Source organism: Erpetoichthys calabaricus, chromosome 6 (assembly GCF_900747795.2).
Source record: "Erpetoichthys calabaricus chromosome 6, fErpCal1.3, whole genome shotgun sequence".
NCBI classification, from domain to species: Eukaryota; Metazoa; Chordata; class Cladistia; order Polypteriformes; family Polypteridae; genus Erpetoichthys; species Erpetoichthys calabaricus.
Window position 1 is genome coordinate 7,169,440 of NC_041399.2, and position 280,615 is coordinate 7,450,054.

The window sequence follows — 280,615 nt, forward strand, 5'->3', positions numbered from 1 at the left end:
CAACACCAGAGGCCGTCCATGTAGCAGGTGGAGCCGACACCAGAGGGCCGTCCATGTAGTAGGTGGAGCCGACACCATAGGGCAGCCCATGTAGTAGGTGGAGCCGACACCAGAGGGCAGCCCATGTAGTAGGTGGAGCCGACATCAGAGGGAACCAATAAAGTCTGACTGCAGACCTCCATAGCTCCGCCCATTCAGAATATGGTTAAGATTAGGGTTGTGGGAGGGTCATTTGACACAAATAATGCATTTTTACATCACTTTCAATAGTAATGGAATGCTTCGCGCTGGTGCTAAGGGGCTTTGGGGGTGCGGGAGATGGAAAAACAGAACTGGTCTCTTTATGTTGAATACTGGTAAGTTACCCTAAAGAAGAGCCATTGGCTTCTTCAATGCCAATTATGCCAGAATACTCAGGTCTTCAGCAGCAACACACACATGCATGCCAACCCGGCTCTGCCACACTTCGTCCACCCGGGGTCAGAGGTCGCCTGTATGCCACACCAATCCATTGGCTTCCTTTGAGAGCCCAAGGTCCAAATCTGAGGCTCAAAAGTGACAACACATCCAAGTCCAATGGACTGTAGCAGCTGGGAGACACATCCAAAGAGCTCTCTGAAGACTGGTATGGCGAGAATAAGGTCAGGCACCGAGGCACACACATGGGCACTCGGTTTATGCAGCACGCTGTCCACAGAATGTGGCAATGCAGACAGGTTCAAAGTGGTGAATTGCAAGAAAGGACTGGTGACACGGGTGCCAGAATTATGAACGAAGGGCAGAATGAGAGGCAACAGGTCATCAAAAGCACAAGACAGACATGCAAAAATATCTCAAGTGTTCGTCACACAGGAGACAATCAACAAGCCGGTCGAATGTGAAAGTGCTTTGGTGACCAGTGGAGAAGGAAGTGTTGCTTTTCTTTTGTAGGGTGGGCTACAGTTTCACCAGTATATCAAAAATAACTCATCTGCTATAAATCACAAAAACAAATTCACAACAGGTGGAAAAATTATTTTGCTAAGCCTCGTTGTATTTTTCTTTCTCACAGTGCAAAAAAAAAAAATTATGGTGAGAGGAGGATAAGAAAGAAGAATTTGCAGTTTTGTTGCAAAAGGGGGCGTTCCCATATGCAAATGTACTCACTTTATGCAAATTTAGAATTCTGTGTTATGGTGAGTTTATGGCGATGCAGAATGATGTGTCATTTTCTAACCGGTTTAATCCAGTCCAGGGTCATGGGGTTTGGGGGGGGGGGGAGCCTATCTCGGATGGTGTCGGGTGCAAGGTGTGAACAAACGCTGGACAGGGTGCCAGTCTATTGCAGGGTGAATACACACACACACACACACACACACACAGACTGGCATTGCCAAATCACCTAACCTGCATATCTTTGGACTGTGGGAGGAAACCCACACGGGGAGAACATGCAAACTCCACACAGGGAGGACTGGGGGTCTCCTTACTGCGAGGCAGCAGAGCTCCCACTGTGCCAACCTGCTGCCCCTGGCAATGCAACAATAATTCATATTGAAATAATGGATTGATATTGACAAAAACACTGCTTAAATGTAAATGTACACATATTTATTTAATATCATTATTTAACATTTTATTGTATTTTTGTACTGTGAAAATATGAAGTTAATATACAATGTACAATATGCACACCATTCAATGTTTACTTCTATTCATTTCATGTTTATTAAATTTTATACTTTTTTTTTTTTTTTTTTGATGTCTACAAACCTCCCTTGACGTCCTTGAGAATTTCCATCTGCCGCGTTTTGTCATTTCAACAGTTCACATTACCAAAGTCCCTTAAGAAATCAGAACCAGCGCCGCCTCTTACTATCCTGCATCTTTCTTTATTTGTTAAGATGTCTGACTTGCTAGGGGCCAAAAAAAAAAATGAAAAAATATTTTCCAATTTGTGGAGAAAACAGAAATCTGTAATGTCATGTAGGCCACCTAGGAGGGGACTGAAAGATCAAGAAAAATCAAACTTAGCCTGCGAGTTACTGCAAGCACTGAAAGTCCATGTAAAATCAGGAATTTCACAAATATGTTTTCTACTAGCGGCATGGTGGCGCAGTGGTGGCGCTGCTGCCACGCAGTTAGGGGACTCAGATTCGCTTCCCGGGTCCTCCATGCATAGAGTTTGCATGTTCTCCCTGTTTCTGCGTGGGTTTCCTCCCACAATCCAAAGAAATGCAGGTTAGGTGCATTGGTGATTCTAATTTGTCCCTAGTGTGTGTGTGTGTGTGTGTGTGTGTGTCCTGCGGTGGGCTGGTACCCTGACCGGGGTGTGTTTCCTGCCTTGCACCCTGTGTTGGCTGGGATTGGCTCCAGCATACCCCCGTGACCCTGTAGTTAAGATATAGAGGATTGGATAATGACTGACTGATTATTATTAATATTATTATTATTACTAAATAGGCCTTCATATTCAGTGCATCCAGAAAGTATTCCCAGCGCTTCATCACTTTTTGCACATTTTGTTATGTTTCAGCCTTATTCCAAAATGGATTAAATTCATTTTTTCCTCAGAATTCTACACACAACACCCCATAATGACAACGTGAAAAAAGTTTACTTGAGATTTTTACAAATTTATTAAAAATAAAAAAATTGAGAAAGCACATGTACACCCCCCAGGTGTCATAACATTTCCGGTTAAAAAGGCTTAACAAGTCAGTCAGTCAGCAGTCCATTGAACTGCCATTCGCGTGCCTGACAGTCCAGGGTCTAAGCCACCTGTGGTTGTCGTTTCAGATCGAGGGTCTTTCAGCTTCGTTTTGTAGCAGCCCGGTCCCCTCATTCAAGATCTGCTCCCTAACACCAGAAACCAGAGAAGGTTTATTCGGAAAAAAAAAATTAAAAATAAAAAATGATGGGGTGGCTGACAAAGCGCGCCGATATTAAAAAGTCTACAGACATCGCGGACCTTCATCAGCGCCCGCCGTGTCGTCTTTAGTTTAGTGGCGCACTGCGCTAATTCGCATCAAACACCCGCAGCGCAGACTTGAAGAGGATGAAGAAAGTTTTTTGCGGCGGCGGCGGAAGAGCAGCTGAACTGTCAGCGAGGTGCACGGGACTGACATTTTTTTTAATGTAACATAAAAAAAAAATCCTCCCCTTTCCTTCGAGGGGCATTTGGCTTTCAGGACGTCGTGATCGAGCTGTCGCCCGCAATGTGACTTCTTCAAAGCTCTTTTTTTTCCCGCGACGCCCCGATTTGTTTTAAGTCGCTGTAATAATAATAATAATAATTCTTTGCATTTATATAGCGCTTTTCTCACTACTCAAAGCGCTCAATAATAATTCTTTGCATTTGTATAGCGCTTTTCTCACTACTCAAAGCGCTCAATAATAATTCTTTGCATTTGTATAGCGCTTTTCTCACTACTCAAAGCGCTCAATAATAATTCTTTGCATTTGTATAGCGCTTTTCTCACTACTCAAAGCTGTACTCGTTTTGTTTTTTCCTCTGGCGCGTGGGTTTATTATTTTGCCACTGAAGTGTGTTTATTATAATAAAAGTTGTTTCGGTAGGTCGGTGGTAAGAAAGACAGAGTCGATTCCGTTTACACAGTTAGATAGCAAGTCGTCAGGTTACCTTCGCCAGGTGATGACTAATGAGCTCCACAACTCACAGACGGGCGCCAGCAGCTAATAAACACATAAGGGATGAACACACACACAAAAAAAAGCACATTGTTGGGAGCAATGGGCTTGGCTTTAGGGTAAACGGAACGAATACCAACGCTATAGGTCGGCCCCTGTATCGTATATAGCGCCTTTAACAACAGAGAACAGAACGTGCAAAGCGATCGAGTTACAAGCATACTTACTGTTGTCACCATCGGCGAAGCTCACTTGGACAGAATGGCCGTTGTTGAGGATGCCGTTGGCAGTGCTCGGGTCGTATTTGATGGAGAGGGGCTTCAGGGATGGGTCGTGCTGAGCTTGGTCAGGTACGATGTTTATGGGGGACTGCCTTGGTCCATCGGCGATCGGGAAAGACTTGCTCCAGGTGCTTGGTCCTAACAATAAATACACACATTAATGAGAAAAATATAAAATGAAGCAAACAGACATTCATAAAGGTTCATCTGCTGTACACTGCGTTCAATTAAATAGCAATCGCGCATTCCATCCGTTCAGTTTCTATAATTTTTCCCCCCACCTTTATGGGGTTGTGCAGTTGCGGAGCTTAAGATGCCATATAAATAATCCATCCATCCATCCATTTTCCAACCCGCTGAATCCGAACACAGGGTCACGGGGGTCTGCTGGAGCCAATCCCAGCCAACACAGGGCACAAGGCAGGAACCAATCCCGGGCAGGGTGCCAACCCACCGCAGGACACACACAAACACACCCACACACCAAGCACACGCTAGGGCCAATTTAGTATCTCCAATGCACCTGAATGTCTTTGGACTGTGGTAGGAAACCTGAGCGCCTGGAGGAAACCCACGCAGACACGGGGAGAACATGCAAACTCCACACAGGGAGGACCTAGGAAGCGAACCCAGGTCCCCAGGTCTCCCAACTGCAAGGCAGTAGCACTACCCACTGCGTAAATAAAACATTATTCTTCTTAATTATTACTGTAGAGTTCGGTGCAAGTAACAAACATGCAGCACCGAAGTCTATCGGGTGTGAATTGCTCTTATTAAACCAACATGAACACCTTTGAGAAGAAGCGGGACTACTCAAAACAAAATCAATGCCCACATGAGAGAACATGCAAAGTCCACACAGATGGTGACTGCATGGGTGTCAAAGTGAAAGGGAGTATCACTTACCAGAGCACTAATAATAATAAGGGGCGGCACAATGGCGCAGTGGGTAGCGCTGCTGCCTCGCAGACCTCGCAGACCAGGGTTCACTTCCTGGGTCCTCCCTGCATGGAGTTTGCATGTTCTCCCTGTGTCTGGGTAGATTTCCACCCACAGTCCAAAGACATGCAGGTTAGATGGATTGGCGATTCTAATTTGTCCCTAGTGCGTGCCCTGCGGTGGGCTGGATCCCTGCTGGGATTTGTTTCCTGCCTTGTTAGCTGGGATTGGCTCCAGCAGACCCCCCATGACCCTGTAGTTAGGATATAGCGGGTTGGATAATGGATGGATATAATAAGCAGTTTTGGGGCACAGTAGTATTGCTGATGCCTCACAGCAAGGAGACCCGTCCTGGATGCTTCCTGCATGGAGTTTGCTTGTTCTGCCTGTGTTAGTGTGGCTTTCCTCTGTGGGCTCCACTTTCCTCCCACAATCCAAAGACATGCAGGTTAAAATAAATATTAACAGTAATAATTTAAAAAGTGACACTTCTGTCTTACATAAAGTTTACATTCTGGGTTCTCCCTGTGGGGGGTTTGCATGCTTTCCTCATATTTGTGTCAGTTTCCTCCCTCAGTCTAAAGACATGCAGATTAAATAAATAAATAAATAAAAATAAAGCGCAGTGGCAACACTACTGCTTTACAACAAGACCACCATACAGGTTTCATGTCCTGGGTGCTCCCTGCATGAAGTTTGTTTGTTCTCCCCACATCTGCATGCATTTCCCCGAGGGGTCCTCAGGTTTCCTTAATGATAGTAATAATAATTCTTTACGTTTATACTGTATAGGCTTTTTGTTCTCTCACTACTCAAAGGAGCCACTTCAACCACCACTAATGTGTAGCATCCATGCCAGCCATTTGTGTGCCAGTACACTCACCACACATGAGCTGTTAGGTGGTGAAGAGGTGAGAGGGGGGGGGGGGGGGGGGGGGGATTTAGGGGGCCAGAGTGACCAGGCCATGATGGGCAATTTAGCCAGGACATCAGGGTGCACCTTACTCTTTACAAAGGATTTCCCAGGAATCTTTAATGGCCACAGAGAGCCAGGACCTCATTTTTACACCTCATCTGAAGGACAGTGCCAGATTTACAGCACCGTGTCCCCAACACTGCACTGGGGCATTAGGATCCACACACAGACCGCCCCCTGCTGGCCTCACCAACATCTCTTCTAGCAGCAACCCAAGCTTTTCCTAGGTGGTCTGCCATCCAAGCCCTGGTTGGACCCAAACCTGCTTAGCTTCAGGTGGATGACTTGTTCTGAGGTGCAGGTGCCATGGCCGCTTCCACAGTCCTGAGACACACCAGTTAAATAAGAACAACAGATGGCACAGTGGCAGTACTGCTGCCTCTCAGAAAGGAGACCCATCACAGTTGCATGCTGTATGGAGTTTGTGTGTTCTCCTCAAGTCCATGTGGGCTTCCTCCCACACTCCAAAGAAATTTAGGTGAGGTGGGCTGGCTTTGTCATATTGGCCCCAGTGTGTATGTGGTGTGTGTGTGTGTGTTCAGACTGGCGTCCTGTCTAGGGATGATTCCTGCCTTGTGTCCAAGGCTTGCTGGAATAGGCTCTAGCTGCCTTGTGACCCTAAGTGGGTTGATACAAATAATAATAATCCACAAATTTATTAATAAGGTCAAAATAAAGTACTATTTACCTATCAATCTATTTATCTAATAATAGCAGGTCAGAATTAACCATCAGTCCATCACAGCGCCTGTTTAAGGACATATAATGAGACTTTTTGGAATCTCCAGTTAACCATCCAACATCCTTCGGCATGTAAGAAGAAAACAAAAATAACCGGGAAACTCACATAGATACGAGGGGGACGTGTAAAGTTCACCAGGCAAACGACCAAATGCTGGTTTCGAGCGGACAAGGCATGAAGCACCGGTGCTACACACTGCGCCACCTTGGCATTCCATGTTATTGTATAGCAGAAGAGTACGAAGTCGCGCAACGTTTATCGTTTAGCTCTTTAACATTTTTTGTAGCATAGATATAACATTTAAATTTGACGTGCCCAGCAGATATTTAAGAAAAGAAGTCAAAACAATACCGCCATAACACGCAAGCGGGTTTAGGGAAGTGGCAGAATTAGTCAATTTTATGAGTTGTAAGCTGTAGGCTCAGCGGATCCCACTGATCGTATTAGTCGTTCTTCCTCTTTTTGTTTTATTTTACTACTTTGGACTAAATTAACATTTATTATCGGTGACTTTTCTTTCACGCGACTGCCCTCATATCACAAATTCATGTTTGTCGCAAAACGCACGATTCCTATCAGTTTAATGTTCTCTTACTGTCCATTTCTATTCATTTCTTTACTTTCGAAAAGAATCGAGCCAGGGCGAATTCTAAGATCATAAGGGAAGCTTCTAATTAAGCATTCAGTGCACAGTGTTTTATATTACATTTATTTACTTAATGATAAATTTTAATCCGGTCGTAGTCGGAATACTCGGAACTATTCGATTAGATCTTCAAAAATAACTCACTGGCCGGTAAAGCGACTGCCGCCTCGGAACGGCCGGCATACTTGATGTGAATTTCCCCTTGGGATTAATAAAGTATCTAAGTCCTGACCATCGGGCAAGAAGACATAAGAAACCCGGAAAAAGCAAACAGTACAAACTATAAGTAATAATAATAACAACAATAAGTTTTATTTATATTGCGCCTTGTCACAAACTCAAGGACATTTTACAAAAATGATTTTACAAACACACACAGACAGATGATTCAATTCGAAGACCGAGTATAAATAATTTAAAAACACAATCAGAAGTTTACAGGAGATATTCTCACACACACACACTGTTCTTAATCTGCTTGTCCATGGCAGGTGGAGCCTAACCCGCAATCATCAGGGGCTAAGCAGGAACAATACGAGCCTATTGTAGGGTGTGGATACACACTGAACGTTTACTGATAAAGGCTCCATAGATATGTTTTAAGATTGGACTTGGAGGACGAATGGCTTGTGAAGTTGCGTACGGATCGAGAAGGAGTGTCGCAGTTTTTGAGAGCGGCCACAGTAAACGTTCCAGTGCCCACGGGTGGGAAACGGAAAGAAGAGCAGTTCTGATGGAGTGAGCTGGCGTGTCGGGTTAAAGAAGAGTAGAAAGATTAGATCCTTAACTCAGCATTTCTCAACCTTTACGTATTTGCGACCCGAGTTTTCATTACAGTTTTAATCACGCCCCCCAACGTTTTTTTGAAAGGAGCCCACTATATCCAATTTGTTCTTTTTTAAATTTAATGATATATCCATCCATCCATCCATCTATTTTCCAACCCGCTGAATCCGAACACAGGGTCTGCTGGAGCCAATCCCAGCCAACACAGGGCACAAGGCAGGAACCAATCCCGGGCAGGGTGCCAACCCACCGCAGTAATGATATATCATAATAATAATAATAATAATAATAATAATAATTCATTACATTTATATAGCTCTTTTCTCAGTACTCAAATAGATGTATATTATATTATACCTACTTAACTTTTATCGACATTTATCTAACTCTATAATTTATTTTTCTAGTATCAGAATGTAGTTTAAGTTCATTTGTTTTGGTTTCAATAGATGTATTTTTCATATTTTCGATTCTTGCATTTCTTTTTTTCACATCTTCGCGCCCCCCTTTTTTGTTACTTCTCGCCCCACAGTTTGAGAACCACTGCCTTAACTGAAGCTCTCATTTAAAGCGTCTTTTAAGTCATATGGGGGCTAAGACAAAACGCTCAAAAAATGTCGCGAACCCGTGCTCTACCATAATAATAGTAATAGGAAATTGCGGGGGCGGCACGGTGGCGCAGTGGGTAGCGCTGCTGCCTCGCAGTTGGGAGATCTGGGGACCCGGGTTCACTTCCCGGGTCCTCCCTGCGTGGAGTTTGCATGTTCTCCCCGTGTCTGCGTGGGTTTCCTCCGGGCGCTCCGGTTTCCTCCCACAGTCTAAAGACATGCAGGTTAGGTGGATTGGCAGTTCTAAATTGGCCCTAGTGTGTGCTTGGTGCGTGGGTGTGTTTGTGTGTGTCCTGCGGTGGGTTGGCACCCTGCCCGGGATTGGTTCCCTGCCTTGTGCCCTGTGTTGGCTGGGATTGGCTCCAGCAGACCCCCGTGACCCAGTGTTCGGATTCAGCGAGTTGGAAAATGGATGGATGGAAATTACAGTTCGCTTCCCGGTGTGCGTGTTCTCCCTGCGATTGTGTTATTTTTTCCACCCCAATACAAAAATAACCGCACGGTAAATAGAAATAATAACAGGCGGCAGGGTGGCGCGGTGATAACGCTGCTTCACGCAACAAGTCCCGGGTGCGTCCTGCTTGCCGCTCTGCGTGTTCTTCCCGTATTCGGGCGAGTGTTCTCCGGTTGTCTCCCACAGTCCAAAGATAGACAGGCAGGTGGATAAACGAAGCTAAACTGACCCCTGAAGTGTGCTCGTGTCATGTGTGGGGGTTTGTGTCTGTTCAACCTGCGATGGGACCAGGAATTACAGTTGCCTTGGTCCTAACGTTTGTTGAGACAGGCTCCTTGTGACCCTGCGATCAATCGATATCCTTTCACATATTTTACTCCTTGATTATAAGACAGCCATATAAGTAGATATAGCGCCTTTCACAAAATTTTAATCCACAATTCTAAAACATGCAGCGGGACAGATATAGCGCCTTTCACATTTTACTCCATAATTTTAAGACCTATAGTTTCTTCCACATATTTTAATCCATAATTCTTAAACAGGTATAGTTCTTCTCAGTTTACTCCATAATTCTAAGACAGACAGATATAGTGCGCTTCACACATTTTTCTTCATTAATTCTAAGACAGGTGAATATAGCGCCATTCACAGATTTGTCTTCATAATTCCAAACCAGACAGAACACTATGAAAACTTTCAAATATTTTACAACCTAATTCTAAGAGTGGTAGATATAGCACCTTTCATAAAAGTTTACTCCACAATTCGAGGACACACAGCTAGCACCTTTAAACGTATTTTACTCCACAACTTTAAGAGAGGTAGATAGATATAGCGCCTTTCACATACAGTATTTTACTCCATAATATGCAGATATGCGGGTTTGGTGGATTTCCAACTCTCTTTTGTTCCCTGATATGCGTATGTGTGTGTTACTCCTTTCTATGTTAACTAATGTTGTTTTATTTTAATTTCTTATTTTTGTCTTTTATTTTTCTTCTCTTCATTATGTAAAGCACTTTGAGCTACTTTTTGTATGAAAATGTGCTATATAAATAAATGTTGTTGTTGTTGTGTTCGCCCTGTGCCAGCCAAACTGGTGCCCAGACCGGGCATTGTTCCTGCTTTGATCCCAGAACTTACCGAAATAAGCTCCAGGCTGCCAGCGACCCTGAGTAATCAGGCTCATAAAATGGATGGATAATTTGGGGTCAGTAATCGGGCGGTATGGTGTGGTGGTTATCGCCGTGGTATCACAAACCCAGCATCTCGTCTTCCCCAAAAACCTGCAGGTTCGGTTACTTGCCGACTTTAAACTGGTCTGTATGACCGACTGGAAGAACCCCTGGCACTCCTGAATTGTATTAACCGCTTTTGAGTACCAAGGGGGGCTTAGCACTCGTACCCTGCAGCCCGAGGACAGAGTTGTGGAGCGCGGAGATGTGGCACCCGCCCTGGGACTGAAACACACATTTGAAAAGGGACGGCGATAAGAGAACTGACTTCTCCGAGTCGGACGCTCTCACCTTGCCATAGTTCTGTTAGTTACGGGATGAACTCCTAACAACAATAATTTATTTCTATAGCACATTTTCATACAGATTACGTAGCTCAAAGTGCTTTACATGACGAAGAAAGAGAAAAAGGACAAAGACAACAGAATTAGGGAACACTAATTAAATAAAGAATAAAAAGTAAGGTCCGGTGGCCAGGGAAAAAAAAAAAAACGAATACAAAACAAACGTGTAAACTTCAAACTGAGTTCACTTCGCACCCGGACCCGAACCCGGGTTCAAGCGTACACTGTGCACTACTGCATATTTCCGTCAGCGCCTCAACCGTCCATCGTTCCATTTTCCAAACCCGCTAATCCTGAACAGAACTGTCATTCGATAAAAGCCGAATATTTAGCAGTAGAAGAGGCTCTTATCGTACAGGCTTAATGACCTTCACGCAGCCCGCAGACTCCCACGGTATCGTTTGAAATGCACGGTGCAGATGCGCCGAGGATCGTCGTTTCTGCGGTCGGGCTTGATGTTCAGTAAAGATGAACGTCCTCCTGTCAAACCCCCCTTTGCCATGCAGTTTTCAAGCGACCCATTGAACTACTTTTAAACAATCGATTTTTTTTTGTTCCGGCTATTGTTTAAAAAGTCGGCGAGAAGTAGGAGAGAAGAAATACAGAAAGAATGAGCATGTTGTAAGCAGACACCGTCTCCCCGTGTCTCTAACGCAAATCCCTGGCAGCTAAATGACCTTCACGCGTTCTTAATCTGAGGAAGGCGAGATGACAAGTCATCCGCTGAAGTCTCCTCTACCTTTACCTGTTTCCCTCTTCTTAACATCCCCCCCCCCCCCCCCCCCCCGCCAACCCTCTTTGAGAATTATTACAAAGTATCGTTTGAAGACGACCCACCGTCCCGTCCTGGACGGACTCCTGCTTTGCGTCTACTGCTGCTATAGGTTCTTGCACCTTACCTTAAACAGAGCAGGAGCCAAAAAATAAATAAATAAGGTAACCTTCCAGTCGTTAAGTGAATGGATTAGAGTTGGCACGCTACCGTACCCACAGTGTACTGCTCGCCGTGCCAATAACAGTAAGAAGCACATCGCGACCGGTCTCACGCTCATTCATTCAACCGCGATCGTCGTATCCTGACCATTATGGTGTCCGTATCCCCAGTCGTGTGCCATCTCTCCGCTGTCAAAGTTCGCAGTCCACTCCGCAGGTCCCTTCGTGCTTTTGGCAGCCGGCCGTTCGGTCGGATCAGACACTTTGTGACCCTGGTGCGGCGCACTCCCCGTGTTTTATACGGGAGCCGCAATCAGCCATGCTATCCCGTTCCGAGGGGTTGGCAACATACATGATACATGATATCAGCACGCCGAAGTCAGAGCAGGGAGGAGCTGGAGGCGGAGAAGCCGGCGCTTCGGTCGGACCAAGCGACACGACTCCTCTCTCTCTCTCTCTCTGCCGCTCTCCGCCCATTTCGAAGAAATGCCTCCAGTCGTCCTTGCACTTCCTTAACGAAAAGCAGAAGAACAAGACAGAGAGACGAAGAGAGCGCCGCTGGATGGTCGTGCACTTCTTGCTGACGTAAAGGCGAAATCCGAGACAGCCGCGATGCGCTGCGGACACCTAACCACACAGCGCCCCCCCCCCCCCCCCCCCCCCCCCTTTAGTTAAAGCGCCTTTCAAGGTCACGGCAGGCAGCGCGAGCGGGTGTCAGTCCGTACAACACCACGGCGAGAACTACGAATGTCATTCAAAGAAAACTGGCGCCGAAGCCGGTAATGTCATTAAGGATAATCGTGTATAGAATCAGCCTTCACCGGAGCTCAAGTTTACAGACCGAGTTTAAAAGCATCTGTTTACTGGCAAGAAAAACAAAATTAAAAAACGGCGCGGTAGTGTCTTGGCTTATGTCCCGTCACTGCTAATTTCAGTAATGCGCCCGCTTAGTCCATTTCGGGGTGGGCGGAGCCGATTGATCGCAGGGTTCCATCATAATCACACACTGCAGGTTGGGAATTGCAAATTAACTCAAACTGCGGGTGTTTAAGAGGTCGAGGTTGGTTACACTCTTAAAAAAAATCGTGAGTGGTCTCCCCTCGACTGTCTCGTATATACTCAGATATGGGAATGGATATTTGAGGAGTAAACCGCAAAACAAGGATTAGATTTCTTTCTATCCATCCATCCATCCATCCATTATCCAACCCGCTATATCCTAACTACAGGGTCACGGGGGTCTGCTGGAACCAATCCCAGCCAACAGGGTGCCAGGCAGGAACAAATCTCAGGCAGGGCACCAACACCAAGCACACACTAGGGACAATTTAGGATCACCAATACACCTAACCTATAGGTCCATAAATATTTGGACAGAGACAACTTTTTTCTAATTTTGGTTCTGTACATGACCACAATGAATTTGAAATGAAACAACTCCGATGCTGCGGTGGGTTGGCACCCTGCCCGGGATTGGTTCCTGCCTTGTGCCCTGTGTTGGCTGGGATTGGCTCCAGCAGACCCCCGTGACCCTGTGTTCGGATTCAGCGGGTTGGAAAATGGATGGATGGTTGGATGGACAACTCTGATGCAGTTGAAGTGCAGACTTTCAGCTTTAATTCAGTGGGGTGAACAAAACGATTGCATAAAAAAAGCATTTTTTTGAACATAATCCCTTCTTCATTTCAGGGGCTCAAAAGTAATCAGACAAATTAAATAACTGGAAATCAAATGTTCATTCCTGATACTTGGTTGAAAACCCTTTGCTGGCAATGACAGCCTGAAGTCTTGAACTCCTGGACATCACCAGATGTTGGGTTTCCTCCTTTTTAATGCTCTGCCAGGCCTTTACTGCAGCGGCTTTCAGTTGCTGTTTGTTTGTGGGCCTTTCTGTCTGAAGTTTAGTCTTCAACAAGTGAAATGCCTGCTCAGTTGGGTTAAGATCAGGTGACTGACTTGGCCATTCAGAATTTTCCACTTCTTTGCTTTAATAAACTCCTGGGTTGCTTTGGCTGTATGTTTTGGGTCATTGTCCATCTGTATCATGAGTCACTTTGACTGCTGTATTTAGCTGGATTTGAGCAGACAGTATGTCTCTGAACACCTCAGAATTCATTCGGCTGCTTCTGTCCTGTGTCACATCATCAATAAACACGAGTGTCCCAGTGCCACTGGCAGCCATGCACGCCCAAGCCATCACACTGCCTCCACCGTGTTTTACAGATGATGTGCTATGCTTTGGATAATGAGCTGTTCCACGTCTTCTCCATACTTTTTTCTTGCCATCATTCTGGTAGAGGTTGATCTTGGTTTCATCTGTCCAAAGAATGTTTTTCCAGAACTGTGCTGGCTTTTTTAGATGTTCTTTAGCAAAGTCCAATCTCGCCTTTCTATTCTTGAGGCTTATGAGTGGCTTGCACCTTGCAGTGCACCCTCTGGATTTACTTTCATGCAGTCTTCTCTTCATGGTAGACTTGGATATCGATACGCCCGCCGACCCCGTGGAGAGTGTTGTTCACTTGGTTGGCTGTTGTGAAGGGGTTTCTCTTCACCATGGAAATGATTCTGCAATCATCCACCACTGTTGTCTTCCGTGGACGTCCAGGTCTTTTTGCGTTGCCTGAGTTCACCGGTGCTTGCTTTCTTTCTCAGGATGTACCAAACTGTAGATTTTGCCACTCGTAATATTGGAGCAATTTCTCGGATGGCTTTTTTCTGTTTTCACAGCTTAAGGATGGCTTCTTTCACCTGCATGGAGAGCTCCTTTGACCGCATGTTGTCTGTTCACAGCAAAATCTTCCACATGCAAGCACCACACCTCAAATCAACTCCAGGCCTTTTATCTGCTTAATTGATAAGGACATAACGCCGGACTTGATCACACCTGCCCATGAAATAGCCAAAGAGTCAATTGTCCAATTACTTTTGAGCCCCTGAAATGAAGGGATTGTGTTCACAAAATGTTTTAGTTGCCTCACATTTTTATGCAATCGTTTTGTTCACCCCACTGAATTAAAGCTGAAAGTCTGCACTTCAACTGCATCTGAGTTGTTTCATTTAAAATTCATTGTGGTAATGTACAGAACCAAAATTAGAAAAAAGCTGCCTATGTCCAAATATTTATGGACCTAACTGTCTTTTGACTGTGGCAGCAAACCAGAGCAAGCGGAGGAAACCCGCGCAGACACGGGGAGAACATGCAAACTCCATGCAGGGAGGACCCGGGAAGCGAACCACTGCTCCACCGTGCTGTCCTAAAAGTTGATAGATATCTACATTTTGTACCTAATATTTGTATGCAAAATTTGGTTGACCATCGCCAATATACTGTAATATCCTTTCCCAGGCAGGCAAATAAATCTCGCAAGCAAGTGGTGGTAATTGCTTATTATTTTCTTCTGACTTCACAAGCCGAAAACCAACATAGTCAGGACAAACAACGAGCGCTGTGCTCAAAACCGTCCCACACCACACGTTAAACACACTCTCCTTTAACCTGAACCTCCTTTTCCAAAAGTCCTTCCTCCTCAGCACCCCAGAGGCTGCTTATTAAGAGTGTCAGTTGTGTCTCTGCCCGCCCCTCTTTGTTTTTAACTTTTTAGAACACACTGCCTCAGTGGTAATTTCTTTCCCAGGTCGTTACAATACTAACAACCCAATTGTGCTTCACTCACTCAGAATATGGAGCCAATGCAGGAAGCATTTTAAGATAGAGAAGCTTTTATGTGTGGCACCTCGGCACGATAATCACCTTTATTAACCCTCTCAAATGTACAAAGTTTTGAACGTCTGAAAAACATCGGGGATTAAATCATTTAGAGATCTTTATATAGACAACGTCTTCACATCCTACAAACAATTACACTCCAAATTTAACTTACCAGCAACACATTTCTTTCACTATCTTCACAATAGAAACTTTTTTAATCAGAACCTGCCCAAATCTTCTTCACCTCTCACCTCCCTCTATGCTGGAAAAAATATCGATCTGTTTCAAGGACTCAGACAGCATTTATAAAACCATTTTACAGTCCCTACCTTTCAAAGATCCAAGAGGACAATGGGTACAGGATCTCTCACTCAACATATCAGAAAAGGAGTGGAAGGCAGCAATGCAGAGAATTCACTCGAGCTCCATATGCACAAAGCATACAATTATTCAACTCAAAATTATTTATCGAGCTCATCTGTCTCGCTTAAAACTGTCCAAAATGTTTCCAGGGCAAAATCCAACCTGCGAACGTTGCAATCAAGTGCCAGGCTCACTGGGTCACATGCACCAAATTAACATCATTCAGGACCAAAATTGTTAAATACCATTCAGAGAGCCTTGGTGTCACAATCCCACCTAATCCACTAACAGCTTTGTTTGGTGGGCTCACAGAGGGGCTTCAAGTGGAGAAGGACAAACAAATGGTGATGGCCTTTACTACACTATTGGCACATGGACACATCTCACTCAACTGGAAGAATCCCAACTCACCTCTGTTAAGTCAGTGTGGTAACTGATGTTATTTATTATCTGAAATTGGAAAAAATCAAATTCACATTTCAAGGGTCTGTGCAAACCTTTTTCAAAACCTGGCAGGATCTGATCAATGACATTTTAAAATAAGCTTTTAAATTGAGGAAGCAGATTCTCTCCCCTCTTTAACTCCATTTATCTTTATTCATTTATTAATTTATCTAGCTTTAAGTTTTACTCTGCTGGCCTAACTCTCTTTCTCATGGCTAGGGGTTGATTTATTTGGATCCTATTTTTGCAGAACTTGACTTATTTGTATGGAATGTTATTTGATGAAGACGTACTCATATATCCCATCCAACAACTTAGCTGTTATTGGGCACAGAGACCAGGGTGTCTAAAGTACACAGAGGAACGTGCCATAAAATTGTGAAGTTAATAGCAGCCGGTCATTACAACACAATAACCACCCTGTGTGCAGTAAGCACAAATTTCAACTTTTAGATAGATAGATAGATAGATAGATAGATAGATAGATAGATATGAAAGGCACTATATAATAATAGATAGATAGATATCCATCCATCCATTTTCCAACCCGCTGAATCCGAACACAGGGTCACGGGGGTCTGCTGGAGCCAATCCCAGCCAACACAGGGCACAAGGCAGGGAACCATTCCTGGGCAGGGTGCCAACCCACCGCAGGACACACACAAACACACCCACACACCAAGCACACACTAGGGCCAATTTAGAATCGCCAATCCACCTAACCTGCATGTCTTTGGACTGTGGGAGGAAACCGGAGCGCCCGGAGAAAACCCACGCAGACACGGGGAGAACATGCAAACTCCACGCAGGGAGGACCCGGGAAGCGAACCCAGGTCTCCTAACTGCGAGGCAACAGCGCTACCACTGCGCCACCGTTCCGCCCGATAGATAGATATGAAAGGCACTATATAATGCATAATAATAATAATAATAATAATACATTTAATTTATATAGCGCCTGTCCCATGCTCAAGGCACTTACAGAATATAATAAAGAATGGCAGAATATACAGTATATAGCATTGTACAAACCAGATAATAAATAAAGAAGATTAAGACAGTAAATTCTGAAAAAAAAAACAGACAACATAATTGATGGTCTAGCACACACACACACAGGTTACATAAGCATCTTGACAGAGAAGTAAACTGAGAGAAAGGTAATAAAGTCAAGTAGAGCTAAAAGCCTTAATGAACAGATGAGTTTTGAGTTGTTTTTTAAAAGAATTCATGGAGTCAGCTGACCTGATTAATTTCGGTAGGTCATTCCAGAGTCTGGGCGCTATACAGCTGAAGGCCCTGCTGTCACCCATGGAGTGTAGATTAGTGAGGGGCACAACAAGATTACCAGAATCAGAGGAGCTTAGTGGGTGGGCAGGCACATAGTGATGGAGAAGGTCACTGATGTAGTTTGGTGCGAGGTTATTTAAGGCTTTGTAAGTTATTAGTAGGATTTTATATTCGATTCTGTAGGACACAGGGAGCCAGTGAAGACGGAGCAAGATGGGTAGATAGATAGATAGATAGATAGATAGATAGATAGATAGATAGATAGATAGATAGATAGATAGATAGATAGATAGATGTAGATAGATAGATAGATAGATAGATAGATAGATAGATAGATAGATAGAGTAGATAGATAGATAGATAGATAGATAGATAGATAGATAGATAGATAGATAGATAGATAGATAGATAGATAGTGTGGAGGAAATGCCGGCTTTCCAGTCCGGTCCTCACCCCCAGGCCGCTAGGAGGAGCCCTCCGGACAGCATATTGGTGCCCCGAGTTCCAGCAGGGCCTCATGGACTCTATAGTTTCTATACACAGCCCTGCTGGATACCTTGGGGGCCGCCAGGAGTCGCTGTGAAGGGGCTAGTGGACTCTTACATGCCCTATAACCCGGGAGTGCGTCACAGTCACGTGACTGGAGGAAGCGACGTGCTCCCGGGATGAAGAAAAGGACTGTTTGCCCTGACCCGGAAGGAAAACGGACTTGTGGGTTTGGCTTGGAGCCACTTCCGGGTCAGGGGCTATAAAAGGACTCTGGGTAAGCCCAGACATTTGAGCTGAGCTGGGAGGAAGGTGGGCTAAGTGTCTGGGAGTGGAGGATTGTGGTTTATAGAGAGAATTGTGTTTATGAGTGTGTGGAGGAGAGTGCTTGGTGCACTACTGTACAATAATAAAATAAAATATTGTTGTACTTTCACCTGGTCTGAAGAGTGGTACCTGAGGGTTCAAGAGGTGGACAAGCGCTTCATCTGTTACAATAGATAGATAGATAGATAGATAGATAGATAGATAGATAGATAGATAGATAGATAGATAGATAGATAGATAGATAGATAGATAGATAGATAGATAGATAGATAGATAGATAGATAGTGTGAGATATGGCTGGCCATTCATCCCGGCCAATACCCCCAGGCCGCCACATGGAGCCTTCCTTGCAGCATGGAGGTGCCCCGAATGCCAGCAGGGAATTATGGACAGTGGACTTTTAATGCACAGCCTTGCTGGATGCCATGGGCGCCGCCAGGAGTCGCTGCAGGGAGGCCCAGGGACTGTTATTTGCCCTATAACCCGGAAGTGCGTCTTAGTCACAGCGACAGAGGGAATGACGTACTTCCGGGATAAAGAAGAAGAGTTTTTACCTGACCTGGAAGTGCTGGATAATCACATGGACTGAGGGCTCAGAAGCACTTCCGGGTCAAGGACTATAAAGGACTGTAGGAGATCCCAGACAGACGAGCTGAGTTGGGAGGCAGGGTGACTAAGCGTCTGGGAGTGGAGGATTGTGATTTGTTTATTGTTTTTTGTTATTGAGTATCGTAGAGTGGTGGTGTTTTGTGCACATTTACCATTATAATAAATTCATTTTGGACTTTTATCTGGTGTCTGACGTATTGTCCGAGGGTTCAAGGGAGTGAAAGCGCCCCTTTCTGTCACGATAGATAGATAGATAGATAGATAGATAGATAGATAGATAGATAGATAGATAGATAGATAGATAGATAGATAGATAGATAGATAGATAGATAGATAGATAGATAGATAGATAGATAGATAGATAGATACTTTATTAATCCCAAGGGGAAATTCATTCCCATACTCCAGGAGCACCTTACTGATACAAAAAACAATATTACATTAAAGAGTGATAACAATGCAGGTATACAGACAGTCAATAACTTTGTATAATGTTAACGTTTACCCTCCCTGGTGGAATTGAAGAGTCGCATAGTGTGGTGGAGGAACGATCTCCTCAGTCTGTCAGTGGAGCAGGACGGTGACAGCAGTCTGTCGCTGAAGCTGCTCCTCTGTCTAGAGATGATCCTGTTCAGTGGATGCAGTGGATTCTCCATGATTGACAGGAGTCTGCTCAGTGCCCGTCGCTCTGCCACGGATGTCAAACTGTCCAGCTCCGTGCCTACAACAGAGCCTGCCTTCCTTACCAGTTTGTCCAGGTGTGAGGCGTCCCTCTTCTTTATGCTGCCTCCTCAGCACACCACCGTGTAGAAGAGGGCGCTCGCCACAACCATCTGATAGAACATCTGAAGCATCTTATTGCAGATGTTGATGGATGCCAGCCTTTTAAGGAAGTATAGTCGGCTCTGTCCTCTCTTGCACAGAGCATCAGTATTGGCAGTCCAGTCCAGTTTATCACCCAGCTGCACTCCCAGGTATTTATAGGTCTGCACCCTCTAAGTCACCCACATTCTGAAAGGGCTCATTAGAGAAGCACATGACCACAATTTAATTTTAAGAGATGTTGGCCTTGGAGCCCTTGCAGATTTTGTTTTTCTGTCCTCCTGGCCATCCGACTTTACCTTTTTCTTTGTAACATACTGTATAATATTATTGCCTAATCTTCCTTTTTATGTTATGTTGCCTGAAAATAGGGCGGCACGATGGCGCAGTGGTAGCGCTGCTGCCTTGCAGTTAGGAGTCCTGGGTTCGCTTCCCGGGTCCTCCCTGCGTGGAGTTTGCATATTCTCCCCGTGTCTGCGTGGGTTTCCTCCAACAGTCCAAAGACATGCAGGTTAGGTGCATTGGTGGTCCTAAATTGTCCCTAGTGTATGCCCTGTGGTGGGCTGGTGCCCTGCATGAGATTTGTTTCTGCCTGGCACCCTGTTGGCTGGGATTGGCTCCAGCAGACCCCCGTGACCCTGTGTTAGGATATAGCAGGTTGGATAATGGATGTTATTTGATTTTATTCTACTCTATTTATATATATATATATTGTAATAAAGGCACTATATTGCGCCCGACCCGGCACAGACTTGACACGGGAGGCATGTATAAAACAAAAAGACTTTTATTTTTCTTCAGATGGAGGGCACGTCTTCCCCGTAATGCCTCTAGCCACAACACAGTCCCAAGCACTAAACACTGATCAACAAACACTCTTCCTCTGGCACCCCCACTCCTCCCAGGCAACCTCGTCCTCTTCCTCCCGATTCTGGCCGCTTAGTGGTGGTGGCTGGCCCCTTTTATAGCCCACCCAGAAGTGTCCCAGGTGCTTGACCACCTGGTCCCAATTGCACTTCCAGGTGGGGCTGAAGATTTGTCCAGCCGGGCTGTGGAATCCAGGCAGCACCCCCTGGTGACCACCCCAGCTCCCAACCAGGCTGTGGAGGACTCCATCTCCCATGGAGCCTTGCGGGAGTTTGGGGAATCATCGTCGGCCAGAGAGGCTGCCACCAAGTGTCCCGGTGGAGGTACTGAGGACCTCCTCCATTTTCATAATGAATATAATTGTTTTCACCCCAACATAAAGCTGAAGCTGAATTACTCAAAAACAGAAGTCAGCTTCCTTGACACCACTGTTCAACTGAAAGACAACACCCTTGTAACTTCTATTTTTCACAAACCGACAGACAGATGGACCTACCTGAAAAGTGATAGCTTCCACCCCAAGCATATAAGGTGCTCCATTATTTTCAGCCATGCAATACGGTACAATCGTATTTGCTCAGACCCGACTGACCGGGATCAACAACTGCAGGAGCTCAGACAAGATTTCATCAGACAAGGTTACACCCCCAAAACAACAGACACTCAAATAAGAACAGCTACCACCATACCCAGAGACAACCTTCTGGAATATAAAAACAAAGACAACAAGAACCGCATCCCCCTTGTTGTCACCTACAACCCACATCTTGAAACACTTCGAAAAATTATAAAAGGACTTCAGCCAATACTAAACAATGACCAAACACTGACAAATGGATTTCCTGAACCTCCCCTCCTGGCATACAGACAACCACCAAACCTTCAACAACTAATTGTCCGAAGCTCCCTAAGTGAACCAACAGCAAATGGCACATCTCCATACCCACCAAAAAGATGCAAAACATGTGCCCACATCTATGATACAGAGCGTATAGTTATACCACACTGCCGACTTGAACATCACATAAAGGGATCATTTTCCTGCAGATCATCTAATGTGGTCTACCTAATTTTCTGCATGAAATGTCCTGACACTGCACTCTATGTGGGAGAAACTGGACAAACACTCCGCCAGAGAATGAATTTACACAGGTGCCACATTAAACACGGCAACACAGATGTTCATGTAGCGGCCCACTTCAACAGCCATGGACACTGTGAGAAGGACTTTAAAGTCACAGTGTTTATGGGCAACTTCAAAACACAGCAAGAGAGAAAAGAATAGGAAGTTAAACTTATGCTAAAATTGAATACATTACAACATGGATTGAATAGAATAGAGACAAGAGTGATATGAGGATTGTTTACATCTCTCAGAATGATAGACAACCCGACTACAGACCCACATTGTTTTGAAGAACTCATTACAAACTTCAAAAGACTTTGTTGGACAGTTATCTTATCCAGAGATCTTGACAATACATTGTTCTTTTCTCTCTTGTTAAATTAACCCTAGCCTGAATGAATCTGTTAATTTTTTACATTTAAAATTTCTCATTTAAAGATTTACCAATGTTGTTTCTTGTCAAGTATCTCGGGGTCTTGTTCACGAGTGAGGGAAGATTGGAGTATGAGATCGACAGGCGGATCGGTGCGGCATCCGCAGTAATGCAGGCTCTGCATCGGTCTGTCATGGTGAAAAAGGAGCTGAGCCATAAGGCAAAGCTCTCAATTTACCAGTCGATCTATGTTCCTACCCTCACCTATGGTCATGAGCTATGGGTAGTGACCGAAAGAACGAGATCGCGAATACAAGCGGCCTCCGCAGGGTGTCTGGGCTCTCCCTTAAAGATAGGGTGAGAAGCTCAGTCATCCGGGAGGGGCTCAGAGTAGAGCCGCTGCTCCTCCGCATCGAGAGGAGTCAGATGAGGTGGCTCGGGCATCTGATCAGGATGCCTCCTGGACGCCTCCCTGGTGAGGTGTTCCGGGCACGTCCAACCGGTAGGAGGCCCCAGGGAAGACCCAGGACACGTTGGAGGGACTATGTCTCTCGGCTGGCCTGGGAACGCCTCGGGATTCTCCCGGAAGAGCTAGAAGAAGTGGCCGGGGAGAGGGAAGTCTGGACATCTCTGCTCAAGCTGCTGCCCCCGCGACCCGACCTCGGATAAGCGGAAGAGGATGGATGGATGGATGTTTCTTGTTCTAGAGTGTGTATATAAACACAGGGAACTCCAGTTTCTATATTACATCTTACCTGAAGAAGGGGCCTGAGTTGCCTCGAAAGCTTGCATACTGTAATCTTTTTAGTTAGCCAATAAAAGGTGTCATTTTGCTTGGCTTTTCTCTACATTCATAATGGCTAACACGGTACAACACCCTAGTACTACGTCATGTGAGACAAAGAGGAGAGCTGCTGCACAGGCTTTAAAATGTTTGAAGCGCTGTGCGAGATGCAGATCACGTGGCATGGCAGCAGCAGCAGCATCAGCAAGACAGCAGCTGATCGAGAAAAGAGGATTTAACAAAAAAAAGCTGTATTTGTTTCCCACTGTATCACCGAGAATGAGATCGCGAATACAAGCGGCTGAAATGAGTTTCCTCCGCAGGGTGTCTGGGCTCTCCCTTAAAGATAGGGTGAGAAGCTCAGTCATCTGGGAGGGGCTCAGAGTAGAGCCGCTGCTCCTCCGCATCGAGAGGAGTCAGATGAGGTGGCTCGGGCATCTGATCAGGATGCCTCCTGGACGCCTCCCTGGTGAGGTGTTCCGGGCACGTCTAACCGGGAGGAGGCCCCGGGGAAGACCCAGGACACGCTGGAGAGAGTGGCCTGGAAATGCCTCGGGATTCCCCAGGAAGAGCTAGAAGAAGTGGCCAGGGAGAGGGAAGTCTGGGCATCTCTGCTCAAGCTGCTGCCCCCGCGACCCGACCTCGGATAAGCGGAAGAGGATGGATGGATGTATCACCATTTAAGAGGGGGTTTTGGAGGGGCGACCATGTCTCCTCGGGGTGCGTTCAGCCCACCTCTTCACAACACGAGAGTGGCAGAGATGCAAAGTGGCTGGTGAGCGAAGTGAGCAGGGGGGCAAACCCCCTAGTAAAATCAATTAAATCCAAAAAAACTAAAAATTGGCAGGGTGCCAGTACACCGCAACAAAAAAATTTGGCTGAGCAACGTGAAAGTGTTCTCAAGTTATTGTGTTCACACACACACACACCACACACACACACCACACACACACACACACACACACACACACACACACACACACACGTACACAGACACAGACACAGACAAACAATTCCAAAAATGGTATTTTTCGGACTCGGGGAGGTCTAAAACGTTGAGATTCATCAAAATCTCGAAAATGAATTTTTGGACGATTCCAGTACTTTCTCAATATTTCATATACGAGAACATAACAAAGGTGCCGGAGAGGACCTTCAGAGTGGTGGATAAAGGGTGTAGTGCCGGTCAAAGCCCCTATGTTGCTCGGGGATGTGCGCCCCTCTGTTCTCACAGCGTGGACAGAAGGAGGGCTAATGGCGAAAAGGTCCGTAGTGCACCACTTGAGTTACATAACTGGTGCCCCTCGGTGTCCAGAGCGCGCTTTCCATATTGTTGTTATCGAGGCCCTGAGTTGAAGTGTCCCCCTCGGTGTCCAGAGCGCACTTTTAGCATTGTTAGATATCAAGGACTGGTTTTGTCCCCTCGGTGTCTAGATCTCTATCTGTTCATCTGGATGAAGCTGGCAGCACCATCAGGATTCTGTTGTTTTGATGCCTCCAGCCATCCCTGTTAAGGGGTCAGCTCACGGATATGCAGGTGGATGAGCCTGTGATGTCCTGGATGACGGACTGTCGTGTCAGACAGACCACCAGTGCGTGAGACTCAAGGACTGTGGGCAGGGAAGTTCATTCAGGCCGTTGAATCCCAAGTCTAACCCGACCAGGCCACTGACAACAGACGTCAGTTTTCTTGACCAGGCACAGACTCAAAAAACCAACAAACACCATTTTGTCTTTATGAATGAGGAGACAGTCGATTCAGCTTTTACACATACATTTCACTCTTAAATTTCAGTCTCAAGACAACCTCTGATAAAGGGTGGAGCAACACTTCATAAATAAATAAACCATGTCGTTCTAGAATATTTATACCAAAACAAATGTGCAAAAAGCACCGAATCACAAAAAGTAGTTGTCAGTGGAATCCGCAGTGCAGAGATTATGATTGTAATTTCAACTGGGAGTCCGGAATCTCCACAGCCGAGCCATTGTCCGTGTCCTGATGGTGATGCTGAATACAGTACACCTCCAAAATTCACGGGGTTACGTTCCTAGAGTGCCTGCGAATTGTGAAAAACTGCGACTTTTGGATGTGGTTAAAAAGTGCCTTTTAAATTCCTATTTTTATAGTTTCAACCCTAAATACAGTATGCCCCCAAAGCACTTTAATTTCATTGCAAACTCAGCCAAATACATTAATACATTACCTAAAAACAGAAAGTAAAGGTAAACCCATCTACTGTACAGTACTGTACTGCTATGTCTCCCGTGGTGCTAGAATGTAAAATACCACTATACGTACTAATTCATGCAAGCACGTTTTCTTTGTTATAAGTAGAGTAAATACATAATAATTTCATTTAATTAAAATACAGTACGGGTACTCACCAATGATGAATGATATTGACGATGATGATGATGAAGTAGCTGTGCAGTATGATGCAGAGGATTTAAAACTCCTCGGCGCTTCTTCAGGCGCTTCAGGAGGAGTCGTATCTTTGGATGGGTCTTCTTCTGGTGGGGTTTCATGTTGGCTTTTCTTTGTAGGAACATTGGGATGGGAAGTTGCTACATTGTCTCCTGTAGCGAACTGCTGCTACAATTTCTGTGCCTTCTCACGGATGATAGATAGATAGATAGATAGATAGATAGATAGATAGATAGATAGATAGATAGATAGATAGATAGATAGATAGATAGATAGATAGATAGATAGATAGATAGATAGATAGATAGATAGATAGATAGATACTTTATTAATCCCAATGGGCAGCATACTGATACAATAAATAATATTAAATTAAAGAATGATAATAATGCAGGTGAAAAAACAGACAATAACTATGTATAATGTTAAATATTAATATTTACACCCCCGGGTGGAATTAAAGAGTCGCATAGTTTGGGGGAGGAATGATCTCCTCAATCTGTCAGTGGAGCAGGACAGTGACAGCAGTCTGTCGCTGAAGCTGCTCTTCTGTCTGGAGATGATACTATTAAGTGGATGCAGTAGATTCTCCATATTTGATAGGAGCCTGCTGAGCGCCCTTCGCTCTGCCACAGATGTTAAACTGTCCAGCTCCATACCAACAATAGAGCCTGCCTTCCTCACCAGTTTGTCCAGGCGTGAGACGTCTTTCCTCTTAATGCTGCCTCCCCAGCACACCACTGCGTAGAAGAGGGCGCTCGCCACAACTGTTTGATAGAACATCTGCAGCATCTTATTGCAGATGTTGAAGGACGCCAGCCTTCTAAGGAAGTATAGTCGGCTCTGTCCTTTCTTGCACAGCGCATCAGTATTGATGTTACCGTCCAAGGGGATGTTCTTCTTCCTGCAGTCGGTGATCCGCAATGCCAAGGCAGATTCCATCCTGATGATATTTTTATTCCTTACAGTCGTTACCTTTTTGGCACTATCACAGAAACTTACAGATATGGTACTCCAGATCGCTGCTTCGTTCTTCTTTATGTAGCGTGCGGTGCTTTCATTAATGCCATAGTGGCGTGCTACTGCAGCATAACTTTTTAGTTCCCGGAGCAAATCCAATAGTTCAACCTTTGAGCACTTTGAGCTACATTTTTTGTATGAAAATGTGCTATATAAATAAATGTTGTTGTAGTTGTTGTTGTTGTTCTCCTGGAGTGTTTAAAACTTCTTCTGGCGCTTAGGCTCAGTGCTAGAAGCCTTAGAAGGTGCAGGGCATTTCGGTGTCATCTTGTGCGTTTAAGAATAACAAAATGGAAAACACGCATCACAGGGCAGCAGTCAGTCATCAGCAAGGAGAAATGAATAACGCTCTCGGATTGGCTACTTTCACCATCCCAAACCGCGTTTCCCTCAGCGGTTGCTTCCTGTTCTCTCTACAGCACAGTACTGCCACGAAAAAAGCCATAAAAAATTGCGGAGGATATTTGCGCTTTCTGCTAACAATTAATAGTTAGGTTCTAAGGAAAAATCCGCGAACAACTGAACCGTGACTTCGCGGGGGTCTACGGTACTTTTCCATTAAGTTTGCAAGTGTTGGTCAAAAAAGACCACTTTGAATTTCTTAAATGGACAAAAGACTCACAAAATGTCTCAGTGCCACAGAATTCTGTCAAGCATTTTTTAAAGAACGCACTTAGTAAACAAAAAACTAGGAACCATTTTGTGTGGCCTGTCCAGTCCCTCATAGTGCTACGGTTTAACTGTCAGAGCGTGAGGGACGCACTTTAAAAAAGTAAATACAAGACTCGTTCATTAAGAAACTTATAATGAAATAAAGAACAACAGGTACATTTAAAAACACAAATCATTCCACTCATATACGTGTTTCACTAATAAAAAGATATGTTTTTATGTTATTTATTTTAATTGTATGTTTTTTTCCTCTTTTATTGTAAAGCACTTTGGCCACAGCATTCCTATGTTGTTTTAAATGTGCAATATAAATAAACTAGACAAAGAGCCCGTTTCGACAACGTAAGATGAAACGGGCACGAGTGATAGTAATAAGTATAAGCACCACAAACCTGATATACAGTGGTGTGAAAAACTATTTGCCCCCTTCCTGATTTCTTATTCTTTTGCATGTTTGTCACACAAAATGTTTCTGATCATCAAACACATTTAACCATTAGTCAAATATAACACAAGTAAACACAAAATGCAGTTTTTAAATGATGGTTTTTATTATTTAGGGAGAAAAAAAATCCAAACCTACATGGCCCTGTGTGAAAAAGTAATTGCCCCCTTGTTAAAAAATAACCTAACTGTGGTGTATCACACCTGAGTTCAATTTCCGTAGCCACCCCCAGGCCTGATTACTGCCACACCTGTTTCAATCAAGAAATCACTTAAATAGGAGCTGCCTGACACAGAGAAGTAGACCAAAAGCACCTCAAAAGCTAGACATCATGCCAAGATCCAAAGAAATTCAGGAACAAATGAGAACAGAAGTAATTGAGATCTATCAGTCTGGTAAAGGTTATAAAGCCATTTCTAGAGCTTTGGGACTCCAGCGAACCACAGTGACAGCCATTATCCACAAATGGCAAAAACATGGAACAGTGGTGAACCTTCCCAGGAGTGGCCGGCCGACCAAAATTACCCCAAGAGCGCAGAGACGACTCATCCGAGAGGTCACAAAAGACCCAGGACAACGTCTAAAGAACTGCAGGCCTCACTTGCCTCAATTAAGGTCAGTGTTCACGACTCCACCATAAGAAAGAGACTGGGAAAAAACAGCCTGCATGGCAGATGTCCAAGACGCAAACCACTGTTAAGCAAAAAGAACATTAGGCTCGTCTCAATTTTGCTAAGAAACATCTCAATGATTGCCAAGACTTTTGGAAAATACCTTGTGGACTGATGAGACAAAAGTTGAACTTTTTGGAAGGCAAATGTCCCGTTACATCTGGCGTAAAAGGAACACAGCATTTTCAGAAAAAGAACATCATACCAACAGTAAAATATGGTGGTGGTAGTGTGATGGTCTGGGGTTGTTTTGCTGCTTCAGGACCTGGAAGGCTTGCTGTGATAGATGGAACCATGAATTCTACTGTCTACCAAAAAATCCTGAAGGAGAATGTCCGGCCATCTGTTCGTCAACTCAAGCTGAAGCGATCTTGAGTGCTGCAACAGGACAATGACCCAAAACACACCAGCAAATCCACCTCTGAATGGCTGAAGAAAAACAAAATGAAGACTTTGGAGTGGCCTAGTCAAAGTCCTGACCTGAATCCAATTGAGATGCAATGGCATGACCTTAAAAAGGCGGTTCATGCTAGAAAACCCTCAAATAAAGCTGAATTACAACAATTTTGCAAAGATGAGTGGGCCAAAATTCCTCCAGAGCGCTGTAATAGACTCATTGCAAGTTATCGCAAATGCTTGATTGCAGTTATTGCTGCTAAGGGTGGCCCAACCAGTTATTAGGTTTCAGGGGGCAATTACTTTTTTCACACAGGGCCATGTAGGTTTTGGATTTTTTTTTTCTCCCTAAATAATAAAAACCACCATTTACAAACTGCATTTTGTGTTTACTTGTGTTATATTTGACTAATTGTTAAATGTGTTTGATGATCAGAAACATTTTGTGTGACAAACATGCAAAAGAATAAGAAATCAGGAAGGGGGCAAATAGTTTTTCACACCACTGTAGGTGTATTGAATGAATGCGTAATTAGGCCTCGAGCTGTAGTCGAAATCACCTTTCAGGCCTCTAGAGCTTTAATCGAAGTCGCCTTTCTCTTTGAATTTTTCCAGCCGTAAATCCGCCGCCTCCTGCGATGTTGGGGTTGGATGTCGGTCGAAATTGCCTTTCTCTTTGAATTTTTGCGGCCGTAAATCCGCCGCCTGCCGCGATGTCGGTCTCGTAAGGTTTTTTGGGCAGCTTCGCAGAAGGCGACTGCACATTCGGCTTCAGACATGCGCAGAAGGCGACGTGTGCAGAAGGCGACTGCGCATTCGGCTTCGGACGAACGTGAGTGAGTGAGTGAGTGAGTGAGTGAGTGAGTGAGTGAGTGAGTGAGTGAGGAGACTGGCGAATTATGTATTAAGATTGACATTGACATAAAATGAAACATTTCGTGTGGCCTATTCAGTCACTCTGAGAGAAAAAAGAAAAAAAAAGTTCAAAATGTGACCATACGCTACAAGTCATGTCAAGTTGGGGAGCCTGCACTGGTACAACATGTTGCCGCACCCACCACACGACGAAATAACTCAGGATCTCGGTTGGCAACCCTCCAGGCAGACACACGGTCCAGTCCCACCCTTTGGAAATGACCCTCTATCTGTCGCAGCCAGGTGTTATGTCGGCGACCCCTTGGCCTGGTCCAGCCACTCGGGTCCTCAACAATGAGGATCTTACGAGCCGGATCACCCTCGGGGAATCACGCCACATGGCCATAGTGCCCTAACTGACACTCTCCCACAATGCAGGTCATTTGCCTCATTTGGGACTCCATGAGTAACACAAAGTCAAACCAACGGTACCCAAGGATTTTCCAGAGAGACACATGTGAAGGAGTCCAGTCTTCGTCTCAGGATAGCATCCATGTCTCGAAACCATATAGCAAGACAGGAAGCACCATGACTCTAAAGACTTGGACCTTTGTCCTTTTGTTGAGATATCAGAAGCACTACACACCTCTTTCCAGTGACCCCCCATGCTCTCCCAATTCATCTAATGGCTTCATAGGAAGAGCCACCAGAGACATGAATGTCACTGCCTAGGTCAGTAAACCTCTCGATGAGGTCGACACTCTCTCCGCAGATAGACACACTGCTGATGGCCGTGGCTAAGAGGTCATTAAAGGCCTGGCTCTTGGTTTTTATCAGGACTCTCACCAGCCCAGACACTCAGACCCCTCACTCAGTCTCTTGAGAGCCCCCATCAGATCGTCCATTGAGTATCGTTGGCCAAGTCAAGAATCTCTCTTCACCAACAGATGCCCCACAGCTGCTGCACCCCACAACTCTGCCCAGCACCCAGTCCATACAAGCATTGAACAGAGTAGGAGCGGAACACACCCTTGACGAACCCCAGAAACAACTGGGAAAAACACAGAGGTCCTGCCTCCACTCTGCACAACACTCACGGTACCAGTGTACAGGCCGGCCAGGATATCCAGCAACCCTCAGGATGTCCCACTTCATTAAAATATGAAACAAAAATAAAACAAAATAAACACACAGTAACAAATACCAAAAAGCATCCAAATATAATTCAAAGAATATTATAAACTTTTAAACACTCTTCATATATAACTTTAATTTAAAAGCACCAGACGTATGCACCTGAGAGAATGTTTTGGAACTACAGACTGGGATATCCTGCAGGGATCACATAGTGAGAACATTGAGGAGGTTGTTGACTGTACTACTGACTACATCAACTTCTGTATGGACATTGTAGTTCCAGTAAGAACTGTACGCTGCTATACTAACAACAAGCCATGGATTACAAGTGACATCAAGGGCCTTTTGAACCAGAAGAAAAGGGCTTTTAAAGATGGTGATCAGCATGAGCTCAAGCGCGTGCAGAAGGAACTCCGAGTCCAGCTCAGGGCGGCGAAGGAGCAGTACAGGAGAAAGCTGGAGCAAAAGTTGCAGAATAACAGCATGAAGGAAGTGTGGGATGGGATGAAGATCATCACTGGCTGCAGCTCGAAGCGGGGTACCACCATCGAGAGAGACGTGAACAGAGCAAACCAAATGAACAACTTCTTTAACAGGTTTGACCACCCTAACCCACTCTCACTCTCACCTCGGAGTACTGCACCCTCCACACATTCTTCTGCTGATACCAGCATAGGAGAGACATCCCCACCCATAATTACAACAGCGCAGGTGAGCAGAGAGCTGAGGAGACTTCATGCCAGCAAAGCAGTGGGTCCAGATGGAGTATCGCCATGACTGCTGAAGGTCTGTGCATCGGAGCTGGGGGGTCCTCTACAGCGCATCTTCAACCCGAGCCTGGAACAGGGGAGAGTCCCGAGGCTTTGGAAAACATCTTGTATCACCCCAGTCCCAAAGGTATCACGTCTTAGTGAGCTGAATGACTTTCGGCCTGTTGCTCTGACATCACATGTGATGAAGACCATGGAGAGGCTGCTGCTTCACCACCTTAGGCCACAGGTTCAACACGTCCTTGACCCTCTGCAGTTTGCATATCAGGAGAAGGTGGGAGCGGAGGATGCCATCATCTATATGCTACACCGATCCCTCTCCCACTTAGACAGAGGCAGTGGTGCTGTAAGAATTATGTTTCTAGACTTCTCTAGCGCCTTCAACACAATCCAACCTCTGCTCCTTAGGGACAAGCTGACAGAGATGGGATTAGATTCATACCTGGTGGCATGGATCGTGGACTATCTTACAGAGAGACCTCAGTATGTGCGTCTTGGGAACTGCACGTCTGACATTGTGGTCAGCAACACAGGAGCGCCACAGGGGACTGTACTTTCTCCGGTCCTGTTCAGCCTATATACATTGGACTTCCAATACAACTAGGAGTCCTGTCATGTGCAAAAGATCGCTGATGACACTGCTATGGTGGGCTGCATCAGGAATGGGCTGGAGGATGAGTATAGGAACCTAATCAATGACTTTGTTAAATGGTGCGACTCAAACCACCTACAACTGAACACCAGCAAAACCAAGGAGTTGGTGGTGGATTTTAGGAGGCCCAGACCCCTCATAGACCCTGTGATCATCAAAGGTGACTGTGTGCAGATGGTGCAGACCTATAAATATCTGGGAGTGCAGCTGGATGATAAATTAGACTTGACTGCCAATACTGATGCGCTGTGCAAGAGAGGACAGAGCCGGTTATACTACCTTAGAAGGCTGGCGTCCTTCAACATCTACAATAAGATGCTGCAGATGTTCTATCAGACAGTTGTGGCTCGCGCCCTCTTCTATGCGGTGGTGTGCTGGGGAGGCAGCATTAAGAGGAAAGACGCCTCACGCCTGGACAAACTGGTGAGGAAGGCAGGCTCTATTGTAGGCATGGAGCTGGACAGTTTAACATCTGTGGCAGAGCGAAGGGCGCTCAGCAGGCTCCTATCAATTATGGAGAATCCACTGCATCCACTAAATAGTATCATCTCCAGACAGAGGAGCAGCTTCAGCAACAGACTGCTGTCACCGTCCTGCTCCACTGACAGATTGAGGAGATCGTTCCTCCCCCAAACTATGCGACTCTTTAATTCCACCCGGGGGGGTAAACGTTAACATTTAACATTATACAAAGTTATTGTCTGTTTTTCACCTGCATTATTATCAATCTTTAACTTAATATTATTTATTGTATCAGTATGCTGCTGCTGGAAAATGTGAATTTCCCATTGGGATTAATAAAGTATCTATCTATCTATCTATCTATCTATCTATCTATCTATCTATCTATCTATCTATCTATCTATCTATCTATCTATCTATCTATCTATCTATCTATCTATCTATCTATCTATCTATCTATCTATCTATCTATCTATCTATCTATCTACCTTTCACCATTGCGCTAAAGTTAAACTAATAGAGCATGAGAGACGCACTTTAAAAATATTAAAATAAATACAAGACACATTCGTTAACAAACATCACAAAATAAAGAACAACAGGTTGTAGGAAGCAGCCCGGACACCGACAGGTAGACATGTTTTAAGGTCACCACACACGTTTATTTACACTATTTACGATAAGTGAAACACACACACAACCCAGTGCCGCAGCACCAATCACCCCAACATCAAGGCCGCTTCACAATGCCCTACTCTTCTTGTCCGCCTCCACTCCTCTCCTCCAAGCTCTGTCCTCTTCCACCCAACTCCATCCATCGAATGGAGGGAGGCGGCCCCTTTTATATACCCCCGGACATGCTCCAGGTGCCTCCCGATTGGCTGCCACACTCCCCAATGTGGCAGAAGTACTGGCTGTGCACCTGGAAGCACTCCAGGTGTCCCTGGTCTTCTTCCCCCCAGCACTTCCGGGTGTGGCAGAAGTGCTGAGGGCCAGGGCTCCTCAGGCATTGGGGTGCCCCCTTACGGTGACCTTCCAAGCTCATTTCCCATGGTCCCCAAAGCCACCAGGGCGGTCGCCCACTCATGGTCTGGAGGAGGCATAATCCCTCCTTCGGTCCTTCCAGGCATCCCGGCTGGGTACCACCCCCAGCCGTTTGCTACAAGGTACAATTAAAAACACAAATCACTCCACTCACATACATGTTTCATTCATAAAAAAAAATAAATTGAACCATTTTGTGTAGTCCTGCGGTGGGTTGGCACCCTGCCCAGGATTGATTCCTACCTTGTGACCTGTGTTGGCTGGGATTGGCTCCAGCAGACCCCCGTGACCCTGTGTTCGGATTCAGCGGGTTGGGAAATGGATGGATGGATGGATTCTGTGTAGTCTATTCAGTCACTCTGAGGGAAAAAGGAAAAAGAAAACATTAAAAAATGTGACCATATTCTACACTTCATTAAAATCTTAAACAAAAATAAAGCAAAATAAATACACAGTAACAAATCCCAAAACCCACACAACATCCAAATATAATTCAAAGTATACTACAAACTTTAAACCAATCTTCATATATAATTTTAATCACAAAAGCACCAGACGTACGCACCTCTCATCATTGCGCTCCTGTTTAACTGTATGTGACCATATGCTACACTTCATTAAAATCTGGAGCAAAAATAAAGCAAAATAAATACACAGTAACAAATCCCAAAACCCATAAAATATTCAAATATAATTCAAAGTATACTACAAACTTTAAAACAATCTTCATATCTTCTATTATAAAAAAAAAATCCTGTGGGAAGGAATGACTAGGAGACAATACGTGATCTTCACGGTAAGATCACGGAAGACAAATAAAAGACCCGCGAGATAAAAGAGAATGGCCACGGAGCATCTCGCGGGGATATAGAACATGAGATTCTTGCAAGACACGCCCTACTTACAAGCAAGCAACAGAGCACAGCCAGCAAAAAAAAAATCAGTAGTGTAAAGGCACGCAGCACACACAGATACAGGGGTCTCAGTGAATATAAAGCATATGAAGGACAATACATTATAAATGAAACGTCGACGACTAAAAGATCGCATTAGCGCTATCAAAAGGAAATTAATCATCAGGACCAGGTGTAACTAAAATAGCAGGACAAAGCAAGGTGAGAAATAAAAGACAAAGAGCAGAAAACAAAGTCTTTTCACCTTTGCATCATTCAATGCACAAAACAGAGATTTACACAATAATGGACCATACGTTATGAGAACTTGTGGTCCCACCACAGTTAAAGCAACGACAAGTTTAATTTCAAAGAAAACACAATTCAGTCAGGTGTATATTTATGATCACAGAGAAGCGATCACAACGCGAGCAGCAGAGAAACGAAGTGGCAAAAAGGACAGCGACTGTACAGGCTTTAAAATGATCGCCGGGCAGCGCGACAGCAGCTGCCACACACCTTCACAACGCGAGCAGCGTTATACGTCCTTCAAGAAAGAGATGTAACCATGCCCGGGGCCGGAAATAAAGGACAATTATTGTTTTTACAGCATCACGCGAGACAAGGCAGTGAGCCATCATTTAAAACAAGTCCACAGACATCTAACCTAGCAGTTATTGGATTGCTTTTGGCAGACACGCATCATGTGCTCCCAGCTCTTAAAACAATGACATGCGACAAGCAGAACAGGCAGCTCGCCAGTGGCAGAAAGACAGCAGATGATCCGACGGCATATCCTTAGTGTGTGTTCAGCCCCCCACCCCCTTCACAACTCGAGCAGCGTTATACGTCTTGTGAGAAAGAGATGTAACCACGCATGGGGCAGGAAATAAAGGACAAGTATTGTTTTTACAAAAGTTTTTAAAGTAAAAGTGAAAATAATGCATAATGTCAGAGCGCGAGAGACGCACATGAAGTCAAAACTTGACTTGAACAAAAGCAAGAGACCATCCAACCAGAACCCAGAAAATAAACACTCCAACGTTCAACCGGAAGGATTTGTGCCCACTACAGAGCAAAAACGCCTGCTCGTTTTCCAGTATAATTTCACCATTAGTTTATTTCACTGGTTGCTCTGAATGCCAGGCCAGGCCAGGCAGTGGGCCACCAGGAAAGCACCTGCTGATTGTCAACGTCACTCCGGATCTGACTGTGTGAGCAACACTGGAACAGCACAAGGAACAGGCCTGTCTGCTTTACTCTTCACTCTCTACACCTAGGCCTATAATTACCACACCAGGTCGTGTCACTGGTAGGAATACTCAGATGATTCCACACTTATTGTAGGTCTACTGATAATGGAGATGAGACAAAGGAGAAAAGTCAGGGGGAGAACATTGTTTCTTGGTGCAAAGAGAATTATCTGTATCTTAACATCTGCAAAACCATTGAACAGGTTTTTGACCTTCACCACACCAAAGGGTCTCCATATCCACTCACTGTTCAAGGAGGGAATGTGGAGGTGGTCCACTCTTACAAGGACTTGGTGGTGGGGGAGGGGGGGTACACATCAATGACAGGTCGGGCTGGTCTCGGAACACAGAGGAACTGTAGAAGAAAAGGTACAGCAGACTCTTCTTCTTTAGCAGACTGCATTCCTTTAATGTGAGAAATCTCCCACTCCACAATCAGGGACCTCTTTCAATTACGCTGTCTGCATAGATCCTCCGCCATTGTGGAAGATGTGTCTCTCACCCGTCACACGCATTGTTTGACCTCAGGCGGTCAGGTCGAATATACTGAGGCATTAGAACCAGCACAGCCTGGTCCGATAACAGCTTCTTTCCTAGACCTGTCAGAGTTTTGAACTCCCGCATGACACCCAGTCCCATATCCCTACAACGTCCCCCACAATTCTGTACTGTCACTTTGCACTCGGCACTTTAATAGTGATATCGGGCATTGTTCAAGCTTTAAAGACCTGAATCTTTTGTCTGGGATTGGCTCCAGCAGACCCCCATGACCCTGTGTTCGGATTCAGCGGGTTGGAAAATGGATGGATGGATGTTGTTTTGTTGCTCTGGGTTTTGGTAATGTTTACGGTGTATCTTAAATGTATGTTGTTTCGCCTTTGCTCCGGGGACTGTAAAGAACGAAATTTTGTTCAATCACATACTGTGCAAAGGTCTGATAGGGATCATGATCTGATTATTTGGATGGTCGGCCAGCTGGTAGACATCTGTCACGTTCTGGCAACTCGAAGGATGTGGCGGATGTCTGCCTGCTGGCCGACCAACCACAAGTGTTACCGGGTAAGTAACAATTAAAATAATTAAACCTGGGCATACGAAGAGGGGACCCAAAAACAACGAGACTTTTTCAAAACCATCCATCTATCCATCTTCCAACCCGCTGAATCCGAACACAGGGTCACAGGGGTCTGCTGGAGCCAATCCCAGCCAACACAGGGCACGATCCAATCCCAGGTAGGGTGCCAGCCCACCGCAGGACACATACAAACACACCCACACACCAAGCACACACAAGGGCCAATTTAGAATCGCCAATCCACCAAACTTGCATGTCTTTGGACTGTGGGAGGAAACCGGAGCACCCAGAGGAAACCCACGCAGACACGGGGAGATCATGCAAATTCCACGCAGGGAGGACCCGGGAAGCGAACCCAGGTCCCCAGGTCTCCCAACTGCGAGGCAGCAGCGCTACCCACTTCGCCACCATGCTGCCCTTTTCAAAACCAATCATTTTATTTAAAATGTTTCCAAAATTGTACTAGTCTCCTTCAAAGTACTCCCCATTGGAAGACACACACTAGTCCAATCTCCTTTTCTACTGATCCAAACATTTTTGGAAGTCCTCAACTGGGAGGCTACTATAAGAGATGCCCCTTCGGTCTCAGTTTTAAATCCCGGCTGAAGACTCACAACTTCAGTTTAGCACACCCTGACTAGAGCTGCTGATTAACTGTACAGACTGCATCTCTGTTATCAGTCATTAGCACTAAAACATAAGTAATATGATAGTTAGAATTTATTACTGACCCTCACCTATTCTGTGTCTCTTCTCGGTACTCAAATGTGGCACTTGGTGCCACTGCCCACCGCCAAGTTGTTTTGCCTGCCTAAGGTAAAGTCATCCCTGATGGAGGATCGCAGGAATCTTGGGAAAGGGGTCCTTTCATCAGATTGGCTGGCCCAGATTGGAATGGCCAATAGGGGGGGGGCAGCTTGATGGTTGAGGTCTCCAGGACTCTGAACAAAAATCTAAATCCTATTATGTGATATCATCTACTGTTAAATTCTGGTCTGTACTTGTAAAATTTTTATTTTTATACAGTATTGAGGATTTGCTCTGGTAGACTGGTGCCCTGCCCGGGGTTTGTTTTCTGCCTTGCACCCTGTGTTGGCTGGGATTGGCTCCAGCAGACCCCCGTGACCCTGTAGTTAGGATATAGCGGGTTGGATAATGGATGGATGGATTGAGGATTTGTTCTGTTCTGTGTATTGTATTGTATTGACCCCCTTTTCTTTTGACACCCACTGCACACCCAACCTACCTGGAAAGGGGTCTCTCTTTGAACTGCCTTTCCCAAGGTTTCTTCCATTTTTTCCCTACAAGGGTTTTTTTTGTCCCTACAAGTTTTTCCTTGTCTTTTTAAAGAGTCAAGGCCTGTTAAAGCCCATTGCAGCACTCCTTGTGGATTTTGGTTTAATACAAAAATAAATTGTATTGTATTGTATTGGATGCTATTTAGCGCTGTCGTCGAAGCAGCGATCACATCCTCCACACTGTTAAATCGGCGCCCCTTCCAAGTCCCTTTTCATTCTGGGGAACAAGAAAAAGTCACAGGGGTCCAAGTCCGGTGAGTAAAGGGGGGGAGGTGGGGCACAAGTGTCATGCCTTGACTGGTCAAAAACTGGCAAATTTGCAACGCTGTGTGTGCCAGGGCATTGTCATGGTGAAGGAGCCATTTACTTGACTGCCACAATTCCTGCCTTGCCCTCCACACACTCTCTCTCTCTCAGCCATCTTAAGACCCCTAGATAGTACTCTTGGTTGACCGTCTGGCCCCTTGGAACAAATTCCTTGTGCACGATGCCTCTAATTTCAACGAAACAAATCAGCATCGTTTTCACGGTCGATCTCACCTGTCTGGCTTTTTTGGGCCTTGGTGAATCAGAATTCTTCCACTGGTTCAATGCTTGTTTTGTTTCAGGGTCCTATCCGTAACACCAACTCTCGTCACCTGTTATGACCCTGGACAAGAAGACCTCTGCCATTTGCCCTGGCAGGCTGTCTGTCAATCAACTTCTGGGCACAATCCTGACTGATGCCAGCTGCCCATTCTTGCAGAATCAATGCTTGGAGTTTGTTTGTCCACCCGCCTCTTGAGGATTTGACCACAAGTTCTCAATGAGGAGTTTCCTGGCCATGGACCCCAGAATGTTGATGTTTTGTTCCCTGAGCCACTTAGTTCTCACTTTTGCCTTATGGCCCGGTGCTCCATCATGTTGGTTACCAAACTGTTCTGGGATGGTTCGGAGAAGTTGCTCTCTGAGGATGTTTTGGTCCCATTCTTTAAACATGGCTGTGTTCTTAGGACAGATTGTGAGTGAGCCGACTACCTTGGCTGACATGAATGGTCTCAGGATGCTTTACTGTTGGCATGACATAGGACTGATGGTAGCGCCACTCACGATTTATTTCTTCCGGATGCCCCTAACAATCAGAAAGGTGATTCATCAGAGAAGATGACTTGACCCCTGCAGTCCTCAGGAGTCCAATCCCAGAATATCAGTCTGTCCTTCATGTTTTTCTTGGCTTCTTTGCTGTCCTTCTTGACACCCACCTGGCCATTCTCCAAAAGTCTTCGCCTCACTTAAACCTGCCTGCTGCCATTCCTGAGCCAGCTCTGCACTGGTGGTGCCACCCACATGATCCCGAGCCATGAATAAAGAATGGGACCAAAACATCCTCCGAGAGCAACTTCTCCCAAATATCTAAGAACAGTTTGGTGACCAACATGACGGAGCACCGGGCCATAAGGCAAAAGTGAGGACTAAGTGGCTCAGGGAACAAAACATCAAAGTTTTGGGGTCCATGGCCAGGAAACTCCCCATTAAGAATTTGTGGTCAAATCCTCAAGAGGCGGGTGGACAAAAAAAAACCCAACCAATTCTAACAAACTCCAAGCATTGATTCTGCAAGAATGGGCTGCTGCCATCAGTCCGGATTGGGCCCAGAAGTTGATTGGCAGAACAGCATACCAGGGTGAACTGCAGAGGTCTTGAAAAAGAAAGAAGGGCCAGCACTGCAAATATGGACTCTGTACATAAACTTCATGTCATTGTCAATAAAAGCCTTTGAAACTTCTGAACTGCTTGTAATTCTACTTCAGTACACCATAGAAACATCTGACAAGATCTAAAAACTTTGTGAAACCCAAAACTTGGGTCATTCTCAACACTTCTAGCAATGACTGTAGACTTCGAGGACCAGGGTGGTTGTCCCTCGCTGTCCATATCACCCCCCTCCCTGTCCAACTATTGTGTGATCATAACCCTTTGCTGCTTAAGGCATGCCTGCGACTTAACTTTCATAGACTGCGCCCCTCGATTATTGGCACCCTATACACTCTTAACAGTAATGGTGCCAGAGAGGCTCTTACCCTAATGCTATAAGGCAGGGGTGTCGAACTCCAGGCCTGGAGGTTTTCATTCTAACCCTTTTCCTAATCAGTGACCAGTTTTCACTGCTAATTAACTCATTTACCCTTTGTTTTAATAGCCCTGTTATTAAGGATTCAGTGCTCTGACTTGATTCATTTCTTCATTAAATGACAGCCAAACAGAAATGAGATGTGAAATGAGCCAACAGATGACCAGCTAAATTGGGTCTTCAAACTCCAACCAATTCCACTCCAACCAGTTTCTTAATGAGAAGCTAATTCTTGCTGTTAATTAAACTCGTTCTTTAAGTTGCTGCTCTTATTCTGCCAAAGCAGCCATTTCCAAAATTGTTGATTTTCTGTTTTTTCTAAGAACACCGTCAAAATGTTTTGGTGATCTGAGAGATCAGTCTTACTGATACCTTCATCTTTCTTTATTTTCAGATATTGTGGATAGCTGGTCATGTGGGCAGCTTGTTTTATGTCTCATTATTGTTTTGCTGCTAATTAAGGAAAAAGAAACAACAAAGGGGATGGGTCAAGGTAATTAAAATTAAGTCAAAAGAAGTTAATTAGCAGCAAAAAATTGGTCACTAATGAAGAAGATGGTTAGAATGAAAACCTGCAGCCACTGCGGCCCTCCAGGACCAGAGTTCGACGCCCGTGCCATAAGGGAATGATTATTGATTCCAAAAAGAACCTTCTATATGAATGTCCCAGAAAGAACATTCTTGTATTTAGATCTGTAACCGGCTCCACACCGTAAATAACCACAATAGATGGTGACAGATTTATGAAATAACAGTGGGCTGTGATTTTAAAAGGACCTCCGCTGCATACAACAACACAGACTTGGCCCCGGATTTCTTAATCTGTTAGGGCAGGGGATTGGAAACCTACGGCACGCGTGCCAAGCGGAACGATTTCAATGGCATTCTGATTGAATTGAAGTATAGTAAAAAATATTTTAATTACAGCGCACATGTTCGCGACCTCACCTACATTTTGTGATTGCGACTCACATGTAAATGGAAACCATGAGTTCAGTGCAGGCCATGGTACGTTAAAACAAACTTCTTGTTATTATATTTTAATTACAGCGCATGCGTTCACACTCCGCGTCCTGACTTAGGTTTTGCGCATGCGACTCAAATGTAAAGGGAAACCTTGTGTTCAGTGCCAGCCGTGGTACGTTAAAACAAGCCTCTTTTATTATTAAGTAATATGTTCTTCTTCTTCCGGCCTATCCCGTTTAGGGGTTGCCACAGCAGATTATCTTGTTCCGTACCTTCCTGTCCTCTACATCTTGCTCTGTCAGTTATTATTAAGTAATTTACTGCCCTAAAATGACTCACAAAAGACAAATGTTCACTCTTTTCAAGACTCTTGGATGAATAAATATGGATGTGTACAACAAAAGGATCGCGCCGTGTGTGCGTTAAGCTGTTAAAGTGTCACCAGTCGCACGTCAAGTGTACAAAGACATTGTCAAACTAAACATTAGTCCACGTTTAAAAACTCTGATAAGAAAAGTGAAGCTATAAAAAGGGCCGTTTCCGGCTTTAAGAAACAATCTACTTATCTTAGTCAAATAATTGGAACCAAAAATAAAGCCACTGAATGTAGTTACAAAATTGCTTCTCATTAATTGATTAATAGCACTGATCAATAATAAAGAATGAATGATTAATCATATTAGAATTCTTGATCATTTTTTCTTATTCAAACTATGTATTTTGTATTGAAAAAAATTGTCATTTATGATTTGTAATACAATATTTAATACATGTGTTGAAAGTTAAAATTTGACCAAACATTCTTTTCACATACAGTCATATGAAAAAGTTTGTGAACCCATCTCAGCCTGTATAATAATTGACTGTCCTTTCAACAAAAAAGATAACAGTGGTATGTCTTTCATTTCCTAGGAACATCTGAGTACTGCGGTGTTTTCCAAACAAAGATTTTTAGTGACGCAGTATTTAGTTGTATGAAATTAAATCAAATGTGAAAAACTGGCTGTGCACAAATGTGGGTCCCCTTGTCATTGTGCTGATTTGAATGCCTGTCACTGCTCAATGCTGATTGGTTGGATGAACTCATTAAGCCTTGAACTTCATAGACCGATGTGTCCAATCATGAGATATAAATGTATTTAAGGTGGTCAATTACAAGTTGGGCTTCCTTCCCTTTGACTCTCCTCTGAAGAGCGACAGCATGGGATCCTCAAAGCAACTCTCCAAAGATCTTAAAACAAAGATTGTTGAGTCTCCTGGTTTAGGGGAAGGCTACAAAAAGCCATCTCAGAGGTTTAAACTGTCAGTTTCAACTGGAAGGAATGGAATCAGGAAATGGAAGGCCACAGGCACAGTTGCTGTTAAACCAGCAGGACTGGCAGGCCATGAAAAATACAGGAGCGGCATATGGGCAGGATTGTGAGAATGGTGACAGACAACCATAGATCACCTCCAAAGACCTGCAAGAACATCTTGCTGCTGATGGTGTATCTGTACATCGTTCTACAATTCAGAGCAATTTGCGCAAAGAACATCTGTATGGCAGGGTGATGAGAAAGAAGCCCTTTCTGCACTCAGGCCACAAAAAGAGTCGCTTGTTGTATTCAAATGCTCATTTAGACAAGCCAGATTCATTTTAGAACAAAGTGCTTTGGACTGATGAGACAAAAATGGAGTTATTTGGTCAGAACAAAAAGCGCTTTGCATGGCGGAAGAAGAACACCACATTCCAAGAAAAACACCTTCTACCTACTGTCAAATTTGGTGGAGGTTCCATCATGCTGTGGGGCTGTGTGGCTACTTCAGGGAATGGGGCCCTTGTTAAAGTTGAGGGTCGGATGAATTCAACCCAATATCAACAAATTCTTCAGGATAATGTTCAATCACCAGTCACAAAAGTTGAAGTTACACAGGGGTTGGATATTCCAACAAGACAATGATCCAAAACACAGTTGGAAATCTACAAAGGCATTCATGCAGAGGGAGAAGTACAATGTTCTGGAATGGCCGTCACAGTCCCCTGACTTGAATATCATCGACAATCTATGGGATGATTTGAAGCAGGCTGTCCATCAAATTGAACTGAACTGGAGAGATTTTGTATGAAGAATGGTGAACAATACCTCCATCCAGAATCAGACACTCATCAAAGGCTATAGGAGGACAGCGTCTAGAGGCCAAAAGGAGGCTCAACTAAGTATCGATGTCATATCTCTGTTGTGGTGCCCACATTTATGCACCTGTCTAATTTTGTTATGATGCATATTTCATATTTCCTGTTAATCAAATAAACTTAATGTCACTGCTGAAATACTACTGTGTCCATAAGGCATGTCAGATATTAAAAGGACGTTGATACTTTGAAAGCTCAGCCAATGAGAAACAAAAATCAAAGAATTAAGAGAGGATCACAAACCTTTTCATATAACTGTGTGATCCTATGTATTTTAAAATATTGAATGACCAATAATATAAGATCCGGTTATAATGGGCTTCAAAAGTATATTCTTTACAATATATATATATACTTTTGAAGCCCATTATAACCGGACCAATTTTGATACTATATATAATAAAATTGATAGAATTATGTTGGCACGCGGAATAACATTATAACATGGGTTCGGCACAACGGCGCTGAAAGGTTACTGATCCCTGTGTTAAGGTCCTGCTTACCAAATATTAAAGATTTCAGGAATTTGTTTTCTCTTCTGTGTATTAGGAAGTTTTTTTCCCCAAGCACAGAGATGTGCTTGTTGGCGCATTTTAAAATAAATGACAATCTGGGTAGTGGAACAGACACAGGCAATCTAGATAGATAGATAGATAGATAGATAGATAGATAGATAGATAGATAGATAGATAGATAGATAGATAGATAGATAGATAGATAGATAGATAGATAGATAGATAGATAGATAGATAGATAGATAGATAGATAGATAGATAGATAGATAGATAGATACTTTATTAATCCCAAGGGGAAATTCACCTACTCCAGAAGCAGCATACTGATAATAACAATATTAAATTAAAGATTGATAACAATGCAGGTATACAGACAGACAATAACTTTGAATAATGTTAACGTTTACCTCCCCCGGTGGAATTGAAGAGTCGCATAGTGTGGTGGAGGAACGATCTCCTCAGTCTGTCAGTGGAGCAGGACGGTGACAGCAGTCTGTCGCTGAAGTTGCTCCTCTGTCTGGAGATGATCCTGTTTAGTGGATGCAGTGGATTCTCCATGATTGACAGGAGTCTGCTCAGCGCCCGTCTCTCCGCCACAGATGTCAAACTGTCCAGCTCCATGCCTACAATAGAGCCTGCCTTCCTCACCAGTTTGTCCAGGTGTGAGGCATCCCTCTTCTTTATGCTGCCTCCCCAGCACACCACCGCATAGAAGAGGGCGCTCGCCACAACCGCCTGATAGAACATCTGCAGCATCTTATTGCAGATGTTGAAAGACGCCAGCCTTCTAAGGAAGTATAGTCGGCTCTGTGGGATTGAGTTCTGTGAAGCAGCACCACTGAGTACTGAGCTGCCATGCAGTTGTATTATAGAAACCGGAGGTTTGACGTTACCTGAATCAACAAATTTAATATTAGGAAAATCACAATGTGTCACGCAGTGGAGCAATACCACTAACGGACAAGAGGTGGCGCTGTCACTAACTGTATCTTCTCTTTTGCCTACATTTCTGAGGAGACATTCAGAATGGAGATTCGTCTAACTGCAGTCTGCAATACCTATGGGCGTAGATCAGGTAATGCCCACAACGTCAGTCACAAAACGTCCTTTGAGTCAGATAACCCTCCCACAACCCTAATCTTAACCATAGCGCAACGGGGCCCTAATCTTAACCACAGTGTAATGCAATGGGTGTTTCGTGACTGGCGCTGAGGGCGTTCCGTGATGTTGTGGCGTTACTTGACTGTCCTTACAGGTACTGCGGTCTGCCATTACACTCTGTTGCAGAAATGACACTTAACTCTGCCCACAGTGCTCAGAGCACATCCCACCCTGTCTGGTCAGAAGCCATCAAGGCATTTCATTTTGACCAGACCTTCACCGAGGATGGAGCTCCCATTTGACACAACCAGACAGGGAACCGTTCAAAGTCAGCCGGCATTTTCATTTGTTTTTTTTTTTTTTTTATCTAGGTGGTAGCCCAGCACTCCGTGGTGAGTATTTGTGGTCTGTAGACCCAGTCACAAGCACAAAACTTTTAAAATGTCATGCCAGTCTTGCTGCTGTGGTGCTGCTCACTAAACAACAGCCATACAAGAAAGGCATTTTAGATAACAAGCGTGGGCTCCCTATTAGCTCAAATTGGCACCCACAGAAATGATAAAAATTGAACAAAATAAGTCGGGCCGCTTGGAGTCGGTCGCAGTTAGCAGTAACTACACCTCAGGTAATCAATAACCACGAAGGTCAGTAGTCGGCTTATAAATGTAACTCAGTCTGGCACTTTGCCACCAAGAATGAAAACGTCAGCAACACTTTGAAAGGTCCTGAGATGTGTAACTACACTGACTGGAGCTGTAAATCAATAAACGGGAGCAAAAATTTAAAGGCAGATATGCTGGATTTGAAATGTCTTCAGACCCTCCGCTTTCTGTACACTTTACTGTATGGAAGGTTTCATTTTAAATGGGAACCTGTGCCATTTTTGCCTATCAGCCTACACTCAATAGCCCATAATGACAAAGTGAAAACATGTCTACAGAAAGGTTTGCAAATATATGAAAAATTATAAACTGAAATCTCTCGCCGATTGACGTATTCTGACTCTTTAATCCAATACATTATAGAATCCCCTTTAGGAGCCATTCTTTGTTAATCTCTACAAGCTTTGCACCTCTGGATTTGGGCAGTGCATTTCATTCTTCCTCTTATTCATAGAAGTCTTCAGACAATTCAGTTCTTTTTAGAAGACCCTTTGGTAGCAATTGCAGCTTTAGGGTCTTCTTGGTAAATCTCTACCAGCTGGGCACACCTGGATTTGGGCAGCTGATCCTATACTTCCTGGCAGATCCTCTCAGGCTCCGTTAAAGATGGACGGGAAGCATCTGTAAACTACACTCAATATCCCATAATGACAAAGTGAAAACATGTCTACAGAAAAGTTTGCAAATGTATGAAAAATCATAAACTGTAAGCTCTCATTTATCAAAATATTCTGGCCCTTTAAGCCAATACATCATAGAAGCCCCTTTAGGAGCCATTTCAGAGCTGAGACTTCTTTGTTAATCTCTACAAGCTTTGCACCCCTGGATTTGGCAGGGCATCCCATTCTTCCTCTTATTCTTAGAAGGCTTCAGACGATTCAGTACTTTTTAGAAGACCCCTTTGGCAGCAATTATAGCTTTAGGGTCTTCTTGGTAAGTCTCTACCACCTTGGCACACCTGGATTTGGGCAGCTGATTCCATTCTTCCTCTTATTCATAGAAGTTTTCAGACAGTTCAGAACTTTTTAGACAACCCCTTGGCAGCAATTACAGCTTTAGGGTCTTCTTGGTAAGTCTCTACCAGCTGGGCACACTTGGATTTGGGCATCTGATCTCATTCTTCCTGTTAGATCTTCTCAATCTCCATTGAGGTTGGACGGGAAGCGTCTGCAGACTACACTCAATAACCTATAATGATAAAGTGAAAACACGTCTACAGAAAGGTTTGCAAATGTATGAAAAATCCATCCATCCATCCATCCATTTTCCAACCCGCTGAATCCGAACACAGGGTCACGGGGGTCTGTATTGGATTAAAGAGTCAGAATACGTCAATCGGCGAGAGATTTCAGTTTATAATTTTTCATATATTTGCAAACCTTTCTGTAGACATGTTTTCACTTTGTCATTATGGGCTATTGGTTTGCAAATGTATGAAAAATCCTAAATGGAAATCTCTCATTTATCGAAGAATTCTGACCCTTAATCCAATACATTATAGGAGCCAGAGCTCTACAGGCTTTGCACCCCTGGACTTGGGCAGTGCATCCCATTCTTCCTCTTATGCATAAAAGTCTTCAGACAATTCTGTACTTTTTAGAAGACCCCTTGGCAGCAATTACAGCATTAGGGTCTTCTTGGTAAGTCTCTACCAACTAGGCACAACTGGATTTGGGCAGCTGATCCCATTCTTCCTGGTAGACCTTCTCAGGCTCTGTTAAGGTTGGACGGGAAGTGTCTGTAAACTACACTCAATCACCCCATAAGGACGAAGTGAAAAGACATTTTTCTGAGAGGTATGCGTAATTATTAAAAATGAAAAACTCAGATATCTTTTTCAAACACGTCTTCAGACAATTCAGCACTTTTTAGAAGACTCCTTGGCAGCAATGATAGCTTTAGAGTCTTCTTGGTAGGTCTCTACCAGCTTGGCACACCTGCATTTGGGCAGCGCATCCCATTCTTCCTCTTATTCATAGACGTCTTCAGATAATTCAGGACTTTATAGAAGATCCCTTGGCAGCAATGACAGCTTTAGGGTCCTCTTTGTTATGTCTCTACCAGCTTGGCACACCTGGATTTGGGCAGCTGATCCCATTCTTCCTGGAAGATCCTCTCAAGCTCCATTAGACCAGATGGAAAGCATCCGTCTCTCCCCGCATGTCCTGTGGGGTTTAAGTCTGGGCTTTGGCTGGTCCACTCAAGGACACTCAGAATCGGGCCTTGAAGCCACACCTCGGGTCATTGTTGTGCTGAATGGTGGACTGACACCACAGTCTGAGGTGGGGTGCACTCCAGAGTGGGCTTTCTTCAAGGACCTCTCTGTATTTGGCTATTTCCATCCTCCCCTCAGTTCTGAACAGTCTCATCATCCCTGCCACTGACCCCATAACATGATGCTGCCACCACCATACTTCACTTGTAGGGATGGCATTTGGCAGATGATGAGGATTGCCTGGTCAGACATATTGCCTCGGAGTTCTGCCCAAAGTGTTCCATGTTTGTCTCACCTGACCGGAGAGTCCTTGTCCTCGTGCTCTCCAAGTCATTAAAACTGTCACACACAGGATGCCTTCCACTCGAGAGTAGCTGTCGTCCAGCTGCTCTACCACAATCATCTGATTCATGGAGTGCTACTAAGATGTCGCCCTTCCCAAAGGTTCTCCCATCTCAGCAGAGGACTTCTGGAGCTCTGTTGGAATTACAACCACCCAGAACAAGGCCCTTCTTGTCCCTGTCACTCAGTTTGACTGGACGGCCAAAATTAGAAAGAGTCTTGGCGGTCCCAAGCATCTTCCATGTCACGATTTCAGAGGCCACTGTGTTTCTGGGACACACTCCAAGCTCTAGAAGTGGGTTTATCTCCTTGCCCTGATCAATGCCTCCCCTCAATTTGATCCACACTTTGACCGAATGTCATCTTTCATTTGAGGTGTCACCCGCTGCACTTGGGTCCCAATTCAGGTGGTTCATCATGTGGCGGGTGTGACAACGAGCTCTCACTGTATGCTCCCAGCCTCTCTGTCTTTAAGTGATGTTACCAGCCCAGCACACCACAGCATAGAATATTGCATTGGTCAACACAGAGTTGTAGAAGATGTGAAGGATGTTACTTCCCACATTAAAGGAAGGAAGAAGAGCCTGCTCTTTCCTTTCTTCTATAGTTCCTTTGTGTTCTGGAGACCAGTCCAACCTGTTATTGATACACCATCTCTAAATCCACTACCTGAATAGTGACAGAGGCCCTTTGGTGCGATAAGATACTATCGTCTGAACACACATCAGTATAAAGCTAGAAACTTCAAAAGAAAGTAAACGTCCCACTCCCAGTGAGGTGCTATATAGGTTTGTATTGCTGTTGGTATACAGCCCCCCCCCCCCCCCCCCCCCCCCAGTCTTATTTCTTCAGACCCCTCTGTTGAATAACTCTTTGGCTGAAAGACCTCGGTGCTGGTGTGTCACGGAGAGGATGTGCAGCGTTGTTCATACTGGCACTCCGTTTACTCTTCATTCTCTCTTTCACTACGACCTCCAGCAGGTCCAGTGTACACCCCATGGCGGAGTCTGCCCTTTTAATTAGCTTGCTGACTGTGTGGTCCTCTCCTGAAGTGACGTTACCAGCCCAGTGCACCTCATTGGCCATTACAGAGTTGTAGAAGTTGTGCAGGATGTCACTGCATGAAGCCATCTTTCAGTGAATTTCGGTGGGTTTCTCGGTGACCTCCCTCATTTATTGTTGGTGTAGAGGGCCTGCTCTAGCAGATTTACAGCTCTGTCGCACTCTTTCTGCTTCTTGTATTCTTCTTCTTCTTCTTCTTATTATTATTATTGCTTTAACTGGATGGTCAGTATCTCCATCTCCAGACTTGTGCTTTCCACTGAGTTGCTTGGAGTCTTCTTTGGTCCTCAGTGAGCAGATTAGACCACCATACTGTTTTCTTTGGCATGTCCTCTTGGTTGACTGATACTTGTGGCATAGACTTCTGGAGTCTTTAACGCAGGTGTTGTGGGTGCAGAGGGTCTTGTGGCTATCATAGTGTGTAGTTACGTCTAAAAACCAGAAGAGCAGGTTGTGGTGGGACTCTTTGACTTTCTCACTCTCCATAAACTCGATCGACTTTTGTTGTTTCAAATGTAAAAATGCTGCGTAAATAAAATTGACTTGAATCGGCTGTAGCCGGAGACCCTTTTTATGAATCGGATATTCACAGTTGAAGAGGATTCAGATATAGGGACGGTGGCATTTTTCCCATTCCTGTCTTGAGTTGGTCTTTGTGGAAGAGGTGCCCCCCGTGATGGGACTGTGTTACATTAGCCATTCTTCCCGGGAGGTGCTTTATGAAGGCGGATAATTCCATCACATCTTTTGATCATGGCATATCAGGGTCCACACCCACCATTTTACTGTCAGTCATTTTCCAAACCCGCTATATCCTAATACAGGGTCACGGGGGTCTGCTGGACCCAATCCCTGCCAACACAGGGCACAAGGCAGGAGCAAACCCCGGGCAGGGTACACACACCCACACACCAAGGACAATTTAGGATCGCCAGTGCACCTAACCTGCATGTCTTTGGACCGTGGGAGGAAACCCACGCAGACACAGGGAGAACATGCAAACTCCACGCAGGGAGGACCTGGGAAGCGAACCACTGTGCCACCATGCTGCCCAAAAGGTTGATAGATATCTACATTTTGTACTTAATACTTGTATGCAAAATTTGGTTGACCATCGCCAATATACTAACAACCCAAATGTGCTTCACTCACTCACTGCGCCACCGTGCCACCCCCACCACTTACAGTACACATGTATATCGTCTGGGGAGAGCTGCTTGTGGCGTCTGCTAGTTCTCCCTGTGTTTTTCATCTTCCAGTTTTCCTCCCATATTTCAAAGATGAATTTGAAAATGTTCAGTCTGGAATGCCCCTAAAACACGTTGGCATATTGCAGCACCGTTTCCTCTGAGCTACGCCATCCAGCTCAGAGTTTTGACCCCAAGACCGTCAAGTTGTCTGACTTTCTCTCCACTCTTCTGTAAATGCCAATAGGGACTCTGCTCTGTTGGGCCCTTGAGCAAGGCCCTTAACCTGCAATTGCTGAGCGCTTTAAGTAGTGAGAAAGCGCTATATAAACGCAAAGAATTATTATTATTATTACGATGAACTCTCTACCACTAAGAAGGTCCATCCAAGGGTGAAGCCTCACTGCTCTATGATTAGTCTTTGTCTACAATGTGCTTCTCTGACGCTTTTCAAAGAGCCTGTGAGTCTGCGTCTCTAAGCAAAGCGACTCCGTCTGGTCTTTCAACTTGGCAGCAGCTTTCTGCTCCGGTCAGGGCGGTGGTCAGCCTGGAATTGTTTGATCTGATCATCAAAAGAAAGAAGAGCCATTGACTGGCCATTGTCTGCTGAGTGTTGGGCTGTAAAGTGATAACACAATCCTCACCTACTAACCCTTCTTTATTATCCTCTAAAATACGAGACACTTTGTGTAAGCGATCTGATCTGACTGAGTTACCGCACCCAGCTAAATTCTCTTTCTTGGACAGACATTCTTGTGAGGGGACTTCACAGCTACATGGATGTTCTTACACAAGCGAACACAAATTACGTCAGTTGCTCCTGGTCCTCTCCTAGCATATTGTGTTTTTTGTATTTTTTTCTTCTTGCTTGTTGTTTCTCTTTATAATTCACAACTTTATGCTTCATGAATTAACTCAACTCCACTTTAACTTGTTATCCCATATAGGGAAATTTATTTGGTTTGTACCTCAACAATAAACTGACATAGACATTGGTTGTAGAGAAAAGCCAAGCAAAATGACACCTTTTATTGGCTAATTAGAAAGATTACAATATGTAAGCTTTCGAGGCAACTCAGGCCCCTTCTTCAGGCAAGATGTAATCATCTTGCCTGAAGAAGGGGCCTGAGTTGCCTCGAAAGCTTACATATTGTAATCTTTCTAGTTAGCCAATAAAAGGTGTCATTTTGCTTGGCTTTTCTCTACATTCATAATGGCTAACACGGTACAACACCCTAGTACTATAGACATTGGTTTTAATTTAATAAGAACATAAAGAAAGAAATATGTATAGTATAAAAAGCCACAAATATCTGAACTCCAACATTCATCCACGTTAATAAAAGGACAGGTGCCTGTGTGTTTGTGTATCTGTGTCTGCCAAGGTGCAATGTTTCTGCCATTCCAACAGATGGTGCATTGCAAACATTTATAGTAATGAAATGCATTGCATTTGACATTCCAACAGATGGCACATCACAAACATTAACACTACTACTTTTCGAGCCCCATACCAAATGGCGTATAACAGAGACATATGCATTGAATTTGTCATTCGAACAGATGGCGCATCACAAAACATTAATGCTGCTTTAATCACTCCCATACAAAATGATGTATAATAAAGACATACGCATTTCATTTGCCCTTCCAACACATGGCACATTACAAACATTAACTCTGCTTTTACGAATTTTATACCAAATGGCATACAAAAGAGGCATATGCATTGTATCATTGCTCATTCCAACAGATGGCACATCACGAACATTTGTAGTAATAAAATGCATTGCATTTGTCAGTCCAACACATGGCACATCACAAATATTAGAACTGCCTTTTACGAATCCCATACCAAATGGCATACAATACAAACATATGTATTGCATTTGTCATTCCAACAAATGGTGCATCACAAGCATTTTTTATGAATCCCATACCAAATGCAGTATAACACAGACACATGCTTTGCATTTGTCACTTCAACAGATGGCACATCATAAACATTAACACTGCTTTTACAAGTATAATACAAACATATACACTGCATTTGCCATTCCAACAGATGGCACATCATTAACATTAGCACTGCTTTAACGAGTTGCATACAAAATGGCATATAATACATACATATGCACTGCATTTGTCATTCCAACAGATGGCACTTCAGAAACATTAGCACCACGTTACAACTCCCATATCAAATGGCATATAATAGAGACATAAGCACTGCACTCTTCATTTCAACAGATGGCACATCACAAACTGTAGCCTTGTTTTTACAAATCTCATACAACATGGTACATAGCAAAGACATATGCACTGATTTTGTCATTCCAACATATGGCATATCACAAACATTATTGCTGCTTTTACGAATCCCATACCAAATGGCATATAATAGTGACATATGCATTAAATTTGTCATTCCAAGAAATGGTGCATCAAAATCATGTTTTATGAATTTCATATCAAATGGCATATAACACTGACACATGCTTTGCGCTTGTCATTCCAACAGATGGCACATCACAAATATTATCACTGCCTATGTGAATCCCATACCAAATGGCATGTAATAGTGACATATGTATTAAATTTGTCATTCCAAGAAATGGTGCATCAAAATCATGTTTTATGAATTTCATATCAAATGGCATATAACACTGACACATGCTTTGCGCTTGTCATTCCAACAGATAGCACATCATACAAATTACCACTGCTTTTACAAGTTGCATACAAAATGGCTTATGATAGAGACATATGCACTGCATTTGATATTCCAACAGATGGCATATCACAAACGTTACTGCTGCTTTAAAGAATCCCATTCCAATTGGCATTTAACAGAGACATATGCATTGTATTTGTCATTTCAACAGATGGCTCATTACAAACATTGGTAGTGACAAATGCAATGCATTTTATTACAACAAATAATTGTGGTGCACCATCTGTTGAAATGACAGAGACATAGCAATCAGACAGACACTCAGACACTTCCTCAATCAAAAGTGGGTAACAGGCTGACGCTGTGAGTTGCGAGTTGCTGTTGTTTATAATGGTAGTGGATTACAATGGGTCGTCAAGTGGGTCACGGTGGATCATGGTGGCTATGACAGTCACATTCAAATCACCATGGGGGAATACCTTCAAAACCTTGGCAGAAGTTTTAGGATTTAAATATGGAAAAAGAATAGTGGAAACAGAGAACTAGGAAACTGTAGAAAATTTAAAACTGAAGGAGAATTAATTCTATAATTGTCTTGTAGAATGAACAGAGGCTTAGGATGCTTGGCTAACAAACTATTAAACAAAAGCAATCATGGTGAACATGTTCATAGCCTTGAAGAACAAAACTGAGGTGGCACGTTGGTGCAACAGCACACCGATCACCATTTCAGATTGAAAAATGAATATCCACTTCAATGGAGACACTAGGGAACGGAACTGAATTAAATTAATTCTAAAATGTGAAGCAGAGGCGGCTGAGACTCCACACTGTCAAGCACATGAATGTCAACTTAATGGGCTCCTGGCATTTTAAATGGCGGAACTCAAATATACAGTTGAGTGAAAAGGTAAATACACCCCAATAAAGTGATATATTCTATAACAAATGTGGAAATTTAAAGAACTAATCTTAATTTAAACAATATATTTCACCTCACTGCCAAGCAATCTCTGACATCGACTGGCATAAAGTTGTTTTTTTTCAGCTCCTCTATGCAGAATTGTTTCAGCAGCTGTGATGTTTGAGGGGCGTCTTGTGTACACAAACCCACCCTCAGTGTCACGTTGGAAAACAGATCTTAGCTTTGACGCAGCCATTCCAGAACCTTCCAATTCCTTCTTTTCAGTCAGTTCTTGATGGGTCGACTGGGTCGACTGGTATATTTAGGGTCATTCTCATGTTGCAAGGTCCGCTTTTCAGATCTCCAGTATTCTGACAGGTGGTCTCAAGCACCCTCTGGTACAAGAAAGAATTCCAAGTGGATTCTGTGATGGTGAGCTGCCCAGGTCCTGATGAGGCAAAGCACCCCAAAGCAGAACATATGGTACCACCTTTGCTTTACAGATGGTGTCAGGTACCTCTGCTCAAATGCTGTCTTTGGCAAACATGACTTCTGGTACTGTGGCCACACTGCAAAAAAAATGAAATATAAGCAAGTAAGAAGTACTTATATCATGGCATAAAATTTGGTTTTCCTTATTGTAAGAATTTTTGACTTATCAAAAAATTTGTATTTATGATTATTTGGCTTACTTTAAGAAATCTTGTCAAGTAAATTTTGCTCACCCCATTGGCAGATTTGTGTGCTAAATAAATTCAAAACAACTCCCATTTAAAGCTTTTTTGTCTAGTTTTGGCATATGCATTTTGTGCAGTGCAGGTAACTCTGTCTTTGTCCAGAAGTCCTGGTCTTTACTTAAATGTCAATGGGCAAACTTTAGTCTTACCCTGATGTTCTTGCTGGGTTCTCGGCACGTCTGCCATACAGATCTAATCTGTGGAGCCTTCTTCTAATGGCAGACTCAACTCATGCACTGTGACTTCAAGAGTAGCAACTGCCACCTGGTGGTCCAGTGCTGAAATTCATCTAATGTTCTGCTCTCGAGCTGAACTATCTATCTATCTATCTATCTATCTATCTATCTATCTATCTATCTATCTATCTATCTATCTATCTATCTATCTATCTATCTATCTATCTATCTATCTATCATATAGTGCCTTTCATATCTATCTATCTATCTATCTATCTATCTATCTATCTATCTATCTATCTATCTATCTATCTATCTATCTATCTATCTATCTATCTATCATATAGTGCCTTTCATATCTGTCTATCTATCTATCTATCTATCTATCTATCTATCTATCTATCTATCTATCTATCTATCTATCTATCATATAGTGCCTTTCATATCTATCTATCTATCTATCTATCTATCTATCTATCTATCTATCTATCTATCTATCTATCTATCTATCTATCATATAGTGTCTTTCACATCTATCTATCTATCTATCTATCTATCTATCTATCTATCTATCTATCTATCTATCTATCTATCTATCTATCTATCTATCATATAGTGCCTTTCACTCTATCTATCTATCTATCATATAGTGCCTTTCACTCTATCTATCTATCTATCTATCTATCTATCTATCTATCTATCTATCTATCTATCTATCTATCTATCTATCTATCTATCTATCATATAGTGCCTTTCATATCTATCTATCTATCTATCTATCTATCTATCTATCTATCTATCTATCTATCTATCTATCTATCTATCATATAGTGCCTTTCATATCTATCTATCTATCTATCTATCTATCTATCTATCTATCTATCTATCTATCTATCTATCTATCTATCTATCTATCTATCTATCTATCATATAGTGCCTTTCATATCTATCTATCTATCTATCTATCTATCTATCTATCTATCTATCTATCTATCTATCTATCATATAGTGTCTTTCACATCTATCTATCTATCTATCTATCTATCTATCTATCTATCTATCTATCTATCTATCTATCTATCTATCTATCTATCTATCTATCTATCATATAGTGCCTTTCACTCTCTATCTATCTATCTATCTATCTATCTATCTATCTATCTATCTATCTATCTATCTATCTATCTATCATATAGTGTCTTTCACATCTATCTATCTATCTATCTATCTATCTATCTATCTATCTATCTATCTATCTATCTATCTATCTATCATATAGTGTCTTTCACATCTATCTATCTATCTATCTATCTATCTATCTATCTATCTATCTATCTATCTATCTATCTATCTATCTATCATATAGTGCCTTTCACTCTATCTATCTATCTATCTATCTATCTATCTATCTATCTATCTATCTATCTATCTATCTATCATATAGTGTCTTTCACATCTATCTATCTATCTATCTATCTATCTATCTATCTATCTATCTATCTATCTATCTATCTATCTATCTATCTATCTATCTATCTATCATATAGTGCCTTTCACTCTATCTATCTATCTATCTATCTATCTATCTATCTATCTATCTATCTATCTATCTATCTATCTATCTATCTATCTATCTATCTATCATATAGTGTCTTTCACATCTATCTATCTATCTATCTATCTATCTATCTATCTATCTATCTATCTATCTATCTATCTATCTATCTATCTATCTATCTATCTATCTATCTATCATATAGTGTCTTTCACATCTATCTATCTATCTATCTATCTATCTATCTATCTATCTATCTATCTATCTATCTATCTATCTATCATATAGTGCCTTTCACTCTATCTATCTATCTATCTATCTATCTATCTATCTATCTATCTATCTATCTATCTATCTATCTATCTATCTATCTATCTATCTATCTATCTATCTATCTATCTATCTATCTATCTATCATATAGTGTCTTTCACATCTATCTATCTATCTATCTATCTATCTATCTATCTATCTATCTATCTATCTATCTATCTATCTATCTATCTATCTATCTATCATATAGTGTCTTTCACATCTATCTATCTATCTATCTATCTATCTATCTATCTATCTATCTATCTATCTATCTATCTATCTATCTATCTATCTATCATATAGTGCCTTTCACTCTATCTATCTATCTATCTATCTATCTATCTATCTATCTATCTATCTATCTATCTATCTATCTATCTATCTATCATATAGTGTCTTTCACATCTATCTATCTATCTATCTATCTATCTATCTATCTATCTATCTATCTATCTATCTATCTATCTATCTATCTATCTATCTATCTATCTATCTATCTATCTATCTATCATATAGTGCCTTTCACTCTATCTATCTATCTATCTATCTATCTATCTATCTATCTATCTATCTATCTATCTATCTATCTATCTATCTATCTATCATATAGTGTCTTTCACATCTATCTATCTATCTATCTATCTATCTATCTATCTATCTATCTATCTATCTATCTATCTATCTATCTATCTATCTATCTATCTATCATATAGTGCCTTTCATATCTATCTATCTATCTATCTATCTATCTATCTATCTATCTATCTATCTATCTATCTATCTATCTATCTATCTATCTATCATATAGTGTCTTTCACATCTATCTATCTATCTATCTATCTATCTATCTATCTATCTATCTATCTATCTATCTATCTATCTATCTATCTATAGTGTCTTTCACATCTATCTATCTATCTATCTATCTATCTATCTATCTATCTATCTATCTATCTATCTATCTATCTATCTATCTATCTATCATATAGTGCCTTTCACTCTATCTATCTATCTATCTATCTATCTATCTATCTATCTATCTATCTATCTATCTATCTATCTATCTATCATATAGTGCCTTTCACTCTATCTATCTATCTATCTATCTATCTATCTATCTATCTATCTATCTATCTATCTATCTATCTATCTATCTATCATATAGTGTCTTTCACATCTATCTATCTATCTATCTATCTATCTATCTATCTATCTATCTATCTATCTATCTATCTATCTATCTATCTATCTATCTATCATATAGTGCCTTTCATATCTATCTATCTATCTATCTATCTATCTATCTATCTATCTATCTATCTATCTATCTATCTATCTATCTATCTATCTATCTATCTATCTATCTATCTATCTGTCTGTCTGTCTATCTATCTATCTATCTATCTATCTATCTATCTATCTATCTATCTATCTATCTATCTATCATATAGTGTCTTTCACATCTATCTATCTATCTATCTATCTATCTATCTATCTATCTATCTATCTATCTATCTATCTATCTATCTATCTATCTATCTATCTATCTATCTATCTATCTATCTATCTATCAAAGAGAAAAGCCAAGCAAAATGACACCTTTTATTGGCTAACTAAAAAGATTACAATATGCAAGCTTTCGAGGCAACTCAGGCCCCTTCTTCAAGCAAGATGTAATCATTAAACATTACATCCTGCCTGAAGAAGGGGCCTGAGTTGCCTCGAAAGCTTGCATATTGTAATCTTTTTAGTTAGCCAATAAAAGGTGTCATTTTGCTTGGCTTTTCTCTACATTCATAATGGCTAACATGGTACAATACCCTAGTACTACATCTGTCTATCTAAATGTTGCTCTTCTCTCCCAGACGTAACAGTTTTTAAATTTGCTTTTTATGTGACTTACCTATGGCCTCCATTCTCTTCTGAATGGTTTGAGCACCCCCTAGTGGTCACAGTGTTTATACTAAATATAGAGAAGTGAAGAAAAATTACCCCTTTTATTGGCTAACTGTATAGATTATAATATGCAGGCTTTCGAGGCAACTCTGGCCCCTTCTTCTGGCAAGATGTATATATACCGTACATACACTCACTGGCCACTTTATTAGGTACACCTGTTCCACTGCTTGTTAACGCAAATATCTAAACAGCCAATCACATGGCAGCATGTAGACATTGTCAAGACAACCTACTGAAGTTCAAACTTAGCATCAGAATAAGGAAGAGAGGGGTCTGACGTAACTTTGAACATGGAGTATTTATTGCTGGTATTCTGAGTATTTCAGATTTTCACACACAACCATCTCCAGGGTTTACAGAGAATGGTGTGAAAAAGGGAAAATATCCAGTGAGCGGCAAGGTCTCCTGTCTTGTTGATGCCAGAGGTCAAAGGAAAATGGGCAGACTGGTTTGAGCTGACAGAACAGCAACTCCAATAAGCACTCGTATGCAGAAGACCATCTGTGAACACCTAACAGTCAAACCTTGAAGCAGGTGGGCTACAGCAGCAGGAGACTACACCAGGTGACACTCCTGTCAGCTAAGAAAAGGCAACTGAGTCACACGGGTTCACCAAAATTGGACAATAGAAGATAAGAAAAATGTTGGCTGGTCTGACGAGTCTTGATTTCTGCTGTGACATTCAGATGGTAGGGTCAATAAAATGAAATGATGGACCCATCCTGCCTTGTATCACCGGTTCATGCTGGTGCTGATGGTGCTGTAACGGTGTTTGGGATATTTTCTTGTCCCACTTTGGGCCCCTTAGTACCAACGTTTAAATGCCACAGCCTATCTGAGTGTTGTTGCTGACCATGTCCATCCCTATATGACCGCCATCTTCGGATGGATCCTTCCAGCAGGATAACACACCATGTCACAAAGCTCTGATCATCTCAAATTTGTTTCTTGAACATGATGGTGAGCTCACTGGACTCAAATGACCTTGATAGTCAGCAGATCTCAATCCAGTAGAGCACTTTGGGATGTGGTGGAACAGGAGATTCGCATTGTGGATGTGCAGCTGACAAATCTGCAGCAACTGCATGATGCTATCATGTCAATATGAACCACAATCACTGAGGAATATTTCCAGCACCTTGTTGAATCTGTGCCACCAAGAATTAGGGCAGCTCTGAAGGTAAAAGTGTGTCCGACCTTCTACTAGCCAGGTGTACCTAATAAAGTGGCCGCTGAGTGTATGCATATATAAATATAAATATATACATATACATATGTACTGCTCAAAACAATGAAAGGAACACTTTTTAATCCAAGTATAGCATTAGTCAATAAAACTTCAGTAGCAGAGGGGCTTGTTCATCACTTTCAGCTGCTTTGGTTCACTAGAGGGGCCACAATGAGACGGCCCCCAAAACAGGAATGAATGGTTTAACAGGTGGACGGAGACCACTGACATTTTTCATTCCTCATCTGTTTTGTCACTCATTTTGCATTTGGCTCCGGTCAGTGTCACTACTGGTAGGATGAGGTCATACCTGGACCCTACAGAGGTGGCACAAGTAGTCCAACTTCTCCAGGATGGCACATCAATACGTGGCATTGCCAGAAGGTTTCCTGTGTCTCCCAGCACAGGGCATGGAGGAGATTCCAGGAGACAGGCAGTTACTCCAGGAGAGCTGGACAGGGCCCCTCGTAGAAGGTCCTTAACCCATCAGCAGGACCCACTGGTATCTGCTCCTTTGGGCAAGGAGGAACAGGATGAGCACTGGCAGAGCCTACAAAATGACCTCCAGCAGGCAGGCCACTGGTGTGAATATCTCTGACCAAACAATCAGAAACAGACTTCATGAGGGTGGCCTTAGGGCCCGACATCCTCTAGTGGGCCCCGTGGAGCTCGATTGTCATTTGCCATAGAATACCAGAATTGGCAGGTCCACCACTGGCACCCTGTGCTTTTCACAGATGAGAGCAGGTTCACTCTGAGCACATGTGACAGACGTGACTGGATCTGGAGAAGCCATGGAGAACGTTATACTGCCTGTAATATCGTTGAGCATGACCGGTTTGGTGGTGGGTAAGTGACGGTATATCCATCCATCCATCCATCCATCCATCCATCCATCCATCCATCCATTCGTTATCCAACCCACTATATCCTAACTACAGGGTCACGCGGGTCTGCTGGAACCAATCCCAACCAACACAGGGTGCAAAGCAGGAAACAAATTCCAGGCATGGTGCAAGCACACCGCAGGGCACACACGACCCACACACCAAGCACACTAGTATCAATTTTGGATCACCAATGCACCTAACCTGCATGTCTTTGGACTGTGGGAGGTAATCCACGCAGACACGGGGAGAAAATGCAAACTCCATGCAGGGAGAACCGAGGAAGTGAACCCAGATCTCCTTACTGCTACCACTGCACCACCATGCCACCCTGATGGTATATCTGGGGAGGCATATCCATGGAAAGACACACAGACTTCTACAGGCTAGATTACGCCACCTTGACTGCCATTAGGTATCGGGATGAAATCCTTGGACCCATAGTCAGATCCTATGCTGGTTTATCCTGGTGCATGACAATGCCCGGGCTCATGTGGGGAGAGGATGAAGGAATTGATACCATTGACTAAACCCAAAGCGAACCCCCCCAAAACGCTCACTCGCCTAACCTCAGTCCAATAGAACACCTCTGGGTGGGACATTATGTTTAGGTCCATCTGACACCACCAAACTGTCCAGGAGCTAAGTGATGCTCTGGTCCAGATCTGGGATGAGATCCCCCAGGACACCATCTGTCGTCTCATTAGGACGTTGTCAGGCAATTGGATGCATACAGATTACTGAGTACGATTTGGAGTTGTTGGAATGACATTTCGGCCAAATGGACTCACCTGCCTGCCTGCCTGCCATTGCATCATTTTGTTCCCTTTGATTTTCGGGGTGTCTTTAAATTCAGGTTGATAGGTAGGTTGATCATTTTCATTTCCATCAAACGATGGCTGCCATCCTTTCATTCCTAACACATCACCACATCAGTCCATAGCAGTAGAGAGAGCCGGCAGGATTGAGATCTGATGTGTTTTCAAAGTGTTCCTTTAATTTTTCGGAGCAGTGTATCCATATGCATACAGTATATTTGTCACCATATAATAAAGCACTTAGTTTGCCAGCTAGTGAATTATGCTCAATAGGACCCCCAAACAGTAGTGCTATTCTTTTAATTTGCATTGTCTCTCCCCGCTGTTTGAATTTGGGAATGAGGAACTGGCACACACAATAACATCAGGAGCAGATCAATTGACCTCTTTACCAAATTTATTGAAAACTTTAAAATTGTTACCAAGCAATGGGCGTCCCCTTGGCCTGGTCCAGTCACTCGGGTCTTCAACAATGAACCGGATTAACCTTGGATAATCGCTCCACATGGCCGTAGTGGCGTAACTGATGCTCCTTCCCAATGCAGGTCATGTGCCTCATTCGGGACTCCGTGAGCAACACAAAGTCAAACCAGCGGCCCCCAAGGGTTAGGGTTAGGGTTAGGGTTAGACATACATGAAGGAGTCCAGTCTTCACGTCAGGTCACTGGATCCTAAGAGAGGGATGAAAACTTGTAAAATCATAAATAAATTGCTGTAGTTGGCTTCTCGAGCAAGAAAAGGCACAATCATCGATATTTCTTTTGTTTAGGTCCGATACAAAGCTTAGGTGGGAAGAAACAAAATGCAGTGAAGATGTTGGCATAGCTAGGTCCCATTCTAGCAGCCACTGTAACCCCACCGACCTTCTGAGCAAAGTTTCAAAAGAGAAGCCATTGAAAGCTTCTTCAGGTCTGTTGAGGGGGTTCATGGGATGATCCTGGACTGGATGTCTGTTGAACGCCTGTCTGAGGGGTGATGAGGTCTTCATTGTGAGGAATGGCTCCTGCAGAGACTTGATGTCCATGGTAAAGGCAGACAGTCAGGTCTTGAGATGCCAGCCTATTTAAGAGTCCAAGGATTACAGTGAACCCTCGTTTATCACGGTTAATCCGTTCCAGACTCTACCGCGATAAATGAATTTTCGCGAAGTAGGATTCTGTATTTATAAATTGAATATTTTCGCAGTTAGAGTATAGAAAACCCGTTTACGACCTTCTAAATACGTTTTTTAACATTATTAGTGCCCACTAGACATGAAATAACACCCTTTAGTCACCATTACACTCGTATTACCCAATATATTAGACAAAATAAGAGAAAATAAGACATATTAGACGTTACAAATATCATATTATTATTATTGTACTGTACATTTAATTACACACACGCACAGTTCTTATACACAACCACTAACCTATGAAGGCACGAGCTCAGTAGGAGAGTCTTCAGGTGGTGCAGTATCTTCAGCAGGTGCGTCGTTGTCTTCTTCCGCTGATGGAATACTAGGAGTAGGCAGTGGGTGTCTGGGTGCGCAGCTGAAGAACATCTTGATAGGCAGTTGCTGGCGCTGTCTTTTCATATGCTTGAGGAGGCTTTTGTAGGGTATTGCCATCTTTGATCATATCCAAGAGTTTCACCTTCTCCTGGATGGTAAGCATCTTCCTCTGGCGCTTAGTTTCATTGTCAGAAGGCTTAGAAAAAGCAGCACGTTTAGGAGCCATCATGGGGCTTAGATAAAAGTTTTCAGAAAGCGCATGCGTAGTGAGGTATGCGTGTATGAGAAAAAATCGCGATAAAGTGAAGCCGCGAAAGTCGAAGCGTGATATAGCGAGGGATCACTGTACTAAAATACAGCAGGATGTTAAGTCCTTGGCTTTCAAATGCTGGTCCAGATCTTCCATTCTTTGAAGGTTTCACATTTTTGTCAGTGTTTGGTGTCCTCCCACATCCAAGAAAGACGCGTGCTCTGGTTAGTGTGGTGTGTGAGCGATGACATTTTCCAAACTGTCTGGCCTCTCCACAAATCTGTGTGACAGATGTGCCAGTTGAAGGGCTCAGTTGTAATTTACTGTCAGGAAGCCAGAGGGCGCAGTCAGCTGATGTCTTTTCTCCTCTCTCTCTGTGGATCGGAAGATTGACAACCACGACATTGCTGACGTCATGACCTCCCTGGATCCGCCTCTTCCTGTCAGGAGCCAATAATAGCAGAGACATTCTTCCAATTGGCTAAGCTCCTCCTGTTGCTCCATCCCTAACAATGTTTGTAAAATCCTGCCGACTACACCACTGTACAAAACGAGACAAGGGAGGATAAATCTTTGGGGCACCCGAAGGCCAAACCGATATATTATAAATAAAATAGAATGAATAGAATAGAATGCCTTTTATTGTCACTATACTCTTGTACAATTAGATTAAAAGCAGCTCCTTTCAGTGCAGACATATATGTAGAACACAACAAGTAAATAAAATAAACAAATGGTGCAAAAAGTTGCAAAAAAAGTTCTGCAACGCTATATGCAAATGGAAAGAATAATAACTAAATCGAGTTATTGCACATTATTTAAATACTGGAAAGAATAAATAACTATTGCACTATTGGGTTATTGCACATAATGTAAATATTGCACAATAATGATGTTCATGTGCAGTGAGTAGTAGATATTGGACCTGAGAGCAATGATTTTGTACAGTATACAGATATTGCACAGTTATTATCAGTACCATTTAGATATTGGATATTGCGCAGTTGATGGATAGAAGGAAGTCCAGGGGTTGGGAGGTCAGACTGTGTAGTCAGTGCATGTGTGAGTTTAGAATGGTTATGGCTTTTGGGAAAAAACTGTTGTTGAGTCTGTTTGTCCTTATTGTGATGAACCTGTAGCGCCTCCCTGAGGGCAGCAGGACAAACTGATCAGAGCCAGGGTGGGAGCTGTCCTTGATGATATTTTTTGCTCTGCTGAGTGTCAGCTGGAGGTGTAAATGTCCATCAGGGAGGGGAGAGGGCAGCCGATGATCTTCTGTGCGGCCTTTACTACTCTCTGAAGCCTCTCCCTGTCTGCCATGGTGCAGCTGCCGTACCGTACTGTGATACAGTACGTCAGCACGCTCTCGATGGACGAGCGGTAGAAAGTCAGTAGCAGGTTGGAGTCCAGGTTGTGCTTTCTGAGGACCCTCAGGAAGTGTAACCACTGCTGAGCCTTCTTGATGACTGCTGGATGTTTTCTGTCCAGGAGATGTCAGCGGAGATAAGGACACCAAGAAACCAGAAGGTATGGACCCTCTCCACACACTCGCCGTTGATGTAAAGGGGGGCTAGGTCGTTGCTGTGCCTCCTGAAGTCGACAGTGATCTCCTTGGTTTTTCTGGTGTTTTAAGCCAGATTGTTCTTCGAACACCAGGCTGCCAACTTCAGGACCTCCTCTCTGTAAGCTGCCTCGTCTCCCTTTGAGATGAGTCCGACCACTGTGGTGTCGTCAGCAAACTTGACGATGAGGTTGTTGTTGTGGGCCGGACTGCTGTCGTGGGTGTAGAGCTCAGCACACAGCCTTGTGGGGTACCGGTGTTTAGTGTGCAAATGGAGGAGAGGTGGGGGCCGAGTCTCACAGTCTGGAGCCAGTTGGTAAGAAAGTCTTTTATCCAGACACATATGGGGGGGGGAGGCCAAGAGTGACCAGTTTGGTGATGAGAATGTCAGGAATGATTGTATTTAAAGCTGAGCTGTAATCCACAAACAGCATCCAGACGTAGCTCTGCTGCTGCTCAAGATGGCTCAGCACAGAGTGGAGAGCTACGGTGATAGCGTCTTCTGTGGATCGATTCGTGCGATATGCGGGTGGATACTGACGAGTCAAAAAAGAAAAGGAAAATGTCGAATCGACACTCATCGCCAAAACAGACTGTTCAAGATGGCAGAATTTCTGGTATTATGGCAAATTACAATTATCTGAGCCCTTAAACTGTCCTCCATGTGTACGCCTGTGACTACAAAAAGAATAGCTGGACTGCGTAATGTTCAAAGAGAGTAGGAAGGAAATGATGGCCCACATGATGAAAGAAATCAATTATTTAATTATCAGGGAATGGTGGAGGCCAACAAACGAATTATTGGATTTATGGACACCACTGAAGCAGCTACTGGTATAAATAAGAGAAATGGAGGAACTGAGTTGAAGATAAGGGAGGTAATAAGGAGGTGTGAGGCGATAAAGAGCCAAAGCGAGCAGTGTGAAAATGGAAAATGAGGAAACTTTAATAAAAAAGTGAAAGGCACAGTGCAGAGATGTGGTGATGAGTTAAGAGTGACCTGAGGTTAGCCAATTAAAAAAAGAAAAAAGAAAGGAGAATGGATAACAGCGTCTTTGATTTTAGTCAGGAAAAAAATGGTGTCCATAGAGAAAGTCTTACTAAAGTCATAAGATATGAGGATGAGCCAAGAATAAAAGACAATAACAACAGACCCGGGGGTACTTCTGATGCCAGGGCTGCTGCCCCTTGGAAGGAATTCCAGGTCATACGGAAGTCCAATAGAGCAGGGAGACAGTGCCTCCTTACAGCACCCATGGGCCCCACCAGGGCTGCTCTCCTGGACTACATTACCCAGCATTTTCTGCTTGTTCCTGAATTGGCACCTATATGGAGGGCTGCTGCCCTTTGGAAGTACTTCCAGATCATACAGAAGTCCACTAAAGCAGGGTATAGCTCTCCCTGCAGCGCCCTCTTGCAGTACCCACTGGCTCCAGCAGGGCTGCTCTCCTGGACTACATTTCCCAGAATTCCCTGCTGCTTCTCAATCAGGCACCTACGTATATGGAGGGCTGCTGCTCTTTGGAAGTTCTTCTGGGTCATACAGAAGTCCATTATAGCAGGATGAAGCTCTCCTTGCAGTGCCCTCTAGCAGCACCCATGGTCCCCACCAGGTTTGCTAAGCCTGACTACATTTCTCAGAATTCCCTGCCGGTTCCCTAATGGACACCTTTATGGGGGGCTGCTACACCTTGGAAGTACTTCCAGATAATACGAAAGTCCAACAGAACAGGGAGAAGCTCTCCCTGCAGTGCCCTCTTGCGGCACCCACGGGCCCCAGCAGGGCTGCTCTGCCTGACTACATTTCCCAGAATTCCCTGCTGGTTCCCGAATGGGCACCTATATGGAGGGCTACTGCCATCTAGTGTCTGGGTTAGAATAAACAGCCCTTTGAGACTGTCCTTCCCTGTCCTTCTCTTCTTTTCTTTCATCCAGGGAAGGTACTGGAACAAACCACGTCCACTCAGGATGCCTGTCCATTTACCCGGGGGCTCCTGTCGGGGTAGGGAATCTCCTCCAGCTAGGATGTCCAGCCTTGTCCAGGTGCGTCATCCTTCCCCCTCTTGGCTGGGATGCCTTTCTGTTCACTTGGGGCATCCCATCCAGATAACGGATCTTCTTGCCTTGGTTGCCCTGTCCATCCAGCGTGTGCCTCCTACAACATACTGTATATAACATTACAATTTACACATAAGAGAGGTTAGTTAGCGTATAAAGTATTCAATAGTTTAAAAGTCTGTGGTGGGCTGGCGCCTTGCCTGGGGTTTGTTTCCTGCCTTGTGCCCTGTGTTGGCTGGGATTGGCTCCAGCAGACCCCGTGACCCTGTAGTTAGGATATAGCGGGTTGGATAATGGATGGATATATTGATAGTTTAATAGCTCTGGGAAAGAAGCTGTTTTTTGGTTTCATGGTACACACATGGATAGTCCTGTATCGTTTCCTAGAAGGGAGCAATGTAGAGAAATGATGTGCTGGGCGGGTGGGGTTTCCAATGATACTGGAGGTCTTGCTTTGACATCTGGACAGGTAAATCTCTTCAACTTTCATAAACTGTGTGCCAGTAATGTTCTGGGCAGTTCTGATGACCATCTCCTCTTGTGCAATGGAGGACCAGTCTGTGATGCAGTACTCCAGTACCCACTCCACAGCTCATCAGTAGAGGTTCACAAGACATTTCCTGGATCAGCCACACTAAGGGAGAAAAGGTCATTGCTGTGCTTTTTTGATGGTCATTGACGAGTGTGTGTGGCCCAAGAGAAGTTCACCCCCAAGTATTCGAAATTGGAGACCCTCTCCACAGGTTTACCATTAGTGAGTAATGGACTCTGTGTGTCGTCTCATCATTTTTGGTGATTAAACCAATGACTGTTGTGTCGTCTGTGAACTTCACGGTGGGCTTTGTTGGGTGGGTGAGCAGACACTAATGGGTGAAGAGAGGGCACAGAGTAAAGGGCTCAGTATGCATCCCTGTGGAACACCAGTGTTCAGGGTGACAATGGATGATGCCTACTTTTCTAACCTGACATTCAGAGGGGGCTTGGTCAGGAAATCCAGCATCCAGCAGGAAACTGTAGAGCTTAATCCCTGGCTATGGAGTTTGGACACCAATACATTGGGAATAAGTAATGTGGTCCTTTACTTCTACCCCTTAAAGTAAATCATTCAATTTGTTATGATCAAGGCTGGGACACCCAGGAGATGAAAGGATGGGGGAAGATGGCTGCTTAAGGGCACTGCCTCCCCATAGAACACTAGTTGGCAGCTTCCCTGGATTGCAGTGGTTCCCTGGCTTCCCACACAGGGCACTATGGGACTTGGAGTTCGATATCTCAGCCCTGTTGGGTACCGTGGTGGCTGCCAGGGGGGGCTCTGGAAGCAGAAGAGCCATGTGGCATGAGGTTTCCACCTAACCCTGCAGACCACCTGGGCAGAAGAGCAGAAGCACTTTCGGGTTGGCCAATATAAGAGACACAGTATTGAAGGAGTCCAGTTTTCGCCTCAGGTCACTGGATCCTAAGAGAGGGATGAAAATGTGTAAAATCATAAATGAATTCCTGTAGTTGGCTTCTGGAGCAAGAAGAGGCACAATCATCGATATTTCTTTTGTTTAGGTCCGATACAAAGCCTAAGTGGGAAGAAACGAAACGCAGTGAAGATGTTAGCATAGCTAGGTCCCATTCCAGTAGCCACTGCAACCCCACCGACCTTCTGAGCAAAGTTTCAAAAGAGAAGGCATTGAAAGATTCTTCAGGTCTGTTGAAGAGGTTCATGGGATGATCCTGGACTGGACGTCTGTTGAACGCCTGTATGGGGGTGATGAGGCTTTCACTGTGAGGAATGGCTCCTACAGAGACTTGATGTCCATGGTAAAGGCAGACAGTCAGGTCTCGAGATGCCAGCCTACTTAAGAGTCCAAGAATTAATAAAATAACAGCAGGAGGTTAAGTCCTTGGCTTTCAAATGGTGGTCCAGGTCTTCCATCCTTTGAAGGTTACACATTTTTTTCAGTGTTTGGTGTCCTCCCACATCCAAGAAAGACGCGTGCTCTGGTTAGTATGGTGTGTGACCGATGACATTTTCCAAACTGTCTGGCCTCTCCACAAATCTGTGTGACAGATGTGCCAGTTTATGGACTCAGATAGTTGTAATTTACTGTACTGATGCCTTTTCTCTTCTCTCTGCAGACCGGAAGATTGACGACCACGACATTGCTGACATCATGGCCTTCCTGGATCCCTTATCTCTTCCTGTCAGGAGCCAATAATAGCAGAGACATTCCACCAATTGGCTAAGCTGATCGTGTTGCTCCATCCCTAGCAACGTTTGTGAAATCCTGCCGACTACACCACTGCAACAAACAAGACAAGGGAGAATAAATCTTTGGGGTACCCAAAGGCCAAACCCATAAATTATAAATAAAATGTGTGTACTGAAGCATCAAAAAGGAAAAGAAAACGGCGTATCGACGCGAAGATAAGAGCAGAATCACTTCCGGGTTGGCCAGTATAAGAGGACAGAACCAACCAGTCGGGTGGAAGGTGGATGAAGCTTGCTGGGAGGAGTGCAAGAGAAAGAGAAGAGAAAGAAGAATAATTTTGTGCTGTGCGGGTTATTTACTTGTGGCTGTGGTGGTGGGAAATGCTTTGGGGAAGCGTTTCCCAAAAATAAATGACTTTTTTGTGCTTTTAACTTGTGCCCTGTGTCTGTTGTGTTGGTTTTGAGGAGCCACAGTGCCCTCTAGTGTCCATAACACACAAATTGGGGGGGGGGGGGGGGGGTGCTTATTCTAATTCAGACCTTTTAAGTCTTATTAAAACTAAACATAACCTCTGTTATGTTCTTGTTAATTATTAGTAAATGACTAATACATACATTCAGGTGGTCCCTATTGTAAACCTAAAGCTGAAGAAGAACCGAATTAAGATGTTAGAAGACCCTTTAAAACAAATGAATCCCCAGATGATTTATGGCTTTTCTCTGTTTCAAGACCGGTTCTGTTATTTTCGGAAGGCTCTTCCATTATCTGTAGGTTTGTGTGAAGGTTGTGAGCGTCCCCTGCTGGTCACCCATAGTAGCTGTCATTACTGAGTTGGTGTAGTGAAACATCACTCTGAGGAAAGGTAATGTCGCCATCTAGTGGCTAAGAATGGAATTTCACGAGAAGCACGAGGGTGGTGTTTCATCCTCTGACTGACTGACTGACTTCTGGCCTGACACTGAGCAAGTCAATATACCTGCTAAAAAAATTACTCAGGGGTTTAAAGGGTTCTAATTATCACATGTGCTCATTCACATGTCACATGTCACCCACTTCTCCAGCACCCTGATTAGTGACACCCTGCTAGAAATGATGCTGATTTATAGGGTCCTTATTTTCATGTGAACAGAGAAATTCTTATTTGCAAATGCTAATCAACATTTAAAATGTCACTGCCCTCCAGCGCCCTGACTAGTGAGCATAGCAGCCTTACCTTGTGTCACACGTGCATGTCGGAGGATCACCTCCCTGGCCCACCTGAGGTATTTAACACCACCCTGTGTTAACAGGGGGCATTGTCTCCCTTTCTCTCTACAGTGTCAAGAAGTCGCCCAGTGAGGGTAACTGACTCCTCCGATTCTGGGATTCATGCTATAAACCCCAGGCACCACTTGAAGGAGGCGTCAGCATGAGCTCAAGCGTGTGCAGAAGGAAGTCCGAGTCCAGCTCAGGGCAGCAAAGGAGCAGTACAGGAGAAGCTGGAGCAGAAGTTGACGAATAACAGCATGAAGGAAGTGTGGAACAGGATGAAGATCATCACTGGCTGCAGCTCGAAGCGGGGTGCCACCATTGAGAGAGACGTGGGAGAGAGCAAACCAGATGAACAACTTCTTTAACAGGTTTGACCACCCTAACCCACTCTCACTTCAGAGTACTGCACCCTCCACCCATTCTTCTGCTGATACCAGCATAATAGAGAGTCCCCAACCACAATTACAGCAGCGCAGGTAAGCAGAGAGCTGAGGAGACTTTGTGCCAGCAAAGTAGTGGGTCCAGATGGAGTATTGCTATGACTGCTGAAGGCCTGTGCACTGGAGCTGGGGAGTCCTCTACAGCGAATCTTCAGCCTGAGCCTGGAACAGTGGAGAGTCCCGTGGCTTTGGAAAACATCTTGCATCACCCCAGTCCCAAAGGTATCACGTCCTAGTGAGCTGAATGACTTCTGGCCTGTCGCCCTGACGTCACATGTGATGAAGACCATGGAGCGGCTGCTGCTTCACCACCTGAACCCACAGGTCCGTCACGCCCTCGACCGTCTGCAGTTCACATACCAGGAGAAGGTGGGAGCGGAGGATGCTATCATTTACATTCTACACCGATTCCTCTCCCACTTGGACAGAGGCAGTGGTGCTGTAAGAATTATGCTTCTAGACTTCTCTAGCGCCTTCAACACCATCCAACCTCTGCTCCTTAGTGACAAGCTGACAGAGATGGGAGTAGATTCATACCTGGTGGCATGGATCGTGGACTATTTTACAGACAGACCTCAGTATGTGCGTCTTGGGAACTGCAGGTCTGACATTGTGGTCAGCAGCACAGGAGCGCCGCAGGGGACTGTACTTTCTCCGGTCCTGTTCAGCCTATATACATCAGACTTCCAATACAACTCGGAGTCCTGCCACGTACAAAAGTTCACTGATGACACTGCTATTGTGGACTGCATCAGGAGTGGGCAGGAGGAGGAGTATAGGAACCTAATCAAGGACTTTGTTAAATGGGTCGACTCAAACCACCTACACCTGAACACCAGCAAAACCAAGGAGCTGGTGGTGGATTTTAGGAGGCCCAGGCCTCTCATGGACCCCGTGATCATCAGAGGTGACTGTGTGCAGAGGGTACAGACCTAGAAATACCTGGGAGTGCAGCTGGATGATAAACTGGACTGGACTGCCAATACTGATGCTCTGTGCAAGAGAGGACAGAGCCGACTATATTTCCTTAGAAGGCTGGCGTCCTTCAACATCTGCAATAAGATCCAGCAGATGTTCTATCATACGGTTGTGTCAAGCGCCCTCTTATATGCGATGGTGTGCTGGGGAGGCAGCATAAAGAAGAGGGACGCCTCACGCCTGGACAAACTGGTGAGGAAGGCAGGCACTATTGTAGGCACAGAGCTGGACAGTTTGACATCTGTGGCAGAGCGACGGGCGCTGAGCAGACTCCTGTCAATCATGGAGAATCCACTGCATCCACTGAACAGGATCATCTCCAGACAGAGGAGCAGCTTCAGCGACAGACTGCTGTCACCGTCCTGCTCCACTGACAGACTGAGGAGATCATTCCTCCACCACACTATGCGACTCTTTAATTCCACCCGGGGGGGTAAACGTTAACATTATACAAAGTTATTGTCTGTAATACCTGCATTGTTATCGCTCTTTAATTTAATATTGTTTTTTATCAATATGCTGCTGCTGGAGTATGTGAATTTCCCTTTGGGATTAATAAAGTATCTATCTATCTATCTATCTATCTATCTATCTATCTATCTATCTATCTATCTATCTATCTATCTATCTATCTATCTATCTATCTATCTATCTATCTATCTATCTATCTATCTATCATATAGTGCCTTTCTTATCTATCTATCTATCTATCTATCTATCTATCTATCTATCTATCTATCTATCTATCTATCTATCTATCTATCTATCTAGTCTATCTATCTATCATCTAGTGCCTTTCTATCTATCTATCTATCTATCTATCTATCTATCTATCTATCTATCTATCTATCTATCTATCTATCTATCTATCTATCTATCTATCATATAGTGCCTTTCTTATCTATCTATCTATCTATCTATCTATCTATCTATCTATCTATCTATCTATCTATCTATCTATCTATCTATCTATCTATCTATCTATCTATCTATCTATCTATCTATCTATCTACCTACCCTGGACGGAGCTCCTACACCAGTGGACCAGCTCAAAGGAGCCCATTAAAGGAGCCCAAAGGCTACAATTCATAAATATTTTACTAGATGACAAAGCATAATCTTTGAGAGGTTCCTATAACCCCCATAAGTTGAATATAATTGGTATATTCTAACTATTTCTATCTGCTCTGACTACACCTTATTCTCAGTTAGTGACCAGCCTTGCCAGGTGTAAGGTGTAGAAGGCATATAGTTTTAAACTGTGCCTCTCATGCCAATGGGCCTATTGGCCTTTTGAGTGTGTAAGTAACTCGTAAAACAGCACTTATTTAAGTGCGTAGCCGTATGTCTAAAGCATACAGAAGAAGAAACTAAGAATCTTTAAGAATGTAAGAAGTTAAGAATCTTTAAGTAAAGACGAAGAAGTAAAGAACTTTTAAGTACAGAAATAACTAAAGTTTCTCAAGAAAAGCTACGTTCAGAGAAGATACATTTTTCCCTTTTTTTTGCCTTTTATTCTACGTGTGTAACTGTTTTTTCTTTTATTCTTGTGTGGATTATTTACCTTTAACTTTCACTAAATATTTTTAAAATGAACTTTTGGACTGAGAGATTTCTTTCGGTACGCGTTTTACCCATGCTTGATCTCGCCTTATACTTCAGCGGCTACAGTGACCTATCAGCAACAGTTCAGCTACTTTGAAAACAGTCGATTTGGTTGACAGGAACGATTGAAAATACGCATGAAATGATATCAATTGAGCACAAAATGCCTGTGAAGTGTCAGCACTATAGCGTTCAATGAGAAGATCGGCAGCAGCGTACAATTCGTCGTCACCCATCGAGGTCAGAGTTGATGGTAATGAGACATTGAACTTTGAAGCCACTGCATCGAGACTTGAAAACCGCTGTTTTAGTTAAGTTATTAAAAACAAATTAAAAAAATCTGCACAGCCCAGAGTGGACCCCCAACCCGCCCCCAAATCCAACCCCCCCCCCCCCCCAAAGCTCGAAGGCCCTTGTGCTTTGCACAATCTGCACAATCCATTGCTACTCCATAAGGGGTTGGTGGCAGGATTGGTACTCCAGCCACTGTAAAAAAAATAAACTCAGAATGTTTCTGTCTGGTACTGAAGTGTCGCCCGCTACACTCAGGTCCCAAACCGGGTGGTACGTCGTGTGGTGGGTGCTCCTGCTCTCAACCTGTATTATGTGGTGTGGCAGAAGGCTGGGGGCCAGACCCAGCTGGGACACCTGGAAAGACTGGGAGGTAGTTTGTACATCCCATGGGCCGCGAGGGGGCAACTGCCCTGGATAAGGAGGGGACCACGGGGACGGAGCCTGGAGGCTCAAACACAGTGGGGCCCATGGCCGCCGCCAGGGGGCGCCCCAAGCATCTTGGAGCCTGAGAGATCTGCACTTCCACCACACCTGGGAAGGTGGAGGAAGAACCTTCCAGGGAGTGCTTCCGGGTGCAAGTGCGACACTTCTGCAACACCAGGGAGTGTTGCCGGAAGGTCATCAACAAGTACCTGGAGCAGATCTGGGTGGATATAAAAAGGGCCGCCTTCCTACAGTCGAAGAGCTAGAGTCGGGAGCCGGAGGTGGACGAAGCTCCAATGAGGAGAGGAAAGGCGGCCCACTGGACCTTGGAGAGGCCCGTGTGTAGGGGTGTTTGGTGCGGGAGCACTGTGTGCTGTGTGGGACTTTTGAGTTCATTAAACGTGTCTTTTATAAGGTGTTGGTGTTTGTCTAATGGTATTCGGGTGACCTATCACAGTGGATACACATAATGTGTCAAGGGTTTGGGGCTGAGAGACGCCCTCTAGTGGCTACACTGACAAAAAAGCACTAAATGTAGTGTTAGGTTGAATATTATGAAAATTAAAAACTAGCAGAGTGCATCTAATCACACTGTTTTGATGAAAAATTCTAATTCGTAAAGCTTTACAACTGGCAATTTTTTTTTTTTCATGCTGATAAATAACTAGTTAAAGCAATTATTATTTATTTCATAGAGTGCCAGTCACAGTTATCATCATCACAATGCAATTTACAAATTTAATTAAAACATATCTACAGTATATATTTTCAGTTTGTCAAATAAAGTCTCGCAGTATGAGGGCAGTTTTAAAGCACCGCTAAAGCATAGTATACCGATACAAACTGAGACAATGATGTATTGTTGAATATTTTTTTACGCATCACATTTAGTTTTAATAAACTCTAAGTGACAATAACTAGTCAGTCACTAAAACTAATGACAGCTGGGGCTTTCAAACGAATCCTGGACAGCACTTTGTGATGAAGCAAAACGCCAGCTTGATGTGCCAGCTGTGGGCCACCTTTGTGAGGCTCTACTCCCACCTAGTGGTGAAAAGTGAGAATGAACTTGGAACTGGAGACCGTGGCTTCATAATTTAAAACTGCGACACAGATAAGATGGGAAAGGCACTATATGATAGATAGATAGATAGATAGATAGATAGATAGATAGATAGATAGATAGATAGATAGATAGATAGATAGATAGATAGAAAAGCACTATATGATAGATAGATAGATAGATAGATAGATAGATAGAAGATAGATAGATAGATATATAGATAGATAGATAGATAGAAAAGGCACTATATGATAGATAGATAGATAGATAGATAGATAGATAGATAGATAGATAGATAGATAGATAGATAGATAGATAGAAAAGGCACTATATGATAGATAGATAGATAGATAGATAGATAGATAGATAGATAGATAGATAGATAGATAGATAGATAGATAGAAAAGGCAATATATGATAGATAGATAGATAGATAGATAGATAGATAGATAGATAGATAGATAGAGTGGTGTGAAAAACTATTTGCCCCCTTCCTGATTTCTTATTCTTTTGCATGTTTGTCACACAAAATGTTTCTGATCATCAAACACATTTAACCATTAGTCAAATATAACACAAGTAAACACAAAATGCAGTTTTTAAATGATGGTTTTTATTATTTAGGGAGAAAAAAAATCCAAACCTACATGGCCCTGTGTGAAAAAGTAATTGCCCCCTTGTTAAACAATAACCTAACTGTGGTGTATCACACCTGAGTTCAATTTCCGTAGCCACCCCCAGGCCTGATTACTGCCACACCTGTTTCAATCAAGAAATCACTTAAATAGGAGCTGCCTGACACAGAGAAGTAGACCAAAAGCACCTCAAAAGCTAGACATCATGCCAAGATCCAAAGAAATTCAGGAACAAATGAGAACAGAAGTAATTGAGATCTATCAGTCTGGTAAAGGTTATAAAGCCATTTCTAGAGCTTTGGGACTCCAGCGAACCACAGTGAGAGCCATTATCCACAAATGGCAAAAACATGGAACAGTGGTGAACCTTCCCAGGAGTTGCCGGCCGACCAAAATTACCCCAAGAGCGCAGAGACGACTCATCCGAGAGGTCACAAAAGACCCCAGGACAACGTCTAAAGAACTGCAGGCCTCACTTGCCTCAATTAAGGTCAGTGTTCACGACTCCACCATAAGAAAGAGACTGGGCAAAAACGGCCTGCATGGCAGATTTCCAAGACGCAAACCACTGTTAAGCAAAAAGAACATTAGGGCTCGTCTCAATTTTGCTAAGAAACATCTCAATGATTGCCAAGACTTTTGGGAAAATACCTTGTGGACTGATGAGTCAAAAGTTGAACTTTTTGGAAGGCAAATGTCCCGTTACATCTGGCGTAAAAGGAACACAGCATTTCAGAAAAAGAACATCATACCAACAGTAAAATATTGTGGTGGTAGTGTGATGGTCTGGGGTTGTTTTGCTGCTTCAGGACCTGGAAGGCTTGCTGTGATAGATGGAACCATGAATTCTACTGTCTACCAAGAAATCCTGAAGGAGAATGTCCGGCCATCTGTTCGTCAACTCAAGCTGAAGCGATCTTGGGTGCTGCAACAGGACAATGACCCAAAACACACCAGCAAATCCACCTCTGAATGGCTGAAGAAAAACAAAATGCAGACTTTGGAGTGGCCTAGTCAAAGTCCTGACCTGAATCCAATTGAGATGCTATGGCATGACCTTAAAAAGGCGGTTCATGCTAGAAAACCCTCAAATAAAGCTGAATTACAACAATTTTGCAAAGATGAGTGGGCCAAAATTCCTCCAGAGCGCTGTAATAGACTCATTGCAAGTTATCGCAAACGCTTGATTGCAGTTATTGCTGCTAAGGGTGGCCCAACCAGTTATTAGGTTCAGGGGACAATTACTTTTTCACACAGGGCCATGTAGGTTTGGATTTTTTTTCTCCCTAAATAATAAAAACCATCATTTAAAAACTGCATTTTGTGTTTACTTGTGTTATATTTGTTTGATGATCAGAAACATTTTGTGTGACAAACATGCAAAAGAATAAGAAATCAGGAAGGGGGCAAATAGTTTTTCACACCACTATAGATAGATAGATAGATAGATAGATAGATAGAGTGGACATGTTGGACCCGGACACCGACAGGCTGACACAGAACGTCTCCAATCACACACATTTATTTACAAACCGCAACCCCCAAGACAACATACAGTGCACAATCACCAAAACACAGTCTCTTAGGACTCCTCTCTGCTTCTTTGACCACCTCCAACTCCTCACTGGCCAGCTCCATCCTTCTCCCATCCAACTCCGGGTCCCCAAATGTAGTGAGGCCCCTTTTATTCAGTCCCCGGACGTGTCACAGGTGGACCCTGATTAACATCCGGCAGCACTTCCGGGTGTGTCGGAAGTGCTGCATATTCAAGTCCAGGGGTTATCCAGGTGCCCCCTGGCGGTGGCCACGGTGTAGCATAGGGTTGGATCCCCCATCTTTGTGGCCCCCGTACAACCCAGGGGTGCTGCCCCCTTGTGGCCCAGGGAAAACACTGCCCTTCTTCCGGATACTCCCGCAAGGTCCCTGGATATCTGTCACAATAGATAGAGAGTGAAAGACACGATAGATAGATAGATAGATAGATAGATAGATAGATAGATAGATAGATAGATAGATAGATAGATAGATAGATAGATAGATAGGAAAGGCACTATTAAATAGATAGATGTGAAAGGCACTATATAAAAGATAAAACATGTAATCACAAAGGGGCAACCATAGACACAGTAAAACAGCACATGTTGCTGTGGTAAAATAAAGAATATTTATTCATACCAAACAGTTTTGCAAATAACCTCTCTCCAATAATCATCCACAATAATACAATAAATAAACAATAAAGCACAATTGTTCCTTCTTGTCTCTTCTGCTGAGTGTTGCCCACTGCCTCCCGACTCCGACTCGTCCATGCTCCTTTTTAAGCCGGACCAAGGAATGCTTATGGTACCATTCTCTCTCCTTGAAGAAACACTTCTGGGCCGTAGAAAAGTAGGGTGCCCATTGCCCCCCCCCCCCCCCCCCCCATCCCACCCCCCAAAACGACAGCACCCTCTGTCGATCCCAAGGAACCCTTACAGGGCTGCACTTCCAGACTCCATCTCTCTAGTATCCCTTCAGGTGTCACAAATGGGTTCTCATATGAGGACCACTGACACCTTAGCGCATGGGGGATGGAACCACTTCCACTCCTTGTCTTTTCTCCATCTGTCTGATAGAATATACTGTCCGGGTGTAAATTTATTTCCTTGTCGTTCCGGCCCATTTGCTTGAATTCTCACATTGGCATCCTGTCCAGGTAAGGGGACATCCTCTGTTTTGGTTGGGATGCCTGTTCTCCTCCAACAATAGATAGATAGATAGATAGATAGATAGATAGATAGATAGATAGATAGATAGATAGATAGATAGATAGATAGATAGATAGATAGATAGATAGATAGATACACACTGGTCTGAAAACAGACCAGAATGACTAAAAAGAAAAAATATCTTGGCAGTTCCAGTCCCAGTAAGGCGCTATACAGGTGTATTACCATTGGTATAAAGGAGCCCCAGTTGCATTTCTTGACACACTTCTGCTGAAGGATTTCATTGCAAGTCCTCAGTGTTGTTGTGTCACAGAGAGGATATGCAGCGTTGTTCATAATGGCACTCAGTTTTGTCTTCACTCTCTCCTTTCATTTCTCCCTCTATGGGGTCCAGAGTGCGTCCTATAACTGAGTCTGCCCTTTTAATTTGCCTGTTGATTTGGTGGAGCTCTCTTGAAGTGATGTTACCAGCCCAGCACACCAAAAGCGTAGAACACTGCGGACTTAGGGTGGATCTGGCTGTCAGGCTACATATCTGCACTAGCAATCAAAAGGTTGCCGATTTGAATCCTGTACACTCCACAAATGACTCCACTCCATTGGGCCCTTGAGCAAGACCCTTAACCTGCAATTACTCCGTCCTGGGTATGACATTAATCTGTGAAAAGGTCCTCCAAGTTACAGGGAGAACTCAGGGGGTTGGTGGCAGGGTTGGCTCTCTAGCCACCTCCCACTGTTCCAGTGTGGTACGGAGGTGTCACCCGCTGCACTTGGGTCCCAATCCAGGTGGTTCATCATGTGGCGGGTGTGACAACGCGCTCTCACTGTATGCTCCCAACCTCTCGGTCTTTAAGTGATGTTACCAGCCCAGCACACCACAGCATAGAACATTGCATTTGTCAACACAGAGTTGTAGAAGATGTGAAGGATGTCACTTCCCACATTAAAGGAAGGAAGAAGAGCCAGCTCTTCCCTTTCTTCCATAGTTCCTTTGTGTTCTGGAGAGCAGTCCAACCTGTTATTGATAGACCACCTCTAAATCCACTACCTGAAGAGTAACAGAGGCTCTTTGGTGCGATGAAAGTCAGTCAGTTCCTTGGTTTGGCTGATATTAAGATGTAGACAGTTCTCTTTGCACCAAGAAATTAACTTCTCCATCTGACTCCTCTCCTTTGTCTCAGCCCCCGTATTAATCAGTTTACTGCGCATTCTATGGATTGTATTGGGTACTTGTGTGTTATAACCCCACCACTCAATCCAGATAGCGCTTCGCTCAACGGCGATGACCATTTCGATGTTATCCTAAACGACATTAGAAACATTGCGACAGAAGTCATGTTTCAAAAGTAATTAAAAAACAAATTTTACGCATTCTTGTTTTGTTTTGTAAATAAACGTATATATAAAAAACGATGTTTTTTTTCTTACCTGTGCCTGTGGCGGGGTTATAATACATAAGTACATTTTATTGATAAAAACTGTTCATGACATCATGTCATCATTTTGTTCACAAGCGCCTAAGACTTCTGTATAGTAGTACTGTGAGTTCACAGAATAGCAGCTGTGCTGCCTGCAGAACAGGGAGACGCTGAATGGGGTGGTAGTGTGGGGGCGTGGTTCAACTGGTGACGCGATATGACTGACCACGCCCACGCGGCAGGCAGCACCGAAGCCTGGTATTTCCTTTTGCGGAACCCGACACCTGACGCCACCTCCTCAGTCGCTGGATCGCCAGTCTTCCTCACTCTACCGAGCGAAACGCCGAGTGCTGCTTTCTGTTTACTGCCTGTGGACAAGAAAAAAAAAAAAAGAGGAGAAAAATGAGCAAAATTTCAAAGTTTTTCAAGGGGAATTCGAATTCCTCGAAAAAGCACGGGCCGACTCCTCAGGAAGCGATCCACAAGCTGCGGGAAACGGAGGAAATGTTGACGAAGAAGCAGGAGTACCTGGAGAAGAGGATCGAGCAGGAGCTGGCGACCGCCAAGAAGCACGGCACGAAGAACAAGCGAGGTGAGTGCAGCCGACCCCCCCACCGAAGGCGAGCGCCCGTCGACCGCTGATGTTCAGTAATAGCGAAAGGTCAAATTATATCCGCCATTCGCCTCATCGCGGTGTCTTACCTGCGCGACACACACCTGTTGACGTCGTGGAATGTTTGGTCACGTGACGGCGCGTAGCGAAACTCCTATGTGAGGTGTTTTTATTTTAATCTTACAAACAGTACTTTTTTGCCCCGCATGCTGGTTAGACTGTGGGGGACCCCATGTAGTGCAAGGAATTTGTTACAACCACCTTCATAATCCGTGAATCACTTGACAAGCTTTTTTTCTCCTTTATTCTGCATTCAGAAAAAGACAGAGGTATTATATTTATAAAATTTTGCGTTAAGTTTTTCATGTTACTTTCCGTATTTTTTGACTTTACTGTATTTCTGTGTACTGTAATTCTTCCCCTTAATTGTATCTTGATAATGACAGTTAACAATGAGCAGAGGTAAATGGCACTGAATGCTTGGAAGAGTGCAAGAACTTAAACGTCAGACCTGCTAAGGCGTCCATTAGCAAATAATGGGTTAAATAACCAGAACGTTTAGAAAAGCAGAATAAAAGCCTTGATTGTGGTGAAGATCCTAAAAGCCACGTTAAAAAGACAGTAATTTTCCCCCAAACTATCTATCATATAATACCTTTTGTCTTTGTCTGTCTGTATATCTATAATATATTGCCTTTCACCCTATCTGTACAGTGCATCCAGAAAGTATTCCCAGCGCTTCATCACTTTTTCCACATTTTGTTATGTTACAGCCTTACTCCAAAATGGATTGAATTCATTTTTTTCCTCAGAATTCTACACACAACACCCCATAATGACAACGTGAAAAAAGTTTACTTGAGATTTTTGCAAATTTATTAAAAATAAAAAAACTGAGAAAGCACATGTCCATAAGTATTCACAGCCTTTGCCATGAAGCTCCAAATTGAGCTCAGGTGCATCCTGTTTCCCCTGATCATCCTTGAGATGTTTCTGCAGCTTCATTGGAGTCCACCTGTGGTAAATTCAGTTGACTGGACATGATTTGGAAAGGCACACACCTGTCTATAGAAGGTCCCACAGTTGACAGTTCATGTCAGAGCACAAACCAAGCATGAAGTCAAAGGAATTGTCTGTAGACCTCTGAGACAGGATTGTCTCAAGGCACAAATCTGGGGAAGGTTACAGAAAAATTTCTGCTGCTTTGAAGGTCCCAATGAGCACAGTGGCCTCCATCATCCGTAAGTGGAAGAAATTCGAAACCAGCAGGACTCTTCCTAGAGCTGGCCGGCCATCTAAACTGAGCGATCGGGGGAGAAGAGCCTTAGTCAGGGAGGTGACCAAGAACCTGATGGTCACTCTGTCAGAGCTCCAGAGAGGAGAACCTTCCAGAAGGACAACCATCTCTGCAGCAATCCACCAATCAGGCCTATATGGTATAGTGGCCAGACGGAAGCCACTCCTTAGTAAAAGGCACATGGCAGCCCGCCTGGATTTTGCCAAAAGGCACCTGAAGGACTCTCAGACCATGAGAAAGAAAATTCTCTGGTCTGATAAGACAAAGATTGAACTCTTTGGTGTGAATGCCAGGAGGAATGTTTGGAGGAAACCAGGCACCGCTCATCACCAGGCCAATACCATCCCTACAGTGAAGCATGGTGGTGGCAGCATCATGCTGTGGGGACTGGGAGACTAGTCAGGATAAAGGGAAAGATGACTGCAGCAATGTACAGAGACATCCTGGATGAAAACCTGCTCCAGAGCGCTCTTGACCTCAGACTGGGGCGACGGTTCATCTTTCAGCAGGACAACGACCCTAAGCACACAGCCAAGATATCAAAGGAGTGGCTTCAGGACAACTCTGTGAATGTCCTTGAGTGGCCCAGCCAGAGCCCAGACTTGAATCCGATTGAACATCTCTGGAGAGATCTTAAAATGGCTGTGCACCGACGCTTCCCATCCAACCTGATGGAGCTTGAGTGGTGCTGTAAAGAGGAATGGGCCAAACTGGCTAAGGATAGGTGTGCCAAGCTTGTGGCATCATATTCAAAAAGACTTGAGGCTGGAATTGATGCCAAAGGTGCATCGACAAAGTATTGAGCAAAGGCTGTGAATACTTATGGACATGGGATTTCTCAGATTTTTTATTTTTAATAAATTTGCAAAAACCTCAAGTAAACTTTTTTCACGTTGTCATTATGGGGTGTTGTGTGTAGAATTCTGAGGAAAAAAATGAATTTAATCCATTTTGGAATAAGGCTGTAACATAACAAAATGTGGAAAAAGTGATGTGCTGTGAATACTTTCTGGATGCCCTGTATATCAATAATATAGTGTCTTTTGACTCTGTCCGTCATCTATCTTATAATACCTTTCATCTTTATCTGTCTGTATATCTATAATATGGTGCCTTTCATCTCTATCTGTCCATTTATCATTTAGTATCTTTTGTCTCTATCTTTCCATCTATCGTATAGTGTCTTTTGTCTCTGTCTGTCATCTATCATATAGTGCCTGTCATCTCTGTCTGTTTATCTATAATTTAGTGCCTTTCACCTCTATTTGTCCATCTATCATATAGTGCCTTTCGTCTCTTTCTGTCTATATATCTGTGATATAGTGCCTTTCCCATTTATCTGTCTATCATATAGTGTCTTTTGTCTCTGTCTGTCATCTATCTATCATATAGTGCCTTTCATCTCTATATGTCCGTCTATCATATAATGCCTTTTGTCCTTATCTATACAACACAATACAATTTATTTTTGTATAGCCCAAAATCACACAAGAGGTGCCGCAATGGGCTTTAACAGGCCCTGCCTCTTGACAACCCCCCAAAAACTCCCAAAAAAACCCTGTAGGGAAAAAAATGGAAGAAACCTTGGGAAAGACAGACCCCTTTCTGGGTAGTGTGGGCGTGCAGTGAGTGTCAAAAAGAAGGGGATCAGTACAATACAATACAATACAATACACAGAACAGAACAAATTCTCAATACAGTATAAAAATAAAATATTACAAGTATGGAACAGAATTTAACAGTAGTTGATATCACATAATATTATTTGGATTTGTTCAGAGTCCTGGAGACCTCAGCCATCAAGCTGCCTCCCCCTATTGGCCATTCTACAGCTGAGTCAGTGCTGCGTTAGCCAATCCAAAGAAAGGACCCATCTACCCCATGATTCCTGTGATCCTCCATCAGAGATGACTTTACCTTTTGGAGGCAAAACAACTTGGCAGGTGGGCCGTGGCACCAAGTGCCACATTTGAGTACTGAGAAGAGAAACAGAATAGGTGAGGGTTAGTAACAAATTCTAACTATCATGTTAGTTATGTTTTAGTGCTAATGACTGACAGTCTGTACAGTTAATCAGCAGCTCTAGTCAGGGTGTGCTAAACTGAAGTTGTGAGACTTCAGCTGGGATGTGAAAGCTGAGACCGAAGGGGCATCTCTTATAAGTAGCAGGCAGACCACTCCACAGTTTAGGGGGTCCTGTAACTAAAAGCTCGACCTCCCACTGTTATTTTATTAATCCTTAGAATCATAAGCAGACCGGCATCTTGAGATCTTAATGTGTACTGTGGTTTGTAAGTCATGAAACCTGATCTTGACCCTGCCGTCTTCTCCAATCTACGTCCAATTTCCAAACTACCTTTCCTGTCAAAATTACTCGAAAAAGTAGTTTATGAGCAATTAATTCACCACCTACAGGACCATCAGGTAATGGACCTTTTTCAGTCAGGCTTTAGGCCCCAACACAGCACAGAAACCGCGCATTTACGTGTCCTAAATGATGTCCTTTTGGCATTGGACTCAGGACTCTACGTGATTATGGTTCTTCTCGATTTATCTGCTGCCTTCGACACAATCGACCACGACATCATGATCTCCCGACTCGAATCCTGGGTTGGTGTATTTGGCTTAGCCCTCGACTGGTTCAGGTCATATTTCTGCAACAGGACTCTTAGAGTCATGCTAGATGATTTTTCATCTGAATCAGTCCCACTCCCATGTGGTGTCCCCCAGGGTTCCATTTTGGGGCCACTACTTTTTTCAATTTACATCCTGCCTTTAGGTGCAATTTTTAGAAAACATGCAATCTCGTATCACCTATATGCTGATGACTGCCAAATTTATTTCTCCCTCAAGTCAACTGACTCCACTAAACCTCTTCTCAACTGCTTATCTGACATTAAGGACTGGCTGGCTGTAAACTTCCTTCACCTGAACGATTCAAAAACCGAGGTCATTGTTTTTAGTCCCGACCGCAAACAGACCCTACCCCTTGACCTCGACTTTCTTCCCATTCCAGTAACTTCGTCTGTTTCCAATCTTGGAATCAAAATGGATATGGTCCTGAAAATGGATGCTCAAGTCAACAGCACAGTAAAATCCTGCTTTTTCCATCTCAGGCGAATTGCCAAACTCAAACCAATTCTGCCTTACCACCTCCTGGAATCAGTAATCCATGCATTCATTACGTCCCGGCTCGACTATTCTAATTCCTGCCTATATGGTATTAGTAAAGCCACTCTTTCGAGACTCCAATTGGTTCAAAATGCGGCTGCAAGACTTTTAACTGGAAGCAGCAGAAGCCAACACATTACACCGATTTTAAAAACCCTACACTGGCTGCCGGTTAGCTTCAGAATTGATTTTAAGATACTCCTCTTAACCTATAAGGCACTAAATGGTCTCGCCCCTGCCTACTTGAGTGTCTTGCTCCATCGTCACAATCCCCCTCGTGTTCTTAGATCCGCAGATCAGCTGCTCCTAACCGTTCCCAAGGCACATTTTAAAGCTCATGGTGAAAGGGCTTTTTCTGTCTGTGCACCCAAGCTCTGGAACTCCTTACCTTTAGTGGTTAGGCAAGCCGCTTCAGTCGCCACATTCAAATCACACCTAAAAACGCACCTCTTCACATTGGCTTTTAATTCTTAACCTGTCTTATTCCCACTTGCTTTTTGCTATTTCTCTGTTTTATTGGGTCCCCTGACCTGTTTTTTAATGTCTCTGTTTTAATTCTCTCTTAATGTTTGTTTTTAATATTTTGCTTTTAGTCTTGCTTGTTTTAACTGTACAGCGCTTCGGTCAGTTGTAATGCTGTGTTTTTAAGCGCTTAACAAATAAAAATGGTAAAAAAATGGTAATGATACGTTCAGATAAGTACGCTAAACCTCAGCCATTTAAGGCTTTATATGTTAAAAGAAGGATTTTGAAATCTGCCCTAAACTTAACCGGGAGCCAGTGTAAGGATTTAAGAACTGGGTTTATGTGTTCGTATTTTCTTGTTCTAGTAATAATTCTTGCAGCAGCATTTTGGATTAACTGGAGGCTGTATAAAGAACAGTTTGAACATCCAGTGAACACCACATTGCAGTAATCAGTCCTGCTAGAAATAAATAGCAGCTCCCAGCTTCAATCACGGATGCGGACGATTCCTCACCTGTGCACATAAGCGAGGAAATGTCCGCCTCACGTAGCATCCAGGAACCGCTCCGGCCACACTGCCACATCCCCTCTTTAAGCCGCAAATGCAGCAACTATTTATTTAAAAACTGGGATTTTATTCTGAGCTGTGGACCCGCTATACCACACTCTTCCTGCTGGTTTGACTTTGTGTTTGCTCACGGAGACCCAAATGAGGCCCATGACCTGCATTGTGAGGGAGGGTCAGTTATGGCACTACGGCCATGTGGTGCGATTAACCGAGGATCCGAGCAGCTGGAGCTGGCCAAGGGGATGCCCACATAACACCTGGCTGTGGCAGATTAGAGGGTCATTTCCGGAGGGTGGGACTTGACCGCATGTCTGACTGAGGGGTTGCCAACCAGAATCCTGAGCTGTCTTGTCATGTGGTGGGTGCGGCAATGCGCTGTATCAGTGCATGCTCCCCCAACCTGACCTGAATTCTACAGTTGTGCTTGAAAGTTGGTGAACCCTTTAGAATTTTCTATATTTCTGCATAAATATGACCTAAAACATCATCAGATTTTCACTCAAGTCCTAAAAGTAGATAAAGAGAAACCAGTTAAAACAAATGAGACAAAAGTATTATACTTGGTCATTTATTTATTAAGGAAAATGATTGAATATTGCGTATTTGTGAGTTGATCTCATGGTTAAATTAGCTCATCTGTTAATTTTCTTCTCATATTCTACATTGTGAGAACAATAAATGGCACGAGATTGAGGTTTGACAAGTATGTAATAACTGCCTGTTCACCTTTTTTTTTTCTGTGGACGTGTCCCCCTTCGGTATTCTAATGATGACCATTAAGAGCAAGTGGAGCGCACAGAGGTGCAAATGAGCCTGCGTGCTGAGAGGGGGTCGCCGCGTCACACTCTCCAGTTTGATCATTAAGGAATATCGGCTTAAATAATAGATGGCACTTGTCTCACTACTCAAAGTGCTTTACGTAGAGATTAGGGAGCCATCGTAACAGGATTAATCTGGTTTTCATTGTTATATTTGTACTTTGGGATTTGTTTTTTTTTTTATGTATTTCCCCAAATTTGTTACACCACTTTTATGTAATAATGTTAAGTAGGAACCAGTCATTGGGAGAGCTCGTGTTGCAGGCTGTCTGTTGGGGTGCATTTATGGGTATGCATGTCCTTATTTCAGCAGGCATGTATTTGGCTTGTTAAAGGTAGGATGGGCTTCAGGAGCTCCATTTATTTATTTTTCTGCTTAAAAATTATTATTTTTTTATTTCAGCATTGAAGTGATTCGAACGAATTTTCTCAAAGTGTTAGACTCCGTTGATTGAGCTGCCCTGTGCGACATCCTGAGGATTCGCGGGATCCCCTCAAGGTTGCTGGGTATCATGGCCGGCCTGTACTCTGGTACTATGAGTGCTGTGCAGAGTGGAGGCAGGACCTCTGGGGTTCGTCAGCGGTGTGTTCTGCTCCTACTCTGTTCAATGCTTGTATGGACTGGGTGTTGGGCAAGGTCGTGGGGTCCAGCGGCTGTGGGGCATCTGTTGGTGAAGAGAGATTCACGGATCTTGACTTTGCTGACGAAGCTGTGATCTTCGTGGAGTCAATAGAGGCTCTGATGGCGGCTCTCGAGAGACTGAGTGAGGAGTCTGAGTGTCTGGGCTTGTGAGGGTCCTGATAAAAACCAAAAGCCAAGCCTTTAATGACCTCTTGGGCACGGCCATCAACAGTGTGTCTGTCTGCAGTGAGAGTGTTGACCTCATTGAGAGGTTTACTTACCTGGGCAGTGACATTCATGTCTCTGGTGACTCTTCCTATGAAGTCAATAGACGGATTGGGAGAGCATGGGGGGTCATGAGGTCACTGGAAAGGGGTGTGTGGCGCTCCTGATATCTGCAAAAGGACGAAGGTCCAAGTCTTTAGAGCCCTGGTTCTTCTTGTCTTGCTATATGGTTGTGAGACATGGACGCTATCCAGTGACCTGAGATGAAGACTGGACTCCTTTGGTACTATGTCTCTTCGGAGAATTCTTGGGTACCGTTGGTTTGACTTTGTGCTGCTCATGGAGTCCCGAATGAGGCACATTACCTCCATTGTGAGGGAGCGTCAGTTACCGCACTACAGCCATGTGGCGCGTTTCCCCGAGGGTGATCCAGCTTGTAAGATCCTCATTGTTGGGGACCCGAGTGGCTGGACCAGGCCAAGGGGTCACCCACGTAACACCTGGCTGCGGCAGATTGAGGGGCATTTCCGGAGGGTGAGACTGGACCGTGTGTCTGCCTGGGGGGTTGCCAACCGGGATCCGAGTTGTGTGGTTGTGTAGTGGGTGTGGCAACGCACTGTACCAGTGCATGCTCCCCATCTTGACTTGACTTGAAGTGATTCTTTGTATGTTCAATAATCCAGGTAAGGTGTGGTAGGTATGTGGTCCGGTCAATAGCATTGTCCTGAACTAACTGCTTAAGACAATCTATCACCTTTTTCTTGTAACCACTACCTGGATCTCGCTTTAAGGGCTCATAAGTATTTTTGTCACTCAACCCTCTATGAATGGTTCACATGTCTACTAATCAGTGGACAATTTGCATATCACTGATCAACTGGCCCTTTGTCAATGGTGCTAGTCTCTGTGATTAAGCAAAGGTACTGTTTATAAGGTTGGGGAAACCTGCAGTCAATTGAGACTGAGGAAGAGACTTGGATAAGTCTCGAAATATTTCTCCCACTTAAAAACTTTGTCCAGATGAACAGAATCAAATTTCTAGGATTCTTTGTATTGTTTCTCCTCTCTTTTAGAGAAACATTTGAATAGATGCACCCCTTAAAATTGTACAAGAGTACAATTTTTTTCTTTGCGCTCTCAGGTATTGCTATTTGTTCATATAGACCAGGGGTCCCCAATTCCAGTCCTGGAGGGTCACAGTAGCTTCAGGTTTTCATTCTAACCCTTTTCTTAATGAGTGACCTGTTTTTTCTGCTAATTCACTTCTTTTGAATTCACTTTCATTGACTTGCTCTTGAAGATTCGGACCTCTTAATTGATTGTTTTTCCTTAATTAGCAACCAAACAATCATAAGATACAAAATGAGCCAAAACAGGACCAGCAAACTGTGTCGATCATAGAATATCTGAAAATAAAGAAAGGTGAGGGTCTCAGGACCTCTGCTCAGGTTCACAAAACATTTTACTGGTGCTGTTAGAAAGGAGAAAATCAGTAATTTCAGAAATGACTGCTATTGCACAATGACAGCAGCAACGAGCCATGGAGTTAAAGAATAGGTTTAATTAACAAAAAGAATAATCGCCTAATGAGGCAACTGGTTGGAGTGAAATTGGTTGGAGTTTCAGGCCCTGACTTAGGGCCTGTTTATATGTCTCGCTTAGAATGCGTATGCACACACATCATAGCTGCCATGCCTTCCCAGCATTAATTTGACGCGTCCTCTGAGCAGGTCCTCAGAAATTAACGTGACGTGTGCGCGAGTTGCAGTACCAGCAAAAAGTCAGGGGGTGCAGTGTGATCAAGTCAGGATGTGACGTCAGAGTCTCTGTTTACTATCTACATGTGACAGAAAGCTGCTTTGAGGATCGATGTGCGCACTTCAATGTTTGATAAATTGTTCGATGTGGTGAAGCAAAAGAAAGTGTGAAAGGCACTGATAGATAGATAGATAGATACTTTATTAATCCCAAGGGGAAATTCACATACTCCAGCAGCAGCATACTTATAAAGAAAATATTAAATTAAAGAGTGATAACAATACAGGTATAACAGACAATAACTTTGTATAATGTTAACGTTTACCCCCCTGGGTGGAATTGAAGAGTCACATACTGTGATGGAGGAACGATCTCCTCAGTCTGTCACTGAAGCTGCTCCTCTGTCTGGAGATGACACTATTCAGTGGATGCAGTGGATTCTCCATGATTGACAGGAATCTGCTCAGCGCCCGTCGCTCTGCCACGGATGTCAAACTGTCCAGCTCCATGCCAACAATAGAGCCTGCCTTCCTCACCAGTTTGTCCAGGTGTGAGGTGTCCTTCTTCTACGCGGTGGTGTGCTGGGGAGGCAGCATTAAGAAGAAGGCGCTTGCCACAACCATCTGATTGAACATCTGCAGCATCTTATTGCAGATGTTGAAGGACGCCAGTCTTCTAAGGAAGTATAGTCGGCTCTGTCCTCTCTTACACAGAGCATCAGTATTGGCAGTCCAGTCCAGTTTATCATCCAGCTGCACTCCCAGGTATTTATTGGTCTGCACCCTCTGCACACAGTCACCTCTGATGATAATGGTGTCCATGAGGGGCCTGGTCCTCCTAAAATCCACCACCAGCTCCTTGGTTTTGCTGGTGTTCAGTTGTAGGTGGTTTGAGTCGCACCATTTAACAAAGTCCTTGATTAGGTTCCTATACTCCTCCTCCTGCCCACTCCTGATGCAGCCCACAATAGCAGTGTCATCAGCGAACTTTTTGCACGTGGCAGGACTCTGAGTTGTATTGGAAGTCCGATGTATATAGGCTGAACAGGACCGGAAAAAGTACAGTCCCCTGCGGCGCTCCTGTGCTGCTGACCACAATGTCAGACCTGCAGTTCCCGAGACGCACATACTGAGGTCTGTCTGTAAGATAGTCCACGATCCATGCCACCAGGTATGAATCTATTCCCATCTCTGTAAGCTTGTCCCTAAGGAGCAGAGGTTGAATGGTGCTGAAGGCGCTAGAGAAGTCCAGAAACATAATTCTTACAGCACCACTGCCTCTGTCCAAGTGGGAGAGGGATCGGTGTAGCATGTAGATGATGGCATCCTCTGCTCCCATGTTCTCCTGGTATGCGAACTGCAGAGGGTCGAGGGCGTGGCGGACCTGTGGCCTCAGGTGGTGAAGCAGCAGCCGCTCCATGGTCTTCATCACATGTGACGTCAGAGCGACAGGCCGGAAGTCATTGAGCTCACTAGGACGTGATATCTTTGGGACGGGGGTGATGCAAGATGTTTTCCAAAGCCTCGGGACTCTCCCCTGTTCCAGGCTCAGGTTGAAGATGCGCTGTAGAGGACTCCCCAGCTCCAACGCACAGGCCTTCAGCAGTCGTGATACCTTTGGGACTGGGGTGAAAATGCCAAAATGCCGACCTACAAATGCATTTGTGGTGCTTTTATATTCCAATGTTGCATATTCTCCAACGTAATGACGTCACACATTTTAAAGGTCTCACATACCATCTTCTGTGCCGTCTTTATTTTTTGCACCTGCACAACAGCATCAAAATCTACGGCGACGTATTTGAGCCACAGAGAAAAAAAATTAAGGACACAGTGAAAAAGTTTATTTTGTGATTAAAGTGGACAATTTGGCTTAAATCTCGAAATGTCCACTTTAAACTGGTAGTTTATTTTATTATTAAAATAATAAAATGGGTCATCTTAAAACCGACCCAGTTGTTAATCGCTAACCTGCTTCTAGCGCTTCCTCCTGACCTGACAGCAGCAATAGACCACCACACAGAACACATCACATTTATGATTTCCCAGCTCTCTGCACATTTAGAGTCCTTAGATTTATACTTTCATGATAAAATGCATCAAAGTATATTTGTTACATTTTACAGATAAGTCGTTTAACTTCATTTAAATAATGAATACAGTGGTGCCTTGACTTACGAGTTTAATTCGTTCCGTGACGGAGCTCGTAACTCAAATTACTTGTATGTCAAATCAATTTTCCCCATTGAAATGAAATTGAAATACCATTAATCCATTCCGGACCCCCAAAAAACACCGCAAATTTTTTTGTTGCATGCTTTTAAATAAGAAAAATGTACTTGTAAATAACGAATATTGTATAAAAACACAATACAATACTGGTTTTATTAAGTATAATGTACAGCATTTACCTTGGAGATCAGACGACTTGAAGATGCTGATGGAGGTGGAGGAGAAAGGCAGAACTGAATAACTGAATCTTATTCTCTGATTTTTGCCCGTGTCGCCACACCTTCATCACTTTCATCTGCAGAGGTTTTCTTTTGTGACTTTAAGGCTCTGCGGTTTTCCAAATGATAAACGAGCCGCGGTTTAATCTTACACTCGCCGCTCGCGTTGGCGCACAGTGCAAGGGTTAGCCTATCCTTCATGGGTTTGTGGTCTGGCATCCTCTTCTCCTCTGCCATTATACAAGTCCTCCTTGGCATCTTCTTCCAGAAGAGTCCTGTCTCGTCACACTTGAAGACTTGCTGGGGGATGTATCCTTCGGCTGCTATAACTCCGGCCAAAGTTTTGAGGTAATCCTCAGCTGCCTTCATATCCGCGCTCGCTGCCTCACCGTGCCTGACGATGGAGTGAATGCCGGTCCTCTTTTTAAAATTCTCAAACCAGCCTCGACTGGCTTTAAACGGCTCGCCCGATGCCTCGTCCGTCAAAGTGCTTGGGGTCTGCTGCAGCAAATCCGCATAAATAGCTCGTGCCTTCTCGCAGATTATAGCGTCTGTCACGGTATCTCCTGCAAGTAGCTTCTCCGTCAACCACACCATCAGCCGCTTCTCCATATTGTCATGGATAGATGTCCGCTGTTTCGAAATTATTTGAGCGACCTTGGCTGGCGTTATAGCCTTTATCGATTTTCTGTTTCAGTATGGTGCAGATAGTAGAAGTGCTACGCTCTGAATGTTTCGCCAAGTCGACTACACACACACCTTGGTCATGTTTTTCAATAATTTCTTTCTTTAATTCAATGCACATCATCCGCTTCTTTTTCACAGCACTGTCCTTCGCATTCACTTTCTTCAGACCCATGGTTGGAAAAATGAAGTTGTGCAAAATAAACGCAAGCACAAATGCGAGCACAACACTGATGCTTCCACTGCGAGCTAACCACTTAAAGTGAACGAGTGAGACACGGGATGCTGGGCAGATGTTGCGGCGTTCACTGTGGCGTTTGCTGCGCGTACTAGTGGTGGGGTATCTGAAGCTGGCTCGTAACCCGAATTTTAGCTCTCAACTCAAAGCAAAAAGTCGGCCGAGAGAGACGTGTCGTATCTCAAAAAACTCATTAGGTGGGACACTCGTAAGTCAAGGTACCACTGTACTTATAATAATTACACATATGGGGGCGGCGCAGTGGTGGAGCGGTCGCAGTAGGGAGTGTTGGTCTCCCTGCCATGTTTTCCTAGTGGATTTCCACAGTGTGCTCTGGTTTCCTTCCAAAGATATGCAGGTTTGGGGATTTTGTGATGCTACAATGACGCTAGTGTGTGATTTTTGTGTGCTTGTATTCACCTTGCGATGAGCTGATGTCCTGTCCAGGGATTTTTTTTCGGTTTCACGCCCGATGCTTGCTGCAATGGGCACATCCCTGGTTTGATGTATGCAATCATTAAACCTCCATCCTTTTCTAGAAATATCATGCCAAGGTGTCATCGGAATTTAATGGGTGTTTCAGGCAATTCACAACACAGCGAAGCCGAATGTTTGCTCACCGTGATGATATCTCGTGTTGCCACCTGGTGGAATCTTCCAGATTTACGTAAAGTACATGCTTAGGTATAAACGGTACAACACTTGTGTAGCAGTAGCGTCCGCTGGAGCATGCATTGCGTCGCGTGAAGTATAAACCCGGCACTAGTTGTTCTTCTGTTCACTTCACAATTCATTTCTGTTTGGGTGCTATTTTATTGAAAGAAATGAAGCTGCACAGAGGAACAATGAAGAAATTCAGGGTAACAAATCTTAAAAAAGAAGTAATTTAAAATGAAGGGAAATGGAGTTCATTAGCAGCAAAAACAGGTCACTCATTAAGAAAAACCCAGGTGGCTGTCTGCTCTGCTCTCTGGTAACTCTCATCCATATTACTAACTGAGAATGGTAAACCGGATGGCATGGACGCAGGTACACGGCGATGGGACCATGAGACATACTGCGCAGGCGCGTACAGCGCGCGTCTCATAAACTGCACGCGAAGTCGTATCCACTGCGAACGAAGGAGTCACGGCCCAAAAACGAAAGAGCTCAACTGACGTGAATGAGAAATGAAGCAACAACGTGCCCATAGCTAACGACTAACGACACAGCCATACAAAAAAGAGGATTCTGCGCTGCAGCCCAGATTCAAACGGAAGAGGCTACGGCGGCCCCACAGGTCCACAATGACGGTACGGAAGGCGCAGGCGTCGCCGCCATATTGTGAGTGGCACTACTGCGGAGTGAAGTTAGGAATAATGTGCTGCTTGGGATTGTACAAACCGCTGAACGCTTTACACCGAATTCAAACACAATACAGCTCAACGATACAAACACAAGCCCACCTAGATAAGATCAATGAACGCAGGCGCCTACAACGCGCGTCTGAAACTGCGGAAGCAAAGCAGGCACGGGTTCAAAACGAACGACCTCGACTGACGGATATACAAACACGAGCCTGGCTGGATAAAATCAATGAACGCAGGCGCCTGCAACACGCGTCTGAAATGCCGCAAGCAAAGCGGGCACGGCTCCAAGACGAACGAGCTCGACTAATGTATTTCAGGATACCCAATGCCAGGGGTAGGCGAGCGAAGCGAGCAGGGGGCAGAGCCCCTCTTGTTATTCAGATACGATTAATGGAGCAAACTCCATGTATGGAGTATGGAGAGTTCAAAACGTAAAACAAAAATTTTTTTACAAATGTACCCCGAGTCTCTCACTATTGCTTATCTATAAATGGATCTCTCTATTATAATAAAAAAAATCTTAGGACGAGACGTGACTTTCTGAAGAGACTTTTTTGTTTTAAGTTAAAGATTATGAAAGTAGTCAAATTCGAAAGTATCAAAAAAAAAAAAAAAAAAAAGATAGTAAAGATCACATTAGTGATAAAAAAACGGAAATTATTACTCGGTGAAATAAGGGAAAGTAATCATCATTCCGGACCAGGTGGAATTGAAAACCTAGCAGGTCCAGTCAGGGTTGGAAATAAAAGACAAAGAGTAGAAGAAAAAATAGAACTTCATAAAGACGTTCAAAAACGTTGGCTTGAGACAATAGCTTTTGCTATGAAAATTAAGATTAAGAAGATTAATGGAGCAAACTCCACAGAAAAGTTGAAGTATGGAGAGTTCAAAACGTAAAACAAAAATTTTTTACAAATGTACGCCGAGTCTCTCACTATTGCTTATCTATAAATCGATCTCTCTATTAGAATAAAAAAAAAAATCTTAGGACGAGACGTGACTTTCTGAAGAGACTTTTTGGAATGAAGTCCCATGAGACGGAGTACTTTTAACATAAGATTCTTTCAAGTCACTGTGACAATGCGGGTTCTGCTCCATGCTCCCATCTTGCCTCTGGGAGCCCTTGAACCAATCACCATCGATAGTTATAACCGAGATGAGCTAAGCAGTGAGGCAACAGCATAGCAAGGGGATGGTACAAACGTGTAAAATACTTTTATTTAAATCAAAACAACAAAAACAAAGTGCAACAGTGCAGTGTCCACAGTTCAATAAATAAATAATCCATTAAAACGAAACTGACACGTGGAGGTTTAAAACAAAATAGAAAAAAAACACAATCCTTTAAAACCCGAGGTTAAAACGTTGCTGGAAGAAGTCCTTAAAAACAATAAGCCCGGTGCTTCTTGTACACTAGCGTCTCACCTGCTTCTCCCGTTTGGGCCCTGCAGCAGGCGAGACACCCTCTCTCTGCAGCTGTCCTACTCTCACACAGGTCTGGAGGCCTTCCGATCCTAATTTCGGTCGCGCACTCATCCCAGACCGGGACTTGGCTTCTCTCCCAACGGCCAGGACTCTCACACTGGAGATTATAAGACTAGTCTCTCGACTCCCGCTGTCCTCAACGGCGAGTCACCTTCCTTGCTAGTCACTCCCGCTCTTCTCCAAATGCTCAGCGGGAGCGACTACAATCTACTGCCCTAGGTGTTAGCTGAACACCTCGCTAGGGCCCACCGTCCAGCTGCACTTGAGCCTGCTCTGTCTGTCTCTCTCTCTCGCTCGCCTCTCTCTTTCTCTCTGTCACCGGCTTTCTCCTACTCCGTGCTCTCCAGTAACCTCCGTCTCTTTCCTTCTTCCGTTTCTTTGTTTATTTTCCTCCTAGCCGACTCGCGCTTCTAGGGTGTCCCAAAATTCACGCAAGATTTGAATTTGGTGCCATTTGTGCGGTAAAGTGTTGCCAACGAAAAAAAAGACAGCGTGACAGCTCACAGTTCAGGGTTATTAAAAATGGAGCGCTACACGAAAGAACAACGCGTTTTCAGTGTTGAGCAATATTTTTAAAATAATGAAGGTTTGGCAGCTACAGTTCGCAATTTTCGTACAACATATGGTCGGAATAGTGATTTAACTTCATCAACTGTGAAGAGATTAATTTAAAAAATTCAGGGAGACTGGATCAATTAGTGATCTTAGACACTCTGGCCATCCTTCAGCAAGTCGTTCAACACAAAACATCGAAGCACTTCATGAGAGTGTTGCTGAGAGTCCAGGAACATCAATTCGGCACCGTGGTCAAGAATTGAACATTTCCAGAAGCGCTCTACAGCGTATTCTCACGAAAGATTTGCATCTTCATGCTTACAAAGTTCAATTGAGTCAAGAACTGAAGCCTACTGACCACACACAGCGAAGAGAGTTCGTTGAATGGATTTTGGAACAGCAACAAGTGAATGCTGATTTTTCGAACAAAATCATCTTCAGCGATGAGGCTCATTTTCATCTTGATGGCTTCGTTAATCGTATAAATTGCTGCATTTGGGGTTCAGAAAATCCATGAGTGATTGTTTGAAGTCTAAGGTTTATGCCATCAAACCCATGACCACCCACGCCTTGAAGGAGGAAATTGAGCGCTGTATCAACGAAATTCAGCCACATTTATGCAAAACGGTCATGGAAAATTTCGACAAAAGAGTGCGTATGTGCCAGCAAAGCCGTGGAGGCCATTTACCCAATATGCTATTCCATACATAACCCTATACTGTATACTTTATGAATTAAAAATCTGTGTTCTCTATCAAAATTACTTCTTGCGTGAATTTTGGGACACCCTCCTATATATTGAGAGGCCATAGCAGCTGCAGCACATTAGCAGCCCCAGGAACAATCACGGATGTGGTCAGTCCCTCACCTGTGCACTTAGGTGAGAAACGCCCACACCACAGATCGCCTTGAGACCCGCTACCACGCCCCTCATTAAGCCGCGAGTGCGGTGATTATTTATTTAAAAAAAAAACTGGCGTTTGCTGAGAAAGCTGTGGACCCATAACACCACAGTAACGTCATACTTACAACCTTTGGAAGCGAGTCCTGTGAGATGGTGACTTACACCCATTTTCAAACAAAACCACGGTCATCTAACCTCTCAGTCGTGTGAATGCTTTTGGCAGACACACTTCCTGTGCTCTCAGCTCTTATAAATTTTATCAGGACAATAATTTTATACGTTCTAGATGACACGTCAACGACTAAGCAAAGAAGAAAAAGCAGCGCGTCGAAAAGAGACCCAAAAGCATTGGAGAGAAAAGAATGCATAAAAGAACAGTAATAATCTATGTGCAAATTCAGCAAATAAGGAAAGTAATAATCAGCCAGGACCAAGTGGTATTGAAAACCTCGCAGGTCCAATCGGGGTCGGAAATAAAAGACTTAAAGAGTAAAAGACAAAGTACAACTTCATAAAGACGTTCGAAAACTTTGGCGTGAAACACGTGCAGAGCAAGTTAAAGATTATGAAAGTAGTCAAATTCGAAAGTATCAAAAAAAAAAAGATAGTAAAGATCGCATTAGTGATAAAAAACGGAAATTATTACTCGGTGAAATAAGGGAAAGTAATCATCATTCTGGACCAGGTGGAATTGAAAACCTAGCAGGTCCAGTCAGGGTCGGAAATAAAAGACAAAGAGTAGAAGAAAAAGTAGAACTTCATAAAGACGTTCAAAAACGTTGGCGTGAGACAATAGCTTTTGCTATGAAAATTAACAAATCACAGGGACAAACATTCGAAAAAGTCAGTTTATTTATTAGAGAGAGAGAAACGTTATTCAGTCACAGGCAGTTATACGTTGCGTTGTCACGATGAAACTCCAAACACGGAATCAAAATTCAGTGCAATATTGATGAAAAGTTAATTCCAAATATTGTTTTTCCTGAAGTTTTAAAGTAAAAGTGAAAATAATGTATATGTAACAATACCCACGAAAATTACAATCTCATTAAATTGTATATGTGGGTAACCAAACCCGGGGGTTGGAGAGCAAAGCGAGCAGGGGGCGGAGCCTCCTAGTAACACAAAGAAAAAATTAAAGACTAGCAACTTAAACCATGAGATTAATCCGAGGTAAAATGACTCACTGATTGTGTACTTGGTGGAAAGCTGCAGCCACATAGACCACCCCGGACACCACCCACACCCTTCAAACCCAATCCTGACGCCCAGGACTGGAATTGAAATCTGCTGGCACAGACCGTGTCCCTCTGTCATCTTGAGGCTGGAGCTCTGCCTTTACCGTTTCTTCTTGTTTTGTTTTGATGTTATTAGCTAATTGTTTCAAAGTATTGATTAAGTTGAAGGGAATTGATTTACTGCTGTGTGAGTCCCTTTATGACGGCCGCCTGGGGACAGATAGAGAGAGCCACCAAGGCCCAAGCACTTCGGTCAGACATTGGCAAGTTTTCATCTTGGAAGAAGCCCTTCCTTCAGCAGTCTCTTTTTCTCCTTTGGCTTTAATTTTAGTTTTGTGTTAAATTGTATTTCTGTATAAATATAATGTTAGGTCAAGTCACTTGTGGAAATTCTCAGATGATTCTGCACTTATGGTGGGAACTGATAAGGGAGCTGTGACAGAGGAGAGGAGTCAGGGGGAGAACATTGAAAACTGTCTGCAACTCAACATCAACAAAACCAAGAAACTGCGTATTGACTTTCAACACAACAAAGACTCTCTATGTCCAATCACCATTCAGGGAGTGAATGTAGAGGTGGTCAACTTCTACAAGTACTTGGAGGTGCACATCAGTGACGTGTTAGACTGATCTTATAACACAGAGGAACTGTAGAAGAAAGGTCCGAGCAGACTCTTTGTCCTTTGGAGACTGGGCTCCTTCAATGAGGGAAGTGACATCCTGCACATCTTCTACAACTCTGTGATGGCCAATGAGGTGTGCTGGGCTGGTAACGTCACTTCAAGAGAGGACCACCGAGTCAACAAGCTAATTAAAAGGGCAGACTCCGCCATGGGGTGTACACTGGACCCGCTAGAGGTTGTAGTGAAAGAGAGATTGAAGACTAAACGGAGTGCCATTATGAACAACGCTGCACATCCTCTCCATGAGACACCAGCACCGAGGACTTTCAGCCAAAGAGTTATTCAACAGGAGGGTCTGAAGAAATGAGACTGGGGGGGGGGGTGTGGGGGTACGGGGGCTGTATACCAACAGCAATACAAACCTATATAGCACCTCACTGGGAGTGAGGCTGCCAAGGCAAACGTTTACTTTCTTTTGTGGTTTCTAGCTTTATACTGATGCATGTTCACATAGATAGAGTGAGTCTGTCTGTCTGTCTGTCTGTATATCTATCGCCTTTCACATTTATCTCTATATTAGATAAATATATATATATTTAACTAGACAAAGAGCCCGTTTCAACAATGTAAATGAAACGGGCACGAGTTAGTGTCAGCAGTGTATGAAGAACAAATGTGCTGTATGGCCTCCATCTAATAATGTAGAAGTGATTCCTGATGACGCTACAGCCAGAGCTATGTCACCATTCATGCTCTCGGCAAGAATCAGGTTTATTAAGACTGTTTTTCCTGTTCCTCTGTGGTCATACGTAATTTCCGTTTCAAACGCGAAAAGACTTTTTTATATATATATATATATATATAGATAAAATACAATGTCTCTCTGTCTGTCCGCTTTTCACAACAGAACTACTTCACGGATTTAGATCGTGTTTTTTTTCTATAATTTGCTTGAACATTCCGGTTGGTTCTGTGACTTCTCTCATTTCGCTGTGTGTTGTAGTTCACTTGTGGTACCGATTTATTTGCACGAATCCAAGAAACACGCAGCGGGCCGAGGGGGTGGGCCTTCCTCACTCAGTCGCCAGCTTCGGGGCGTGTACCTTAACTCCGCTTAGCTAGTGAACGAGAGAACAATTGAATTCAACTTTGTTTGATATTTAAAATAAAGTGTTACTTAGGTCTTGATGAGTTTGAGTCCGGATATTCTCTTTAAGTGTATGCCACATTGAAAAGATTGATTGCAGTTCAGATGGTGGATCGTGATTTTGTGTTAAAAGGATCGTGATATGATTTTTTTTTTGGAAAGATCGCCCGCCCCTAATTTGACTAATCAAGTTTTTAAATTTATGTAGGATTCATTAACCCTTTGGTGAGCTACTTGGAAAGGGGTGGCGAGGTACTGGTAGCTTGCGAGCAACGTGTTGGAGACCCCTGCCCCAGGGTAAGCACCCCTTGCTGACCTCACACACACACTTCTAATAGCAACCCATGCTTTTCCAAGGTGGTCTTCCATCCAAGTATTCGCTGGATCTGAACAGGCTTAGTAACCTCAGGCTGGTTGACCTGTTCTGAAGCGCTGGTGGTATGGCTGCTGCCATTTTTGACTTAAACACCAAAATGGTTTCTAAGCCAATAATGGATAACTCCTCACTAATAGGCATGAACCTGTGTGTGTCAACATGCAAGACACACACACAATGAACACATGGATGTCACATGAATAGGTGTAGATAAGGCGTCCCCATCTCCGGACCTTGAGGGCCCCAGTAGCTGCAGGTTTTCATTCTCACCCTTTTCTTAATTAGTGCCCTGTTCCGACGCATACCTATTTTCATGTAGAAAAATATTTCTAAGGTATGTACTGTACCTCTTCGATGTTCCTGAAGAAACCTTATCCACAAGGCTTCATCCACGATTTCGTACACGGGTTTTTTTCTCGTACAACGACTGGACAGTGTGGTATAGCGGGTCCACAGCTCAAGTCAAAACTTTTTAAATAAATAATCACAGCACTCGCGGCTTAGCGAGTATGTGTGGCTGATCGGTTCCCGGGGAATTTGTGATGCGGGCGATCCTAGCTTAAGTTCACAGGTGAGGAGTAGTCCGCATCCGTAATTGGCACTGGGCTCTGCTAATTGCCACATCTGATCCACGTCCCCGTGATAAATAGAAGTGCGAGGAAGCTAGGGGGAGAACAGTAAAGAACGGGAGATCAATGGAGAAGGAAGCAGGTAGAGGAAAGCCGGTGCAGAAGAGTGAGCGAGCGAGCAGATACGATGGAGCAAAGGCAGGCAGCTGGGAGGTGAACCCCTGCACAGAGGAGTGTTTGGCTGACACTTGGTGGGGCTGAAGAAAGCGGTCACTGCAGCTGAGCGATCACGGAGCTGGAGTGACCAGTATTGAAGACGACTGGCCGTCGAAAGGCAGCGGCAGTCGTGGAGGCTTTGAGCTGGTTTAGCCCCAGCTTGAGTGCCCTGGCCACTGGGGAAAGAACCCAAGTCTCGGTCTGGATGGAGCCCGACGTAGCCAGGGATCAGAGGGCTACCGGACCAGTGTGGAAGGCAGCTGCACCTGTAGGTAGGGTGACTCGCCTGTTGCGAAGCCCGATGGGAGAAGCAGGGGAGCCACCAGATAGAAAGAGGAAGGCACCGTGGAAAATTCATAAAGGAATATGTAAACTCTGAGCGTAGGAGCCCTCTCACCTTCCAGGAAAGAAGGAAGTGCATACATATAACATAAAGAAGAACTCAGGATTAAAAATTTTTTTTTAAATTTTATTTTATTTTAACAGGCCAGGTAATCCGTCGGCCGGTTAATGCGGGGCCAGTTAAAAGGGATTGTACTGTATATATGTACTAAATGTCATATTTTGTTGTTTACATGTTAGAACCACACACATACTCACCTACCAGTACAGTTGTTCTACTTCATGTGAATTTCTGGCATTTCAACATTAAAGCAATGTTCCTGAAATGGTTGGATTAGTTCCTGTGTTCTAACCGACACACCACAGCGACTACAGCGTATTGCGAGTCTGCCTTCTCCACTTCCTTTCCAATAGTCCACAACTCCAGTCCTGGAGGGCCCCAGTGGCTGCAGGTTTCCATTCTCACCCTTTTCTTAATTGGTGACCAGTTTTTGCTGCTAATTAACTCCGTTTCCTTTCATTTTATTTGATCTCGTTCTTACACATGATATTTCAGTTAATAATATTGATTTATGCGATGTTTCTTTTACTGATCACATTTCTCTAATGATGGATTTAAGTATTACTGTTGATGTTCCTACTACTAGTTGTGCTCCACGCTGTTCTCGCTTTTTAAATTCTTGTATTACATTTGATTTTAAAACCATATTCTCTAGTCTTGATGTAAATGTCCAATATGATGGTATCGATGATTCTGTTTTAGAATTTAATTCTTCTTGTAAAATGGTTTTAGACTCAATTGCTCCACTCAAGATACGCTGTAATAAGGGGAGACCTGCTCCATGGCTAAATGAAACTACACGATCAAAACTACGCGCCTGTCGAACTGTGGAACGGCGTTGGAAAAAAGATGGGCTGGTTGTTCCTAAACAGATTTTTAGGACTTCTCTATTCAACTTCCAGGTTGCAGTTAAGAAAGCTAAACATGATTTCTTCGCTGATTTAGTATCCCGTCATTCTAAGAATCCTAGGGTCTTATTTAATTCAATTAATAATAATAATAATTCATTACATTTATACAGCGCTTTTCTCAGTACTCAAAGCGCTATCCACACAGGGAGGAAGCGGGAAGCGAACCCTAATGCGGCCATTCACCCTCATCTTGTGACGAGATTAAATAGTACTGTTCCTTCATGTGAGTCGTTTCTTTCAAGCACAAGAGTAGAGCAGACAGGCCTGTTCCTTGTGGTGCTCACACAGTCCTTGAGTCTCACAGATGGTGGTCTGTCCATTATCCAGGACCCCACCGGCACATCCACCTGCAGATCTCTTGAGTTTACCGCTTTACAAGTCAATGTAGAACATGCAGCACTAGCCAAAGTACCCGACATTGCCCCTTTATATTTGTAGAGTGCGTTAACGGGTTGCGTTGAACTCCTCGTTGCTAACATTCTATGCCTTAAATTTCCGTATGAGCGTTCATTGGTGGTCCGCCAACTGCAGACGCGGCCTTTTATGATTTTTGTCGCAGCCAGTTGCAGACTCGTTGGTCTTGGTAGGTTAGGGAGGTCACATTAGGCGACCATCTTCATGGGAGCACACGGGCAACTGCCGCCGACTGACTTAAGGTTATGTTAGTGAAGGCCGCGACTGAGAATCACCAGGGGAAAGAGTGACTGTAAGTGACATGGGCTTTAAGGGGGCGATGACAACAGTAAGAGGCGGAGGAGCCTTGGCAGCCGTGAAGACGTTAGCGTCGGTATTTGTTTCTTGTGATGTTATCTGCCTTTAGTTTTAGATGGCTCTGAAAAACAACAAAGAGTTAACTGCCAGAGTCTCGCTGCTGGCCGCCCAGCCCTTCTCAGGAGCCCTTACTAGCTCTATTAAAAGAGGAAAGGCCCTACATACAGAACTTAACATCTTAACAACTAAAGAAACTGAACAACTTATTTATAAGTCTAGACAGCATTACTATGAACACGGAGAAAAAGCTAATAAGCTTTTAGCTCAACAAATTCATAAACAAGAAGTTCACAATGCAATACCAGTAATCACTAACAAGAATGGAGAAGAAATCATCGACCATAATAAAATAATGCACACATTTAGAGATTACTATAAGTCTTTATATTCCACTGAGCCCAAAGAAGACAACACACAATCTAATGCATTTCTGGATAATTCACAAATACCACAAATAGATGCTTTAAGTGCTGAGGAACTGGATAAACCTCTAACGCTAACAGAATTACTAGATGCTATAAAGTCACTACAAAGCGGGAAATCATCAGGCCCTGATGGTTACCCCGTAGAGTTTTATAAGAAATTCTCCACTCAGCTAGCTCCACTCTTATTGGCAACATTTACAGAAGCTAGAGACAACCAAATACTACCTCAAACATTTCGACAAGCATTAATCACCGTCTTTCCTAAACAAAATAAGGACTTGTTACAATGTGCATCATATAGACCAATTTCACTCCTGAATAATGATGTTAAGATACTCTCAAAAATCCTAGCTAGAAGGATGGAGAAAGTGCTGCCCTCGGTAATATCACAAGATCAAACTGGATTTATTAAAGGCCGACACCTATCTTCAAATCTCCGACGCTTGTTTAATGTTATATATTCACCAGCAAAATCAAACACCCCAGAGATATTACTATCATTAGACGCAGAAAAGGCATTTGACATGATCGAATGGAATTACCTTTTCACTGCATTGGAGAAATTTGGGTTTGGCCCGAATATTTGTGCTTGGATCAAACTACTGTATACCAATCCAGAAGCTTCAGTTTGTATTAATAACATTTGCTCAGACTACTTTAAACTAGAACGTGGTACCAGACAAGGATGTCCCTTGTCGCCACTGTTGTTTGCAATCGCTATTGAACCACTGGCGGTTCACTGCCGAAATTCTTATCAGATAAAGGGGATTGTCAGAGAAGGACTGGAGCAGAAAATTTCTCTATATGCAGATGATATGGTCTTATATATATCAGACCCAGAAAACACTGTCCCCACTGATTTAACAGCACTAACAGAATTTCAAAAGATATCTGGTCTTAGTATACTTTTATTCAGATTAATTCTATTTCCAGTGAATTCACAAGCATATAATATTAGAATAGACACCCTACCTTTTACCATAGCAGATCAGTTTAAATATCTAGGGGTAAATATCACAAGTAAACATAAAGCTCTTTATCAACAAAATTTTGGCGTCTGTATGGAAAAAATTAAGCAAGACTTGCATAGATGGTCAACCCTTCATCTCACTCTAGCCGGAAGAATTAACATTGTTAAGATGAATATCCTTCCTAAACTTCTTTTTTTATTTCAAAACATTCCAATATATATCAATAAATCGTTTTTTAAACAGTTAGATTCAATAATAACCTCATTCATTTGGAACTCAAAACACCCACGTATCCGAAGAGCGACCCTGCAAAGACCTCAGGCAGAAGGTGGCATGGCACTACCTAATTTTCAGTTTTATTACTGGGCAGCAAACATACAAGCCATAAAATCCTGGACACAAATAAATGCACATACACAGGCTTGGTCTGCAATAGAAGTAAAATCCTGTAGTACTTCTTTATATTCCCTGCTCTGCTCTCCAATAAATGAAAGTTATCGCAAATATACTAATAACCCAATTGTGCTTTACTCACTCAGAATATGGAATCAAATTAGGAAGCATTTTAAGATGGAAAATCTTTTATCAGTGGCACCTCTGCAAGAGAACCACCTCTTTCAACCTTCGCAAGTATATCCAGTTTTTAATACCTGGAAAAGTTTTGGGATTAAAATGCTCAGAGATCTTTATATAGACAACATATTTACATCTTTTGAACAATTACGTTCAAAATTCAACTTCCCAGCTACACATTTCTTTTACTATCTTCAAATTAGAAATTTTGTTAAACAGAAATTGCCCGATTTCCCCCACCTTGCACCCTCCACAATGCTGGAAAAAATACTGCTCAATTCCGAGGAAACAAACACTATTTCCGCAATATATAAAATCTTATTAGAGTCCCTACCTTTCAAAGATCCAAGAGGACATTGGGAAGAAGATCTCTTAATCAATATATCAGAAAAGGAGTGGAAGGTAGCAAAGCAGAGAATTCACTTGAGTTCTATATGCGCAAAGCATAGAATTATTCAACTAAAAATTATATATCGAGCTCATCTGTCTCGCTTAAAACTGTCCAAAATGTTTCCAGGGCAAGATCCAACCTGCGAACGCTGCAACCAAGCTCCTGCCTCACTGGGTCACATGTTTTGGGCCTGCACCAAATTAACATCATTTTGGACAAAACTTTTTAAGTGCCTTTCAGACAGCCTTGGGGTCACAATCCCTCCTAACCCATTAACAGCTGTGTTCGGTGTTCTTCCAGATGGACTTGAATTGGAGAAGGACAAGCAAACGGTGATTGCATTCACTACACTTTTGGCACGCAGACTTATTTTGTTAAATTGGAAGAATCCTAATTCTCCTCTTATAAGTCAGTGGGAAACCGATGTTTTATATTATTTGAAATTGGAAAAAATCTAATTTTCAGTTAGAGGATCTGTACAACATTTATTCAAAACATGGCAGGATTTAATCAATATTATTTTAGAATAAGAGAAATAACTATTATTGCATTTAACTCCCTTCTCCATCTCTTATTTACATAGATATTTACTTCTCCCTTTCTTTTGTTTAATGTTGCCTTATTAAAAAGCCTAAAGCAATTTTCCTTTAGCTAAGCTCTCCTTCTCAGGGGTGGGGTTTGATTAGTCTTCAAATCTGTTGGGTTATAAATTGATCTGTTTGTATGGAATAATTACAATGAAAATTAATAAAATAAAAATATTACCCTAGGTTCTTGTCTATAAGCCGGACTCATGTATAAGCCGGAGACCAAAAATCATACGAATTTTTAAAATAAAATCGTATCATAGATAAGCCGGACTCATGGATAAGCCGAACGTACTATAACCTATAACTAATAGAAGGGAGGGAGGTCAGTGGTCTCACTCGCACCCATTTAATTTCTTTAAGGGGGGAGAGAGTGTGAGATATTGGTGTCTCTCTCACTCCCCGCATGGCGCGGTTGGAGCGGCCGGAGCGCGTTCTTTCTGCTCTGGGCGTCGCCGAGTCAACACGCGCGCGTAGCGGTCATTTAAAGGAAAGGGTTAGTAAGTGGTGGGTACACACATGCAGTGCATTTAGAACGTCTTCAGACCCCCTCGCGTTCTGTACATTTTACTGTGTTGCAGATTTCACTCTAAATGGATGCATTTGACGTTTGTGCCCATCAGTCTCCACTCGACATCCAGTAATGACAACCTGAAAGCACGTTTATTAACTTCCACTACACAAGAAAGCCTCTGTGTCTGGTCACTATTGTGGATGGGGTCCACTACTTACAGGTACTTGGGGCTGGACTGGACTCAAAACACAGAGGAACTACAAAAGAAACGGCCAGAGCAGACTCTTCCTCTTTAGGAGACTGCACTCCTCTAATGTGGGGAGGGACGTCCTTCATATCCAATGGCCACTATGGTGTGCTAGGCTGGTAATGTCACTTCAAGAGAGGCCCACCGAGTCAACAGGCTAATTTAAAGGGCAGGCTCAGTTGTAGGTTACACTCTGGACCCCCAAGAGATAGGAGAGGAGAGGAGAAGAGAATGAAATCGAAACCGAGTGCCATTATGAACAACGCTGCACGTCCTCTGTCTGACACACCGACGCTGAGAACTTTTAGCCAACGAATCATTCAGCAGACGTGGGGCAAGAAATGCGACGGGGGCTCCATGTTACCAACGGCAGTATAGCGCCTCACTGGGACTGCGGCTGCCTAGACTGAGGTGTCCTATCTTTTAAAATTTTTTCTTCTTTTTTTAATCATTCTGGTGTGTATATCTATCTATCTATCTATCTATCTATCTATCTATCTATCTATCTATCTATCTATCTATCTATCTATCTATCTATCTATCTACAGTATTTATCAGCCTGCCTATCTGTTATATAGTGCCTTTCACATTCTGTCTGTCTTGTCTTTTATATAGTGCCTTTCATATTTTGGCTGTTTGTTATATAGTGGCTTTCATATTCTGTCTGTCTACCTGTCTGTTATATAGTACCTTTCATATTTTGGCTGTCTGTTATATAGTGCCTTTCATATTCTGTTTGTCATTCTGTCTTTTATATAGTGCCTTTCATATGTTGGCTGTCTGTCTGTTATATAGTGCCTTTCATATCCTGTCTGTCTGCCTGCTATATAGTGCCTTTCATGTTCTGTTTGTCATTCTGTCTTTTATATAGTGCCTTTCATATGTTGGCTGTCTGTCTGTTATATAGTGCTTTTCATATCCTGTCTGTCTGCCTGCTATATAGTGCCTTTCATGTTCTGTTTGTCATTGTCTTTTATATAGTGCCTTTCATATGTTGGCTGTCTGTCTGTTATATAGTGCCTTTCATATCCTGTCTGTCTGCCTGCTATATAGTGCCTTTCATGTTCTGTTTGTCATTCTGTCTTTTATATAGTGCCTTTCATATGTTGGCTGTCTGTCTGTTATATAGTGCCTTTCATATCCTGTCTGTCTGCCTGCTATATAGTGCCTTTCATATTCTGTTTGTCATTCTGTCCCCTCGACTTTCTTATATACTCAGATATGGGGATGGATATTTGAGGAGTAAACCGCAAGACAATGATTGTATTTTTATATTATGTACATTAAGGAACCATCAACAACAAATCAAATTAATAATATATTGAACAATTATTATAAAAGTAATGTTGAATAAATCAGACGCTGCAGCTGCTTGAATAAAAAAAAAAAGAATCGAGTATGTGTTCAGGCAAAGTACCACTTCCGGGTGATGGATTTGGTCTAGAAGTTAATATAGATCTACACCTGTGGTGTTACAACCACATGCCGAATTTCATCCATCTATCTAGTTGTGTTTTTGAGTTATTGCGTTTACACACACACACACAATTCCAAAAAAACTATGTTTGGACTCTGGGAGGTCTATAATGTGAAGATGCATCAAAATATTGAGGTTGAATTTTTGCATGATTACTTTCTATATACAGTGGAACCTTGGGTCACAAACGTCTCGGAACATGTACAAATCAGGTTACGACCAACAAAGTTTGCCAAAGTTTTGCATCTGTTCACGACCACGCACTCGGGTGACAAACAAGCCAGTTTCCCTTCCGGTTCGTACGCGCCGATGATTTCCGCACGTGTTCAGTCTCTCCCTGTGCAGCGAGCGAGACAGAGACAGAGCTGGCATAAGGCCGAGAAGGCAGTTAAAGAGTGGACCGGGCTTGATTTTAAAGAGACTGATTCCAGCATTGTTTTAACCTCATTGAGAGTTTTTTCTATTGGATTTTAACCTCCACTCTCACTTCTGTTTACAGCGATCGGTTCGTAGCGTGCATTATTGCAATGTTACTTTTCTTGGTGGTTTATTAAATTACGGATTTTTCAAATGTTAATTTTTTTCCCCTGTGCTTAAAACTCATTAAAAAAAGTGTTTTAGCGAGCGGTTCGTAAGGCTGTAGCGTGAACTTTTGCTATGTTAGTTTTCTCTGTTATTCAATGTTTTTACATTTAGTTTACTATTACGCTGTGCATTCTATGGTATAATTAACTATATTTGTGCTTAAAAATCTTTAAAAAAATATATTTACATACAGTTTGTACGGTCTGGAACGGATTAATTGTATTTACATACGATTCTATGGGGGAAATTACTTCGGGTCATGACCAAATCGGGTTACGACCAGAGTTTTGGAACGAATTATGGTCGTGACCCGAGGTTCCACTGTACTTCATATATGAGAAAGTAAAAATGATTTCTCCTGTGCAAAGTGGCAGGTGAATTGCCGTCAACAAAAAGCAGTCACCTGAGAAATAAACTGAAACGTTACTCACTCGTGATTTTTCTGTCCGTATGGTAAATGTTTTGTTCACCAGAACATTCTGATTGCAGCCGTTTGAATTACATCTTGATATGCAACAAACACAAAGAAAGGCGGCATGTAAATCACTTTCCAATTCACACGCTTTATGCACCCGCATTCAGCTTGCTCTGTCACTGCAAATGCCGCCCTCCATCACCAGCCGCCGATCACTGGATGGATATGTGTGGGCGGCTCGTGGGGGATGACTTTCTGTTTTAAGGTTAAAGACTAAGGGCAAGAATATTCATTCAAAAACGAAAACTAAAAATATTTTAGTAAATTATTATTTTACTAGCCAACCCGCGGCATAGCATACGCCACATAATTACGCATCTTTTTTTTAATGAGTTTTAAGCACAGGGGAAAAAAATGAACATTTGAAAAATCCGTAATTTAATAAACCACCAAGAAAAGTAACATTGCAATAATGCACGCTACGAACCGATCACTGTAAACAGAAGTGAAAACAAAATCAAGCCCAGCCCTGTGGAGGAAACTTATTTCAGCTGCTTGTATTCGCGATCTCGTTCTTTCGGTCACTACCCATAGCTCATGACCATAGGTGAGGGTAGGAACATAGATCGACTGGTAAATTGAGAGCTTCGCCTTACGGCTCAGCTCCTTTTTCACCACCACAGACCGATGCAGAGCCCGCATTACTGCGGACGGCGCACCTATCCGCCTATCGATCTCACGCTCCATTCTTCCCTCACTCATGAACAAGACCCCGAGATACTTGAACTCCTCCACTTGAGGCAGGATCTCGCTACCAACCCATTCTTTAACTGCCTTCTCTGCCTTATGCGTCCAGCCCCCTCTCTCTCGCACGCCTGTGTGTGTCGCTGTCTCTCTCTGGCTCGCTCGCTCGCTGCACAGGGAGAGACTGGACATGTGCGGAAATCATCAGCGCGCACGGCTGCTTAGTGAATTGTTGGTGGGCGGGGCTCTGTGAGTTGGTGGGCGTGGCTGTGTCTTGCGTCTTGTCTGCCATGCGAGGGTTGGACGTGGGCCGGGGAATAAGGACAGTTTGTAAATTAGCAGCTGCGATAGTTTTACACTCCAGTACATTGTGGTGAATGCTGGTAACAGTCAGGCAGGCGGGCGGGCAGGTGTTCTCGTCCCATGGTCTTAGAGTTGGTGGGCGGGGCTCTGTGAGTTGCGGGCGTGGCTATGTCGTGCGTATCCCATGGTTGTCTTGCGTGCCCTGGTCTGCTACTTAGTGAATTATATATATAGATTTCAGTTAGTCTTTCCAGCTGCTTTAATAGTTTTGTTTAGTTTTAGTTTTTCATTTCGGTTTTGTTAATTATTTTATTTCAGTTTACGAAAATGTTTTTTTAATAATAGTTTCAGTTTTGATTTTAGTTTTCGTTAACTATAATAACCTTGGCGGACACGTCTGTGAAACATCATCCTCCGGTCTCACCACAGATGTTGTGTTTGGTTTCAAGTCTGGGCCTCTCTGAGACACTGCAGAGACTTTGTCCAGAATGCTTTGTGTCATTGTCATGCTGAAAGGTAAACCATCTCCCCAGTCTGAAGTGGTGTGCTCCCTGCAGCAGGACTTCTCTATATTTGAACGAATTTGTCCTTCCCTAACTTATGAGCAGTCATCCTGTCCCCGCTTCTAATCAGCCCCCCTATAGCGTGATGGCATTAAGCAAGTATTGAGCAGTGCTTGGTCTTCACCAGACGCAGTGCTTAGAGTTCAGATTATCACTTGTCAGTTGAAAAAAATCACTAAGTGCAGCTCGGGGGCTCTCGTGCAGTTTGTCTTTTACATGAGAGGGGCTCCCATTCAGTCATTGTACCATAAAACGGCTGATTGTTGAAGTGCTGTCTGATTTCACTAGAGGCCTTTGTTGTGGCAGAAACACGCTGCTCGAAGAAGACACTTGGGGACTGCGGGATGTGCAGGTCTCGATACAAATGAAATGAGCGGCCAGTAATGGGGCCATCTTACTTTTATTTACTGTGCAGTTCTTGTATCAAGAGTTTACAGTAAACCTCTCCGACTCCCACCTTGATCCTGCCTAATGAGCGTACAGTCGTGGCCAAAAGTGTTGAGAATGACCCAAGTGTTGCTTTTCACAAAGTCTGCTGCTTCAGTGTTTTTAGATGTTTTTGTCAGATGTTTCTATGGTGTACTGAAGTAGAATTACAAGCAGTTCAGAAGTTTCAAAGGCTTTTATTGACAGTGACATAAAGTTTATGCACAGAGTCCATCTCTGCAGTGTTGGCCCTTCTTTCTTTTTCAAGACCTCTGCAGTTCACCTTGGCATGCTGCCCGCCAATCAACTTCTGGGCCCAATCCTGATTGATGGCAGCTGCCCATTCTGGCAGAAACAATGCTAGGAGTTTGTCAGAATTGGTGGGTTTTTGTTTGTCTACCCGCCTCTTGAGGATTTGACCACAAGTTCTCAATTGGGAGTTTCCTGGCCATGGACCCGAAAATGTCGATGATTTTTTTGTTCCCCGAGCCACTTTGTTCTCACTTTTGCCTTATAACCCAGTGCTCCGTCATTTTGGTCACCAAACTGTTCTTGGATGGTTGGGAGAAGTTGCTCTTGCAGGAGGTTTTAATCCCATTCTTTATTCATGGCTGTGTTCTTAGGCCAAATTGTGAGTGAGCCCATTGCCTTGGCTGAGAAGCAACCCCACGTGACATGAATGGTCTCAGGATGCTTTACAGTTGGCATGACACAGGACTGATGGTAGTGCCGCTCACCTTTTCTTCTCTGGATGCCCCAAACAATCAGAAAGGGGATTCATCAGAGACAATGACTTGACCCCAGCAGTCTTCATCAGTCCAAATCCCTGAATATCAGTCTGTCCCTTACGTCTTTCTTGGCTTTTTTGCTGCCTTTCTTGACACCCACCAGGCCGTCCTCCAAAAGTCTTCACCTCCCTCACACCTGCCTGCTGCCATTCATTCCTCATCAAGCTCTGGTTGGTGGTGCCCACAGCTGAATCAACTTTAGGAGATGTGCCTGGTGCTTGCTGGACTTTCATGGGTGCCCTGATGCCATCTTCACCTCTCTATTCTGACCCAATCAGCATGACAGAGTGACCTCCAGCCTTGTCCTCGTCTCACCTGTGCTAACGAGAGGATCACTGAAATGATGACATCAGGTTATTTTGTGTCAGGGCAACGTACAGAGAAAGATGAAAACTGTGAATGCTCAAGTCAAGTGTATTCACTGCATGGTATCGGGCAGTGCGCCGTCACTGGTATTATAATAAACGGTACAGCAGTGTAAACCCTCCCTTGACCCTACACTGAACATTAATGAGATATGACGCACACAAAACGCATAACAAACATAAAGTCCAGGAAATTGTCAAGAGAATGATAAATGGAAATTACCTCGGACCGGTTAGAAACTGTCTAGCGGTAACTGCAATACGGAAGCACTTGATTCTTCGCTTCTCTCCCAAAATAAAAAAAAAGAAACGGTCTCACCATACGGTCCTCTGTGTGTCCTGTTACTACTGAACCCCTTGGTTTTGTGAGAATGGCGAGATTGTTACAGGTCTGGCATTGAGAGCAGTAAACTGTAGATAGGTATGTGACGACCCGGATCGGCGTTTCTCTCTCTCGTGATGCGTTCGATGTCGTGTTCTGTGTGTTTTTTTTTTTTCCCTGCTCTCGTTTAAATAAAATAAATAATCCGGATGGACTTGATGGGTGGGGGTGGCACATTGCCACAGTGGTAGCGCTGCTGCCTCGCAGTATGGAGACCTAGGTTCTCTTCCCGGGTCCTCCCTGCGTGGTATTTGCATGTTCTTCCTGTGTCTGCGTGGGTTTCCTCCCACAGTCCAAAGACATGTAGGTTAGGTGCATTGACGATCCTAAATTGTCCCTAGTGTGTGTGCCCTGCAATGGGCTGATGCTCTGCCCGGGGATTTGTTCTAGCCTTACGCCCTGTGCTGGCTGGGATTGGCTCCAGCAGACCCCCCGTGACCTTGTCTTAGGATATAGTGGGTTAGATAGTGGATGGATGGATGGATTTGACGGGTGGACAGGAAAATTACCTTAAGGGGTCACGGTCCTGCAGCGTTCTCCTTCCCCCCCTTTGTTTTCAGGGCGGAGTGGTGGCTCTGAGGCTAAGGATCTGTGCTGGTATCCAGAGGTTTCCGGTTCGAATCCCCGTCACTGCCAAAAGAGATCCTACTGTGCTGGGCCCTTGAGCAATACCATTAACCTGTAATTGCTCCAGGAGCGCTATACAATGGTTGACCCTGCGTGCTCTGACCCCAAGGGGTATGCGAAAACGAACAAATTCCTAATACAAGAAATTGTATAAGGAGAAATAAAGAACAACAAATAAAACAAACAAACAAACATTTACACAGATGCACCATAGACTACATAAACGGGACAGCGCTATGAGAGACCCGACTCGGCACCAAACACATTAAGACGTACCCATTCATGTAGCACCGCTACAAACTGTTCTTGGACGGTTGGCAGAAGTTGCTTTCGCAGGATGTTTTGGTCCCATTCTTTATTCCTTGGCTGTGTTCTTAGGCCAAATTGTGAGAGAGAAGCATCCCCATGTGACATGTATGGTCTCAGGATGCTTTACAGTTGGCGTGACGCAGGGCTGATGGTAGCGCCGCTCACCTTTTCTTCTCTGGATGCCCCAAGAGGTTCATCAGAGACAATGACTTGACCTCAGCAGTCCAATCCCAAAATATCAGTCTGTCCATGATGTCTTTCTTGGCTTCTTTGCTGCCCTTCTTGACACCCACTACGCCATCCTCCAGAAGTCTTCACCTCCCTCACACCTGCCTGTTGCCATTCATCCCTGAGTGAGCTCTGCCCTGGTGGTGCCCACAGCTGACTCCATTTTAGGACACAGTGCTGGCGCTTGCTGGACTTTCTTGGGCGCCCTGACGCCTTCTTCACCTCTCTATTATGACTCAAATCAGCGTGACAGAGTGACCTCCAGCCTTGTCCTCGTGTCACCCGAGTGAACGAGAGGATCACTGAAGTGACGTCAGCAGGTCCTTTTGTGGCAGGGTTGACATGCGGTGGTTTTTTGGGATGAAGTTCATTGGGACTTTGCAATTCATCTGATCCCTCGTCAGAACATTCTGGAGTCGATGCAAGCTGCCATCATCAAAAAACTGAGGCAGCAAACTTTGTGAAAATTCATGTTTGTGGCATTCGCAAAACTTTTGGCCACGACTGTAGCACTCTGTCTTATCTATCATGACCACTTGACAGGCCCTCTTCCCACCTTGAGCCCATCCAGTTCCTGCCACCATTATCTCTAGCCCTCAGGTCACGTTCACCACCTGGAATAAAAGAGTGTCAGGTGGTCTGCCTGTCAGCCCCTCTCTGCTTAGCTGACCTTGACTCATGATATATTGTTGGTTTCCAGCTTGCTAAGAAAAATAAAAAATAAATAAACGGGCACAAGCCCTTTTTTGTGATTTAACCCTTGCTATACTAATGTGTATGTTCATGTGATGCTTATTTTCATATCTGCTCATGATCCTCTTTGAATACATGCAAATCGTCAACTTTAAGAATATACTTTTCTATAACTTCTGCAGCTCTGTTAAAGTGACCATTGCGTTCTGACTAAGGTCCTTCTTGCCCGATTACTTGGTTTGGCTGGTTGGCAGAGTCCTGGTGGTTCCCAGTGTCTTCCATTTTGCAATTATTGAGGCCATTGTGCTCCTACGTTTTTATCCCCTCGTCCTGACCTGTGCCTCGCCTCAGTTTGATTGCTGAGGTCTACAGAAAGTTCCTTGAATTGAATGGCTTGGTTTTTGTCGTCTTGCTATATAGTTGCGGGACATGGACGCTATCCAGTGACCTGAGATGAAGACTGGACTCCTTCATGTGTGTCTCTTCGGAGAATCCTTAGGTACTGCTGGTTTGACTTTGTGTTGCTCATGGAGTCCCGAATGAGGCCCATGACCTGCATTGTGAGGGAGTTCCGGCACTGCGGCCATGTGGCGCAATTAACAATGACCTGGTAGGCTGGACCAGGCTAAGAGGACTCCCACATAACATCTGGCTATGGCAGATAGAGGGGACATTTCTCGACGGTGGGACTGGACCGCGTGTCTGCCCCTTGCCAACCAGGATCCTGTGCTGTTTCGTCGTGTGGTGGGAGCAGCAATGCACTGTACCAGTTCAGGGTCCTCCAACCTGACCTGACCTGTTTTTGTCCTGAATTGTGGGACCTCCTATACACAGGTACACGTGGGCCTTTCTAAACGACACACAATTCATTCAGTTGGCCACCGGTGGACTGCAGTCACGTTCTCGACACACCTCAAGGAGAATTAAAGCTAACGGGAGGCACCTGAACACAATTTATAGGGGCACAGAATACTTTGAGAAATGAGAGATCATCGATCATAGACCCACCAGACAGGAAGGGCACTCCGTCAGTCTCATGTTTGTCTGGTCAGTGTGAAGTCTGTAGATTTGTGAATTGAAAACCGGCCCAGAAACAAGACATGAGTCTGTGTGATGGAGTGACAGACTGGCATCCCACCTTAGGTTAATCTGTCCACAGCTTCAGGCCTGACCATAAATCGGAATAAGGGGTTTGAGAATAGAGCACAGCACATCTTCTTCTCCATATTCCCCCCCCCCCGGAGGTGAATTTTAGAGCTGCCTCATTGTTTGTGAATGGGATCTCGACTTTCATTTGCATTGAGAAGTCCATCCTGTTAATTTAGCGTAGGGTGTGGGAGAAAAACCAGCAGAACCCGTCTGTGCAGTGGAGATGTAGTGACGTTAAAGTGCTTTGTGGAGTCTGAGAGGAGTTTGGAGACATCAGCAGATGGGCACAGGCTGCTCTTGTTGTTACGCCACAGCCATCTTGATTTCTGTAGCTCGTTTTCACACAGTGGATGTGGCTCCAAGTGCTTTACGAATGACAAAGAAGTGAGAAGTCAAGCAATTTAGGGCGGAGTGGTAGCTCTGAGGCTAAGGATCTATGCTGGTATCCCGAAGGTTGCCGTCACTGCCAAAAGAGATCCTAGTCTGCTGGGGCCCTTGAGCAAGATCCTTAACCTGTAATTGCTACAGGGGCGCTGTACTATGGCTGACCCTGCGCTCTGACCCCAAGGGGTATGCGAAAACGAACAAATTCCTAATACAAGAAATTGTATAAGGCGAAATAAAGAACAAACAAAAAAAAATGACCCCTCTTATTGGCTAACTAAAAAGATTACAATACGCAGGCTTTCGAGGACACTCCTGTCCCTTCTTCAGGCGAGGTGTCAAAGAAGAAACATCATTAAAACATGACATACTAGAAATGATAGATGAGAATAAATTAGAACGTGTTTAACTAACAAAGATATGTAAGTAGGAGAAAAAGTGCATTGGTGGGGTCAGAAAGCCAAGGAGGACAGAAGAAATGAGAACCCAAATGTGCAGGGGGGTCCAAGCAAGGCACCTGGGTGTACAGCAGTCCACCAATGAACAGGATCTTCTGGCACGGCTCTTCCTCTTCATCTTCATCTTCCCAGGGTTAGCTCCGTCTCCTCTGTCTCAGGCAGCCCCCCCTCTATGTTGTGATTCATTTTATTATGTATTTTAAGATGTAAGATGGAGCCACACAGACATTTGTCCCCCCTCTCCTATAAGTTTATTTCTCTGGCTGTACCATAAAATTCAGAAAGGGCCTCAGCATTTGGATACCCTGTAATACAAAATGTGAACTTTTAAATATTAAACTATAAAGAAAATGTAACACTATATGGGAGGGGAAAATAAAACTGAAAGAAAAGAAACCCTCACCTCTCAGAACTGAAGGCGCGCCCGGTCTCACCTGCTTTTCCTTTCTTTTGGAAAGTTAAATTACATGGCAGGGGTGTCGGTGTTAATTACCTCTCAGTTCTGCAATGGCACTAAAATAAAAAAATAGAATGAAACTTATTAGTCTTACTTTATTAGTCCTTACAATCTAATTAAAATAAGAAAAATAAAATACAGAGGGGGAAATAAGTATTTGATCACCTGCTGAATTTGTAAGTTTGCTTACTCACAAAGAAATGAACTGTCTGATTTTTATGGTAGTTTCATTTTAATGGAGTGAGACAGAATATGAACCAAAAATACAGAAAATACACATTACATAAAAAGTATAAATTGATTTGCATGTCATTGAGTAAAATATACATATACAGTGCATCTGGAAAGTATTCACAGCGCATCACTTTTTCCACATTTTGTTATGTTACAGCCTTATTCCAAAATGGATTAAATTCATTTTTTTCCTCAGAATTCTACACACAACACCCCATAATGACAACGTGAAAAAAGTTTACTTGAGGTTTTTTGCAAATTTATTAAAAATAAAAAAATTGAGAAAGCACATGTACATAAGTATTCACAGTGTTTGCCGTGAAGCTCCAAATTGAGCTCAGGTGCATCCTGCTTCCCCTGATCATCCTTGAGATGTTTCTGCAGCTTCATTGGAGTCCACCTGTGGTAAATTCAGTTGACTGGACATGATTTGGAAAGGCACACACCTGTCTATAGAAGGTCCCACAGTTGACAGTTCATGTCAGAGCACAAACCAAGCATGAAGTCAAAGGAATTGTCTGTAGACCTCCGAGACAGGATTGTCTCGAGGCACAAATCTGGGGAAGGTTACAGAAAAATGTCTGCTGCTTTGAAGGTTCCAATGAGCACAGTGGCCTCCATCATCTGTAAGTGGAAGAAGTTCGAAACCACCAGGACTCTTCCTAGAGCTGGCCGGCCATCTAAACTGAGCGATCGGGGGAGAAGGGCCTTAGTCAGGGAGGTGACCAAGAACCCGATGGTCACTCTGTCAGAGCTCCAGAGGTCCTCTGTGGAGAGAGGAGAACCTTCCAGAAGGACAACCATCTCTGCAGCAATCCACCAATCAGACCTGTATGGTAGAGTGGCCAGACGGAAGCCACTCCTTAGTAAAAGGCACATGGCAGCCCACCTGGAGTTTGCCAAAAGGCACCTGAAGAACTCTCAGACCATGAGAAAGAAAATTCTCTGGTCTGATGAGACTAAGATTGAACTCTTTGGTGTGAATGCCAGGCGTCATGTTTGGAGGAAACCTGGCACCATCCCTACAGTGAAGCATGGTGGTGGTAGCATCATGCTGTGGGGATGTTTTTCAGCGGCAGGGACTGGGAGACTAGTCAGGATAAAGGGAAAGATGACTGCAGCAATGTACAGAGACATCCTGGATGAAAACCTGCTCCAGAGTGCTCTTGACCTCAGACTGGGGCGACGGTTCATCTTTCAGCAGGACAACGACCCTAAGCACACAGCCAAGATATCAAAGGAGTGGCTTCAGGACAACTCTGTGAATGTCCTTGAGTGGCCCAGACTTGAATCCAACTGAACATCTCTGGAGAGATCTTAAAATGGCTGTGCACCGACGCTTCCCATCCAACCTGATGGAGCTTGAGAGGTGCTGCAAAGAGGAATGGGCGAAACTGGCCAAGGATAGGTGTGCCAAGCTTGTGCCATCATATTCAACAAGACTTGAGGCTGGAATTGCTGCCAAAGGGGCATCGACAAAGTATTGAGCAAAGGCTGTGAACACTTATGGACATGGGATTTCTCAGTTTTTTTATTTTTAATAAATTTGCAAAAATCTCAAGTAAACTTTTTTCACGTTGTCGTTATGGGGTGTTGTGTGTAGAATTCTGAGGAAAAAAATGAATTGAATCCATTTTGGAATAAGGCTGTAACATAACAAAATGTGGAAAAAGTGATGTACTGTGAATACTTTCCGGATGCACTGTATCTTGGTATCATCTGCAAACTTAGCCGTCTTGTTACTTATATTGCTATCCAAATCCTTTATAAATATTAAAATCCAGTAACGGCGCACTGCACAATAACGTGCAGTGAATCCACTTGACTTGAGCATTCCTAGTTTTCCTCCTCTTTCTCTGTACGTTTACCATTCATTTGTTCAGAGGTTGATGCGCCTGCTGCTTCCTGAGCAGTTCTTCTTTTCTCCACCCTAGCGGCCCGCTGCTTCTCATCTTTTCACGTTAAAACTGATTAAGTCAGTGTTTGTGTTGCAATTACTTACATTTTCTTTAATTCTTCACTTAAGCTGGCACTTAAGTCTTCAATCTGTGTCAAGAATGATTTAAGACATGACGAGGTTGGAGAAGTGACGGCGAAGGTGGTAGGGATGTGAACGGCGCCTGTACGCATGCACCACCCTGCTGGCCGCTGCCGACAGTTGATTCTACAATAAAATAAAATGAAGAATAACCTTGGAGGTCAATCATCACCACAAAAGCAGATAGTAGACGTCGCGTAGTATATGTGTACCAAATTTCAGGTCAAACGGTTTGCGAGCTACAGATGATTTAAAATCCTGGACAGACAAACAGACAGCCAGGGTAGCGTATTATAGAAGAGGATAGCAGCAGCTCCAGCACTGCCCCCTGCTGGTCACCTCTCTTAACCTCACCCGATTCTGCTAAGGTTCCTGTTGCCCACACCCTGAACTCCCACTTCTTTCAGTTTGATGTCCACCCTGTCACGTAGCACCTTATCAAATTCTGAAAGTCCAGATTAATAATATCATCTGCTCCATTTTGTTCATATCCTTTTCTTCCTTCCTCATAGAACTCCAGCGTGTTAGTAAAACACGACCTCCCTCTTCTGACGCCATGCTGACTGTTCGGTTAAACTCCTGCTCTTTCCATGTGTTGCTCAGTCTTCTCCTTCACAATTCCTTCCATTAATCTCCTTGTGCTGCACGTTAAGCTTACTGGCCGATAGTTACTTGTATCTGCCTGGTTACCCTTTTTATATAACTGAATAATATTTGCCATTTTCCTTTGTTGTTAATGTGTGTATATGAAATAAAGATGAATTGATAATATGATGTATGTTCTCATATTCTTTTAATAGTTTGAAATAAGAGTGGATCACCTTCCGTGTGGTGTTTCTATGTTCTCCCCATGTCCGTTCTCTGTACTTCAACTTCCACACATGCCAAAGCCCGTAAGTCTTTGGTTAATTGGCCCAGTATGTGCTTTGTAACTAACTGGGGTGGGGTCCCCATCCAGGGGTTTGTTTGCTGGTTGATGCCAATTTTCAATGCTGGGGTAGACCTCAGCTCCCTTTGACTTTAAGATGGGAGCAGCAAATTTTGAGGACTTAATTAACAGCGTTCAAGAAAAAGTTCCAACAAACTGCAGCATTTCTTTCCATAGTTCTTTATTTCATGTCCTGTAACTCCCTTCTTGGGTCAGCTTAGTCATAAACAAACAGGCTTGATGGACTGAATGGTCTCCTCTCGTTGGTCAGAGTTCTTATGTTCTCGGAGACCACCATCACAGGCTACTTTGTAAGGCGCTCTCCCAGAATGCAAAGCAGCAGCCCAAGATGACGGTATAAAATATTACAAGCTCATTTATCAACTTGCTGCTCTAAATTGAGCGCTTTGAGTAGTGAGAAAAGCGCTATATAAATGTAAAGAATTATTATTCTTATTGTTATTATTAAATTGTTTTAATGTCAGTGTGTTGTTTCTCTAAGGATGGTGCCTCCCTTCACCTGGGTAGAATATGGGCTCCCCTGTGACCCCGAATGGGGAAAACGTTCGAATCTGACGTTAAAAAAGTTCATGACAGATTTGCCTTGTGGTGTTTTATATTTTCTTTTTGTTTAATATTTCTCCTTTTCTTTTTTTCCCATACTTTTTTTTCCCTTTCATAGTTCCTGAACAGACAAGCATATGTCGGCCCTTCTCGAGGTTTTACTGTCTGCTGTGCAAACCGAGACCACTTCTGTCTTTCTTCTCTTCATCTCTGATGTGGCGTGCTGTAAGTTTTTTCCTGCTTTTCCCTTTTTCTGAATCTCCTCTTTATATCTGAGAATATTTCATATTTTTAAAGTACAGAGTTCAAAATTGCTGGTAGTCCACTAGTCCAAGGCTAGAAGATGTCCTGTCAGGCCAGTCATTTTTGACTGTTCTTAATGGGGTAGTGAAATGCTAAAATCTTTCAACAAATAACACCGGACAACAAATACTTTCACTTCCTGAGCACTTCGGTTTTATCTTATGCATTAGGATTAGATGAATTAGGTAACATTTATTAATCCGAAGGGGAACTTCAGATGCATAGAAGCAGAAACATAAAAGAACGAGAATACGGACTCACAGGTCACATAATACAATCGATTAACCGATTGATAAATAAATAAAAACTGTGCACATCTTTCAAAATGAACTTAAAGATTACGCCACATGCTTTGAATTGCCTAATAGCAGTGGGCAGAAGAAGACCCCCAGAGGTGCTTCTTAGCACACCATGGTGGAATGAGCCTGTGGCTAGAAGTGTGCTGAGAGAGAGTCTCCTGGAGGGGACTTTTCATGATGGCATCCATTATGACCACCATTCTGTTTTCCACATCGGCTTCCATTGTGTCCAGGAATCGCCCTACGATGGAGACTTTCCTGATAAGTTTGTTCATTGTGCTGCTTTATGAGCTCCATTTGATTCCCCAGGAGACCACAGCATAGAACACCACACTGGCTTACTGCACACATCAGGAGATCTGAGCCTCTTCTTGATGTCCAGTCTGCTTTGGCCTTTCTTGTGTTGTTAGACCAGTCCAGTTTTCTGGCACCTGTAGCTCTGCACCACTTCCATGTCCTCCCCCTAACTGGTCTCAGAGGCTCCTTGGCATGTCAGAAGTCCATCACCAGCTCTTTGGTCTTGCTGATGTTGACTTGAAGGCGGTACTACCTGCACTACTTGAATCGTCTCCATTATTAAAGCATCCTGTAGATGACGAGCTCTGGTGTTGTGCTGGAAGTGTGCTGTGTGGAGGGTGAACAGGAAGGGAGACAGGACAGTGCGCTGAGGTGCTCCAGTGTTACACACCACCATTTATGACACACAGTCCCTCAGTTTCATAAACTGCTGTCTGTTGGTCAGGTACTCCATGGTCCAGGAGACTGTGGGAGCATCAAGATGCAAAGCCTTGAGCTTTTTCAGCAGTTGATGAAGCAGAATGGTGTTAAGGGCTGTCTTTCAGCGACAGTCACGTGGATGAATAAATAAAACTTCTCTGTCAGAACGCGCCTGGCGGTGGACGGCTCAGCGCTGTAGTCCAGACAGGAGGGGTGGGAGAGGGCGATGTGGGGAGCACACAAATAATAACAATTCGTAAAGACGATATAAAAATGGCGTCCACAAACGAAGTGATTAGTTCCTGTATTATAATGTGTTCTCTGGTCACAGGTAATTTCCATGTCTTGTGGTCATACGTAATTTCCGTTTCATACGTAATTTCCATATCACGTGGTCATACGTAATTTCCATATCACGTGGTCATACGTAATTTCCGTTTCAAACACGAAAAGAATTTATATCTATATATACCTTGACCTTGGTGTTCAGCTTCTGACTCTTTAGAAGTTGCCCTCTGCTTTTTGTCTGCCATTCTGTCTGTCCTTCTTCTGCACATTCTGATGTCAATTTTCCTCCTGGGAGGTTGGCTACAGTCCCATGGACCTTAAAGTTCTTTATAATATTTGACACTGTTGTCACAGGACCATCAAGCTGCTTGGAGATGGTGGTCTTCTTCGCCTTTAACATGCTTGTCTATCATCTTCTTTCTAATCTCCTCAGACAACTCTCTCCTTTGTTTTCCCTGGTCCATGTTCATTGTGAGACACACAATGACACTAAATGGCAGAGTGATGACTTTTCTCCATTTAAATCAACTGCATGACTGATTTCACAGTTGGAGACGAGAATGTTACGAATTCAAGAAAACAATGAGTTTGAAAAATCACTCAAATCCAATTATTTAGGATCTTTTCTAGGAGTCCCAAAAAAAGTGACCCCAGCTGTTTCAGAAGATCTTTATATATATATATATATATATATATATATATATATATATATATAATATATTATATATATATATATATATATGGAAGCGAAGGTCTGTGATACGGTTTGCATATTTGTAGTTGGAGATCCACAAAGGGAGAGAATGACCAACACCCTCCTAACCTCATCTCATTACCCTCACACCCCCCATCCGCACACACTCACCTACCAAACCCCCCAACCCAACTCGCCTTATTTGGTTATATATTGCCTTTGATTCTTGTATGTCTAAGCATTATCCTCTGATGACAGCACCTGAGGAGCGGAAAGCTCACGGAATAAAAACTACTTTATGATACATGATTCATTCTCCCCTTTTGTGGATCTACAGCTACAAATATAAATAAATATATATATATATATATATTATATACTCTCTGTATATAAAATCCTAAGCATAAAAGTGCAACGATTTTATGTCACTTTTTTGTCACGCTTTAAATCGGACTTATTTTAAAACCTACATATATACATATGTTTGGTATCATTCTTTTCAGAATTTATCAAACTTTAATGTGATGTTGTTAGAGTTTCAGATTCTTATTCCATTTTTAAAATATAAACTAAAAAATATCAAGAACTTGCGTCCCGTGAGACGAGACTTTGTGCCAAGAGATTTAACCACAGCTGGGGCAGGAAATAAAAGACAAAGAGTAGGACAGCTGCTGTACAGGCTTTTAAACGTTGTAAGTGCCGCATGAGACTGCAGCTGATTGAGCAAAGAGGAGGAAAAAAAAACCAAATGTATTAGTTTCTCATTTTTAAGAGGGGGTTCCGGTGGCACGACCGTGTCTCCTTGGGGCGGCGCGTTCAACCCCCCTCTTCACAATGCTAGAGGCAGATATGCGAAGTGGCTGGTGCGTAGTGCAGAAAAGGGGGGTTGATGAGCGAAGCAATATATATATATATAAATACACACACATATACATATATATATATATATTTATATAAATATAAAATCCAATGTTTGTCTGTCTGTAGGTCTGTCCACTTTTCACAAGAGAACTACTTAACGGATTTTGATCGGGTTTTTTTTTTTTTTTTCAGTAATTTGCTTGAACACTCCGGTTGATTTTCCGACTTTTCTCATCACTCTAAGAATCGGAGTTCAGTTGCAGGAGCGATATATTCACGTTAATCTGAGACAGGCTACAGTCTGAGGGGAGGGGGAAGCATGACGTCAGGAGTGGGGTGCCGGGCAGGGCCCTCCTCGCTGTCCTGTTTCACTACTATGTGGGTGGAGCCCCAGGGGATGGCTATTTGTAGAATAAGCAAATCTCGATCTCTTGTCTCACTTGCTTTGCTTTACTCCATGACATGTCAGAGGCAGGCAGGTACACAGGGGACGATGGCTTTTCATTTTATCACTTTTCATTAAGCAGACGGCACTTTTTCAATTAGCTGCAAGGGGACCGACAACTTTTTCCACGTCTGTAAAAACTGAATGTTCCTTTTGTATGGATGAGTGGGTTGTCTTTCGGAATTTATTTCATAAGGATGCTTTACTAAAATTTGAAATGTTTTCTTAGCTGCACTTCAGGCACTCAAGAGGAAGAAGAGATTTGAGCAGCAACTGTCACAAATTGATGGGACCTTATCAACCATTGAGTTCCAGAGGGAAGCTCTTGAGAATGCTAATACAAATACAGAAGTCTTGAAGAACATGAGCTACGCTGCCAAAGCCATCAGCTCTGCCCATGAAAACATGTAAGTAGGCAGCATGGCACTGTGGGTAAGGCTGGTAAGCACTCCTTTGTTTCCCGTTCTTTTGAAAGCCATAACCAGTATCTTATCATTCCAGGGACTTGGACAAAATCGATTCACTAATGCAGGATATCACCGAGCAGCAGGAAATCGCACAAGAAATTTCAGATGCCATATCCAGACCTGCAGGATTTGGAGAAGAGTTTGATGAGGTCATTTTTTTTCTTCTTCTTCTCTGCTTTTATCTCTTGAATTGGTTTCATATTTGGCATAAAATAAAATCCAACCTTAGTTTACTGTTCAGTGGCTCTGGATTATTCCAGAGTCTTGAAACGGTCCAGGAAAATCATTACCGATCTATACCGATGGAACTTCTTCCATCAGGTAGGCGTTATAGATTAATATATGCCAAAACAAATGGATAGAACAACAGAGTTTTCCCCACAAGCCATCAAGCTCAGAAATGGTTAGTTTCACTATATGTGTGTATATAACACTCCATGGCGCAATGTTAGGGGCATCGCCTCTGACGCTGACGTCCGAGGTTCGATTCCCGAGAGGGAGTGCAGTGGAGTGTGTACACCTGATGAGCCCAGAATGAGGGCGAAACACGTGTCGTGTACTCTTTGCATTTATTTGACAGTAAACTATTTCAACCATATATATATATATATATATATATATATATATATATATATATATATATATATATATATATATATATATATATGCAGCTGGAGATCCACGAAGGGAGAAAAAAGAATCACGTATCATAAAATAGTATTTTATTCCTGAGCTTTCAACCTATTTTATGATACGTGATTCTTTTTTATAATATGCAAACCGTATCACAGACCTTCTCTTCCTTATATATATATACTGTAATAATATTATATATATATTATATATATATATAATATATATATATTATATATATATATATATATATATATATATATATATACATATATATATATAATATATATATCCATCCATCCATCCATTTTCCAACCCGCTGAATCCGAACACAGGGTCACGGGGGTCTGCTGGAGCCAATCCCAGCCAGCACAGGGCACGAGGCCAGAACCAATCCCGGGCAGGGTGCCAACCCACCGCAGGACACACACAAACACACCAAGCACACACTAGGGCCAATTTAGAATAGCCAGTCCACATAACCTGCATGTGTTTGGACTGTGGGAGGAAACCGGAGCGCCCGGAGAAAACCCACGCAGACACGGGGAGAACATGCAAACTCCACGCAGGGAGGACCCGGGAAGCGAACCAGGGTCTCCTAACTGCGAGGCAGCAGCGCTACCACTGCGCCACCGTGCCGCCCTCAGAAATAACCATTAAAAGAAATGGCTTGACATGTCTACATATGTTCAGATGTATTAGATAGCACAGCACTTACAAAGATGTGTGCATTAGACTTTCAGCTTTGTCTTTTTCTTCTGTCGTTAACTGCTGGACCTAAACGGTAAACCCCAAATATTTCACAGTTGGTTAAATTGCCACTCCTCAGTCATTTTTATTTCTTTCTCTCCCATAATCACCTAGGATGAGCTGTTGGCTGAGCTTGAGGATCTTGAGCAGGAGGATCTGGATCAGCACTTGGTCACAGCTGGAGGATTGCCTACTGTTCCGTCGTCATCGTTGCCGTCTCGACCTGGTAAGATTAGCTTTAGAAGACAAAAGGGTACAGAGTCTTTTTTTAAGATTCGCAAGAAAGTATGGGCATGACTCTGCCATCTCAGATGGAATAATGGGTCTGAGTAAAACTGTAAGGGGTGGCGATGAAGTAATGGACACAGGTGCCTGTCTGTGCCCATTCCACCGAGTCTCTTAGCACGCTTGTGTCTCAGGACTGAGGATATTAAACGATGTATGTTGGCCATGTACAGTGCATCCGGAAAGTATTCACAACGCAACACTTTTTCCACATTTTGTTATGTTACAGCCTTATTCCAAAATGGGTTAAATTCATTTTCTTCCTCAGAATTCTGCACACAACACCCCATAATGACAATGTGAAAAAAGTTTACTTGAGATTTTTGCAAATTTATTAAAAATAAAAAAACTGAGAAATCCCATGTCCATAAGTATTCACAGCCTTTGCTCAATACTTTGTCGATGCACCTTTGGCAGCAATTCCAGCCTCAATCTTTTTGAATATGATGCCACAAGCTTGGCACACCTATCCTTGGCCAGTTTCGCCCATTCCTCTTTGTAGCACCTCTCAAGCTCCATCAGGTTGGATGGGAAGCGTCGGTGCACAGCCATTTTAAGATCTCTCTAGAGATGTTCAATCAGATTCAAGTCTGGGCTCTGGCTGGGCCACTCAAGGACATTCAGAGAGTTGTCCTGAAGCCACTCCTTTGATATCTTGGCTGTGTGCTTAGAGTCGTAGTCCTGCTGAAAGATGAACCGTCATCCCAGTCTGAGGTCAAGAGCGCTCTGGAGCAGGTTTTCATCCAGGATGTCTCTGTACATTGCTGCAGTCATTTTTCCCTTTATCCTGACTAGTCTCCCAGATCCCCACAGCATGATGCTGCCACCACCATGCTTCACTGTAGGGATGGTATTGGCCTGGTGATGAGCGGTGCCTTGTTTCCTCCAAACGTGACACCTGGCATTCACACCAAAGAGTTCAATCTTTGTAACATCAGACAAGAGAATTTTCTTTCTCATGGTCTGAGAGTCCTTCAGGTGCCTTTTGGCAAACTCCAGGCGGGCTGCCATGTGCCTTTTACTAAGGAGTGGCTTCCGTCTGGCCACTCTACAATACAGGCCTGATTGGTGGATTGCTGCAGAGATGGTTGTCCTTCTGGAAGGTTCTCCTCTCTCCACAGAGGACCTCTGGAGCTCTGACAGAGTGACCATCGGGTTCTTGGTCACCTCCCTGACTAAGGCCCTTCTCCCCCGATCGCTCAGTTTAGATGGCCGGCCAGCTCTAGGAAGAGTCCTGGTTGTTTCGAACTTCTTCCACTTACAGATGATGGAGGCCACTGTGCTCATTGGAACCTTCAAAGCAGCAGAAATTTTTCTGTAACCTTCCCCAGATTTGTGCCTCGAGACAATCCTGTCTCAGAGGTCTACAGACAATTCCTTTGACTTCATGCTTGGTTTGTGCTCTGACATGAACTGTCAGCTGTGGGACCTTCTATAGACAGGTGTGTGCCTTTCCAAATCATGTCCAGTCAACTGAATTTACCACAGGTGGACTCCAATGAAGCTGCAGAAACATCTCAAGGATGATCAGGGGAAACCGGATGCACCTGAGCTCAATTTGGAGCTTCATGGCAAAGGCTGTGAATACTTATCTACATGTGCTTTCTCAGTTTTTTTTATTTTTAATAAATTTGCAAAAATCTCAAGTAAACTTTTTTCACGTTGTCATTATGGGGTGTTGTGTGTAGAATTCTGAGGAAAAAAATGAATTTAATCCATTTTGGAATAAGGCTGTAACATAACAAAATGTGGAAAAAGTGATGAAGCGCTGTGAATACTTTCCGGATGCACTGTATGTCCATGCCTGTGTCAATTAGCCTGGGAGTGGTGGCTCTGAGGCTAAGGATCTGCTCGGGTATTTGGAAGATTGAAGGTTCAAATCCCATTATTGCCAAAGGGGATTCTGCTCCATTTGGGTCCCGGAGCAAGAACCTTAACCTGAAAACTATACAATGGCTGACCCTGCACTCTGACCCCCTCAAAGATCATGCAGAAAGACAACTTCTCCTCGGGGATTAATACAGTGCACCAAATAGTTGATCCCATGTTGTAGACCCGATGAAAAATTTGTAAAACTGTAGTTTGTTTTAGAAAAAAGTAGGTTAACTCTTTTATGGCTCTTTTTTTTTTTTCTTTTCTCCCAGGGCTGAATATTTTTCCAAAAACTAACTTTTTTTAAAAAAAGAACACAAAGCAATTGTTTAACATATCAAATCAACACAAAATATTTACTTTTGACAAATGTTACTGTCTTGCATGTTGTATGAGCCTGCATAGTCTATGATTTCACATACATATCACATACATGTTACTGAGCCAAGTCCTGCACAGTCTGATCTCGCTCACAGCAGCCATGTGCATGGATTGCCACATTGCACTGCTTACAGTACGTGTGGCACTGGGGTTTCCTTTTCAATTGCCTGTTGCTGCACATACAGTTAGGTCCATAAATATTTGGACAGAGACAACTTTTTTCTAATTTTGGTTCTGTACATTACCACAATGAATTTGAAATGAAACAACTCCGATGCAGTTGAAGTGCAGACTTTCAGCTTTAATTCAGTGGGGTGAACAAAACGATTGCATAAAAATGTGAGGCAACTAAAGCATTTTTTGAACACAATCCCTTCATTTCAGGGGCTCAAAAGTAATTGGACAAATTAAACAACTGGAAATCAAATATTCATTTTTAATACTTGGTTGAAAACCCTTTGCTGGCAATGACAGCCTGAAGTCTTGAACTCCTGGACATCACCAGATGTTGGGTTTCCTCCTTCTTTAATGCTCTGCCAGGCCTTTACTGCAGCGACTTTCAGTTGCTGTTTGTTTGTGGGCCTTTCTGTCTGAAGTTTAGTCTTCAACAAGTGAAATGCCTGCTCAGTTGGGTTAAGATCAGGTGACTGACTTGGCCATTCAAGAATTTTCAGCTTCTTTGCTTTAATAAACTCCTGGGTTGCTTTGGCTGTATGTTTTGGGTCATTGTCCATCTGTATCATGAATCAATGTGACAGCATTTAGCTGGATTTGAGCAGACAGTATGTCTCTGAACACCTCAGAATTCATTTGGCTGCTTCTGTCCTGTGTCACATCATCAATAAACACGAGTGTCCCAGTGCCACTGGCAGCCATGCACGCCCAAGCCATCACACTGCCTCCACCGTGTTTTACAGATGATGTGCTATGCTTTGGATAATGAGCTGTTCCACGCCTTCTCCATACTTTTTTCTTGCCATCATTCTGGTAGAGGTTGATCTTGGTTTCATCTGTCCAAAGAATGTTTTTCCAGAACTGTGCTGGCTTTTTTAGATGTTCTGTAGCAAAGTCCAATCTAGCCTTTCTATTCTTGAGGCTTATGAGTGGCTTGCACCTTGCAGTGCACCCTCTGGATTTACTTTCATGCAGTCTTCTCTTTATGGTAGACTTGGATATCGATACGCCCGTCTACCCCCTGGAGAGTGTTGTTCACTTGGTTGGCTGTTGTGAAGGGGTTTCTCTTCACCATGGAAATGATTCTGCGATCATCCACCACAGTTGTCTTCCGTGCACGTCCAGGTCTTTTTGTGTTGCTGAGTTCACCAGTGCTTGCTTTCTTTCTCAGGATGGACCAAACTGTAGATTTTGCCACTCGTAATTTTGGAGCAATTTCTCGGATGGGTTTTTTCTGTTTTCGCAGCTTAAGGATGGCTTCTTTCACCCCCATGGAGAGCTCCTTTGACCGCATGTTGTCTGTTCACAGCAAAATCTTCCACATGCAAGCACCACACCTCACATCAACTCCAGGCCTTTTATCTGCTTAATTGATAATGACATAACGACAGACTTGATCACACCTGCCCATGAAATAGCCTTTGAGTCAATTGTCCAATTACTTTTGAGCCCCTGAAATGAAGGGATTGTGTTAAACAAATGCTTTAGTTGCCTCACATTTTTATGCAATCGTTTTGTTCACCCCACTGAATTAAAGCTGAAAGTCTGCACTTCAACTGCATCGGAGTTGTTTCATTTAAAATTCATTGTGGTAATGTACAGAACCAAAATGAGAAAAAAGTTGTCTCTGTCCAAATATTTATGGACCTTACTGTATATTGTTAGTGTGTACTGTAGAGAGACAAGTCACCCGTCTGACATCATGCCATGCCAATGCCACCAAGTTATCTGCCGGCATGAAAACCAGATTGTCAGCTCTTTTCCTCTTCAGCCTGTCTCCTGTTCATCCTCACTGTGCCACAAGCTCCAATTCCCCTGCTCTGTAGCTCCATGAACAATTCTGGTGATGTGTAAAATTTGTCCAAATGTACACAACATGACCCAAATGTTCATAGCCCTGAAGCAGCTCCAGCACAACCTGACTTGTCAAGGGACAGTTCTCTCTTTTTTCCTGTATATGTAATTACTTTCAGGCAGAAACCAGTGTTTGCTTCTGCCAGTACAACATCCTTTATGCCATACTTTGTGGTCTTGTCTGGCATATATTGGCAGAATAAAAGGCGTCCCTTGCATATTTTATCATTGATTCATCCACAGACAAATCACGGCCAGGCTGATAAAATTGTTTCTATGTTGGTTCCACAATGTCTAGCAGGGGCTGAACTTTATACATGGGGTTATAGCCTGGCTCACCCCTTGGGATTTGCTTCTGGTTATCACAGAAGTGAATAAAACTTTGCGGCATCACGTACCTATCATCACGCGGCATAACCTGTCCAAAGCCACCAGGGGACAAAGCACGTTTGGACCAATGCTCCCTGAAGTTATATCGCCAGTCCAGTCCCATCTCTATTTGTAATGTCACAAAGCCCTTCATCTCGTCTTTTGTTGTGGGTTTCCACTTTGAAAAACGAGAATGCGGTGCAAGCACAGCCCGCGATTCCAGAAATTTCTCTGCATACAGTACCTGTTTGTCTTGTCTGACAGTTGCTGAAAGGCAGCTTCAGGAGAGAGCAACCTAAAGCAGTCCAGCGGATGGTAATCAGCCATGCTGTCTTGTGAAGTCCGGTAGCCAGTTTGGCTTCCACGGATCAATGTCTGGTGATTCCTCCACCTTGCCGTAGTTGCGTCGGCTGCGCGAATGCACTCACCTGGCAGCCGATCAGTTGGAGTGGCATCAGCTGGTGTCTGATCACCTGCTCGATCTCCTGATCACTGTCAACAAAATCAGAGTCCGAGTCAGCGATAATGTGCAAAACATCGTCTGCTGAGTATTTTCTTTTCTGCACTCGCTTTGCTCCCTCGTGAGATGTCGATGCCATCTTGCCTTTATTTACATTTTGCAACTCACGCAAACGCAAGGATTAGATGGCGAGTCAATGAGTCTAACATTCCTCCGGGCAGAGAGGGAATGCCTGTGACGTGACAATGAGTTTTGTCACCATTAACAGCTGATTGTCACCCTCTATCCCTGGATGTCGACTTTTGTCGACGTGCACCCTCAACCCCTCCTGTCGACAAAAGTCGACATCCGCCCTAAAAGAGTTAAAAAATAGATTTAAGTGGTTTGTTTATCTATTTTTTAATATACTGTATGAATTTTTAAATGTTTTGTAATTTTCAACTTGTTGGTTTTATCACTTTGATTTTTATTAGTGATGAGTGAAACAGTTCACGTCAAATTCAGTTCACACCAGAACTCACTCGGTGCGTTTACATTCACACACTAACCGGATTAACCAATAAATAACCAACATGCTTAAGGCAGTAAGCCGAGTTGTTTTTTAAAAATCTGCGTTCATATGCATATGATAAGTAATCTTAAGGAGTTTGCCTTTGTCAAAACACACTGACCTCATTAAAACTGCGCAAATAGCAATGCGGCCAGGTGCAGGAATGACGCATTGTAAAACGGATGAATAAGTTGGGACGCTAACCAGGTGGTCCTGTTTTAATAAGGGAAGTTCCGACAAAAACAAATATGCACAACAAAATCACTTCAGCTCTTTGCGGTGGAAATCGGGGTCAGTCGCTGGAGCTCCGTCCGGTGGTTCGCTCTCATTTGCAAATGACGCCTCCTTCCGAGCATCTGGGCTTCTTATACCACGTGAATGGGAAGGGCCGGGGCTAAGTACCCTCACTGGGCGGTTTCTCGGTGCTGTACGGGAGGGGAGAGAAGACATTGTTAATGACATCACCCCTTCTTGACCCGGTGGGTTGTCGCATACCTCAATCAAGCCAGTGAGGAGATCCTCCGACACGCGGGCGTGACGAAAATTAAAACATCATCAACGGCCACCACAAATCAGAATATAAGCGTGATGCCTGTGATTGTTTTCTTGCGATTTTTAAATATGTTTAGTTAAACTTATGTTTTATTTGTAGGTTTCTGTTACAGGATTGCATGCAGCGCACTCTGTTCTTGGTTTTGTGATGGAGCCCTGACCGGTGTACCCGTTACGTGTGCTTCTTGTCTTTATCCCAGTGCTGCTAGAATAGTAATAACAACAACGCAGGTCTTTTTACTTCAATAATGTAAGAATTACATTAGGGTTGCTTTATAAAGTAATCAGACTACTGTATGTGACGCACGTTACTTTTAACGGGTCACCCTACTGCTCTCGAGATTGTGTTAGTGAGTTCAGCACTGTGCGGTCAGCCTGTCAACACAAGTTTAACGATTTCTGAAATATTGAGACAGATAATTTCAACCAGGGAGAAAGAGTAATGCAATTATTTGAACATTTGCCTCTGGAAATTTATTCAGTGGACGCTTCTGCTTGCAGCTGCTGGAAGGGTGTGAAAAGAAGCTGCATGAGCAACGCACAAGTGCAAACTACAAAATCCTTAACAGTAACCAGGTTAAGGGTTTATACAGCCACATAATTGGGTTATACGGTATGTGGAGAATTCTACCTCCGTTAATCGGGTTTCTCAGAGGTCGATAACCTGATATCTCTAACCAGAAAGTGAGTTTTTGACCGCATCACCAAATCCTCCTTTACGTGACAGTAAATTCGTGTCGGTAGTGAGGGCAAGAAATGAAACTGATCTGACCGACGTACTACAGATTCTGTGACTGCGAAAAAAGAACGCCCATGAACGTGGAAGTGACAAAGAGGATTTACGGAGTTGTGTTCTTTGTTTTCCACCCCAAAAGAAACCTTTAAAACCTCCAGAAAACTTGTTTTAGTGAGTTTCGCATTTCACACGTTGCAGAATCGCCTGCAAAATGAGATTTGGTGTCCGGTCCCCTCCATACTGTATGGAAATTGAATCTTGCCTGTTTCGTTCATCACTGGTTATTACATAAGAATGCTAATTTTATGACTGTATGGTTTGCAGGACTAGATAGACAGATAGATAAATATGAAAGGCACTATATGATAGATAGATAGATAGATATGAAAGGCACTATATGATTGATAGATAGATAGATAGATATGAAAGACACTAGATAGATAGATAGATATGAAAGGCACTATATGATAGATAGATAGATGTTAATGTTGGTGTAGTAGGCAAGATTACATCAACAGATAGATAGATAGATATGAAAGGCACTATATGATAGATAGATATGAAAGGCACTATATGATAGATAGATAGATAGATATGAAAGACACTAGATAGATAGATAGATAGATAGATAGATAGATAGATAGATAGATGGATGTTAATTTTGGTGTAGTAGGCAAGATTACATCAATAGATAGATAGATAGATAGATAGATAGATAGATAGATAGATAGATAGAAAGACAGATGCTTTATTAATCACAAGAGGAAATTCCCATACTCCAGCAGCAGCATACTGATAAAGAAACAATATTAAATTAAAGAGTGATAACAATGCAGGTAAAACAGACAATAACTTTGTATAATGTTAATGACTACAATGAAACTTCCTAATAAATGAACTCCTTTCTTCTTTCTCAGCTTCAAAAAAGAAAGTGGAGGTTGATGAAGACATGGAGCAGCTTGCAGCCTGGGCTTCATAAGAACAATTTCCTATTTTGGATTACCAGAAGTTAACATTAGAGAAGTCTACGAACTTTATTAATGATTTTTTTTGTAGGGTTTGTAATTTGAAAAAAAAACACTAATTTTTCTGTTTTTTGGGGTTTTATCTGTAACAGTAAATGTCTTTTGTAAACTCATTTCCCACAGTAATTTTTAGCTTGGGTTGCGTGGCGATGTTGAGAGCTATGTGCTGGGAAGCCACTTAGTGTTTTATAAATCTGAGGGCAAATAAAATGATGAGTGGAATGTTAAAATCCAAATAAAAAGGGAATGGGATCGACCAATTCTTACAGCTAAAAGCTACGAAATCACAATACGTGTTCTGCCAGCCGGCAGTGCTGCGTCTCTAAAGATCTGTGCAGACAGCCAGTCATCTGCAAACTTGATGGACCTTATGGTCGTAACGTTTGACTGCTTTAGAGGCTACATCCCATAATCAAGCATTATTTAAAAGATTTGCACAAATAAATTAAACACGTTTATTGTAAATTTGGTGGCTGTGATGTTGGTCGTCTTTGGTTTTGTTCCCAAATTATATCCGGTTATGCTGTGTGGATTTAATATCTGAGTTACAACAGCAAACCCACTGAGCCGGTCACATAGTTGGTGGTCCTGTATCGAAGGTTGAGGGGCTCTTGTTCTAGGCATTCTGCTCCGTCTAGTAGCCTATTATCATTAATCTTTATTAAGTTTCTATCTTATGGAGGCTCAAGTTGGGTCTACACCATGACTGTTCAAGGATTTCCTCATTCCAGACTTCATTAGCTTTCAAATTTTGTAGTTTTACCATTGTAAACTGTTGATTTCTTTTAAATTATTTATGCATTTTACCTTTTTTGTTTATTAGCAGTAATTTTGCTGTATTATTTAATATAATGCTAAATATTCCACTTTTTATATATAAAAATCTTCAAAGGTATGGTGGTAATTCAAAGAAAAGCGTCAAGGTAGACAAGATTGTTATCAAAAAGCAGCTTGTGCCGAGTCCTGTTGGCCGTGTTTGCATTTCCAGTCAGGCTAAGGACAGTCACTGAGAGCACTCTTGCTTTTTTTCTCTATTTAAATTGTCATTTGTCTCTGATGTCACATGTCTGCTTTCCAAATGTGTGAGTAAAAACAAAGGAGATGACCAGGGCTGTGAAAGTTGGTGCACACAACCTTCCTCAATTTATCATACTTCTGTCTCCCAAATTTATCTGTGGAATTCATTATACAAATACGTTCCTCTGTTCACTGTACCTCTGACCCAACAAAATGAATCTGTGGAAGTCGGTAAAGAAAACCTTCCTCAATTCATTGTACCTGCGTCCCACAAATTCATTGTACCACCGACTACAAAAGTAATCCGGTGAACTCGGTAAACAAAACCTTCCTCAATTTTTCGTATGTCTGCCTCCTAAATTTATCTGTGAAATTCAGTAAACAATACGTTCCTCTACTCACTGTACCTCCAACCCAACGAAATTCACCAAACTTCTAACCCAGCAAAATTAATCTGTGGAAGTTGGTAAACAAAACCTTCCTCAATTTATTATACCATCATCTCCCAAATTCTATCAGTGGAATTCAGTAAACAAAACCTTCCTCTATTCAATGTACCTCCGACCTACCGAAGTGAATCTGCGGAAGTCGATAACCAAAACCTTGCTCAATTTATCATACCCCTGTCTCCCAAATTTATCTGTGGAATTCAATAAACAATACATTCTTCTATTCATCGTACCTCCGACCTAACAACATTGATTTTGTGAAAGTCGGTAAATGACACCTTCCTCCATTCATCGTACCTACATCTCCCAAATTCATTGTACATCCAACTACAAAATGAATCTGTGGAACTTGGTGCCCAAAACGTTCCTCAATTTATCATACCTCTGTCTCACAAATTTATCTGTGTAATTCATTATACCAATATGTTCCTCTGATCACTGAACCTCTGACCCAAAACAAAGAATTTGTGGAAGTCAGTAAAGAAAACCTTTCTCAATTCACTGTAACTGCGTCTCCCAAATTCATTGTACCACCGACTACAAAAGTAATCTGGTGAACCTTCCTCAATTTATCGTATTGTCTGCCTCCTACATTTATCTGTGAAATTCAGTAAACAATACGTTCCTCTATTCACTGTACCTCCAACCCAACGAAATTCACCAAACTTCTAACCCAGCAAAATTAATCTGTGGAAGCTGGTAAACAAAACCTTCCTCAATTTATCATACCATCATCTCCCAAATTCTATCAGTGGAATTCAGTAAACAAAACCTTCCTCTATTCAATGTACCTCCGACCCAACGAAATTGATTTCGTGAAAGTCGGTAAACAAAACCTTCAATTCATTGTATCTACATCTCCCAAATTCATTGTACTTCCAACTACAAAATGAATCTCTGGAAGTTGGTAAACAAAACCTTCCTCAATTTATCATATGTCCATCTCCCAAATGTATCTGAGGAAGTCAGTACATAAAACCCCCTCAATTTATTGTACCTTTAAATAACAAATTTGTCTGTGGAAGTCGGTACACAAAACCTTCTTCAATTTGTTGTACCTCTGATCCACAAAATTCGTTTGTGGAAGTCAGTAAGCAAAACCTTCCTCAATTTATCATACCTCTGTCTCCCAAATTTATCTGTGGAATTCAGTAAACAATACATTCCTCTATTCATCGTACCTCTGACCCAACGGAATTGATTTTGTGAAAGTCGGTAAACAAAACCTTCCACAAATTCATTGTACTTCCAACTACAAAATGAATCTCTGGAAGTTGGTACACAAAATCTTCCTCAATTTGTTGTACCTCTGATCCACGAAATTCATCTGTGGAAGTCGGTAAACAAAACCTTCCTCAATTTATCATACCTCTGTCTCCCAAATTTATCTGTGGAATGCAGTAAACAATATATTTCTCAATTCATCGTACCTCCGACCCAACGGAATTCACTGTACCTGCGACCCAACAAAATTGATTTTGTGAAAGTCGGTAAACAAAACCTTCCTCGATTCATTGTACCTACGTCTCCCAAATTCATTGGACCACCGACTACAAAATTAATCTGTAGAAGTCGGTACACAAAACCTTCCTCTATTTGTTGTACCTCCGATCCATGTAATTCGTCTGTGGAAGTCGGCAAACAAAACCTTCCTCAATTTATCATACCTCTGTCTCCCAAATTTATCTGTGGAATTCAGTAAACAATATATTTCTCTATTCATCGTACCTCCGACCCAATGGAATTGATTTTGTGAAAGTGGGTAAACAAATCCTTCCACAAATTCATTGTACCTACATCTCCCAAATTCATTGTACTTCCAACTACAAAATGAATCTGTGGAAGTCGGTACACAAAACCTTCCTCTATTTGTTGTACCTCCGATCCATGTAATTCGTCTGTGGAAGTCGGCAAACAAAATCTTTCTCAGTTCATCGTACCTCCGACTCCCACTCCTCAGTTTGTAATTAGACTCGTATATTTGCTGTGCTGGTTGAAAACTCCTAACGTACAAGACACAAGGCATTTCATCACCGCCCGCGTGAATCACCAGGCTACATTTTAGCGCCCTAACCTGTTAACGTTTGGGTTTAAAGGCTGTAGCGATGTCCTTGCGACCTTTTTAAATATTATTAATCAAAGAAGCTACAAAAAATTGAGCAATGTTGAACAAAAGACAAAACTGACAAAATTATAAAGAGGCAATATTTTTATCAAAAGGCTAGAAGAAAAATAGCTTTGTCAGATTAGTGTGTGAAATTGGAGATTTTAATCAGCTATGACTCCAGTAACCCAATAACGGTGACTCCGACTCCGTGGCCGTGTCTGTCGCTGTGCTACTCAAATGGATTCCCTAGCAGGTATCCACCTCTCTGGCGTGTGCTAATCAAAGTGCAGCCTTATTTCTGTCACCCGCTCACTCTCCTCACTCACGCTGTTGCCAAGCAAATGCAGGACAGGACAGGACAGGACAGGACAGGACGTGGCTTTTGCGTGTTCTCCCTCTTTGTTCCAGACTGCCATCTTTAAACATGCAGCACATATGACATCAAACTCTTTTAATGTAATGTAGACTTGTGGGGTCCCGGAGCAAACACCCACCAGGCCGTACTGCACGCCACTGTTATTAGTTGTTCTGAATGGGCTAAGCTCACTTATTACCCACAGTTCCCTTACACAGTCATGGATTTGTATTGCACATGCCCGTTTTTATTTCTGTCATGTCATTTTCTAACCCATTCGGTCCTGATCAGGGTTGACATCCCAGGTAGCATAAGGGTGTAAGGCAGGAACAAACCCCTCTCAAACACCTACCAAATTCCCCATAACACCTCCCCCCCAAAAAAAAATTCACGTAATCTGCATGTCTTTGGGAGGGCACCAGAGCACCTGAAGAAGCCCACACAGAGATGGGAAGAACATGCAAACTCCACGCAGGGATGTAAACCCTGGACTCCTTACTTTGAGGCAGCAGCACCCCCCATGGCCCCCTTGGTATAGAAGGTCTGCACACTTTTTCCATTAAATTTCGCCTACTGGTAAAATGTTTTTTTTTTTTTTTTTTCTCCTGCACTCACCTGGAATGGCGGACAACCTTCTTTATTTATTGCTCACTCCTCATCTCCACAAAAACATTTTTGCTGAGTTCCCTAATCATTGTTTGATCTGGGGGCAACTATTTATTTTTTGGATAACCCAACTGCTTTATTGCCATCGTGTACTGACAGTTTACACACACGTCATTACGACTGAGAACATTTGTTTCAAAAAGGGCCTTGCAGAACGACGGAGATGCTATCTGCAGTTGCATTTTGTTTTATTCCAGGTTGATGTGTAATTTGTTGTAGCTGTGCTCTTTTGTATGGAGCCATAATTAGATAAATGTGGCAATAAATAAATAAAAATCAAAATGACATCCATCCATCCATTATTCAACCCGCTATATCCTAACTACAGGGTCACTGGGGTTCTGCTGGAGCCAATCCAAGACAACCCAGGGAACAAACCCCGGGCAGGGTGCCAGCCCACCGCAGTACAGTGACATGCAAAAATAAAAAATAAATTGTTCCATGAAATACTTGTAACTTTTTATTGAATGCATGTCATTATCCATCCATCCATTATCCAACCTGCTATATTCTAACTACAGGGTCATGGGGGTCTGCTGGAGCCAATCCCAGCCAACACAGGGCAGAAGGCAGGAAACAAACCCCGGGCAGGGTGCCAGCCCACCGCAGGGCGCACACACACACACACCAAGCACATACTAGGGACAATTTAGAATCGCCAATGCATTTCATTATTTCGTAGCTTTTTCTGCATCAGCTTGAAAAGAAAACTGTCATTATCACCAGTCAAAGCAGACAGGGCGGGCTCAAGTGAGTGCTGTGTTTTGATTGGTGAATCGTCGGTAAAGGGGCGGTGCACTGACACAGGACTCCCAAGGCAAGCAAAAGCAGCTGCTCAGAGCTGTGACTGTGTGCGTCTGTGGAGGACACAAGTGGCCAGAATGACCGCCGGAAGTGACAACTTTAATCAATGAAGCCCTCCATTCATCATCCTCTTGGGGGGTGGGGGTCTGCATCTGACATGTGGTGTCTGTCTATAAATGTAGACCTTAATAGCTGAAGATTTATGTGCAGTCCACCCATGAGTCACCTATCAAAACACATGACCACTACAGCCCACCTTTGTAACTTTTAACAGATAATAATAATGTTTATATAGTGCCTTTCCTGTACTTGAGGTTATCATTTTAAGTCTTATTTCATGTTGCACACATTGTCTCTCAAATGAATAATTGAAGAAATAGTTAAATAAATACATCACGAAAAAGCAATGAAAAACACTAAATTATCATTTATCTAAAAAAAACATATATATAATTAATAATCCATCCAACCTGCTATATCCTAACTACAGGGTCACAGGGGTCTGCTGGAGCCAATCCCAGCCAACACAGGGTGCAAAGCAGGAAACAAACCCCAGGCAGGGCGCCAGCCCACTGCAGATAATTAATAATACATATTAATATAATAATTGCATATTTTTAAATTGTCTAAAATATTTCTTCATGCTTTTGCACAAGACCTGACTGTCCTGCATTGTTTTGCTGGTTTGAAAGTCTTTCTGACGACTCTCTGTAATTCTGTAAATGTCTTCTTGTATAAACTGCATTTTAGTTTGCAGATATCTTCCTCAAAATTACAGTCTTGTTTTTCCAGGAATTTATGTACGAATTAAATGAAGAAATGAGAAAAATGTACAGAAAGAAAACTGAATGATACAGATCTGGGTGCTGGTACTTATATTGTAATGTCGATATTGCAGTGCACCGTTGGAAGAAAATGGTTGGGTAATTGAGAAGGGTCTGGCTGCAGACCTCCAGTGGCTGGAGGTGTGAAGTGCAGGGTCTGGGCACGGGCCGATGTGTGCATGTAAAAGTGGATATGGATGCTAAAGATAAGTAAATAATGACTATATTTTGCTAAAAGGCCTAAATATCAATTAACACATGCAACCTTTAGAACAAAAGATATCATATTTCTGTATACTGTATTTAATAATTTCTAATTAAAATATAAAATATATGTCTGCTATATTATAAAACACTACGGGCTGAGTGCCATGTGAATGTGAATTTCCCCTTGGGGATTAATAAAGTATATATCTATCTATCATATAGTGCCTTTCAAATCTATCTATTTATTATATAGTGCCTTTCATTATCTATCTATCTGTCCATCTATCTATCTGATTAGTCATTTTGGATTTGCTGATCCTGTTTTGAAGCATTCAGTCCTCTGGATTGATTCCTTTCTTCATTAAATGGCAGCCAAACAGAAATGAGATGTGAAACGAGCCGACAGCTGACCAGCTAAACTGGGATTTCAAACTCCAATCAATTTCACTCCAACCAACCTCTTAATGAGAAGCCGATTCTTGCTGTTAATTAAAGCCGTTATTGAATATCATGACGTGTTGCTGCTCTCATTTTGCCACAGCAGTCTGTTGATTTTCTGTTTTTTACAAAACCACCGTCAAGATGTTTCAGTGACCTGAGCAGACCAACATGACTCAGACCTTCACCTTTCTTTATTTTCAGGTTAGCTGGTCTTGTGGCAGCTTGTTTTGTGTCTCATTGTTGTTTGGCTACTCATTAAAAGTAAAGAGTTGGAGACACGACAATTGAAACGAAGGCGAAACAAGTTAATTAGCAGCCAAAACAGCTCACTAATGAAGAAGATGGTTAGAATGAAAACCTGCAGTCACTGCGGCCCACCAGGACCAGAGTTGGACACCCTTGGCTTAGGAGTACGACCAGTCATTTACCTGACACTGTTGTGTATAACGGTCTGTCCCCATATCCCCATAATTCTTTGGATAGCGTCATCATCAAGAACCAACTTCAGGTAAGTAAGTGGATCCTGGCTGTCAGCGTTCACTTTAATTCCTGGCAACCCCACAAAATTAAAAAAAATGAGGTGGTGCAGGTGTATTTGAAGCAGGGTCAAAAGAGACCCAAACGCGATCAAGTGTCACTTTTGGATTCATCAGAATCGCTTCCAGTTTCACTGCCTGAAGATTCACTTTGTCATCACTGCTGATGAGAGGCTCCTCCACATCACTGCGTGTGTCACTCTCAAGAACGTGCGACACCTGGACTGCTGAAAAAAGTTTCTTACGAGGCGCCATTATGAGGCCAGGACAAGACGTGTCTGCACTGTTGCCCAGGTAACACAGGGGCCGGACTCTTATGTAAGACACGCCTATACTGTTGCCCAAGCAACGCACTGCACTAATGCTGTTGGTACATCCATCCATCCATTATCCAACCCACTATATCCTAACTACAGGGTCACGGGGGTCTGCTGGAGCCAATCCCAGCCAACACAGGGCACAAGGCAGGAAACAAACCCCAGGCAGGGTGCCAGCCCACCCCGGTGTTGGTACATTTACAGCCCAAGTATTCCTTGGGTCTAGCTACTTACGCAAGACGTGTCTATGCAGTTGGCCAAGTGACGCTTGGGTCGAACACTTCTAGCTCTGTTTTTACAGCTCGAGTGACGCTCGGGTCTAACGCTAAGGTTAAGTGCACCCGGTCCCAAAAATTGAGCCATATTTTAGGTAACACCGATATGCATCAAACTTAACAGAAGTACTTGAATAGTAAGAGTACTCATCCACACCAACCCTAATGAGCCTCCATATTAATCCTGCTTACCTTTGCTTTACAAGTTGCACCTTTTTTAGGACTTTTCCAAATCTTTCACAAGCTTTTTATGAGGTATAAGCGGTAACTCGGGTGGCCGCTCTGTACAACGGCGGTGAGGCAAAAATTCCACAGCACGTCAAAGTTTAAGGCAGGTGGACTACAGCAGCAGGAGACCACAGCGGGTGCCACTCGTGCCAGCTAAGAACAGGCAACTGAGGCTACAATTCACACGGGCTCACCAAAACTGGACAATAGAAGATTAGAAAAATAACGCTGGCTGGTCTGATGAATCTCGATTTCTGCTGTGACATTTGGATGGCAGGGTCAGAATTTGAAGTCAACAACATAAAAGCAGGGATCCATCCTGCCTTGTAAGACACATGATATCCTATATGGTGTTCCACAAGGCTCTATCCTGGGTCCGCTGCTCTTCTCAATCTACATGCTTCCATTAGGTCAGATTATCTCAGGGCACAACGTGAGCTACCACAGCTATGCTGATGACACACAGCTGTATTTATCAATAGCACCTGATGACCCCGATTCTCTTGATTCACTAACACAATGTCTGACTTGTATTTCAGAATGGATGAATAGTAATTTTCTAAAGCTAAATAAAGAGAAAACTGAAATTTTAGTGATTGGCAATAATGGATACAATGAGCCTATTAGAAATAAACTGGATGCATTAGGATTAAAAGTCAAGATGGAGGTAAAAAGCTTAGGGGTAACTGTAATCTGAATTTTAAATCGCATATTCATCAGATCACTAGGACAGCATTTTTTCACCTAAGAAACATAGCAAAAGTTAGACCTCTTATATCATTGAAAGATGCAGAGAAATTAGTTCACGCGTTTGTTTTCAGTCGGCTAGATTACTGTAACGCACTCCTCTCAGGTCTACCCAAAAAAGACATGAATCGTTTGCAATTAGTGCAGAATGCAGCTGCTAGAATCCTAACCAGGAAAAGAAAATGCGAGCACATCTCTCCAGTTTTGACGTCACTACAGTGGTTACCTGTGTCATTCAGGATTGACTTTAAAATTCTGCTCATGGCTTATAAAGCCTTAAATAATCTCGCCTCATCTTATATATCGGAATGTCTGACACCTTATATTCCAAATCGTAACCTCAGATCCTCAACTGAGTGTCTCCTTAGAATTCCAAGAGCAAAACTTAAAAGAAGTGGTGAGGCGGGTGACCTTCTGCTGTTATGCACCTAAAATCTGGAATAGCCTGCCAGTAGGAATTCGCCAGGCTAATACAGTGGAGCACTTTAAAAAACTACTGAAAACACATTACTTTAACATGGCCTTCTCATAACTTCACTGTAATTTAATCCTGACACTCTGTATATCCAATTCATTATAATAACTATTCATGGTGGCTCTAAAATCTGTACTAACCCCTACTCTCTCTTCTGTTTCCTTTTCCGGTGTCCTTTTGGTGGTGGCATGCCACCACCAGCTACTCAAAGCACCGTGATGTCCCAACAATGATGGATGAATTAAAAGCCAGAAGTCTGTATGACCATCACCATCAAGTGACTCAGTGAGAACCCTAACTACAAAGAGGACTATTTCATTTATGTTAGGTAGAATGCCCAGAGGGGACTGGGCGGTCTCGTGGCCTGGAACCCCTGCAGGTTTTTTTTTTTGATTTTTCTGTCCCCCCTGGCCACCGAACCTTACTCTTTTTCTATGTTAACTAATGTTGTCTTATTTTAATTTCTTATTTTGTCCTTTATTTTTCTTTTCTTCACTATGTAAAGCACTTTGAGCTACTTTTTTGTATGAAAATGTGCTATAGAAATAAATGCTGTTGTATCAACGGTTCAGGCTGGTGGTGGTGGTGTTGTAATGATGTGGAGGATATTTTCTTATAACACTTTGGGCTCCTTAGTAATAATTGAACATCATTTAAATACCACAGCCTACCTGAGTGTTGCTGCTGACCATGTCCATCCCCTCAGCGTCCCCATCTTCTGATGGCTCCTTCCAGCAGGATGACGCGCCATGTCACAAAGTTCAGATCATCTCAAACTGTTTTCTTGAACATGACAAGGAGTTCACTGGACTCAAATGGCCTCCAAAAGTCAGCAGATCTCAATTCAGTAGAGCACCTTTGGGATGTGGTGGAACGGGAGATTCACATCATGGATGTGCAGCTGACAGATCTGCAGCAACTGCGTGATACCCTCACGTCAATGTGGAGCAAAATTCTGAGGAATGTTTCCAGCACCTTGGTGAATCTGTGCCACCAAGAATTACGACAGTTCTGAAGGTAACCCGGTACCAGCCAGGTGTACCTAATAGAGTTGCCGGGGAGTGTATTATATACAGCAGCCCTCCATAATGTGTGCGACGAAGACACATTTTTTCAACATTTCCACCTTGGTAACACAGTTTAAAATTACAAATCAAGCAATTCCGATGTTACTCAAGTGCACATGGCAGACTTTCATTGAAGGGGATCTGCACACCTGTCGCTCACACAGCACTTTTTCTACAGCCCACCACCCCTTTTCAGGGCACCATAATGTTTGCCACCATTGTCGTCACAGGCGTTTGTGATTCCTTAGGTGGGTTTCATGACTTCATAAGATACCTCGGCTTGCTTCTACCTTTCAAAACTCTGTAGTTGCCAACATGAGGACAAGAGCTGTGCCAATGAAAGTCAAAGAAGCCATCAAGAGGCTGAAAAACAAGAATCCAATCATTCAACACATCATGTAAAATCTCTTTTTCCATGTCTGGTTGCTGGAGACTGAAACTGAGACGACTTCACTTCAGTTGTGAATTGTTTCGTTGGCACGTTGCACCTCTCGCATGCTTTCGTTTTATCGAATACCCGCCTAGAATTTACGTGTTTCTTGTGTAACAGAGGAATGGAAAAAGAAACGCACATCACAAAAAGATGGTAACGCCTTCAAGTCATTTATTAAAAGGTTTTACTTGGTATAAAGATTATTGATTTGTTTTTTTTTTTCCCCAAACAGAAATACAATTTTTTTCACGTCTTCCCCTATTTAATCCGGAGGTTTGCTCTACAAATCTCTCACGAGTCATCAGCAATGCTAACAGTGTTTTGGCAGTTAAACAAAGCTAAAATATCTTATGCTAACATTTCCTGAAAGCAAAGGCACAATGTCGTCTACGGGTGTGTGTACGCCTTTCACAAAAGAAGCTCACTTACGACAAGAAGTATCGAGGACTGTGTTAGGTCAGCCTTAACTGTAACCAAATCTTTCTTCCAGAGAAAGTAAAATAATCACGGTTGTTGAAACGTTACATTACACTCAACTTAGTATAACGCTTCGAGAAAAAAAGAAAATGATGAAGACGGTGATAGCGTCAAAAATTAACGAACTGCTCAATTTACATTGTAAAATAACGATAAAAAAAATGGCTTATCAAATTCAATGCAAAACTGTGTTTTACGTCGACAGTAACAGAAGCAAAGACTTTTTAAAGTAGGAAAAGAAAAGCAGGAAATAGTGCATGAAAAGAACGACGGAGAAAAAGGCACTATGTCGTTGTTTTCAAAGCAGTAAAAACACACACACACAAATATCGATAAATATATATATAGAAGGAGAGAGAGATTTTTAAAAGCCCTGCCAATGAGACTTGGCACAAAACTTACTGTGAAATTTAAAGTGCATGATAGGAATCGATAAACCCGTTATGGGGAGCGAAATATGAGATATATATATATATATTTTTTTTGTTTTTTAAAACTTCTAACACACAATTCTCGTTCTCATTTTTTCGTTGTATCTGTACTCGGCCTGATATTGCACCATCACAATGAATATGGCTTTTTACGATAAGACAGTGTTGTTTGCAGAACGCCAGATGCAAATAAGCTAAAAAAAAAGACGCAAAAATGTCACGTTTCGTCGGTTGCGGTCATTTCCTTATTTTTGTAATCGATGGCGGCAAATAATTTTTCGTTCCTCTTATAATAGGACCTGTTTAAAATTTTGTACACATTTAAATTGTTTTGTCATCCATCGTTGTTACTTCGTCTTAACTTTGTTATCGTAAATTGAAAGTCTAACAAGCGACACGATGTTGTCAGAACGGTGGCAGGATTTTAAATAGCATACAATCCATACATGTTACGCCAGCATTTTTAAATTTTAGAAAAATGCATAGATACAAGAAATTTGTTTCGCAACTGCAGAAAGTTAATATTTATTCCAAGCAAATGAAAATTCTTCGATCGAGTTAAAACACCCTGCGTGGTGGTCTACGTGTAAACAAATAAAAATAAAATACAAATACCCTTATTGGCGGCAAGAGCTTTTAAGGTACACTTTGTATTTGGTAAAGCAAACAAGTATCTGAGTATTCTGTTGATTGTGTAGTGCAAGACGTGCAGTAGAATCACAGTGAAGGACTTTTTTTGCACGTGGTGAAGAAAACCGAAACTGCTATCCTACTAAAATAACGAAGTGAAAAATCGTCTCTGCGAAACTTCCGAGGAGCATGTAGTGCAAATGTTTTATGTGATTTACAGACTAGCAGAAGCTTTCTTTTTGTGAAAATGATCGTTTATAAAAGCATGGCGAAGGTTACAGACGTTAACCGTCACCATTATTGTTACGCCAAAACTGTTTAAACCAGTCAAACGGGAAGCACATGCCTGAATGTTAACTGCCGCTATATCGTGATATATCGATATATCGTGATATGCCTGGATATATCGAGCTAGAAGATTAGGGAGCCACAGCAGCTAAGTGAGTCAACAAATGTCACTTGTAATTGCATGTTATCTGGGATATAAATTCCCCGAGTTATGTTCCACTCCGGGTTCAAGTCCGCCTGTAGTTCTTCTAAAGGTGCGTTACTTCTGCTCTGTAGGTTCCACGATTTGTCCGACTTCGATCACCGGTGGAGAACTTCCAAGGCTTGGGCCGCACCAGCAAGCTGCATAATTTTGCTCCGTAACAGCTGATTCAAGCCTGTCAATATATAAAAGAGAGAATTTCAGCGAACTCTTCTACCTCTGTAGATGTCACAGGACCTTCAGAAAGGACTGCATTTGGACCCCATCATTTTTTACTGCTAAAATCATTTCAAGGCATTTGTTCCCCCCTCATCAAGCAACACTTACTACCCCAGAACGACAAAGCGAAAACGGGATTTTAAAAATTTTTTGCAAATTTTTTCATAATATCCCATTGACCCAATTATTCAGACCATTCAATCAGTGCTTAGTTGAAACCTCCTTGACAGTGTTCTAAATCTTAGACTGGGCTGAAGATTCACCTTCCAGCAGGACCAAGAAAAGACTGGGAGGCTTGACAGAAAGAAAGAGAAGCCAACAACGAGATCCTCTAAATGAAAATTGGCTCCAGCACTCTCTAGGTCTCAGATTTACCTTTCAACATGACAATAACTCCAAGAACGAAAGCAAAGATAACACAGGAGTGGCTAAGGGGCAACTCTGGGAAGGTTCTTAGGTGGCCCAGTTGGGTGTTAAGTGAGTGATTGTTGCTGGAGCTTCCATGCTGATAGCTTCTTCACCTCGACCCTGACAAAATGTGAAAAAACTGGACAAACACCGAAACATTTTGCAAGGCACGGTTGCTAACGCAGGCCACAAGGCAGAAAGAATCCCCCCCCAGGCAGGGCGCCAGTCCTTTGCTTAGAAGCGAGTGATGAATTAACGTCAATATTTGAAATACAGTGCGTCCGGATAGTATTCACAGGGCATCACTTTCTCCACATTTTGTTATGTTACAGCCTTATTCCAAAATGGATTAAATTCATTTTTTTCCTCAGAATTCTGCACACAACACCCCATAATGACAACGTGAAAAAAGTTTACTTGAGATTTTTGCAAATTTATTAAAAATAAAAAAATTGAGAAATCCCATGTCCATAAGTATTCACAGTCTTTGCTCAATATGCACCTTTGGCAGCAATTCCAGCCTCAAGTCTTTTTGAATATGATGCCACAAGCCTGGCACACCTATCCTTGGCCAGTTTCACCCATTCCTCTTTGCAGCACCTCTCAAGCTCCATCAGGTTGGATGGGAAGCATCGGTGCACAGCCATTTTAAGATCTCTCCAGAGATGTTCAATCGGATTCAAGTCTGGGCCACTCAAGGACATTCACAGAGTTGTCCTGAAGCCACTCCTTTGATATCTTGGCTGTGTGCTTAGGGTCGTTGTCCTGCTGAAAGATGAACCGTCGCCCCAGTCTGAGGTCAAGAGCACTCTGGAGCAGGTTTTCATCCAGGATGTCTCTGTACATTGCTGCAGTCATCTTTCCCTTTATCCTGACTAATCTCCCAGTCCCTTCCACTGAAAAACATCCCCACAGCGTGATGCTGCCACCACCATGCTTCACTGTAGGGATGGTGCCAGGTTTCCTCCAAACGTGACGCCTGGCATTCACACCAAAGAGTTCAATCTTTATCTCATCAGACCAGAGAATTTTCTTTCTCATGGTCTGAGAGTCCTTCAGGTGCCTTTTGGCAAACTCCAGGCGGGCTGCCATGTGCCTTTTACTAAGGAGTGGCTTCCGTCTGGCCACTCTACCATACAGGCCTGATTGGTGGATTGCTGAAGAGATGGAGATGGAAGGTTCTCCTCTCTCCACAGAGGACCTCTGGAGCTCTGACAGAGTCACCTCCCTGACTAAGGCCCTTCTCCCCCGATCGCTCAGTTTAGATGGCCGGCCAGCTCTAGAAAGAGTCCTGGTGGTTTCGAACTTCTTCCACTTACGGATGATGGAGGCCACTGTGCTCATTGGGACCTTCAAAGCAGCAGAAATTTTTCTGTAACCTTCCCCAGATTTGTGCCTCGAGACAATCCTGTGTCGGAGGTCTACAGACAATTCCTTTGACTTCATGCTTGGTTTGTGCTCTGACATGAACTGTCAACTGTGGGACCTTATATAGACAGGTGTGTGCCTTTCCAGATCATGTCCAGTCAACTGAATTTACCACAGGTGGACTCCAATGAAGCTGCAGAAACATCTCAAGGATGATCAGGGGAAACAGGATGCACCTGAGCTCAATTTTGAGCTTCATGGCAAAGGCTGTGACTACTTATGGACATGTGCTTTCTCAATTTGTTTCTTTTTAATAAATTTGTAAAAATCTCAAGTAAACTTTTTTCACGTTGTCATTATGGGGTGTTATGTGTAGAATTCTGAGGAAAAAAATGAATTTAATCCATTTTGGAATAATGCTGTAACATAACAAAATGTGGAGAAAGTGATGCGCTGTGAATACTTTCCGGATGCACTCTATACTGCAATACCAGGACTACCCAAGTTACACTTTCAGAACAAATGAAACCACAAAATCTTGCAAGAGCTACAAGCTAAAGTTAATCGCGAATATAATCGACCTCCATTTTGTCCGCTTACCCGTTCTCGACTTGCATTTCTTGATCTGCCTCTGCCACTGAACACTCCACATCCCCACTGCACTCACTCTCTTCACCAGAAGGCCTGCGGGTATTTTCTTGCGTAACCGGATCTTCTCTGGAAGAAACAAAACAATACTCCTCATTGCTTGTTTATGTAGTGTTGGCACTTAATATAATCCGCAGTATCACCATTTAGTAACAATATACGAATTCTAGCAGTATTTAGGTAATGCAGTCTTGTAAGCCATGGAATGGAAAACAGTTCTTGTGAGAATACATATAGGAACACCGAAATTTAAAGGATACTAATCACATTCTTATGTAATCCAGAGATCACTTGAGAGAGAGAAAGTCAGCTAGCTCTTCTGTCTCTGAAAACATCACAGTGTCTGGCATTGCATTCGTCATTCCAAAAGGTGGCACATCACACACATTAGCACTGCTTTTACGGCATTTGACAGAGACAGATGCATTGCATTTGTCATTCCAACAGATGGTGCATCATAAACCTTTGTATTAATGCATTACAAAATACAATTCAGTCTCCCAACCATCCAAGGACAGTTTGGTGACCAACAATGCCTTGGCCAGCATGATGGAGCACCAGGCCATAACGACATTTTGGGTCCATGGCCAGGAAACTCCCCAGACCTTAATCCCATTGAGAACTTGTGGTGGGTGGACAAACAAAAACCCACCAATTCTGACAAACTCCAAGCACTGATTATGGACTCTGCGCATACAATTCATGGAATTGTCAATAAAAGCCTTTGAAACTTCTGAAATGCTTGTAATTCTACTTCAGTATACCAGAGAAACATCTGACAGAAGATCTAAAAATACTGAAGCAGCAGACTTTGTGAACATTAATATTGGGGTCATTCTCAAAACTTTTAGCCACAGCTGTATCAATGAAAGACCCATGTGTGTATGGAGCAGTCTGCTCTGCTCATGCTCAACCACAGCCACTAGATGGCGCCTGCTTGCACTTTTACGTCATTTGCTACAAAAGACTTGTGTACAGTAAACGCTGCTGCGCAACAACGACGTCATGCTAATGACACCGATCAGGAGACACAATGTCAAAAAGAAGCAAACACCGCTCAACAACGTGCATGTGAAACATCTCACCCATGGAGGGCAAGACTTGAAGTTTTCCCTAAAAACATTGTCTATCTGGAGGTATGTTCTCAAGACAAAGATTAACAGGACTCATATTCCAGCAATCTGGCTAACATATGGGAACGCCAGGGTCTTCGCTCGAAAGCCAGTGGGGCAGCAAGCCCCATTCGGTCCATGTCTTCTGCACCGGGTCATTCTTAAGAGTGAGCTGATCCCTCTTCAAGTTCACAAATATAGTAAAACTGGTAGGGCGTCCTCAGGTTGATTTTTGTCCTGAAGACCACACACAGCTAGTTGTTCATAACTGAGAAAGTTGACGTGACTGGAAAAGACTGAAAGCGCAACTGCAATCAGCTTGAAAAACTGATTTAGAAAAGTGAGTTGTTGTCTCTGATGATTACCAAAAATGGTTTTTGTTCCCTTTACTCTTCTTCATGCATTTTTTGCATACTAAACATACAGAAAAATCAAGAAAAATGAATGCATGCAGGATTCGAACTTTGACCTTCAAAACTTGCAGTTGGACGTGCTACCCTCTGTGCTTTTTGGTAGTCGCTGTAGATTGGCATAAAGATCTCCCTATCGGACTATTATGTGGAAAACATCATTGGGGTTTTCTCTCGACTTTTGTGTCGATTAAATTAACTTTGTGATGAGGTTGGATAATTGTGGGCTTTGGGCCGTGAGATGGATCCATTTGTGAAACCCATTCATCCGTTCTCAATAATAATTCTTTACATTTATATAGTGCTGTTCTCACTGCTCAAAGCGCTTTACACAGTCAGTGAGAAGCTCCTTCATTTTCTGTTACAAATAACAAAGAATTTCTTGTCAGCGAGTCATTTAGGGAACTTTATATGTTTAGATCATACATACAGTCATATGAAAAAGTCTGGGAACCCCTCTTAATTCTTTGGATTTGTGTTTCTCATTGGCTGAGTTTTCAAAGTAGCAACTTCCTTTTAATATCTGACATGCCTTATGGAGACAGTAGGATTTCAGCAGTGACAAGTTTATTGGATTAACAGAAAATATGAAATATGCATCATAACAAAATTAGACAGGTGCATAAATGTGGGCACCCCAACAGAGATATGACATCAACACTTAGTGGAGCCTCCTTTTGGCCTCTAGACGCTGTCCTCCTATACCCTTTGATGAGTGTCTGATTCTGGATGGAGGTCTTGTTCACCATTCTTCATACAAAATCTCTCCAGTTCAGTTCAATTTGATGGACAGCCTGCTTCAAATCATCCTATAGATTTTCGATGATACTCAACTCAGGGGACTGTGACGGCCATTCCAGAACATTGTACTTCTACCTCTGCATGAATGCCTTTGTAGATTTCCAACTGTGTTTTGGGTCATTGTCTTGTTGGAATATCTAACCCCTGCATAATTTCAGCTTTGTGACTGATGCTTGAACATTATCCTGAAGAATTGATATTGGGTTGAATTCATCAGACCCTCGACTTTAACAAGGCCCCCAGGCCCTGAACTAGCCCCACAGCATGATGGAACCTCCACCAAATTTGACAGTAGGTAGCAGGTGCTTTCTTGGAATGTGGTGTTCTTCTTCTGCCATGCAAAGCGCTTGTTGTTATGAGCAAATACTGTAACTCAATTTTTGTCTCATCAGTCCAAAGCACTTTGTTCCTAAATGAATCTGGCTTGTCTAAATGTGCATTGGCATACAACAAGCGACTCTGTTTGTGGCGTGAATGCAGAAAGGGCTTCTTTCTCATCACCCTGCCATACAGATGTTCTTTGTGCAAATTGCGCTGAATTGCAGAACGATGTACAGATACACCATCTGCAGCCAGATGTTCTTGCAGGTCTTTGGAGGTGATCTGTGGGTTGTCTGTCACCATTCTCACAATCCTGCTCATATGTCGCTCCTGTATTTTTCTCGGCCTGCCAGACCTGCTGGGTTTAACAGCAACTGTGCCTGTGGCCTTCCATTTCCTGATTCCATCCCTTCCAGTTACAGAAACTGACAGTTTAAACCTCTGAGATGGCTTTTTGTGGCCTTCCCCTAAACCAGGAGACTCAACAATCTTTGTTTTCAGATCTTTAGAGAGTTGCTTTGAAGATCCCATGCTGTCACTCTTCAGAGGAGAGTCAAAGGGAAGGAAGCACAACTTGTAATTGACCACCTTAAATACCTTTATATCTCATGATTGGACACACCGGTCTATGAAGTTCAAGGCTTAACGAGCTCATCAACCAATCAGCATTGAACAGTGACAGGCATTCAAATCAGCACAATGACAAGGGGACCCACATTTGTGAACAGCCAGTGTTTCACATTTGATTTAATTTCATACAACTAAATACTGCGTCACTAAAAATCTTTGTTCGGAAAACACCGCAGTATTCCTAGGAAATGAAAGACAGACCACTGTTATCTTTTTTGTGGAAAGGAAAGTCAATTATTATGCAGGCTGAGGAACTTTTTCATATGACTGTATTTACTCTTTCATTATGAGTTTTAGATTATATCAATAAAGGGGCACAGGCCTATGGAGGAATATTCCAAAATTATTCAATCAATCAATCAGTTAGATAAATACACAAATAAATAAATGTTTTGTGAAATGATAAAATAAATAAAAATGCAATGATACATGAGCATAATTAAATATGCCACAATATGTTTTTTGTTGCTTATTTTTTTCTATTTGTATTTACGAGGCAAAAAGTAAACGCAAATTGAAAATTACGCAGTAACTGCAATAGATAAAAGCTGACACAATACAACACATTCACAAAGACTTATGGGTAGCTTGAACACCCACAGTGCAGTGCTCTGCTGTTAGTGTCAAATGAACATGGACACTCCGCTGCGGGACTGCACTGTTATTGAAATACGCGCGGTACTGAGATTGACTAGAGGGAGCGAAATCTGCTGAAATTCACCGACTTTTGATCGGGTTAGAAGTACAACTTTCCCCCTGTGCTCATTCGGTGCATTTGTGGTCACAGTGCTAAACTTTCGACACTTTTGATCATTTTCTCTCGTTGTTTTCTAGGAATAAACATGGATGCTCCACACTCTGACTGCGGACAGCAGTGATCTTCTTTTTGAGGAGGACCAGGGGCGGAAATCCTCGTTGGTTTGTCACAATCACGGCGCAGACTTGCTCTGTATTGCCACTGGTAGTGGACAGGGACAGGGTTTATCATCTGACTATTTTTGAATTTCTCACTCCATTCATAAACCCTCTGCTATGGTAAACCACCATCTCTATATTGTGCCTAAAGCCTTCCATCGATTTTGGCCTCAGTATACCTTCAGCCCCTAAAAAGCGGGTCACTGCTTTCTGCTCTTCTTTGGTGTAAATAGAGAGCCGGGCATTTTTGTTTACTCCTAGAAAACAGTAAGAGAAACTGACTAATCAGTATCGAAATGTCACCACTGTGACCACAGACTAGGGTCGTGAGGCATACTGGTACTGGAAAATGTACCAAAAAACGCCCAATTTTAAAACAGCAGGTACAGCATTTCAGGATTTTCAGTACTGGAAGTAAATATCAGCTTTCCTCTCAGTCCCCTTTCCCATCCCCTACAACTTCTATTGCATTGGGGGGTAAACTACATTTGGTGATCCTAAATTGTATGTGTGTGTGCCCGGAGGTGGGCTGGCGCCCTGCCCGGGATTTGTTGCTGCCTTGTGCCCTGTGTTGGCAGGGATTGGCTCCAGCAGACCCCCGTGACCCTGTGTTAGGATATAGCGGGTTGGACAATGGCTGGCTGGTAAACTGCATGTTTTGTGAAGTCGAAACTGCACATTTCAACATGATCAGAACTTCACAGGGAACCCACCACTATTCTTATTGCTCTTATTGACGTGGGGGACACCTCTGTTCCTGCAATCAGGACTTCATGGCTATAAACAGGGACACAGTGTATAGTTTTGTCACAATCGGGCGGCGTACCAGGAAGAGTAAGCATGGGGACATTGGAGTTAGCGGTTATTTGTTTCAGAACCGTTTTAGTTCCGAAAGCTGGTATGGATGCTAAACTCATTAGGAACGATCCAACACAAGCATGGACATACCATGTGTCCACAAGCAGGGCTGTGGAGTCAGTAATAATAAATAATAATTCATTACATTTATACAGCGCTTTCTCAGTATTCAAAGTGCTACCCACACAGGGAGGAACCGGGAAGCGAACCCACAATCTTCCACAGTCTCCTTACTGCAAAGCAGCAGCACTACCACTGCGCCACCTGTTAGAACAAATCCTAGATTTATCCTAGATAAATCCTTCGACTCTGAATCCTTAGTTTCCGGCACTTTTGACTCCGACTCCCTGACTCATCTGTATTTAATATGCTAAAGTATGTTCCATGTTGATTGAAAGAAAGAAACGTACACGTCATTTAACCACTGGCTAGGAAGCAGACTCTCTACCGTATTGGCCAGTTAAAACAAAAGACAAGGCCACAGCACACACCTCCACCTACATCATTACACTTGTTTACACTCAAATGAACTTGTTCAACACATTATATCTGAAATAAAATGAAAACACTAGGGCTGCACGATAACAGAAAAAATGATTATCACGATTATTTTGCTCAAAATTTTTATCACGATTAATAATGACGATTATTCCTTTGGTAAATGAAGTCTGTGACCAAAGCAGTGTAGCCTCGGCCAGTTATTCACAGATGCTGCCCTAATCATATTAGCTGCGTTGTCCGTTGTGATGCACACAAGTCTTTCTTCCACCAAGCCCCAAGCGGACATCGCTTCTTTGAGGCCCACTGCAATAAACTCCGCTGTATGGTCTTGTGGGAAAAACGAAGTTTGCAAAAGCTTGCTTTTCATCTCAAACTCGCTGTCAATAAAATGAACTGTCAAGCTCAAATACGGTTCCGCAGTTCTGCTTGACCATAAGTCGGTCGTGGCAGCAAAATATTCAAGGCTGAGCCTGAGAATTTCTCTTTCTATTTCTTTTCGGCATTTCGCATACAGCGAGGGCAGCGCAACATTGGAAAAATGGTTGCGTGAGGGAATGCTATATCTTTTATCAAGTGTTGCGATCATTTTGTTAATCCCCTCACTGCTCACGGTGGTTATTGGACACATATCCTTGACTATATGGTACGTGATCGCCTCTGTTATTTCCCGGTGTCTTTGCGAGCTAGGCAGATATGGTATTGCGTTGAACAATGTCCCTGATATTGTTGTCTGTGTTGTGGATGGCTGGTAATTTTTTGTTTTGCTGTTTGTGCCTTCAGTCATTGAAATTCTTGATAGTGTACTTTGTGGTGGCTTTTAAGGTGGTTGATGAGGTTTGTTGTGTTACCTTGGGACGTTTGGACGGAACAGGAGCAAAGTTTGCACAAGACTCGTACCTGATCAACATCACATTCCTTGAAATCGAAATAGTTCCAGACAACTGAGTATGACCCCTTTTTAGGAACTAACGATAGCACTTCTGCACCTTCCTCACGTTGCTCCGCCATCATATGTTTATTCTGACTGACTGTTATTGCTGCTATTGACTTCTACTGCTTCAGAAAGCGCTTGCAATCTAGACGCAGTAACGTCATAGTGACGCAGTCCAATCCGTAAACTCAGCCCATAAAAAACAGTTTGGTCTTTATACTGTAAAATCGCGACGATATTTATTAACTGATCGTGGGTCATAAATATCGTTATCATGAGAAAAAAAAGATTAATCGTGCAGCCCTAGAAAACACTTTTTGTAATGTACCATAATCCAGATTACAATATGTGAATGTCTGGTCGTTTAATAGCTCAGCTGAACGTCATGCTAGTAGTAACACAACTATGCACTGGGCTTTATTCTTACATCAGACAAGAACTTAATTATGACTATTGTTTGTGAAACGGGACATTTGAATTTGCTGTATTTTTTTCATTACAATTTAAATTTATTAGGAGTCGGAAGTCGGCACATTTTTGCCGACTCCGACCCCAGGTACCCAAAATTGTCTCCGACACCTCGACTCCGACTGTCCACAAATACGCAAGGAAAGCTGTGTAGCCAACCCAAACAAAATTCACAAAAGTGTTGAAAGACATCGACTTATCCTCACGTATATAAAATAAAAAATACCAGGTAGCCGTCTATGACCGAAAATTTGCCATATTATTTACTATTTATATAAACGTTAACGGCCGACATGATGAAAGAAACAGCAATACAAACAAAAATCCTCCTTTATCATAAGGCACACGTGAAACACAAATGAAGACGGCCATTTAGATGTTCAGTATTTTGCCCACAGCTTAAAATTGTAAGTATGAAGAGGACTCTACTTGATTCTGTTCTCCAAAACGTCAATGTACAGCTGTTTTTCTTCCAGGATTTTCTTGAGGGATTCGATTTCTTTCTGCTTCTCGATGAGCTCTTTCTGGAGTCTGTAGTTTGTCTCTTCGAGAGTCTCACAAAAGGCCTGCAGACATAAACAACAACAACAAAAAAAATTAAAGAGTTGTTCAAAAATTCATGTAAATGTATGGAGTGCTGCAGTATTGGAAAAAAAATAGAAGGAAAATAAAGGATCACTAACAAAAATGTTAAGAGACTTTAAAATATAGTATTTCTTTAAATTGTGATGGAAAAACCGGCATCTCAGCCGCTATGAATGCCGCTGTCTTACCTGGCCAGGACACCTTGACAACAGAAGAACATGATAATGGAAGGCCACATAGGGAGTGATATCTCCTTTATAGACCCAGAGGCGGAGGTGGAAGGATCCAGGAGTGGCTACACCAGGAGTGGCACCCTAACAAAAGCCAGCAGCCGTACCACCTGCACTTCAGAGGAGGTTATCCACCTGAAGCTAAGCCTGTTCAGGCCCCTCCAGAAACCTGGATAGGAGACCATCTAGGAAAAGCTTGGGTTGTTGCTGATGGAAGAGGTGTTGGTGAGACCAGCAGAGGGCGCTTATCCTGTTGTCTGTGTATGGATCTCAATACCCCAATGCAGTGATGGGGGACACTGTGCTGTAAAAATGGCACCGTCCCTCGGATGAGATGTAAAACCGAGGTCATAAAATGTCCCTGGGCATCCTTAGTAAAGAGTAAGGTGTTATCCAGATGTCCTGGCTAAATTGCCCAACACGGCCTGTTCATTCTGGCCCCCTAATCATCCACCATCTCTAACTGGCTAATTGTCTCTCACCACTAAGAGCTAATGTGTGGTGGGCATTTGGCCACAAGAATGGCTGCCATCACATCATCCAGGGAGATGCTGCCCATTAGTGGTGGTTGAAGTCAGCACTGCTCTTTCTCTTTAGCTTCACCTCCACTCCAATAGGAGATGTCAGCCATGACAGCCTTGAGTCTGTGTACACCGGTCTCTCCCTTGATCAGCTCCGCCATTTTCCCCTCATTCTTCTTTGCAGGACTACCGAGGCTCTGTCAGGTGTCATGGGGATCGTGAGTGAACCGCCTTGTTCAAGTCCAGCCGCAAATTCTCAATTGGACTGACATCTGGCCACTCCAAGACACGAACATTGCTCTCTCGAAGGCATCGCTGTTTAGCATTGGCTTTACACTTGGGCTCATCGTCTTACTGGAGAACAAATCTTCTCCCAAGGTGCAGGTTTCTTGTTGACTGTTTTCTTCCAGAATTTTCCCACGCTTTGCTGCATTACAATACAATACAATACAATTTATTTTTATATAGCCCAAAATCACACAAGAAGTGCCGCAATGGGCTTTAACAGGCCCTGCCTCTTGACAGCCCCCAGCCTTGATTCTCTAAGAAGACAAGGAAAAACTCCCAAAAAAAAAAACCTTGTAGGGGAAAAATGGAAGAAACCTTGGGAAAGGCAGTTCAAAGAGAGACCCCTTTCCAGGTAGGTTGGGTGTGCAGTGGGTGTCAAAAAGAAGGATCAATACTATACACAGAACAAATCCTCAATACAGTATAAAAATAAAAATTTTACAAGTACAAAGCAGAATTTAACAGTAGATGATATCACGTAATAGGATTTGGATTTGTTTAGAGTCCTGGAGACCTCAACCATCAAGCTGCCTCCCCCATTTGGCCATTCCACAGCTGAAACAGCGCTGGACCAGCCAATCCGATGAAAGGACCCCTCTACCCAACAATTCCTGTGATTATCCATCAGAGATGACTTTATCTTAGGCAGGCAAAACAACTTGGCAGGTGGGCCGTGGCACCAAGTGCCACATTTGAGTACCGAGAAGAGAAACAGAATAGGTGAGGGTCAGTAACAAATTATAACTATCATGTTAGTTATGTTTTAGTGCTAATGACTAACAACAGAGATGCAGTCTGTACAGTTAATCAACAGCTCTAGTCAGGGTGTGCTAAACGGAAGTAGTGAGTCTTCAGCCGGGATTTAAAAGCTAAGACCGAAGTGGCATCTCTTATAGTAGCAGGCAGACCACTCCACAGTTTAGGGGCCCTGTAACTTAAAGCTCGACCTCCCACTGTTATTTTATTAATCTTTGGAATCATAAGCAGACCAGCATCTTGAGATCTTAATGTGCGCTCTGCTTTGTAAGTCATGGTAAGTTCAGACAAGTGAGCCGGACCTCAGCCATTTACGGCTTTATATGTTAAAAGAAGGATTTTGAAATCTGCCCTAAACTTAACCGGGAGCCAGTGTAAGGATTTAAGAACTGGAGTTATGTGTTCGTATATTTTCTTGTTCTTGTAATAATTCTCGCAGCAGCATGTTGGATTAACTGGAGGCTGTATAAAGAACAGTTTGAACATCCAGTGAACACCGCATTGCAGTAGTCAATCCTACTAGAAATGAATGCAGAAATTAATTTCTCAGAATCCTGTTTATTTAGAAAGCGCCTTCATTTCCCAACATTTTTAAGATGGAAGAAACATGATTTGGACAACTTTGTAATATGCACTTTAAATGACATGCTAGAGTCAAATATAACTCCGAGATTGCGGACTGATTCAATAAAATTAATGGTGAATCCAACCGAGTTAAATGATGACAGAATATTGTTGTGATCAGCATCATTCCCTCCAACAATTAACATCTCTGTTTTATCTGTATTTAAAGACAAGTAGTTCTCATTCATCCACTCCTTTAATTCACTAGCACAACTAATTAAAGACAACATTGGAGAAACTTCATTTGATCTAAATGAAAGGTATAACTGGGTGTCATCTGCATACGAGTGAAAATTAACATTATGTTTCCTAATGACATATCCCAGTGGAAGCATGTAATGTGAAAACAGTAAAGGTCCCAGTACTGAGCTCTGCAGGACACCATATTGAACTTCTGTGTGTAATGAAGGAGTCTTGTCAGCACATTTCTGTACATATTGGAATCGATTTGATAAATAAGAACTAAACCAAGTGAGCATGGTGCCTGTAAGCCCAACATCATTTTTTAGCCTGTGCAGTAAAATAGAATGGTCGATGGTGTCAAATGCTGTGCTTAAGTCCAACAACATAATTACAGTGGAGTTTCCTTCAACAGAGGAAATCAGAATGTCGTTTACAACCCGTGTTAGTGCCGTTTCTGTACTATGACCAGTGCGAAAACCAGACTGGGATTTCTCAAATAAATTGTAATGCGTAAGGTGTGTCTGAAGCTGATTTGTGACTACTTTTTCTAGTATTTTAGAGAGAAAGGGTAAATTTGAAATAGGCCTACAATTATTTAGTATGTGTGGGTTTAGGTCTGACTTTTTAAGTAATGGTTTAATGACTGACACTTTTAGTGCATCAGGTACTATGCCATGCAATAATGAACTACTGATAATGTTTAGAATAGGCGCTGCAAGAACATCCATTGCACTTTTTACTGGTTTTGTTGGCACTGGATCTAGGGAACAAATAGTGGTTTTCATTTTATAAATTAAAGTTAAGATGTCCTGCTCAGTTACATGATTAAAATTACTAAAGTGCTGAATGCAATGTGAGGCAGGATCTGCTAAGCTAGTATGCGATTTGTAGTGTGATGCAGAGATCTGGGATCTTATATTTTTTATTTTCTTATTGAAGGAGTTCATAAAGTCTGTACTGCTAATATCTGTTGGTATTTTGCACTGTAAATCTGAATTCCCATTTGTTAATTTAGCAACTGTTCTAAACAGTACCCGAGGATTTTTATTATTGCTGTCTATTATTGTAGAATAGTATTCTGAGCGAGCTTTAAAGAGGGCTTTTTTATATTTTTTAACACTCTCTGTCCATGCAATTTGAAAGACATGTAGCTTTGTTGTTCTCCATCTGTGCTCCAGTTATCGACACTCTAATTTAAGAGCTCGAGTGTTTTCATTAAACCAGGGAGAGTTTCTATGTGCTTTGATCACTTTTGTTTTAAGGGGAGCCACTGTGTCCAGAGCATCTCTCAAGGTCATATTATAATGATATAAACTGATCTAAATTGTTTTCCACGTTTACATTTGATGTTAACTGATCTAAATGGTTTTCCACAATTACACACGACTTACTCAAAGTATCTATAAATTTTGAAGCTGAATTACAATCTAGATGTTGCACTTGTCTTTGTTTTAATCTGTGAGTGCGTTAGCAAGGGCAGGGCTAAATCAAATGTAATTAAGTAGTGATTGGAAATAACTTCACTTAATGGAGCAATATTTAAATTTTGAATTTCAACTTTGTAAGTTATAATTAAATATAATGTGCGGTTATGATTATGAGTTGGACCTTTTTGCTAAAAGTGTCAGTTTCCACATCAATGTGTACATTAAAATCCTCCATCAGTACTACATGATCATAATTTATAGCCAAGTCAGATAAAAGGTTGCTAAATTCAGTCGTGAACAATGAATACGGTCCTGGTGGTCTGTAGACTAGCACTATAATTGTGTTGAAATCTGTTTTAATATTTAAAATGAGTGCCTCAAAGGATGTAAAGTTGCCTACATTTTTAGACGTGATTTGCACTTTGTTACAATGAATTATTCCAAGGCCTCCTCCTTGTCCAGAATCTGTAGACTTATGAAGGAATGAGTAGCCATCTGGTGACGCCTCAGCTAGGAGAACAGTGTCACATTTACTAAGCCAGGTTTCAGTGAGAAGACACTGTACTTAATATAATATCATTTACCAAAACAGCTTTACTGACAAGAGAGCGAATGTTCAATAAGCAGCATTTAAAACTGCATGCTTCTTTCTAAACTGGTGATATATTTTTTGTTTTAATTTGAAGTAAATTTCTATTACAGATGCCCCTGGTGGAGGGTCTGGTTTTATCCCTTGGTCTAATTATACACCTTATTTTTTGGTTATCAAGTAATTTAAGGTTTGCATCAAGACTAAATTTACTGGATGCCCCACAACAGGGATTATGGGTAACAGCTTCAGGATAGTAACAGGTGGGATAAACAACAGCCTGTGATTTAAGATCACATGACTGTGGCCTGGATGGTGCTGTAATCAGTCAGCCAGGCAGTTTTGTGCCATATTTTGGGATAATACATAAGGTCCCCTCCAGTTAGGATGAAGACCATCTCTTCTGAAAAATCCAGGCCTTTCCCAAAAATCATCCCAATTGTTCATAAACGCTATGCTTTTATTTGTACACCAGGTTTCTAGCCAGCAGTGAAGGGAATGCAATCTGCTATAAATCACACCCCCTCTATATAATCTTGGTATGGGGCCAGATACAACTAAATTCCAACATTTTCTTTTATCTTTGGTGCATAGAGAGATGAAGTTCCTCTTTGATACCTCAAATTGCTGTAAATAAATATCATTAGTGCTGACATGCAGCAATAAGGTAGATACTTCATCGTCGGCGACACGGTCCAATGCAGCCTCTATGTCAGAAATTTTGGCCCCTGCGAGTCATTTAACATTAACTGCAGGTTTAACATAGTTTGGAATTCTAACATTCCGCACTATGGAATCGCCAATTATGAGCACTTTCTTATTCTCAGTTTCCACAGGTGCGCTGCGGAGTGCTGAGAATCTGTTCTAGGTCAGAATTGGTGACCTGGGTGCCAAGGGACTAAATTTTGGCTTCTTAGACCCCCGTCTTACTGTTACCCAGTCGCCCTGTGGCTGAATTGGAGCTGCTGACTTCGGCCGCGCACTGACTACAGTGGGACCTGCAGAGATTGAAGCCGAATCAGAAGTAGCCGAATTGTCTAAACAAACCAAGTCGATCTAATTATCGGTTTGCCTAATTGTTATCAGGTTCCTAATGCGGTCCTCCAATTTGCGTATTTTCCCAACCAACTCAAAATTAACTAAACACTTTTGGCAGGTGAAGCTGTCTATACTGTTGGCCGGAAAACCTGAACTGTACATGCTGCAGGACACACAACATATTAACGTGCCCTCAACGGGCAGAGAGCAGATAGAACTCAATTCATTTTTTACTTTCACAAGCCTTCCAGAGCCTGCTGCTGAGAAGCATTCCCACAGCTTGACGTTACCTCCTGCATGCTTCATGGTGGGGATGGTGTGTTTTTGATAATATGCAATATGCCAAACATGGCGTTTAGTTCGATTGGCAAAATGGCTCAGTGAGATCACAGATCCTTCTTCCCATTGACTTCACATTCTCCACGTGTCTTCTGCTGAGATGTCAAGTGTGTTTTCTTTCTTTGCCACTCTCCCATAAGGCAGAGACTGGTGAAGTGCCTGGGTAATTCCTTACATTTACAGTATATAGCACTTCAGTGAGTGGGGAGCCACTTCAACTATCACTAATGTGCAGCATCCACCTGGACGATGTGACGGCAGCCACTTTGTGCCAGTATGCTCACCATGTTAGCTGTAGGGTGGCAAAGGGATGATAGATAATTAGCTAATTAGAGACAGGGGATTACTAGGGGAGCCAGAGAGACTAGGCTGTGGTGGGCAATTTAGGCAGGACATCGTGATACATCGTACTCTTTATGAAGGGTGTCCAGGGATCTTTTATGACCACAAAGAGTCAGGACCTCAGTTTTATATCTCATCTGAAAAACGGCACCATATTTACAGCACAGTGTCCTCGTGATTGCACTGGGATCCACATTCAGACCAGAGGGTAAGCGTCCTACGCTTTTCTTAGATGGTCTCTGTGTCCAGCAAGCATTAGCTCCTTGGGAATGAGTTCTTTTGGAATTGTGGCGTGTTACATAACCGAAAAGTATATCGATATAATATAAAAAGGTGATACCCCTCCCTTAGTGACACGGCGGCAAGAAATCACATAGGAGAAATAACTTAGCTTTGTTCAATGTCGGCTTACACTACATAACAGACGAAAGAAGCCAATGACAGAACCCAGTCCGGGAGTGGTGGCCTGATGTGTAGAGTCTGTTGACATCGTCGGTGCAGTGGAAGGATTTTCAGGAACAGGTGGCTGTATCTCCCATCCATCCATGACTTGGCCGTTTTCCAAAGCTTTATACTGTTTTCTCCACGTACAGGGCCCCCACTTAGGCGAACATGCAATTCCAAACAAGGCAACGAGGATACAGTTTCATGCTGACTTTGACAGACAAAAAAATAGTATACAGCAGTTCTCGGTCTGCACGTCTTCCAGTTGTTTCAATCTGTCTTATGTTATACTGCTTGACTAGAAGTTCTACGTGTTGAACCCCTGTGCTAAATCTGGCTCTGTGTCAGCTGTGCATGTGAGCAGAAAAAAAAGCAGATTTATAAGACATATTTGCACAGAGCACAGCGACGTATTAAACTCCTGCTTATTACAAGTTCCCATCCAAGTACTGCTACTGACCGGGACCAAATATGCCGAGATGCAGGTGGATGACCTCTTCTGAAGTGCATGTGATATGCCTGCTGGCACGGCATTCAAACCAGCTGGTTGTTGGATCCACCAAGGCTACACTTCTAACCACTACACCACCAGGGCACACCTCACAAGCTCTCTCATTTACTGGACACGGAAGCTATCCAAAATGAGAGCAACACTGGTTGTGTAGTAAAATCCAGCAGGAAAATCGGACAACTCAGGTGAGGTACCCTGACCACAGAGAGAACATGCAAATTCCACACAGACAACCACCAGGAGAAGATTACAAGGGCAAGACAGCTGATCCTCGATTTTTCACTCTTTGTTAAATAATTAATTGGTAAACATTAATGAACATAGCAAAAAAAATTTGGAAAGAAATGTGCTGTATATCATCATGTACAAATTCAGGCCTGCTCTCTCAAGTCCGAGTTTTAGGTTGTGATGTCAACCCAAAATCCTGATGTACACTGTGATCAAGAAATACAGTGACGCTTTCTAGGTTAAATTTGTTTATTAGAACAATTTATTTTAACACTAGAATTACCAAAGCCTACAAAAAAAAAACTCATAAATCTGGCCCACCTTAAATCCCTTCGCACCTCTCCGTCAGCGTCTTTTGTCTTGTAAATGTGCCGATCAAGACAAGCAGCAAGCAGCCTACTATTCCATCCCACCCACCGCTATAAAAGTGTGTACTATACATTTACAGTGGCTGTTACAGACACAAACCTGATGTATGTTTTTATTGTATAATATTAACAATAAGAGCAGTTCACTACTCAAAATGTTAAATATATGAGGCAGTCAGGGTCGAACCGGGGGACTCTTGATTATAAGTCAGCAATTCTTACCGATGCGCCACAGAAGCTGTTGCATCTCCCTTGAACCTTTTGTGAAAGTGTTTATTTGATCTTTGCACTTCAGGCTTTACATATTATATAGTTCATGTCTACATTTTGTCATTTATTACTAAAATATGAAAAACGTTTCTGTTTTAACGATGTGTTTACACAGATTATTGTAGAAACGGAACACACATGAAATGCATTTATTCCAAATAACGATCTATTATTTCCATTCTAAAACGTCAGCACTTCACTTCTAGATAATAAAGGCTGGAACAGGGAGAACTTTGTGGCCGTTCTACAGCGGTGGAGGAACGGAATAGTAGGCTACTTGCTGCTTGTCTTGATCGGCACATTTACAAGACAAAAGACACTGACTGAGAAGTGCGAAGGGATTTAAGGTGGGCCGGATTTATGAGTTTTTTCATAGGCTTTGGTAATTCTAGTGTTAAAGGACTCACTTCAATCAGCATCAGGAGCAGAATACAAAGGCAAGACACTTGACCCTTGATGTGCCACCCTTTGATAAATATTAATTTAAAATCGAAAACAAAATCTGAAAGAAATGTGGTGTAGAACATCATGTGCTTTATAAATTAAGTAAAAAATGAAAAATTATTTTTGAGTTAATCTTAAGAATAAATAATGTGTAAAACAACATACGGTTTGCAGCATTATTATTATTATTATTATTATTATTATTATTATTATTAATGGTTCAGCTGCCCACTTTATTACATAATTTCCAAAATGTAAGAGAGATATCTTCTGATGTTTTTAGAAAATAAATAATTCGACTCACCCGGCTTTCTTCCAAGCTGTCAAATGGTCCTGGGGGGTCATCTAAGCATAAAAATTCTCGTACAGCAATGCTGTTAGACAAAATATAAATAAATGAATAAATAAATGGGTTATTCTTACACATTAAAAAATTGGAAGAACAATTAAATATACATATGTAAAAGTGCAATGTTAACTTACTGGGCTTGGAGGCCTCATTTCCGCTTTGCTTTAAGTGATGCACAGATAAACAAAATAAACATTAAATGTTCCCTTTATGATTTTCTTCTTCTTCTTCTTTTGGCTGCTCCCATTTAGGAATCGCCATAGTGGATCATCTGTCTCCATCTATTCTCCTCTTTTACATCATTTTCTACCACACCGACTGCCTTCCTATCTTCTCCCACCACATCCATAAACCTTTTATTTGGCCTTCCTCTTTTTCTCCTGCCTGGCAGTTCCATCGTCAAAATTATTTTCCTGATGTTCCCCTCATCTCTCCTCTGCATGTGCCCAAACCATCTCAATCATGACTCTCTCATTTGTTCACCAAACTGTCGTACCTGTGTTGTCCCTCTAATATACTCATTTCTAATCCTGTCTACCCTCATTAATCCGAGTTAAAATCATATCATCTCCGCCATTTCCAGCTCTGTCTTCTGTCTTTTTGTCAGTGCCGCCGTCTCAAAACCATACAACATGGCTGGTCTGACTACCGTTTTATAGACCTTCCCTTTCGCTCTTGCAGGTATTCTTCTATTACAAATCACTCCTGCAACTCTTCTCCACCAGGTCCACCGTGCCTGCACTCTCTTCTTCACCTCTCTGTCGCACTCTCCATTGCTTTGGACTGTTGAACCCAAGTATTTAAATTCATCTCCCTTGACCACCTCTGCTCCATGCAGTCGCACCCTACCACCACCTTCCTTTATTCTCACACATATGCTTCATCTCACTCCTACTGACTCTCATTCCCCTTCTGTCCAGTGCATACCTTCACCTCTCCAGATTCATCTTTATCTGCTGTCTACTCCCACTGCAGATCACAATGTCAGTCGTGAACATCATAGTCCTCGGAGACTCCTGTATGACCTCATCTTTTAACCTGTCCATCACTACTGCAAACAGAAAAGGCCTCAGAGCCGATCCTTAGTGTAATGCCACTCTCACCTTGAACCAGGCTGTCACTTCTACCGCACACGTCGCTGCAGTCACACTGTCCTTACACATATGCTGCACCACCCTCACATACTTTTCTGCTACTCTCGACTTCCTTATACAGTACAATAACTCCTAACTTGGCATCCTGCCATAAGATTTTTCCAAGGTCACAAACACAAATTTCAGCAATGGATTTCTTGTTTTGAAGAGTCATGCTTCAACATGGGCTGTGTGAGTGGTAACTGTATGCAGCATTTGACTAAAATTCGGAACTTGCAATCTTTGACCTTTGACTCTCAAGTCGGAGTATGTCGGACTTCAGATTATGATGTCGATTCAAAATGGCAACATGCGCCTCGATCAGGACTGTAACACTTTATAGGTACAATTTATTTGTTAGAACAATTTATTTAAACTAAACGCCTCAATCTATAATATGGAATACTGAGATGTTAAATGTTAACATTACCAGAATGAACAAATCTTTTTCAGATGTGACATGTATGTCTGGGTGGCACGGTGGCGCAGTGGGTAGTGCTGCTGCCTCGCAGTAAGGAGACCTGGGTTTGCTTCCCAGGTTCTCCCTGTGTGGAGTCCCCGTGTCTGTGTAGATTTCCTCCAGGTGCTCCGGTTTCCTCCCACGATCCAAAGACATGCAGGTTAGATGCATTGGCGATCCTAAATTGTCCCTAGTGTGTGCCCTGCGGTGGGCTGGCGCCCTGCCCGGGGTATGTTCCTGCCTTGCGCCCTATGCATTCTGGAATTGGCTCCAGCAGATCCCTGTTACCCTCTGTTAGGATATAGCGGGTTGGACAATGACTGAGTGACTGACATGTGTTTCTTGGTCATTGTGTTCTTCTTCGATCTGGAGATAGAACTATTGAGATGAGAAGGGGCGCTGTTGCTAGTGATGTTTCCTCTTTTACCCAAGTCTAGATCAGAAGTCTGAAGACGATGCCTAGTGCACCCCACACTCCACCTAGAGTGTCCAGGCCCATTCCAGTGTAGCTACCACATAGACCTGTGAAAGGCAACCTTTTTCGAGTTTCGGCGCACTAAGTCCAAAAATTTTCTTTCGCGGCGCACCTGAGGGACTGCCCATAAATAAAGTCGTGACGACACAATCTATTGACAATCGCCAATAAAAACAGTTAATTTTACAATTTTGAAAGACATTTTATTAATAAAGTAATTAAAGGATAAATCTTAAATTTAATTAATGTGAACGTTGAGATTGTTTTTCAGCACATATGAGATTGATGCGAGGATCAATTTTCGAAAGACAGACGCGCATTTCCTTGTCGATCATTTGAAGTCTCTTCGTTGCTGAGAGTTCTTCGGCAAGTCAAGCAAAACAGCAGTGACGGATCATTATCAGATGGAATGAATCCATATTTAAGATAATCTTCATTGTATTTCCGCTTTTTTCCTGTTGATGTTACAGTTTTCTTATCTTGCCTGTTCTCGTTCGGTTTATCTTTCTTATCTTTTCTAATTAGAAATCTCTCCATCTAAGTTTTTTGGGAGTTTTTAGAATAAACTATGTATGAATTTTTCTAGATAAAGTTTAATTAAAATTACCGTAAATAAAAAGCGAGTGATAATCGTTGAGAATTAAGTTACAAGGAAGTATCAAATGCTTGCGTCACAACAAAATGTTTTTCACCACAAAGAACTGGAAAAGGTCACTGAGTTTACAAAGTTTACTGTGTTGATCAGCGGTGTCAGAGCGAAAATAAGGTTAATTTTTCCATAGTAATACTCAGACGATTAAGTGGTGAGAGCTACAGCTACAGCGTTACTCTCTCGTCGGCAAGAGCCGAAATGTAGCGTTCGTATTTTCTCGTTCTGTATTTCCTCCGCCTTCTTCTATCCGTACAGTGAGTGAGATCATCTAACAACGAGACTTTTTAAGTCTCACGAGATGTATTTTTGACACCGCTGGTGTTGATATTATGATGAATTGTGAACAGCGAAAATTTCAACTTGCATTCAAAATAAATACATTCGTTTATTCAACAATCTGATTAACCGTTATCTGTTTTTCCAACATAAAATATATTTTTTTAAACATTATCTTTTTAATCAACCAAAAGTTCAAAAACACTAGCAATTTTAAATATTTTACAAAAGTTTTCGCGGCGCCCCTAGAGCACCGGTACCCGACAGTGACATAGACGGACAACAGCCAAAGGATGGCATCACTTGTGGAACTTGTATCACCGTGGACTGATCTCCCAACAAAATTAATTTTTTTTTGTCACTGTGGGTGTCAATCTTGGTCACAGGGAAAGAAATGTATAGTTTTATACAGGGTCCCAGTGGACAGAGTACAGTGGAATTCTTACTTGCATGTGCTAACCAACAATTAAAATGTCACTCTTCTCTGACACCATGGTTCGTGACTACACCCACCTTAACTTTGAAAGTTTTGTCTTCTATACCTAAAAAATCCAATAACATGTTTATCTCAGCAGTAAATATTTAAGGCCAACATTGAGACTTCTTAAGGTGAGGTACAATATGGCCTGTTCAGCAAAATAAAGTGGTGGCGATGGACTGGGAGATCAAAATCAACAGGAGAATAAAAACCAAAGCAAACAGAACCAAGGATAATGTGGTGGACATTAAACGAAGGAGAGCTTAACAACAGGTTTGAACCGAAGTGCAGTCATTTGAGAGTTTGGAGGAATGGAGCATGAAGAATAGTAAAGTGGTATTAAGATCAGGTGAAATGATGTTGGCTAGGACGGCAGGAAGGAACCCACCTGGGGACAAAGTGGTACAGGATGTGATAAAGTCTATGAAAAAGGCAACGAAGACATTAGGGAGGGAGGAAGATAGAGAAATGTAGAAGCAGACAAATAATAATAATAATAGAACGTTTTATTTATATAGCACCTTTCCCATGATCGGCAAATAATGTAGTGACAAGAGGCAAGGACAAACTTTGGTGAAGGTGTATGAAAAATTGGGGCGAAAAAGGGAAAGAGAAGTATTTTTTTTAGAAGAACGAAGGCTAGGAACAAAGCTGAAAAGAATTTTAGTCAGATAAAGTAGATGAAAGACGAGCAGGGTGTGTGCTCGTGAGTGAGCATGATAACATCAGGGGGTACTTTGAAAAGCTGTTGAATGAAGAAAATCCAAGGGTAGTATTTGGGTAACGGAGATCCAAATGAAGGGCAGGTGCCAATAATAAGGAGGGAAGAAGTAAAAGGAGGTAGTGTAAAGAATTAAAAATGGAAAGGCAACAGGATTGGAATGAAATACAAGCAGAAGTGTGGAAGAGTTTAGCAGAAGAGGGAGTCGCGAGATCTAATGCAGAAGATCTATGAACAGGAGAGAATACCAGAGGAGCGGAGGAACAGTGGGATTGTACCCATTTACTGTATAAGGAGAAGAACGAGAGTCGGGGTTATGGAAACTACAGAGGGATAAAGCTGATGTCATACACAATGAAAATTTGGGAAAGGGTTATAGAGAACAGGCTTAGGAAAGAGACCACCATAGGGGAGGAGCAGTTTGGTTTTATGCCAGGAAGAGAAACAAGTGATGCAGTCTTTGCAGTGAGAAACTCATAGAGAAGCTTCGAGAGAAAGAGAAAGGATTACATATGGTGTTTAGTGATTTGGAGAAGAAAGGAGGGCCAGAGAAGTGTGTGAGGATTGTCCAGGATATGTATACGCGAGTGAGGACTCGGGTTAAAAGCGGTGTTGGGGTAACAGGCGAGATCTCAGTTAGAGGAGGTCTGCACCAGGGGTCTTCTTTAAGTCCTTAACTATTTGATCTGGATATGGATGTGTTAACTCGGGGGATACAAGACCAATCCCCCTGGTGCAGGCTTTGTGAAGATGGCATTGTGTTGTGTAGCATCAGAAAGGAGAAAGTGGAGAGGAAGTTGGAAGAATGGAAAAGCGCTTTGGAAAATAAAGAAAGAAGAAGACAGAATATCTGAGGTTTAACGATGATCAGAATTCAGAAGTTAGCCTTCAGGGAGAGCCATTGAAAACGGTAGATAAATTTAAATATCTAGGATAAGTGTAGCCTAAGATAAAAAGCTAGATGCAGAGATAACCCACAGAGTGCAGTGTGGAAGGAACAACTGGAAGAAGGTATTGAAGAATTAAAGTGAAGGTTAAAGGTCTGGTTTTCAAGACAATGGAAGAGACCAGAAATGAGGTGTGGAGCTGAGGCATAAGCAGCAAAGGGAGAGCAGTGAAGAAGATGGATGTGGAATAAATGAGAATGTTTTATTTATACACTGTAGTACCTTTCCCATGATCGGCAAAGAGTGTAGTGACAAGAGGCAAGGAACAAACTTTAGTGAAGGTGTATGAAAAATTGGGACGAAAAAGGGAAAGAGAAGGATTTTTTAGAATAACGAAGTCTAGGAACAAAGCTGAAAAGAATTTTAGTCAGATAAAGTAGATGAAAGACGAGCAGGGTGTGTGCTCGTGAGTGAGCATGACAACATCAAGGGGTACTTGGTGGTTTTGACTGAGATTTCCTGAACTTGTGTGAGTAACAAGGCACAAACATCAGTTACAATGGCACTGGCATCTAGCGAGAGATCAAAGTGAATGCAAAAAGCAAACTACTGTGTGGACGACGTTTTGCCTATTATCTCTGAGCTAGAGAATGACTTGTTGACAAGTGATCGAAAACGAATGTGAGGTTCCAGCTTCAGTTGACTGGTCCCCAGCTTATCATGGTGCTGAACTGGTTCATATAGCTGATATGCCTACAGCAGTGTTCACCAGGGAGGAGTGCCACTTAACAATGATAAGTGATAGAAACCAGATTGCAATGCATTGCAACCGTGATCGCTGCTGCTGCTGCCTTTGCCACGTGAAGACAGCTTGGCAGCATGCCTGCCACACATTCTTGTCAAACTGGCTGCCACAGCATGCAGCAACAGACGTTTTATGTTGATTTCTGTGTGAAACCATTGCTTTTCAGAAACTGTTTCTTGGAAAAAATATTCAGCTCTCAAAGAGTTAAAAAGCTGTTGAATGAAGAAAATCCATGGGTAGTATTTGGGTAATGGAGATCCAAATGAAGGGCAGGTGCCAATAATAAGGAGGGAGGAAGTAAAAGGGGGCAGTGTGTGGAGTTACAAAAAAAGGACAGAATAAGAAATGAGACAATCTGAGGTGCAAGAACAGTGGGATAGATATCTAAGGAAGGACAGGAAAGCACATTGAAGTGGTATGGACACATGATGAGGGGAGACCACGAATATAGGGGCAAACGAGAGATGGGAATGGAAGTCCAGGGGAAGAGAAAGTGTGGGAGGCCAAAGCGGAGGAGAGTGTTGTCACACATGTGTGCTTGGGAGGCAGTCTAAGGGCTCAACTAAGGGCAAGACGCGGAGTCAGGGGTTGACAAAGTGCACTAATGTCTCTTCTCCCTCTCCTACAGATCGCCAGAAAGGAAGCCCAACTAAAATACTTCCAACTCCCGCACTCCCTTCCTGATCACGCCTCCCTGCTGACCTCACTTCCGCCCACCTCTTCCTGCCCATCACTTATAAAACCTTTCAGCCTCATCTTACGAGTCAGTCCCATTTTGGACTCCACACCAGCCATTACTCTGCGTTTGTTTTTTGAGAGAGAGATAATTGCTGTTAACAATATATGGGGTGGATCCCCAAACCTTTTTTTCTTGTTAGTCTGTTTTCTTACAATGGATAAAAATAAAAAGATCTGAAGGAAAAGGGTCTGACTAAAAGAGGGTGCAGGACCGAGCTGTAAGGAGAAGGCTGATCAGACCCCCATATGCAAGTGGGAAAAGATGAAGAGGAAAAAGAAGAAGTGGACAGCACTGCATGTCAATCAAACAACATCATCCACCCATTCCACTCACCTATGCAGGTAGTGAAGAGCCAGTTTCTATGCCAATGAACACCATTTTTACTATAAAGTATGGTGTAGCCACCACTACAATATTAATAAAGTGCAAATCAGAACAGGAAGGACACGCATGGAGCACAACAGACCTGTTGCCCTCTTCAAGCAAGATAGCATTATGGGCCAAGGGACTACAACCGGTAAATGGTGGTCGCTGCATCATGTCTCTCTATCTTGTTCATTTCATTCTATTTTCCTTTGCATTTTTATATCTAGTGATGGACGAGGGACTATGTGTGTGGCTCGACATGCTACATTAGTAGACTGAGATCACCTAATGATGGATATGGCTTAGTAGTAAACAGTCAGAACTTATTTATTTTCAGACCATCTACTTACCAGTTTGCAATGTCTTTATGCGCTACCAGGTTCTGTAGGAATGCCTGTAACCCTAGCTGCCTGTCTTCCAGGAAATCCGGATTGTAATTGTCCTTGAACCAGCGCTTTGGAGGAAGTGCAAGGCGAAAACCAGGAAACATCTCCTTGAGCTGCAATGCAAAAATCATTTGTTTAAGAAATGCATGAATGAAAAGTGTCCGCCTCAATCCAAACCCCCAAAGAGAAAGAAGCTCATGTTGTAAAATATTTACATACGTATACGCCTATTAGACCTAACATTAAAAGCTCTAAAGGGTGACATGAACACCATAAATGGTCTCGTCATAACAGCATGCAAATATTAGGCAGCAAGTGAACAGTCAGTTCTTCAAGGTGACATGTTGGGTGCAGAAAAAAATGGGCAAGCTTAAGGATCTGAGCAACTGTGAGAAGGTGCCAAACTGTGATGGCTGGACGACTGGGTCAGAGCATCTCCACAATGCCAGGTCTTGTGGGGTGCTGCCATTATATGCTGGTTAGTATTGAATGTGATGGTCCAGGTTGGCACCAGTCCCTTGTCAGCTTGAACCCGGAACCATCGATTAAGAAACCAAGGATGAGATAATCACATGAGGACATACACAGTCTGCAAAAGTAGGTGTAAAGTGCTTTGAGAGCCTTTATTAAAACAAATTTAGTTACAGTGTCACACTCCTTCATAAAAAAAAAAATCAAGGTGAACAGTGGAGGTTACAAGTCCAAATAAATGACAATAAATAAATCCATGAAAACAAAACTCTAGGCAGTCTTCTAGTAAAACAGCCACGAGCCTCAATCTTCTTCTTCTTTCAGTTGCTCCAGTTAGGGGTTGCCACAGCAGATCATCTTGTTCCATATCTTTCTGTCCTCTGCATCTTGTTCTGTCACACCCATCACCTGCATGTCCTCTCTCACCACACCCATAAACCTTCTCTTAGGCCTTCCTCTCCTCCTCTTACCTGGCAGCTCTATCATTAGTACCCTTCTCCCAATATATCCAGCATCTCTCCTCTGCACATGTCCAAATGACAAATGTCTCTGACTTTGTCTCCCAACCGTCCCACCTGAGCTGACCCTCTAATGTCCTCATTTCTAATCCTGTTCATCCTCATCACAGCCAATGCAAATTTTAGCATCTTTAACTCTTCCACCTCCAGCTCTGTCATCTCCAGCTCATATAACATAGCTGGTCTCACTACCGTCCTGTAGACCTTCGCTTTCACTCTTGCTGATACCCGTCTGTCACAAATCACTCCTGGCACTCTTCTCCACCCACTCCACCCTCCCTGCACTCTCTTCTTCACTTCTCTTCCACAATTCTCATTACTCTGTACTATTGATCCCAAGTATTTAAACTCATCCACCTTCGCCAACTCTACTCCCTCATCCTCACCATTCCACTGACCTCCCTCTCATTTACACACAAGCCTCAATGCTTCTCTCTAAATCCGGCATCTTCCTCCTCCTCATCTTATCCCGTAAAGGCCTTGCAGCAAGAAGAGATGCCCAACGACAAATGTAGTCAATCATCAAAAATCAGATTTGTGTTCTTGACTACGATTCCTTAGGGCTTATACAGGTGATCCTACTCCCGCCGCCATTCCCGACTTCTGCGGAAGCCTACACTGAGCACAGGGGTTGCTCCTGAAATGTAAGGTGCTCAGCAGGATCGATCCTCTTCAGTCCCGTTGAGCACTGGCCAGACACTCCCCTCTCTGGGACTTGCACCTACCTCCATCCCAAAAAGCACGGCTCGCACTCCTGCCTCTCACTCCCTCTTTCCTTTACCTTCTGTTCTGTTTTTTTCTTCAATCGTCTCCCCTATCCTCCCGTTTCCTGCCCTTATATACACTGATTGGGTGCAGGTGCTGGTTCGAGTTGTGAATGAAGCACTTGATCGTTTGCATGTGCATTCGCGAGCAACCAAGCGCCCCAATCAACCTCGGGGTGGCGTGTGCACGTTCCCATATGCACCTGCTCCTTCCTGAAGGCTGCACACTCCGGAACTTCTATTTATTGATTTAAAATGCGCAGCACCACGGACCTCTCTCATCACATCTACCAAAAGTGGTCCTAGGAAGGACAACTGGTGAGCAGGTGACATGGTCAGGGGTACCCAAGGAAAAATGAGCCAAAAACTTTGAAGAAAAAATGTTATTGTGTGAAACAGAAACACGTTAAGATCAAAACGTCAACATAAATACAGTCGTAAAGGCACGTGGAGTGTCCACTGCTGTTCTGATGCAGAATTAGCACACGTCCTTTGAGTGATACGTTTGGGGACAGTCACCGATGTCATAATCTGGACAGTAGAAGCATGATTCCTTGGGCTCTTGCACAGTAGATGGTAGAATGTCAGGGCCAGACCTGCACGATCGACGCACTCTGTGTGTTATTGTAGGGTACCACACTGCAAGGCATTGCACTAACATGGGCATTGCCAGTTGCTGCATTGTGAACACTGCTTTTCAATTGCAATTATTTTGACTATTTGCCACGTAGCTACTGTCCGCAACGGTGAAGCTTCCCATGACTGAATTTACTGGGCATATCATAGCTGTGCCGTATTACGCATCAGTTTCCTTATCCGTGTCAAAGTCTGATCACCAATTCACATCAACAGCACTATCATTCAGTTCGAACAATGGTTCAGTTTCAGTTTGTTCTAAAACTGCCTTTACCGCTTATCATTAACTATTGTGTCTTTCATTGGAGGCTCCGCCCCACTCATGAATATTGATAAATTACACAAGAGTTACCATGAAGTGGCAGAAAGCATAGAAATAGTCATGTTTTTTAGAAGTAGGCTGTTATTTCTGTCACTAGATAGCATCAGAATTTTCTCCAGGCAGTAGTTATTCAAGCTTGACATTATTAAGTGTATCATTACATGTCACCCCATGCCTGACTCGGGTTTAACCGGAATTGCATAGAATTCACGCTCAGGGTCAATGTCAAGGAGGTAAAACTCAACAGTTTTCTTGACAACTTTTTCATTCTTGCAGCCCTCACCATTCTTCTCTAAACCTTAGACATGCCCTCCGCTATACCACAGATGACTTTTTCAAACAGTTTATCTTGCAGAGCACATCAGCCAACCTCTCCCGTCTATTACAACTACAGGTCCCCGGAGTGACTCGCCTGTACCAGAGTTACTAAATCTAAGTAAGCTAGTAAGCAGAGTACTTACTCTTAAGGGTACTTCGATAGCCCTTCGATTGCCTGATACAGACGGCCTGCTCATTCTTCTCCACCACCATAGGTTAGCTCTGGAACTGCTCTGGAATGGCTGTCCACGTTCTGTGGAGACTCACACATGATGGCTCCAACAATCCAAGTGCTCTTTTGCTCTCGCTGGATCTGTCTTGTTCTTGCTCCCTACATGATTAACCTCCTCTCCCTTTATTCAATCTTTTTAAGTCCGTATTGTAGACGCTACTCTACTTGCTGCTAATGAGGGGGCGGCTGCACTTATTTCTCTATTGCACGTGCATACTTAATTACCTAATTCCCCCTTTTGAGAGCTCTGTGGCCACTCATATTTCAGTCGTTGCTCCACCTGCTAGTGCTGGATCAGTACCAAGATTTTGACTTTGGTATCGATGCCTGCTTTGGGACGTCAGTACTGATACTAAAACATTTCTGAAACCAATAACAGAAAACTCCACAAACCCCCTGATCTTACTCCAGCCTGTTGCAGGGTAAGAAGGTGTGATGGACAGCTCCAGCCTATCCCCCATTTCCCCCTGGCCCCAGACAAATATCCATGCTGTCTAAGGAGAAATGCAACAGGGAGTGCGCCTTGTATGGTCCACGCAGAAATAGGGCAAAGAATACTCCAGAGCTGTCGGTTGTGGATGGGCTTTACCTTCTCACTGAGAGTCTCCGTTTTAAGTGCTGAACTAAACTGGATGTGCTATCACTTTTAACCGCTTTTGCCTTTTTGCAGACTTTGCATTTAGCATTAGTTTATTTGACATCCGCTCTTTCAAATCCAAAAAAAAGATCCGGACAGCCCACTTAACGTTACAACCTTTCTATGGACGGGCACCCCCGGTCAGATTCTTAAGACATTAATATGTTACGATTGCACACACACACAACCAGCTGATCAAACTAAGGGGTTTGCTTGACTGTCTACCTGTATCATTTGAAAAAGACACACGTGATTTTCATGTTTGAATATTACTTTAAAACAGGGGTTTCTAACCTGAGGCGCTACAAAGAGGAAGGCTTCATCGCGAGTCGCCAAAATTGAGTGAAGTGCGTTGTTCAACTTTACGGTGGTGCAGTTGGTGTTGTTCAGTGTGCCATCAGTTACAGGTCATTTACTACTTAGTGCTCCTGTTATGTGATATGAAAAGAATCGAGCATTAAGAGCGAAACTGTCACCTATAAATCAGTCAAAGAAATGCGCATTCTCATGGGTTCCCTTGCTGCGGACGTTTTTTAAGCGAATGGAATTTCCACCTTGTGATGATCCATACGAGAAGGCAGAGGTCTTGAGTCGATTTCTGTGCAAGCGTTGATCGACACTGAAACGTCACCGATTTCAAGGTCTGATTGACATTTCTGTCAGGAGGGGACAATGGGGACTGAATTGAAGGCAACACCTACTGCTTACACTCAGCCCATTTCTACTGCTGGCGGTCCTAACAGTAGCCCAGCAATTTAAATGTGCGGTGCATCCTTTTTTGAACAGGGGTTATCAGGGGGAGAAAGCTTGTTGACTGGTCCATTGCTTCATGAGGTTCTGCAGTCATTCAAACCCCTTGGATCGTTGATTGTATGTCATTTCCTTGCACCGCCTGATGCTTTGTGGGATACCGCAACCCCCGGATCATCAATCGAGTGTCTAAGCTTCATGGATGGGGGGGGGGGACACATTTACAAGATTATTGATATTTATAAAGATAAAATGCTCAAAGTTTATGCACTGAGTTAAAAACTTATTGAGTTCAATTTGTTCACCCGCAGTGGGGTACAGGGTTCAATTTGTGATTCAAAAATTAGAAATTTGACATCTTCATTTTCAAATGTGATATTACTGTTATAGGGGTTGCGAACAGAAATGAAACATTTTCTAAGGGTGCAGGGCATAGAAAAATTTGAGAACCTCCGCTCTAAAATATGATTTTGAATGAAATGATTTAATTGCACAGCCCTAATTATAACCAGCCCGGCTCTCACTCTGTGCCACCTCCTCAGGTCCCCGCAGAGACCAAACAAGGCCTCAGTCTCTGCTGCTCCTTCTGTCACTCAACAGCCTTGACGTTGCACTGGAATGGCAGTCCACGTTCTCCGGAGACTCGCACCAGCCATCCATGTGCTCGTTTGATCTCGCTCTTTCTTGCACTGTTTGGAATCAATTCTTTCCATACATGATTAACCCCCTCTCACTTTACTCAGTATTTTTTGAGTCGGTAGTATAGGAGCTACTCTACTTGCTGCTAATGAGGGGATGGCTGTGCTTATTTCTCTGTTGCACTTGCACACTTAATTAGCAAGTTCCTCACTTTGAGTGCGCCGTGGCCACCCATATTTCAGTCGTCGCTCCACCTGCTAGTGTTGGATTTTGACCATGGTATCGATACCCACTTTGAGACGTCAGTACTGGTGCTAAAACATTTATGAAACAAATAACGGAAAACTCCACAAACCCCCCAATCTTACTCCAGCCTCTCTGATGCGCTGAACTATTGTTCGCCTCCTTGGTGCACCACTCCACCATGCCACACTACAAGCCTCTTCCCACTTGAAGCTGTGAAGTCTCAATAGCGTGGCTTCAAAGTGGTTTGGGGTGTGTGTGTGCCCCCCCCCCCCCCCCCCCAAGTCCTGATGGTGTCGAAGCCTACAAAGGCTTGGTAGGGGGGCCTGTGAATTTCTGATCGCGTTGAAGCTTACATGAGTCTGTGGTTTTTGGTTTTGAGGACGTCCCAGATGAAGTCAAAGTTACATTGAAAACAATTTTGTTCCCAGTGACGTCCCCACTGCACCCAAACAATGACTTCCACGTGAACTTCTGATAGCTTCTAAGCAATGGAGGTGAAGTCTTGAATGAGTAAGTGTTGAGGAAGAAGGACAAGGGATTGCAGGGAATGCTGACAATTACTTCCGTTAGGAAAAATTCCAAAATGCTGGTACTGTACGGTTTTAAATTTTGCAACCTTCCCATTTCTGGTAATACTCCACCAGGGCGGAGTGGTGGCTCTGAGGCTAAGGATCTGCACTGGTATCCCGAAGGTTGCCGGTTCGAATCCCCGTCACTGCCAAAAGAGATGCTACTCTGCTGGGCCCTTGAGCAAGGCCCTTAACCTTCAATTGCTCCAGGGGTGCTGTACAATGGCTGACCCTGTGCTCTGACCCCAAGGGGTATGCGAAAAACAAAGTAATTTCCTTCGGGATTAATAAGGTACAATAAAAAAATAAAAATAAATAAATAACTGATCTGAGTCATAGATAAAATAACAAACTGCACAGGCCATTTAGTCTATGGATCCATGAACTGGAGGTAATACTAAAACGTACAAAATGCAGAGAAGAAGCAAACGTTTTCCACAGTCGACTCACCATAGCAGTATATGGGCTGTGGGCCTCTTCATCTACTATTCTTTTACACTCATGTGAATAATTACTAAATGCAATTATTTCTACAGACGCCACTCGTGAATCTCATTAGCCTGCTATAACGGAGGTGAGACAAAGAATGTTATTTTTCCTTTCCATTATCATTGGTCAAGCGAGAAAAAGATCAACGAACCGTACCAAGAATTGCAGTTCTCACAAACAATGAACGTCTACAGTATTTGTAGTGACAGGTGCAGCCTGCGACAAAGAGATTTTAAAGGAAAAGGTTGATCTGTTTAGTGCAAGCAATCTAATTATTTTATACTTTCTTCTTAAGGGGATTTTTTTGCTTTCTTTTTTTAATTCTCACTTCATGCTCGAAGGCTCACGGTACTTCCTCTATTCCAACACCAAACAACTGAGATCTTTCATCTAGTATATGAAAATGAACATGGCTTTGTCTGCTTTTGATGCTAAGTGGTCTCCAGATGAATACCCGGGAAAGCACCGCTTTTGGTGTCTCGTGTTTAATGTCATTCTATTGTTTGTGAAGATGATGGCAGCCCATACAATTTTTGGGTGTTGTGATGGTCAGATCATGGCCACTTCTGATGACAGCTGTTGCATCGTTTGGTTGCTAACATCAGGATTACTAACGTATAAGACAGTGGCTGCACTGCCACTATAATCAGGGTTAAGACACAGTAGTGGGGTGTTAAAATATCTCAACAGCCTGCAAATGTGAACAGATCCATTACACCAGGGGTCTCCAACCTTTTATCCCCCTGAGAGCTACTTTTACAAAATGAAAATGGCAAATTTCTAACGTTTATTCTCATAGCTCATTTCAACCCAAACAAACTGAATACGCTTGTTTTGCCTGAACATTTAAAAAATGTTGGTGTCCACAACTCACATTTTGCATTAAAACATCACCAAAAATATTGAGTTCACCTGCAAGTGCATTTTGTATGTCTGTATGCATTTTCTAGTGTAACTCACACTATTGAATTAAAACATGAATGCTGTCAAAACAAAACAATGCAATTCCAAATACACCAATATGACTTATTCCTTTGTCATTTTGTTCCATGTCACTGTTTCACTTCCCAAGAGTATTCACATGTCCAATCGCATGTGTGATGTGTTTAGATGATTGGCACAGCATGGAGTCAACAAGAGAGACAAGTGTATGGTGGAGTGGAGCACTTAGGTTCACTCTTCTGGAGTCATTTAAATGTTCGTTTGTCAGTCTTGTTCTGAACTTTGATTTCATGACATTCACATCAGACTCACAGAGGTATGGAGACCCAAACAAAGCAGACATTTTCAGAGCTGCTTGGTGAAGATTCTTCTAGTTATCTGGCTCTACTAAGCTCCAGAAATGCTGTTGAGACTTTAACTGCACATTATTTTGAAGGTTTACTAATATATAATATATAAAATCCAATGTCTGTCTGTCTGTCAGTCAGTCTGCTTTTCATGAGAGAACTACTCTAACGGATTTAGATCGGGTTTTTTCTATAATTTGCTTAAACATTCTGGCTGATTTTGCGACTTCTCTCATTTCGCTAAATATCATAGTTCGCTTGCGGTGCCAATTTATTTGTGCGAATCTGAGAGACACGTAGCGGGCCGAGGGGAGGGGCCTTTCTCATTCACTCGCCAGCATCAGGGCGTGTACCTTAACTCCGCTAAGCTAGCAAACAAGAGAACAATTGAATTCAACTTTGTTTGATAAAAAATAAAGTGTTACTTAGGCCTTGATGAGTTTGAGTCCAGATATTCTCTTAAGTGTATGCCACATTGAAAAGATAGATCGCAATTCAGATTGTGGATCGTGATTTTGTGTTAAAAGGATCGTGATATGATTTTTTGGAAAGATTGCCCACCTTAATTTATGTAGGATTCATTAATCCTTTGGCGAGCTACGTGTTGGAGACCCCTGCATTACACACTATATGGCCAGAAGTATCTGGACACCCCTCCACATTACTGACTTTCAGCTGCACCCCTTGTTAACAGGCCCATTAAATCAAGCAGACGGCTATGCAATCTCCATTGACAAACAGAATGAAAAGCTCAGTGACCTTAAACACTGCACTGTCAGAGGATGCTACCTTTGCTATAATATGCAAGATTTAGATTAGAACAGATAGACAGATAGATTGATCGATCATATGTGAAAGGCACTATATTATAGGTAGAGTGATTGGCAGCTTGTATTAGCCACACTAGAATGGAGACATGTGACTGTGTCACTTCACCCCTTTAATTAACTCTCCTGCAAGTGCTCATTCAAACACTGAGTGCCAGATCTTTTACATTTATTTTTATTTTGTCCGACTTCTTTATCCAAGGTGGATTACAACATTTTAAATAAAATTAGTTACTTTCTTAGTTTTCTTCAATTGAAGTGCAGACAGCTGAAGTAACAAGCTAATGGTCACACAGTATAAAGAACAGGATTTGAACCGACAATATCAATACCACTTTTTAGCTGAACTATACGGTATACGTGGCTCTACTAATCATTTTTGAAAAGTACAACTTCTGCTGAATCAAATGATACATAACACTTGCAATAAACTGGCAGACTTCAGAAAAACTGAAAAACACTAAAAAAAAATGGCACTGACATTAGAATATTAGAACAATCTGGACAAGAGCAGGCCATTCAGCCCAACAAAGCTCACCAGACACTTAATTCTCTAACATCAAGTCGAGTTTTGAAAGTCACGTCCTACTGTCCACCAGAATACCTCGTCAATTATTCCACGTGTCTGTAGTTCTCTGTGTGAAGAAAACTTTGCGTGAAATTGTAGTTTTCTTGCAAGCGCTATTACAGTAGCTCGCTCTTCTTTTTTTGGGACAAATTTCTTAAGATTATTCCTATATGTAATGTAATACAGTGCATCCGGAAAGTATTAATTTTTTTCCTCAGAATTCTGCACACAACACCCCATAATGACAATGTGAAAAAAGTTTACTTGAGGTTATTGCAAATTTATTAAAAATAAAAAAAACTGAGAAATCCCATGTCCATAAGTATTCACAGCCTTTGCTCAATACTTTGTCGATGCACCTTTGGCAGCAATTCCAGCCTCAAGTCTTGTTGAATATGATGCCACAAGCTTGGCACACCTATCCTTGGCCAGTTTCACCAATTCCTCTTTGCAGCACCTCTCAAGCTCCATCAGGTTGGATGAGAAGCGTCGGTGCACAGCCATTTTAAGACCTCACCAGAGATGTTCAATCGGATTCAAGTCTGGGCTCTGGCTGGGCCACTCAAGGACATTCACAGAGTTGTCCTGAAGCCACTCCTTTGATATCTTGGCTGTGTGCTTAGGGTCGTTGTCCTGCTGAAAGATGAACCGTCACCCCAGTCTGAGGTCAAGAGCGCTCTGGAGCAGGTTTTCATCCAGGATGTCTCTGTACATTGCTGCAGTCATCTTTCCCTTTATCCTGACTAGTCTCCCAGTTCCTGCCACTGAAAAACATCCCCACAGCATGATGCAACCACCACCATTCTTAACTGTAGGGATAGTATTGGCCTGGTGATGAGCGGTGCCTGGTTTCCTCCAAACGTGACGCCTGGCATTCACACCAAAGAGTTCAATCTTTGTCTCATTAGACCAGAGACTTTTCTTTCTCATGGTCTGAGAGTCCTTCAGGTGCCCTTTGGCAAACTCCAGGCGGGCTGCCATGTGCCTTTTACTAAGGAGTGGCTTCCGTCTGGCCATTCTACCATACAGGCCTGATTGGTGGATTGCTGCAGAGATGGTTGTCCTTCTGGAAGGTTCTCCTCTCTCCACAGAGGACCTCTGGAGCTCTGACAGAGTGACCATCGGGTTCTTGGTCACCTCCCTGACTAAGGCCCTTCTTCCTCGATCGCTCCGTTTAGATGGCCAGCCAGCTCTAGGAACAGTCCTGGTGGTTTCGAACTTCTTCCACTTACGGATGATGGAGGCCACTGTGCTTATTGGGACCTTCAAAGCAGCAGAAATTTTTCTGTAACCTTCCCTAGATATGTGCCTCAAGACAATCCTGTCTCGGAGGTCTACAGACAATTCCTTTGACTTCATGCTTGGTTTGTGCTCTGACATGAACTGTCAACTGTGGGACCTTATATAGACAGGTGTGTGCCTTTCCAAATCATGTCCAGTCAACTGAATTTACCACAGGTGGACTCCAATGAAGCTGCAGTAACATCTCAAGGATGATCAGGGGAAACAGGATGCACCTGAGCTCAATTTTGAGCTTCATGGCAAAGGCTGTGAATACTTATGTACATGTGCTTTCTCAATTTTTTTATTTTTAATAAATTTGCAAAAACCTCAAATAAACTTTTTTCACGTTGTCATTATGGGGTGTTGTGTGTAGAATTCTGAGGAAAAAAATGAATTTAATCCATTTTGGAATAAGGCTGTAACATAACAAAATGTGGAAAAAGTGATGCGCTGTGAATACTTTCCGGATGCACTGTATATTCACCCATAACGTCTAACACCCCAGAGATCTTATTACCTTTGGATGCAGAAAAAGCAATTGAAATGCTTATATGGGGCTACCTTGTAGCAGTGCTATTGTGGGAAGAACTCGATTTTCCAGCAGCCCAAGGGGGATTACCCTCATTGTATGACTGAAATGGAAGCAGGGGCTGCTGGGGACAAGAAAGGCCAGCAGGAAAGTTGAAAAAGGGTGCCCGGTGGAGCAACTGGAGATCGGTGTTTTTGTGTATCCTGTCCGACGTGTCTTCTGAAAAAGTCAATTCTGCTCCTGGATCATTTCCCGTTATGATGAATGAACAGTCTTGTGCCTGCCTGTCGTGTGTATAGTGGTGGATTAGTCGTCGTTGTGGTCATCAAAAGGAGCGCTCCTGAAAATCTCACCCGTCGCCACTCAGGACTGCCGGCAAGACTGGTTTACTCATTTATTACGGAAGCTGTTCTCGAGATTGTAATCTTCAAACCAAACCATTTCATCCGCTTTTGCCGCACTGGACTGTATGAGGATATTGTAGTGAGTGTTTATTGTCATGGTTTATTGTTGTGTTAAAATTGTATAACCGTAGGGGAAAGGGGAGATTTGTCCGATTGTTGCTGTTGTGTATTGGGTTTTCCATCTAATATATTATTTATTCATTCATTGGTTTTGTGTCTCTGCCTGTGAGTGTGTGTGTGGGTCGGGTCAACACTGGGTGCATTCATGGAATCCCTACTGAAAAAGTAAATAATTCAGAGTCTTATTGACAGTGCGAAATTTTAGTGGCACTGGACTGCTACAACCTACTCACTACATTTAACAAATTTGGGTTTGGCCCGAACATATGTGCATGTATCACTCTACTGTATACCAGTCCTGAAGCATCAGTTTGTATTAACAACATTATTACAGACTACTTCAAACTAGAACGCGGTACTAGACTTGAATGCCCCCTGTCACCACTGGTATTTGCAATTACCACTGAGTCATTGGCGGTTAGGTGTTGGTTGAATTGAATTTAGCTTTGTTAAGCTTGATTTGATTGTATGGAATGTTACTTGCTTTTAATAAAATCAACAAAACAAAAAAAATAGATTACTCCTGTGTCGTTCCTAGTTGGTGGAGTGAGCTGCCCACTTCCATCCATACTGCTGACTCCTTCATTGTATTCAAGAAGCAATTGAAAAACCCATCTGTTCTGTGAAGATTTGTCTGTTAAAATATTTGCTGTGTGATGTTTTATTATTGTTGGGTATTCTGCTGTTAGATTAAGTTGAATTGCTTTATCGAAAGTAACCTATGATTGTAAAATCATTAGTTATTACATCAGTTAATAACAGTTAATTTATTAGTTATTACATTAGTTATTACATCTTTTCACTTGTGGCAATTAACCTTTGTTACCTGTCCTACTACACTTGCTGAACATACAGGCCCAGGCCTAATGTTACTTGATTATGTTTACCCCTGTTGTAAATTGCTTTGGTTAAAAGTGTCTGTCAAGAAAATAAATGCAAATGTATTAACCAATTTATTGAATTATTAATGATAAAGGTTATGATGTGCCTTCTGGCTTGTTAATCTTGAATTAACTTTTAAATTGAAGACATGCTGCTGTCATCACAGATGCAAACCCGAGTGGTCAGCCCCTATCAACTGCTTTTTGGATGAGGTGGGAACTTGAAAGTTATCACAGTATGAATGAAGAGGTTCAGAAGAATCTGATGGCTACCTGTGTCTATAGGATCGGAGAATGTAGGAGAATCGTGAGCACGTAAAGAGGGAAATATTAAATGTCCCCCTACTCGGCTGATAGGTCTGTGATCACTGCTGACTATTGCACCTTCTCACAGAATAAGCTAATCCAAAAATGGAAAGAATACGGAGCTACAATACAAATAACATGGAAAGGACTCAGATCTGGCCTGTCTTCATAAATGAAGAACGTTCAATTGCTTTTAAGTAAGTTGGATGAACATTTACACGTTACAGCGAGTCACAGACTGTTCAGTGTACAGTGGCATTTTTTTTATAACCAACTTAAAGGTATTTTAGATGCTATATAATGCAGGACAGTTTTCAACTGATATGACCCGAAAAGAGTGGTAAAAGCAGGAGAAGGTCTAGAGACTTATGAAGGGGATGTGAGCACATTACAATTAAAGCTGATAAGTGTGATCTAGACCAGCGGTTCCCAAACTTTTTCTGTTCACAGCACACTTAATGTTTCAAGATTTTTCCATGGCACCCTAAGTTAAACCACAATATAGTTTATAGTTGTTTAATACATACCTGACAGTTGCAGTGTGCGGTTGGTGACTTGGCGTGATTAGTTATAAAAAATGAAATGCAAATTATCACAAATGTGAGGATGGACAGGATTAGAACTGAGGACATTAGAGGGTCAGCTCAAGTTGGACGGTTCGGAGACAAAGTCAGAGAGGTGAGATTGCGTTGGTTTGGACATGTGCAGAGGAGAGATGCTGACTATATTGGGAGAAGGGTGCTAAGGATAGAGCTGTCAGGCAAAAGGAGAAGAGGAAGGCCTAAGAGAAGGTTTATGAATGTGGTGAGAGAGGACATGCAGGTGATGGGTGTGACAGAGCAATATGGAGAGGACAGGAAGATATGGAACAAGATGATACACTGTGGCAACCCCTAACGGGAGCAGCCAAAAAAAGAAGAAGAAGATTAGAATGGTTTCAATTCAGTTCTTCTCTGAGGTACATCATATGGTTGAAAAAAGGCCAATTTTCTAAATTAGTTGACTGCGATGATAAACACCAATCCGAAACCACAAATGTCGACTATGTGACTTCTTTTGTGCACATTGATTGGCCCTGACTAGTTCATGCATCACGAATGGAACAAGCCTATTATATTCACGATTCATAAGCATCTACGCTTGTTGCCCAACGTCCTGAGGAGTTCATTTGGGTCTGTTTCCAAAACGATACCATTCAGTCTCATTAGTGGTACATCATTTATTATGAATAAAGCACTGGAGAAAGACTTAACTTACAAAAACGGTTGGTTATTGTTATTATAACGGTATTATTATTCATTTTAGATATTTTGAATTATTTTTGGACTCGTTGCAGTTGCAAAAGATGTCTAAAATTGGAATATTTTCGATGTGCACCAGTAGGCCAGTTTGGGAACTGCTGATCCAGACTTTAAAAAACTGACTGAAGTTGTTCCCATTACTGCCTAGGAGCGATTGCAGCATCCTGCTGATGTTTATTTTTAAACTCGGCAATAGGACGATTAGGAATTTCTAAAGCAACGTCTAACGACATGTTTCTTTTGTAGACACAACAGGCTGGATCTGCTTTTCTCAAATATTAAAGCCTTCAAATGAACATCCGGACAGGTCTGTCCATCTTACTGCCTCCTATAGCCCTCTTATTGATCGCACCAGTTCTCCAGTAGCCAAGCCAGAAGATCTTATGTGTGTTTAAGGGGTTGTTGTTTGTTTTATTTTTTATATATTTCTCTTTCCCTCTCTCAAGCTTCTGTAAAGTTCTAATTTTCCCTTGGGGAACAAATAAAGTACATCTAAATTTACCCTTAACTAGTTCCTAACTGTGTTCCTGTGTTCTTCATGAGCTCATTTTAAAGTCACAGTCCCGATCCCCTTGACTAATTTCCTTCATACATACATACCTTATCATTCAACCGTGAGAAGTCTGTATATCTTCGAAAGACAATCCAGCTCTCGTCTGGGGACTTTCGTACAAGGATTTTGTAAACCTAAAACAAAAAAGCAACAAATTGGAATAATAATATCAGAGGCCCAATGTTTTAAGAATAATCACGGGTCAAATTAAGCAGAACGTTGACATTTTGTTATTTATTTAGTTAACCCAGAAGGCCAAAAGGACACAAGTCATTGCTGGCTTTAGCATCATTACTGTAGTTGGACAGTGGACAACTTCACCCAAGATGACACACAAGACTAGGGTATTAGAAAATTGTATCCATATTATTTGACATCTACAGCACATGTAGATTAAGCAACCTACCCAGTTTTTTCACAGTCATTTAGGCCGCTTTCACACCACATTTCCTTTCAAAAAGGCAGACAATAGTCTCCGTTTTCACATTTTATCCACACCACCCCAAAAACAGACTTTTCAAAATGTTCCCAAGAGTCTTATACTTCTATATGTTGATGGAGAAGTATAGCGAAGACAAGAAGGAGTTGCATTGCGTCTTTGTGGACCTGGAGAAAGCACATGACAGGGTGACTGAGAGGAGCCGTGGTATTGTATGAGGAAGTCAGGAGTGGCAGAGAAGTACGTAAGAGTTGTACAGGATATGTACGAGGGAAGTGTGACGGAGGTGGGATTACATCAGGGATCGGCTCTGAGCCCCTTTTTTATTTGCAATGGTGATGGACAGGTTGACAGGTGAGATTAGACAGGAGTCCCTGTAGACTGTGATGTTTGCTGATGACATTGTGATCTGTAGTGAGAGTAGTGAGCAGGTTGAGGAGACCTTGGAGAGGTGGAGATATGAGAGGAGAGGAATGAAGGTTAGTAGGAACAAGACAGAATACATCTGTGTAAATCAGAAGGAGGTCAGCGGAATGGTGAGGATGAGGGGAGTAGAGTTGGCGAAGGTGGAGGAGTTTAAATAGTAATGGGGATTGTGGAAGAGAAGTGAAAAAGAGAGTACAGGCAGGGTGGAGTATGTGGAGAAGAGTGTCAGGAGTGATTTGTGACAGACGGGTACCAGCAAGAGTGAAAGGGAAGATCTACAGGACGGTAGTGAGACCAGCTATGTTATAATGGCAGGAGATGGTAGCACAGGAGACAGAGCTGGAGGTAGCAGAGTTAAAGATGTTAAGATTCACATTTGGTGTGACGAGGATGGACAGGATTAGAAATGAGGACATTAGAGGGTCAGCTCAGGTTGGATGGTTGGGAGACAAAGTCAGAAGATAAACCTGATGCGAGTGATAGTGAGAGCAAAGAGTGGAGATGACAAAGGAACTGCCCGAGATCCAAAGACGACCACCTCATCTGTTAAACATGGCGGTGCTGGGGGTGTTATGACTTGGGCATGTATGGCTGCCACAGGTCCGGGCACACTTCTCTTCAATGATGATGGAACTGCTGACAGCAGTGGCACGATGAATTCTGAGGTGTGCAGAAACATCTGATCTGCTCAAGTTCCAGTCAATGTCTCCAAACTCAATGGATGGTGCTACATTCTGCAACAAGATAATGAGCCAAACACACTGCTGAGGCAACACAGGAGTTTATCAAAGTAAAAAAATGGAAAATTCTTGAATGGCCACGCCAATCACCCAACTAAAATACAACTGAGCAGGACTTCCACACGCTGAAGAGAAAACCTAAGGGGACAAGCCCCCCAAAACAAGCAGGAACTGCAGATTAGAACATTAGAAAACTCTAGACGAGAACAGGCCGTTCAGCCAAACAAAGCTCGCCAGTCCTATCCACTTATTTCTTCCAAACAAAACATCGTCGAGTTTTGAAAGTCCATAAAGTCTTACTGTCTACCGCACTACTTGGTTGCTTATTCCAAGTGTCTATCGTTCTTTGTGTAAAGAAAATCTTCCTAATGCTTGTGTGAAATTTCCCCTTAACAAGTTTCCAACTGTGTCCCCGTGTTCTTGATGAACTCATTTTAAAGTCAACTTCTCGATCCACTGCACTAATTCCTTTCATAATTTTAAACACTTCAGTCAGGTCTCCTCTTAATCTTCTTTTCCTTAACCTGTAAAGGCTCAGCTCTTTTAATCTTTCCTCAAAACTCATCCCCTGTATCCATTAATCAGCCTAGTCGCTCTTCTCTGAACCTCTTCTAGAGCTGTTATGTTCTTTTTGTAGCCTGGAGACCAAAACTGCACACAGGACTCCAGATGAGGCCTCACCAGTGCATTATAAAGGTTGAGCAGAACCTCCTGGTATTTGTACTCCACACATCAAGGCGCTATATAACCTGACATTCTGTGAGCTTTCTTCATGGCTAATGAACACTGTCGGGAAGTCGATAGCTTAGAGTCCACTATGACTCCTAAATCCTTCTCATAAGGTGGACTCTCGATTTTTCGACTGCCCATTGTGTATTCAAACCTCACATTTTTACTTCCTATGTATAATTCTTTACATTTACTGACATTAAATTTCATCTGCCACAAATCTGCCCAAGCCTGTCTGCTACCCAAGTCCTTCTGTGATGATACAACAGATTCCAAATTATCTGCTAATACCATCTTGGTATTTTCTGCAAACTTAACCAGCTTGTTCCTTATATTCCTATCTAAATCATTTATATATATTAAAAATAGCAGCGGCCCCAGCACTGACCCCTGCTGGTCACCACTCTTAACATCAGCCAATTCTGATGAGGTTCCTCGCACCATCACCCTCTGCTTCCTGTGTCTGAGCCAATTCTGTAAACATCACCCTGAGCCACCACTTCTTTTAGTTTGATGCCCACCTCTCATGTGGCACCTCATCAAATGTTTTCTGAAAGTCCAGATAAATGATATCATCTGCTCCCCTTTAATCGTATCCTTTTGTTGCCTCCTCATAGAATTCCAGCCTGTTAGTAAAACACGACCTCCCTCGTCTGACTGTTCCTAATATCTCCTGTCCTTGCCATGCGTTGCTCAATCTTATCCTTAATAATTCCTTCCATTAATATTCCTATGATGCATGTGAAGCTTACTGGCTGCATTAGAGGCTTGGCCGAGCATCACCAGAGAAGATCTTCAGCACCTGATATCTGTGAATGGCTGACCTCAAGCAGTCACTGTATGTAAGGGATATGCGACAAAGAACTAAATTTGATGGCTTTAATAGGCCTGCCATTGATGTGTCCAAACATTATGGTGCCCTGAAATGGGGGGGACCATGGAGACAAAGTGTTGTGTGACCGAAATACATGCAAATCACTTCAAATAAAACTGTTTCTCAGCTGGTGGCTAATAGCATTTGGTATGCAGTTAGTAAGTAAGCAGTAGAAGCGCCAACAGATAGGTGTTTTCTTATTTCTGGGAGGTTTCTGTAACTCACGCTTGTGGTTAAATTCATACATAAAATCACCACAATGAAATAATGAGACATTACAACCCATAAAAAGCTCTAAATAAATGCGTATCTTAACACAGGAGAAGTCAATTCTGGGTCTGGAGGGCCACAACAATCTCTCCATTGTGTCCTTTCCTGACACGCCAGTTTAATTCACTTCTGTTTTAGGGTTTCTGCACTTCCTAAGTCAGACGTTCTTAATCTCTACACTGGAGACCACAGTGGCATCAGGTTTTCATTTCAACCAATCAGTAAAATCTTTACTTCTCAATGCTGCATAAGCAGAAGACAACGTCATTATTGTCTTGTCTTTGGTATATGCAGAAGTGGATTTACCTGCTACTTTAATAATCACCTAGAAAATGGGCCTTAAACTCCAGTCCTGGAGGGCCGCAGTGGCTGCAGGTTTTCATTCTAACCCATTTATGAATCAGTGACCTGCTTTTGCTGCTAATTCACTTCTTTTGAATTCATTTTAATTGATTTGATCTTAAAGACTCGGACCCCTTGTTTCTTTTTCCTTAATTAGCGGTCAAACAATAATGAGATACAAAACGAGTCAAAACAACTGGTGTCCATCATACAATATCTGAAAATGAAGAAAGATGAAGGTCTCAGGAATGCTGATCTGCTCAGGTCCACAAAACATTTTACCAGTCCTCTTAGAAAAGAGAAAATCAGCAATTTCGGAAATGTCTTCTATTGAAAATAAGAGCAGCAACAAGCCATGGAATTAAAGAGCGGGTTTAATTAACAACAAGACTCGGCGCCTAATTACGAAACTGGTTGGAGTGAAATTGTTGGCTCATTCATTTCACATTTCATTTCTGTTTGGGTGCCATTTAAGGAAAGGAATGAAGCAATTCAGAGGAACAAATCTTAAAAAACAACAAGTCAATTGAAATGAAAGGAAAAAGGACTTAATTAGCAGCAAAAACAGGTCACCAATTAAGAAAAAGGTTAGCATGAAAACCTGCAGTCACTGGGGCCCATCAGGACCGGAGTTTGAGACCACTGCAATGGATGGCGGCACTACAGTAGGTGACAGAGACGCTGAGATAAGAGTTCTCTCGTATGTTATGTCTTGACAGGATCAGTGAGATATGACTTACCTCGTATCTTGTGTTCAAAGTGTTAAGACAGCAGAAATAAGAAACAACACATCTAACTTAATAAACAAATGCTATGGTAAGATGGCCACAGTGAGGACAGGGAAACAAAACCTCCAGCCAGATGGATGCTGGAGAAAAATAAACCTCTAAGGTTCGACGTCCAAGGAAATATTAAAAGATGTCCAGACAAGTTTGCTAAACTCTATGTTCCTGAGTTACCACATTTGTTACGAAACTTCTCTGACCATTTACTACTCGTCACCCTACAAACAAGTTCCTGTCACCCAAAACGTAGGATGAAAGCCACAGAAGTGCAATGAGAAGGTACAGACACCTAATGAAAGCTCAATAGTTAAATAGTCCTTATACTGCTCCACTGTGGCTGTAACTTTCACTTTATGCTTTTCCTTTAGCAGATGCATCCTGGCACAGCCCTCGACTAGCCTGAACATGGCGTGCCCTCAGTGAGGCATTATCAGTTGTTTTAGCTCGGCTGTTTTATTATTAAGTTTTACTTCCTCTTTAAGACAGTCATAACATGAAAGGCACAAGGGTCAAACATTTTTACTGCCCAGCTTCTTCAAGGCCGACTCCTGAAGCTGCCTGCACTAACTGAACTCTTCTGTAATCCTTGAATGAAAGGCCAAATTAAATCGGTCAACACTAAAAGATAATATCCATGGGCACTGGGGCACCGAGTTACTGGGATTGCAGAATTCAAAGAAGAAGCAACAAAAGCAAACAGTCATGTAAAAAGTAACACCACCAAATGGAATATATACTGTATATACATATATATAGACATATGAAAACATTTGTGAACCCCTCTCAGCCTGCATAATAATTGACTCTCCTTTCAACAACAAAGATAACAGTGGTATGTCTTTCATTTCCTAGGAGTACTGCGGTGTTTTCCAAACAAAGATTTTTAGTAACGCAGTATTTAGTTGTATGAAATTAAATCAAATGTGAAAAACTGGCTGTGCACAAATGTATTTTGCTGATTTGAATGCCTGTCACTGCTCAATGCTGATTGGTTGATGAGCTTGTTAAGCCTTCATAGACAGGTGTGTCCAGTCATGAGATATAAAGGTATTTAAGGTGGTCAATTACAGTTGTGCTTCCTTCCCTTTGACTCTCCTCTGAAGAGTGACAGCATGGGATCCTTAAAGCAACTCTCCAAAGATCTGAAAACAAAGATTATTCAGTCTCCTGGTTTAGGGGAAGGCTACAAAAAGCCATCTAAGAGGTTTAAACTGTCAGTTTCAAGTGTAAGGAATGGAATCAGGAAATGGAAGGCCACAGGCACAGTTGCTCTTAAACCAGCAGGTCTGGCAGGCCAAGAAAAATACAGGAGCGACATATGAGCAGGATTGTGAGAATGGTGACAGACAACCTACAGATCACCTCCAAAGACCTGCAAGAACATCTCTCTGCAGATGGTGTATCTGTACATCGTTCTACAATTAAGAACAATTTGCACAAAGAACATGTGTATGGCAGGGTGATAAGGCAGAAGCCCTTTCTGCACTCACACCACAAACAGAGTCGCTTGTTGTATGCCAATGCTCATTTAGACAAGTCAGATTAATTTGGGAACAAAGTGCTTTGGACTGATGAGACAAAAATGGAGTTATTTGGTCAGAACAAAAAGCGCTTTGCATGGCAGAAGAAGAACACCGCATTCCAAGAAACACACCTGCTACCTACTGTCAAATTTGGTGGAGGTTCCATCATGCTGTGGGCTGTGTGGTAAGTTCAGGGACTGGGGCCCTTGTTAAAGTCGAGGGTCAGATGAATTCAACCCAATATCAACACATTCTTCAGGATAATGTTCAAGCATCAGTCACAAAGTTGAAGTTACGCAGGGGTTGGATACTCCAGCAAGACAATGACCCAAAACACAGTTGGAAATCTACAAAGGCATTCATGCAGAGGAAGAAGTACAATGTTCTGGAATGGCCGTCACAGTCCCCTGACTTGAATATCATCGAAAATCTATGGGATGATTTGAAGCAGGCTGTCCATCAAATTGAACTGAACTGGAGAGATTTTGTATGAAGAATGGTCAACGATACCTCCATCCAGAATCCAGACACTCATCAAAGGCTATAGGAGGACAGCGTCTAGAGGCCAAAAGGAGGCTCAACTAAGTATTGATGTCATATCTAAGTATTGATGTCATATCTCTGTTGGGGTGCCCACATTTATGCACCTGTCTAATTTTGTTATGATGCATATTGCATAGTTTCTGTTAATCCAATAAACTTAATGTCACTGCTGAAATCCTACTGTGTCCATAAGGCATGTCAGATATTAAAAGGAAGTTGCTACTTTGAAAGCTCAGCCAATGAGAAAGAAAAATCCAAAGAATTAAGAGGGGTTTCCAAACTCTTTCATATGACGGTATATTGTAAAATTTATAATGTACCCCTTGGAGGGTCTTTATGTATTCTACACTTTGGAAACTACTTGTCTAGGAGGGAAATATCAGCATGAAAGAGCTTTCATTAGTGCTCCTGCAGACTCCTTTTTAACTCTTAATGCACACACAAAAATTTCATCAAATGGTTGTATTTTAATCTACAATTGAGTACTTTAACCTCCTTGGCGTTACATTGTTTTATTTTTAACATAAAGGTGTTGCATTTTTTTGCTTGAAAAATTACGTTTTATTAAATCTCATTGTTCTGTTGTAAAATATGCAAAACACCAAAAGTACAAAGTCAGAAGTGTAGAAAGTAAAATAATGATACAAATAATAATAATAATATGAACAGCATACCGCACATGTGTGAGTGACACGAGATTCACTTTACGATTTACCAGAATCACTTTCAGTTCATCTTGTCATCACTGCTCAGAGGCGTTTCTTAGACGGCATTATGAGGATAGGAAAAGACGTGTCCACACCACTGCCCGGTTAAAGCTCGGGCCCGACCGTTATGAAAGATGTGTCTATACTGTTGCCTGAATAATGCTCAGCGCTAACACCGTTTTCACTTTTACAGCCCGAGTAAACCTCGTGTCTTATGCAAGACGTGTCTATACCATTGCCCGAGTGGTGCTCGGCACTAAAGCTTTTGGCACTTTTACTGCCAGAGTAATCGTTGAGTCTTACGAGAGACGCATCTATACTATTGCCCAAGTGACGACTGGCACAAAAAGCACTGCTGCTTTTACTGCCCGAGTAAACCTCGGATCTAACGCAAGACATGTCTATACCGTTGCCTGAGTGACTAATACTGTTGCCACTTTTACTACCCGAGTAATCCTCAGGTCTTACACAAGATACGTCTATACAGTTGCTTCAATAATGCTCAGCACTAACGCTCTTGGCACTTTTACTGCCAGAGTAAACCTTGGGTCTTACGCGAGACGCGTCAATACCGTTGCCTGAGTAATGCTCAGCATTAACACAGTTGTCACTTTTACAGCCCGAGTAAACCTTGGGTCTTATGCAAGACATGTCTATACCGTTGCATGAGTGACTAATGCTGTTGGCACTTTTACTGCCAGAGTAATCGTCGGGTCTTACGAGAGATGCATCTATACCATTGCCCAAGTGACCACTGGCATTGCTGCTTTTACTGCCCTAGTAAACCTTGGGTCTAATGCAAGACATGTCTATACCGTTGCCTGAGTGAATAATGCTGTTGGCACTTTTACTGCCTGAGTAATCCTCGGGTCTTACGACGCGTCTATACTGTTGGCCGAGTAACATTCAGACTAACGCTTTTAGCGCATTTTTTACAGCCTGAATGATGCTCGGCACTAACACTTTTGGCACTTTTACTATCCTTGGGTCTTAAGCAAGACGTGACTATACCGTTGGCCGAGTAACGCATGGCACCACTGCCGTTGGCACTTTTACTGCCCGAGTAATCCTCGGGTCTTACGAGAGACTCGTCTAAACCGTTGCCTGAGTAATGCTCAGCACTAATCCCATTGTCACTTTTACAGCCCGAGTAAACCTCGAGTTTTACGCAATAGTGACACTCGGGACGAACATTTTTAGCACTTTTTTTTTTTTTTTACAGCCTGAGTGATGCTCGCCACTAACACTTTTGGCACTTTTACTATCCTTGGCTCTTAAGCGAGACGCATCTATACCATTGGCCGAGTAATGCATGAGACTAACGCCGTTGGCATTTTTAGAGCCCGAGTAATCCTCAGGTCTAACGCAAGACATGTCTATACCGTTGCCTGAGTGACTAATGCTATTGCCACTTTTACTGCCCGAGTAATCCTCGGGTCTTACGAGAGATGCGTCTATACCGTAGGCCAAGTGACTAATGGTGTTGGCACTTTTACTGCCTGAGTAATCCTCGGGTCTTATGCGAGACGCGTCTATACTGTTGGCTGAGTAACACTGACACTAACGCTTTTTAGCGCATTTTTTACAGCCTGAGTGATGCTCGGCACTAACACTTTTGGCACTTTAACCATCCTTGGATCTTACGCGAGACGCGTCTATACCATAGGCCGAGTGACATTGAGACTACCACTTTTAGCACATTTTTTAACAGCCCGAGTGATGCTCGGGTCTAACGCTAAGGAGATTAATTTCATGGAGTCGTTACATTCCCACCCTTTGACTGTAATCAATCTTCAAAGCCACACTCATGTTAACGAGCCACACTTATAATTACAGCCTAGAACAGTGGGTCCCACACTCAGTCCTGGGGACCCTTTGTGGCTGCAAGTTTTTGTTCCAACCAGATTCACAAGCAGAGATATTAATCGATAACAAACTGATCTCATTTAATTAGCTGTTTTTTTTCTTCTCATCTCTTATTCTGCATTCAGAAAAGCACGGTGGTATTTTTTTTTACATTTATATGACATTTAGAAATATTTCTACTTCTCTATATCTCTCTTTTGTTGTTTTTCTGTTATTTTCCCCTTTTTCTGTGCGGTTTGCTCCTTTCATTTAACCCTAATAGTGACGATTAACAACAAGCAGAGAAGACACCCGGGGCGATGAAAGCTGCAACGATTTCAGAGGCAGACCCACTAATTAGTAAATAATTAAATAAGCAGAACGAAAATCAAGATGAAAATACTGTTAACACGTAAAAAACTATGTATTCCCCATATAACTGCTTAGTACATTTTAATAAAGATCTAGCAAACTTTGTTTTGTAATTTCTACATTGACCCCAAACCACAGCATAATGACTCACTTAATTAGGCTAGAAGTCCAATGAAATGCAGAAGCTGGTTGGAACAAAAATCCACCGCCACAGGGGGTCCCCTAGGATGGGGTCTGGGAACCATTGGTCTAGACACACAACAAAGCAGTAAAATCCCCCACAAGGCATTGCCTACTACACCAAATAAAAGTCGCCCGAGTGCACAGGACATGGTAGGGCACACTTACAGTGAACTTGGCTCTCTCTTCCATGACTTCATAGCCTAGCACAGTGGGAGTTGATGGTCTATCGTCCCAGCTGGCCGATTCACTAATCTGTCTACTAGGACAGCTGGAGTACTCCACAGAGGCGTCTACTCCATTCATTTTAGTTCTAATTAAAGGACTCTTGCATTGCTGCACAGAAGAGCCATACTGGTCAGAAACACACATTTTCTTATTGTGGTCTGCACTGAGGTCTTCAGCTTGGCCTTTTGACGAACAAGAGCTACTGGAAATGCTCCCAAATGAAGAACTTCTTTGGCTTCGTCTTCGGTTTGAACCTGGCGAGGCACTATCGATAGGCACAGGAACGGGGACAAATGGCATTGCCATCACTCTGCAAGCCTGCCTGTGGAGATGAAAGCCAAACAAAATATGGCAAGTTTAGCTGACTTCTTCAGCAGAGGATGGAAACTCTGTGGAGAAAGAAAAAGAAGAATAAATGCTCAAAGAAGCTCTTCTCGGCAGAAAAAAAAAAAAAACAAGAAGTTTTGAGATGCTTTCCCACCAAAGGAACTTTCCTTTTAGGAAATTGGGGCCACTTGTGGTCCCAGAACGCTTTTGTGCATTCATTCCCACCACACATCAGGAACTGTAACCTTTACGCAAAATATGTGACGTGCAATGAACAGCGATGCGGTGCAAGTGAAGTACATTTGGGAATTCACGTGGGAACCAAGCCCCCCCATTTAGTGCTTCAATGCACTGATTGACGTGGCTATGATGAGTTATGCATTGCTAAGTGTGGTTCACAGGGGACCCCGAAACCACCCCTCCGAGCCTTTTCCGGTGCAATCAGAAGTCCACATGGGATCCCAAACCCCCCTCATTAACCTTTTCACTTCAATACAATGCCAGGCGTGGAGGTGGCTATGAAGAGTGATGCAATGCTAAGTGTTCGCATGAGACCACCTTATTATTTCGAAGCGATTGTGACTTCATGATTAAGAGTGATACAGTGTGAAGTGCAGCACTCCATCTTCACCGATAATTCCCCGAAGTCCAAATTACTAACAGATTTACAAGACGGCACCAGTGCTTATGGATAACCAATCAGCACAAGACCTAACCCAAGCCAATCCCACAATAGTTCCTGGTAGAACAAATACAGATCTAATTATGCGACTGTTCGACTGACAACCGTCTCCCCGCCATTTTGGAATGCAGGGCAGGTGCTGCCATCTATTGGCAACAAAAAGAATTTTAAGTGAAATCTCTATGTGCAGGGCAGGTGCTGTGAATTCTCTATGTAATAAACTTAATAAGTTATAGCGTAATGAAAATTGCATAATTAGATCTGGACCACCATATAGTAAACACCAGGCAGAGGGGTAAAAAAAAAAAAAAAGTACCAGGAAGTATAAATGGCCCAAGTTCATGTGGTGGAAATGCTACAACAAAAATCTTAAAAGTCCTTAGCTCCCGAATAAAGTTCCTACAGTGGGAAAACTCCTAAAGTAAAAAAGACCAGCATTATCTTTCTTAGGTGTGTAGGTTCCCAAGACTCCTAACTTCTAACTTTGAATATGTTTTTCTCAATTTATTTTAATAAACACATTGATTACTAAGAGAAAGAAACACAAAATAACATCCAATAACAATAACAATAATTCATTACATTTATATAGCTCTTTTTCTCACAACTCAAAATGCTACCGCACAGAGAGGACCCGGGACGCAAACCCAAAATCTCCTTACTACGAGACAGCAGTACTACCACTACGCCAATGTAAAATGTAAAAGAGCTTCGTAAAGAAGAAAAAACATTTTCACAATCAACCCGTTTCAGGCTTGGCATGCTTGGCTCAAGTATAAACTTTATTTTATTGACTCTCTTTATATGGAGAAAACAGGGGTACCCCATCGAGAGGACTTGGGGAGCATTTTACACAAACTGGGGCATTTTCCAAAATGTAATTAATTAATTACATTTTGTCTGACCAGAATGGTGAAAGCAACTTACAGAAGTAAGTAAAGTATTCCGACCCCTTCATTTTCCAGGCACTTTATTGTATTGGAGATTTAATTTTCAATGGATAAAGTTGCCATTCTCTGTCCCCATCAATCTACACTCAATAATCCATAATGACAAAGTGAAAACATGTCTTCAGATTCGATTGCAAATTTTTAAAAATCAAAATCCTTATTCATGGAAGTATTCAGACGCTCAATTCAGTACTTTGCAGAAGCCCCTGTGGCATCAGTTCCAGCTTTTGAGTCTTCTTGTTTACATCTCCACAAGCTTTGCACACCCGGATTTGCACAGTTTTTCCTATCTTCCTGTCAGATCCTCTCAAGATCTGTTAGATTGGACAGGAAGGATTAATTCATTCATTCAATCAATTGATAGAATAGCTACTTTCATCATAAAATATAAAAAACTAGCCAACCCGCGGCGTAGCATACGCCACATAATTATGTATTGACTAGACATTAAGCCCGTTACAATAACGGGAGCTAGAACAGTAGTCCATAAACATTAGTAGGAACAGTCTATATTAAATGGCAAGGGCCCTTTTACCTCATTAAATTTTTTCCGTAAAATGCCTGTAATTTTCTCTGACAGTAATACTGGCTTTGCTGTCCGTAATATGCGTTTAATTTTCTGTCACAACAGTGGGCAATCAGCAAATTCTCCCCTGCAACTGATGTAATGTGCGCGAAAATAAATCTAGTTTTAAAAGTCATCGTATTTAAATATCATGAAAATTGTGGTGTGAAAAACTATTTGCCCCCTTCCTGATTTCTTATTCTTTTGCATGTTTGTCACACAAAATGTTTCTGATCATCAAACACATTTAACCATTAGTCAAATATAACACAAGTAAACACAAAATGCAGTTTTTAAATGATGGTGTTTATTATTTAGGGAGAAAAAAAATCCAAACCTACATGGCCCTGTGTGAAAAAGTAATTGCCCCCTTGTTAAAAAATAACCTAACTGTGGTGTATCACACCTGAGTTCAATTTCCGTAGCCACCCCCAGGCCTGATTACTGCCACACCTGTTTCAATCCAGAAATCACTTAAATAGGAGCTGCCTGACACAGAGAAGTAGACCAAAAGCACCTCAAAAGCTAGACATCATGCCAAGATCCAAAGAAATTCAGGAACAAATGAGAACACAAGTAATTGAGATCTATCAGTCTGGTAAAGGTTATAAAGCCATTTCTAAAGCTTTGGGACTCCAGCGAACCACAGTGAGAGCCATTATCCACAAATGGCAAAAACATGGAACAGTGATGAACCTTCCCAGGAGTGGCCGGCCGACCAAAATTACTCCAAGAGCGCAGAGATGACTCATCCGAGAGGTCACAAAAGACCCCAGGACAACGTCTAAAGAACTGCAGGCCTCACTTGCCTCAATTAAGGTCAGTGTTCACGACTCCACCATAAGAAAGAGGACTGGGCAAAAAACGGCCTGCATGGCAGATTTCCAAGACGCAAACCACTGTTAAGCAAAAAGAACATTAGGGCTCATCTCAATTTTGCTAAGAAACATCTCAATGATTGCCAAGACTTTTGGGAAAATACCTTGTGGACTGATGAGTCAAAAGTTGAACTTTTTGGAAGGCAAATGTCCCGTTACATCTGGCGTAAAAGGAACACAGCATTTCAGAAAAAGAACATCATACCAACAGTAAAATATGGTGGTGGTAGTGTGATGGTCTGGGGTTGTTTTGCTGCTTCAGGACCTGGAAGGCTTGCTGTGATAGAGGAACTATGAATTCTACTGTCTACCAAAAAATCCTGAAGGAGAATGTGCGGCCATCTGTTCATCAATTCAAGCTGAAGCGATCTTGGGTGCTGCAACAGGACAATGACCCAAAACACACCAGCAAATCCACCTCTGAATGGCTGAAGAAAAACAAAATGAAGACTTTGGAGTGGCCTAGTCAAAGTCCTGACCTGAATCCAATTGAGATGCTATGGCATGACCTTAAAAAGGCGGGTTCATGCTAGAAAACCCTCAAATAAAGCTGAATTACAACAATTTTGCAAAGATGAGTGGGCCAAAATTCCTCCAGAGCGCTGTAAAAGACTCATTGCAAGTTATCGCAAACGCTTGATTGCAGTTATTGCTGCTAAGGGTGGCCCCAACCAGTTATTAGGTTCAGGGGGCAATTACTTTTTCACACAGGGCCATGTAGGTTTGGATTTTTTTTTCTCCCTAAATAATAAAAACCACCATTTACAAACTGCATTTTGTGTTTACTTGTGTTATATTTGACTAATGGTTAAATGTGTTTGATGATCAGAAACATTTCGTGTGACAAACATGCAAAAGAATAAGAAATCAGGAAGGGGGCAAATAGTTTTTCACACCACTGTATTTAGGAAAACCCCTTCAACGACTGACACTTTACTGGGTCAAGCTTCTTAATCGCAAATCTGACATCCTCAGAGTGAACACTTGCACAACAATGGGAAAGCTGGTCTCCGCATCTCAGTACCCGACTGGCTTTTTCGTGTTTTATGTTTTAGGACTTACCTCATTTATTGAAATCTGATTGGATCTGCCGCGCAATATTTTATAGGTCCCGCCCTCTCTGTCTTGTGTGACGCGTTAGGCGGCCTTTGAAGCATCGCACCGTGCCCCGCGCATACACATTTCACCAGAAGACACACACACACGGACACTGGACGCACACAGGGGTTTTATTAAAGAGGATGGGTGAACACTTCCTGAAAGACACAGTTGTCCAAATGGGGTGGGTTTGAGGATACGACTGTAAGTGAATGAAAAGATGGAACTCTGGAGAGAGCAACATACAATTGTCCGTGACTGAAAACTGGAGGACCACCACCGCGCCCCCACCTCCCAGAGCGAGGGACGGGGCTGGACGGTGGTCGGGCATGGAGGGGGGAACGGGGGGAGAGGGGAAGGACTCCCAAGGAGGATGCCCTTTCCACCCACTCCGCCCCGGGCCCGAGAGGTAGCAGAGACGAAAGCGACTGAGGCAGTGTTTGGTGAGTTGTTGTGTCCGGGCACATGAGCAAGCAGTGCCTGGAGAGCCTCTGTCATTCATATCCCATGGTCGGGCGACTTGGTGGATTATATATAGAAAAGCAGCCGGAACCGAAAAGAATAATGAACAGTCAACGTGGCTGAGAGCTGCATGTGGACTGTAGCAGAGACAAAAGCGACTGAGGCGGTGTTTGGTGAGTTGTTGTGTCCGGGCATATAAGCAGGCAGTGTGAATGCCTCGAGAGCGAGGGTGGACGCGGACCGGGGAATAAGGACAGTTTGTGAGTTAGCAGCTGCAATAGTTTTACACTCCAGTACATTGCAGTGAATGCTGGTAACAGTCAGGCGGGCGGGCGTTCTCGTCCAATGGTCTTAGAGTTGGTGGGCGTGGCTCTGTGAGTTGTCGTTGTATCCCATGGTCTTAGAGTTGGTGGGCGGGGCTCTGTGAGTTGGCGGGTGTGGCTATGTTGTGCGTATCCCATGGTTGTCTTGCGTGCCCTGGTCGGCTGCTTAGTGAATTATATATATAGATGAACAACATTGTAATTCCTTAGCATGCTAAACAAGTTTCAAAAATTGTTTGAATCTATTAATTTATGTGCAGCCCACGATTTTATTTAGTCACATACAGTATAACAACAAAAACTGTGGTTAAAGAAAAAATGATTTTTTTCTTTCAAGTGCATTTATAAGTAAAGTAAATAAAATAGTTTTATTTTAAAAAAAAAAATTTTAAATATATTTTTTGGTCTCTATTTTCCTGTTCAGGCTCTGCGAAAATAAAAAGATAACAACAGAACGGCAGACTTACGGCAATACTTCCTCACCGTGATCATCAAGGCTTATTCCTTCCCAAGAGTAAACGAGTAAAGTCGGCCCGCGTATTCACCCACTCCACTCACTGGAAGAGGCAACTGGGGACAATCCGATGCGTCTCTCACTTGTATGCTTCGATATCTCACTCTATTCTCTCTCCGTCATTGTTGTGTGCGAGTTAATTGGAATCACATAACCATTGATTATGGTGAAATTTATTAGGTAACTGCATCGGTTTTGATGGATTATTGTATCGTCATCGATACTGAACACATATGTAAAATTTGTATTAATTTGGTTAAAAATCACTTGCAAGATTTGACCCACCCAAACAAACAGGCAGAGGATTCAAGTAAAATAAAATCATTTATAAAAAAAGATAAATAAAAATAACAAATAAAAATAACAACACATCATAGCTACTGTAAAACATGGAGGAGGCTCAGTTATGTTTTGGGGGTTGCTTTGCTGTGTCTGCCACAGGGTGCCTTGAGAATGTGTAAGGAACAATGAAATCTTAAGACCATCAAGACATTCTGGTGCAAAATGTCCTGCCCAGTGTCAGAAAGCTCCATCTCAGGCGCAGGTCACGGACCCTACAACAGGATAACAAAACAAAACACACAGCGAAAAGCACCCAGGAATAGCAGAGAACAAAACATGGGACTGTTCTGAAGTGGCCTTCTGTGAGCTCCGATTTGAATCTTATGGAACACCTCTCACAGGTATCATCTTTCTTCTTCTTGATATTCCTGATAGTTGATTTCGGTCATCCTAAGGTTTTACTGATGTCTCTGATGGTTTTATTCTTGTTTTTGAGCCTCCTAATGACTTTTTTGACTTTCATTGGCACTGCTCTTGTCCTGATGTTGAACAATTCACCTACAGACTCCAAAGGGGTAAAAGCAAGCAGAGGTTTCTTATGAAGCCATGAAACTCACCTGTAATGAGAAATGTCCAAAACATTTCAGGGCACCATAATGTTTGGAACACAGCAATGGCAGGTCTATTAAAGCCATAGTCATATTTAGGACTTTGTCACACATCCTTCACATGAAATGATTGCTTAAAGTCTGCGATTCACAAACATTCCATACAATACAATTTATTTTTGTATAGCCCAAAAATCACACAAGAAGTGCCGCAATGGGCTTTAACAGGCTCTGCATCTTGACGGCCCCCCAGCCTTGACTGTCTAAGAAGACAAGGAAAAACTCCCAAAAAAAACCCTTGAAGGGAAAAAATGGAAGAAACCTTGGGAAAGGCAGTTCAGAGAGAGACCCCTTTCCAGGTAGGTTGGGCGAGCAGTGGGTGTCACTAAGAAGGGGATCAATACAATACACAGAACAAACCCTAAATATAGTATAAAAATAAAAAAAATACAAGTATGGAGCAGAATTTAACAGTAGATGATATCCCATAATATGATTTAGATTTGTTCAGAGTCCTGGAGACCTCAGCCATCAAGCTTCCCCCCACTATTGGCCATTCCACAGCTGAAACAGCGCTGGACCAGCCAATCCAATGAAAGGACCCCTCTACCCCACGACTCCCATGATCCTCCATCAGAGATGACTTTACCTTAGGCAGGCAAAACAACTTGGCAGGTTGGCCGTGGCACCAAGTGCCACATTTGAGTATTGAGTAGAGAAACAGAATAGGTGAGGGTTAGTAACAAATTCTAACTATCATGTTACTTATGTTTTAGTGCTAATGACTAACACCACAGATGCAGTCTGTACAGTTAATCAGCAGCTCTAGTCAGGGTGTGCTAAACTGAAGTTGTGAGTCTTCAGCTGGGATTTAAAAGCTGAGACCAAAGGGGCATCTCTTATGGTAGCAGGCGGACCACTCCACAGTTTAGGGGGTCCTGTAACTAAAAGCTCGACCTCACATTATTATTTTGTTAATCCTTAGAATCATAAGCAGACCGGCATCTTGAGATCTTATTATGCGTTCTGGTTTGCAAATCATGATAAGTTCTGACAAGTAAGCCGGACCTCGGCCATTTAATGCTTTATATGTTAAAAGGAGGATTTTGAAATCTGCCCCAAACTTAACCGGGAGCCAGTGTAAGGATTTAAGAACTGGAGTTATGTGTTCGCATTTTCTTGTTCTTGTAATAATTCTTGCAGCAGCATTTTGTATTAACTGGAGGCTGTATAAAGAACAGCTTGAACATCCAGTGAACACCGCATTGCAGTAGTCAATCCTACTAGAAATAAATGCATGAATTAATATCTCAGAATCCTGTTTATTTAGAAAGTGCCTTCATTTCCCAAAATTTTTAAGATGGAAGAAACATAATTTGGACAACTTTATAATGTGCGCTTTAAATGACATGCTAGACATCACCAGGTGCCAAACATTATGGTGCCCTGAAATGTTGTGTGACCAAAAATTTTCCCCTTGGGATTAATAAAGTATCTATCTATCTATCTATCTATCTATCTATCTATCTATCTATATATCTATCTATCTTTCTACCTATCTATCTATCTATCTATCTATCTATTATATGGTGCCTAAACGTCTGCAAATTCCCATAAATGAAAGTCTGCAATGTGCACTTTAATCACAACTGAATTGATTGATTTGTGGAGCAGAGGGGGCAAATCAAGGAATAATGTCTCTTTGCCCCAATCATTATGGAGGGTACTACAAGTATTCTGACCCATTGCTCTGGAACTCCAAATTATTTTTGCTTTTTGAGGTTTGTCTCGATCATGATGAGAGTCCGCATATGGCGAACTGAATGGATTCACTTTCACACAGGAGGGGTGGCAGCTCCGCTGTAGCAGCTCAGGCTCTAAATATGAAAATTCTGTAAGTAAAGGCCTATTTGCACACCCAGACCAGTGACTCATCAAATGCCAGTAAGGTTACGTTTATTGTGGCTTATAGACTGTAAATGCAAAGCACCTCTGCTTCCCCATTTCCAGAGTTACAGCTCATAAAGTGAAAGCAAAGACGACTTTGTCTTTTCCAGTCCTGATAATGCCATGTGCCAGCAGTTGTCCTCCACCTTGGTTAGATATCTCTAACTAAACACAACTGAAAAACAAAACTGGAAACAGGAAGCAGCTGCCAAATTCCTGGAAATAACACAAGAAACATCACCTTGAAGAGGTCAGGAGGCCAGCATGCATTTTTGTGCTCTGTAAAGTGGCATCTCTGTGGAAGGTGCTCTCTAAAAATAGAAAGTTTGCAAGCACATTTAAAACGGGGATGGAGAGGCAAGAACAGTTTATCACAGATGCACTTGACAGACACATGCAATATGATGACTCTGCAAGAAGCTACTGAGCTGCGAATGCAAAACGGAGGGATGAGTCATCCACAGAGATGCTGCGCGAAGCACATGCCGACAGACGGAGAAGACTTTCCGCCCATTCTGTAACTTGCTAATCAGGTTCAGGGGCACGGCGTTCAGCTGAAGTCAACTTATTTTACAAGACATACTGTAACTTAAGGTTTCAGCCAACTAGAGTCATGTGAAAAAGTAAGAACACCCCATGAAATGCTTTTACTTCTTAATGTTTGGGACAAAAGACCCATTATTCTTTGATGTCCCCCTCTGTTCCATGGTTTAAAACTACAAATTAAACCATTCAGACATTGTGATTAAAGTGTACATCACATAACTTTCATTTAAGGGAATTTGCCAACATTTTGATCCCTTTTGACAGGACATCCACCAACAGGCACATACAACACTTAAATCCAGCTTGGCTCCCTGTTCCCAGTCCCTTGGCATTTGCAGGACACCATATTGTGCTTTTTCTCCTCGCTCCCTCCAAGCCAATTAAACTTAAGGGCTCAGCTAACTTGAGTGATGTGAAAAGTTAAGAACACCCCATGAAATGCTTTTACTTCTTGAACATGCAGTGCCCACCGTAATGTTTAGGACAAAAGACACATTATTCTTTGATGCCCCCCTCTGTTCCACAGTTTAAAATTATAAATTAAACCACTTAGACATTGGGATTAAAGTGCACATCACATAACTTTCATTTAAGGGAATTTGCCAACATTTTTGTCCCTTTTGACAGGACATCCACCAACAGGCACAGACCAAACTTAAATCCAAATGGGTCCCTGTTCCCAGTCCCTTGGCGTTTGCAGGACACCATATTTGAGCTTCTTCTCCTCGCTCCCTCCAAGCCGCTTAACTTAAGGGCTCAGCTAACTTGAGTGATGTGAAAAAGTAAGAACACCCCATGAAATGCTTTTACTTCTTGAACAGGCAGTGTCCTCCATAATGTTTGGGACAAAAGACCCATTATTCTTTGATGTCCCCCTCTGTTCCACAGTTTAAAATTATAAATTAAACCACTTAGACATTGGGATTAAAGTGCACATCACATAACTTTCATTTAAGGGGATTTGCTAACATTTCGGTCCCTTTTGAGGAGACATCCGCAACAGGCTCAAATAACGCTTAAATCAAGCTTGGGTCCCTGTTGCCAGTCCCTCGTGTTTGCAGGACACCATATTGATTTTTTTCTCCTTGCTCCTACCAAGCCGAGGTCCGTCAGGCTTTCATGAGAGCCCACCAAAGCACTTGGTCACCCCTGCTGAGCACCTTCTGCAACTCGAGCATTTGGCCCGACATGCATCGGCCTGCAGAGCCACAACACAATATGTCACCGCAGGTCTACTCTATGCCAGCAATTTCTGGGTAGAAGTGACATCACTGCATGTCTACACCAGCAGTTTGGTAATAAACGGTTATACGTCATCACAAATCAAACTAATTGACACTGCAGTCTTAACAGCACTTAGAGAAGTTCAAAAGATCTCTGGTCTCAGAATTAATTTGTATAAAAGTGTACTCTTTCCAGTGAATTCTCAAGCATACAATATTAGATTGGACACCTTCCCTTTTATCATCGCAGATCAATTTAAATACTTTGGGGTAAACATCACAAGTAAAGATAAATCTCTTTATCAAATCTATCTAAGACAGAAGGTGGCATGGCTCTACCTAACTTTCAGTTTTATTACTGGGCAGTAAATATACAAGCTATAAAAACCCGGACACAAATAGATGAACAGACACAGGCTTGGTCCGCAATAGAAATAAAATCCTGCAGTACTTCTCTATATTCCCTGCTTTGTGCCCCAATAAATGCAAGTTATCGCAAATATACTAACAATTCAACGCTTCACTCACTCAGAATATGGAACCAATGTAGGAAGGATTTTAAGATGGAGAATCTTTTATCTGTGGCACCTCTGCACGAGGACCACCTTTTCAACCCACGCAAACATATGCAGTTTTTAATATCTTTGGAAACATTTGGGATTAAATCACTTACAGATCTTTATATAGACAACATCTTTGCATCCTATGAACAATTACATTCCAAATTTAATTTTCCAGCAACACATTTCTTTCACTATTTTCAAATTAGAAACTTTGTCAAACAGAACCTGCCTGATTTTCCTCATCTCGCACCTTCCTCTATGCTGAAAAAATATTGCTCATTTTGGAACACTCAGACAGCATTTCTTCAATATATAAAATTATTTTACAGTCCCTCCCTTTCAAAGATCCAAGAGGACAATGGGAAAAGGATCTCTCACTTAACATATCAGAAAAGGAGTGGAAGGTAGCAATGCAGAGAATTCACTCGAGCTCCATATGCGCAAAGCATACAATTATTCAACTCAAAATTATATATCGAGCACATCTGTCTCGCTTAAAAATGTCCAAAATGTTTCCAGGGCAAGATCCAACCTGCGAACGCTGCAATCGAGCTCCAGCCTCACTGGGTCACATGTTTTGGGCCTGCACCAAATTAACATCATTCTGGACCAAAATCTTTAAGTGCCTTTCAGACAGCCTTGGAGTCACAATCCCTCCTAACCCACTAACAGCTGTGTTTGGTGTCCTTCCAGATGGGCTTAACGTGGAGAAGGACAAACAAACTGTGATTGCATTTACTACACTATTGGCACGCAGACTTATTTTGCTAAACTGGAAGAATCCTAACTCTCCTCTTTTAAGTCAGTGGACAACTAATGTTATATATTATTAAATTGGAAAAAAATCAAATTCTCACTTAGAGGATCTGTGCAGAACTTTTTCAAAACCTGGCAGGATCTAATCAATAATATTTTAGAATAAGCTCTTAAAGCACTGAGGAAGGAGATTCTCTCCCCATTTCTTTTTCTTCTCAGTTTATCTTTATCTGCCTATTAAACTCATCAATGTATTTATGTTTACTAGCTTTAAGATTTACTCCATTGGCCATGCTCTCTTTCTCAGGGGTGGGAGTTGAGTTGTTTTCAGTCCTATTTTTTGTAAAAATTCATCTATTTGTATGGAATGATGACAATAAAATCAATAAAATTAAAAAAAAAAAAAAAACTGATCGACACTCTAACTACACCATACCCTAACTTTAACCATTTATCCTACCTACTAACCCCTAACCTTAACTTCCATCCTATAACTGCTGGCGCAGACCTGCGATGACCTGCCCTGCTCTGGCTCTGCAGTTGGACATTAATTGGTTTGGCCATACACTCCTTACAAGGGGCTCACTTTCCAGTTCACCTGCTTCCCCGATTCATATTGCCCCGGCTCCATCGCGCTCCTGCCCTTGTCTCCTTTCCTTTAACCTTTGCTCCTCATTGTTCTCCTTTTCTATTCTATCTCTCCTTTCGCACCCCATTCCCCTTTTAAAAACCCCGTGGGACGCAAGTTTGGCAATCACAGCTTCAGCTCTAGCATTCTACTCTTGACAATTTTCAGTCAGGTTTGAGAACAAACCATAGTACAGAAACTGCGCTGACTAAAGTAGTAAATGATTTGCAAATTAATGCGGGCAGAGGACACATATTGATGTGGATAACAAAAAACTTTCCTCTTTATTCAAGTTTGTCATTCTTGCAGACCAGATGAAAATGCAGAACGATTCTTTACTTGCACATAGATATGCACATATATCTCAGTCCATGGAGTGAGCCATCATTAATACAATTCATTCCCTTTTATACTTTTCTATTGCCATTTCCTTATATAATACATCACGTCATCTGACTTTTAATAGAAAGAATTCTATCAATTTAATTAAATCGACTGCAGCCACCAGTAACTTCATATGCATGTCGAATCTTCCATTATTCTAAATATCGCTTTGTTAAGAGGGGTGTCCAACAGGTTATTTTCTCCCATTGACCTCATCACCGCTTCACAATAGGGATGTCTGGGCTTTCTGACTAGTGTGTGCTCACTTGTTAAAGGGCCGTTCATTACACACCTACTTCACTTTAACATTAGCGACTATCTTGGTGGCACCACTAGATGAGGCAAAAGCCTGACGTGCCCAAGTTTTAGGCCACATTTAGCTAACACTACACTACTTTTAATAGTCCATTGTTATAACTTAACTCAAGTATTTGATTGGCCTTGAAAGCTTGAATATTGTAATCTTTTTAGTTAGTCAATAAAAGGGGTCATTTTCCTTGACTTCTCATTACATGTATTGATTACAAATATTTGATTAAAACTCTCTAATGTCTGTTCTTGTTATCTTAGTCTTGAAAGCAGCATAAACCACAGTACTCTTGTAAATCTCCTTAGGCAGTAGGTGGGCCACTCTGGCAGTGTCTTAAATTGGTTTCAGTCTTATTTAACAGGTAGAAAATTCTTTGTGAGCTGTGGTGGTTGTACCTCGGAGACTTATGATATCGTATATGATGTACCACAAGCATCTGCTCTTTTCGATCTCCATGTTTCCATTAGGTCAGATTATCTCAAAGCACAAGGTGAGCTACCACAGCTTTATTTATCGATAGCACCTGATGACCCTGATGCTCTTGGCTCTCGGATCCTGTGTCTTGTTAGTATTTCCGATTGGATGAGTAGTAACTTTCTCAAATTAAATTAAGAAAAAGCAGAATTCTTAGTGATTGGCAAACACGGATATAGCAAGAATATTAGAAATAAACTTGATCCCTTAGACAGAGGTAAAGAATTTAGGGGTAATTATTGACTCTGACCTAAACTTTAAATCATACATCAACCAGATTACTCAGACTGCATTCTTTCACTTAAGGAATATAACAAAAGTTAGACATCTTATAACTTTAAAAGACACTGAAAAATTCATTCACACTTTTGTTTTTAGTCAACTAGATAACTGTAACGCACTCCTAACAGGACTACCTAAGAAAGACATCAATCGACTGCAATTAGTGCAGAATCAAGTGAAGTCAAGTTGGGGAGCCTGCACTGGTACACTGCGTTGCTGCACCCACTACACAACAAAACAACTCGGGATCCCAGTTAGCAACCTGCCAGGTAGACACACGGTCCACTCCCACCATATGAAAATTACCCTCTATCTGTCGCAGCCAAGTGTTACGTGGGCGACCCCTTGGCCTGGTCCAGCCACTCGGGTCCCCAACAATAAGGATCTTACAAGCTGGATCACCTTCGGGGAAACGCGCCACATTGCTGTAATGCCATAACTGACGGTCCCTCACAATGCAGGTAATGTGCCTCATTCGGCACTCCATGAGCAACTGCTCATTCGACACAAAGTCAAACCAACGTTACCCAAGGATTTTCCGGAGTGACACAGTACCAAGGGAGTACAGTCTTCGTCTCAGGTCACTGGATAGCATCCATGTCTCACAACCATATAGCAAGACAAGAAGCACCAGGCCTCTAAAGACTTGGACCTTCGTCCTTTAGCAGAAAAATCAGGAGCGCCACACACCCCTTTCCAGCGACCTCATGACCTCTCATGCTCTTCCAATCCATCTACTGACTTCATAGGAAGAGTCACCAGAGACATGAATGTCACTGCCGAGGTAAACCTCTCAATGACGAGGTTGACACTCTCTCCGCAGACAGACACACTGCTGATGGCCGTGCCTAAGAGGTCATTAAAGGCCTGGCTTTTGGTTTTTATCAGGACACTCGCAAGCCCAGACACTCAGACTCCTCACTCAGTCTCTCGAGCGCCCCAATCAGAGCCTCCATTGACTCCACGAAGATCACAGCTTCGTCAGTAAAGTCAAGATCCGTGAATCTTTCTTCACCAACAGATGCCCCACAGCCGCTGAAGCCCACGACCCTGCCCAACACCCAGTCCATACGAGCATTGAACAGAGTAGGAGCAGAACACACCGCTGATGAACCTCAGAATCAACTGGGAAAAATACAGAGGTCCTGCCTCCACTCTGCACAGCACTCACAGTACCAGTGTACAGGCCGGCCATAATATCCAGCAACCTCGAGGGGATCCCGCGAAGTCCCACAGGGCAGCTCGATCAACTGAGTCGAACACTTTACAAAAATCGATAAAGACTGCAAAGAAACTCTGCCGATATTCGCGTTTGCACTCCATGAGAATCCTCAGTGCAAGGATGTGGTCGATGGTAGATTTAAAACCAGACTGTCGATAAGCCCAAGCAGCAAGTAGCCTACTATCCCATCCTCCCACCGCCGCAGAAACGGTAAAAATCACTCTCCCAGCTCAAGCCTTCTTCATCAGGGAGTGAGGTACCTAGAACTGTATAAGCTAAATAATATATATCGTTCTTTGGAACACATGCATTTCATGTGCGTTCCGTATTTACAAAGATCTATGTAAGTGCAGCATGACAGAAATGTTGAACGCATACCTAAAAGACAAACTTTTTTCATGTTTTAGTACCAACGACAAAATTTTGACATGAACTGTATAATGTGTGAAGACTGAAGTCCAAATATCAAATAAGCACTTTCACAAAAGGTACAAGTATAACGAAACAAGTGCGCTTTTGTTATATATATATATGACTATAACCAAAGAAAAAGAAACTGGGTTAGAGTACTTCGTTGTAGCAACTTCTTTGGTAGTACAGCGGTAAGAGATGTTGACTCCTATTCAAAAGGTTGCGGGTTCGAGCCTTGCCGCGTCCCAAAATTAACGTTTTGAGTAGTGATCTGCTCTTATCGTTACTATTACACAATTAAAACATACATTTGATTTGAGTCTGTAACAGCCAGTGTAAATCTGTGGTACTTGTAAACGTTAGCATTTTTGTCATTCAGTTTTATTCTCTCAGTCACGTTCACGCTCCTTCTGATCTGACACTGCTGTTTTCAAATAAAGACGTGCTATAACAGAGGTGAACTCAGATGACGATGAGGGTTATACATAGGAGAAAGAGAACAGAAGCCCTCCCCGCAAGAGACGTCCACACACATACAAGAACAACACAGCTGTGTCAGTCGTAAAGGCAAAAGATGGCACCGTTTGGATGGAGCAACAGGTCGGGCGTCATCCTGCCTGTCAATCTGTCCCACACCTGTCCTTCAACGAAACAATACGGCTTACAGAGCTCGCCAAGGTATCGGGCAAAGTTCTGTTTGTGATTATGTTTTGTGATGGTCTTTACATAAGAAATATTTATATGTTACTTACATTAAAGCCAGATCGATTATTTACCTTGATTTATTTACGTATCTTCCTACAACGTAAAGTCACAAGTAGACTGCAGAGCTTAATGTGTTTGATCGACACAGGCATGATTGACTGACTGATTAATTCACTGACTATATTATCTGTCCCATGATTCTGTATTCTTGTTTTTTATGCTTTGGCTATTGTAGGCGCCTGAATTCACCCACCGCCTTCAACACGATCCAATCTCGGCTCCTTAGGGTCAAGCTGACAGAGATGGGAGTAGATTCATACCTGGTGTCATGGATCATGGACTATCTTACAGACAGACCTCAGTATGTGCGTCTCGGGAACTGCAGGTCTGACATTGTGATCAGCAGCACAGGAGCACCGCAGGGGACTGTACTTTCTCTAGTCCTGTTCAGCCAATATATATCGGACTTCCAATGCAACTCAGAGTTCGCTGACGACACTGCTATCGTGGGCTGCATCAGGAGTGGGCAGGAGGTGGACTATAGGAACCTAATCAAGGACTTTGTTAAATGGTGCGACTCAAACCACCTACAACTGAACACCAGCAAAACCAAGGAGCTGGTGGTGGATTTTAGGAGGACCAGGCCCCTCATGGACCCCATGATCATCACAGGTGACTGTGTGCAGAGGGTGCAGACCTATAAATACCTGGGAGTGCAGCTGGATGATAAGTTGGACTGGACTGCCAATACGGATGCTCTGTGTAAGAGAGGACAGAGCCGACTATACTTCCTTAGAAGGCTGGCGTCCTTCAACATCTGCAATAAGATGAAGCAGATGTTCTATCAGACGGTTGTGGCGAGCACCCTCTTCTACCCGGTGGTGTGCTGGGGAGGCAGCATAAAGAAGAGGGGCGCCACACACTTGGACAAACTGGTGAGGAAGGCAGGCTCTATTGTAGGCACGGAGCTGGACAGTCTGACATCTGTGGCAGAGCGACGGGCACTGAGCAGACTCCTGTCAATCATGGAGAATCCACTGCATCCACTGAACAGGATCATCTCCAGACAGAGGAGCAGCTTCAGCGACAGACTGCTGTCACCGTCCTGCTCCACTGACAGACTGAGGAGATCGTTCCTCACCCACACTATGTGACTCTTCAATTCCACCCAGGGGGGGTAAACGTTAACATTATACAAAGTTATTGTCTGTCTGTATACCTGCATTGTTATCACTCTTTAATTTAATATTGTTTTTTTTAATCAGTATGCTGCTGCTGCAGTATGGGAATTTCCCCTTGGGAATAAAGTATCTACCTAATAAAGTTTATCTAACCTAATTATAGAAAAAGGCACAATATTGTTCACCTGAATAAAAGAGGTAGTTTCAATTAAATTAAAGGGATTTCTGTTTTTTGTTATGATATCAAACAGGTAACAAGGATCGTGAAATTTCAACAATTATCAGTACTGACTACAAAAATTCTATGACATTGTTGTCGCCAATGACTTCCATATTTAGTGCTCAGTTGCCTCATAGGTGTTTTAGATATCCCCCTTGAAAAACAGGCCCTTTGATTTGCCTCATTTAGTCAGCTACACCGTGTCTTCATTCATGGCACCCATGAAGCCTTTTTGCTGCTCAAATCTCAAGCTGTTCAGTTCAGTCTAAAAATAAATCGATGAACAAGTGACCCCCGTCGCATTCTCCTGCACTCTTAGGAACAGAAGTCACGTTCGCATTCTCACCTGCCATCCTTTTAATAGGCTGCACACCAAATGGTCTCCAAATAGCCCCAAACACGAATCAGCTGTAAAAAGGACAAGCTGAAAAGGAGCGTGAAATTACAAAATACGAGAGGCGTTCAAATATAAACAGGAACTTACAAGCTATACTTTATTCAGTGTATACGAAGAAACGACGTACACTCTGTTTTTCAATGTAGTCTCCTGCCACTGCAATCCACTTGTTCCAGCGCTCAGGAATCTCTTTTGCCTGCATGTTGACCCATTCTTCTACTGCATCAATTACTTCCTCGTTTGACTTGAATTTCTTCCCTCTTAAAAATTCCTGAAGTGAACCGAAGAGATGACAGTCCCCCTCTGAATGACTTGCACCAATCATACACTCCAGACTGAGAGAGACGCTCTTCCCCAAACTGATTTTTAAGTCTTGAATAAATCTGAGATGGAATGACTCCTTTATTCATCAAAAATTTAATAATAATGCGCTGCGCAACACAACTATGTACCTCCTGCTTCAACATCAACAACAACAACAACATTTATTTATATAGCACATTTTCATACAAAAAGTAGCTCAAAGTGCTTTACATAATGAAGAAAAAAAAAAAAAAAAGAATAAAAGACAAAAAAGAAATTAAAATAAGACAACCTTAGTTAACATAATAAGGAGTAAGGTCCGATGGCCAGGGTGGACAGAAAAAACAAAAAAAAACTCCAGAAAGCTGGAGAAAAAAATAAAATCTGTAGGGGTTCCAGGCCACGAGACCGCCCAGTCCCCTTTGGGCATTCTACCTAACATAAATGAAATAGTCCTCTTTGTAGTTAGGGTTCTCACGGAGTCACTTGATGCTGATGGTTATACAGACTTCTGGCTTTTAATCCATCCATCATTGTTGGAACATCATGGTGCTTTGGGTAGATGTTGATTATAATAATAATTCTTTGCATTTATATAGCGCTTTTCTCACTACTCAAAGCGCTTAGCAATTACAGATTAAGGGCCTTGCACAAGGGCCCAACAGAGTAGAGTCCCTATTGGCATTGACGGGATTCGAACCGGAAACCTTCTGATTGCCAATGCAGATTCCTAGCCTCAGAGCCACCACACATTATAATGGACAGGAAGGAGGGAAAGACCAGCTAGCACTACTAATGACAAATTCAGACATGCACTCTTTTTAAGAATAGAGCATGAAAATCCCTGTGTATCAATGAACGCCCCTCGTACAAAACTGCGCAGTCTACATTCAGGGCTTCCTAGAGCCATACTCAGCCGAGGAGTTCTGCTTACTCAAACAGTGCTGCTGACAGCCAAACACAAAGGTCCGTACCAAACAAATGTAGAGAGAGAGAGAGAGAGAGAGAGAGAGAGAGAGAGAGAGAGAGAGAGATAGATAGATAGATAGAGAGAGAGATAGATAGATAGAGAGAGAGAGAGAGAGAGAGAGAGAGAGAGAGAGATAGATAGATAGATAGATAGATAGATAGATAGATAGATAGATAGATACTTTATTAATCCCAAGGGGAAATTCACATAAATTTAAATCTCATTGCTAATAAGCAGCCATTAAAACAGTTAATGCAGCTGTTAAAGATTAAAATAAGCAATTAAGGGTGGAGAACCTTAACAAGAGAGACCACTAAAATGAAGCATCAAAATGCCACTTAAGCAATAAGGGCTTCATCAGCAATAATTGACTTGTCATTAAGAAACTGGGCTGGAACAAAAAACTGCAGCCACTGTGGCTCTCCAGGACAGACATTGCCCACCCCTTCCATAAATAATAATAATAATAACAATAGTACATTTTATTTATATAGCACCTTTCCCATGTTCAAGGCGCTTCACAGAGTCTTAGAAAAAACAGCAGGGTATAAAGAACATTGGATACAAATGTTTTCCTGAACAGAACAATGAAACAGATAACAAAGCATTAAATAGAATAAAGAACAATAAACCAGAGTAAAATATTAAATTCATTACTAAAAGAAAAACCTAACAAATAATCTAATTTGTGATATAACAGACACACAAATCATCCTGAGCACCTGGACAGAGAGGTAAACTGAAAGAAAGGGCAAGAAAGTTAAAAGCCTTCCTAAACAGATGAGTTTTAAGTTGTTTTTTAAAAGAATGAATGGAGTCGGCTGATCTCATTAATTTCAGGATGTCATTCCAGAGTCTGGGTGCTATGGAGCTGAAGGCCCTGCTGTCACCCATAGAGTGTAGATTAGTGTGAGGCACAACAAGATTACCAGAATCAGAGGACCTTAGTAAGTGGACAGGAGCAGAGTGATGGAAAAGGTCACTGATGTAGTCCGGTGCGAGGCCATTTAAAGCTTTGTAGGTTATTAATAGAATTTGATATTCAATCCTGTAGGACACATGGAGCCAGTGAAGGCGAAGCAGGATGGGTGTGATGTGCTCGCTGTTGCTGGGTCGTGTAAGGACTCTTGCAGACGAGTTTTGAACACTCAAGCCCGTCGCTTAAGTAAGACACGCCCACATAGTTTCCCAAGTAACGCTCAGCACTAACACCGTTGCCACTCTTACAGCCCGAGTAATCCTCGGGTGTGACGCTTACGCAAGACGCGTCTATACAGTTGGCCGAGTGACGCTCAGGACTAATACTTGTTGCACTGTTCTTACAGCCTGAGTGACATTAATTAAAATGGGGGGGTGGTGATCTCATTTTCACAGCAGGTATCATTATCATAGAAAACTCTTCTTCCTGTATATTTCATGCACAGATTAACTCTTTCAGGGCTCATGTCGAATTTTGTCAAAATTCAGGGGTAGAGGATTGTAATTGGCTGTAAACTGCGATAAAACTCGCCCTTATGTTTTAGTTCAACTCTCTTTGCTAGAAGGAAAGTTAAGTAGCTTTGTCGATTTATCCTCAATTCCCTGCATGAGTAGCAAAGAGCAAACAACATCTAAAATGGCATTGACACCTGGCAAATAACATGCCATGGACGTTTTACGCATTATCGTTGAATCGGACTCGGACTTGGAATTTGATACATGTGATCAGCAGATGCATATTGAAAATTAAAGTGAGGTACCAGCATCAGCTGATCAGTCCCCAGTTGACTGTGGTGCTGAACACGTTTATGTAGCCGATACGCCTACAGCAGCGTTCGCCTGGGAGGACCACCACTTATGACGACAAAAGGTACAAACCATATTGCGTCACATTGTGACTGCTACCACTGCCCTACCATGCATTCCTGCTGGCCATCGAGGTGCCCCCGTGCAGCTACTGCCACCAGAGATGCCAAACATACGCCAACAGCAGCCACAGCATGTAGCAACAGACGTTTTATCTTGAGTTATGTGTGAAACCATTGCTTTCTGTGCTTTTCAGAAAACTGAGTTTTCTGGAAAAAGTATTCAGCCCTCAAAGAGTTAAAACTTATAGTGTGAACACTGTCATTAAAATCAGGATAGATAGGAGGAATTTGTAAAATTTTGCCTTCTATAATTTGAAAATCTCCATATGCTTATCATTGGTAAAAATTGAAAGCCGTACACCAGGGGTGGGCAATATCGGTCCTGGAGAGCCACAGTGGCTGCAGGTTTTCATTCCAACCCAGTTGTTTAATTAGAAACCAATCCTTACCAATCTCAGACCTTATTTAATCTTTCGGCTTGTTACTCTGCAATGTAAGGTTCTTGTATCATAGATCTTTTTCCTTTCCAAGGATATCATCCAAATGATTTTTGAGCCTAAAACATATAACTTTCAGTCTGTCACATTTTTTATTAAATCAAACAGTGCAGAATGAACACACACACACAGAGGTGTAAATGGCACAAAGCTAGATGGAGAACTTCAGGCAGCGATAGATAGATAGATAGATAGATAGATAGATAGATAGATAGATAGATAGATAGATAGATAGATAGATAGATAGATAGATAGATAGATAGATAGATAGATAGATAGATAGATAGATAGATAGATAGATAGATAGATAGATAGATAGATAGATAGATAGATAGATAGATAGATAGATAGATAGATAGATACTTTATTAATCCCCAAGGGGAAATTCACATACTCCAGCAGCAGCATACTGATAAAAACAATATTAATTAAACAGCAATAAAAACAGTCCCAGTCCCCTAAGGCGCTACCCAGATACATTGCTGTTGGTATAAAAGGACCCCCAGTTATGTTTCTTGACAGACTTCTGCTGAATAATTCATCGGCTGAGTGCTGGTGTGTCACAGAGAGAGGATGCGCAGCGTTGTTCATAATGGCTTTGTTCTCATTCTCTCCTTCACTATGACCTCCAGGGGGTCCCTAGTGTGTCCCATAACTGATCCTGCCCTTTTAATTAGCTTATAGATTCGGTGGGCCTCTCCTAAAGTGACGTTACCATCCCAACACACCACAAAGGCCAACACAGAGTTGCAGAAGATGTGAGAGATATGATTTCCAAACATTAACTCATTAATGCAAGACGAGAGAAACTGTCTTAAAGGAAGCAACCTCTGAAAAGGATTAAGGGGTTCGTGTTGATACCACATTTTTGTCATCTAAGCAATGAGCAGAAGGTACTGAAAAGACAAATGAAATGTCAGATTAGATTTAAAAACTGCTGAATATAAATGAAGGAACTCTGTGTTTAGACAACACACTCATGAGACCACATCTGGAGTAGTGTGTGCAATTCTGGTGACCACGCTACAAGAAAGACATAGCAGCGCTGGAAGCTGTGAAGAGGAGAGCAGTCAGGTGCATCCCAGGACTTAAGGACACGCTGAACGATTCCTTGCCTGAAAGTCCTCACTGTGTGCAATGCTATTCATAAGTTTCTTCTGTGATTCAGAAATCTAGCTCGGCCACTTGTCAGCTTGATCCCAGTGCCTACTCGACTGGTAAAAGCCTGCTTGCCTTCACTTCTAACCAATGTCATTCAGTCCTCTCTGAGATCTGGGTTGGTTCCTTTATCCACTCCAGCCACCATAAAAAAAACCTCACACTGGTTCCATTCCATCTGAACTTGTGTGGTGCTGAGGTGTCACCCATTGCATGGCTACATTCAGGTCCCAATCAGGGATCCGGAGTTGGTTCGTCATGTGGTGGGTGCAGCAATGCACCGTATCAATGCCTGTTCCTAACCTCTCCTCCTCCTCCTCCTATATCAAATCTACCATTCATTTCCAAACTTCTTGAAAACAGAGGCAGCACAGTTTAATGCTCATCTCACAGATAACAACCTGCTTGAGACGTTTCAGTCTGACTTTCATCCAAAACGTAGCACTGAAACAGCCTTGGTGAAGGTCACTAATGACCTGGTGATGGCTGCTGATGCTGGGCTTTGAACAACTTGCCTTATCTCACATACTATAGCACTGTCGGACGACCGGAATTTTCTAGGGGTGCCGCGAAAACTTTTGTAAAATATTTAAAATTGCTAGTGTTTTTGAACTTTTGGAAGCTCTTATCTCTGTGAGCAAGGTTTTTCAACACTTACGGAAATGAAGTCTAAGAAACGTGAGAGACTTCAAATGATCGACAAGGAAATGCGCATCTGTCTTTCGAAAATTGATCCTCGCATCAATCTCATATGTGCTGAAAAACAATCTCAACGTTCACATTAATTAAATTTAAGATTTATCCTTTGATTCCTTTATTAATAAATTGTCCATAGATTGTGTCGTCACGACTTTATTTATTGGCAGTCCCTCAGGTGCGCCGCGAAAGAAAATTTTTGGACTTGCCTTTTGCTGTACTATAGTGATCCCTCGCCTATCGCGGAAGTTACGTTCCAGACCCATCAGCGATAGGTGAAAATCTGCGACCATATACATAAACATTTTGTTATAGTTTAAGCCTTAAAATACCCCTCCCACATGCTTTAAACACGTGTAAACTTATTAAAACATACTTTGTAAACACATATGATATGTGGATGTCGGGCTAAGGATATGAGTAACATCTCTCTATTATAAAACATTTTAACGTCACGCAAGACAAGGCAGTGAGACAGAAGAACAGCTGCTGTACATGCTTTTAAATGATCGACACACTGAGCGACAAGCAGAACAGGCATCTTGGCAGAAGCAGCACAAAGCCAGCAGCTGATCCGTCCACTTCTGCTTAGTGTGCGTTCAGCTCCACACCTTCACAATGCGAGCGGGAGAGACGCGAAATGGCAGGAGCGTAGTGCGCCTCCAGTGGGGATAGGTGATAGCTTTATTAATCCCAAGGGGAAATTCACAAATTTACAATTCACAAGTTTACTGCCATTCCCCACCCTCCGTACTCCCCTGATTTAGCACCGTCTAATTTTATTTCCTAAGATGAAGATGAGGCTCATGGGACGCAGATTTGAGACGGCGGAGGAGATCCAAGCGGTAACAACCGACGTCTTGAACACACTGACAAAAAACGACTTCCAGAGGTGCTTCGAAAGGTTGAAATCTCACTGGGATTGGGGTATCAACTTAGCGGGTGACCATTTTGAAGGAACTGTTCACCATTAATTGTTATTTGGTGTGTATGCTTTTAAATAAATGCATTCCGGGAACTTTTGGATCGCACCTCGTATGTAACAATTCCCATGAAAATAACAATCTCTTTAAATTGTTTATCTGGTAAACCAAACACGGGGGTGGGCGAGCGAAGTGAGCAGGGGGCGGAGCCCCCTAGTAATAATAATAATATTAATACATCCGCGATATAGCGGGAGCGCGATAGCTGAACTACGATATAGCGGAGGACCACTGTATTTTGTTGAATCGGTTAGCCACCATTGGCGTTATCGATACTCCTTTTATATGGCTTACTTCATAACTGTCTAATCGTACTCAGTTTGTTCATTTAACAAAAACTCTCGATCACGATCCCTCCCAGTCACTAGTGGTGTACCCCAGAGATCGATGCTTGGCCCCCTTATTATTTTTAATATATCTATTCCCTGTAGGCGACGTTTATAAGAAATTCGGAATTGATTTGCATTGTCTGTTTTTGTTTTCTTTACATTTTATTTTATTAAAATCAAAAAACATTCCATACATGCAAGTCAAATTTAACTGAATTTTGTTCCTTTCTCTCTATTAAATGAAATTACTTTTTCAAATATTTGGCTCTGAGATTTGTAAGGGCTCGTTAATACTTTACGCTCAGAACGCATACGTGCACGCATCATGGCTGCCACACGTTCCCAGCGTTCATTTGACTCCGTCCTCTGAGCAGGTCCTCAGAAATTAACGTGACGTTTGCGCGAGTTGCATTACCAGCAAAAAGTCGGGGGGTTTGTGCAGTGTGATAAAAGTTGGAACGTGACATCAGAGTCTCTGTTTACTATCTACATGTGACAGAAAGCCGCTTTGAGGATCGGTGTGCGTGCTTCGATGTTTGATGAATGGTTCAATGTGGTGAAGCAAAATGCCAACATACAGATGCATTCGTGGTGCTTTTATATTCAAGCATCGCATATTCCCGATCGTAATGACGCGATACATTTTAAAAGTCTAACATACTATCTTTTTTGCAACTTCACAACAGCAACATAATGAACAGCGCTGTGTTTGAGCCACAGAGAAAAAAAATTAAGGACATGGTGAAAACGTGTATTTTGTGATTAAAGTGGAAATTTCTGGCTTTAATCTCGAAATGTCCACTTTAATGATAAAGTAAACTACGAGGTTAAAGCAGACCATCGTAAACGTCATCCCAGTTTTTAATCGCTACGAGCTTCTTGCACCTGACAGCAGCAGCAAGCAGCAATAGATTACCACACAGAGCACATCACATGTATGATATTCCAACTCTCTGCACATTTAGAATCCTTAGATTTATACTTGATAGCACTTTCATGATGAAATGCATTAAAATATGTATGTTACATTTTACAGATAAATCGTTAATTTCGTTTAAATAATGAAAACTGTTAATAATGACACACATGGGGGTGACACGGTGGCGGAGCGGTAGCACTGCTGTCTCGCAGGGAGTCACGTCCCTGGTGCTCCCTGCCTGGAGTTTTCATGTTTTCCTGGTGGGTTTCCACAGTTTGCTCCGATTTCCTTCCAAAGATATGCAGATCTGGTGACACTAAAATGACTCCAGTGTATGTGAGTGCTGGTATTCATCTTGCGATGACCTGAAGCCCCGTCTGAGGTATTGTTTCAGTCTCGTCCCCAATGCTTGCTGGAATGGACACATCCCTGGATTGATGGATTTAATCATTAAACATCCTTTTCACAGATATTGCGTTAAGGTGTCATCGGAATTTAATTGGATGTTCCAGGCAATTCACATCACAGCGATGCCGAACCTGTTCTCCCCGTGATAATATCTCGCATTGCCACCTGGTGGATTCCTCCAGATTTATATAAAGTACGCGCGCGAGAATAAACAGTAAAAACGCTTGCGTAGCAGGAGTGACCGCTGCAGCATGCGTCACGTCGTATGAAGTATAAACCCGGCCTTAATAGTCTCTGCAAAAGCTATTCTAACGGGAAACTGTTAATGTTTTAATACGAATGGCATATCCGAACGCGAAGCGTGTATGGAATGCTCTCTGCGTTGCTACCACAGAACGCTCGTTCTGATAATACGCTTGAACAACAAAGCCCCGATGTTCACCGGTCCAACTTATGATGGGTACTGAAAACGGTAGAAACCTAAACTACCGAATGAGACCACCTAGCCCATCTCTCTACCCCCACTACAGCCCGGACAGCTCTCCCTCGAAATGTGGGAGATAATAATAATAATAAATAATACATTTTATTTATATAGCGCCTTTCCCATGCTCAAGGCACTTCACTGTGTTTAAGAAAGAATGGCAGGGTATACAGTACAGAGCACTGTATAAAACCTAATTAATAAATAAAGAAGAGTAAGATAGTAAATTCAGAGAAAAGCCCAACAGACAACATAATTGATGGTCTCGCACACACACACACACACACACACACAGGTTACATGAGCATCATGACATGGAGGTAAACTGAGAGAAGGATAATAAAGTCAAGCAGAGCTAAAAGCCAAACTGAACAGATGAGTTTGGAGTTGTTTTTGAAAAGAATTCATGGAGTCAGCTGACCTGATTCATTTCGGTAGGTCATTCCAGAGTCTGGGCGCTATACAGCTGAAGGCCCTGCTGTCACCTATGGAGTAAGATTTCCAGAATCAGAGGACCTTAGTGGGCGGACAGGCACATAGTGACGGAGAAGGTCACTGATGTAGTTTGGTGCAAGGTCAGGTATATGTGTATGTGCACATGCATGTTTTTTTTTTGGTTTTATGATTTTATTAGGATTGGCTCCAGCAGACCCCCGTGACCCTGTGTTTGGATTCGGCGGGTTGGAAAATGGATGGATGGATGGATGGATTTTATTAGGGCGGCACGGTGGTGCAGTGGGTAGCGCTGCTACCTCACAGTTAGGAGACGTGAGTTTGCTTCCCGGGTCCACCCTACGTAGAGTTTGCTATCACAGAACGCTCGTTCTCATAATACGCTTGAACAACAAAGCCCCGATGTTCACCGGTCCAACTTATGATGGGTACTGTAAATGGTAGAACCTAACCTACCAAATAAGACCACCTAGCCCATCTCTCTACCCCCACTACAGCCCGGACAGCTTTCCCTCAAAATGTGGGAGATAATAATAATAATAATAATAAATACACACAGTCCAAAGACATGCAGGTTAGGTGCACTGGCGATTCTAAATTGTCCCTAGTGTGTGCTTGGTGTGTGTGTGTGTGTGTGTGTGTGTGTGTGTGCGCGCCCTGCCCAGGGTTTGTTTCCTGCCTTGCACCCTGTGTTGGCTGGGATTGACTCCAGCAGACCCCCGTGACCCTGTGTTAGGATATAGCGGGTTGGATAATTTTATTATCTGCACAGTGTCTTTGGGTGTTTAGAATGGTGCCTTGAAATAAAATGCATTATTATCATTATTATTATGGAATTCAGTTTTGTCTTCATTCTCTCTCATTGCTATGTCCTCCCTTGGGGGGTCCCATCACTAAGCCTGCCCTTTTCATGAGTTTGTTGATTCGGTGGGCCTCTCTTGAAGTGATGTTATTAGCTCAGCACACCACAGTGTAGAAGCCAGCAGTGGCCATTACATAATCTTAGCTGTATTTTCCAATCAGCTCAATGGTATCTTGTTAAAAAGAAAAAAAATTCCAATATATACAAAAAATATGAAAATCTCTGGGTGTGTCCAAACTTTTGGCTGGTATTGTATGCAGTGTGTACACAGCTGAGGTGTGCGCGTCTCATTTGTAAGACAGGCAACAATGTGCTCAGCCAACATACGTTACCAGAAGTAAAACAACACGCTGGCACGAGAATGTCTTTTTTTTTTTAAACCATATTTCCCAGAAAATGATCAATGCACCCTAAGAGTACTACTAATCAATATGTTTATTAAACAAACACATTTCTTAAACTGTTAATATTAAACATATCCCTGCTCACAATTCAGCAGACTTGGAAAATGGTTACGGCACAGTGTGTATGAACAGCACTGTAGGAAACATTTATGCATAAACATAACCAGTTTTATTTAAAATAAGCAGGATAACTTAAGGGGGAAAAAAAAATCAAGAATAAGCCTGTGACTTGTCATAAAATGCAGAAGCTGCTGCATCCACCCCTGCCTGAAGGGAAACACATGAGGCAGCAAGTGCCCTTTGACTCCATGGAAGCAACAAACAGGGCTAATCTGGGCTGACTCGAGTTCCCCTCCTTATAATATTTACTCTCTGATTCTGATAGACTTAAATTGTTACGTAAAACTTCATTTAAAAGCACATATGTAAAGAGGAGGGAGTGTCTACTGCCACATTAGGGAGCTATATAAAATGAGACTTAATGAGAAAACAGCAAATCATTTTAAACTTCATGAAACAAAATAATCAAGAATCCTAGAAAGAAAACCAGACACGTCGTCCGTCGGGATTCTTTTCCCAGTCGCTGTCCTCCATATGCTGTGCAGCTGTTTCAACTTTTTTAGGACACCACTTTTTTAGGACACCGCGTCTGCAATTCACTCGAAAGAGAGCAAGCTGTTCCAGTTTTAGGATCACCAAAAAATAAAAAATCTGTTAAAACGCAAAATGGTCTGTAGCATTACAAACCACTCAGAATCTGTACACACATTTGACAAGTTAATCCGAATAAAAGCGAAAGGGCGATCGTTTATTTGACAGGATTCGACGATCTCATTCGGCGGCGAATACAATGAAAAGGGAACCAAAGATCTCAAGAAAAGGAAAGTTGTTTAAACTCAAATGCCACTGCGGCTCCACTGGCAGGAGGCGTGCAAATTTCGGTTTGTTTGCTTCCTACCCTCACGCATAAACAACATCATGTGCTTCTTGCTTGTCACTAACGCGCTATCATAACCACCCCAGGCCCATCATCTACTTACCGCTTCAATCTAACATGTCCATCCTTGTTCTCGAGTGGTGAAACACTCTTCTCGCGGCTTCTACCTGTACCTTTTTTTTTGGGGTGGTTCTTATTTTAGATTTAATTTCATTCTCTCATCAGAATCCCAGGTAACACGCACACGCGCTTTACGCGCTCCCGACGCGATTACGTCAGCACGCTCATGAGAACCCACCCCTCGCCCAATCACAAAGTGCTGTTTCTCTAGATGGGCGGTGCTCCGGGTCTGAGGAGTCATTGCAGCTTCAGACTGGCATTAGAGGGGTGACGCTCGGAAGATCGAGACAGTTTACAATGTTAGGTCTTAATAATTTTGGTTTCTGACGTGAAATTAATATAAAGAACAATGATTGTCAAGAACGGGGTGAATGAAGCAGGAGTGCGGGCAATAAATCATACACTTTGATCAGTCTGATGACTATGCATTACTTAAAGGATATACAGATGATTCGCACTGAGCTAATTCACTGCTAATTTCAAAGTTAGAAGGTGTCACTACAAACAATTAATCACAAATTTCCAGTTTCTTTACTGTTATTTCCCAGCGCCTGTGGAGCAGGACTACATGTGTACTAAGTACAATAGGTTGATGTCGCCATTGAGCGTGTTAGAACCTGGAAAGTTGCTGTGTCTTTCCGGGTTTTTACTTTTTATTGTAACGTCGTTAGTTATATTATTATTAATATGTCATTTCATATCTGTCTAATCATAGATGGATACTTAAATAGATATGAAAGATACTATAAGTTAGTGTAATGGCAGAATGAACTCTTTTAGGTGGTTCGCTCTTCTCAAGTACAGCGCTCTGTAGCCCGGAGCCTCCACACTGGAGCTCCAAGTAGGTGGAGTTGACTCGAGTGGGTGGTTTTTAAGTAGGCGGAGTTGGCTCCAATGGGCACCAATAGAATCCTGCTGCAGACTCCCATAAACTCCGCCCAAGTCAAGTCAATTGTATTTATAGAGCACATTTAAAACAACAGAAGTTGACCAAAGTGCTGTACAGCTTCTATTAATACACAAATACATATATAGATACAGTAAATAAATACCCCAAAAATAATAAAATACATTAGTTAAAAAAAAAGTTTAAAAAGCTAAGATAGGCTTTCACGCTGGATTTAAAAGTGACCAAATTTGGTGCTGATCTTATATGAATAGGCTGGCTGTTCCAAAGTTTAGGGTCAGCTACTGCAAAACTATGGTCCCCTGTAAGCTTAAGTCTAGATCTCGGCACGACCGATAACTTGTGGCTAGAGGCCCAGTTACACTTTGGTTAATATTAGGGTTGTGGGAGGGTTACCTGACCTGCAATACAGTCCAGTACACCAGTGCTCCCTTCTGTTGAGGAGGTTATAGCTTTGCTAATTTATCACATTTATCTGCTAATCCACCTATCTTGGTATCATCAGCAAAGTTAACCAGCTTGTTATTTATATCCATCCATCCATCCATTATCCAACCTGCTATAACCTAACACAGGGTCACGGGGGTCTGCTGGAGCCAATCCCAGCCAACACAGGGCGCAAGGCAGGAAACAAAACCCGGGCAGGGCGCCAGCCCACTGCAGGGCACACACACACACACACACTCCAAGCACACACTAGGGACAATTTAGGATCGCCAATGCACCTAACCTGCATGTCTTTAGACTGTGGGAGAAAAACCGGAGCACCTGGAGGAAACCCACACAGACACGGGGAGAACATGCAAACTCGATGCAGGGAGGACCTGGGAAGTGAACCCGGGTCTCCTTACTGCGAGGCAGCACCGCTTCCGCTGCGCCACTGTGCCGCCTTGTTCCTTATATTCCTATCTAAATCATTTATAGATATTAAAAATAGCAGCGGCTTAGCGCTGACCCCTGCTGGTCACCACTCTTAACTTCACCCAATTCTGATGAGGTTCCTCACACCATCACCCTCTGAGCCAATGCTGCACCCATCTACACGCCACGCCCTGAACTGCCACTTCTTTTAGTTTGATGCCCACCCTCTCATGTGGCACCTCATCAAATGTTTTCTGAAAGTCCAAATCAATAATATCATGAACTCCACTCCAGTCGTATCCTTTTTTTGCTTCCTCATAGAATACCAGCATGTTAATAAAACACAACCTCCTCATGCTGACTGTTCAGTAAAACTCCTGTCCTTGCCATGTGCTGTTCAATCTTATCCTCCATTAATTCACCTTTGATGCATGTAAAGCTTACTGGCCTGTAGTTACTTGCATGTGCCCGATTGCCGTTTTTACATTAAAAGATAATATTTGCCATTATCAAGTTTTGAATGTATTAAAGATCAAAACACGAAATATTTCACTTACTGGAAGTATTCAGACCCTTATTTCAGTACTTTGTGGAAGCTCCTTTGGCATTCAAGCTTTGATTCCTCTTAGATAAGTCTCTACAAGCTTTGCACACCTGGATTTGGGCAGTTTATCCCAAGTTTCTTGGCAAATCCCATCCAGCTCCATTAGGTTGGATAGGAAGCGTCTGTAAACGGCCTTCTTCGGGTCTCTCCACAAATATACTTTGGGGTTTAAGTCTAGGCTTTGATGGGACCGCTCGAGAACACGTGGATATTTGCCACTCCATTGTTGCCTTGGCTCACTGCCATGCTGAAAGGTGCGTTGTCACCCCAATATGAGGTCACATGTACTCTGAGGCAGGTTTTCTTCAAGGTCCTCTCTGTATTTGGCTGCATTCATCCTTCCTTCAATTCTGCCCCTGAGAAGCACCCCAAAGGCATGATGTTGCCACCGCCATGCATCACTGAAGGGATGGTATTAGGCAGATGATGAGCAGTGCCTGGTCTTTGCCCAACACAGTGCTTAGAGTTTTACCCAGACAGGCCAATCTTGGTCTCATCAGACCAGAGAATCTTTTTTTCTTCATATTCTCAGAGTCCTTTAAACTGTCATACGCTTTTCACTCACAAGTGTCTTCTGTTGAGCCACTCCACCATAAAGATAAGATGGCTGGCTAAGATGGCTGTACAGTTGTGGCCAAAAGTTTTAAGAATGACCCAAGTGTTGGTTTTCACAAAGTTTGCTACTTCTGTGTTTTTAGATCTTTTTGTCAGATGTTTCTCTGGTGTACTGAAGTAGATTTACAAGCAGTTCAAAAGTTTCAAAGGCTTTTATTGACAATGACAAGAAGTTTATGCACAGAGTCCATATTTGCAGTGTTGGTCCTTCTCTCTTTTTCAATTCACCCTGGCAGGCTGTCTGTCCATCAACTTCTGGGCCAAATCCTGACTGATGGCAGCCCATTCTTGCAGAATAAGTGCTAGGAGTTTGTCAGAATTGGTGGGTTCTTGAGGATTGACCACAAGTTCTCAATGCGTAGAACTCCTGACTATGGACCCCAAAATGTCGATGTTTTGTTCCCTGAACAACTTAGTTCTCACTTTTGTGCCTTATGGCCTGGTGTTCCATCATGTTGGAAAAAGCATAGTTGGTCACCAAACTTGTGTCGGCTGACCGGCAACTACACCACCTTCACCTGTGGCCTGGCAACCTGAGGGGCGTCAGACAGACACACCGTACTTCTAATAACTTCCCCAATCGGCGGTCAAAATTAAGAAAAAGGACAAACATTATGTAAAATAATAAAGTGAATATACATATTAAAGAAAAAGAAGTGAAACAAAATACCAAACAGTATGAATATCTCACCTCTCCCCTCCCCTAACACCCCCAAACCTCACAAATGAATGGCAGAATCTTCTTATATAATACACTACCCTGCCTGTCTGCTTGTCTAACCAGGATTTTAAAATCACCTGTAGCTTGCAAACCATTTGACCTCTTGACCTGAAATTTGGTACACACATACTACGTGATGTCCACTATGCGCTTTCAGGGTGATGATTGACCTCCCAGGTTATTCCTCTTTTTATTTTTATTTTATTTTATTGTAGAGTCAACTCTTGGCAGCGGCAAGCAGGGCGGCGGTGTGGTGCATTTGTACGGGCACCGTTCTCATTCCCTACCACCTTTGCCGTCACCTCCCCTACCTCTTCATATCTTAGATCATTCTTGAGATAGATTGAAGACTTAAGTGCCAGCTTAAGTGAAAAATTAAGAAAAACGTACTAAGTAAGTGCAACACAAAAGCTAACTTAATCAGTTTTAACACGAAAAGATGCTGACGGGAGAAAAGAAAAAGCGGGCCGATAGGGTGAAGAAAAGAAGAGCTGCTCAGGAAACAGCAAGCGCATCAACCTTTGAGCAAATGAACAGTAAACGTACAGAGAAAGAGGAGGAAAATTAGGAATAATCAAGTCAAGTGTATTTACTGCACGATATCGGGCACTGCGCCGTTACTGGTATTATAATAAACGGTGCAGCAGTGCAAACCCTCCCTTGACCCTACACTGAACATTAAACAGATATGACGCACACCAAACACATAACACACATTAAATCCAGGAAGTCGTGCAGAGAATGACTAATGGAAATGGCCTTAGACCGGTTAGAAACTGTCCAACGGTAACTGCAATATATAAGCACTAGATAGATAGATAGATAGATAGATAGATAGATAGATAGATAGATAGATAGATAGATAGATAGATAGATAGATAGATAGATAGATAGATAGATAGATAGATAGATAGATAGATAGATAGATAGATAGATAGATAGATAGATGTAAAAAACACAATAGATAGCAGCTTCAGGTTTAAAGCCATTTCAAGTTAGGACATTAGTCTGTTACAGAGCAATCGATAGTGACCATGTATTTTATAATTTGGTCATTTTCTTTTCTTTCTATAGCCTCTTATGAAAACAATGAAAAATAATATATATGAGAAGAAAGAGAATGAAATCATGCCTGTATTCAAATTATAACAACCTTATCAGAATTATTCTCCAAAAGTTGAATTGCTCTTCTAATGACTTCTAATGTATTTCACTTCTGTTGCTGCCAATATTTTCTTTACTAAATGTACATCTGCATCTTTTTTCCATCTGAGCACTATCATTCTTAATTTCCATAATGCCATTTTCTCTTTCTCTGTATTTTAAGGAGTTGAAATCCAAGAGCTGGCTGAGGCTTCAAATCCAAGAAATCCAAGTGAAGTGGCACTGTGGTAATCTGCAGGGACATGCTGCCACCTAGTGGTGGCATTTATGATAGCTGAAATGGACATTATAAAAATGAAAAGGATGCTGCGGAAAATGATAGATAGATAGATAGATAGATAGATAGATAGATAGATAGATAGATAGATAGATAGATAGATAGATAGATAGATAGATAGATAGATAGATATGAAAGGCACTATATAATAGATAGATAGATAGATATGAAAGGCACTATATAATAGATAGATAGATAGATAGATAGATAGATAGATAGATAGATAGATAGATAGATAGATAGATAGATAAAAGATAGATAGATAGATAGATAGAAAGATAGATAGATAGATAATAGATAGATAGATAGATAGATAGATAGATAGATAGATAGATAGATAGATAGATAGATAGATAGATAGATAGATAGATGTGAAAGGCACTATATGATAGATAGATAGATAGATAGATAGATAGATAGTAGAAAGATAGATAGATATGTAGATAGATAGATAGATAGATAGATAGATAGATGAAAGATAGATAGATAGATAGATAGATAGATAGATAGATGTGAAAGGCACTATATGATAGATAGATAGATAGATAGATAGATAGATAGATAGATAGATAGATAGATAGATAGATAGATAGATAGATAGATAGATAGAAACTCGTCATGTAGATTGTTCCCCTATTTATATTTGTTATTTATTCCTTATTGTTTTCCCTTACTAATCTGTTTCTGCTGTTTTCCGATCAGGGGCTGCTAAAAAAGCCCTCTACTGGCCAAAGGCAGCAGAACTAATCACTGTGCCAGAGCTAACCCAGTGTCAGATGATATTAGGAATATGCACAGCACAGCATTATGTCATAGCGATAACGTAATGATTTGACAGATTTTTACAAATTGAATATTTTGTAGTGAAAAGCTGGCAATGTCTGATCAAACTAGTCCATGATAATAAAGGCATCAGAGAATCAAAATGATATCAATGCTATTCTCTGACATTTATGTGTAATAATAAGTGATGATGTTATGCTATCAATTTCCTGACAGGATCTGGTATAAATTTACCAGATCTTGGGTCTTCACAAACCCCCCTGATGATGACTCTATAATTCCATTTCGCTAGTGACACTAATGACAAGGCCATACTGTAAGAAGACCCTTTCAATTTGATTAGAAGACACTGCTAGCTTTGTAAACTGAGAACTTTGTCTCACTTGATGCATCGCTTTGTGCTCACTAATTCACTCTCTTGGATATTTTATTAAACTCCAACTTAAGAGTCAGCTGAGCTTTTAAGAAGAACCTAACTTAACTCCACCCGAGGCGTATCAGGTGGTGCCATTTGCCACTTTTTTTGTGTATTTAAATTGGTCGCTGAGATAACAATGAACTCACACAGCTTTAACTTCACTTCATTTTTATTCTTAATTAGATTAAATTCTAATTGTAATTATAATTACAAAAAATATTTATTATGCATCTGTAATATGTTTAATAAATAATCTATAAATATCAGCAATTCCCTAAGGATGTGTACTGTACAATATATTAAAAATTAATCATAAATAGATGTTTAATAAACAATAACTACTATTTAAACTCATACTTTATACAAAGGAATAAAACCATATTTAATTAGGGATCCATACAGGGTTATAAAAAGCCCTACCAGACGGATTTAAGATTAGGACTATTGTTCAAATTATTAAGATTGGGGATAAATTTGTACTAATTTTAAGATTAGGATTTGGGGTAGGGTTAGGAAGTCTCTTTTTATATATATATATATATTAAAGGGAGAACTTAACATCAGGGACTTATTTTATTACTTTTAAGGTTAGGGTTGTAGGTTGGGGTAGGATGATTTATAAAGGGGGAACTTAACCTCAGAGAATTATTTACTATTTTTAAGTAACCTGTTTTGTTTGTTTTTTAGTTTTGCAACTGGCATCTGACCAACCTGTATCTACAGAGAGAGAAGGCAGAGAAAATACATCACCACTCTCACCACTGGACGTATCTACAACTTCCAAAGTTTTATCTATTTTAAGAGAAGAAACTAGATGGATTACCGTTACCTGTTCTGGACCAGGGGCCTCATGCATAACGGCGTGCGTAGAATTCACATTAAAACATGACGTACGGACAAAAGCGGAAATGTGCGTACGCACAAAAAATCCAGATGCATAAATCTGTGCGAACGTCAACTTCCATATTCTTCCGCTCCATAAATCTCGGTCAGCGTGAAAAGTAACACACGTGCACGTGCCTGCTGGCACTCCCAAACTCCTCCCAGAATTACGCCTCTTTGAATATGCAAATCAATATAAATAGCTCTTAAGCTCAGCATTCTGTGAAAAGACAATGGCAAAAGCACGGGGGAAAGCAGAAGAATTTTAGCGAATACCAAGTGGAGGCAAAGAAAAACGTACTATTTGTTGGTTTAAACAAGCGTTTCTCAACCTTTAAGTATTTGCGACCCGAGTTTTCTTAACAGTTTTAATCGCGCCCCCCCTAACGTTTTTTTGAAAGGAGCCCACTAATACCAATCTGTTCTTTTTTAATTAATGATATATCATAGATGCATATTTTATTATACCTACTTAACTTTTATCGACATTTATCTAACTCTATATTTATTTTTCTAGTATTAGAATGTAGTTTAAGTTAATTTGTTTTGGTTTCAATAGATGTATTTTTCATATTTTTGATTCTTGTTTTCTTTTTTTCACATCTTTGTACCCCCCTTTTTGTTACTTCGCGCCCCCATAGGGGGGCCCGCCCCACAGACTGAGAACCACTTGTTTTTAACAGTGATATAAACAACAAAAGGAAGTTGATCGAGTGACACAGAGTGTCGGAGGAACTCGAAAGCTCAAGTTCACAGAGTCGCATTGCCCGAAATAATAAGTTGTCAAATATCAAAGTCACGGTGAATAGGTGAGTCGTAGCCCACCGTCTGAGTGTCATATGAAAGCTTATTAGGGTTCAGAGAAAAAAAAAAAATAGGGACACAGTGTGAAAAAAGCTCGAAATGTCAACTTTAATCTCGAAATTTCCACTTTAATCATGTTGTTTATTTTGTCATTAAAGTAGAACACAATAAACTTCATCTTAAAATTGTGTAATTCACTGGTTTCTCAAATCCCATCGTAACTAAAGTAGCACGTTAAATGCTTTGCTCTGTATGTGTTCTTCTATGTGCTCTATGTGTGTGAATCACTACGTGCTTCTTAAACGGAGTTTCTCTTCCTCCGACAGGACACGGAATCCATTACATTTGTGATATTACAGCTCTCTGAATAATTAAAATACTGAGATGTATACTTGATATCATTTTCATGATGATAGGAGCTAAAGCATGTTATTAAACATGGGAACACAGTGGCGTAGTGATAGTGATGAGCTGGCGCCCCGTCCAGTGATTGTTCCTGATTCACACAAGATGTTTGCTGGGCTGTGTGCAACCTTTGATGAAATACTTTATTGCAGCAGTACTGTCTCTTTCAAACATACTAACCACCAATTTCTGTCCATCCTTTTCTTTTTCCAAATACCCAATCGCCACACAATCAGCTCTGTAATAAATGCCAAGCCATCTGTAAGCTCAGAACTCCAATTCTTCAAAACTTTTAAGTAACATTGAAATATCTTAGTAGTACATGTTTAATTATTCTATCCATCTATCCTTCCAGTGTCGCGCCAGCCCCAGCAAGAATACAGCGCTGACCGGAACAATCCCTGAACTAGCTTGTGCTGCGACACCGTGTCCTCACATGTTTAATTATTAACAATATAGATTATTTAAATGATGTTAACATTTTATCTGTATAATGCAATAAACAAATTTTGCTGCATTTCATCTTAAAAATTATATTGTGATCATATGTAAATATGCACTTTATAAAGTGGCTCAGGTTGTGCAATATTATAACTGTATCGCAAGTTTACAGTGAGGTAATTGTACTTATAAGTACAAACAGTTCTACAAGGAGCACTTGATGGACTGATTGAGTGCGTTTAGAGTTCTTGGGATGAAACTGTTTGTGAACCACAAGGTCCGTACAGGAAAGGCTCTGAAGCGTTTGCCGTATGAGAGCAGTTCCAATAGACAGCATCGCTGAGGCAGCGTGTGCTTGATGCTGTATACCGATAATTCTCTTTCCAATCAGCTGCTGTAGATCTGTGATTCCACACTCGGATACAGTGGGATTAATACTTGAGAGTAACAACGCTAAAGCAGCTATGGTATTTGGAATAGTTTGGCCATTCTGTATATTGTTATGGATTAATTACAATCAGATGCCTTAAACTAATAAACAATATGCGGTTAATCTCAGTGTATTTGATAAAGCCGTGTCAGGGACGTGGATTTAAAATAGAAAGGGAAACCACACTGAACAAAAGCACTGCTTTACAGCAAGATTAATTTTTATACATCGAAATTTGAGCATGGAAACGGGCGTAAGCAATGTTTTTTGTGCATATGCACCGTTTATACATGAGGCCCCAGGAGATTCATTCTGCGTATCAATCTCAGTTCGTGATGAGGTGAGTATACCTTCATCTGCTGGCCCAAAAGAGGACGTAGCTGGATTGGACTCATCCACCACACGTTAGTACAAGATCTTTCTAAAATATTGGATAGATGTACAAGTTAATTTTTTCTTATATCTATTTTTTGCAAAATTAATTGCTCTATGCATTATTAATTCATTTACCTGAGGCAATTAAGGTTAGGCGTTAGGGTAGGCTTAGGGTTACTTGTATGAATGTCATTACGCTCACTGCTCCAGATGAAATGGATTCTGCCGAAGCTATCACATTTTTCAGAGAGTAAACTGAACGTTTATCAGAAGAAATTAGAATGTTTGCGGCCCCTTTAGACCGCAATTTCAATGAAATTATCGTAACGCCGGACCTACGAGAGAACCACACAGGCGAGGAAAAATGCAATATCAATGAAATTATTGTAATGCCGGACCTACGAGAGAACCACACAGGCGAGGAAAAATGCAAGATGACTTCAGCAGAATCCATTTGATCGGCAGTAATGAGAATTTTTCTAATTAATTCTTGTTTTCTTTCATTAACTTCTATCTCCCTCACTGACGTATTGAATCAGGCAAGAGCAATCTACAGAAAACGATTCACCAATCAAAACACAGTATGTGCTAGAGCCCACCCTCTCTGGATCCCACCCTCTTAACTTTGACGAGTGGAAGTGACGGTTTTATTTCAAGCCGTATTTCATGATGTGTCTGGAAGAATGTTACAGGTAAAATGAAAGTATTGAGTGTTGTACTGTGTTAGCCATTATGGATGAAATGAGACACCAAGCAAAATGACTCCTTTTATTGGCTAACTAAAAAGATTACAATATGCAAACTTTTGAGGCAACTCAGACCCCTTCTTCTTCTTTAAATGTAGAAGGAGTAACACATTAAAACAGCTTGTCTTAACACTAGAATCCCTGAAGCCTATGAAAAAACTTGTAATCCCAGGCCACCTTAAATTCCTTTGCACCTTTCCATCAGCGTCTTTTGTTTTGTAAATGCGCTGATCAGCACAAGCAGCAAGCAGCCTGCCATACCATCACCTCCACCTCGCAGCTCAACTCAGGCAAAAAGTTCTCCAAGCTCAAGGCTCTTTATCTGCGTGCGAGGTGCCTGGAGTTGTATAGGCTAAATAATATATTGTTATATATGCATTTCATGTGTGGTCCGTGTCTACAACGATCTGTGCAAATGTAAGGAGACAAGAAATGCGAGAACTGCAAGAAATGTTGAACACGTGATTAAAACACAAACTTTTTTCATGTTTTAGTACTAATGACAAAATTTTGACATGAAGTGTATCATTTGTGAAGACTGAAGTCCAAATATCAAATAAACATTTTCACAAAAAGTACAAACATAACAAAACAAGTGCGCTTTTATCATAAATATGGGGTTAGGGTATGACACTGACATGACCACTTGGGTGGTGCAGCGGTAAGAAGTGCTGATCCATAATCAAGAGATGGCCTCAACACATTCTTTGTGAAGCAAACACCGTGAACATAAGATCCACAGCTTGAGCTGTTTTTTTTGCTTTGCACCTTCCGCCACCATAACCTATCGTCTATGGGAAAGGAGAGAAACTGTTAGATTTGTCAAAAACTTCAATCTGTGGTTTTCAACGGATCTCAATGTTTTAGGATTTCCTGATACCAGAAACGTTGATATTTCGATGATGGGTGTATGTGTCACAGTTTCTTGAGGACAGTCTAGAGCTACAACAGCCAAACAGAAAAATATCAAACTCGAAACTTAAGCCTGTTATGAGATGACGATGTGCTGATTAGTTTTTGAGCCAAATCGTGCAAGAGAAAGAAGCACTCGAGAGGAACACTCAAATACCGTAATTCTGCAATTAATTCTGAATTCTTCTCGTAAATTGCTATCGTAATGACCTATTTTATGATCAGAAAGATCTGCATCAGAGCGGTTAATAATGACTGAAATGTTATTGAATAGTTCGGTTAACTTGGTTCCCGGGGCGCAAAGCCTACTGATGCTCATGTCCAAATTTTTTTGTTTCTTAACCCTTTCAGCCCTGACGTCCTATTACTAATATATAAATTTGCAGCCATTTTTGTAAAGCACAGCCACGTTTGCAGGTGTGCTACTATTAGCAAAGACGGGATAGACTGGCATACAGTCTGCGAAACACAGTGAAAATGGACGCTTTCTGGACTGTGCACACCACATAGTAAGTAGCACCACTTTGAGTTTTATTTCCTCAAGAAGATTGAAGTATTTGGCAGCTATTGTATAATAATAGGGATAATATTTGTGTTAATTCATTTTTGTGCTTCCTAGACACCCCAAAGGTAGTAATAATAATAATAATTCATTACATTTATATAGCGCTTTTCTCAGTACTCAAAGCGCTATCCACACAGGGAGGAACCGGGAAGCGAACCCACAATCTTCCACAGTCTCCTTACTGCAAAGCAGCAGCACTACCACTGCGCCACCTGTGAGGACAAAGTTATAATATCTCACAAAATTATTTTTCCCATAAAAGCAGAATATCCAGGGCTGAAAGGTTAATGAAAGCGTTTCTTTATTTTCCACACTTTTTTGGAGTTTCATGCTTTATATCAAGGGTGGATATTCTGCGTCGATGTTCTCAGGGTTACACTGTGGCGATTGACTTGAACTATTTGTCTATTTGTCATCCCCCACCAGGGATGGGCAAAGTTGTTCCTGGAGAGCTGCAGGTTTTTGTTCCAACCTAACGGCTTAATAAGAAGCACTCATTGCTCAAGTAACACTTCTGCTTCATTTTAGTGGTCTCGCTCGTTAAGATTTTGAACCCTTATTGCTTATTTCAGTTGCTCCTTATTAGCAATTGACAAAAGAAACCAGCATTCCTCCATTTCGCTTCTTTCCAATTTACACCTGTGTGTGTTTATCGTGCACTTTAAATGCTTGGAAGGAAAGTGAAGAGAAAATGTGAAGGACTGAGAATTGTTCAAATCATTTGGATGATATCCTTAGGGCTCATTTATACTTCACGCTCAGAACGCGTATGTGCCCGCATCATGGCTGCCACGCGTTCCCACCATTCATTTGCTGCGTCCTCTGAGCAGGTCCTCAGAAATTAACGCGACGCGTGCACGAGTTGCAGTACCAGAAAAAAGTCGGGGTGGCGCAGTGTGCTAAAAGTTGGAATGTGACATCAGAGCCTCTGTTTACTATCTACATGTGACAGAAAGCCGCTTTGTGATCGGTGTGCGCGCTTCGATGTTTGATGAATGGTTCGAAGTGGTGAAGCAAAATGCCAACATACAGATGCTTTCGTGGTGCTTTTATATTCAAGTGTTACATATTCCTGATCGTAATGACATGATACATTTTAAAAGTCTCACATACCGTCTTCTATGCCGTCTTCTTTTCTAGGGCTTCATCCAGTACTGACAGCAGCGGCAAACCACAATAGATCGCCACACTGAGCACATTAAATGTATGATATTCCAACTCTCTGCACATTTAGAATCCTTAGATTTATACTTGATAGCACTTTCATGATGAAATGCATTAAAGTATGTATGTTACATTTTACAGATAAATCGTTAATTTCATTTAAATAATGAATACTGTTAATAATGACACACATGGGGGTAACACGGTGGCGGAGCGTTAGCATTGCTGTCTTGCAGGGAGTCACGTCGCTGGTATTCCCTGCCTGGAGTTTGATGTTTTCCTGCTGGGTTTCCACCGTGTGCTCCAGTTTCCTTCCAAAAATACGCAGATTTGGTGACACTAAAATGACGCCAGCATGTATGTGAGTGCTTGTATTCACCTTGCGATGAGCTGATGTCCCATCTGAGGGATTGTTTCTGCCTCGTGCACAATGCTAGCTGAAATGGACAAATCCCGGGACTGATGGATTTAATCATTAAACATCCTTTTCAGAGATATTGCGGTAAGGTGTCATCGGAGTTTAATGGCTGTTCCAGGCAATTCACTACACAGCGAAGCCAAACCTGCTCTCCCTGTGATAATATCTCACACTGCCACCTGGTGGATTCCTCCAGATTTACGTAAAGTACGCGCGCAAGTATAAACAGTACAACGCTTGCATAGCAGGAGCATCCGTGAAGTATAAATCTGGCCTTAGAGAGGATAAAAAAAATCTAGGATACGAGAATGACCTGACATGGCAGAGTTAAAGGACGAACAAGCCATGAAATTACATTGTTGGTAAGGATTGTTTTCTAATTAAGTAACTGGGTTGGAACAAAAACCAGCAGCCACCACGACCCTCCAGGACTGACTTTGCCCACCCCTGGTCTACACTTTTAAAGGTCAGCGTATATAAGAATTGTGTGGTAAGACTCGCTTTTATGTACTGTCTGTGTAGCCCAATACATGGCTTACATTTAAAGAATAAAATCCTCACAGCCGTCACAAAGAGCCTAAGAGCACATCTGACTGAATCTACTCGTTCATGCCTGGATTTTCATTGTGCATTAAGAGTCAAAATAATAATAAATCCATTTTAGAGATCGATTCAGTGCGTTACAAAAGCAGGCCTGTCATAACAGATGCATTTTTCTTCCTTTAATGCAGCACCTGAATGGTAAATGAACTACAATAAGCCGACACAATTTTCAGTTTTGTCTATATTTATTTTTATCCCCTTCTTTTTCATTGATCTGAGCTTTAATTAGCTTTACTGTTAAATCAATACATTTATTTTACGCATCACGTTTATGGCATGGCTTTTCCAAAGATATCCCCTTATCGTTTAATTGCCTCACTTGCCGTGTCTCCGCCTTTAACCTGTCGATTGGTGACTTGAGAGGACACTCGTTGGTGATGTCACCTTTGGCCGCATGTTTTTAATTTGGTGTTTTTAACTCCCATGGTGCCAACAGTTCAAGGTCTAGCATGAGGCTGGCTTACAAAAGAGAAAGATGGATTTTCCTCTCTGCTTTTTGCAAAATCAATTTAGAAAACCATTAAGCAATCAGAGTGGACCCCTTGCTTATTCAACGCTGGGCACACTTATCCATTAGTCTTTTTAGTGATAAATAAATACTCTACGTAGCAGTGAAAATCCATCAGTAAAACCCAACAAAATCAAATCTATACTTTCTAATTTTTAAAAGTGTGCTGTTTTTAGAGAGGAGACATTCCACCGCCCTAATTGGGACCCAAAGTGCTGTTGGGTATCAGGCGACACCTCAGCACCACACGAGTTTCAATCCCTAAAACCCGGGGATGAGGCTCTCGAAGGCTGACCTACCTGAGCTGTTTTTAGATGGATTGGATAACGAGGACATCCACAGCTTTGAAGCAAATGGAAATCCAGCGGACCACCCTGGATATAACTGGAAGATTCAGATTGCGCTGATGATCTGGCCACTACTATCGTACACACAGCAGCAGATGCAGGGGAAAATGAACCAGATAGCAGCCCGGAGCAGGAGTGATGTCTTCTCGCCAGGTGGAGCCTGGATTGGCAGCGGTCGGAGCGGGACCTGTGGCTCCCTGCAAAATACCGTGGATTGGAGGACACGGGCCTTTTATAAGGAATCTCTGTGCCTGTTGGTGTATGTCTCTCCATGCTCCACGGCCTAGGAAGGATAACCCAGAGAGGCATCGGTTTGAAGAGGGTAGCACCGGGGAATGGAAGATTTTAAACGCTACCGTCAGTATTTTAACCTCGTTTTTAATGAAATTCTTTATTGACATTTTAACTTCCACTTCACTGTTGTTTTTATGGGATTATTTATTAACTTTGAAGCACTGCACTATGGACACTGTTTTGAATTTGTTGTTGTTTTAATAAAAGCACTTTTGCATTTTTCTACCATCCCCTTTCCCTGAGTGTGATTTGTCCCCATTTGCACAACTCATCTGGTTACATTACTGACAGTGTTGGGTTCAAGAGCTCCTAAATCTTGAAGAAGGAGCACGGAGCAGGACCCGCACCATCACAGGAATGCATTCATGTGATCATCCATCAGGGATGACTTTATCTTAGGCAGGTAAAACAACTTGGCAGGTGGGCCGTGGCACCAAGTGCCACATTTGAGTACTGAGAAGAGAAACAGAATAGGTGAGGGTTAGTAACAAATTCTAACTCTCATGTTACTTATGTTTTAGTGATAATGACTAACAACAGAGATGCAGTCTGTACAGTTAACCAGCAGCTCTAGTCAGGGTGTGCTAAACTCAAGTCGTGAGTCTTCAGTTGGATTTGATAGCTGAGACCGAAGGGGCATCTCTTATAGTAGCAGGCAGACCAGTCCACAGTTTAGGGGTCCTGTAACTAAAAACTCGACCTCCCACTGTTATTTTATTAATTCTTGGAATCATAAGCAGAGTGGCATCTTGAGATCTTAATGTGCGCACTGCTTTGTAAGTCATGATAAGTTCAGACAAGAAAGCCGGACCGCGGCCATTTAAGACTTTATATGTTAAAAGGAGGATTTTGAAATCTGCCCTAAACTTAACCGGGAGCCAGTGTAAGGATTTAAGAACTGGAGTTATGTGTTTGTATTTTCTTATTCTTGTAATAATTCTTGCAGCAGCATTTTGGATTAACTGGAGGCTGTATAAAGAACAGTTTGAACATCCAGTGAACACTGCATTGCAGTAGTCAATCCTACTAGAAATAAATGCAGGAATTAATTTCTCAGAATCCTGTTTATTTAGAAAGCGCCTTCATTTCCCAACATTTTGAAGATGCAGAAACATGATTTGGACAACTTTGTCATGTGCGCTTTAAATGACATGCTAGAGTCAAAGAATAACTCCTAGATTGCGGGCTGATTCAGTAAAATTAATGGTGATTCCAACTGAATTAAATGATGACAAAATATTGTTGTGATCAGCGTCATTCCCTCCAACAATCAACATCTCTGTTTTATCTGTGTTTAAAAATAAATAGTTCTCATCCATCCACTCCTTTAGTTCACTAACACAACTAATTAAAGACAACATCAGAGAAACTTCATTTGATCTAAGGAAAGGTATAACTGGGTGCCATCTACATACGAGTGAAAATGAACATGATGTGTTCTAATGAGAGATCCCAGTGGAAGCATAGAAAGTGAAAACAGTAACGGTCCGAGTACTGAGCCCTGCGGGACACCATATTGAACTTCTGTGTGTAATGAAGGAGTCCTGTCAGCACATTTCTGTACGTATTGGAATCGATTTGATAAATAAATAGAGAGGGTTGGTAACGGTTTGAACTCAATTACAAAATAAGTTGAATCAGTAGAGTTTCATTTTAATGGGGAGAGACAGAATATCAACCAAAAATCCAGAAAAAACACATTGTATAAAAGTTATAAATTGATTTGCAGGTCAATGAGTGAAATAAGGGCGGCACGGTGGCGCAGTGGGTAGCGCTGCTGCCTCGCAGTTGGGTAATCTGGGGACCTGGGTTCGCTTCCCGGGTCCTCCCTGCGTGGAGTTTGCATGTTCTCCCCGTGTCTGCGTGGGTCTCCTCCGGGCGCTCCGGTTTCCTCCCACAGTCCAAAGACATGCAGGTTAGGTGGATTGGCGATTCTTAATTGGCCCTAGTGTGTGCTTGGTGTGTGGGTGTGTTTGTGTGTGACCTGCGGTGGGTTGGCACCCTGCCCAGGATTGGTTCCTGCCTTGTGCCCTGTGTTGGCTGGGATTGGCTCCAGCAGACCCCCGTGACCCTGTGTTCAGATTTAGCGGGTTAGAAAATGGATGGATGGATGAGTGAAAGAAGGATTTGATACCCCTACAACCCAGCCAGAATTCTGGCTCCCATAGACTGACTGTGAAATGAAACTACCATAAAAATTAGAGACTCTTCATTTCTTTGTAAGTGATCAAATTTACAAATTCAGCAAGGAATCAAATAATTATTTCCCCTACTATATATACAGTATAAATGATTTGGATAGGAATATAAATAACAAGTTGGTTAAGTTTGCAGAAGATATTAAGATTGGTGGATTGTCAGATAATCTCAAATCCATTGAGTCATCACAGAGAAACTTGGACATCAGACAGGCTTGTGCATATTTGTGAATGATGAAATTTAAAGTCAGTAAATGTCAAGTATTAAATGTAGGAAGTAATATTAGGCTTGAATACTCAATCGGAGGTCTGAAAATGGAAAGTTCACCTTATGAGAAGGATTTAGGAGTCATAGTGGACTCATCACTATCAACTAAGTAACAAGCTGGTTAAGTTTGCAGATGATACCAAGATAGGAGGATTAGGCGATAATTTGGAATCCGTTATGTCATTACAGAAGGACTTGGATAGCAGACAGGCTTGGGCAGATGACATTTAATGTCAGTAAATGTAAAGAATTACACATAGGAAGTAAAAATGTGAGGTTTGAATACACAATGGGAGGTCGGAAAATCGAGAGTCCACCTTATGAGAAGGATTTAGGAGTCATAGTGGACTCTAAGCTGTCGACTTCCCCACAGTGTTCAGAAGCCATTAAGAAGACTAACAGAATGTCAGGATATATAGCATGATATGTGGAGTACAAGTCACAGGAGGTTCTGCTCAGTCTTTATAACACACTGGTGAGGCCTCATCTGGAGTCCTGTGTGCAGTTTGGGTCTCCAGGCTACAAAAAAGGACATAACAGCACAAGAAAAGGTCCAGAGAAAAGCAACGGGGCTGATTTAGGACTACAGGGGGTGAGTTATGAGGAAAGATTAAAAGAGCTGAGCCTTTACAGTTTAAGTTAAAGAAGATTAAGAGGTGACCTGACTGAAGTGTTTAAAATGATGAAGTGAATTAGTCCAGCGGATCAAGACAGTGACTTTAAAATGAGTTCATCAAGAACACGGGGACACAGTTGGAAACTTGTGAAGGGTAAATTTCGCACAAACATTAGGAAGTTTTTCTTTACACAAAGAACGACCAAGTAGTGTGGTGGACAGTTGGACTTTAGGAACTTTTAAAATTCGACTTGATGTTTTTTTGGAAGAAATAAGTTGATAGGACTGGCGAGTTTTGTTGGGCTGAAAGGCCTGTTCTCATCCAGATTGTTCTAATGTTCTAAACAAAAAAATGTCCTGGGGTCACTAGTATAAAACCTTGTTCAGATTCCAGGCTAAAATTTTGCTTACGCTCATTAGGCAAAAACAGCTTTCTCACCAAAAAAAACAAAAACAGATTAATTTAATGTCATGTACGGCACATGCCATGGTAAGTCAGCCAGTCAGCCATTTTCCAACCCACTATATCCCAACACAGGGTCACAGGGGTCTGCTGGAGTCAATCCCAGCCAGCAGAGGTGCAAGGCAGGAACAAACCCCGGGCAGGGCGCCAGCCCACCGCAGGGCACACACACACCCACACTAGGGACAATTTAGGATCGCCAATTCACCTAACCTGCATGTCTTTGGACTGTGGGAGGAAACCAAAGTTCTTTTATAAATTTCAAATCAGTCATCAAATGAATGTGAAGTGGTGGCTCTGAGGCTAGGGATCTGCTCTGGCAATTGGAAGGTTGCCATTTCGAATCCCGTAAATGCCAAAACGGACTCTGCTCTGTTGGGCCCTTGAGCAAGGCCTTTAACCTGCAATTGCTGAACATTTTGAGTAGTGAGAAAAGCGCTATATAAATGCAAAGAATTATTATTATTATTATTATTATTATTATTATTAAAGCAAAAGTGACATTGTTGTTATTCCTGCCTTCTGTCTTCATATCTGAGAGCAAAAGAAGAAAAGGTATAACTGACAGTGCCCACCTGCATCTCGAAGTGCAATTACAAGAGTTGTAGAAGCCATGAAGGTGCCCGCTGTTTACACATGGGTGGCACTGTATGTGATTATCATAGCTTACCTCCCCAAAATCCGATGCTTACCAACTAACGTACTGCTTCTCCCCAAATGTCTCCATTCAGTCATAATAAAATGTTCCATTTTCATTCCAACAGATGATTCTGTCCTGCAGAGACAAAACAATCCTGACCTGTGAAAAAGTAAAATCTGGACATTGAACCGTCCGTATATTTCAGGTTGTTTGAGACAGCTACAAGGGTCTGGTCAGTCACAAGCTGCCATTTTTTTCACTTTGTATGCTGGCCCTCTTTTGATTTACTTTCGGGTCATCTGTCTGTCTGATGTGTCTGTAATTGAAAATCACTGAACCATCTTGTGAACTTTGCATGCACTCCCCTGAGATACAGAGAAGCATGCACTTTCAGATGATGCAGTTGTTAGATGAACGACGTGTCCCAGGAGTGCTGGTGCCTAAGACGTTGAAATGTAAATCAAAAGGTTACCGGTTCATTTTCCACAGCATGACCTTGAGTGTGATATGCAATTTGCCACAATACCAATGGCAAAGAAGGGGAACACAATGGGGATTGTGTTTGTTATGTTGGGAAGCTTTATTAAAATATATTTTACAGTAATTAAAAGCAACCTCCAGCCAGCGGACACAGTGAAAAAGAAATATTGAGCTGGCCAGCTGTCCTACTCGATTTTTCTGTGTTATGATCTAGAAGTCCCAAATGAACAAACAGCAGGAGCCTCTTATAAAATGCGTACGAAACTTCCCAAAGCAAGAATCAGTTGGGATTTATAAAAGAAAATGTAATGGGGGAACATGTGTATGTTTATGATGTAAAAAAGAACACAGATAGCTGTGAAGAGTTGGAGAACCCGTAAGCAAACCCCATATAATGCAAACAGAACACAGGTTATAAACATGTTGAAGGAAAAGAAAAATGTTGCAGACACGAGTCTCCATATAGACAACTCAAGATGGCAGAGATTCTATTTATAAGGACTTCCGGCAGGAAGAGGCGGGTCCAGGTAGGTGGACACCGGAAGTGGCATTAAGGATTAGTTAAGCCGTCAATCTTCTGGTCTCCAGAGGGAGGAAGAGATAAGGAGTTAATCAACAGCGCCCTCTTGTGTTCCTGTGGGAAATTACTTTTATGTGAGCTCCTGATGCACATGCGTTTGACAGTGGCAACCTCGGAACCATGCATCTGCAACATTTCAGAGAAACTAGGAAATGATGACACTCTTGATAGGGCAATGAAGGCAAATCAACTAAATGACAACTCACATACGGTATATAATAACTCATTATTATTATGTGTGTTAATGTATCAAACATATTAAACCTCAAAAATGACAAATATGGTGCCCAGACTGTATTTCAGTTTCCTTTTAAGAGGGCCAAAGCTGCATATTTGCAATGAACTATTTTTGTTTTGTTTTATTTGCCAGTTTATATGAGCTACTTATTGTTACTTCTCAGGGAGCTGCCCAACAGGTCAGGAGTATCTCAGACAAGCTTCACCTCATCATGCCTGCTGTGCTGAAAGCCATTAACTGATGATAGATAGATAGATAGATAGATAGATAGATAGATAGATAGATAGATAGATAGATAGATAGATAGATAGATAGATAGATAGATAGATAGATAGATAGATAGATAGATAGATAGATAGATAGATACTTTATTAATCCCAAGTGGAAGTTCACATACTCCATCCATCCATCCATCCATTGTCTCCCGCTTATCCGAGGTCGGGTCGCGGGGGCAGCAGCTTGAGCAGAGATGCCCAGACTTCCCTCTCCCCGGCCACTTCTTCTAGCTCTTCCGGGAGAATCCCAAGGCGTTCCCAGGCCAGTCGAGAGACATAGTCCCTCCAGCGTGTCCTGGGTCTTCCCCGGGGCCTCCTCCCGGTTGGACGTGCCCGGAACACCTCACCAGGGAGGCGTCCAGGAGGCATCCTGATCAGATGCCCGAGCCACCTCATCTGACTCCTCTCGATGCGGAGGAGCAGCGGCTCTACTCTGAGCCCCTCCCGGATGACTGAGCTTCTCACCCTATCTTTAAGGGAAAGCCCAGACACCCTGCGGAGGAAACTCATTTCAGCCGCTTGTATTCGCGATCTCGTTCTTTTGGTCACTACCCATAGTTCATGACCATAGGTGAGGGTAGGAACATAGATTGACTGGTAAATTGAGAGCTTCGCCTTGCGGCTCAGCTCCTTTTTCACCACGACAGACCGATGCAGCGCCCGCATTACTGCGGATGCCGCACCGATCCGCCTGTCGATCTCACGCTCCATTCTTCCCTCACTCGTGAACAAGATCCCAAGATACTTGAACTCCTCCACTTGAGGCAGGATCTCGCTACCAACCCTGAGAGGGCACTCCACCTTTTTCCGGCTGAGGACCATGGTCTCGGATTTGGAGGTGCTGATTCTCATTCCAGCCGCTTCACACTCGGCTGCGAACCGATCCAGAGAGAGCTGAAGATCACGGCCTGATGAAGCAAACAGGACAACATCATCTGCAAAAAGCAGTGACCCAATCCTGAGCCCACCAAACCGGACCCCCTCAACGCCCTGGCTGCGCCTAGAAATTCTGTCCATAAAAGTTATGAACAGAATCGGTGACAAAGGGCAGCCCTGGCGGAGTCCAACTCTCACTGGAAACGGGTTCGACTTACTGCCGGCAATGCGGACCAAGCTCTGGCACCGATCGTACAGGGACCGAACAGCCCTTATCAGGGGGGGCCGGTACCCCATACTCTCGGAGTACCCCCCACAGGATTCCCCGAGGGACACGGTCGAATGCCTTTTCCAAGTCCACAAAACACATGTAGACTGGTTGGGCAAACTCCCATGCACCCTCCAGGACCCTGCTAAGGGTATAGAGCTGGTCCACTGTTCCGCGACCAGGACGAAAACCACACTGTTCCTCCTGAATCCGAGGCTCGACTATCCGACGGACCCTCCTCTCCATGACCCCTGAATAAACTTTTCCAGGGAGGCTGAGGAGTGTGATCCCTCTGTAGTTGGAACACACCCTCCGGTCCCCCTTCTTAAAGAGGGGGACCACCACCCCAGTCTGCCAATCCAGAGGCACTGTCCCTGATGTCCATGTGATGTTGCAGAGGCGTGTCAACCAAGACAGTCCTACAACATCCAGAGCCTTGAGGAACTCCGGGCGTATCTCATCCACCCCCGGGGCCCTGCCACCAAGGAGTTTTTTGACCACCTCGGTGACCTCAGTCCCAGAGATGGGGGAGCCCACCTCTGAGTCCCCAGGCTCTGCTTCCTCATTGGAAGGCATGTTAATGGGATTGAGGAGGTCTTCGAAGTACTCCCCCCCACCGACCCACAACGTCCCGAGTCAAGGTCAGCAGCGCACCATCCCCACCATATACAGTGTTGACACTGCACTGCTTCCCCTTCCTGAGACGCCGGATGGTGGACCAGAATCTCCTCGAAGCCGTCCGAAAGTCGTTCTCCCGCGCCCGAGTTTTTGCCTCAGCAACCACCAAAGCCGCATTCCGCTTGGCCTGCCGGTACCTATCAGCTGCCTCCAGGGTCCCACAGGACAAAAGGGTCCTGTAGGACTCCTTCTTCAGCTTGACGGCATCCTTCACCACCGGTGTCCACCAACGGGTTCGGGGATTGCCGCCACGACAGGCACCGACCACCTTACGGCCACAGCTCCGGTCAGCCGCCTCAACAATAGAGGCACGGAACATGGCCCATTCGGACTTGATGTCCCCCACCTCCCTCGGGACATGGTCGAAGTTCTGCCGGAGGTGGGAGTTGAAGCTACTTCTGACAGGGGGCTCTGCCAGACGTTCCCAGCAGACCCTCACAACACGTTTGGGCCTACCACGCCTGACCGGCATCCTCCCCCACCATCGAAGCCAACTCACCACCAGGTGGTGATCAGTTGACAGCTCCGCCCCTCTCTTCACCCGAGTGTCCAAGACATGTGGCCGCAAGTCAGACGACACGACCACAAAGTCGATCATCGAACTCAGGCCTAGGGTGTCCTGGTGCCAAGTGCACATATGAACACCCCTATGCTTGAACATGGTGTTCGTTATGGACAATCCGTGACGAGCACAGAAGTCCAATAACAAAACACCGCTCGGGTTTAGATCGGGGGGGCCATTCCTCCCAATCACGCCCTTCCAGGTCTCACTGTCATTGTCCACGTGAGCATTGAAGTCTCCCAGCAGAATGAGGGAGTCCCCAGAAGGTATGCCCTCTAGCACCCCCTCCAGGGACTCCAAAAAGGGCGGGTACTCCGAACTGCTGTTCGGTGCATACGCACAAACAACAGTTAGGACCCGTGCCCCCACCCGAAGGCGAAGGGAGGCTACCCTCTCGTCCACCGGGGTAAACCCCAATGTACAGGCTCCAAGTCGGGGGGCAATAAGTATACCCACACCCGCTCGGCGCCTCTCACCGGGGGCAACTCCAGAGTGGTACAGAGTCCAGCCCCTCTCAAGGAGATTGGTTCCAGAGTCCAAGCTGTGCGTTGAGGTGAGTCCGACTATATCTAGCCGGAACCTCTCAACTTCGCACACTAGCTCAGGCTCCTTCCCCTTCAGAGAGGTGACATTCCACGTCCCAAGAGCCAGCTTCTGTAGCCGAGGATCGGACCGCCAAGGTCCCCGCCTTCGGCCACCACCCAACTCACACTGCACCCGACCTCCTTGGCCCCTCCCATAGGTGGTGAGCCCATGGGAAGGGGGACCCACGTTGCCTCTTCGGGCTGTGCCCGGCCGAGCCCCATGGGTGCAGGCCCGGCCACCAGGCGCTCGCCATCAAGCCCCACCTCCAGGCCTGGCTCCAGAGTGGGGCCCCGGTGACCCGCGTCCGGGCAAGGGAAAACGGCGTCCAAAGTTTTCATTCATCATAGAAGGTTTGAACCGCTCTTTGTCTCATCCCTCACCTAGGACCAGTTTGCCTTGGGTGGCCCTACCAGGGGCATAAAGCCCCGGACAACAGAGCTCCTAGGATCATTGGGACACGCAAACCCCTCCACCACGATAAGGTGGCGGTTAAAGGAGGGGTCACATACTCCAGCAGCAGCATATTGATTAAAACAATATTAATTAAAGAGTGATAACAATACAGGTATACAGACAGACAATAACTTTGTATAATGTTAACGTTTACCCCCCGGGTGGAATTGAAGAGTCGCATAGTTTGGGGGAGGAACGATCTCCTCAGTCTGTCAGTGGAGCAGGACGGTGACAGCAGTCTGTCGCTGAAGCTGCTCCTCTGCCTGGAGATGATCCTGTTCAGTGGATGCAGTGGATTCTCCATGATTGACAGGAGCCTGCTCAGTGCCCGTCGCTCTGCCACGGATGTCAGACTGTCCAGCTCCATGCCAACAATAGAGCCTGCCTTCCTCACCAGTTTGTCCAGACGTGAGGCGTCCCTCTTCTTTATGCTGCCTTCCCAGCACACCACTGCGTAGAAGAGGGCACTCGCCACAACCATCTGATAGAACATCTGCAGCATCTTATTGCAGATGTTGAAGGACGCCAGCCTTCTAAGGAAGTATAGTCGGCTCTGTCCTCTCTTGCACAGAGCATCAGTATTGGCAGTCCAGTCCAATTTATCATCCTGCTGCACTCCCAGGTATTTATAGGTCTGCACCCTCTGCACACAGTCACCTCTGATGATCATGGGGTCCAGGAGGGGCCTGGTCCTCCTAAAAACCACCACCAGCTCTTTGGTTTTGCTGGTGTTCAGGTGTAGGTGGTTTGTGTCGCACCATTTAACAAAGTCCTTGATTAGGTTCCTCCTCCTGCCCACTCCTGATGCAGCCCACGATAGCAGTGTCGTCAGTGAACTTTTGCACGTGGCAGGACTCTGAGTTGTATTGGAATTCTGATGTATATAGGCTGAACAGGACCAGAGAAAGTACAGTCCCCTGCGGCGCTCCTGTGTTGCTGACCACAATGTCAGACCTGCAGTTCCCGAGATGCACATACTGAGGTCTGTCTGTAAGATAGCCCACGATCCATGCCACCAGGTATGAATCTAATCCCAACTCTACCAGCTTGTCCCTGAGGAACAGAGGTTGAATGGTGTTGAAGGCACTAGAGAAGTCCAGAAACATAATTCTTACAGCACCACTGCCTCTGTCCAAGTGGGAGAGGGATCTGTGTAGCATGTAGATGATGGCATCCTCCGCTCCCACCTTCTCCTGGTATGTGAATTGCAGAGGGTCAAGGGCGTAGCGGACCTGTGGCCTCAGGTGGTCTTCATCACATGTAACTTCAGGATGACAGGCCTGAAGTCATTCAGCTCACTAGGACGTGATGCCTTTGGGACTGGGGTGATGCAAGATGTTTTCCAAAGCCTCGGGACTCTCCCCTGTTCCAGGCTCAGGTTGAAGATGCGCTGTTGAGGACTCCCTAGACTCAAGGCGCCACATCCAGTTTTTGTATGGCGTGGATGGACAAACATAAAGCATAACAGGTTTTGTCCAACATAGAAAGGCAGTTAGCAGCAGTGTTTGGTTCTCCTGACGTAATCAGAGCACTTGCCTGCCCTCATATTGCAATAAGGTCACCGAGAGAAAATGAAGTTGCTTTTGTTAATTGTAAGCAATGACATTCCATTAATGCACAAGTCATCTGAGATGTGATTAGTCAGTCAGATGACTGGCACTGAGGTGGATGGTGGAGTGAAGCTACTTTGGTTCACTCTTATGGAGTCATTTAAATGTTCGTCTGTCAGTCTTGTTCTGAACTTTTATTTCATGACGTTCATGTCAGACTCACAGAAGTATGGAGACCCAAACAAAGAAGACATTTTCAGAGCTGCTTGGTGAAGATTCTTCTAGTTATCAGGCTCTATTAAGCTCCAGAAATGCTGAGAATGCTGTTGAGACTTTAACTGCACATTATTTTGAAGGTTTACTACTATATTATATATACAACATAGAAAATTAGTGTGTAAGTCGTTTCATTGTATTCAATAAAAAAAGCATAGCTCATAAATTCCTGTTTATATTTGAACACCCCCGGAAAATAAATAAGATCTTGGAAAGGAATTAATTTATTGTATAACGGGAATATGAATGGCACACAATGGCCAAGAAGATCAGGGGCTCACTGCGATTCTTTGTATACAGTGGTGTGAAAAACTATTTGCCCCCTTCCTGATTTCTTATTCTTTTGCATGTTTGTCACACAAAATGTTTCTGATCATCAAACACATTTAACCATTAGTCAAATATAACACAAGTAAACACAAAATGCAGTTTGTAAATGGTGGTTTTTATTATTTAGGGAGAAAAAAAAATCCAAACCTACATGGCCCTGTGTGAAAAAGTAATTGCCCCCTGAACCTAATAACTGGTTGGGCCACCCTTAGCAGCAATAACTGCAATCAAGCGTTTGCGATAACTTGCAATGAGTCTTTTACAGCGCTCTGGAGGAATTTTGGCCCACTCATCTTTGCAAAATTGTTGTAATTCAGCTTTATTTGAGGGTTTTCTAGCATGAACCGCCTTTTTAAGGTCATGCCATAGCATCTCAATTGGATTCAGGTCAGGGCTTTGACTAGGCCACTCCAAAGTCTTCATTTTGTTTTTCTTCAGCCATTCAGAGGTGGATTTGCTGGTGTGTTTTGGGTCATTGTCCTGTTGCAGCACCCAAGATCGCTTCAGCTTGAGTTGACGAACAGATGGCCGGGCATTCTCCTTCAGGATTTTTTGGTAGACAGTAGAATTCATGGTTCCATCTATCACAGCAAGCCTTCCAGGTCCTGAAGCAGCAAAACAACCCCAGACCATCACACTACCACCACCATATTTTACTTTTGGTATGATGTTCTTTTTCTGAAATGCTGTGTTCCTTTTACGCCAGATGTAACGGGACATTTGCATTCCAAAAAGTTCAACTTTTGACTCATCAGTCCACAAGGTATTTTCCCAAAAGTCTTGGCAATCATTGAGATGTTTCTTAGCAAAATTGAGACGAGCCCTAATGTTCTTTTTGCTTAACAATGGTTTGCGTCTTGGAAATCTGCCATGCAGGCCGTTTTTGCCCAGTCTCTTTCTTCTGGTGGAGTCGTGAACACTGACCTTAATTGAGGCAAGTGAGGCCTGCAGTTCTTTAGACGTTGTCCTGGGGTCTTTTGTGACCTCTCGGATGAGTCGTCTCTGCCCTCTTGGGGTAATTTTGGTCGGCCGGCCACTCCTGGGAAGGTTCACCACTGTTCCATGTTTTTGCCATTTGTGGATAATGGCTCTCACTGTGGTTCGCTGGAGTCCCAAAGCTTTAGAAATGGCTTTATAACCTTTACCAGACTGATAGATCTCAATTACTTCTGTTCTCATTTGTTCCTGAATTTCTTTGGATCTTGGCATGATGTCTAGCTTTTGAGGTGCTTTTGGTCTACTTCTCTGTGTCAGGCAGCTCCTATTTAAGTGATTTCTTGATTGAAACAGGTGTGGCAGTAATCAGGCCTGGGGGTGGCTACGGAAATTGAACTCAGGTGTGATACACCACAGTTAGGTTATTTTTTAACAAGGGGGCAATTACTTTTTCATACAGGGCCATGTAGGTTTGGATTTTTTTTCTCCCTAAATAATAAACACCATCATTTAAAAACTGCATTTTGTGTTTACTTGTGTTATATTTGACTAAAGGTTAAATGTGTTTGATGATCAGAAACATTTTGTGTGACAAACATGCAAAAGAATAAGAAATCAGGAAGGGGGCAAATATTTTTTCACACCACTGTATATCTGGGACTGAAGGATCAGAGGCTTTAAACACTGAAGTCCCCCACATCCTGACACCACTGTCCTGTCTGGTGTTTATATCAATCTTGGGCAGCTGCACCTTTCCATTGTTATTAATGAGTTCAAAACGCCATTTAGCTGCAGGTTGATAACGTTGGTTATTTACAATAATAATCTACAGATAATTCTGTTCAATAAATTCAGTCGTATTTATACTTACATAATTGTTTACCCCTTCCATTTATTTCCACGGAAGTTACTTTTTTGCACCAGATGTGGGCGCTGCTGTGTGAGCTGTTTGTGCCCGCACGTTCTGCCCAGCATTTGACTCACTTGCATTGGGCATCCAAGCGGCTGTCCGAGAAGTAAAAGAGCAAAATCTACAAAATCTGTAAGTTCAAGCGACGCTATCAAGGTAAAATTGAAACCTTAAACTCATCCCTAGTTTAGCGGTTCTCAAACTGTGGGAAAGTAACAAAAAAGGGGGAGCGAAGATGTGGAAAAAAGAAAACAAGAATCGAAAATATGAAAAATACATCTATTGAAACCAAAACAAATTAACAAACTATATTCTGATACTAGAAAAATAAATATAGAGTTAGATAAATGTCGATAAAAGTTAAGTTGGTATAATAAAATATGCATCTATGATATATCATTAATTAAAAAAGAACAAATTGGTATTAGTGGGCTCATTTCAAAAAAACAGGGGGGCGCGATGAAAACTCGGGTCGCAAATACTAATTAAAGGTTGAGAAACGCTGCCCTAGTTGAACTCGCATCGAATGTTTCTCTGTTTAAAGATGGCCGAGTTTGCAAATTCAGCAATGCTTTTCAATGGGAAATTTGGAAATTTACAAAATGTGTATAGCATGTCTTTTGTATGCTGTCTTTTAATAACAAGCATGCCACATCTTAACAACACTGACCCTTACATAGACTCACGTGCGATTAGGAGACAGTTTACGGGCTCAAATAAGTGCATTTGCCCTCCGGACCACTGGTTGGCACTGTCCTCTAACTGTTTCTCCTCTCTCTCTTTCTCTACAGAAAACAGAAGAGACCACAGCCCAACCATCACTTTCCTGTCCCCAGACAACATCACTTCCGGTTCCGATCCACCAGATCCCGCCTCCTTCTCCTGATGTCACTTCCGGTTCCAGAATGCCTGTATAAGCTAAGTTCTGTATTAACGTTTTTATGTTCAGTTAATCTGAAAATATGTTAAATATATTTGTAGTTAAAGATTAGTTTATATATTAAGAATAGGGCTAGATAATTATTTGGGTCTAACGCGGTATTGTTACTTTAAGAAGGGGTGCTGGGTAGTGGGAGTTATGGGAACTCGGAAGTTATTGTAAGTTTGTGTGTGGATTAATAGGGCTTTGGAAACACACAGTTTTCTTTTCCGTGTCTGTCTTGAGTTTCATTTTGACTGTGGAAATATAAAGTGCATCCAGAAAGTATTCACAGCACATCACTTTTTCCACATTTTGTTATGTTACAGCCTTACTCCAAAATGGATTAAATTCATTTTTTTCTTCAGAATTCTACACACAACACCCCATAATGACAATGTGAAAAAAGTTTACTTGAGGTTTTTGCAAATGTATTAAAAATAAACAAATTGAGAAAGCACATGTCCATAAGTATTCAAAGCCTTTGCCGTGAAGCTCGAAATTGAGCTCAGGTGCATCCTGTTTCCCCTGATCATCCTTGAGATGTTTCTGCAGCTTCATTGGAGTCCACCTGTGGTAAATTCAGTTGACTGGACATGATTTGGAAAGGCGCACACCTGTCTATAGAAGGTCCCACAGTTGACAGTTCATCTCAGAGCACAAACCAAGCATGAAGTCAAAGGAATTGTCTGTAGACCTCCGAAACAGGATTGTCTCGAGGCACAAATCTGGGGAAGGTTACAGAAAAATTTCTGCTGCTTTGAAGGTCCCAATGGGCACAGTGGCCTCCATCATCCATAAGTGGAAGAAGTTCAAAACCACCAGGACTGTTCCTAGAGCTGGTCGGCCATCTAAACGGAGCGATTGGGGGAGAAGGGCCTTAGTCAGGGAGGTGACCAAGAACCCAACAGTCACTCTGTCAGAGCTCCAGAGGTCCTCTGTGGAGAGAGGAGAACCTTCCAGAAGGACAACCATCTCTGCAGCAATCCACCAATCAGGCCTGTATGGTAGAGTGGCCAGACAGAAGCCACTCCTTAGTAAAAGGCACATGGCAGCCCACCTGGAGTTTGCCAAAAGGCACCTGAAGGACTCTCAGACCATGAGAAAGAAAATTCTCTGGTCTGATGAGACAAAGATTGAACTCTTTGGTGTGAATGCCAGGCATCACGTTTGGAGGAAACCTGGCACCATCCCTACAGTGAAGCATGGTGGTGGCAGCATCATGCTGTGGGGATGTTTTTCAGTGGCAGGGACTGGGAGACTAGTCAGGATAAAGGGAAAGATGACTGCAGCAATGTACAGAGACATCCTGGATGAAAACCTGCTCCAGAGCGCTCTTGACCTCAGACTGGGGCGACGGCTCATCTTTCAGCAGGACAACGACCCTAAGCACACAGCCAAGATATCAAAGGAGTGGCTTCAGGACAACTCTGTGAATGTCCTTGAGTGGCCCAGCCAGAGCCCAGACTTGAATCCGATTGAACATCTCTGGAGAGATCTTAAAATGGCTGTGCACCGACCAACCTAATGGAGCTTGAGAGGTGCTGCAAAGAGGAATGGGCGAAACTGGCCAAGGATAGGTGTGCCAAGCTTGTGGCATCATATTCAACAAGACTTGAGGCTGAAATTGCTGCCAAAGGGGCATCGACAAAGTATTGAGCAAAGGCTGTGAATACTTATGGACATGGGATATCTCAGTTTTTTTATTTTTAATAAATTTGCAAAAATCTCAAGTAAACTTTTTTCATGTTGTCATTATGGGGTGTTGTGTGTAGAATTCTGAGGAAAAAAATTAATTTAATCCATCCATATTACTAACCGAGAATGGTAAACCGGATATGGACGCAGGGACCTGCCCGTGGACGCAGGAGACATAGTGCGCAGGCGCCACACAAAGCCCCCCCGCCCCAGAGCGAAACGGGAGAGACTACGAACCGTCTGACATGCCGCTAGCAGGATAAAGTGAGGTCAGAAATAAAACACAGAAAAGGAAACAAAGTAAAACGTCATAAAGAGGTTAAAGAACGGGGTCAAACACATGGAGAGCAGGTTACAGATTATGAAAACTGGAATGCAACACCTTCAAACAAACCTAGGCACGAAACACATGCACAGCAAGATACAGAATATAAAAGCAGAAAAAACGACAGTTAAACGTCCACACCACACAACAGAGGCAGACTCGGAAGGTGCAGGCGCCTACATCGTGCGTCGGAAGGCGCGGGAAAGTACGAAAGGCAAAGGCGCCTACACAGCATGGTAAAACCCAGCTGGTAAAACCCAGCATAATACGGAAGGCGCAGGCGTTGCCGCCATATTGTGAGTGGCACTACTGCGTAGTGAAGGCACAGGCGTCACCGCCATATTGTGCGTCACACTACTGCGGAGTGAAGTTAGGAATAATATGCTGCTTGGGATCGTACAAAATGCCGAACGCGACCCACCGTCTGAAACTGTACAGACAGATAGACAGACATGAATTTTCTGTGAATGCACCTATAAATAGAGGACGGGTTCAAAATATCCAAAAATCACAGAAAAACAAAGAAAAAAAATCACAGTAACTCACCAAAACTCCTAATGAACCTCCTGGAATTGTGAGAGACCGTCCAGATATATAAAGTGGAGGGCAGTCCTTAGCGGTGATTGGCAGGTGGCACCGCCTCTTGAGGGACCACCCACAAAACGCACAGAATGTAACCCAGGCAGCGTACATACATAGTCAAAATGAAAACCAAAGAGTAACGCACATAATGAACGAAAGTAAGATTAACATAAATTGAACAAACACAAGGATTTGAACCCCATATAACAGTCTGGCCTTACCTCAAATTCTAAATACTGTCGTATATCGATTTATTATTTTTTATTTTTGCATATCACTCCTACTTTTGCTCTTACAAGATGCTTATCTCAGCTGAATCATACGATGCCATAACTACACTTTACCGAGCTAAATTGGTTAAAAAGTGACATACATATTGATCACTCTAGAAATTGTACCTTTCCATGAGAAATGTTTTTTCCTATAAGTTGCAGATAGGATGGCAAAAAACATATTACTCATTCCACGAGGGAAAAAATATATATATAAAAAGATGGCTTTATTATACACAGAATGATGAGTTGTGAAGAATCGTACCTGCTCCATTAAAACCACATTTGTTCTTAATCAAGTGAGACGGGCTTCAGTGAGTTCAAAATGAAACTCTGTCGGCAGCAATATAGCACCTTCAGCGTGGCGTGGTCTTGGCTAATCCACTAACATATTAAATTAAGAATAAATAACACCCACCTGGGAATGTATGAGGGCTCGGCTGCGCCTGAGCAGGGTGAAATGGATATTACCGTTCAGATGAGCGGAGAAAATGCAGCCTGGCTGCTTATTTATTTTTGTTTCCTAGGGATATCATTATTTGAGGAAAATTGCAAGAATATTAGGCGGCCGTGAACTTATTGGATTCACTCGGAAGGCAGAAGGCTGTGGTTTTCAGATTTGTGCGAGATGTCTCCATTTTCTCTTGGAAATTAGAAAGTGGGCTGGAAATATTTATCAACGTACTTGCTTGATTGTCTTGGCTGTTTTTGTAATGGTGCTCGCTATCAAAAGGTGAAGAACTGGATTCAGGGTCTCACAATGCACGATGGTTGTCTGTGTTTTATCAACAAACATTTGATCCATCCAATTTTTAGACATCTGTTTCTCAACCTAACCCAGCAGCAATGAAGACAACCTTGCACATTTGGTCACCAGGGGGCGCTGGCAGCACCCCAAACTCCCAACACAACGGCTCAGACACAAGTTTGCTATGAACAAAGTGGGTTTATATTGTGTGAAACTCTTTATAAAAAATCATTTCCCACAACACAACCACAATGCTCTCTGCAACACTGCTCTCTTTTCTTTTCTCCTCCACTCCTGCAGACAAGCTTTGTCTTCCTCCTCCCGTCTCTGGCTCCTAGAGTTGAGGCCAGCAAACCCTTTTATCTAAAACCGGGGAAAACTTCTGATGTCCCAAAACTGTGAACTCGGAAGTATTTCCAAGTGAGGCAGCAGCCCGACAATGCAGGGTTCTCTAGTCCTCCCAGTTCCCCCTGGTGGCACCCAAGGAACCCCACAGGGCTGAGCCAATGAAATACAGATCCCAATGTGCCCTGTGGGAATCTGTGGTGGTGCCATTACCCGGGGGGGGGGCTGCCATCTTGCGTTTTGGGGGAGACAATGCCCTTAGTGAATTGTCTTCCCTTGTCCTTCCATTGGTGTCCTGAATGGGCAAGAATCCTGGTACATCTCCGGCTGGGATACCAGTCCCCGCATGGCGTCTCTCACAACCTACCTACACATGAACTAACACGTCCATTTTAGGTAGGAAATGAAGGACAGAATTTTTTTCACTTAATGAACATCGCAAAAGTTTGACTTCTTATAACACTGCAAGATGCTAAGTGTTGGCCTTACCTTTGTATTTGGTCGACTAGATACTTGGCCGCTGGAAGCCACCAGATGCACAAAGGAAGTTCTTTACGGGTTTCCCAACTGCTTATTTGATAATATTCCAAATCACATTCAGGAAACAAATAAATAACTTTCTATTTTGACATTACGGTAACGTTGCAGGGTAACTTTTCAGTAATCTTGACATGACCTTCAGATAACGTTGCATTAACATTGAATTGTTTCTTCCATGCTGTCTTCCTTCAGTGTGTCATGGAGGTATCTTTAGTCATGCATGCGTGTTGGAGGACGTCCTCAAATGAGGTATGTGATAACCCGGCGGATCAAGAGGGGGCGCTGTTGCTAACATTCTCTTCTCCTTCTCTTCTTGCAACTCTGAGAAACTGCCCAGTGAAGTCACTTAGCTCTGCCCCTTTTGGTGTACGCCCTATAAAGAAGCCCGGGTGCCCTGAAGGAGGTGTCATTCTCTCCTGAGACAGAACTGCCGTCCGGAGCTCCCATGACCGACCCCATTTTCCTCTTGAAGCCAAAGTGCTTGCTTTGTTATTTTGTGCCCGAGTGGCCATTTTCTTTATTGCCATACGGTGCAGTTTGTGGTGGACTCTTTGTATTAAATGGGACGACAGAGTTGGCCCCCCAACTTTTCAGCATTTCCTTTCCTGCCCTTCCTGTACACAGACACACATTGTGGGTGTCCTTCAGATCTTATATGAGGTCTCTCACAATATGCCTTATACGGAGCTTGTGCCCTACTGTGACGCTTGTTCTTTATGAATATTGTCCCGCCTCTGACTAGCTTTTTATACACTTTGGTGACTGTTGGAAAAATTCAGTTATTGGGAAAGGCTGGACACATGATGAATGACAAGTATCAACTCTCCTGTATTATGCTTTTTCAAACTCTATGCTCTCATTAGGCAGCAAAAACACAAAGTGAACTACCTCAGCCATGCAGTTGACATGCAGCTTTACTTATCTACAGCACCTTATAAAATAAGTAATAAGCTGGTTAAGTTTTGCAGATGAAACCAAGATAGGTGGATTGGCAGATAATCTCAGATTTGTTGAATCATTACAGAGGGACTTGGACAGCATACAGGCTTGGGCACATTTGTGACAAAAGGAAGAAAAAATGGGAGTTTTAAATACAAAATGGGAGGTCTGAAAATCGAAAGTACACATTATGAGAAGAACATAAGAATCTTAGTGGACTAGTCACTGTCTGCATCAAGACAATGGACTGAAACCATTCCTCTTCTTCTTCTTCATCTTTTCCCACTTCTATGTTGGGTCAATGTGCTTTATCAACCTTCTTCAAACAGCTTGGTCCTGCACCTCCTCACCAGTCAGACACATTTCCTTCAGAGCTCCTTTTACTTTAGCCATCCACCTCTGCTTTGGCTGCTTCAATTTCTCTTCCCCTGTACTTTCATCCCAATCACTCTTTTGGCCACATGGTCATTCCTTATCACATGTCCATACCACTTCAACCTACTTTCCTGCACTTTCTTAGATATTCTCTCCTACTTTTCTTTTACTTCTGATTGTCTTATTTCTTATTCTGCACTTATTTGCAACTCCACACATCCATCTCTACATTCTCAATCTGAGGCACCGCTGCAATCCAGAGGGTGCTGCCATCTAGCGCTCTGGGGGAAGCAATGCCCGGTACACATCTGCTGCCCTGGTCATTCCTTCAAAACAGTGTCCCGGCTGTGAAAAGACCCTGGCCATCCATATATATATATATATATATCTGAATATGTACTGTATATATATATATATATATATATATATATATATATATATATATATATATATATATACATATATATATATTCATTGCATTCGCAGTCTGTGTCACAATCTGATTGTATGGGTGGTTACCTTGTGGTTGGTCAGCAAGTCAGCTAACATCCGCCACGGTGCCCTCATTTCAGTTGCGAGAAGCAGATCATAGAATGGTTGAAATAGTTTACTGTCAAATAATGCAAAGAGTACGCGACATGTGTTTCGCCCTAATTCTGGGCTTATCAGGCGTACACACTCTACTGCACTCCCTCTCGGGAATCGAACCTCGGACGTCAGCGCTAGAGGCGAAGCCCCTAACGTTGCGCCACGGCGTGTGGTTCGTTTATTTGACAGCATGTAGATCGGGGTAATTACATTCACGGCATTCGTAGTCTGAATTACAATCTGATTGTATGGGTGGTTACCTACCAGGTAACGCTTGTGGTTGGTCAGCAAGTCGGCTAACATCCGCCACGATGCCCTCAGTTGTGAGAAGCAGATCATAGAATGGTTGAAATAGTTTACTGTCAAATAATGCAAAGAGAACGCGACACGTGTTTCGCCCTAATTCTGGGCTCATCAGGCGTACACAGTCACTGCACCCTGGTAGGTAACCACCCATACAATCAGATTGTGACACAGACGACGAATGCAATGAATGTAATTACCCCGATCTACATGCTGTCAAATGAATGAACCACACGCCGTGGCGCAATGTTAGAGGCTTCGCCTCTGTCGCAGACGTCCGAGGTTCAATTCCCCAAGAGGGGGGTGCAGTGAGTGTGTACGCCTGATGAGCCCAGAATTAGGGCGAAACATGTGTCGCGTACTCTTTGCATTATTTGACAGTAAACTATTTCAACCATATATATATATATATATATATATATATATATATATTGTCACGCTTGGGTTACAAGATTGCACAGAAGACCAGTGGAAGTTGAAGAAACTCGGATTTTTATTCAAACACTGCAAACAAACATTTATCTTTTAAAACTGTTTCAAACATGCTCCTTGAAAGAGTTTACACCTCCGCTTGTCATTTAAAAGCAACCAAGGATTTCTTGTTCTTCGGAGGAATACATGCCAGGAGCACCAGAAGTCAGAAAGAGAGAGAGAGAAGCAGAAAATCAATTTATAACCACAGAGAGAAGTCGGCACAGTCTTTTTGACAAGGCGGAGTAGCGCGGGAGGCAGATTACGCGACAGAGCCGGCCAGAAGGAAAAGGAGAAATGTGAAGGTAGTCTGTTTAAGTTTCCTAGGGGTTTCCTAGGGCTTTTTCCAGGGGCATCTGTATCTTTTTGGGGGTAGGATTAGCTTCGCAGCTCACACCCCCTCCCTCAGCTTTATTCACGTTTCCGTGAATCAAGCGATTCTCCAGACCCGGTTCAAAGAGACGTGACAGCACGTCAGCATTTATGTGTTCAGACCCAAGTTGGTGTCTGACTTCAAAACTGTAAGGTTGTAATCCTAAAAACCATCTCATAAGACGGGAGTTTGTATCTTTTTGACGGTATAACCATTGAAGTGGAGCATGATCAGTTACTAATGTGAACTTCCGTCCCCATAAGTAATAGCGTAGTGCTTCTATAGCCCATTTAATTGCTAAACATTCTTTCTCAATAGTTGAATAATTGCGTTCTCTTGGGAGTAATTTCCTACTCAAGTACGTGATAGGGTGTTCTTCACCCTCAAATACCTGGGAAAGGACCGTTCCTACTCCGAATGCACTAGCGTCTGTTTGTAGAATAAAATCTTTAGAGAAATCAGGATTTCGTAGCACTGGATAAGACGACAAGGCTTTTTTTAAGTCTGAAAAGGAACGTTCGCAAAGTTCTGTCCATATAATAGGTCGGTTTTTTCTTCCTTTAGTAAGCTCTGAAAGAGGAGCAGCTCTATTTGCAAAGTCAGGGATGAATCTTCTGTAGTAACCAGCTAGTCCCAGGAAAGCACGCACCTGTTTTTGCATTTTAGGATGTGGGTAAGCAAGCACCTCCTCTATTTTCCTTAGTTGTGGACGAAGTAAACCCCTGCCCATCGAGTAACCTAGATAATGAGTCTCAGACATACCTAGTTTACATTTCTTAGGGTTAGCAGTTAATCCTGCTTGTTTCAGGCTATCAAGTACAGCTTGTAGGCATTGTAAATGTGAATGCCAATCATTGCTGAAAATAACCACATCATCAAGATACGCCCCAGAATATTCCGAATTTGGGCGTAGTATTTGATCCATCATTTGCTGAAAAGTTAAAGGGGCTCCATGAAGACCAAACGGGAGTCTTGTAAATTCATAAAGTCCATCAGGAGTCGTAAATGCTGTTTTCTCACAACTATTAGCCTCAAGAGGCACCTGCCAATAACCTTTTGTGAGGTCTAGTGTGGAAATATAGGTCGCCTGACCCAGTTTTTCCAAGAGCTCGTCCACCCGGGGCATTGGGTAAGCATCGAATTTAGACACCTTATTCAAGCGCCTAAAATCAATACAAAAACGAACCGAACTGTCCGGCTTGGGGACTAACACGACTGGAGAGCACCAGTCACTTTTGCTTTCACGAATCACACCTAGTTTCAGCATCTTCTTGACTTCTTCGCGCACAATATTCCTTCGTGCTTCTGGAATATCGAAATGGACGCATCTGCACCCGAACACCGGCTTCAGTTGTGATTTTATGTTCTGCTAAATTAGTGACGCCTGGTAAGTCCGAAAAAACATCAGTGTTCCGTTCTATTAAGTTTAATAATTCTGTCTTTTGTGGGTCAGTCAAATCGTTGCCAATGACAACATCAGTCTGAGAAACAGCAGTCAAGGTATTGTGAACCTGTTGTCTGTCGTGCCATTTCTTTAAGAGATTAATGTGTAAGATTTGAAATGATTTTTGTCGACCAGGAATTCTAACCTTGTAATTTACTGGTCCCATACGCTCTTCGATAACTGCTGGGCCTTGCCATTTACCTAGGAATTTATGTGGGTCTGACGGTATTAATACTAAAACACGATCGCCTGGTTTGAATTCATGAAGCTGACTGCGTCTATCGTATAGAAGTTTTTTTGTTTCCTGTTCTCATTGTTGATGCTCTACAGCAATAGAAGAAAGTCTGGAAATTCTTTCTTGTAAGGAAACTATTCGCTCTGCAAAACCCTCCCCAAGAGAGGTTGTTTCATGACCTATCCATTCCTCTCGAACAACATCTAGGATGCCTCTTGGGCGCCTGCCAAACAACAGCTCGAAAGGACTCAAACCAGTGGATGCCTGCGGCGATTCTCGAACAGCGAACAAAACAAAAGGCAGGACAGTGTCCCAAGTTGTGGGATCATTATGAGCAACTCTTCTGATTATCTGTTTTAAGGTTTTGTTAAACCGTTCAGTCAAGCCATTAGTTTGTGGATGGTAAACGGTGGTGCACAATTTCTTAATAGCGAACCGTTAACATAATTGTTTCATCACACGAGAAGTGAAAGGTGTGCCTTGATCAGTTAAAATTTCCTTAGGAATGCCAATATGGGTAAACATCACAGAGAGAGCCTTGGCTACAGACGATGAGTTTGCCTTTTTCAAAGCAGTTACTTCTGGATATCGCGTTGCATAATCAACTAACACCAGCAAATACTGGAAACCATTTTTAGTTTTCGGCAAAGGTCCTACAATATCTAAACCCACCCTCTGAAATGGGACATCCAAAATAGGCATAGGGCAAAGGGGAGCCCTAGGAGGCTTATGAGCAGAGACGATTTGGCAGTCAGGGCATGAAGTGCAGAACCGTTCAACATCTTTTCCCATATTTAGCCAATAAAATCGTTTCGATAATCGCTCTCTTGTTTTATCAGACCCCAGGTGTCCTCCCAAGATATGAGAGTGAGCCAGCTGTAAAAGAATTTCCCTATGTGCTTCAGGTACTACTAATTGCTCAATAAAGTCTTCCAATAGATGGTCCAAAATCACTCTGAAAATACAACCATCTTTCACCAGAAAGTGTGGTGTTTTTAGGCTCCCGTTATATCGGTCTTGGTAATAGGAATCACTGGCAGTGTAAGCCTGATTAAATGCATACTCCAACGAGCTATCAGCATGCTGCAAGCGCACAAAATCCTGCTGCTCGCTAGAACTCGGTTTGGGTTCGGAGACATTTACAATTTGAGAGGACGTGCAAGGGTCTTGGTCTTGACAATTTGAGAAATTCTCCAGGGAGTTTTCCTCCGACTCACTAGAGAGATCTGGTTCAATATGTAAATTGGGACCTAAATTGTTCCCTACTGCCACCAGTTTCCCGTCTCCCTCCCCCCGAATGGGTTTAACAGGTGAGTCGATTAGTGACTGTCGTTCAGCCATCAATATAGGAAAAAGAGCATTCCTTCTGCCTATCAGCAAAGGCCAAGGGGATGAATCAGAAATAGCAGACCACACTTTAAAGTGACGACTCTTATAAGTTACAGGAAGAAATAATGTCTCATAGTTCTTAACATCTCCATGTACATAGCGTATGTTAACAGTCTCGGTATTACTATGGTAACTGTCGTCAAGACAGTCGCGTCCGACAACACAAAGGTCACTGCCTGAGTCCAAAAATGCTGTCACCTGTCGGCCCCCGAACTTTATAGTGAAAAATAAGCCATCTTTGTTTTTCGACGGATCCGGGATATTCGAGCAACAAACCTCTGCCACGCCAATTTCCATTGAACGGGCTGGAGACAGACGACAATCTCTCACTAAATGACCAGGCTGATCACACCAGAAACATCTTCGCTCGCTAGCACCGAATCGACGACGTCCACGACCACGACCTCTGTCTCCGGTAGCAGGCATCTCATTTGTGGTAGCAGCAACTGCATTTCCTGGTGGTCTAGCTGACGACATCTGAAGATCAGTTGTTGAAGGATGACGAGGTACACGATCAAGTTGACGAGGATACTCTGGGCGTTCCCTTATAGGTTTTAACACAGGATACTGAATACCGAAGCTACCGCTTGTTTTGAAAGCGGTCTGGGAGCCTTCTAGACGTTGTGAAATAATATCTAGAGATTCAAGATTGTGACGAAGAAATTCATCTCGGATGGGTGCAGGTATTCCAAACAGCAGTATGTTCATAACAACTTTTTCAACGATGCGCTCAACTTTATCTCCCTCAAACCAGCATTGCATTTTAAGAATCAAATCTTGTATCTGAGCACGAACAGATCTGTCCATATCCAACCTCCAGTTGTAAAGTGCAAAACCTTTTGACAAAAATGTCTTGGCTTTCTTCAAGACAAGCTGATCTTTCAAAAAATCATAATTTGTCGGTAGGTATATTTCGTAATGAAAGTAGTACATCACCAGACAAAAACTGGGTGATGATAACAGCCCAATGACGTTTGTCCCATCCTAACACAGTCGCCACTTGTTCAAAAGCCAAAAGAAATAGCTCTGGGTCATCAGATGGGCCCATCTTCGACAGGACATTCTTAGCATTGTCCGGAAGTGGAGGGAGAGGAAGCACACGTCTAGTAACTTGCGCAGGTGCTGGGGCTGGTGCAGGCGGAACATTCTGTTGAGGGATTGGAGAGGCTCCACAAGGCTGAATATATTGTTGGCTGTCTCTTCGTCTGACAGACGGAGGCCGGAGACTAGACGTAGGACGTTCGGAATGCAAATTATCTTCTGAATCATATGGGATAGGAACATTCTGGGCGACTTGGAAAAGGTATTCGGCTTCCGCTTGTGCTAAAGCATCCATCTGTGCAACCACTCCTGGTACCACTTGTCACGCTTGGGTTACAAGATTGCACAGAAGACCAGTGGAAGTTGAAGAAACTCGGATTTTTATTCAAACACTGCAAACAAACATTTATCTTTTAAAACTGTTTCAAACATGCTCCTTGAAAGAGTTTACACCTCCGCTTGTCATTTAAAAGCAACCAAGGATTTCTTGTTCTTCGGAGGAATACATGCCAGGAGCAGCAGAAGTCAGAGAGAGAGAGAGAAGCAGAAAATCAATTTATAACCACAGAGAGAAGTCGGCACAGTCTTTTTGACAAGGCGGAGTAGCGCGGGAGGCAGATTACGCGACAGAGCCGGCCAGAAGGAAAAGGAGAAATGTGAAGGTAGTCTGTTTAAGTTTCCTAGGGGTTTCCTAGGGCTTTTTCCAGGGGCATCTGTATCTTTTTTTGGGTAGGATTAGCTTCGCAGCTCACAATATATATATATATATATATATATATATATATATGTATATATATATTGTAATAAGGTACAATATATAGCGCCCGACCCGGCACAGACTACGCAGAGGCATGTGTAAAACACACAGGCTTTTTATTTTTCTTCACCTGTGGGGCACATCTTCCCCGTGAACCCCACAGGCAATACACAGTCCCAAAAGCACTCAACATTAAGCAAAACAACCCTTCTTCTGGCACCACCACTCCTCCCAGGCAACCTCGTCCTCTTCCTCCCGATTCTGGCTCCTGAGTAGTGGATGCTGGCCCTTTTTATAGCCAACCCGGAAGTGCTCCAGGTGCTTGATCACCTTGTGGCTAATTGCACTTCCGGGCGGGGCTGTAGAGATGTCCAGATGGGATCCATGCAGCACCTCCTGGTGGGCATCCCAGATCCCCACAGGGTTGTGGAGAACTCCATCTCCCATGAAACCCTGCAGGAATCTGAGGCACCATCGTCAGCCAGGGAGGCTGCCACCAAGCGTCCTGGGAGAGGTAGTGAGACGCCCATGGTTGCTACCCCGGAACATATGCAGCAGGGGCGTCCCGGCCGGGCACAATATATATCTATATATACAGTATATGTATTTATATATATATATACATATATATATATATATATATACAGTATATATATACAGTATATATATATATATATATATATATATATATATATGGGCGGCACGGTGGCGCAGTGGTAGCGCTGCTGCCTCGCAGTTAGGAGACCCGGGTTCGCTTCCCGGGTCCAACCTGCGTGGAGTTTGCATGTTCTCCCCGTGTCTGCGTGGGTTTCCTCCCACAGTCCAAAGACATGCAGGTTAGGTGGATTGGCAATTCTAAATTGGCCCTAGTGTGTGCTTGGTGTGTGGGTGTGTTTGTGTGTGTCCTGCGGTGGGTTGGCACCCTGCCCGGGATTGGTTCCCTGCCTTGTGCCCTGTGTTGGCTGGGATTGGCTCCAGCAGACCCCTGTGACCCTGTGTTCGGATTCAGCGGGTTGGAAAATGGATGGATGTATATATATATATATATATATATATATATATATATATATATATATATACATACAGTTAAGTCCATAAATATTTGGAATGAAGGGATTGTGTTAAAAAATGCTTTAGTTGCCTCACATTTTTATGCAATCGTTTTGTTCACCCCACTGAATTAAAGCTGAAAGTCTGTACTTCAACTGCATCTGAGTTGTTTCATTTCAAATTCATTGTGGTAACGTACAGAACCAAAATTAGAAAAAAGTTGTCTCTACTGAACGGAGGCCACTGACATTTTTCCCTCCTCATCTGTTTTGTCACTCGTTTTTCATTTGGCTACGGTCAGTGACACTACTTGTAGCATGAGGCCATACCTGGACCCTACAGAGCTGGCACAGGTAGTCCAACTTCTCCAGGATGGCACATCAATACATGGCATTGCCAGAAAGTTGTCTGTGTCTCTCAGCACAGTTTCAAGGGCATGGAGGAGATTCCAGGAGACAGACAGTTACTCTAGGAGAGCTGCACAGGGCCCCTCGTAGAAGGTCCTTAACCCATCAGCATGACCCACCGGTATCTGCTCCTTTGAGCAATGAGGGACAGGATGAGCATTGGCAGAGCCTACAAAATGACCTCCAGCAGGCAGGCAGGCCACTGGTGTGAATGTCTCTGACCAAACAATCAGAAACAGACTTTATGAGGGTGGCCTGAGGGCCCGACGTCCTCTAGTTGGCACAGTGGAGCTCGATTGGCATTTGCCATAGAATAGCAGAATTGGCAGGTCCACCACTGGCACCCTGTGCTTTTCACAGATGAGAGCAGGTTCACCCTGAGCACATGTGACAGACGTGAAAGGGTCTGGAGAAACCGTGGAGAACGTTATGCTGCCTGTAACATCGTTCAGCATGACCGGTTTGGTGGTGGGTCATTGATGGTATATCTGGGGAGGCATATTCATGGAGGGACACACAGATCTCTACAGGCTAGACAACGGTGCCGCAGGACACCCACTGTCAGACCCTATACTGATGCAGTGGCTCCTGGGTACCTCCTGGTGCATGACAATGCCCGGCCTCATGTGACGAGAGTATGCAGGCAGTTCCTGGACAATGAAGGAATTGATAACATTGACTGACTCCCCTCCCCCCTCCGCCCCCCCCCCAAAATGCAATAGAACACCTCTTGGTGTGACATTATGTTTCGGTCCATCTGACACCTCAGACTGTCCAGGAGTTCAGTGATGCCCTGGTCCGTCCAGATCTGGGAGGAGATCCGCCAGAACACCATCCGCCGTCTCATTAGGAGCATGCCCCCTCAGATGTTGTCAGGCATGCATACAAGCACGTGGGGGCCATACAAACTACTGAGTACAAATTAGAGTTGCCGCAATGAAATTTCATCCAAATGGACTCGCTGCCTGCCTGACACATAATTTTTTCCTTTTGATTTTCGAGTGTCTTTGAATTCAGCCCTCTGTAGGTCGATCTTTTTCATTTCCACCAGACGACGTGGCTGCCATCCTTTTGTTCCTAACACATCACCATATCAGTCCATAGCAGTAGAGATAGCTAGCAGGATTTTTTTCCCCATCGAGATCTGATGTGTTTTCAAAGTGTTCCTTTCATTTTTTTGAGCAGTTTTATATTTATATATATATAAATATTTTATTGAACAGAATTTCAGCTGGATGATAAACTGGACTGGATTGCCAATACTGATGCTCTGTGCAAGAGAGGACAGAGCCGACTATACTTCCTTAGAAGGCTGGTGTCCTTCAACATCTGCAATAAGATGCTGAAGATGTTCTATCAGACAGTTGTGGTGAGCGCCCTCTTCTACACGGTGGTGTGCTGGGGAGGCAGCATTAAGAAGAAGGACGCCTCACACCTGGACAAACTGGTGAGGAAGGCAGGCTCTGTTGTAGGCACGGAGCTGGACAGTGTGACATCTGTGGCAGAGCGACGGGAGCTGAGTAGACTCCTGTCAATCATGGAGAATCCACTGCATCCACTGAACAGGATCATCTCCAGACAGAGGAGCAGCTTTAGCGACAGACTGCTGTCACCGTCCTGCTCCACTGACAGACTGAGGAGATCGTTCCTCCACCACACTATGTGACTCTTCAATTCCACACGGGGGGGTAAACGTTAACATTATACAAAGTTACTGTCTGTCTGTATACCTGCATTGTTATCATCTTTAATTAATATTGTTTTTATCAGTATGCTGCTGCTGGAGTATGGGAATTTCCCCTTGGGATTAATAAAGTATCTATCTATCTATCTATCTATCTATCTATCTATCTATCTATCTATCTATCTATCTATCTATCTATCTATCTATCTATCTATCTATCTATCTATCTATCTATCTATCTAATCCTGCCTACTATACCAAAATTAATATCTATCTATCTATCTATCTATTATATAGTGCCTTTCCTATCTATCTATCTATCTATCTATCTATCTATCTATCTATCTATCTATCTATCTATCTATATTTACAGTTGTAAAAATGAAAGAACAATGTGTGAAGTTTTGGGGCACCTTGTGGCCAACCCCATATAATTCAAAGAGCTGAAAAAGGCAAAATTAACACACGTAATAACACAAAACAAGTCTTCCTCAGATGATTGCCTTAGGTTGATTGCCTGGAGTTTGGGCATTTTGGGAGGAGGAGGCAGTTCCAGGGGGACAGATTTCGGAAGTGACATAAGAGGCTTTCTGCAGAGGGAGGAGAAGAGAGATCACTGTTATGCAGCGCCATCTCCTGTCTCGTCAGAGAATTACCTTCACCTAAGCCTTTAAGCTGTCTCCCATGTACGCTTGTGTGTGACACAGAATATCTGCACCATGACAAGAATTAAGCTGTGCTGCCTTGGCTCCCACCATCTTTCATAGCCCCTAGCCGTGTTCCTCTGATGGGACTGATTTGGCTTTGAATGACTCCCATCAAATGTTCTCATCTTTTTATTGAATTTGTTTCTCTTTGGCACTATAACTAATAATCCTTACTAATCGTCAGGAGTGAGGAAGACAATGTCATCTGCTGAGACAACAAAGTCAAAGATTTTCCTTAAAAGAAAATAACAAAACTCCACAGCCTGCCCAAGTGCCAGCTGCTATTGCCATTTATTTATTTATTTATTTGTCTTAATCTCTTCCTTGAAGCGCATCCTTTGGTTGCAAACTGCGAAAGAGAATGGCAGATGTGCGAGTGGCACAAGGTGGGCAAACATTTCAAAAGCAGACAAGTGTGCTGCAGGCTGTTTTCTTCATCTGCTGCCCAGATGTATCAGACTGACGTGTTGTGCTCATCCGGAAAACAATGGCAGGTTAAACGAGAGAGAAAAACGCTCCATGTTGAATTGTGTGAGAGGTGACATGGACACCACGTATTGACTGCTAGTAAATAACAAATAGCAATAAGGCAATGCTGGAAATACCAGTCTCTGTTCCATATGGTGCCTGTCACACCAAGCCACACTGCAGAGTACTTGGTCAAAACCTTCAAGGGCAACAAAGATGATAACTGATGTGGTGGGCAAAGATAACCTTAGAGGGGGTGTGTTTTTCATTTCAGCAAATGACAGCTTTTCTGTTTTGAGAGGAACTAGATATGGAAGTATTGATGAGTTGTTCGGGCACCACCTAAGGGAGATGTACAAGACGTGGCCCACTGGGGGATCCAGAGCATGCTATTGGGATAATGTCAGTCTGATGGCTTAGGGATGTATGCAGACTCCAGGGTGGGTTAGGAAGAAGAAGAAGAACAACAGCATTTAATTATACAGCACATTTTCATACAAATGATGTAACTCAAAGTGCTTTACAGAATGATGAAGGAAAAGTTTATAAAAATTAGAAATATAAAAATAAGATTAGACAATAATAAATAGCAATGAATAATGTAAGGTCTGATGGCCAGGGGGACATAAAAAAAAACTCCAGAGCACTGGAGAAAAAAAAAAAAACAAAATCTGCAGAGGTTCTGAGGCCACAAGACCACCGAGACCCCACTGGGCATTCTACCTAACATAATTGATCTCAATCTGTCCTCATGGTTTTCAGGCTCCACGTGGACAAATTAGATGATGATGGTCATGTGGACCTCTGGCCTTCAATCCATCAATGTAGGGACTGCATGGTGCCCTGATCAGGTGGTGGGGGCACAGATCGCCACCAAAGAAAACCAGAAAAAGAACAGCAGAGAAATTAGGGGTTAGTACAGATTATGGGGCCATGATAAAAATGATAATTCAATGCATATATAGAATAACAGGGTTACACTAAAATGAAGCTATGAGAAAGCCATGTTACAATAATGAGTTTTTAGCAGTTTTTTAAAGTGCTCCACTGCATTAGCCTGGCGAATTTCTATCAGTAAACTCATATTCTGGATTTTAGGGTCATAACAGCAGAAGGCCGCCTCACCACTTCTTTAAGTTTAGCTCTTGCAATTATAAGCTGACCCTCATTTGAAGAAGTTGAACCCTTCCAGTATTCGTGTAACTTCTTTAGCATTAACCCCATGAATTACTCAGGCTTAGAATTCTATGCAGTTACGGTTAACCATGAGTCAGACTCAGGGTAACATGAGCATTTTTATGCCAGAGTAACGCTTGGGACAGCACTCTGCTGACATCTAGTGGTGGAAAGAAAAATAAGCCACAATATTATGAATTTAGCAAAAGGAGGTCTACATTAGCATTCATGCTGATCCAGAACTTTCACATTAAAGTCCTACATGCCCAATTAGGACAGTTAGTCATTTTCTAACTGGGTCGTACTTAGATATTTATGTATTTGGCTGACACCTTTATCCAAAGCGACTTACAACATTTATGATACAATTGGTTATGTTTCTTTTGATTTTCTAATTGGAGCACAGGTAGATCAAGTGACTTGCTCACTCATGGTCACACAGCATGGGATTTGAAGCCACAACCTCAATAAGGCACAGGGGTTCTGGGAAGAAGGATAATTACGTGGCCTCTTTAAAAAAGAGGGAATCACGATCGAATGTCCGTATTTGTTTGTATGCATCACACGTACGTCTGGATTACAACCACGGAGGGTTACAGTTTCTTTTGGATGTAAACCTACTTGTTGTGTGTGATTTTGTTTTGGTTAAATATGTCTTCTTCTGGGGAGCATTCCCAATTATGCCATATCGGCCAAATCATGCCTAATCTCTTGGAACTGGAACCTGGTAGGACAAAACTTTACATTTCATTCACAGGGCTGTTCACAGGGGTGGGATGAAAACCCTTGTGAACAGCCCTCTGAATGAAGAAATCTCGGGAAAGGCAGTTCAATGAGAGACCCCTTTTCAGGTAGGATGGGCGTGCAGTGGGTGTCTAAAAAAAGGGGGGTCAATACAATACACAGAATGGAACACAAGTAATCCCTATACAATACAATAATGCAATAGAAATATAACAAGTAAAGAGCAGAATTCAACAGGAAATGATATCACAACATAGAATTTGGATTTGTGACAAATGAGACAATCAGAGGTACCAAAAAGTGGGAGAGATATCTAAAAAAAGTCCAGGGAAGTCAGTAGAAGTGGTATAGACTTGTGATGAAGAGAGACAATGTGGGCAAAAGAGTGATAGGCATGAGGAAGAGAAAGTGAGGGAGCGTAAAGCAGTGCTGGATGGGTAAAATAACAACCTGTATGGAGAAAGCTATGCAGACACATCAACCCCACATAGACATGGGCAGTAAAAAGAGGTGGGATGTGACAGAAATGAGAAGGTGCAGATGAATGTGTGGAATTAAGAAAAAAAAAGAACAGAATAAGAAATGAGAGATTCGGAGGTACAAGTACAGTGGGATAGATATCTAAGAAGGTACAGGAAAGTAGATTGAGGTGGCATGAACATGTGACGAGGATGCACAATGAAGATGTGGGCAAAAAGAGTGGTGGGAATGGAAGTCAGGGGAACAGAAAGTGAAGGAGAATAAAGCAGAGGTGGATGGATAAAGTAAAAGAAGATCTGAAGGATGAGAGTCTGACCGGGTAGGAGGTGCAGGACTGAGCTGTATGGAGGACAGAAGTGGGAAAAGAAGAAAAGCAGGTAGAATAAGGGTGGTCTTGCCAGAACAGAATTTTTCCACTGTTACAAACATCACAACAATCAATTTGAAAATGATGCTGATGAAGCGGCTATATATATATATATTTTTTTTTATATACAGTATATATATATATATATATATATATATATATATATATATATATATATAGCTGTGTAATCCCATGCTGTAAAAAGCCCAGGGTCCTAGAAACAATTGAAATGGTCAGAAAGAAAATTGAAATGCAGAGATGTCAGGTAATTGAAAGGAACTACTCTGGGCATCTCTCTCCTAAGAGGATTCGTTTTGCCGACGTGCTCACCTCGCTTGTGTATTAACGGCGGAAGGAAAAGAAAAAAGGATATCATTTTGCTGATGTTAGTGACTAAGCGACTTTGTCTTTCTTCTGAGGTTTCGTTTTACTGACGTGCTCGCCTCGCTTGTGTTATTAGGGGGCTAAGCGAGTTTTCTGTTTCCTCGGAGGCGGAGCTTTTACCTCGACTCCGCCTCTCACTTCCGGGCAGAACAGAGACACACACTTCCACGCGTAGACGTTTATACAGTATATAAGATATATTTATGTATGCACTGGGGGCTCTGCCCCCTGCTCGGTTCGCTCGCCAAACCCCGGGCAGTTGCTGCGTGCTAGCCACTTCGTGGATCTGCCACTCGCGTATGAGGATGCAGATGTACAATTTAAACAGATTGTTATTTTCATGGGAATTGTTAACATATGAATAATAGAACTAACTATTTTACATTACAGTGAGTAATTCATCATAGTAAAAAATAGTAAAACGTAGTAAATTGAAAGAAAATTATGTTTCATGTTGCGTTACAGGTATTTGTTGCGTTATACGTTTTCATTCTGTTTGGCTTTAAAATTAACACGCAAATACCTTTTAAACTTACATTTTTACTGTAAAATTTCAGTCAAAACAATTTTTTGAAATAAATTTTCATGAATATCCATCCATCCATCCATTTTCCAACCCTCTGAATCTGAACACAGGGTCACGGGGGGTCTGCTGGAGCCAATCCCAGCCAACACAGGGCACAAGGCAGGAACCAGTCCCGGGCAGGGTGCCAACGCACCGCAGGACACACACAAACACACCCACACACCAAGTACATACTAGGGCCAATTTAGTATTGCCAATCCACCTAACCTGCATGTCTTTGGACTGTGGGAGGAAACCCATGCAGACACGGGGAGAACATGCAAACTCCACGCAGGGAGGACCCGGGAAGTGAACCCAGGTCCTTAGGTCTCCCAACTGCGAGGCAGCAGCGCTACCCACTGCGCCACCGTGGTGGCATTTTCATGAATATCGCATTGAATTTTGATTCCGTGATTGGACTTACATCGTGACAATGCAACTGCCAGTGAGTGAATTTAGTTTCTTTCTCTCTAATAAATAATCCGACTTTTTCGAATGTTTGTCCTTGTGATTTGTTAATTGTCATAGCAAAAGCTATTCTAATGGGAAACTGTAAATTTTTTAATACGAATGGCAAATCAAGATCTCCTTTGGTGTCTAATGTTAGATGGACTACATTACCTTGTAGCAAGGCTACATAACGGACAGTCGGGTTAGCCTTCTGGATTGTCCGTCACTTTATAATGTTGGCTGGGAGGGTGTTTTAAATAGCCCTTCAGGCACCTTTGGTGATGTCCCAGTCTGGGAGGATCCCGCCCGAGTAAACTTTCCAGCTGCCTGTTGTTGACGTGAGGTTGCCATAATAACCCAAGAGGGGCAAGGATTTTCGGCGGGAAACTTTTTCTTTTTAAGGGGAACGGCGGAACAAGTAGAGAGAAGAAAAAAAAGGAAGAATAAGGCTGAAAGGAACGTAGCGACTATCCACGCTCAAAGAAGTTTTCAGGATCATACTTCACCCAGGGACGTCTGCTATTGATGGGTGGCCACCCCGAAGAAATATTCAAGTGACGAATCCCCGAGAAGAGGCCAGGGTCTGGTGTTCTCCGGGTGCTCCCGTCTGGTGAGTCGGATACCTGAGTTTTGTTCTTCGTGATAGTTTCCGCGGAAAAGCCGTTTCGCCAAAGGACAGTTGTGTTTCCTCCTGCCTTCAGAAGGAACTGAACTGCAGTGTTTCTTGTTTTCTTATATTTTGGACAAAGCTAAATCTTTCTTTTGCATTCTCAAAGAACAGTTTTTCTTATTATTTACTTTTTTTCTTTTTATTGTCTGTGTCAGACCGGGGGTTAGGATTTGGGCGCTATGGAGGGCATCTGGGGAATGGGGTTCACTAATGAGCACTCAGGCACCGGGCAAGTTAATGTAAACAGCAACTGTTAATATATTTTTTCTGTCCCACTTCCTGTTGCATTTTATTTTCTGCAAATTATTTAGAAGAGCATATTGGCAAGAAGGGACGAGGACCGAATATGGTTATGCTATTGTGCCTTCAAACATCGTCCACCCCCCTGTCGGGTTGTGAAGTGTAGGAATCGCATCCCGTATTTTGCGGTTGCTACAATCTTTCTTGTCGCCTGTTAAAATTTTACATGTCAGAATTGTTCGACCAATTTTGATTACAACTAATCTTGTCCTATTCCGTAGCCCATCACTCAGACATAAATTACGCAATAACATTACGATACATCCTTCTTTCTACAGTAATTCAGCTGGTGGAAGACCACATGGTGTTAACGGCTGCAGATATTCTTCGTGATATTGTAAGTTGATGTTTTCGTCTTCCGCACCATCACCACCAACTGTCTCAGCAGAGTCTATTGATACGTATTTAACCAATTTGCCGTGTAACCGATCAACAATTTTCACGTTAATTCGTTTGACTTCATCTTTTCTCTGTGCTAGGATTGCCAGTGTTCTCATTTTTACTGTTGATACCAATTTGTGATGAAATTCTTCAATAAGTTTTTGACATAATTTAATTGGGAACTTAAAGTGAGGAAAACGTAAAACTTTATAAGAGTTGAGAGCGCAGGAACTGTGTCTGACAAAAGCATTCACACCAATGAGAGGTGAGAGGACCGCGGGTGTGGACCGTTAACCGGAAATGATGGGGAGGAGGGCGGCACTTGAAAAAATCTCTTGGCAATAGTCTCATCTCAAGATGTTCTTTTATAACAGAGAGATATGAAGGCAGTTCTTTCACTATAGAGTGGGCCCTGGATGAGGCAGACCCACACTGCAGGACTGTCTTTCACGGAGCTCATTCACACAGAACAAGTTTAAAGTTGCCAATAACCAAAATTTGCACACATTAGGGAGATGGGAGAAAACCCAAATGGAAACAGGGAGAGCATAGAAAGTCCTTTCAGACAGTAACAGAGCTCAGATTTTATTCTTAATCCCTGATGCTCTGACTAAGCAGGAGAACCAATGGGCCACCATGTCACGTTAGGTTTGATCAGCCTATTTATTTTTTAAAAATCCATTGCTTCACACGTTCTTCTTCACGGCACGTCAGATTCAGACAAAGAGCCGATGCCACATGCTATTTGTTCTCTTTCTGC

The 280,615-nt window shown here is 42.7% G+C and overlaps 3 protein-coding genes and 2 long non-coding RNA genes across 10 annotated transcripts in view; 2 read left to right on the top strand and 3 right to left on the bottom strand.

Annotated features, from left to right (window-relative positions):
- LOC114642997 (carbonic anhydrase-like) overlaps positions 1 to 11,915 on the bottom strand; it is a 67,039-nt gene extending 55,124 nt beyond the window's left edge. Inside the window, exons 1-2 of the mRNA XM_028791722.2 lie at positions 11,726 to 11,915; positions 3,858 to 4,049 (exon numbers count right to left, since the gene is read on the bottom strand). Of these exons, the coding sequence (XP_028647555.1) occupies positions 3,858 to 4,049; positions 11,726 to 11,759 (226 nt within the window). The 5' untranslated portion in view covers positions 11,760 to 11,915. The remainder of the gene's footprint in view (positions 1 to 3,857; positions 4,050 to 11,725) is intronic.
- Positions 11,916 to 80,059: 68,144 nt separating this feature from the next.
- LOC114653197 (charged multivesicular body protein 4c-like) lies at positions 80,060 to 135,273 on the top strand. The gene is made up of 5 exons (XM_028803379.2): positions 80,060 to 80,404; positions 124,930 to 125,107; positions 125,202 to 125,316; positions 126,665 to 126,776; positions 134,701 to 135,273. Exons 1-5 carry the CDS (start codon positions 80,215 to 80,217, stop codon positions 134,760 to 134,762), a joined length of 657 nt encoding a protein of 218 aa, XP_028659212.1. The 5' UTR covers positions 80,060 to 80,214; the 3' UTR covers positions 134,763 to 135,273.
- A 1,004-nt stretch (positions 135,274 to 136,277) lies between these two features.
- On the bottom strand, positions 136,278 to 138,280 carry LOC114653198 (uncharacterized). Of its 5 annotated transcripts, none has more exons than XR_007935335.1 (4): positions 138,134 to 138,280; positions 137,705 to 137,775; positions 137,314 to 137,455; positions 136,278 to 136,302 (listed from the first exon to the last, which is right to left on the bottom strand). It is a non-coding gene; the product is annotated as an uncharacterized LOC114653198 (long non-coding RNA). The 5 variants fall into 5 exon arrangements; XR_007935337.1 differs by lacking the exon at positions 138,134 to 138,280 and adding an exon at positions 137,923 to 138,020; XR_003716474.2 differs by lacking the exon at positions 138,134 to 138,280 and adding an exon at positions 137,861 to 138,009.
- LOC127528450 (uncharacterized) lies at positions 138,134 to 141,064 on the top strand. Its single transcript, XR_007935346.1, has 2 exons — positions 138,134 to 139,933; positions 140,705 to 141,064. It is a non-coding gene; the product is annotated as an uncharacterized LOC127528450 (long non-coding RNA).
- Positions 141,065 to 145,907: 4,843 nt separating this feature from the next.
- Positions 145,908 to 228,397, bottom strand: snx16 (sorting nexin 16). 2 transcript variants are annotated; one of them, XM_028803381.2, is made up of 8 exons: positions 228,236 to 228,397; positions 198,885 to 199,266; positions 188,989 to 189,075; positions 174,253 to 174,401; positions 166,866 to 166,935; positions 157,804 to 157,940; positions 150,380 to 150,496; positions 145,908 to 147,959 (listed from the first exon to the last, which is right to left on the bottom strand). In XM_028803381.2, exons 2-8 carry the CDS (start codon positions 199,248 to 199,250, stop codon positions 147,842 to 147,844), a joined length of 1,044 nt encoding a protein of 347 aa, XP_028659214.1. In that variant the 5' UTR covers positions 199,251 to 199,266; positions 228,236 to 228,397; the 3' UTR covers positions 145,908 to 147,841. The 2 variants fall into 2 exon arrangements, with proteins under 2 accessions (XP_028659214.1, XP_028659213.1); XM_028803380.2 differs by having other exon boundaries at positions 198,885 to 199,333.
- Between the last annotated feature and the right edge of the window lie 52,218 nt (positions 228,398 to 280,615).

Excerpts from the sequence above, each read along its gene's own strand:
- LOC114653197 (XM_028803379.2), top strand. The coding sequence starts at position 80,215 with ATGAGCAAAATTTCAAAGTTTTTCAAGGGGAATTCGAATTCCTCGAAA. Across the intron at positions 125,317-126,664 it reads TTGGAGAAGAGTTTGATGAG|GATGAGCTGTTGGCTGAGCT; the intron begins GTCATTTTTTTT and ends ATAATCACCTAG. Across the intron at positions 126,777-134,700 it reads ATCGTTGCCGTCTCGACCTG|CTTCAAAAAAGAAAGTGGAG; the intron begins GTAAGATTAGCT and ends CTTCTTTCTCAG.
- snx16 (XM_028803381.2), bottom strand. The coding sequence starts at position 199,250 with ATGGCAATGCCATTTGTCCCCGTTCCTGTGCCTATCGATAGTGCCTCG. Across the intron at positions 174,402-188,988 it reads TCTCACGGTTGAATGATAAG|CTCAAGGAGATGTTTCCTGG; the intron begins GTATGTATGTAT and ends TTTGCATTGCAG. Across the intron at positions 157,941-166,865 it reads ACAGCTTGGAAGAAAGCCGG|GCCTTTTGTGAGACTCTCGA; the intron begins GTGAGTCGAATT and ends TTATGTCTGCAG.